Genomic DNA, 216,775 nt, shown 5'->3' with positions numbered 1-216,775 from the left:
ACTCCAGCTACCACGGTCTGTCCCCGGAGTTCCTGCGTTGACCTCAGATGATGTAAAGCTTGTGTAAGATGCTGCGGGAATTCCAGATCGTTTCAGTGACTATGGCCCCAGAACACAGACAGAGGTCCCCTCCCCACCATGGCAGGATCTGAGTGCAACAGGAGGCTCCCACCCACTCCCAGGGCCCCACAGGCACAGCCACAGCCACTTCTGACCCTTTATTGGGGCACTGTCGGCCCCAAATAAATATAATACATTAAACCCAGAGCTGAGGGAATCGTGCACCCCAGGAGGCGCCCCCCACAACCTCAGCCGGGCAAAATAAGTTAGTGGGGGGCCTGCCAGAGGCCGGGCCAGCTCCCTGGTCTAAAGTGCATCTCGGTTCCGTGGTCCCCACGTCTGCACAGCCCCTGGTTGGGCCGTCGGGAGGGGCGGGTGGGAGATGCCTGGCGCTCACACCGTGCCAGCAGTGGCCGCCGAGGCTCTGTGTGTCCATCTGTCCATGTGGGGGAACAGCTGCGTGGCCGGGGTCCTCAGGAAAAGCTGTCATCGGGCCGGGGCTGGGTGTCAAAGGGAGGGTCTGAGACTGTGATGCCTTGGTGCAGCTTCTCCAGCGAGAACTTCATCTGCGGGGAGGAGGTGAGCAGGGTCGGGGGTGAACGCTGGAGGCTGGGGGGTGATGTCGCCCACCCCCACCTTGCCATTGAGAAACTGAGGACGGTCTAGAGGCCATACTGCCCCACCCCAGGGTCCCTTGGTGAAAAGAGCACAGCCATGCTGCACCCAGTTTAACTTCTCAGAGGCAGCAGAGGAAGGGGCTTAGTGTGTGCCTGTGACCCCGATGGCCTAGGTTCAAATCCTGGCTCTGCTGCTTGTTACCTCAGTTAACCTCAGGCAAGTCCCGTAACCACCCTGAGCCAAAATCCCCTCATTTGAAATACGGGTCTATAACACATCTGCTCCACAGGATTATTTCAGGGTTCTGAAGAGCACTGAGAACCTGGTGTACACTAAGTGCTCAGCACATGTTAGCTGTCACCATTACCCACTCTGTGACCTCGGGCAAGCTCCTGAGCTCCTCGAACCTCTGGATGCCTCATATCGCCTACCTATGTATAAAACCGGGATAACGGCCGGGCACAGTGCCTCATGCGTGTAATCTCAGCACTTTGGGAGGCTGAGACCGGTGGATCACTTAAGGTCAGGAGTTCAAGACCAGCCTGGCCAACATGGTGAAAGCCCGTCTCTACTAAAAATACAAAAATTAGCCAGGCGTGGTGGCGGGTGCCTGTAATCCCAGCTACCTGGGAAGCTGAGGCACGAGAATCGCTTTAACCTGGAAGGCAGAGGTCGCACCACTGCACGCCAGCCTGGGTGACAGATCGAGACTGTCTCAAAAAAACTGGGATAACAAGAGCATCTTCTCAAAGGCTGGCTGTGGGGATAAAGCAGTCATGCTTAAAACCTAGAACAGCCCAGCTGCAGGTAAGTGCTCAGTCTACATCTACTGTGAGCACCAATCTGTGACGTCAACTCTGCACCCTTAGCAGTTTGACAGAGAGGAAAATGATAAAAATTTAACTCAGGGCCAGGCGTGGTGGATCACACCTGCAATCCCAGGACTTTGGGAGGCCGAGGCGGGAGGATTGCCTGAGGCCAGGAGTTTGAGACCAGCCTGGGCAACATGGTGAGACTCTGGTCTCTACAAAAAATTTTAAAATTGGCCAGGTGTGGTGGTGCCTGCCTATAGTCCCAGCTACTCAGGATGCTGAGGCAGGAGGATCACTTGAGTCAGGAGTTCGAGGCAGCGATGAGCCATGATCGTGCCACTGCACTCCAGCCTGGGCAACAGAATGAGATCCTGTCTCAAAAGAATAAAATAAAATAACGCAGGATGGGGGGCCCTGCCTACCCTCTCTATGAGTGATGGGGCCTCAGCCTTCATCTCCTCCCCACCCCATCCTGCCCCGCCCTTTCCAGTGTGAGCCTCTCCCAAGCTTGATTTCGGGGGGCAATGAGACCCCTAAAGATGAGCCTTCTGATATGGAAGGGTCCAATGAGACAAGATTTTCACCGTCACCCACAACTTCAGCTCTGATGGCCTTGGAAATGCAGGCAATGCCAGACTCTGTTTCCCATCCGCTTTCCCCCTCGACACCTTCCCCGAGTGCCTAACACTTGCTCTGACCCACCACAACTGCTGGCCTGACACTTGCTCTGACCCACCGCAACTGCTGGCCTGACACTTGCTCTGACCCACCGCAACTGCTGGCCTGAGTCTACTGGGGCCTGAGGGAATTGTCGTGTGATGACATCACATTTATTGGGCATCTGCTTTGTCCCTGGCACTAGGCTCAAACTCAGGACAGCCAGCCCACATCCAGTGTTTCCTGCAGGCCTGGCACCACTCCCAATGTCAACTTGTCTCATCCTCACAACAGTCTTTGAGGTAGCATCAGTCATTATCCTGTGCACAGAGGAGTCCACGGCCACCATGGCAAAATCACTTGCACGAGGTCACACACCGGAATTGGAACCTGGTTGTCTGAGTAGACATTGTCCCTGAACTACACTGGGTGTCTGGGTCCACTCCGTTTTGGAGATGAGACCTCAGGTCCTTTGGAGAGTCTCTCCCCTTCAGACCATGTGACCCCTTAGTTACCCCAGAGTGGGGTAGCGGGTAGAGGGACCACACGTGGCCTGCCCTGGCTGTTGTGATGTGTCAGGGGTAGGCCTGGGACCCCAGCAGCCAATGAGAGTAAGCTCCGTGGTCCCCTGTGGGGGGAAAAGGGTGGCCTCCAATGAAGCCAACCCTGGAGATGGGCACAGGGCAGAGTGGGCACGAGAGACTGACTCTTACTGCCATTGAGTGACCAAACCCGGCCGTGCCTAATGTGAGACGCCTCTGGACTTTTCTCCAGGACGTGAGCCAATCAGTTCTGTCTTCCATCCATGCTTCCATGCTTTCCCCTGCAATGCTGTGGGGTGGGGACTCTGAGCGGCTTCCTCATTTTACAGAGGAGGACACTGAGATCCGGAGAGGGGAAGTGCCTGCCGCACGGTGGGGTTTCAACACAGGACCCTGCAGCCCCGCAGCCCCGAGCCCTGCCCGAGCGGCGCCTCCTACCTCATCCAGGAGCTCCACGGAGGCCCGCAGGATCTGCCTCCACTTGTGCACCTCCACGCTGTGGAATTGCTTCTGCAGCGCCAGGATCTCGGCCCACTCTGTGGCCGTCTGGGGGAACTTGCTGTGGGGATGCCAGGCCTGAGCAGGGCCTTGGCCTCCCCCGATGTGCCCAAGCCCCCCCATTTCCCCAGGCTACCCACTCACCCCTTGGCCAGGGCCAGGCTGTGCCAGGACTCAAAGGTGTGGGCTGTCCTTTCCAGGGACCAGAGGCGGTAGAAGAGCAGGACGTTGAGGGCGATGAGGATGATAAGGCTGGGGACAGGGGTCAGAGGTCAGGATTCCTGGGGTCTAGATGCTCTGAACACCCCCAAACAACTACATCTTGTAGGGACACCTCTATCCCCCATTGCAGAGGAGGAGAATTAGGCTCAGAGAGGATGAGAGACATGCCTAGGGTTGCACAGTCCATAGCAGGGAAGTCAGTGTTCAAACCCAGGTCTGTCTGATGCCCATACCCTTGACTGCCATGCCAGGCCACCTCCCTGGGGGAGCTGGGGGGCATGGGGTGGGGAGAAGAGGCTGCAGCAGGGGTGGGGTGCAGGGAGGGGAGGGCAGGGGGAGGACTCGGGACCCTACCTCACACAGATCCTGCAGCAGCAGCAGTGAGGGGAGACAGAGAGATGAGCGCCGCCTGGCCTGCCCCCGACACCCCCAGCCCTCCTCACCCGGGGCAGCTCTTGGCTGAGAGCACCACGCCCCCTCACTGGATGAGAGCTGAGAGCTGAGGCTCAGAGGCTGAGCATGTAGCTGGCCTGACCCTCACCTCGCAGGGTCTGCTCAACCCCGGGATCCTGCTTCTGTTTCCTCCCAGCGTCCTGCCCGCCAACTCCTGCAGGCTTCTGGGCAGGAGTGTGGGTTCTCCCTGCCCAAGCCCTTAGCCTACGCGGTCTCCACTCTCTCAGGACGCCCATCCTGACTGCCCCCTCTGGCCTGGGAGGAAGCCGCCGCTGGCCTCCCAGGGCTTCCCCACTCCCAGCCCCAACCCCTCTGCCCATACCTCCCCCATCCCAGCCCGGATCACTCTGGTCTGGTGTGAGGTCTATCTTTTCCTCAAGGTCACTGCGGTGTCCTCAGCATCGCCCAGCTTAGGAGTGGGCACAGAGAACATAATGTCCATAAATGACCTCACTTGTTAGGCACACCTCTCCCTGTGCACCTAATTCCAGAATCTTTGTGTGCCTGCTCCTCCAGAAAGCCCCCCTTGATCCTTGGGTGAGGTCAGGCCCCTCTGATCTCCCATAGCCCCCCCCGGCTCTGCTGTTCTAGCAGGGAAGGCTTCTCCATGACAAACCGGCACATCCCAAACATTGCCTTGTCTAATCCTTGCTGTGAGCAAACCCACGCTCCCACTTAAGCAGAGAGCTCAAAGAGGCCACACACTTGCCCAAGGTCACACAGCCAGGAGGCAGGTTCAGGCCTGTGTGGCCACTGCTCCTGTCTCTTACTCACACAATGCTGATGAGAACCAGGGCACTGGGGATGCCTGCCCCGGGGCCCTGGTCCACAGATGGTTCGGAGAAGCGGGAGCTGAGGGAGCCTGCAGGAGAGCAGCTTGGAGTCAGATGGCCCAGTCCAGGACCCCCGATCCTCCGCCTACCCCAACCCGGCCCCAACGGAACGTACCCGAGGTGTGAATGCCGGCCCGGGCACAGGGGTCAGGATCTGGGTGCTGGGGCCCGTCCCCGTGAGCCCGCCAGCTCAGGGGCCGCTTCCGCCGCCGCAGGCCGGATAGCAAGCCCCGGGCATCCTTCCCGCCTTCCTCCAGAGACAGCTTCTCAGCCTTGGCGAGCTCTCGCTCTGCGTAAAAGAGAGGGGGCTCTGGATGTCCATACCTGGCCAGGCCATCCCCCAACCCACGCCCCAGCCGGCCTTCTGTCCCTACCCAGATGGTGGAAATAGTCTTCAATGCCGCTCCACGAGTTCTTCTCAATGAGCGACTTCACCAGGCTCCACGGCTGCTTTCGGTAGCGGATCTCAGAAGACACTCTGGGGTTGGGAGATCAGGGGAAGGAGGTAAGGGTCTGACTCCAGCCCTGGCTGCCCCGTCCCACAAGCTGAGTTTTTTCCTTCCCCTAATTCAGAGAGGGCCCCTTGTCACTCACAGACAAAACAGATGGGTTCCCTACCCCCCATGGCTTCCCTGGATACCCCATACACCACCCGCCCAGCCCAAATGCCAGCCAACTCAGCCCTCGGTCCTTCTCCACCCATGCCCACTACCTGGGCAACGCTCCCGGCGGCCTGAGCCCTGTCTACTCACAGACTGACGTCTTAACCAGACCATGCCCCTGAACCTCTTCCATTCGGCTGCTGCACCCCAGCTCCACATGGGCTCAGCTCAACATAGACAGCTGAGTCCCAAACTGACCTCCTGGTCTTTCCCCAAACCCATTCCTCCCTGCCGCCCCCATCTGGGTCAAGGGCAGCTCCGAAGTTGTAGTGATTTGGGCCAAATGCCTCGGGATATTCCTTGAGCTCTCTTTCCCTCACCGCCACATCCAATCTCTCAGCAAATCCTGTCAGCTAAACCTGCAAAATCTCTCCAGAATCTAAACTCTTCCCCCTCCATTTCCTCACCCTGATTCAGCCTCCGTCCCCTCCAGCCTGGATGTCCCAGCAGCCTCCTCCCTGGCCTCCCTGCTCCTGTACCTGTCTTTGCAGTCTGTTCCCACCAGAACAGAGGGAGCCAGAAGGAGCCTGGGACCACCTGAGTCAGGTCAGCGCCCTCCTGGCTCAGAGCCCTGGCCTGGTTGCACCTCACTCCAGGTAAAGTCAAGTCTTCACCATGAGCCACATCTGGTTCACCTTTTTTTTTTTTTTTTTTTTTTTGAGACAGGGTCTTGCTCTGTCGCCCAGGCTGAAGTGCAACGGTGTGATCATGGCTCACTGAAATCTCCACCATGTCTGGCTAATTTTTTAACTTGTTTTTTGTTTGTTTGTTTGTTTGTTTGAGACAGAGTTTCACTCTGTCACCCAGGCTGAAGTGCAGTGGCCCGATCTCGGCTCACTGCAACCTCCACCTCCTAGGTTCAAGTGATTCTTGTGCCTTAGCCTCCCAAGTAGTAGGGATTACAGACGTGCATCACTACCCCCGACTAATTTTTGTATTTTTAGTAGAGATGGGTTTCACCATGTTGGCCAGGCTGGTCTCGAACCCCTGACCTCAAGTGATCCGCCCACCTCAGCCTCCCAAATTGCTGGGATTACAGGCGTAAGCCACTGCACCTGGACCCTGGCTAATTTAAAAAAAATTGTTTTTGTAGAGACAGGGCTTCCGTACGTTACCCAGGCTACTCTTGAACTCCTGGGCTCAAGTGATACTCCTGCCTCAGCCTCCCAAAGTGCTGGGATTACAGGTGTGAGCCACTGTGCCGGGCCCCGGTTCACCACTTTAATCTCAGCTCCTACTCACTCAATCTTACTCCACTCCAGCCATTGCCCACACCCCTGCCTCAGGGCCTTTGCACCTGCTGTCCCAAATGAGTTGCTCTCAGCTCCTTCAGGTTCTTGGTGAAACATTTCTTTCCCAGTAGGCCCTTCCCTGACCAGCGTGTCGGGTGTAAAAGCCTCCACACCCTGCTTCTTTAGCCTGCCGTGTTTTCCTCATTTTTCTCCATAGGCCTAACTGCCAGTGAATGTTCTGCAGATTTTCCTGATCATTTCTCTATTGTCCAATTCCCCACTAGAATATGAGCTCCCTGAGAGAGGTGATATTGCCTGGCTTTGCTGTATCCTCAGAGTCTTGAGGCTCAAACACCCTCTGTAGATGGGAGGAGCCATCCCAGGGCCACTCTTCCTCTACCCTCCACTATTCGGAGGACAAGGGCCTCAGGAACCCCACGCTTCTGTTCCTCCACCAGGGTGGGAACCAAGGCTCTGCTGCTGACTTGAGGAGTGGACAGGAGGCCCTGGGGCCACCAGGGCATCGGGTGGAGGGGCCCAGCCACCACTCACCGGAGCCGCGCCTTGTTCCGGGCCAGACCCAGGATGCAGTAGCGGTGGGCAGTGTAGAAGTAGTCCTGGTAGGGGATGCCCTGCGTCAGCACCTCGGAGTCCACCACACACCCGCCGGCCTGGGGGCCGCGCCGGAACAGCGTCTGCAGGGACAGAGCCGGAGAAGTCAGGGCCACCCCACTCACCCAGCTGCCCCACCCACTCGGCTGCCCCACCTGGCCCACCTGTGTCTCCACCACGGAGGCGCTCTTGGGGCCCAGTGGGTTGCTGATGGGGATGGTGTACGTCAGCACCCGGCGCTGGTGGCACTTGCTGTCCCCACTCCAGGGGCTCAGCGTCACGTCTAGAGGAGGGAGGAGCAGCATGAGGAGGCCACACCCCAGTCCTTTGCCCACAGGCCACAGGAGACTCAGCCTTCTGGGAGGTCTCTCTGGGGACCTGTCCCAATCCCCACCACTCCTCTGTGTCCCCACCTTCCTTCCAGGAGCCTAAAACCTTAGCTGTTGGGGCAGGGCCATCTCCTCCACTGCTGCAGCCTCAGTTTCCCCCTCTGCACCCGTCTTGGCTTCTGCCCTGAGCATTGGACCTGTAATCTTTTGAACACCTTCCCCTGGAAGGTCCCTGGACCCCTCGAACCCACCGAGCTCCACACAGCCTCAGCATCTCCCCAAACCTGCTGCATCTCCCAGGCCCCCACTCAGGGGTGGCCCAGGGTCCTCCAGGCTCCCACTGGAGCGGTAGGCCTTGCCCTGGACACCCCCTACTCAAACCCCTAGATGGTTACCTACACTGTGTGTTCACCAAACCTCCTGAGCGTCACTCCTGGTTCAGCCCATCTTTGCCTGCCCAGTGCCCCTGCCAGCCTTCCCTTGAGTGTCTGGCCTCAGTCTCCCCATCTGGTCCAGGGGCATCTTGTTAAAGCCAAGCCTGACTCTATCCCTTCTCTGCCTAGAACACTCCATGGCTCCCCAGTACCCCTAGAACAGAGTCTGAGTTTGGTATAGTTTGGATATTTGTCCCCACCCAAATCTCATGTTGAATTGTAATCCCCAATGCCGGAGGTAGGGCCTGGTGAGAGGTGTTTGGATCATGGGGGCGGATCCCTCATGGTTTGCTGCTGTCTTCATGATAGTGAGTTCTTCCGAGATCTGGTCATTTAAGTGTGTGGCACCTCCCCTCCACTCTCTCTCACTTGCTCCCCCTTTGCCTTTCAGCATGATCAAAAGCTCCCTGAGGCAGCCGGGCACAGTGGCTCACGCCTGTAATCCCAGCACTTCGGGAAATTTGGGAGGCCGAGGCAGGAGGATCACCTGAGGTCAAGAGTTTGAAACCAGCCTGGCCAACACGGTGAAACCCCGTCTCTACTAAAAATACAAAAATTAGCTGGGCGTGACGGTGGGCGCCTATAATCCCGGCTACTCAGGAGGCTGAGGCAGGAGAATGGCTTAAACCCAGAAGGCAGAGGCTACAGTGACTCAAGACTGTGCCACTGCATTCCAGCTGGGGCGACAGCAAGAACCTGACTCAAAAATAAATAAATAAATAAATAAATATGTGTTAATGATCACAAATTTAATGTCCACTCTGTCAGGCCTATGCAGGGCTTGGAGGCCAGTGGGAGACCAGGATAGATGAACTCCTGTCCTTAGCACCCAGAATCTCTTGAGAACAACAGGAAATATCTATAAATAAAAACCACACACTACTGGCATGGTGTGAGTTAAGGGCAGAAGCTGTGAGTATCTGGGGGTATCTGGGATCTGAGGAAGGTAAGGGAAGGCTGCCAGGAGGATGTGAAATCAAAACCAAGGCCTGAAGGAGGAACTGAGGAAGGAAGGGGTCGGGGCAGAGGAGCCCAGGAGGCCGCGTGATACCAGTAAAGGCCCTGAGGCTGGAGGCCAATATTGAGAGAAGTCCCCTGAGGCTGGGATGGGGCAGCCAGGTATGGAGAGGGGCAGCCACAGCTCTGGGTGAGGCTGAAGGGTTGACATGGGACCAGCCAAGGAACTTGGGAGGCTACAAAAGAGATTCAAGCAGGGGAGGAGCGTGTCAGATGGGAGTTTCTCTTTGTTTCTTTTTCTGTATTGATGAGACATGCAGTATCCCCTGCAGTCAGGAAGATGGTGCCTTGTGTTGGGGGGCTACAAGGCCCCCAAAACTATGCTTATGTCCTAAAAGGGCTGGCGTGTCAGGCTGAGGAGCTCTGTATTAGGCCATTCTTACATTACTATAAATACCTGAGGCTCAGTAACTTATAAAGAAAAGAGGTTTAATGGGTTCACAGTTCCACAGGCTGTATAGGAAGCATGATGCCGACATCTGCTCGGCTTCTGGGGAGGCCTCAGGAGCATTTTTTTTTTTAATGGAGTCTCTCTCTGTCACCCAGGCTGAGGTGCAGTGGCATGATCTTGGCTCACTGCAACCTCCACCTCCTGGGTTCAAGCAATTCTCTCACCTGAGCCTCCAGAGTAGCTGGGATTACGGGTGGGCAGCATCATGCTCAGCTAATTTTTTTTTTTATTTTTGTAAAGACTGAGTCTCATTATGTTGCCCAGGCTGGTCTCCAACTTCTGGGCTGACATGAACTTCCCACCTTGGCCCTCCTCCCACCTTTTTTTTTTTTTTTTTTGAGACAGAGTCTCGCTCTGTCGCCCAGGCTGGAGCGCAACGGCACGATCTTGGCTCACTGCAACCTCTGCTTCCCGAGTTCAAGTGATTCTCCTGCCTTAGCCTCCTGAGTAGCTGGGATTACAGGTGCTCGCCACCATGCCTGGCTAAAATATTTTTGTATTTTTAGTGGAGATGGGGTTTCACCATGTTGGCCAGGCTGGTCTCAAACTCCTGACCTCAGGTGATCCACCTGCCTCGGCCTCCCAAAGCGCTGGGATTATAAGCGTGAGCCACTGTGCCCAGCACCCCACCCCCCGCCCCTGTTTTTTTGAGACAGAGTTTGGCTGTGTCACCCAGGCTGGAGTGCAGTGTGATCTCAGCTCACTGCAACCTCCGCCTCCGAGGTTCAAGCAATTCTCCCACTTCAGCCTCCCAAGTAGCTGGGACTATAGGTGTGTGCCACCACACCTAGCTGATTTTTGTATTTTTAGTAGAGATGAGGTTTCACCATGTTGCCCTGGCTGGTCTCACACTCCTGACCTCTAGTGATCTGCCCACCTCGGCCTCCCAAAGTGCTGGGATTACAGGTGTGAACCACCGCACCAGCCCCGCCTCAGCCTCTTAACTTGTATTTATTAAACGCTTACTATATGGTATTGCTCTAGGAACTTTTCTAGTATGAACTCACTTAGTTCTCATGATAACCAATAAGCCAGGTACTATTATCATACCCCCATTATACAGAAGGAGAAACTGAGGCACAGAGCATCTCAGAACTCTGCCCAAGCCTACCCAGCTAGTAAGTGGCAGAGCTGCTTCTGGTCTGACAGACATTGCTTTTCACCACCTCGCCTTGCCCCACTGGCTAGCAGTGCCTTCCCCTGTCCTGGGCTACCCTTCCTCACCCCTCCCCTGCACCTGGGTAACCTCAGCCTCTCCTTCATGCGCCCGCTGACCTGTGAACTTGCACTGCTGTAGGAAGCCCTGGAGGAAGGGCGAGTCCGAGAAGAGCATCTGCTGGAGCCGCTCAGCGCCCACATGGAAGACAGAGTTGATGAGGAGGCGGCCGGAGAGGTCGGGAAGCAGGGCAGCCAAGTCCGCTGGAGACAGAGGAGAGCCGAGGATGATGACTGCCTCCACTCCTCCCTCCCTCTGCGGGCCACGCCTCCCCACTCCCAGGCCTTGTAGTGTGCATGGGCGGACCCCACCTCCTGGAGCACAGCTGGACACTGACACAGAGCCCTCCTGTGACTCAGGGATGGGTTGAGGGTGGGCACGTGCTCCAGGCCCAGACAGACAGCCACTGTGCTTGGTTCTGGGTGGAGAACACACCTAGGCCCTGAGATTTAAATCACAGGGATTCATTACCAGATAGCACGCCTCCTGGGAGCATCAACCTAGGGGCACAGCAATTGGTTCAGGGGTGAGTGGGTGGCCCAGGTCTATCCGATCAACCACAGTGATTGGTTCAGGGGCAGGCACACTCTCAAGTTGGCCCAATCAGAGCCAACCCTAGGGTGTCCGCTGTAGACACTAGGAAAAATAGGCTGCTCTCTCTCATTGGGCTGGTCTGGGGCAGGGCTGAGGCCATCTCTGCCCCATAAGAGACAAGAATAGAGGCTAGCTGAAAATTAGTGGAGAGAGAAAATGAATACAATAATGATAATAGAAATACTAATAGTCAATGCTTACTAACTGGCCCAAGTGCTTTAAATGTATGAAATCACTTAATTCTCTCCCTTTGTTCGTTTTAGAGACAGGGTCTCGCTCTGTTGCTCAGGCCGAAGTGCAGTGGTGCAATCATAGCTCACTGCAGCCTCCAACTCCTGGGCTCAAGCGATCCTCCTGCCTCAGCCTCCCCAGTAGCTGAGACTACATAGGGTGCATGACCCCATGCCTGGCTAATTTTTAAATTTTTTGTAAAGACAGGGGTCTCACTATGTTGCCCAGGCTTGTCTCAAACTCTTGGCCTCATGTGATCCTCTTGCCTTGGTCTGCCAAGTAGCTGGTACTATAGGTGTGCACCACCACACCTAGTTTTTTCTTTTTTTTCTTTTTTGTACAAAACGGGGTCTTGCTTTGCTGCCCAGGCTGTTCTCCAACTCTTGGCCTCTAGCAATCCTTCCTACCTTGGCCTCCCAAAGTGCTGGGATTACAGGTGTGAGCCATCACACCCAGCCTCATTTATAGTCTCTTAACAACAATCCTATGAAGTGGGTATTATCATTGTTAACCCCATTTTCAGAGGAGGAAAGCAAGCTCAGAGAAGTTACATAATTTGCCCACGTGACATGGTCAGGAAGTGGTGTGACCAGGATGTGAACCGCGGCAAGCTGCCTTCAGTCTGTGCTTGTGTTCACCCTGCCATGCTGCCTTCAAAACAGAGTAAAGACAGAGATTTCTAGCAACAGCGCCTGAACGCCATCCCGCCTGCCCCTGGATTCTCAGTGCTGCGGGCGAATCCATCCCCTCTTGCTTAAGACTGAGCGAGGCTTGCAAGTACCGGAGGCGAATGAATTGGGCCCGCCTGCCTCACCTTCCTCCCCAGTGGATGAAGAGGAGTTACTTGTGTCTGTCAATAGCTCCTCACTGGGCAGCAGATCCAAGGGGCCCAGGGTGGTGGGCCCGTCAGGCTGGGTGGGCTCTGTGCTCGGGGGTTCAGCCACCGGGGTCACTGTCTGGCTGGAGGAGGCGTCTGGCTGGCTGTCTACCTGCTCCTCCTTGTCCTCCTCTGCCTGTGGAGAAAGGCCCGATGCAGCCTTGGCCACCTCCATCCCAGCCCCAGGGCTCCCAAGTCCACACTGGCCACAAGGATTCCAGAGCCTGTGCAGACCCGGGGTGGTGTGTGCACCGAGGGCTCACGGCTGAGCTGCGAGCAGCCTGGGGCCACCCAGATGAGGGCCCCTCTCAGCCCCTGCCAGGCTTGTCTCAGATGCCTGAGCCATAAGCTTTCTTACCTGTCCTGTCCGTCTGTCTGTCTGCTGCTTCATCTATCCACCCATCTCCCATCCCTTCTGTCTCTCATCCTTTCTGTCTGTCCCCTCTCTTCCCTGTCTCTCTTTCCCTGTCACATGTCCGTCTTCCCCTCCCTGTCCTGTTCCTCCATCCAGGCCTCCCCTGTCCCCCTATCCATTCCCCTCCAAATCTGTCAGGCTGTTCTTCTCCCACTGCACCCCCAGCCCTCCTCTCTCTTCCTATCAGTATCCCACCCCTCTTCCAACCCACCGCTCACCCCATGGTCTGCGTCGCTGCTGGCTCGGGAAAGGTTGGGCGTGACATGGCCACGGCGCGAACCCACTGGGCTTGGCTCCTGGCTGCGGTCAGCTGCCCCCGAGGAGGTGATGTCGCTCAGGGCGATCACATCTCCCACTTCCTTGGGGGTCCTGTGGGAAAGGGGAGGAAGCGGGACTGCTGTGTCCTTGAGACCCCATACACCCTCCTGAATCCTCCAGACGTCATACAACCATCTCAGGCCCCCCAGCACTCCAGGAACTCTGCACGCCGACCGTCCTGTTCTCCCCCGAACCCTTCAACCTCCTTTGACCTCCAACTCACCCCAGACCGTTCAGCTGCAAGGGGGAGACATAGTCCTCATCCTCACTGGTGAGGCCCAGCTCTGAGCCGTAGCACTGATGCACCAGGTGCCAGAGCTCGCGGGGACTCAGCGTCTGGGGAGGCGGGACCTGGGGTTGGCCTCCATCTCACCCCAGCCAGAGCCCGGCCCGCCAGATTCCCCACCAGCCCTCGGCCTCCGCAGTTCCCCTGGCTTCCACAAGGAGGCAGCCACGATCTCCCGCACCAGACCTGGCCTCAGCAAGCGGGGAATCCCCTGCTACAGCCCCTCCAGGGCCTGCGCCCAGGACTCAAACTTCCTGCTTCCCAAGTCCCCACAATACTCTGGCCAGAGAATGTTCCCATTTTTTTTATATCTTTTTTTGTTTGTTTTTTGGAGATGGAGTCTGGCTCTGTCGCTCAGGCTGGAGTGCAGTGGTGTGATCTCAGCTCACTGCAACCTCTCCCTCCTGGGTTCAAGCGATTCTCCTACCTCAGCTTCCCAAGGAGCTGGGATTACAGGTGCGTGCTACCACGCCCAGCTAATTTTTGCAATTTTAGTAGAGACGGGGTTTCACCATGTTGGCCAGGCTGGTCTCGAACTCCTGACCTCGTGGGCACCACGATCCGCCCGTCTTCGTCTACCAAAGTGCTGGGATTACAGGCATGAGCCACCGTGCCCAGCCATGAATGTTCCCATCTTTACAGAGCATACGGAGTCCCAGGAAGGGGAAGTCATGTAGGGAAAGTCATGTGTTCAAGGTCACCAAGTGACTTGGTCAAGCCCTGCCAGACTCCAGGGCTGAGTCTCCCATGCCTATGCCATCGTGGCCCCCCGAATCTTTTCCCAGGTGTCCTCGGGAGCCTTGAGCTTTCAGCCACCCATGGCCAGAGTGGCTGAATGACAGTGATGACAGTTAACAGTAAGTGATGATAGCAGCAGACATTTGCCACCTGGTCAACTAGGTGCATTCTTCTAACCACTTTACAGATGTACTAACTCACTGTATCTTCAAAACCATCTGGAAAGTAGGTGCTAACCTCATCATCCTTTTAAGACAATGGTGCTGAGAAGTGCAAGGTGACATGCTGGGGTCCAGCCAGGAAGTAGCAGTGCTGAGATGTGACCCCAGGGGAGCTGGTCTACAGCCGGGGGGCAGAGGGGGTGGCGAGGGAGCTAACCGCTGGGCTACTCTGCTCATAAGAGCTGACATGACTGAGTACTTATTCTGGGCAAAATTCTGGGTGCTGTGAAGTGGGGATGGCCCCCATTTGACAGATGGGGTTCAATCACTTGCCCCAGGGGATGGGGCTGGAATCCCGGGGCTCTGCCCTGTCCTCCTTAGGGCCTGACTGTGCGCTGTCCCTCTCTCAGGATGCTGAATGGGACCCTCAGCACTCCTGCCTGCTCCAGGGACATCGGAGCCTCTGAGAAGGCAGCGCGTGAGTGCCGCTCAGCCGGAGGATGGGGCTGGGGCTCTCTGAGGTGCTGTGGACCAGCCATAGCCGGCATCCTGTGATGACCTCCCAGCCTCTATCCACACTCCCCCGCTGCCAGTGGAACCTGGATGTCCTTCAGGGTGAAAATCATTCCCAGCCCCAGGGAAGAATTACGACGGTTTACACCAATTCATGTCCCTTTGCCAGAGACTCAGCTTCGGGGTCAGGTGGGGCCCAGGGAGGAGCTGCAGGGGCACTGGGCCTGGTGCCCATGGAGAAGAGCCAGGGCTGCCTCCAGCTCCGCAAGTTCTGGGGTCCCTGGCTCCATGGTCCCCCTGGAAACCCCCCATCCCCACCCGGGCCTCACCCAGGCCCACCTTTTCAAGCAGTGCATTCTGCCAGAGGCGGAAGATGAGGAGGAAGCAGCGGTCACGGGCCCCAAAGGAAGTGAAGAAATGCTGTCAGGGAGAGAGAGAGAGAGAGGTGTGAGCAGGTTGGGGAGCGACCAGGACAGAGGTGGGGAAGCGCCACCCTCATCTGCGCTGACGCCACATCTTTGGCCCCATGAATCCACTAATTCACCCCTGCATTAGTTCCACAAAACGTCTGTCCTGCGCCCGGCCCTGCCCTGGACAATTCCAGAATCACTGGGATGGGGAGACGACCCCTGGCCCTGTCCTTGGAGCTCCCAGTCCAAGGAGGGGACAGATGCATCTCTAGACAGGGTCAGCCCAGAGGGGCTGGGATGTGATGGGGGGAGCCCAGGGAACTTGCCCAGCCTCCTTTGCCACTAAGAATGGTCAGTTGATCCTTTTTTTTTTTTTTTTTTTGAGACAGGGTCTGGCTTTGTCACCCAGGCTGGAGTGCAGTGGCATGATCACGGCTCACTGCAGCCTCAACCTCCTGGGCTCAAGCCATCCTCCTGTCTCAGCCTCCTGAGTGAGTAGCTGGGACTACAGGTGCGTGCCACCACACCTGGTTAATTTTTTGCTTTTTAAGAGACAGGGTCTCACTATGTTGCCCAGGCTAGCCTCAACCTCCTGGGCTCAAGCAATCTTCCTGCCTCAGCCTCCCCAAAATGCTAGGGTTACAGGCATGAGCCACTACACCTGGCCAGATCCACTTTTAACCAACAAAACACAAAGAGAAGTCTGCTGGGAAGTGTCCCCCACACCTGTCCCCCTTCTTGTTGGACCGCTGGTGAGAAAGCCATCTTGCAACCAACGGACATGAGGCCACAATGACAGGGACAGGACACAACATCGGGGAGACTTACGAAGGGAGGGGCGGCTGAGGTGCCACATACATGGAAGAGTTTTACTATTTCTGCTGTTCCTGAGCAGCTGTGTGAGGTAACAGGTTGCAGGGAAAGAGAGGAGAGGCTGGTGCGGGGATCAGGTCAGGGGTGATGGGCGCCTGGGCCGGGAGAACAGAGAGAAGGGGACAGCTCGGAGAGAACTCAGGGTGCAGAACAAATGGGGCTTTGCATGTTTGGGGGAGGCGGCCTGCTGAGCGGGGGACCGCGTGGTCCCGTCACCGGGTCCTCCGTCACCTTCTCGCTCTCCGTGCAGATCTGGATGGCGTTGGGGATCAGCTTGGCCGTCTTTTCCTTCTTCAGACATGTCACTTCCTTCAGCTGGATGGAGATCTGAGGACAGCAGGAGGGTCAATAGGAGCGGGGTGGGGCCTGGCCATGGGGGCCCCCGCCCCTGTACCCTGCCCCGCTGCGGGCTCACCGTGGTCTCCCAGCGGAAGATGTTGCTGTAGAAGCAGATCCAGTTCTCAGAGAGGTAGAGGCGGCCCTGGAGCAGGATCTCACGCTGCAGGGCGCAGGAGTAATCTGAGAGGGGCGGGGAGAGACAGGAGGACACCCAAGTCACGAGGCTCAGCCGGCGCCCGCGGGCTGGCGGAGAGTCACAGGGCTGGGCTAGGAGCTGGGACTGGGGGTCCGGGACTCACCCACAATGAGGCGTTCTGCTTCGGGGAGTTTGCTGAACAGTTTCCGGAAGTCCTCATTACGCTGCTTATAAGTGGGGCTCAGCATCTGAGGAAGTTTGAGAGGTGAGAACCTGGATGGGGGTTCACACTCCCAATGCTGCCCCACAAAGCTCCTGGAACCCCCTCAGTCTCTTAAGTCCCTGACAGATTCCAACGCACACAACACACCAGTAGCCACAATGACAGCTGCCATTTACAGATTTCTTATGTAAGCCGGGCCCCGTACCAAGCACCCACCAGCATCACTGACTCATTCAATGTTCCCTTCAGCCTTGTAAGGTGGGGCTGTTTCTCAAGGACAGAGAGAGGCCCAGAGAGGTTAAGTAACTCACCCAAGGTCACACAGCACATAAATAATAGCATAGAACGTGACCCTAGGTCTGCACCCACTCCATCTCAGCACGCACTCCTTGACTGTTGCAGCCTGGGGCTCCTGGCCCAGCACCCGGTCCTCCCAGCCCTCCAGCAAGCCCCTTGCCCAGACACTTACACTGTACCAGCTCTGCATCTTCTGCAAAGAAAAGGAGAGGAGTCAGGATGAGCCCCTAGATCACCGGCCAGCCCCCACTAGCCCTCTCCCCACCCCACCTGGGCTTGCACCAACCTTGCTGTTGCGGATGAAGTTCCGGCTGCCTAGGCTCTGGGTGCTGGGGGTCCCAGGCACCCCACCCTTCTCTGAGGAGCTATCTGATCCCTTCTCCACCATGGTGCCTGGTTCTGGCTCAGGTGGGGGCCGGCTTGGGGGCAGGAGCTGCAGCCGTTTCCGGAGCGATGGGGAGCTGCTTGGCGTGCTCCGGCCAGAGTGGGGTGTGGTGCTGGGGGCAGGAAGAGGAAGAGAAGTGTTAACTGGAAAAAACAGGCTGGGATTCGGGGACAGGCCTATTTTCAGAGGCCCACCCATTGATCCCCGAATACACACCCATCCACCCAGCCATCCTGTTTCTCTTCCCAGCAGTGACACTCAGAACATGCTCCTTAACGTCTCTGTGCTACGGTTACTTCATCAGTAATCCAGGGATGATAAATACATGTCCTCATCCAGTTGTTTTGGGGCTTAAACAAATCAGGACATGTAAAGCACTTCCTTTATCTTACTTTATTTTATTTATTTATTTTTTGTGACAGAGTCTTGCTCTGTTGCCCAGGCTGGAGTCAGTGGCATGATCTCGGCTCACTGCAAACTCTGCCTCCTGGGTTCAACTGATTCTCCTGCCTTAGCCTCCCAAGTAGCTGGGACTACAGGTTCCTGCCACCACACATGGCTAGCTTTTATATTTTTAGTAGATGGGGTTTAACCATGTTGGCTGGGCTGGTCTCAAACTCTTGACCTCATGATCTGCCCACCTTGGCCTCCCAAGTGCTGGGATTACAGGTGGGAGCCACCGTGCCCAGCCTACTTTAATTTTTTTTGAGACGGGGTCTTCCTAAGTTGCCCAAGCTGGTCTCAAAATCCTGGCCTCAAGTGATCCTCTGGCCTCAGCCTCCCAAAATGCTGGGATTACAGGCATGAACCACCGTGCCCAGCCCATGTAAAGTAATTCTAACAGAGCATGGCACATAGCGAGCTCTCAAAGACACCTGCTGTTTTATTTTATTTTATTTTAAGACGGAATCTCTCACTCTGTCACCTAGGCTGGAGTGCAGTGGTGTGATCTCAGCTCACTGTAACCTTCGCCTCCTGGGTTCAAGAGATTCTCCTGCTTCAACCTCCTGAGTAGCTGGGATTACAGGATCACACTACCATGCCTGGCTAATTTTTGTATTTTTAGTAGAGACGGGGGTTCACTATGTTGGCCAGGCTGGTCTTGAACTCCTGACCTCAAGTGATCTGCCCACCTCAGCCTCCCAAAATGCTGGGATTACAGGTGTGAGCCACCGCGCCTGGCCTATACCTCCTATTTTTAAAATTAACTTACTGATTCATACAACAAATATTTATTGAACAGCGACTTTCCACTCAGTTGTCGGAGCTAAAACCCTAAGCATCTTTCTTAATTTCTTTATTTTCTTCATCTCTCATTTCAAAATCTATTTCCATTATTTATTTTTATTTTCTTTTTAGAGATAGGGTCTCGCTCTGTCACTCAGGCTGGAGTGCAGTGGCACAATCACGGCTCACTGCAGCCTCGAGCTCCCGGGCTTAAGTGATCCTCCTGCCTCAGCCTCCCGGGTAGCTGGGACTGCAGGTACACACCACTGTTATCAGCTTTTTTATTTTTAAAAAATTTTTGTACAGATGGGGTCTAGCTATGTTGCCCAGGCTGTTCTCAAACTCCTGACCTCAAGTGATCCTCCCACCTTGGGCACTACCAAAGTGCTGGTATTACAGGTGTGAGCCACTGCACCCAGCTCTATTTCTATTATTTTTATTTTTTTGAGATGGGGTCTCTCTCTGTCGCCCAGGCTGCAGTGCAATGGCATGATCTCGACTCACTGCAACCTCCACCTCCCAGGTTCAAGCGATTCTTCCGCCCCAGCCTCCCCAGTAGCTGGGATCATAGGCACCCGCCATCATGCCCCGCTAATTTTTGCATTTTTTGTAGAGACAGGGTTTCACCATGTTGGCCAGGCTGGTCTTGAACTCCTTCCTGACCTCAGGTTATCCGCCCACCTCGGCCTCCCAAAATTCTGGGATTACAGGCGTGAGCCACCGCACCCAGCATCCGTTATTTTTATTATACCCATTTCTCCCTGCTCCAGCCTCCATCACCTCCAGCCTGGACACCCCAGCAGCCTCTTCACTGGTGTCCTACAACCAGAGGAGACCTGTGACCATCTGAGTCAGGTCTGAGCCCTGCCCTGGGTGCACCTCACTCCAGGTAAAAGCAAAGACCTCACCTTGGTGTGGTGATTTGGCCCTGGAACCTCACTGACCTCATGTCCTCCCTCTCCCTGTCCTTCCTCTCCCCTGGCCATCCCAGCCTGCTTTTGTCCCTAAGCTCTCCAATCTCATTCCCACGCCAAGGCCTCCACATTTGTAGTCCCTCCGCCTGAATGTCCTTCCATGGCCCCGGCATCACCAGCTCTGTCCCCTTCAGCTCAAATGCTCTCCTTCCGCATCATCCAGCCTAAGGCAGGCACCTCTGTCGCCACACCCCAGGCTATCTGGAGTGTCCTGCTTGTTTACTGTTTGTTTACTGTCTACCCAGACTGTGACCTTCAGGTCTTGGTTACCACCGGGTCCCTAGAGCCCAAAACTCTAGGCACATAGTGAATGCTCAATAACCACCAGAGGCTAAATGAATAATCTGCACGCTGGCTGGAGCTGGCATCAGTAGAGCCCGCAGGACATGGCCCCTGCCCTTGGGGAATGAGCCTTCTGGTGGGGAGGCAGACACTGAACAAACAGGACACTCCCAACTTCACTGTGCAAACACGAACTGTAATAAGGACTGTGGGGATGGCGTTGGGAACTTTAAAAGGACATTCTTTGTTGACTCCTTATCAGGAAATATGTCAAGCTCTCCGTATGATTAACCGTATTATTTCTCAAGCCGGTGCCTTTGATATGATTCACCATCCCTGCTTTACAGAGGAGGAAACTAGCTCAAAGCGGCAAACCACTTGCCATAGGATACGGGCCTGGTTTCTTTCTTTTTTCTTTATTTTTTGGAGACAAAGAGTCGCGCTGTCACCCAGGCTGGAGTGCAGTGGCACTATCTCAGCTCAGTGCAACCTGCGCCTCCCAGGTTCAAGTGATTCTCCTGCCTCAGCCTCCGCAGTAGCTGGGATTACAGGCACCCACCACCATGCCCAGCTAATTTTTTGTATTTTAGTAGAGACAGGGTTCCACCACGTTGCTGGTCTCGAACTCCTGAGCTCAGGCAATCCACCTGCCTCAGCATCCCAAAGTGCTAGGAGATTACAGCTGTGAGCCACTGCACCTGGCCATGGGCTTGGTTTATTTCAAGGCAGGATTCCCATTTAGGGGCCTTGATGTATTCTGGGGTGCAGGTGGGATTCCCTCCACCACCTGGGGCAACTCAAAGTTGTCTCTCTTACCTCCAAGCCTTAACATATGCCATTCTGTCTGTCCAGATCGTAGTTCTTCTTTGCCTAGCAAATCCTTATTTGTCCTTCAGGACTTTGGCTCATGCGTGACCCCACAGTCCCCTGGGCAGCTCCCATCCTGGACTACTCTGGGCCGTCACTGTCTGATGACAGGTCCAAGTCCTTCACGGGTCTGTGGGTCACTGCTCTGTCCCCAGCACAATGCGGGACAGGATGCAGGGTAGGCACTCATGTAACACTTGTAAAATAAATTTGTGGAATAAAATACGTGAATAAAATAATTAAACAGCCAGTGGCCCAGGCCACTGCTTTTCCCCTGGGCCATCCCAGCAGCCTCCTCCCTGGTCTCCCTGTTCCCATCCCTGCCCATACCTGTAGTGGGAGGGAGCCTGGGATCATCTGAGTCCATCAGGGTCCTCCTGGGTGGTCCCTCTCTGCCCTCATCAGCCCTGCACTCCCTCTCCCAGCTCCCGCCTTGGTCGGTGCCTCTGCTCAAAATGCCCTTCCTCCCAGACATCCACATCCACATCCACAGGGCTCCCCCACCTCCCTCAGGTCTCTGCTCAGTGGACACCTTCCCTACCTCCCTATTTAACACCCCCTACCCCGCCTCCCGATCCCCCTCCCTGCTCTCTTTCTGCAAAGCAAGTCTCCCTGCTGCCTCCCGGGACCTTCAGTATTTCCCCCTAGTTCTTATCCTTCTCTCCCCACCCCCAACCCCCACCCACGATGTTGAGTGTCCCCATCACCTAGAGCAGGGCCTGGCGTACAGGAGGTGCTCCGTGAGCACATACTGTTGGGGATGGCCTGGGTGATCGGCCCTCCTTCCCCGCCCCCCATAGAACTTGGGTTCCAGCAGGTGCACGACTCCTTGGACCCTGCAGGTCTCCAGGGCAGCAGCCTGGAGTGTGGGCCCCACAGTCCAAGGACCTTCCAGTCAAGTGCCACCGCGTCCTTTCTGTGTGACCCTGAGCTAGTGTCTGAACCCTCCTGTGCCTCAGTTTCCTCTTGGGTATGATGGGAATTAGTGCCCACCTCCTAGGGTTGCACAGAGATGGAGGTGAGGTGAGATCCACAAAGCCCAGTACCTGGAGGGCACCTGGTTTAACTACGCTGCTTTCCCTCCCACAGGGACTGGCGGACTAAGATGGAGTGTACAGCGCGGCTGCCAGCCCAGTGCACCACTGCCCATGACGCTCTGCTGACCCTGACAGGGACCTCACAAGCACTACGCCTGATGTTAGGCGCCTCCATGACTGACCCTCAACTCCAGCCTTTCACCTCTAAATACCCTGCACCCGCCACAAGGAAGTGAGCAAAGCCCATACAAGCCCCTGCCTGCAAGGACCTGACGCTGAAACAGGGAAACATAGACCGTCAGTAAGAAAACAAGTGAGCAGGGATGGCGACCTCAGACACTGGTGAACGCCATAAAGCAATGCTGCTCAGTATGAGCCCCAGAGAGCAGCAGGCAGGACTTGGAAAGTGTTCAAAAGGCAGAGTCCAGGACCCACTCCCAACCTTCTGAATCAGAACTGGGGTGGGGCCAGAGATTCCGACGCACATTCAAGTTTGAGGACCACAGAGATAAGGGATGGGACAACTAGGGGGGCAGAGATGCTTTTTAAATTTTTTTTAGAGACACGGTCACACTCTGTCACCCAGGCTGCAGTACAGTGGCAAAATCATGGTTAACGGCAGCTCCGAACTCCTGGGCTCAAGGAATTCTCAATCCTCAGCCTCCCAGGTCACTCCAGGCCCGAACTCTTGGGCTCAAGCGATCCTCCAGCCTTAGCTTCCCTGATAGCTGGGACTACAGTCTCACACCACCATGCCTAGCTGATTTTTAAAGTTTTTTTGTAGTGATGGGGTCTTGCTATGTTGCCCAGGCTGGTCTCAAACTCCTGACCTCAAGTGATCCTCCCACCTTGGCCTCCCAAAGTGCTGGGATTACAGGCATGAGCCACTGTGCCCAACCAATTTCTTTAGTAACAGTCAGCAAAAGCCTTCCTGAACAAAGCCCACTTGTTCACCTGAGGACAAAGAACACATGTGGCAAAGGCTGGGAGAAGACTCCAGGTGGAGAACATCAAGCTCAGGGACAGGACTGAGCCTGGCAGGTCTGAGTGTGAGTGAGGTGGCCAGTGGGGCTGAGGGAGTAGCGGAGGTGCACAGGCCTGGTGACCCTAGTCAGGAGTTTGGCTTCACCCAGACAGCACTGGTGAGCAGGGAGAGACTCCTAAGCAGCAGGACCACATCCTCCCCTGCCTGCTTTTCTCAGCCCTCTAGCCTGAAACACAGACCTGCCCTACTTTCCCGCAGCCACAGATCTAGGGGCAGGGCCTGGGGGCCGGAATCCTGAAGAGAGGCTCAAGGCACACAGACAGGGCAGGGACCACGCCCCCAGTTTTTGCTCCAGGGCTGGGCAAAGAGGAAGTACTCAAGGGCGGACCCTGCGGCTGCCCAACCAGGATAGCTGAAGGCAGAGTGAAGGGAGGAGCCTGGGGGACTGTTATAGGGGCGAGGAGACTCGGAAGGGATGTTGTTTTGCTTCCGCAGACACCTGACCTCCAACTTCCTAGGCCCCAGTGGACCCAGAGCAGCCTCTGGTCAGAAAAGGGCGGATGCATCCACAGGTGTGCATAAAAGGGAAACTCAATGATTGTCACACAGTAGGTGTCAGGGGTAAACTGCATTTCCCTACAATTGCAAGGAGTCTCTTTCCTCTCTCTCTCTCTCATATGCACACACACACACACACACACACACACACACACACGCACAGAGCAACAGCATCATAGGTATGCTACAGAGAGCCACAGAGTAATTACACACACACACACACACACACACACACACACCTGCAGCATTGCTAGTCTGCTACAGTCACATGGCAATTTCCCAGAAAAGTTATCCAGACACATGCATGTGTGCACACAGACACAGAGCTGCAGAGGGTCACAGAAACATACAGCAACCCACAGAAAGTCCCGGATAAATTATATTCACACACATAGCCACGAGGAAGTCTCAGCAAAGAGCCAAAGACAGCCATACAGTGAAAGACCAGTCCCAAAAGACCCCAGGTGACACATACATAGTCCCAGGTAAATCAGGTCCCACGGTCAGCCAACACATCCCCACTGAGTTGTTCCCGTGCCCGCACTGGGCTCACCATCTGGCAGGGAAGACAGAGAAAAGGCTACTTCTAAAGTGGCAAGGGGCTGGGCGCAGTGGCTGATGCCTGTAATCCCAGCACTTTGGGAGGCCGAGGCGGGTGGATCACCTGAGGTTAGGAGTTTGAGACCAGCCTGGCCAACATGGTGAAACCCCATCTCTACTAAAAATACAAAAATTAGCCAGGTGTGGTGGCACGCACCTGTAATCCCAGCTACTAGGGAGGCTGAGGCAGAAGAATCGCTTGAACCCAGGAGGCAGAGGTTGCAGTGAGCCGAGATCGTGCCACTGCAGTCCAGCCTGGGCGACAGAGCGAGACTGCGTCTAAAAGAAAGAGAAAAAGGAAAAGAAAAAGTAAAGTGGCAAGGGGTGGAGGTGTCAGTGGCTGTAGCTGGTGGAGAGCCCTGATGCTCACAGTCAAGCAGGACTTGGGAATAATGCAGCCGAGCAGGGCGTGGATCTCGAGGACACAGTGGCCAGGTAGTGGAATAATGCGTGGCACATGCTATACTAACTGTAACAGGTGGACAACGTCAGTTATCATTATTGCCTCCAAAGTGCCCTGGGTACTCCCAGGGTCTTAGAAGGGAGGGTTCCAAGCCTACAGAGAGCCACAAGGGGTCTCACACTGTTCACACACACACAAAACCACAGAGGGTCTCAGCTGTACACAGAGAGGCCTAGGCACCACTCAATACTGTCACAAAGGAATACACAAGGGAATGTTCACACAAAGATGGAATCAAATTAAGTTACAGCCACACTCACAGAGCCCCAGACACACAACAATGTCACAAATGTAACTTACATTGGCACACAGAGCTAAATGAGAGTTTCAAGCCAGGCGCGATGGCTTAAGCCTGTAATCCCAGCACTTTGGGAGGCCGAGGTGGGTGGATCACCTGAGGTCAGGAGTTCGAGATCAGCCTGGCCAACATGGTGAAACCCCATCTCTACTAAAAATACAAAACTTAGCCAGGCGTGGTGGCACACGCCTGTAATCCCAGCTACTCAGGAGGCTGAGGCAGGAGAATTGCTTGAACCCAGCAGGAGGAGGTTGCAGTGGGCCGAGATCGTGCCACTGCACTCTAGCCTGGGCGACAGAGCCAGACTCTATTTCAAAAGAAAAAAAAAAAAAGAAGAGCGTTTCAGAGCTAAATTACAGGCATATGCAGGCACAGAGGGTCATGGTAGAACCCAGAGCCCCAGGCACACTTGTACACACACCACTAAGTCACAATGGGACGCACACTGGTAACTTACAGCAACGCTTGGAGCTACAGATAGAATTAATGGTAAAACACACACAGCCCAAGAAGGATCAGAGCTGCTACACACGGTAACTCCAGACACATGTACAAACACTCCAACGTCACACTCAGACACACAGGGGTAATTTATATTTGCACAGGGAGCTACAGATGGAATGAGACACAACACGCACACAACCAGCTGCTCACAGCCACAGATTTGGAGCCCCAGACACACACAGGTAACTTACAGTGACACACAGAGCCGCGGTCAGAATTAGTGGTTAAGTTACACGCAGGAACTCTATCAGAGGCCCAAAGCTGCTGCAGGCTAGCAGCCCCAGACACACGTACACACACTTGCAAGACAATTCACAGTCGGAAGCACATGCGCCCACCTGGACCGGAAGGGGAGTAAGAAGTCAATTCCGAGCACACAGGACCCCCCGCCCTCCATGACCTCAAGCACGCGGTCCTGGAGAGACGCAGGAAGCCCCCACCCCCGGCAGCCCCGAGACCCGCAACAGCCAAGGACGGTGGGAGGGGGCCCAGGCAGGAGGGGGCTGCCTACTCCCGGCGCGCCCAGGGCTCCGCGGCCTGTGGGCCTGGGCTGGTCCCGATCCTGTCTCCATCCCAGGCCGGAGCCCCAGTTCGGCCTCGCGCTCACCCCTGGCTTACCAGGCAGGGGGTTGCCAGGCCTGAGGGCCCTCCCCGCCAGATGAACCCGCGGGCCCCCAGCCAAACCCCGCAACCCAGTGCGTCGCGGGCCGGCAGTGGCGACCCAGACCCCGGGCCCTGCCCTGCGTCCGCGCCCCACTCCCCAGCTGCACCCCTCGCCCGGGGGCCCCCTGCCCCGCCCCCACCCCGATCGCCCCGGCCAGAGCCATGTGCAGAGGCCCCCGACCTCTGCAGCGGCCGCTCCGCCCCCTCCCCAAGCCCGCGGCGCCCCCTCCCTCCGGTGGCCTCCCCCGCGCGCCCGGTCCCTGAGCTCTAGTCGCCCGGTCCTTACTCGAACATGGATGCGGCGCGGTGGGCGCGCCCCGGGCGCAGGGCAGGGCAGGGCAGGGCAGGGCTGGGCTGCGCGGGGCTGGGCTGCGCTGGGCGTCCCCGCAGGGCACCGGCCTGGCCTTCCGCGGCCGCCGCCCCCACCCGACCCAACCGCCCGCACAAAAGGCCGGAGCCGCCGGAGGCCGCCGCGGCGTCAGCGACACCCCCTTCCTTCCCCCGCCCCGCCGCGTCACGGCGCCGCCCCCAGCCCGGGAGGGAAGGCGGGGAGGGGCCGCAGAGGCCTAGAAGGAGGGAGAAGCCGGGGAGAGAGGGACTGGACAGAGAAGGGAAAGCAGAGGGGCAGAGAGACAGAGAAGGAAACAAAGAGACTTTATTAAAACCAAACATCGTGGAGGCAGCTGCCTGCCCGCAGGTTGGGGAGCCCCCTCCCCTAGTACCTAGAAAAGGGTCCCTAGCAACTACTATGCCCCTGGCCAGAAGCTCCTGGACCTCCCAGGGAGGAACCTGAGAGCCGGGGCGAAGGTGGGGGAGGACTGGAGATGCTGGGAAACCGAGGTGTATGTATGGGGGAGGGGGCCTGAAGCTGGCGGGAAGGGGTGGGGCCGGTTGGCCGCCTCCTCCTTCCCTCTCCCAGTCTCTGAGCCCGGGTTCCTGGTCCCAGGAGGTCCGGTGCCTCCGTTTCTAGGGACTTCCCAGTTTTGGTCAGCCAGGCCAAGTACCAAGTCAGAATCCAGCCTCCCTGGCTCTTATCTGTGCTGAGACCTTGCGCTCATCACCCCAGTGCTGGGAGTCCCACTAACTCGGTGGTAAGGGCTTTTCCCGGGGACAGCGCAGGAACGGGCAAAATCAGTCCTTTTACGGAAGGAGAAGCCCGGCCTCTAAGATGGGAAGTGACTTGTTGGGGTCACCTGGTAGGTAGGCGGCAGAGTTGGATTCGATCCTGCTCTGACGCCATAACCTGCGTCCCCCCTCCCCCGCCCCGTCTGCAAGAGGTCAGAGTCAGGTGGTGTCCTGGACTCCTGGCCCAACCACACAGAAATGCGAGTCCCACCTCACAGCTCCGGGGCTGTGGCTCCCCAGCGCTCTCCAGGGTACGCTGTCCCCGCCTCTTTTGAAAAAACTCCCTTCCCAACCCTCTCCATCAACCCTTCCCCTCCTCCTGCAAAAGAAGCCCACCTGACTTCTCCATTTTGATGAATGGCAGGCCCAGAACTTCAGAGTCTTTTCTGACCCTCTCTTTTCCTTCACACCACATCCAATCCGTCACAAACTGTGGGCTCCACGTATAAAATCAATCGCTCCATTCTAAACTCTTCTTCCTCCGCTGCCCACGCCCTGGCCCAGCCTCCATCCTCTCCTGCCTGATCTCCCTGCTCCCATCCCTGCCCCTACTGTCTGTTCTCACCTGCAGCCAGAGAGAGCCTGGGACCACCTGAGTCAGTTAACTACCCTCCTGGCTCAGAGCCCTGCCCCAGCTGTACCTCACTCCAGGTAAAAGCAAAGTCCTCACCTTGGCACCCAAGGCCCCTGTCAGCTCTCTGACTTCAGCTCCTCATCTCCCCCTGGCTCACACCCCCCATCCAGCCTACCCGCTGTTCTTCTAACTCACCAGGCACCTTCCTGCCTCCTACCCCAAGACCTTTGCACTGGTTATTCCCTCTGCATGGACAGCACCCCCCCTATCGCCGTGCCCTACCTCTCATGCTAACCCCCACCTCTAAAACCCCCATCCACCATCTGACATTTGCTGCCTCCCACCGGCCAATGGAAGAGAGGCCCTCCTCCCACCACCTTCCTCTGTCCAACTGATCTCTTTAGATTTCTCTTTGGTCTGTTTCTTCTAGTGTAATGCTTTTAGTTTTTTAATTAAATAATATTTATTTCAGGTCAGGCGCGTTGGGTCACGCCTGTAATCCCAGCACTTTGGGAGGCCAAGGAGGGTGGATCACCTATCAGGAGTTCGAGACCAGCCTGGCCAACAGAGTGAAACCCCATCTCTATCAAAAATACAAAAAAATTAGCCAGGTGTAGTGGCTTGCACCTGTAATCCCAGCTACCCAGGAAGCTGAGGCAGGAGAATTGCTTGAACCCGGGAGGTGGAAGTTGCAGTGAGCCAGGATCGCACCACTGCGCTCCAGCCTGGACAACAGAGCAAGACTCCATCTCAAAAAAAAAAAAAAAAAAAAAAAGGAAGAAAATATAACAGTCCTCTATGTCCCCTGTACCTATATAGAATAGATGTGGACATTTTGCCATTTTGCTTCAGGTCCTTTTTTTAAAAGAAATAAATGATTACACTTACAACCAAAGGCCTGGCTCCCCATCCCTCCTTTCCCTTCCCGTGCCCCCCAAGGAGCCTTCTGCCTGCCATGCAGTTGGTGTGTTTCCTTCCTGCGCTTTTTTTTTTTTTTTTTTTTGAGACAAGGTCTTGCTCTGTCGCTCAGGCTGGAGTGGTGCAGTGGCTCGATCTTGGCTCACTGCAGCCTCCACCTCCTCGGTTCAAGCGATTCTCTTGCCCCAACTTCCTGAATAGCTGGGATTACAGGCATGCGCCACCATGCCTGGCTAATTTTTGTATTTTTAGTAGAGATGGGGTTTCACTGTGTTGGTCAGGATGGTCTTGAACTCCTGATCTCAGGTTAATCTGCCCGCCTCGGCCTCCCAAAGTGCTGGGATTACAGGCATGAGCCAGCACGCCTGGACCCTGTGTACTTTTCTGTCCTTTTTCTACATCAGGAGGCATCCACCAACACTATCACCTATTATCCAGTATCTTTTTAAAAAGATACACGATTAGGCTCCCTCTGTTTCATTTGCAACTTGCTGTCCCCCATTATCATTGTTTCTGCGATTTCTCCACATCCATGCACAAAGCTCTGCTTCCTAAACTTTAACGCTTATGGAGTGTCCCTTGTTGGAAGAAACCACAGTGGCTGCTTGTTCTATTCAGGGTCGGTAGAGTTCTTTCCTCTTCCCCCTATGGCCCTGAACCTCCCATTTCCTGTCTCCTTGTACCAGAGATAGTGTTTCTTTTCAGAAGTTTTGTTTAAACTTTCTTTTTTTCTTTGTTTTTCTTCTTCTTCTTTTTTTTTTTTTTTTGTTTTTTTGGCCTGTGATCTACAGCAGGAAATACCTTTCACATGGGCTTCCAGCACGCACTTAGAAATACACATAATGCCACAGAAGTTGTAAGAAACCACACTTACCCTCATTAGGCCTCACGCATGGTGTTATTTGCAATTCTATTTTATTTTGATTTGGATAAAGAAGTGCTGATTGCGGCCGGGTGCCTCATCTCACAATCCCAGCACTTTGGGAGGCCGAGGAGGGTGCATCACCTGAGCTCAGGAGTTCAAGACCAGCCTGGGCAACATGGTCAGACCTCGTCTCTACTAAAAATACAAAAAAAATAGACAGGTGTGGTGGTGCACATCTGTGGTCCCAGCTGCTGGGTGGAGGGGGGAGCAATGGAAGTTGCAGTGAGCCAAGATCATGCCACTGCACTTCAGCCTGGGTGACAGAGAGATGCTGTCTCAAAAAGAAAAAGACAAAAAACAAAAAACAAGGGCTGATTGCAATTCACTGTATTAGTTTTATGGCCCTTAAATGGGTCTTGACCTACAGTTTGAAAAACACTGGGTGGGGTCCCTCTCCACCCATCCACTCTTTTTTTTTTTTTTTTTTGAGACAGAGTCTTGCTCTGACGCCCAGGCTGGAGCAGTGGCGCAATCTCGGCTCACTGCAACCTCCGCCTACCAGGTTCAAGCAAACCGCCTGCCCCAGCCTCCTGAATAGCTTGGATTACAGGCATCCATCACCATCGCTGGCTAATTTTGTGTTTTTAGTCAAGATGGGGTTTTACCATGTTGGCCAGGCTGGTCTTGAACTGTCGACCTCAGGTGATCCACCAGCTTCGGCCTCCCAAAGTGCTGGGATTACAGGCGTGAGCCACCACGCCCGGCTTCCCCTCCACTCTTACTAGGCAGAACTCAGCTGAGCTCAGTCATAGCTGGTTGTCCCAACGCACACCCTCAGTTTTTACCTTTTGTTTGTGCATCTGTTTCGTGGCTTTGAGTCAGCCCTCTGTGGGGCTAAGGTTGTGCTCTGACCCGCAGCCACAAGGAACCCACCCTTGACAGAGAGAACCCTCCCTAGACAGAGAGACCCTCTTTCCTGTCCCACTGCCCAGGTCTGACCTGTCCTGGGACAGACTCTGCGGGTCTGGCATCCTCTGCTGCTGCCGGCGTCGGGGGGTTGGGGTGCAGGCGGGGGACTCCCCATCACTGGATGGCGTTATGTGAATGATGGGCACCTCCAGGAGCTTCCAGGACTCAGAGGCCAGGCCCTGGGCCCTGTCACCCTGTGGCTGCTGCTTCCGCTGCCCTGCTGGGAGGTCAGGCGAGCCCTGGGGACTGCCCTGTGCCAACAGGGTCTCCCAAGGCATCAGGGGCAGGACATCATCCATGGAGAGGGTCTGGAACAGCGGTGTGGTCTCTGGGAAAGAGAAAAAAGAGATGAGGGATAGAGCTCCCGCTTAAGCCCCCTTACCACCTTCCCCCGTGGCTCCACTAAGAGAAATGAGCTATGATTAAGAGCACAGTTGGGGACCAGGCGCAGTGGCTCATGCTTGTAATCCCAGCTCTCTGGGAGGCTGAGGCAGAAGGATCACTTGAAGCCAGGAGTTTGAGACCAGTCTGGGCAGCATAGCAAGACCTTATCTCTACAAAAAGTTAAAAATTAGCTAGGCATGGTGGCACGTCCCTATAGCCCTGGCTACTCGGGAGGCTGAGGCGGTAGGATCACATGAGAATCCCGGAATTTGAGGCTGCAGTGAGCTATGATTGTGCCATTGCACTCCAGCCTGGGCAACAGAGCGAGACCCTGTCTCAGAAAAAAAAAAAAAAAAAAAAAAAAAACCCGTGATCTGAGAGTCAGAGAGATCTGGGTGGGATTACCACCCCTGCTAACCTCATTCCCTTATGACCCCAAGCCTGTTTCCTCTTTTGGAGACTCGAGATCTGATAGGACCCTGCAGGGTGGCCAGGCAGTATCTGGAGGGCTCTGGCATGCATGGGGCTAGGCCAGGGCCCCAACACAGTAAGTGCTCAGTTAATCCCATTTGCCTGTAGCTGGAACTGAGGTTTACCGAACCACATAGCTCCTCTCTCATCTGTGGGAGGCCTGGGCTATTTTTTTCGGAAAGCCCTGGGTGTTCTCTGTACCCACTCCTGCCCTGTGTCCCTTCCACACAAAGGGTCAGGAAGGAGCCAGGCCTCAGTGGGCACCAGAGCCCGGGCCTGGGTAACGGCTAGCCGGACAGACAGAGAGGCCGAATCGGGATTCCCCTTCCCTGTTTGCTTAGCAGTTGCCCCTCCCAAGACAAACAAAGGGAGGTGGCCAGCTGGGGCCTTCTGGGCCTGGGAGGAAGCCAGGCCAGTTTCTGCTCTGTGGCTGTGATGTTAGAGGCTGCCTGGGTCTGGGGAGGCCAGACCGCAGTCTCTCTGTCCTCAAGACAGGGGCTTCTTGGCACCCACCTGTTCAGCGAATAGGGAAGGGAGGACCTTCGGGAACCAGAAAGGGTTTCCCCTGTTTTGGAAAAGACCTTGACCCTATAGGCCGGGCTTGGATCTTCCCAGGCACCCGAGTACTCCAATACCCCTACCTTATTGGGTCCTCCTCCTCTGTCCACACAGCATTCAGACTTGCAGGGGAAGGGCGGTAGACCAGGCACTTCCTTTCCCCTAGGAGTCCTAGGTGGGCCAGAGAGTCATGACCTTGCAGGCTGAAATAGTCATGACCATGTCCGGCTGGAGTCGTGTTACTCTCCGGCCAGCTGCTCCTGGGAGAAAGGACAGAGTGGGCATGGAGGTGGAGGTGCTCATGCCAAGGAGGAGGCAGAAAGAACCCCTCTCATCCTTCCGTTCTTGGCTGCACAGGAAGGAAAGGCTAACTACCCCAGGCCTCTCGTGGTCCATTGCTCGTGTTGGTCTGTGGCCAGCCACAGTGTAGCACCTCCAACTACATCGGAGCGCAAGTCTCTAGACAGAGAGTTCCCCTTTCCCGTCCCACCGCCGAGGTCTGACCTGTCTCAGGACAGACTCTGCAGGTCTGGAGTCCTTAGCTGCTGCAAGCATCGTAGGGGCACAAGAATGCTCCTCCAAGTTCAGAAAACACCCCCAGGTGGCCAAATCCAAATTCCAGTCCTCGTCTTCCCCAACTGCTCTTAGAAGCCCTGACCCTGGGAGACGCTTCTTCCTCCTGGAAGGCTCCCTTGGCCGCTGCGATGTCACGGTTTCCTCTTCTCCCACCTCATGCAGCTCCATCTCGTTTCGTGCACAACTCCTGCCCCTCTCCCTGGTCCGTGAAAGCTGGTAGTATTCCCCAAGGCTGAGGTCTGGGAACTTTTCTCTTACTTTTCCAGTTTTTTTTTTGGTTTTTTGTTTTGTTTTGTTTTTTTCTGGGATGGACTCTCGCTCTGTTGCCCGGCTGGAGTGCAATGTCACGATCTCAGTTCACTGCAACCTCTACTGCCCAGGTTCAAGCAATTCTTTGGCTTCAGCCTCCCAAGTAGCTGGGATTACAGGCATGCATCACCATGCCTGGCTAATTTTTTTAGTAGAAACGGGGTTTCACCATGTTGGCCAGGCTGGTCCCAAACTCCTGACCTCAAGTGATCCTCCCACCTCGGCCTCCAAAAGTGGTGGGATTGCAGGCATGAGCCACTGTGCCAGTTTTATTATATGAGAATTGACATATACCCGTAGATGTGGGTTATAATGTATAACAGTAAAATGTTATAAGATATGGGGTGTAGAACAATAAAACGACCCCCTAACTCCATCCACCAACTCAGTTTGAGAATCAGCACATTACCAGGGAGTACCCTGTGACTGCCTTGGGCCCCTCCCCATTCCACTTTTGTCTTCCTTTCAGAAGTCTCCGTTGCCCTTTGTTTGATGGTTATCATTCCCTTACATTTTTATTTTTTTATTTAATTTTATTATTTATTAGAGACAGGGTTGCACTATCCCAGGCTGCCGTCATACTCATTGTAGCCTCCAACTCCTGGACTCAAGCAATCCTCCTGCCTCAGCCTCCTGAGTAGCTGGGACTACAGGCGCCCACCATCACACCCAGCTAATTTTTTGTATTTTTAGTAGAGATGGGGTTTCACCATGTTAGCCAGGATGGTCTCGGTCTCCTGACCTCATGATCTGCATGCTTCAGCCTCCCAAAGTGCTGGGATTACAGGCGTGAGCCACCGCGCACGGCCTCATTTAGGCATTTTTTAAAATAAAGGGTTTTTGTTTTTTTTTGGTGGGGGTGCCGGTCACTGTGGTTCACACCTGTAATCCTAGGACTTTGGGAGGCTGAGGTCGGAGGACTGCTTGAGCCCAGGAGTTCGAGACCAGCCTGGGCAAGATGGTGAGATCCCATCTCTATTTCTTTTTTTAAGTTTTTCTTGTAAAGTTCTTTCATATCTTGTGTGAAGACACATAAGTGTCCATCAGCAATTTTTTCTTTGTTGCTTCATGTTTTTTAAAACCTTTTTATGACAGATGATACACGCAGAAAAGGGACTAAAATATGAATGCACAGCTTAATATGTAATTATAAAGTATACACCTTGCAACCGCTACTGAGATCAAGAAAAAGCATGCGGTCAGCACCCCTAGACACCACAAGTGTCTTCCCACCAAACCCTCTTCCTCCTGAAGACAAGCACTGCCCTCTTCCCTTCCTTTGCTTTTTTTCGGGAGTGGGTGGGCAGAGTCTAGCTCTGTCACCCAGGTTGGAGTGCAGTGGCACAATCTCGGCTCACTGCAACCTCCATCTCCCAGGTTCAAGTGATTCTCCTGCCTCAGCCTCCTGAGTAGCTGAGATTACAGGTGCGTGCCACCACGCCCCGCTAATTTTTGTATTTTTAGTAGAGGCGGGGTTTCACCATGTTGGCCAGGCTGGTCTCGAACTCCTGCCTCAAGGGATCCACCCGCCTTGGCCTCCCAAAGTGCTGAGATTACAGGCATCAGCCACTACGCCCAGCCCCTTTGCTTTTCTTTAGAGTTTTACTACTTGAGTGCGTATTCCCAAAAGCTCTCGTTTTGCCAGTTTCTGAACATCATACAAATAGAACGATACACTTAGAATTCTTTTGTTTAGGGTTCTTCTTCTTCCTTTTTTGTTTTTTGAAACAGGGTTTTGCCCTGTTGCTCAGGCCTGAGTGCAGTGGCACCATCACAGCTCACTGCAGCCTCGAACTCCTGCACTCAAGCAATCCTCCGACCTAAGCCTCTCAAGTACCTGGTGTGCTTCTACATCTGCCTAATTTTTGTATTTTTTAAAAAGACAGGGTCTTGCTATGTTGCCCAGGCTGGTCTCGAACTCCTGGGCTCAAGCAATCCTCCCACCTCAGCCTCCCAAAGATTACTGGTGTGAGCCACTGTGCCCGGCCCAGCTGTTCTGATTTACCATTGTGGTTGTGAATCATCCGCCTTATTGTGTATGGCTAAACTTTGTTCATTTTTACCATTGTGTAGCATTCCACCTATGAAATAAATTGTGAATAAATACCACTATTTACTTAATGATTTAACATTGATGGATATTTGAGGACTTCCCATTTTGGACTAGGTTCATTGTGGCATTATTCACCGTAGCCAAGACATAGAAACACCTTAAGTGTCCATCAGTGATGAATAGATAAAGGTACTTGGTATACAATACAACAGAATACTATACAGCCTTCAAAAAGGAGGAGACCCTGCCATTTGGATGAATCTGGAGGATGTTATGCTAAGTGAACTAAGCCAGACACAGAAGGACAAATACTGCATGATCTCATTTATATGTGGAACCTGAAAAAAACTCAAATACATAGAAACAGAGAATAGAATGGTGGTTACCAGGCTCTGTGCTATGGCCCACGCCTGTCACAGTGGCGCAATCTCAGCTCACTGCAGCCTCTGCCTCGCGGGTTCAAGTGATTTTCCTGTCTCAGCCTCCCAAGTAGCTGGGATTACAGGCGTGCACCACCATACATAGCTAATTTTTGTATTTTTGGCAGAGGTGGGGTTTCACCATGTTGGCCAGGCTACTCTCGAACTCCTGACCTCAAGTGATCCACCTGCCTCAGCCTCCCAAAGTGCCAGGATTACAGGCATGTGCCACTGCGCCTGGCCAGAAATGAAATATCAAGCAGACCAGGGCTACCTAACAACACCCCCATGTTTTCTCATCCAAAGAGCCCTGTGGATTGAAACCATCGCCCTCCTATTCTGTTATCTCTGCCTTTCTCATATTCAGAGGAATAACAGGGTCAGGGGACTGCCTACTGAATTCCAGCTGGGGTGGGTTGGTGAGTTGGATGGTCCAGATCTTGTGCTGTTTCTATAGCACTTTTCCACAAGAAGAGCTGAGGCACAGATAGGTCGTGTGCAGGCCTGAACATCTCCCACTCCCACGCAGGTACTCAACACAGTGTGGGCTTGCGTATTTCTGACACACAATAAGGAATAACGTGATATTTGCACTCCCCAGATACATGAAGATTTGTTGACCGTATCTGTCTGTTTCCAATGAACTATGACTTCTGGTTTTCCCCTAAATATGCCCACTTGGGTCTGGTTAAGTTTTGACGTCTTACCAAATCTCGCCCACATTCTCTGTAAGGTTTTGACCCAATCCCTTCCCATATTTTCCACTCGGGAAAGTCCCTAACCTTTGATGTCCTACCCTCAATCCTTTGATCACAGCCTGGGCGTTCTCCCTTTGGGCTAGATGGAGCCCCGTTTCTGTAAAACTGATGCACTCCTATGCACTAACGAGGTGTCCATGGCGCAAGCTGCACAGGTCCCTCCCCGCCACCCCAAGTGATGCTGGGGCCTCTGTTTCTCATGAACTTCTGCTTTGTCTTTTGGACATCTTGGATCAAAGTGCTGCTGTTCTCTCAGCAAAGGCACCCAGTCCAAGGCCATTTCCTGCCCTTAAACTTGCGGCTATCCGGGGAGAAAGCTTGGTGTATCCTGAATTGTCCAAGGAGCTAGCATCTTGACAATAACAGGACAGGAGGGATGAGAATGGATTTTTTTTTTTTTTTGCATTTTATGAACCAGAGCATTAAAGTTTGGGCCTCCCAAGGGTTCCTTTCCTCTGCCCAGCTTCCCCCCTAGTACCTCTTCCCTGTTTTGACTTCTCATTTTATATACTTTATTCCCACCCTGAACACCCTGAGGGGCCCAGAATGTATTCTAAGAAAGGATGCCCATTCTGCTTCTGAAAACCTAGAGCAACAAATATTCCTGACCATTTGAGTTCATTTTTGCAAGGAGTTGTCAGACCAAATATAACATTTTCTGTGGAAAATACCTATTTTGGAAGGATCTTTAACATCCAATGGAAATTCCATCCCATATTTCTTATTATTATTATTATTATTATTATTATTTTTGAGACAGAGTCTCGCTCTGTTGCCCAGGATGGAATGCAGTGGCGCAATCTCAGCTCACTGCAAGCTCCACCTCCTGGGTTCAAGAGATTCTCCTACGTCAGTCTCCCGAGTAGCTGGGATTACAGGCATGCGCCACCACGCCTGGCTAATTTTTGTATTTTTAGTAGAGATGGGGTTTCACCATGTTGGTCAGGCTGGTCTCGGACTCCTGACCTAAAGTGATCCACCCACCTTGGCCTCCCAAAGTGCTGGGATCACAGGCGTGAGCCACTGTGCCTGGCCGTCCATCCCATATTTCACCAAGACTGGGAACTCTTCAAGGAAACTCCAAGATAGTGGAGGCTCAGTTTCTGCAGTGATGGAGGGGGTGGGGGTGGCTGTGATAAACTGCAATGATTTTCTGGGCTCTCCCCTTTCCCACTGACATACACATAGTCAGCTGCTCTTCTAGAGAATGGGAATTAAGCCTCAGACACTTAGACACGGTGCCTCTAGTCAATGAGCGTACAGCCCTCATCTGGAAAGCGTGGAAAACCCCCACCTCAAGGAAATTCCCCACCTCCAGGGATTTTGAGGGAATCTAACAATATAAGTAAGAGCCTGAGCTGAAGCACACACCCAGTGCCCACTCAACTGTTTTAGCTATTGTTAAATGTTCCCGAGAGAGTCGATTTCAACAACCACATCATATGAGATGCTGGAATGGCTCCTGCCTATCGTCTCTGCACTTTGGGAGGCAGAGGCAGGAGGATTGCTTGAGCCCAGGAGTTTGAGACCAGCCTGGACAACATAACAAGACCTCATCTTCACCAAAAAAAATAGAAAATTTAACCAGGCTGATGGCACATGCCTGTGGACCCATCTACTTGGGAGGCTGAGGCAGGCAGATTGCTTGAGCCCATGAGGGCAAGGCTGCAGTAAGCCCTGATCACACCACTGCACTCCAACCTGTCTCCAGACTAAAAAAAAAAAAAGCTGGATACCAGATTCTGGGGGAATACAGCTATGAGAAATGTAAGAATTCTCAAATGCTTGTCACTTCCCCATGTTGGTTTTGTTTAGCTCTGGGTGTTTTCCCACACCACTTATTAAGAAAGTCGTTAAAGGCTGGGCACAGTGGCTCATGCCTGTAATCCCAGCACTTTGGGAGGCTAAGGCGGGTGGATCACTTGAGGCCAGGAGTTCAAGACCAGCCTGGCCCACATGGTGAAACCCCCTCTCTACTAAAAATACAAAAAATTAGCTGGGTGTGATGGCGTGCACCTGTAGTCCCAGCTACTCAGGAGGCTGAGGCAGGAGAATCCCTTGAACCCAGGAGATGGAGGCTGCAGTGAGCCAAGATCGCACCACTACACTTCCAGCCTGGGTGACAGAGCAAGACTGTCTGAAAAAAAAAAAAGAAAAAAAGAAAGAGAGAGAGAGAAAGAAAGAAAGAAGAAAGAGAAAGAAAGAAAGTTGTTAAAATGAGAAGTTGATGCATGCCTGTTTGCAAAGGGAGAAATTGGAGCAATTCCATTTTGCTCTGCAGTCAGGTTTGTGAGAAGAACCCTCCTATCAGGGCAGGTTTAGTTTAGTAAGGTTAATTTTTTTTCCTGTGTTTTTTTTTGTATTGGCATTATATATTTTTTTCTTAAAAAAATCCTTGAAAATTCAAGTATAGTTAATATTAACAGGAAACAGCCAGTCTTGCACCTGTGAACCTGCAAAAAGGCAGGGCAGGAGGAGGGGAACTGGCCACCCTAGCAGAGGACACTCAGGCTGCATAAGGAACAGATGCTTCTGGTGGGGACACAGGGCTCTCAGAGTGCCCACACTGTGACAGGTAAGATTTACAGACACACATCAACAAGGACATTGGGGTCACTCTCCACACTTCTGTACACTGCGCAAAACATCCATTCCCAGAGAAGGAAGAAAAAGTTAGCCAGGCTTGGGAAAGTCTGTACTCCAAACACTTTTTAAAATTTCCATTGGAGTGTTGTGCACATCACAAACAAATATAAATGAGTATTAATAAAGTGAACTTTTGTATTATTAATTTCCTTTGGCTGCCGTCACAAATGATCCCAAACTTTGTGGCTTGAAACAACAGAATTATTATCTCAGTGTTCTAGAGACCAGAAGGCCAAAGTCAAGGTGTCAGCCGCGCCATGTTCCCTCTGAAGGCTCTAATCCTTCCCTGCCTCTTCCAGCTTCTGTTGGCTCTAAACAGTCCTTAGCTTGGGGCTGCATAACCCTCATCTTTGCCTCTGTCTCCACATGGCCTTCTCCTACTCCCTGTGTCTCTTACAAGGACCCTTGTCATTGGATTTACAGCCCACTCAGATAATACAAGCTGATCTTATCTTGAGATCCTTAATTTAATTACATGTACAAGCTGTGTGCGGTGGCTCACACCCACAATCCCAGCACTTTGGGAAGCCGAGGTGGGCAGATCACCTGAGGTCAGGAATTGGAGACTAGCCTGACCAACATGGTGAAGGCTGGCCAACATGGTGAAATCCCATCTCTACAAAAAAAAAAAAAAAAAAAAATTAGCTGGGTGTGGTGGTGCATGCCTGTAATCCCAGCTACTTGGGAGGCTAAGGCAGGAGAATTGCTTGAACTCAGGAGGCAGAGGTTGCAGTGAGCCGAGATTGCACCACCACACTCCAGCCTGGGCAACAGAGTGAGACTCCATCTCAAAAAAAAAAAAAATTACATGTACAAAGACTCCTTTTCCAAATAAAGTCACTGTCACAGGTTCCGAGGGTTGGGATGTGGACATATCTTTTGGGGGGCTATTATACTACTTACTACAACACTCAAGTAAAAAGACCACAAATGTCCATTAAAGGTCCTGAATAAGAATGATCATACCAGCTTTATCCATAACAGCCAAAACCTTGAAACAACCCTAATGTCCATCAAAAAGAGAATGAATAAATAAATTGTGATATATTCATACAGTGGAATACTATATGGCAACGAAAATGAGCAAACTATTGCCGCAAGTATCAGCGTGAATGCATCTCCATTAATATAAAGTTCAAGAACAGGCGAAACCAATCCATGGTGATGGAGGTCAGAATAGTGCTTACCCTCAGGGGATAATGACTAGGAGGGCGCGAGGGATCTTCTGAAGTGTTGGAAGTATTCTATATTTTTTTTTATTCTTTTAGAGACAGGGTCTTGCTCTGTAGCCCAGGCTGGAATGAAGTGACACAATCATAACTCACTGTAACCCCAACCTCCCAGACTCAACTGATCTTCTCATTTCAGCCTCCCGAGTAGCTGGGACTGCAGGTATGTGCCACCACATATGGCTAATATTTTTACTTTTTATTTTTTGTGGAGATGGGGTCTCGCTATGTTGCCTAGGCTGGTCTCAAATACCTGGCCACACGGGATCCTCCTGCTTTGGTCTCCCAAAATGCTGGGATTACAGGTATGAGCCATTTGCTTCCAGCCAGTATTCTATATTTTCATCTGAGTGGTAGTGGTAGTCATATGAAAAATTAATTATACTATGCATTTAAGATTTATGCACTTTACTGAATGTATGTTATAAAATTTAACTTGTCATTAAAATTTTACGTATTTTAAACTCAATTACATGTACAATTTCATGTATAAAAACTCAATTAGTTTAAAATACATAAAAGTTGCAATATATCATCATTGTTAAAACTATTTTAACAGGCTTATTGAAGTATAATTGATATATGATACACTGCACATATTTAAATTATACAATTTTTATCTTTGATATTGACATTTGTATATATCCATGAAATCACCACCACAATCAAGCTAACCAACATCACCCACAAAAGTCTCTTCCTGCCCTTCTCCATATTCCCCATGCTCCCTACAACATTAAAATTATATTAAAATTTTCTAAAAAATGAAAATAAATAAATATCTGGTTGATCTTGCTAGTTGCAAAAAGAATCATAAGTAAAATTACTGCAGTATGCCTTCTTTCAGGAATTACACCAGACCAGCAAGGAGGATTCAGAAACATAAATGCACTCTGCACTTCTGGCATAACTAGGGGGTATCTGAAAGGTCAGAGGAGGAAGAGCTACCAACACAGGAAAAGTCAAGTGAGTCGAGGAGGAAGCCAAGAAGGAGTGCCCATGGTTCTGATCTTAGACTAAGCCTACAAGGCACAAGAGGCTCGTTGTGATGGGCAAACCAGCAGTCACCTGTTTGGAACACAAAGAGTGAGAGATACAGCCTGGCCGTTGGAACCTTCCTGGCACTTGCTGCCATTGATGTCTGGGGCCAGGAAAGCAGTGCTGGAGGAGGGATCAACACACAGTTGTCTGGACAGGATGCTGCCTGCTTGCCAGGAGGAGGTGGGGCTGAGCTGCTGCACTGTAAGTGGCTTTCCGGATGCTGTTCTTGGCCATCTGGGGCAAAGGAAGTTTAAGCAACTCACACATACACATATTCCTCTAAATTAGCAACGTTCCTGGAAACTGGAAATGCTTCCTGCTAGGCAGAAACAAAAGCTTCCCCCTACTGTGCACAAATGTCTTCAATTACTTGGCACAGGAAGAGTTCCCCCCAAGTCAAAGGTAGCTAAAAGAGAAATGCATAACCGGCAGATTTAGGGGTGGGAACCTGATGTCTGCAACTCACTTTAGACACATAAAAAAGTCATATAGAGCAAGTACAGTGAAATGTTAAGGGCATAGGTGGTATGTATACAGCTATTTGCTGCATAGTTCTTTCGACTTTTCTGTGTTTGGAAAGTTTCATTAAAAAGATAGAGAAGAAAGGGTATTCAAAGAAACTGAACAAAGTTATCAAAAGAAAAAGGATAAAAGCAACATTAAAAAAAATTCAGAGGCCAGGCACAGTGGCTCACACCTATAATCCCAGCACTTTGGGAGGCCAGGGCGGGTGGATCACTTGAGGTCAGGAGTTCGAGACTAGCCTGGCCAACATGTGAAACCGTCTCTACTAAAAATACAAAAATTAGCCAGATGTGGTGGTGCATGCCTGTAATCCCAGCTACTCAGAAGGCTGAAGAACAAGAAGGGCTTGAACCCCGGAGGTGGAGGTTGCAGTCAGCCAAGGTCATGCCACTGTACTCCAGCCAGGGTGACAGAGCAAGACTCTGTCTCAAAAAAAAAAAAAAATCAGATGAAGAAAATGCCATGCAGTGGCATGATCTCGGCTCACTGCAGCCTCCGCCTCCTGGGTTCAGGCGATTCTCCTGTCTCAGCCTCCTGAGTAGCTGGGACTACAGGCATGTGCCACCACACCTGGCTAATTTTTGTATTTTTAATAGAGACAGGGTTTCACCATGTTGGCCAGACTGGTCTCAAACTCCTGACCTCAGGTGATCCACCTACCTTGGTCTCCCAAAGTATTAGGATTACAGGAGTGAGCCACCACGCCCAGCCTCGATTCAGTTTTTAAAGAATAATTTAAAAAGCATACCTAGAAACCACAGAATACCAAAGAAAATGACATAATCTTAAAAGTGGCTGGAAATAAAGGATGGATTACATATATGAAAACAAAATTAGACTTTCTACTGATTTCTCAATAGCAAAAATGGGAACGAGAAGACAATGGAACAATAGCTTTGATGTGCTGGGAGAAAACACATGTCCATCTAGAACTGCAGGCCCAAGAATCATTCAAGGATGAAGATGAACTGAATACACTTTCAGAGAAAAACTGAAATATTTTGTATGAACATATCCCCCTAAAGGAAATTCTTAAAAAATTAGGTCAGAAGAAAGAAAAGCAATATCAGAGGGAAAATATGAGCTGTAAGATGGAATAACAAGCAATGAAAATGATAAATGTGTGGGTAAATCTAAACGGACAGTGATTGTTTTAGTCCATTTTTTGTTGGTATAACAGAATATACCACTATAAATTACAGACTGGGTAATTTATAGTGAACAGAAATTTATTTAGCTCATGGTTCTGGAGGCTGAAAAGTCCAATACCGAGTGGGTGGCATCTGGTTGGCTTCGGGGGAGGGGCTAGTGCTGCATCATAACATGATGGAAAAGCAGAAGAGAAGCAGGTGTGTGTCAAAGGGGCAAAACTTAAGGGGAACCTCACTTTATAACAGCCTGCCCTTGCAATAACCAATCCAGTCCCAAAAGAGTGAGAACTCACTGCCTCCAGAATTAACCCAGTCTCGAGAGAATGGCATCAGTCTCTCTTAATGACCAAATCACCTCTTAAAAGTCCCGTCACCCAACACCACCACACTGGGGACCAAAGTGGGAGGATCTCTTAAGACCAGGAGTTTGAGATCAGCCTGGGCAACATAGTGAAACCCTATCTCTATTAAAAAATTAACAGGGCATGGTGGTACAAGTGGTACAAGCCTGCAGTCCTAGCTACTTGGGAGGCTGAGGCAGGAGGATTGCTTGAGCCCCGGAGTTTGAGGCTGCAGTGGGCTATGATAGTGCCACTGCACTCCAGCCTGAGTGACAGAGCGAGAATTTGTCTCTTTTTTTTTTTTTTTTTTTGAGATGGAGTCTCTCTGTGACGCCCAGGCTGGAGTGCAGTGGCTCAATCTCGGCTCACTGCAAGCTCCGCCTCCCGGGTTCACGCCATTCTCCTGCCTCAGCCTTCCGAGTAGCTGGGACCACAGGTGCCCACCACCACGCCTGGCTAATTTTTTGTATTTTTAGTAGAGAAGGGGTTTCACCGCGTTAGCCAGGATGGTCTCGATCTCCTGACCTTGTGATCCGCCCGCCTCGGCCTCCCAAAGTGCTGGGATTACAGGCATGAGCCACCGTGCCCAGCCGCTGAGAATTTGTCTCTAAAAAACAATGACAAACTAAAAGGAAAACTTCTGGAAAGCAGAATAAAAGACAAAAGTGGATAATAAGAGACAATATAAGAAAATTAGAGGATAAATTCAGAAATTCCAAAAAAGAGAAAACAGAAACTCCAGTAGTGAAGAAAGTATTAAAGAAATGTCCCCATAACTGAAAGAAATTTGAAGAGCCTGCAGAGTGCTCCACAATTGTTAAAATATGGTAATAATATTTCAGAACATCAGTTCTAGAGGTTTCCAGAGAGAGAAAAAAAAAAAGCCAAACAGATCACAGTCAAAGGATCACAGGTGGGAGGACATTGGACACTCTGGGGAAAAACTGCTGTTTAACCTGGACTTCTATCAAATTATCACTCAAGTGGAAACAGGGTTAGACATTTTCAGACAAACAAAGTCTCAAAAAGTTTCCTCCCAAACAGTCTTTCTCAGGAAGCTCCTGGAAGATATTTTCACCCTAAACAAGGGAGTAAACCAGGAAAGAGAAAATGGAGGACCAACATGACTAGATGGTGAAGTGAAGTCCCAGCAGGAGAATCATGCAGCTGGCTTGAAGAAAGTATAGATTGGAGCAGAAGGACAGAGATTGGAGTTTAAATTATTCAAAGCAGAGAAAAGGACAAATCTCAACTACAGTTGTAAAGAAAAGCAAAAAGTTTGCATGAGAAAGAAATGTAAGGACAGCGCACGACATAGCTCATCTCTAACATTTTCCTGATCTCCATAACATAATCAGTGAACTTAATAAAAATCATGACATGACAATTCTGGGAGGATTGAAGGGGGGGGAAGGAAATATGTGTGTGGGAGAGGAGTGAAAAGAGCGAATTCATCATCTTCTAGTAAAAAGTAAGTTGATAATATATAACATTCAAATTCAAGACTGTATATAAACCTGCTATTTATAAACGTGGAGCCGGGCACAGTGGCTCATGCCTGCAATTCCAGCACTTTGGGAGGCTGAGATGGGCGGATCACTTGAGGTCAGGAGTTCGAGACCAGCCTGGCCAACACGGTGAAACCCTGTCTCTACTAAAAATACAAAAATTAGCCTGGTGTGGCGGTGCATGCCTGTAATCCCAGTTACTTGAGAGGCTGAGGCTGGAGAATTGCTTGAACCCGGGCGGCAGAGGTTGCAGTGAGCGGAGATGGCACTGCTGCACTACAGCCTGGGCAACAGAGTGAAATTCCAACTCAAAAAAAAAAAAAAAAGGAGATGAAAATAGAACTATGCACTAAAAGAGAGAGTGGCTAATTCTGGAGAGGGGGATGGGGTGGGACGGCATGGAGTAGAGAAGAGAGCTGCTGGGTTTAGAAATCTTGTTGAATTCTTTGACTTTTGCTATTGTGCATTTATATGACTGATTAGAATTAAAATTTTAAAAGTTTGCAACTGGTAGAGCCAAGAATTTTGAGTTTAAGAATCCCAAACTGATGGAAATACTTATAATACACACAAAAATTTTTGTTTACGGATGGCCTAGGCAGTATAGTTTGCAATGAGGACAAAGAAAAAAAATGCGTTGTGTTTGATATTTACAGGATATTATTAATGGGACATTATAATTAATTGTTTTATTTTCCCCACTGCTGACATGCCTGTGTGAATTTGCTAAGCTAGTGGTTTGATGACTTATTTGTAATGCACTTTTAGAGCATCGTAAACACCTAATAAACACATGTGGAATACAGGTGTTTCAAAACGATAAGTAACAAAAAAGAGACACATTTTATTGTATATAAACTATCCTTCAATAATACTGATTAAAATGCAAAAGAGATATTAGAATATGCAAATTATTCAGCAACATAAAGCAATAATAGAAGAGCCAAAAGACGAAAATGATTGATTATGGGATGTGGATGCAAGGTAGAGGACAGTTATTTATTTATATGTCTTTTATTGTTTGTTTGTTTATTTATTTATTTTTTGTGACAGGGTCTTGCTCTGTCACCCAGGCTGGAGTGCAATGATGCCATCCCAGCTCACTGCAGCCTTGGTCTTCCATGCCCAAGCCATCCTCCCACCCCAGCCTCTTGAGTAGCTGGGACTACAGGCACATGCCACCATGCCTGGCTAATTTTTGTATTGTTTGTAGGCATGGAGTCTCACCATCTTGCCCAGGCTGGTCTCAAAACCCTGGGTTCATTCCGTCTGCCTGCCGGTCTCCCAAAGTGCTGGAATTACAGATGGGAGCCACTGGACCCAGCCATGTCTTTTAATGCTGCATGATATTTAAATGTTAAATATGTATATTTTAGCACTACTTCATATATACTCATTACATAAGGTAAGTACAGTTATAAAGTAAATAAAGGCTGGGCGCAGTGGCTCATGCTGTAATCCTAGCACTTTGGGAGGCTGGTCAGGAGATCAAGACCAGCCTGGCCAACATGGGGAAACCCCATCTCTACTAAAAATACAAAAATTAGCTGGGCAGGGTGGCACATGCCTAGCTACTCGGGTGGCTGAGGCAGGAGAATCACTTGAACCTGGGAGGCGGAGCTTGCAATGAGCCGAGATGGCGCCACTGCACTCCAGCCTGGGCAACAGAGTGAGACTTCATCTCAAAAAAAAAAAAAGTAAATACGGCACATAGATGTGTTATGCATAATATATATATGTATGTATGTATGTATGTATGTACGCTGGGTCTAGAATTTGAAAGGCACCTGAAAATATAATGCTTAATTTTTCAAACACTTATTTTGTGATTAGAACGAAGACAATGCATAGTGGATGACGTTACTGCCTTTCTATTCTATCACTATCTATGCACCATGTCCAAAAGGTCATGAACTGCCACTGGGTGAAGGCAGATCTCGGAGTCTGTTTGTTATATGCAGGGACTCAATGACACTCACTGGCTGCAGTACACCCGTGAGGTAGGAGGTGGGCTCAACTCCAGAGGTGAGGCTCAGACACCTGACCAAACTGAGAACTAGCTAAAACAGGGACGGGAGGGAAGCAGTTTTCCATAAGACACACCCACCAGTGCGCCATGTCAGTTTACCATTGCCATGGCAACACCGGAGAGTCACCACCCCTTTCCATGGCAATGATATAATGACCCCAAAGCTACTACCCCTTCCCTAGAAATGTCTGCATAAACTGCCCCTTAATCTACGTGCAATTAAATGTGAGCATAAATCTGACTGCAGAACTGCTCTGAGCTGCTGCTGTCTGCCTACGGGACCGGGTAGTCCTGCTCTGCAGGAGCAGTCATGGAGCTGTAACACGGCTTCTTCAATGAGCCTCTTTTCTTCTACCCTACCACTGGCCCATACTGCTCACCCTTGAATTCTTTCTTGAGCAAAGCCAAGAACCCTCACATGCTAAGCCCCAGTTTGGGGGTCACCTGTCCTGAATCAAGTTGGGAGAACTTGAAGATTCCTCCAGAAAGAAATATGTAAACTGGATGGTGCTCTCCTCATCATGCTGAGAGCTCTCTCTCCCCTGGTGCTCGGCTCCTGGCCACCTCTGCCTCCAGCCAGACTAGGTGCTCCTAGTCAGACCTGATCCTCAGCAATTTTGACCAAAGATGACTCTTGGTACTGAAAGGCCACCAGGGTCTGCTCTTCCACACACCTAAAGTTGAGGCAGTGATAGGGGAATGCAACTGGGAGTGAGGTCCCATTGTCAGGGTCCTTTCCAACCTCCTCATCTTGGCATCGAAGGGTTCCGTGTTGACCCTACCCTAGCTAAACACCCAGCCAAATATCCCCCTGCTCTTCAGGGTGCTCCCTCAGCTCCACTCACTCTGTCTCTCACACACCACCAGAAGGTACCCCTTAAAACCTGTGCGATCCACCTTCCTGCAATGCTCTTCCTTCCTCTACAAATCCACCCGCTTTCCAAAGTCCAGTTTCAGGCCCTTGTCTTTCTTCCTGGAACAAAGTGCTCATTTGAGGTTTTGAACAGCTGGAGCACTTCTGCTTCATGCAGACCTTTGGTGCACCTAGCGAACATCAACTGTGTTTTAACACCCAGTTTAGCAGCAACTTCCATTGTAAATACTTCAGCAATAATTCTCTCCAAGAATTCTTTCTCTCCTTGGTTCCCAATGAGATAGGTTTTTTCCATTATAGTAATTAACGCTTTGAATCATAATAAAGTGTTTACCACCATTTGGAATCTCCTGGTAGAATAAGAGTTCCCCAGGGAAAAGTACTTGGAATTAATCACATAGCATTGATGCCATAAAAGCTTGCTGAATTAAGACATTCCTTTGTATGGCTTGGCATTGTGGCTCACGCCTGTAATCCCAGCACTTTGGGAGGCTGAGACGGGAGGCTCACTTGAGGCCAGGAGTTCAAGACCAGCCTGGGCAACATAGCAAGACCCCGTCACTAGCAAAAAAGAAAAGAAAAAAAATTAGCCGGACATAGTGGAGGGCACCTGTGGTCTCAGCTAATGGGGAAGCTGAGGCGGGATGATCGCTTGAGCTCAATAGGTCGAGTTTATGGTGAGCTATGAGTGCCACTATATAGTGAGTGCCACTGCACTCCAGTCTGGGAAGCAGAATGAGACCCTGTCTCAAAACAACAACAACAATAACAACAAATGCTCCTGTATTTTTCTCTCACTCTCCTATTCATCCTTCAGCACCCAGTCTAACCACCACCTCCTCTAGAAAGCCTTTCTGATTGCCTAGAGCAAGGTGGGTTCTTCCATCATATCTGATGGCATCTGGCTTCTTTATATGGATTATGAAAGTCACCATTTACCTGGGCAATTATTTGTTAAGCGCCCTTCTCTTTCCCTCCACTGTGCAAACCATCGGGACAAGGGCAGGCTGTGACCTTGTCATAAGATTTCCAGTGTACCAGCCCAATGTTTGGCACAAGGCTGGTGCTCAGTGAATTGCTTGTGACATGGAAGAATTAAAGTGTGACTCTTACATACCCAATGACACTTTGCTTCCCAGAACTAAATGTATTAGCACAGAATAAATTTATTTTTTTATTATGAAAAATTTAAACATTCTCAAAAGTAGAGAGAAAAGCATAATGAGCTGCCACGTGTCCATCATCCAGCTTTGACAATTACCAATATTCTTGCCAATCTTCTGATGCAGTTTTTTTAAATCAACTTATTGAGGTATAATTTACACACACAATGTACTCATTTTGAGTGTATACTTCAATGGCTTCTAGCAAATGTGTGCATTCATAGTCCCCAAAAGTTTCCCTGTGGCACAGAATTGGGTGATTTTTTGTTTTTTTGAGATAAGATCTTGCTCTGTCACCCAGAGTGGAGTGCAGTGGTTTGATCATAACTCACTGCAGCCTCCACCTCCTGGGCTCAAGCGATCCTCCCGCCTTGGCCTCCCAAAATGCTGGCATTACAGGTATGAGCCACTGCATCCAGCCTGGCACGAAGTTTTGTGAATACAAATCCTTTTTTTTTTTTTTTTTTTTTTTTGAGACAGAGTTTTGCTCTTGTTGCCCAGGTCGGAGTGCAATGGCATGATCTCGGCTCACTGCAACATCTGCCCCCCGGGTTCAAGCGATTCTCTGCCTCAGCCTTCCAAGTTGCTGGGATTACAGGTGCCCGCCACGATGCCCGGCTAATTTTTTGGATTTTTAGTACAGACGGGGTTTCGCCATGTTGGCCAGGCTGATCTCGAACTCCTGACCTCAGGTGATCCACCAGCCTCGGCCTCCCCGAAGTGCTGGGATTACAGGCGTGAGCCACTGTGCCAGGCTGTGAATACAAATTCTTAATAAATGTTTGTTACTTTGTTCACGTGTGATCCAAGATGAGTTGAAGGAAGGGGCTTGGGCCTTGAAGAAGTAGGAGAGTTTAAAGACTCTGGGGGCCACGTGAAGGGAAAGATTTGGGCTCTTACAGCCTCTTCATTTCCCTGAGACCCAACCCCAAATTGGCCCCAACTTATTCAGTCAGAATATTCTTTATCAACACCATCATGAAAGTTTCTTCCCTTGTAACCTGAGAATGGAAAAGCCAAGTTTCCATTTCCTTCATGGTGGGATGCAGTCCATGAAGCTCTCCAGCCTGTGACCCCTTTCTAAGCCTTCCCATTGCCAATCAAATGCCCACTAGGGGTAGCCTCTTCCTCTACCATCACCTGCCCCTCATAAGGTCCTAAGTATGGACCCAGAGCCCATACACAAGGCCTACTCCACTGTGGACTGCAGACCCTGGTTCTCAAGTCCAAGGGGCAGAAGGGGCTGAGCTGGAACCATGCCCCTTGGCCACAGAACCAACCTGGATGAGCCCTGCAGACCCTGGGAGCCAGCTCTCAGGGAAGAAAGTGGAGGAGGGTGGGAGTACAGCAATGGGGAGAAGGGCAGGGGGAGCTGGCCAGTGCAGGGTGGGCCTGGGGTATGGAGCCTCAGAGCATTCTGATGAAGCAGTGTTATAGGACCAACAGGCTCACACATCCACTGTGCAGTGACAGACCATTCCACTGAGACAGCAGGGTTGGCAGCAGAGAAAGAGTTTCATGATCACAGGGCGCCAAGTGAGGACATGAGAGGAAACCCTCAAATCCATCTCCCCAAGGAGTTCTGGGCTGGCGATTTTAAGGGGATCATGGAAGGACGAGGAGCTGGAGAATTGGGGTGGTTGATTGCTTGGGGTTAGGGGGATGAAATCAGGGTGTGAAAACTGCATTCTTTAGTGAGTCAGCAGCTCCTGTGGGTTCCTTCAGACCAAATGGCATCAGTGGTTTCATCAGTATACAGAACCTGAAAAAATATCTCAAATGGAAAACTTAACATTTCTTTTGTTTGTTTGTTTGTTTGTTTGAGGCAGTTTTGCTCTTGGCATCTAGGCTGGAGTGCAGTGGCACCATCTTGGCTCACTGCAACCTCTGCCTCCTGGGTTCAAGCGATTCTCCTGCCTCAGCCTCCTGAGTAGCTGGGATTACAGGCACCTGCCACCATGCCTGGCTAATTTTTGTATTTTCAGTAGAGACGGGGTTTCACCATGTTGGCCAGGCTTGTCGCGAACTCCTGACCAGGAGATCCACCCACCTTGGCCTCCCAAAGTGCTGGGATTACAGGCGTGAGCCACTGCACCCGGCCAAAACTTAACATTTCGTAATGTTCAAGTTCTTATCTCTAGAGCAGTTAAGGGGAACTATCATCTTGGAACAGGTCTGTGTGATTCTAGAACAACAGGCACCAAACCACTGTGAGAAAGGGCAGGTCAGAGAGCAGGATGACCTCATGATGACCGCTGAATGTGCTGCAAGCTTGGTTATTTTCATTTCTCCCCGTCCCTTCTTCCCTGATTAATTTAATAAAGTGAATATGGTTTCAGCAGAAACACTGGTGGTGGAAGAAGGGCATGTCACTCACATCCTTCCCACACCTCATTTGTCTCAGGGAGGAGCATTGTTTGGGGACCCCAGAAGGGGAAGGGTTTCTGACCCCAGAAGAGTAAGGACACTTTATAGAAAAAAAGGCACGGAGCCGGGGAGGCCTTTACTGAAAGTCAGTATCCAAAGGCTCGCTGAATTCTTCAAAGAACGTTTCAGCCCTTTTTTTTTTTTTTTTTTTGCGACGGAGTCTCACTCTGTCACCCCGGCTGGAGTGCAGTGGCACAATCTTGGCTCACTGCAACCTCCACCTCCTGGGTTCAAGCAATTCTCCTCCCTCAGCCTCCCGAGTAGCTAAGATTACAGGCCTGCACCACCATGCCTGGCTAATGTTTGTATTTTTAGTAGAGATAGGGTTTCCCCGTGTTGGCCAGGCTGGTCTCAAACTCCTGACCTCAGGTGATCCATCCGCCTCGGCCTCCCCAAGTGCTGGGATTACAGGTGTGAGTCACTGCGCCCAGCCACGTTTCAGCATTTCATTTGAGCAGGGAATACATCCTCAAGAGGAGCAGGAAAAGGGAAGAAGATGCAGGAAAGTTGGCCATTATTTGAGAAGATAAAACCCACTCTCTGTGGTGCTGACAGTATTTCTTTGTGCACCATCGTTCACAGCTCTTGGTCCAGAGGTTACAACCACGCCCACCACACCACCTGCAGACTGGCTCCAGATTAATTTCCTGGGTCTGCTTCCTCCCTCACTCACATTTAACTTTGCAAATCCCCTTCATTCATTATTCATTCATTCCACAAATATTTGTCAAAGGTGCTAGAGATAAAATGGGAAATAAGTTTCTTGCATTCGAGAAGTTTATAATGTGATGAAATCATTGTCTTTGCTAGCATATATTAAGAATTTACACCTGGTGAATCTTCCTTCAAAAATGAGAAATCAAGTACGTCAATGGACATTTGGTGGGAGATTAACAGAGAATTCCAGAATGACTAAACAAACCCACAATTTTGGGGAGGAGAACAAAAAGAAAGAATGAAGACAAAATCCCCCAGAAATGGTCTCAACGGTGAGGAAAGAGAAGTCAGAAGCTGGGTATTGCTACATCCTGGAAACAGCATATAGGAAATTAGGAAATTTAGGAAGGCGATTTCTTGTTCTAATTCTGCCTGACTCATGCAAATTCCCGCATATCTATTTACGCCTCTGTCACTCAGTTTTCCTCATCTGTACAGATAAACTCTAATCTAATGCAGATGGGTGTTACAAAAATGCAACAGTGCACCTAAGAGTGCTTTGGGAACCATGAAGCTCTATATAAATAGGAAAGAATATATTTTTTTAGAGTGCCTCCTAACATCGCTGATCTCTGTCTTCCAGGCACCTTCTTTCCTGGAGCACAACTCACCAATTCCACCACCAGCTGGTTTCTTCCTACGTCACAAAAGCAACTGCGAACAGGGCTCCATTGAGTGGGGACCCGACTCATTACTTCTCTCAGGGGGCCCACAGTGGAGTTAGAAAGGCGAGCCCAGCAAACACTTACAGGAAACTGCCGTGAGCCCCATCACTGAGCATGGGTGGGGTGGGTGAACTAGAATTTGCTATCTGAGCAGTTGGTGTTTGACTTGAGTCTTTGAAGCACCTGGAAAATAATATCACACGTCCTTGGTGTTCCATGTTTGCCCTGACCGCACCTTTATCTGAAGGCCCCTGAGGGCTGAGGTCTTGCATTCCAGGAGACCCTTGAGGGTCAGGGTTTATGTGTTTCTCCTATGCCTACACACACAGGTGGTGTGGAGTTGTTCCATAGCACAGTTCCATTCATACACAAGGTTCTTACAGTGTGCAATGACCCAGGCTTGCAGCCCTTCTCAACCTTAACTGCACAGTAAAATCCCCAGGGAAACTTTTAACAATCCGGGCAGCAGGCTGCACCCCAGACCAATGCAATCAAAATCTCTGGGGGTAGTCCCTTGCATCAGGGATTTTAAAAGTTCCTCTGGGCCAGGCGCGGTAGCTCACACCTGTAATCCCAGCACTTTGGGAGGCCGAGCTGGGCAGATCACTTGGGGTAAGGAGTTCGAGACCAGCCTGGTCAACATGGTGTAACCCCGTCTCTACTAAAATACAAAAATTAGCCGGGCGTAATGGTGGGAGCCTGTAATCCCAGCTACTCTGGAGGCTGAGGAGGGAGAATCGCTTGAACCCGGGAGGCGGAGGTTGCAGTGAACAGAGATCGCGCCATTGCACTACAGCCTGGGCGACAGAGGGAGACTCCATCTCAAACACACACACACACACACACACACACACACACACACACACACACACACTTCCTCTGGTGGTTCTAACACGCAGCCAAGGTAGAGAACCACTGAGTTACAGCCTGGCCCTCAAGGGTGCACACCAATTGCCTGGGTGGGGGAGTTGACAAAATGCAGATTTTGATTCAGCAGGTCTGGTTTTAAGTCCTGAGGTTCTGCTTTTCAAACAAGTTCCCAGACGCTGCTGCCGCTGGTGGCCGGACAGCATTTTGACAGAAAGGGGCGGGAGCACAAGCAAAGTTCCCTGGGACCGGGATTGTGGTTCTAGTGCCCTCTGGTGGTCAGGACCTCCCTAGCAGCGCCCTGCAGAGAAGAACTGATGATAGAAGCCCTGGCTAACAGAATTTCTGGCGGACACCTGGATTTCAGCCTTGTAATGACCGGAGCAGAACCCAGCCAAGCCTGCTTGGACTCCTGACCTACAAAACTGTGAGATAATAAACGGGTGTTGTTTAAAGCTGCTAAATTTATGGTAATTTGGTGTGCAGCAATAGACAAGAACAAGCTTCATCGTAACAGGCCAGCTGAGAAACCCAAACCCACAGGCTCGGCCCAGTGACCTTGCACGTCTCTTCTCTAGTTCAGGGAGATGGATTCATTCCCAACCTCCTGCTCTCATGGGAGACGAGGTGGAAAGGATTGTACTTCTTGCTGCTTTATTTTTTCATGATTGCTGACTTCTTTTCATCCTACGATGCTTGTTGTCACTGACACCCGTGAAAGCTCAGGGGTGGGATGGTGGTGGGGTTGTTTGCTCTCTGTGGCTGATTGTATTTTCCAAAGGTGAATGCACGGATATATCCTATGCCACATGCCCTCCTTACAATGACCTCGATGACTTGATCTCCTTCATGGAGATATGGGATTTATGTTCCCATCCCTTCAATCTAGCAGGCCTGAGACTGTGGCAGGAGTGACCCCAGGTGACTTTGAAGGCTAAGTCATAAAAGGGGATAACTTCTGCCTGGCTCTCTCTTTCTCAGGGTGCTCATCCTCGGAACCCAGTCTCCATGCTGTGAGGAAGCCCAAGCAGATGCACAGAAAAGCCACCTGTAGGTATCCTGGTCACAGCCCCATCTGAGAGCCAGCATCAATTGCCAGACTTGTAAGTGAGAGAGCTTTCAGAAGGTTCCAGTCCCCTGTCTTCAAGTGGCCCAGCTGATGCTGAGTGAAGCAGACATGAGCCCCAGTGAGTCCTATCCAAGTTGTAGATTCGTGAGCAGAATAAACATTGCTTTGATTCTGGAGCAGTGGCTCGTGCCTGCAATCCCAGCACTTTGGGAGGCTGGGATGGGATGAATGCTTGGGACCAGGAGTTTGAGACGAGCCTGGACAACATGGAAAAACCCTGTCTCTACAAAAAATTAAAAAATTAACCAGGTGTGTTGGTATGAGCCTGTGGTCTTAGCTACTAGGGAGGCTGAGGCGGGAGAATCGCTTGAACCCGGGAGGTCAAAGCTTCAGTGAGCAGTGATTGCACCACTGCACTCCAGCCTGGGTGATAGACTGAGACTCTGTCTTAAAAAACACACAAACAAAAAACCCCAAACCAAAAAACCCCCACATCGCTCTAAGCTGTGAAACTTTGGGATGATTGTGGTGCAGCAAAAGACAACTAGAACACTGTCAGGTTTTTCCCGAGGACAAAACACTGAATTTGACCCTGTGTAGGGGTTGGGGTGAGGAAGCTTTGGTTTTGATAAATTACAGGTGAATTACCTGTTTTCCATTAATTACTATTTTTTGTTTTGTTTTGTTGAGATGGAGTCTCACTCTGTTGCCCAGGCTGGAGTGCAGTGGCACGATCGTGGCTTGCTGCAATCTCTGCCTCCTGAGTTCAAGTGATTCTGCTGCCTCAGCCTCCTGAGTAGCTGGGAGTACAAGTGCCCACCACCACGCCCAGCTAATATTTTGGATTTTTAGTAGAGATGGGGTTTCACTATATTGGCCAGGCTGGTCTGCAACTCCTGACCTCAGGTGATACGCCCGCCTTGGCCTCCCAAAGTGCTGGGATTACAGATGCGAGCCACCGCGCCCAGCCCATTAATTACTATTTTTAAAAGGCAGTCTCGTAAGAAACTAAGCACAGTGCTTATAAACCATTAGGAACTCCCCAGAAAGTTTTTGGAGTATTAGCATTTTTATAACTTTTTTTCTTTGCCACTTAATTCCCTTAAAAGATTCTCTCTTTAAATAGTTCTCAAGGAGAGTCCAGACCCGGGGGGAGGGTAGTTTGAGATATTTTTCTCTCGGGACCTCCCCACTGGTGTTAGGCAGACTTCTAAGAGGGCCTCCAACAACCTCCACCTCCTGTTTGGGTGCCCTTGTGTCATTTTCTTCCCTTGAGTGTGGGCCCGACTTTATGACTTTGCTTCTAACCCAAAGAATATGGCAAAGGTGGTGGGAGGTGGCTTCCATGATGAGATTACAAAAGATTGTGACTTCTGTCTTATGGCAAACTCAACTGCCTTCTTGGTTTGCTTGCTTTAATGAAGCAAGCTCTCCGTTCTGCAAGGCCCAAGAGGGAAGGAATTGAAAGCAGCTTCAGGCCAAAAGCCGGGGAAGAACTGAGGCCCTCAGTCCGACAGGTTGTATGAAGTGAATGAACTTGGAAGTGACCCCTTTCCAGTTGAGCCATGAGATGAGATATTTGTCCTGGCTGGCACCTTGATGGCATTCTTGGGAGAGACCATGAAACAGGGAACCCAGCAGAGCCGTGCCTGGGTTCCAGACCCACAGAAACGAAGAGATAATAAAAGGATGTTGTTTTAAGCCTCTGCGTTTTTGGATAATTTGTTGTGCAGCAGTAGGTTACTAGCACACCGACCCTCCTCTGACTCCTGCAAATCATTTCTGTGTCCGAATCCCACGCTGCCACCATGCTCAGGCTAACCTGCACCCACCCTCCCCACACACATCAGGCATCTCAGCTGAGTGCATCTCCATGAAGCATGCGTTTCAGTTACACCCACCCTGGGTGTCTGTACCTGCATTTGCTAAAACTGTGTTGGAACACTCGACCTCATTCCTCACCCCTTTGTGTTGGGAACAGGACCCCCAAAATCTGGCCATAAACTGGCCCCCAAACTGGCCATAAACAAAATCTCTACAGCACTGTGACATGTTCATGATGGCCATGACGCCCATGTTGAAAGGTTGTGGGTTTGCCGGAATGAGAGCAAGGAACACCTGGCCCGCCTGGGGCGGAAAACCGCTTAAAGGCATTCTTAAACCACAAACAATAGCATGAGCGATTTGTGCCTTAAGGACATGCTCCTGCTGCAGATAACTAGCCATACCCATCCCTTTGTTTTGGCCATCCCTTTGTTTCCCATAAGGAATACTTTTAGTTAATCTATAATCTATAGAAACAATGCTTATCACTGGCTTGCTGTTAATAAATACGTGGGTAAACCTCTGTTCGAGGCTCTCAGCTCTGAAGGCAGTGAGAACCCTGATTTCCCACTCCACACCTCTATATTTCTGTGTGTGTGTCTTTAATTCCTCTAGTGCCGCTGGGTTAGGGTCTCCCTGACTGAGCTGGTCTCGGCACTTTGTATCTTCTCTCCCAGAGCCTGTGTCCAATTCCGTCTGAAGCAGGGAAAGCCTCAGCCACACTGTCCACCTGATATAATTTGGATATTTGTCCCCTCCAAATCTCAGGTTGCAAACTGATCCCCAGTGTCGGAGGTGGGGCCTAGTGGGAGGTGTTTTGCTCACGGGAGCGGATCCCTCATGAATGTGTTGGTGCTGACCCCACAGTAATAATAGTTCTCCCTTGCTTCCTGCCATGTGATCTCCACACACCAGGTCCCCTTCACCTGCCATCATGAGTGGAAGCTTCCTGAGGCCTCATCAGAGGCTGATGCTGATGTCATGTTTCCTGTACAGCCTGTAGAACCTTGAGCCAAATGAACCTCTTTTCTTTTCCAGATAAAAATAAATTAGTGGCTGGGTGCAGTGGCTCACTCCTGTAATGCCAGCACTTTGGGAGGCTGAGGCAGGCAGATCACTTGAGGTCAGGAGTTAGAGACCAGCCTGGTCAACATGGTGAAACCTGTCTCTACTAAAAATACAAAAAATAGCCAGGTATAGTGGCGCACATCTGTAGTCCCAGCTACTTGGGAGGCTGAGGCAGTAGAATTGCTTGAATCTGGGAGATGGAGATTGCGGTGAGCCAAGACTGCACCACTGCACTCCAGCTTGGTAACAAAGCCAGACCCTGTCTCAAAAATAAATAAATAAATAAGCTGGGTGTGGTGGCACATTCCTGTGGTCCCACCTACTCAGGGGGCTGAGGCGGGAGGATCACTTGAGCCTGGGAAGTCAAAATGGCAATGAGCTATGATCATGCCACTGCACTCCAGAGTGGGCTTTAGAGCAAGACCCTGTCCCAAAGAAATAAATCAATAAAAATAAAAATAAAATTACCATATGACCCAGGAATCCCACTACTGAGTATACATCACAAGGAATTGAAATTGGTATGTCAAAAAGATATCTGCACTGCCATATTCATTGCAGCAATGTTCACAATAGTCAAGCGACTGAAGTGCTCATCAACAGATAAACGGATTTGTACAATGTGGTAGAGATACACAACTGAATACTATTTGGTCATAAAAGAGAAGAAAATCCTGTCAATTGGGACAACAAGGTTGAACCGGAGGACATTATATTAAGTGAAATAAGTCAGGCACAGAGGACAAATACTACATAATCCCACTCATATATGGAACCTAAAAAAGTTGTCTCATAGAAATAGAGTGAAATGTTGGTTACCAGAGGCTGAGGTTGCCAGGTGGTGGGAGTGGGGCAATGTTGGTCAAAGGATATAAAATTTCAGGTAGCTAGGAGGAATAAGTTCAAGAGATCTATTGTACAACCTGGTGACTGTAGTTACGGTGTATTCTTGACAAATGCTTAAAGAGTAGATTTTAAGTCTTCTCAACACAAAAAAGATAACTAAGGCTGGTGCCATGGCTCACACCAGTAATCGCAGCACTTTGGGAGACCAAGGCAAGGAGGAGTGCTTGAGCCCAGGAGTTTGAGACCAGCCTAGACAACATGGTGAAACTCCATCTCTGCAGAAGATACAAAAAACTAGCTGGGTGTTGTGGTGCACGTCTGTAGTCTCAACTTCTCGGGAGGCTGAAGTGGGAGGATGGCTTGAGCTCAAGAGGTCAAGGCTGCTGTGAGCCACGATAGTGCCACCGTACTCCAGCCTGGGTGAGAGAATGAGACCCTGTCTCAAAACAAAACAATGTGAAGTGATGCATATGTTAATGAGCTTGATTTAGTCATTCTGAAGCAGGATATTTCCCTGACCCCTTCTTGGATGGGAACTAGAGTACATGGGCGCTGTCAGGGACGAACTCCACTCGCTTGTTGTTCCACCCCTCATGGGGAGGGGAGCACAGGTGAGTGGGTGCAGGAGACAGGGTGAGGGCTTTTGGGTGCTGGCAAGAGCAAATTCCATACTAGCCCCACGGCAGTGTCTAGGGGAAGGTGCTGTGACCCCTGAAGCCCCTGACGAAGTGTTACAGTGCCCTTTTAGCTTTGCCATCCATGCATAGCTTAAGTGTTAACAGCTCAGTGGAGGGTCAGTGCGACAGCCTTTTGTACCCACACTCATGGCACCCAAGTTTTTGTCTGGCATCCAGGAGGAATGAGGTCACACAAACAAATTGAAGATGGTAAATGCAGGGGATTTTATTGCCGGTGAAAGTGGCTCTCAGCAGGAAGAGGAGCTGAAAAGGGGATGGAGCAGGAAGGTAATCGTCCCCTGAAGTTTGGCCATCCCTGGCCATCCTCTCCAAAGCTACGCTGTCAAGCTGTCCCTTTGAAGTCAGCCTGCTTCTCTCCAACATCCAACCATAGTCTCCAATGTCCAGCTGCTTTTCTTCTCTCTGCCGGCTGAGCCTGGGGTTTTTATGGGCATAGGATGGGGGGCAGGGTGAGCCACGGGTGGTTTTGGAAAAGGCAACATTTGAGTGGGAAAACAGGGATGTAAGTTCTCACTTTGGGCCGTGGTATCAAGATTTTCAGCTTGATGGACCTGGCCTCTTCTGCCCAGAATTTCCCTACCTCCTGTCCCTATCAATTCCACAATGTATCTATATTTCAAAACATCATGTTGCATACAATAATTATATATTATTTTATAAATTTAGAAAAACAAAAAAATGCAGCTATAAGAAAATAATAAAATAAAATCAAGTAGGCAAATGTTACTATGGTGTGCTTTCATGTAAAAATCATAACTATTCCCTCTGAGGCGGTACTTGCTGAGTTAGAGTCATTGTATATTTTGACAAACATCCAAAAGACTGCACAGAGGTGTCTCTTCCCTGCCGCCCCACAGCAGTGTTTGTAAGATTCTTGTGATGATGGTGTTGGTAATGACAATAGCTTTTATGCACCCAGCAGGAATTCTGTCCTGGGCCCTGTTATCTACCATTGTAACCACCCAATGGGTTCTTTTTGCCTGCTACAAAAAGACCACGGCATTGCAGTAAACAAAGTCTTTAACTGACACAGGGCCAGCCATGCCATGGGAGAAACAGAGTTATTACTCAACTTGATCTCCCTGAAAATTCAGTGATCAGAGGTTTTCAGGGATAATTTGGTGGGTGGGGGGCCAGGTAGTGGGGAGTGCTGATTAGTTGGGTTAGAGATGAAATCACAGGGAGTCAAAGTTGACTAACTGCACTGAGTAAATTCCAGGGTGGGGACCACAGGACCAGATGACCCAGTTTATCAATCTGGGTGGCACTAGCTGATCCATCGAGTGCTGGGTCTGAAAAATATCTCGAGCACCAATCTTAGGTTTTACAATAGTGATGTTATCCCCAGTAGCAATTGGGAAGGTTTAAAATCTTGTGACCCCTGGCCCCTGGCTGCATGACTCCTAAACCATACTCTCTAATCTTGTGGCTTTTGTTAATCCTACAAAGGCAGTCTGGTCCCCAGACAAGAAGAGGGTTTGTTTCAGGAAAGGGCTGGGTTTTTTTGTTTGTTTTTGTTTTTGAGATGGAGTCTCGCTCTGTTGCCCGGGCTGGAGGCGATCTCAGCTCACTGCAAGCTCTACCTCCCGGGGTTCATGCCATTCTCCTGCCTCAGCCTCCTGAGTAGCTGGGACTACAGGTGCCCGCCACCACACCTGGCTAATTTTTTGTATTTTTAGTAGAGACAGGGTTTCACCATGTTAGCCAGAATGGTCTCGATCTCCTGAACTCGTGATCCGCCTGCCTCGGCCTGCCAAAGTGCTGGGATTACAGGGGTGAACCACCATGCCCGGCCTAGAGGGAAAGGGCTGTTATCTTTGCTTCAAAGTTAAACTGTAAACTGAGTTTCTCCCAAAGTTAGTTAGGCCTATGCTCAGGAACGAACAAGGACAGCTTGGAGGTTAGAAGCAAGATGGAGTTGGTTAGGTCAGATCTCTCACTGTCATAATTTTCTCAGTTATAATTTTTACAAAGGTGGTTTCACCATATGACATGTAGTATCGGGGGAACCCACCCCCGATAATTCAATGTGGGTTCTTTTCTATTTTCCCTAAGTGTCGGCTGGTCTGAGAAATAAAGGGAAAGAGTACAAAAGAGATAAATTTTAAAGCTGGGTGTCTGGGGGAGACATCACATGTCAGCAGGTTCCGTGATGCCCCCGAGCCATAAAACCAGCAAGTTTTTATTGGCAATTTTCAAAGGGGAGGGAGTGTACGAATAGGGTGTGGGTCACAGAGATCACATGCTTTAAGGGCAACAAAAGATCACAAGGCAGAAGGTCAGGGCGAGATCACAAGGTCAGGGCAAAACTAGAATCACTCATGAGCTTCCATGTCCTGCTGTGCACGCATTGTCATTTATAAACATCTTAACAGGGTTCAAGAGCAGAGAACTGGTCTGACTAGAGTTCGCCAGGCTGGAATTTCCTAATCCTAGCAAGCCTGGGGGCGCTGCAGGAGACTAGGGTGTGTTTCATCCCTATCTACATGTGCATAAGGCAGACACTCCCAGGGCAGCCATTTTAGAGGCACTGCCCTGGGAATGCATTATTTTCCCAGGGCTGTTAATTATTAATATTCCTTACTGGGGAAAGAATTCAGCGATATTTCTCTTACCCGTTTTTGGTAATAGGAGAAATATGGCTCTGTCCTGCCCGTCCCACAGGCAGCCAGACTTTAAGGTTATCTCCCTTGTTCCCTGAAAATCGCTGTTATCCTGTTCTTAAGGTGCCCAGATTTCATATTGTTCAAACACACATGCCCTACAAACAATCTGTGCAGTTAACGCAATCATCACAGGGTCCTGAGATGACATACATCCTCAGCTTACGAAGATGACAGGATTAAGAGATTAAAGTAAAGTCAGGCATAGGAAATCACAAGAGTATTGATTGGGGAAGCGATACATGTCCATGAAATCTTCACAATTTATGTTCAGAGATTGCAGTAAAGACAGGCATAAGAAATTATAAAAGTATTAATTTGGGGAACTAATAAATGTCCATGAAATCTTCACAATTAATGTTCTTCTGTCACGGCTTCAGCAGGTCCCTCCGTTCGGGGTCCCTGACTTCCTGCAACAATGTAGTGTTATTTTTCCCATTTTATTTACTGGATTTCAATGAGAGTCCCTGCTGTAAAGTTGGAGCCAGCATTGGAGTCCCCAGAGGGCTTGTTAAAACAGAGAAGGAGGCCTGGCACCATGGCTCACTCCTGCAATTCCCAACACTTTGGGAGGCCGAGGTGAGAGGATCACTTGAGCTCAGGAGTTTGAGACCAGCCTAGGCATCACAGGGAGATCCAGTCTCTACAAAAAATTTTAAAATTAGCTGTGTATGATGGTGCACGCCTGTATCCCATCTACCTGGTAGGCTGAGGCAGGAGGATAGCTTGAGCCCGAGATGGAGGCTGCAGTGAGCTATGATCAGGCCACTGCACTCCAGCCTGGACAACAGAACGAGACCCATCCCCCCCGCCCCCCCCGCAAAAAGTAGAGAAGGCTGAATCCCATCCCCAGAATTTCTGAGTCCTTAGATTTAAGTTGTTGCCCCAGAACCTGCATTTTCAGCCAGTCCCCAGGTGATGCTGATGTTGCTGGTTTGAGAAGCCCTGAATCAGAGCGACATTTAATATTACAACGCAAAGACCCCGCCCATTGGGTACTATCCCCATTTTCCAGTGTGAATTTAGGTCCCTTAGGGGTGAAGCGGCTGGCCGATGCCCACACGCGCAGGAAGAGCACTGGGGCTCTCCTCCTGGACCTCGGAGGGTGGGCGGGGTTTAGCGCGGGCGGCTGCAGGCTCGGGAGCGGCCCCTTTAAGGGGAAGGCCCGAGGGCTGCAGGCGGCGGCGGTGGAGACCCGACGAGATCCGCTCTCCTTCCCGCCCTGGACCCTCAGCCTGACGAGAGGCTGGGCAGAAACTCGCGATCCCCAGGCCCTGCCTGTGCACCAGCGGCTGGCGCCAGGCCAATGACAGTACGGGAGAGGGCAACTCTCCCGGCCGCCACGGTGGGGGCCGGAACTTCCTGCACTGCAGCCTCGCAGGTCATTTCCCGGCGGGGAGGCTGAGTCCCCAGGAGCTGGGGACCCCGAGTTGGGGGCGGGGCGGCTGGGGCTACGCCCGTGAAGCTGCCCCGCCGGCTTTCCCGGACCGCGAGGGGGACAGTGAGGCCGGGACCCCCTCCGCGCCTTTGCACCAGCCGTGACCCCTTGCAACGGGGGTACCCAGCGGAGCTGCGCGCTCTCGGCGCCCCCGGAGCCTGCGCCCCGGGCCCCTTGCGCATTTTGCACGGGGGAGACTGAGGCTAGGAGTGCGACCCTCAGCCCGGGGTCACACCTCGTCTGGGGCACGGCCAGGTGGGTGGTAGCCTCAGCCTGCGAGACCCCCTACCCCCGCCCCGTGGTTTCCCGCACCGTGGGGCCCTGCTCTGACCACAGACTCCGATGGCAGCGGCGGCGCTGCGGGACCCCGCGCAGGTGAGTGCTTGGACGTTAGGCCCTTCGCTGTCGGCCCCCCACGCTTCTGTTCTCGGTGTTGAGACGCAAAAGATGGCTTTGTTCTAGGACTTTTCGCCTTTCCCATTTCCTTGCTTTTGAGTCAGGGGACCCTGGAAGGGAGTTGCTCCCAGCTAGGATCCTGAATCAGGGCAGGGTTTATATAAAGTGGCTTCCGTTGCTGAAATGTAATGGGATGGAGGGAGAAAGGGCTTTGTAGGCACAGGAACCAGCGTGCGCAAAAGCTTGGGGGTGGGGTGGGGCACGGTGTGGAGACTGAGTTGGGAGTGTTCAAGGAACCCCACCCAGGTCAGTGTTATTAATATTATGTCTGCTGGAACCAGAGAGCAGGTGGGCTGAAGACAGCTCAGAACGGCAGAGCTGGGCCTCTGTTCTGAGGGTGTTGGGAGCCATGGAAGGTTTAGGGCAGAGGAGGAAGATGCTGTGACTCAGGTCTTAACAGGCTCCCTGTGGATGCACAGTGGAGAACTGAATATGGAGTGAGCCGCAAGCAGGGATGCCAAGGAGTAGCCTAATGGAATAGCCCAGGCCAGTGCTGCGGCTGGCCGGACCAGAGTGAGGACTGGAGGTAGAGGAAGTGATTGGGAACTTGATGTCTTTTAAGTCAAGCTGACCAAATTTTCCGATGTGGAGGGTGAGAAAGAGGAGGGAAGAATCCATGGTTTTTGGTTTGATGAATCCAGCTTTATGAACTGAGAAGTTGGTTTTAGGAGGAATTTTCCATGGAAGCAGTAGAAGTTAGGTTTTGGCCAAGTTGAGCCTGTGATGTCCCAGAGACCCCCAAATGGAGTTGAAGAGTGGGCCGCTGAACACACAGTTCGGGTGTTCTGAGGGAGTTGTTAAGGTAATGAGAGACTGGATATTCATTCGAACAATGGCCAGATCATGTATACAAATAGAACTCTGCCCCAGAACCTGCCCAGGAAACCAACCCCCTTATCTACAATAAACAACCCATACAGCAGGAAGCCAGCCTGCTGTCTGTCAGACCCACAGGAAGCCAGATTGCTATCTGGACTGACAATCCAGGAAGTAAAAACAATAACTTCTGTAATGAGCAGTCCCAAATGGCCAGGGTTTGATTAATAACAGACAGCTTTCCTCATTTTTGCTCCTGCTTCTGATTTAAGAACAACCAGAGAAAGGCAGATACGCACCCTAACCAATCACATAGGATGCCCACTTCTAGTTCACCCACCTACGAACAGGAGCCTCCAACCAGGGCACGCCTGAAGCCTTCCTTTTCTTTTGCTATAAAACTCTCCCACTCCCGGCTTGCATTGAGTCTCTCTTGCTATAGTGAGCTTTGAGTAAGTAGCCTTGGCTTTTCTCATTTCATTGGTCTTTGTTTATTTCAACAGTTAGAAACATCCAAAATGTGACATCTGGTGTGTGGACGGGAGTGTAGCTGTGTGTGAGATTTAGGAGGTGAAACTTCAGGTCATGGTGACAATGATGTTAAAAAAAAGAGGAAGGTGGGGCTGGAAAACTGAGAGCAGGGTTCTTGCTTGGGGACTGTGGCTTGTTTGGCATCATAAAGACAGGTGAGGAACAGTAGTGGTCATGGTGGTGATGGAGGGGCTATGTGGGTGTATCAGAGGGTCTGGCAGGTGGCCAGATCATCCCAAAGAGTGTAGACATGAATGAGATGGATGCTGAGGCTTAGCAGTAGAGGAGGTAATATTGCAGTGAGGCCTGGGCTGGTGCTTACACACTCACCTATGTTCTCACCAGGCTTCTGTGGTGACCCTTGATGGGGTTTGTCCTCAGGCTGGGGAATTAGCTTGGGGCAAGAGGAGTCAGTTGGCAGAGTTGCTGGGCTTAGGTGGGTGGGGGTAGGATGGCCAGAGGGGTTGGCTTTTTTTTTCTTTTTTAAATGAGTGTGAGTGATGACAGGGTCAGAATGTGCAACAAAGAAGGCCAAGTGTATGTGACATCCATGTGTGCCGTGGGTGGCTTAGGTTGAAGCCAGGCCAGGGGAGCTAGGGGGCTCCAAGGCAAGGGTGGAGCGCTCCCTCTCCCCCTTACCTGGGTGTTGCCCTTGGCAGTGGAGGCCATCAAAGGTCTGGGGCAGGCTGGGATGGTGCTTATGTTTGCCAGGCACTCTCTGGATGCCATGTGCAGAGTGACTCGTGGGAGCCCATGGAGATGGCTAGGATAGGGGCCAGGATGGGGAGAAGGTAGCAGTGGCAATGGGAGGCCGTGGTGAAGGTCTGGAGCTGTGAGGGTGGTGCAGTCCAAAGAGTGAAACGCACGTGGGAGGGAGTATGAGCTGTTCACCCCAGGGCTCTGGACTGGGGTTTAAAGGAGAAGCCCACATTTGTATCTGAGAAGCATGACATTGGTGACACTAGGGGAAGAGGCTGGCAGAAGAGCGAGCTGGGCCCTGGACTTCAGGCCCAGAGCTTAGAGGGTGCCTCTCTGCACCCTGCCTGTTGCTGCTGCGGGCTGACACAGTGGTCACATGAGGCGCCCACAGAACCAGGGCCTGCTACCTCCTGGAGCTGTGGAGCTGGGGAGGAGAGTGAGCAGGGGATGGATAGGGAGTCCCAAGGACAGAGACTGATCATGGAACGAACTGTCCCCATCATGGCAGGGCTGCGTGACCTTTGAGGACGTGACCATTTACTTCTCCCAGGAGGAGTGGGTGCTCCTCGATGAGGCTCAGAGACTCCTGTACTGCGATGTGATGCTGGAAAACTTTGCACTTATAGCCTCGCTGGGTAAGGCTGTCACCCCTACCCCGGTGTCCCGAGCTCCTCTCTGCCTGTCCCCTTTGCCCAAGAAACAGCTCTTTCCTTCCCACAGCCAGACCGCTGGCACTGCTTCCATCCCCACTTTCCTGGTATGTGTGTTGTGGCTTCTGGGGCTGAGCTATGTGCATTGTTCCCTCCTCTCCCTGAGCTGCCCCCACACCTGCTGCCTGAAGCCTTGCAGGGAAGCTCCAGGCATGAGGGGTCTTGCGGTTAGCTGTGTGACTACCTCTGACTCGGCCATTCCCTCCTGGGTGATTATCCAGATCTGACAGTTCTGTGGTTTAGATTCTGTGCCTTTCCTCTTGCTAATATTTCCTAAGCCTGACTGTGCCAGGAATTCCAATCACTGATGTGGTTACTGCTTGCCGTGACCACCCAATGTCCCTGTGTCATACGGAGCTTCCTGTCTTGTAGTCTATCATGGGGTAGTTCAACTGGGCAGGTGCTGGCCACTGACCCACTCTGTCTTTCCCTTAGGACTTATATCTTTCAGGTCCCACATCGTTTCCCAGTTGGAGATGGGGAAAGAGCCCTGGGTGCCTGACAGTGTGGATATGACATCAGCCATGGCCAGAGGGGCTTATGGCAGGCCTGGCTCTGGTAAGCAGCGATGGGAGCTAGGGGAGGATGTGACTTCACCACTGTGTTTACATCATACCAGCATCTTCTCTCCTATTCATCATCATTTGATACCAATGCCAGTAGCCAGACCACGTCTCTGCTTTTCCTTCCCCGTGCTTGACACATTATCTACTTGTCATTATTATTCTGAGTTGGGCCCCTTGGCTGTGCCCCACTTTTCTGGCCTCCGTTTCTCTCTTTCAGCTTCCTCTGCGGCACTTTCCAACACTGGCCTACACTTAATGTGTTGTGAGATACGTGCTTTTCCTTGATGTGCTTGAACACCAGCTACTCAGTTGCAGGTTTTGCTGGGTCTAGATGCTCTCACTGCATAGCCCTCACAGGTTACCAGCAGCCCAGGCCCTGCCAAAAGGCCTTTAAAGAGAAGTGAGTGGGAGACCCTGCCTCTCTGCCCAATACTGTCCCCCATCCTTGTGTCCCTGGTCCTGATAAGGCCTCCTGTATTTTGTGACCTGGCCAGGCACAGTATGGCGGAGCAGATTATTCCTTACCCTGACCTGAGCCTTCTTGTGTTGCCAACAATCCCATGGGCTTATTCTTGGGTCAGCCAAGCATAGGTGATGGGGCTCTTTCCTTCTATTAAAGTTTATACGAACTTCACCAGCATTTCTCTGCTTTCAGATTTTTGCCATGGAACAGAGGGCAAGGACTTACCTTCTGAGCATAACGTTTCTGTAGAAGGAGTGGCACAGGACAGGAGTCCCGAGGCAACTCTGTGCCCCCAGAAGACCTGCCCCTGTGACATATGTGGCCTACGTTTGAAAGACATTTTGCATTTGGCTGAACACCAGACAACACATCCCAGGCAGAAACCATTTGTGTGTGAGGCATATGTGAAAGGCTCTGAGTTCAGTGCAAACCTTCCCCGGAAACAGGTGCAGCAGAACGTACACAACCCTATCAGAACGGAGGAGGGCCAGGCTTCCCCTGTAAAGACCTGCAGAGACCACACATCAGATCAGCTTTCCACCTGCAGGGAGGGTGGGAAGGACTTTGTGGCCACAGCAGGGTTTCTGCAGTGTGAGGTCACTCCCAGCGATGGGGAGCCGCACGAGGCCACCGAAGGTGTGGTGGATTTTCACATTGCACTAAGGCATAACAAGTGCTGTGAATCTGGGGATGCCTTCAATAACAAATCCACTCTTGTTCAGCACCAGAGAATCCACAGCAGAGAAAGGCCTTATGAATGCAGCAAATGTGGAATCTTCTTCACTTACGCCGCTGACCTCACTCAACACCAGAAAGTTCACAATAGAGGAAAACCGTATGAGTGCTGTGAATGTGGAAAATTCTTCAGCCAGCACTCCAGCCTTGTTAAACATCGCAGGGTTCACACCGGTGAAAGCCCTCACGTGTGTGGTGACTGTGGGAAATTCTTCAGCCGAAGCTCCAACCTCATTCAGCATAAGAGGGTTCACACTGGTGAAAAGCCATATGAGTGCAGCGACTGTGGGAAGTTCTTCAGCCAGCGTTCCAACCTCATTCATCATAAGAGGGTTCATACGGGCAGAAGTGCCCATGAGTGCAGTGAATGTGGGAAATCTTTCAACTGCAACTCCAGCCTAATTAAACATTGGAGAGTTCACACTGGAGAAAGACCTTACAAGTGTAACGAATGTGGGAAATTCTTCAGCCACATTGCCAGCCTCATTCAACATCAGATAGTTCACACTGGCGAGCGGCCTCACGGGTGTGGTGAGTGTGGGAAAGCCTTCAGCCGAAGCTCTGACCTCATGAAACATCAGCGAGTTCACACTGGTGAGCGGCCTTATGAATGCAATGAATGTGGGAAGTTATTTAGCCAGAGCTCCAGCCTCAATAGCCATCGGAGACTTCACACTGGTGAACGGCCTTACCAGTGCAGTGAATGTGGGAAATTCTTTAACCAAAGCTCCAGCCTCAATAACCACCGGAGACTTCACACCGGCGAGCGGCCTTATGAGTGCAGCGAATGTGGGAAAACCTTCAGGCAGAGGTCCAATCTGAGGCAGCACCTGAAAGTTCACAAACCAGACAGGCCTTACGAATGCAGCGAATGTGGGAAAGCCTTCAACCAAAGGCCTACCCTCATTCGGCATCAGAAGATTCACATCAGAGAAAGGAGCATGGAGAATGTGCTCCTTCCCTGTTCACAGCACACACCAGAGATAAGCTCTGAGAACAGACCTTATCAGGGCGCTGTCAACTACAAGTTGAAACTTGTTCATCCAAGTACCCACCCTGGGGAGGTTCCCTAGGAATGCTAGCTGTGTTGGAAGCTTTCTGGAGACAAGTTACATTCTCTTACTGTAGAGTTTATCAGCGTTTTTTCACTGCTGGGGTTGTGATAGAAGCCATGTCAGCACCACACACTGCAGCTCTCCAAAGAGTGTGTCCACCACTCCACTGTGCTCAGGGAAGGCAGACCTCTCCTCTCTCTTTCCAATCCCTAAAGGGAATTAGGAGTAGTCTGAAGCCTTGGGAAGATGTCATTCCCGCCCTGTATGGCTGGTTTAGCCATGGACATGACCAGCTTTTGGCTGTGAAGACCTGAGCAGGGTTTTGCCAACAGCTTGTTCTAGAGAAGGTTTCCCTTTTTCTGGGACATTGTTGGTCTCATGTTATGCCTGTGAAGGATTTGTCCAGCCTTCATGTTACTCTACACAACAACTTATCTCCTGTGTATTGCCCTGGTTCATGTGATGATAATGGCCTTATGATAAAGCCGCCTTTAGTCTTCCATGTTCTGATCACTGTGTGGGGTGGTTCAAGAGCAGAGTTAAGATCTACCAAACTGAAGGGGTCTCCAGATTATCTTGGAGGGGACAGGAGGATGGCAGAGAAACAACTGTCAATCCAGATTTGACCTCATTTGCATTGCCACCAAGGCCTCCTAGGAAAAATTGTAGGAATTTATGGGTATAATATTGTGGTCTGAATGGCGTGAATTTTTATCCCGAGGAGGGGGCAGTTGTGACAACCTCCAGTGCATGTGGGAACAGCATGAATTGGGTCCCTTATTCCCAGGGGGTGCCCCATATTCCCCAATACTGTAAAGCAGATGCTGTTTAGCACCTGCCAAGGAGCCATATGCCCTGAAGTTCAGCATTAGGCAGGTATCTCTTAACTGTAAGACATACCAGGCCCAGCTGGGACCATAATTTGTACAGAAACACTGGATGTGATTAATAGGGAGTAGGCGAGATTATAGCAAACCAGCAGAAATGGAACTCTGCTAAATGTGCATCCGTGAATGCTCCCTTGAATGTGGCTGTGCAGGATTCAGGGTTTGCAGAAATTCTCAGGACCTCAGACCTCTGTCCTATGACTAATGTTACTGGCAGAGCAAATAATCTAAAGGTTTTGGTTTTGTGGATTACCATCTCCGTGCTGTGCATCTGAAGGCCAGTGCTGTGCTGGCAGGAAAATAGGGACTGAGAAAAAGCAGATCCTATACTATAGGGACTGTAGTATCTATGACGTAGCCAGCCATTCTTTGCTCCCAAGGCAAGAAGAAAGAGATGACAGAGTCAATATAGGGTTGCCAAATCGGATTTTCTAAAATGAGTAGGAAGTTGGATTTTTATGTGCAACAGTTTCTTTTAATGCTTTGTTGATATGTGATTGTCATGCAATAATTATTCATATTTGGTAAGTTTTGTACATATATTATGTACACTCAGGGAACCAATACCATAATCATGATAATGAACGTATCCATCACCTGCAAAGCTACCTCATGCCCCTTTACATTCCCTCCTTGCCTTCCCTAGGAAACCGTTGATTTACATTTTTTACTTTAGATTTGTTTGCCTTTTCTAGAATTAACACAATTGGAATCATAAAGTATTTATACTCTCTTTTGGTCTGGTTTCTTTCATGCAGCATAATTATCTTGAGAATCATCCATGCTGTGTGTATATATAGTTCATTCCTTTTACTACTGAGTAGTGCTATACTGGGTGAGTGCACCATAGTTTTTTATGGTTTATTTAAAAATGTTAAAAAAATCTGATGAAATATACTTAACATGAAATTTACTATCCTAACCATTTTTAGTGTATACTTCAATGGTATTAAGTAGATTCGTATTGTTATGTAACCATCACCACCATTCGTCTCCAGAACTCTTCAATCTTGCAAAACTGAAATTCTGTACCTGTCAAGCAATAACTTCCCATTTTCCCTTCCCCAGCCCCTCAAAACCACCATTCTACTTCCTGTCTGTATGAATTTGACCACTCTAGGTACCTCATATAAGTAGAATAATAAGTATTTGTCTTTTTGTAGCTAGCTTATTTCACACTTAGCATAATATTCTCAAGGTTCATCAATGTTGGAGCATATGTCAGAATTTCCTTTTTAGGGCTGATTAGTATTTCCTTGTATGTGCTGCATTTTGCTTCTCTATCATGTGTCAATGGATACTTGGGGTGCCTCCACCTTTTGCCTATTTCGAATAATGCTGCTCTGAACCTGAGTGCACAACAAATATCTATTCAAGACCCTACTTTCAACTCTTTTGGGTATATGCTCAGAAGTAGAATTACTAGATGATATAGTAAATCTATTTTTAGTTTTTTGAGGACCTGACATACACTGTTTTCCACAGAACTGCACCCTTTCACATTCTTACCAACAATAAACAAAGTTTAAAATTTTTCAGAGCCGGGTGTGGTGGCTCATGCCTGTAATCCCAGCACTTTGGGAGGCTGAGGCAGGTGGATCACGAGGTCAGGAGATCGAGACCATCCTGGCTAACACGGTGAAACCCCATCTCTACTAAAAATACAAAAAATTAGCTGGGCGTGGTGGCAGGCGCCTGTAGTCCCAGCTACTTGGGAGGCTGAGGCAGGAGAATGGTGTGAACCCAGGAGGCGGAGCTTGCAGTGAGCCGAGATCACGCCACTGCACTCCAGCCTGGGCAGCAGAGTGAGACTCCCTCTCAAAAAAAAAAAAAAAAAATTTGTTTTCCTACATCCTCACCAGCACTTGTTTTTGTTTTTTTTGGTGGTAGCCATTCTAATGGGTGTGAAGTAGTATCTTATTTGATATGCTTTCCCTAATGATTTGTGACTTTAAGTATCATTTCATGTGCTTACTGGCCATTTGTATATCTTTGGGGAAATTTCTATTCAAGTATTTTCTCCATTTTTTTTTCACTCACCCCTCCTTATCTCCATTTTTTTTTTTTTTTTCTGAGATGGAGTCTCGCTCTGTCGCCCAGGCTGGAGTGCAGTGGCGCGATCGGCTCACTGCAAGCTCTGCCTCCCGGGTTCACGCCATCCTCCTGCCTCAGCCTCCCGAGTAGCTGGGACTACAGGCACCTGCCACCACGCCCAGCTAATTTTTTGTATTTTTAGTAGAGATGGGGTTTCACCATGTTAGCCAGGATGGTCTCGATCTCCTGACCTCGTGATCTGCCCGCCTCCGCCTCCCAAAATGCTGGGATTACAGGCATGAGCCACTGCGCCCGGCTTCTTATTTCCATTTTTGAATTGGGTTGTTTTGTTGTTGAGTTTTACAACTTTTCTGTATATTCTGGGTACTAATCCTTTATCAGATATTTTCTCCCATTCTGTGGACCGTTTTACTCTGTTCATAGTGTCCGTTGATCAGAAAATTTTAAATTTTCATGAGGTTCAATTTGTCTATGTTTTCTTTTGGTGTCTTTGCCTTTGGTGTCATATATAAGGAACCATTGCCACCTATGTCTCTAAGAGTTTTTATAGTTTTAGCTCTTACATCTAGGTCTTTGATTCATTTTGAGTCACTTTTTGGAGTTCATTTTTGTGTATGGTGTTAGGTAAGGGTCCAGCTTCACTGTTTTGCATGTGGATATCCCATTTTCCTAACACCATTTGTTCAAAAGACTGTCTTTTCCCCATTGGTTGGTCTTGGCACTCCTGTCAAAAATCATTTGAGCATATATGTGAGGGTTTACTTCTGAGCTCCATTTTAATTCTGTTGGTGTGTATGTCTGTCCTTACACCAGTTTCATGCTGTTTTAATTACTGTAGCTTTGTAGTAAGTTTTAAAATTAGGAAGTGTGAGACCTTCAACTTTGTTCTTTTTCAATATTCTTTTGGCTGTTCAGGATCCCTTGAGATTCCATATTAATTTTAGAATGGATCTTTATATTTCTGCACAAGATATTATTGGGATTCCATTAAATCTATTGATCACTTTGGGTGGTATTGACATCTTAATAATATTAAGTTACCCAATCTGTGAATATGGAATTTCATTCCATTATTTATGTCTTTGCTTTCTTTCAGGAGTGTTTTGTAGTTTTCATTGTACAAGTTTTCACCTCCTTGGTTAATTCCTAAGCATTCTATTACTTTTGATGCTAATGTAAATGGAACTGTTTTCATGATTTCCTTTTCAGATTGTTCATTGTTAGTGTATGGAAATGTAAGTCATTTTTCTGTGTTGATTTTTTTTATCCTGCTAGTTTGCTGAATTCATTTATTAATTTTAAGTCTTTGTGTGTGTGTGTGTGTGAAAACTTTAGAATTATCTACATATAATATCACCTGGGATCAGAAATAATTTCACTTCTTCCTTTCCAATTTGGCTGCCTTTTACTTCTTTTCTTCCATAATTACTCTGGCTAGGACTTCCAGTACCATGTTGAACAGAAACAGAGAAAGAGGACATCTTTGCCTTGTTCCTGATCAGAAAGCTTTTGGTTTTTCACCATTGAGAATGATGTTAGCTATGGGTTTTTATATATGGCTTTTATTACATTGACATAGTTTCCTTTTATTTCATTTTTTGAGTTTTTTTTTACATGAAATGGTATTGAATTTTTGTCAAATGCTTTTTCTGCATCAAAAGAGATGATTGGTTTTTTCCTTTATTCTGTTAATATGGAATAGTATATTGATTGTTTTTCATGCATTGAACCATCCTTGCATTCTAGGAATAAATCCCACTTGGACATGGTGTATAATCCTTTTAACATGCTGCTTAATTTGGCTTGCTAATATTTGATTGAGGATTTTGGCATCAGTGTTCATAAGGGATATTGGTTTGTAGTTCTCTTATGTTTGGCTGGCTTTGGCATAAGGGCAATTCTGCTTCATAAAATGAGTTAGGAAGTGTTTTATCCTTCAGTTTTTTGGAAAAGTTTAAGAAGGATTGGTGTTAGTTCTTTAAGTGTATAGTAGTATTCACCAGATAAGCTGTCAGGTCAGGGCTTTTGTGTTGTTCATGTTGAGAGGTTTTTGATTCTCTATGTTTACTGTTGATAGGCCTATTCAAATTTTTCTTTTTTCTTTTCTTTTTCTTCTTCCTCTTCTTCTTCTTCCTCTTCCTCTCCTTCCTCTTTCTCTTCTTCTTCATCATTGAGAGAGAGTGAGAAAGAGAGGGAAAGAGTCTCGCTTTGTCACCCAGGCTGGAGTGCAGTGGCATGATCATGGCTTACTGCAGCCTCAACCTGCTGGGCTCAGCAATCCTCCCATTTCAGCTTCCTGAGTAGCTGGGACTACAGGCACGCACCATCATATCCAGCTGATTTTTATTTTTATAGAGACAGGGTCTCTCTATGTTGCCCAGGCCAGTCTCAAACTCTTAGGCTTACGCATTCTCCTGCCTCAGTCTCCCAAAGTGCTAGGATCACTGGCATAAGCCATGGTACTCAGCCTTTTAGTTTTTCATGATTCAGTCTTGGTAGATTTTGTGTCTCACAGAATATATCCATTCTAGGTCAACCAATTTGTTGGCATACAATTGTTCATAGCTCTCTTGTAATTTTTTTTATTTATATAGACTCTATCATAGTGTCTTCATTTTAATTTCTAATTTTATTAATTTGAATCTTCTTTTTTTTGTCATTTCTAACTAAAATTTCGTCAATTTTGTTAATCCTAACAACCAACTTTTGATTTTGTTGATTTTCTCTATTGCTTTTATATTCTCTAGTTATCTCTGCTCTAATCTTTATTATTTCCTTCCTCCTGCTAAATTTTTGGCTTAGTGTTTTCTTTGTTTTTTGTTTTGTTTTTTTTTTGTTTTGTTTTTTTTTTGAGACAGAGCCTTGCTCTGTTGCCAGGCTGGAGTGCAGTGGCACGATCTTAGCTCACTGCAACCTCTGCCTCCCAGGTTCAAGCAATTCTCCTGCCTCAGCCTCCTGAGTAGCTGGGATTACAGGTGTGCACCACCACACCTGGCTAATTTTTGTATCTTTAGTAGAGACAGGGTTTCACCAAGTTGGTCAGGCTGGTCTCGAACTCCTGACCTCATGATCTGCCTGCTTTGGCCTTCCAAAGTGCTGGGATTACAGGCATGAGCCACCGCGCCTGGCCAGTTGTTCTTAAGTTTCTTAAGTTATAAAGTTTTTCTTAAGTTTTTTTAAGTTGTAAAGTTAGATTTTTGATTTGAGATCTTTCTTCTGTTTTAATATAATCTTTATAGCTATAAATTTCCTACTTAGGCACTGCTTTTGTTGTATCCTACAAGTTTTTGTATATTGTTTTCCTTTTCTTTCATCTCTATTTTATAATTTCCTTTGTGATTTCTTTGATATAATGATTATTTAAGAGTGTCATTTGCTCTCTGCAAATTTGTGAATTTTCAAGTTTTCCTAACCTCTTGTGATCAGGGAAGATATTTTATATGATATATATCTTTTAAAATCTATTGACCCTTAATTTATGGCCTGACATGGTCTATTTTGGAGAATATCCCATGTGCAAGTGTATTCTATTGTTATCGTGTATTCTATATATTTTCTGTTAGATCTAATTGGCTTATTGTATTGTTCAAGTGCTCTATTTCCTTATTGGTCTTCTGATTGTTTTATTTATTATTGAGAATGGGTTATTGAAGTCTCTAACTATTGTTGTAGAACTGTCTATTTCTTCTGTTAATTCTGTGTATTTTTCCTTCATATATTCTGATGGTCTGTTATTAGGTATATAAATGCTTATAATTGTTATATGTCCTTGCTGTCTTGAATCTTTTCTTAATATGTAACGTCTCTCTTTGTCTCATGGAACCACATTTTGATTTAAGGTCTATTTTGTTTGATACCAGTATGTCCATCCCTGCTTTCTTTTGGTTACTATTTGCATGGAATATCTTTTTCCATTCTTTTACTTTCAATCTATTTCTGTCTTTGGATCTAAAGTGAAACTTTGTAGACAGCATATAGTTGGATTATCGGTGTTTTTTTTGTTGTTGTTGTTTGTTTTTTAACTCATTTTGCCAGTTTCTGTGTTTTGCTCTGAGGATTTAATCCAGTTATATTTAAAGTAATTACTGATAAGGAGGGACTTACTTCTGTCATTCTGCTATTTATTTTCTATGTGATTTTAGCTTTTTTGTCCCTTATTTCCTATATTACTCTCTTTTTGTGTGTTTGATTTTTCAAATGTGAAACATTTTAATTTCATTCTTGTTTCATTTTGTGTATATTCCATAACTATTTTCTTTGTGGTTACCATGGAGATTACATTTCACATCCTAGATTTGTAATACTCTGATTTGAACTTTTACCAGCTTACCGTTAATAACACAGAAAAACTCTGATCTTATACAACTCCATCCCCAACACTTGTAGATAGTAATGTCACAAAATTACCTCTTTATACATTGTGTGTCCAAAAACATAGATTAATAATTTTTTAACACATTCGTCTCTTAAATCACATAAAAAACAAAAAGTGGAGTACAAACCAAAGTTACAATAATATGAACTTTAAAATTTTCCCAGGTATTTGCCTTTACTAGAGATCCTTATTTCTTCTCATGGCACTGAGTTACTGTCCAGTGTCCTTTCATTTCAACTGGAAGGACTCCCTTTAGCATTTCTTGCACAGCAGTTCTCTTGGTAACGCATTCCCTCAATTGGGAATGTCTTCATTTCTCCCTCAGTTTTGGTGGATAGTTTTGCCAGATTTAGGAGTCTTGGTTGTCCGTTCTTTTCTTTTAGCACTTTGAACATGTCAGCCCACTGCCTTCTGCCTTCTGTCTTCTGCCCTCTAAGGTTTCTGATGAGAAATCTGATAATCTTAGTGAGTATCCCTTGAATGTAATGAGTCACTTCTTTTTTGCTGCTTTCAGTATTCTCTTTATGTCTCTGTCTTTTGACAGTTTGATTATAATGTGCCTCAGCGTGAGTCTCTTTGAATTCATCCTTCTTGGAGCTCATTGAGCTTCTTGGGTGTTTATATTTATGTCTTTTTACATCTGTATAGTGTGTTAAAATAAAAAAAAAGTCTTTCATCAAATTTGGGTAGTTTTGGCCATTTCTTAAAAATAGTCCCTCTTCCTCCTTGTTTCTCTCTTTCCTCTGGAACTCCCACCTTTTCTTCTATTAGCTGCATGTTGGTTTTTGTCTGTTACAAATTGAGCTACTGTAATCATTAGTGTGTAGGTCTTTGTGTGGGAATATTCTTTCTCTTCTCTTGTGTTATTATCTAAAAGTGCAATGCCTTTGTTGCAGGGTAGGTGAATATTTTACATTTTAAGAAACTGCCAAATTGTGTTCTAAAGTTATTATACCATTTTACATCCCCTGCCTCCCTGATTGTGAGCAAGAGTTCCAGTTTCGTCACATAATCACCAACAATTGCTATGATCTGTGTTTTTAATGTTTATAATGCTACTAGGGATGGAGTAATAGTATCTTATTGTAGTTTTAACTTGCATTTCTCTAAGGCTTCATGATTTTGAGCATATTTTAAATCATGTTTTTATTTGCCACCCATATAACTTCTATGGTAAAATGTCTACTGATATCTCTTGCCTATTTTAAAAGTAAATATTAGTTGATATTGAAATAGTAAAGAAATTTTTTGGAACTGCAGTCATTTATTAATAATGCCAGTGACTTATTTGTTTTGTAGGGTAATTTTGAATATTGGAAGAATATTTCCTCAAAATTTTGTGCTGTTCACAATGGGAAACTAGAGACATGAAACACTTTTAAGTTTAATCTGAATTATTAACATATTCTCTGCTTTCTTAAGTCTACCTGGTCAATAAAACAACAGATCAAGTTCTGGTTTGTAGTGTTTACCAATACCCTAGGTGTAAATACTTCTGTCTTGGCCAATTTCAAGCTACAACATGATGTCTCTGAATATGGAGTTGGGAAGATATGTGCAATAGCACGCCATTGTATTCTGTTTCCACTGAATAGATGCAATAAACGTAAATAACCTCTAAAGCATAGATAATAGTAAAATAATTAGGAAATGAGGATTTTTTTAAGTATTTTTTTTTCTTTTTAGAAAAACAGCTTTATTGAAGTCTAAACTACACATATTTCACAGGTACAAGTTTTGGTACATGTTTATAGCCATGAAATTAAAGGTTTTCTTGGGCTCTTTGTAATCTCTTCCTCCTTATCCACCTACCCGTCTTTAGGAAACCACTGATCTGCTTTCTGTCACTCTACATTTGTTTACATATTTTAGAATATTACATTAATCTGGAAGCAGCTTAGGTAGGTCAAGGTTGAGAATCCCCCATGAAATTGCAGTTAAGCTGTCTCTGGAGCTACAGTCTCAGGAAACTTGCTGGAGGCTGGAAGATTCAATTCTAATCTCTTTTCCATGGCAGTTGACAGGAAGCTTTAGTTCCTTGCCACATGGATCTCTCCATAGGGATGCTCGTCACAGGGATTCTTTCAAACAGAGAAAGTGATCCAAGAGCAGGAGAGTCTACCCAAGAAGGAGACCAGTGTCTTCAATAACCTAAAATTGGAAGTTACATGTTCTCATGTTTTCTGTTTTATACGGGCTTTACAGATCAACCCTTGTAAAATGTGTGAGGGGTACCCAAGGGTAAGAATTCCAGGAAGTAGAGATTTGGGGTTCTTTTTAGAGTTTACCTGCTACAATCACGTTTTACCTTGTTTTAAAGTCTTTTTTTTTTTTTTTTTTTTTTTTTTTTTTTTTTTTTTGAGACAGAGTTTCAGTCTTGTTGCCCAGGCTGGAGTGCAACGGCACGGTCTTGGCTCACCGCAACCTCCGCCTCCCAGGTTCAAGTGATTCTCCTGCCTCAGCCTCCTGAGTAGCTGGGATTACAGGCATCCGCCACCACGCCTGGCTAATTTTGTATTTTTAGTAGAGATGGGGTTTCTCCATGTTAGTCAGGCTGGTCTCAAACTCCCGACCTCAAGTGATCCGCTTGCCTCAGCCTCCCAAAGTGCTGGGATTACAGGCGTGAGCCACTGGGGCACCTGGCCTTAAAGTCTTTTAATGGTAAATTGCATTGATTTTCAAATATCAAGTGAACTTTTATATTTTGAGGGTAAATCTACATTTTCTTGATGTGTTATCCTTTTTTTGTATTGTTGGGTTTGATTTGCCAAAATTTTGTTGAAGTTTCTATACCTATGTTCATGAAGGATATTGATCTGCGGTTTTCTTGTAATGCCTTTGTGTGGTTTTGGTATCACTATAATAGCTTCACCAATTAAGTTGGAAAGCATTCCTTATGCTTCCACTTTTTTGGAAGAGTTTCTGCATTCTTAGGTTTTCTTCCCTAAATGTTTGGTAGAATATACCACTGAAGCCATTTAAGCCACAGTTTGCTTTGTAGGAAGGTTTCTAATTACAAATCTGATTTTAAAAATAAATATAGGGATATACATTTTTATTTTTCTTAAGTGAACTTTAGTGGTTTGTGTCTTCAAAGAGAGTTTGTTCATTTTATTTTATTTCCCAGATTTATTGGCATAAATGGGTTCATGATTTTCCTTTCAATATCTGTAGAATCTGTCATGTCTCTCATTCCCAATCTGGGTAATTTATGTGCTTCTTTGTAACTTGATAATCCTTGGCTAGAGGTTTATCAGTTGTATTGTTCTTAAGGCTTTTGGTTTCACTGATTTTCTTCACAGTTCATTCTGTTTATTTCATTGACTTCCATTTTAATCTTTATTATATACTCTCTTCTGCTCATTTTGCATTTCTCTTCGTTAGTTTTTTAATGTGGAAACTGATACTCTTATTTTTGGATATTTTTTCTTTTGTTTAATGGGTTTACCTAGGGTAAACCTAGCCTTCAGTTCTGACAATTTTCTCCTGTATTTTCTTCTGAACATTTTGTACTTTTATATTTTATATTTTAGTCTGTGATCCATTTTGAGTGAATTTGTGTTTAAAGTATGGGATTAAGTTGATGTTCACATCTTTTGTCTATGGACGTTCAATTGCTCCAGCATTATTTGCTGAAAAGCCTTATCTGCCTTCATTTATTTGCTTTTACTTGTTTTTCAAAAATCAGTTGGTTATATTTCTTTGCACGTTTCTGGGTTATCTATTCTGTTCTTTAGACCTATGTTGTTTATCCCTCCCCAGTACCACAGTGTCTTGTATCCTTAGCTATATAATAACCCATAACATCAGACAGGGTGATTCCCCCCAGCAGTCTTTAAAATGTGTCCACATTGACATCGACAGACACATTTGTTAGCGCCCTAAGAGATCCCTTCACTGTCAAGGCTTTGGCAACCTCTTCTCATGTGTCCTTGAGTCTCTAGACCACCTCTGATGGCCAGAAGTTTCCCAAGGGCTTCTGATACAAGAAACTGCCCTTCTCAAAATCATGCTATGCCTCCATTAAAACAAACTGACTAGCTACATACTAGGCTCTTCTAGAAATAGAGACTTTCACAGACCTAATACTTAGCTGCCCATTTGTTTTGAGTCAAGAAACAGCAACCTACAAACTTGGCATGGCTACCGAGGCCTCCTTAATACAGGATAGAGCCAAATCTGGGCCCTCTGGCGTATTCCATCTACAGGAGAGGTGGTCTCCTTTGTCCTCAGTCTCTTGCCACATGCCATGGTACTGGAAGAAGTCACCCCCTCTCCTAGACTGGTTGGCTACCTGGGGAGACCCTTGGGATTAACTAAGTAAACAGCAATAGCAGTTTGCAGACTGTATGAACGACACTGCCAACCATCATAAATATTGATTTTTTGTGTGTTGTTTTTTAAATTAGTGGAATCTTGCTACTTTGCATCTTAGACAGGATGTCCCCAGCAGTCAACACAATTGGCCAAACTTCAGGCAGTCATCTTAGCACTGGATGACCTGGTCAACAAATGGCCTCATCTTCACATTTATTGCAAACTATTGGGCCATTGCCTAAGAGTTGTGCACTTCAGAGTAAAAACTCTAGCAATCTCCTACCTTACAGATACCTAAAATATAAACGTAAATCACACATGTCTCTAGATATACTATGGCCACAATACAAGGCCAAATAACTCCTTATTTCCTTCAGTGTTAGATATTACTGATAATAACAAAGGCATACATTTCCCTTCCCAGAATACACAATTCTGGGTTCTCGGTAAAGCTATCCAATGGAACTCTCATGTCCCTGATAGGTGCCAGATAGCCAATTTATTCTATTTTACTTGTTATTTTTTTGTGGAGACAGAGTCTCTTTACATTGCCCAGGCTGATCTCGAGCTCCTGGGCTCAAGTGAACCTCCCACCTCAGCCTCCCGACCTCCCATTTGAACTGTGCCCAGCTCAGATGCCCAGTTTAATTGAGGTCTCAATTTTTCTCTTTTTCTTTGAGACAGAGTCTAGCTCTGTCACCAGGCTGAAGTGCAGTGGCATGATCTTGGCTCACTGCAAGCTCCACCTCCCAGGTTTATGCCTTTCTCCTGTCTCAGCCTCCTGAGTAGCTGGGACTACAGGTGCCCGCCACCACACCCAGCTATTTTTTTTTGTATTTTTAGTGGAGATGGGGGTTTCACCGTGTTAGCCAGGATGGTCTTGATCTCCTGACCTCGTGATCCGCCTGCCTCAGCCTCCCAAAGTGCTGGGATTACAGGCTTCAGCCACCAAGCCTGGCTTTTTTTTTTTTTTTTTAATAAGAATGTAGGTTCTATTATCACCATTTTAAAACAATGCTGTAAGGTGATAAGTGTAGTGCCTAATATCTAACTGGCTGCAAGGCAGTGGAATAACAATGATGATAGTTAACGTGAGTGCCATGGCTAAAGGCTTTCATTACATTGTTAACTGGTTTTAAAAAATAATGAATTATTTGAAGTTCAGCAGTGGTTTAGGAGGTCCAAGGTTTTTTATTCACTTGTTCATACAATCACATTAGAATAAATGCATCATATAAAAGTTCATGCTGTCAGTGCTGTAACCATTAAGTAATAACGTTTCCCACTTTTTCTGAATGGTCCACCAGTATAAATATTGGTATTACAAACCTATAAATGACAAAGGAATATTCTTATGTTTTCTGAGTTATATTATGAATTATAAGATGAGAATAGACCTGCCAATATTCTTCACATTTGAAAGTTTCCTACCAGCATAAATTCCCCGATGTTCAACAATGTTTGAGCCACACACGAAGCACTTCCCACACTCCTCAGACTCTTAGGGTATAACACTCATATGTTTTCTCAGATGCACTTTAAGGGCTGAACTGTATCTAAAGGTCTTCCCACATTTTTTGCATTTAAAGGGTTTCTCACCAGTGTGTACCCGCTGATGTTCAGTAAGGAATGAATTAAGTCTAAAGGCCTTCCCGCATTCCTTACATTCAAAAGGTTTCTCACCAGTGTGAACACTCTGATGTCCAATAAGTTGTCCATAAACAGTAAAGGCTTTCCCACATTTGTTACATTCATAGGGTTTCTCCCCAGTATGAATTCTTTGATGCTGAACAAGGTATGAGCCAGAACTGAAGGCCTTGCCACACTCCTTACACTCATAGGGCTTCTTACCAGTATGGATTCTGCTATGTTGTACAAGGTACGAGGCTCGACTAAAAGTCTTTCCACATTCCTTACATTCATAGGGCTTTACATCAGTATGAATTTTCCGATGCTGTGTGAGATGTACGTGCACTCTGAAGGCCTTGCCACATTCCTTACACTCATAGGGTTTCTCTCCAGTATGAACCCTTTGATGTACGGTAAGCTGATGGCGACTAATAAAGGCTTTGCCACATTCCTTACATTCATAGGGTTTCTCCCCAGTATGGATCCTCTGATGCTGAACAAGGTATGAGCCAGTACTAAAGGCCTTGCCACACTCCTTACATTCATAGGGCTTCTCGCCAGTGTGAAGTCTTCCATGTTGAACAAGATATGAGGCACGACTGAAGGTTCTCCCGCATTCCTTGCATCCGTAGGGCTTTATCTCTGCATGAATTCGCTGATGTGCATGAAGGAAGGAACTAAGTCTAAAGGCCTTTCCACATTCCTTACATTCAAAAGGTTTCTCACCAGTATGAATACTCTGATGTCGAGTAAGCTGTCCATACACAGTGAAGGACTTCCCACACTCCTTACATTCATAGGGTTTCTCGCCAGTATGAATTCTCTGATGCTTAGCAAGGGGTGAGCTAGTGCTAAAGGCCTTCCCACATTCTTTGCATTCGTAAGGTTTTTCACTGGTATGAATTCGCTGATGTTGAACCAGGTATGAAAAGGTACTGAAGGCCTTCCCACACTCCTCACACCCAAAGGGTTTTTCACCAGTGTGAGTACTCTGATGCCGGGTAAGCTTTCCATATACTAGAAAAGCTTTCCCACATTCCCCGCACTCATATGGTTTCTTCCCAGTATGAATACTCTTATGTACTGTAAGTTGATAGCTACCACTAATAGTCTTTCCACATTGCTTACATTTGAGTGGCTTCTCACCAGTGTGAATTCTCCCATGCTTAACAAAGGCTGAGCCACTGATAAAGGCCTTCCCACATTTTTCATATTTATAGGGTTTCTCACCAACATGCAATCTCTGATGTATGGTGAGTTGATGTCCATTACTAAAGTTCTTCCCACATTCTTTACATCTGTTGGGTTTTTCACTACTATGTATTCTTTCATGTTGAACAGGCTTTGAGTCTTGACAAAGGGTCTTTCCATATTCCTGACATTCACGTGGTTTCTGTCTACTTATTTTCTGATGTAGAGCAAAAGATGGACAGTTTTCAGAGGTGGGCATTTCTTTACAGCCGATTGTATCATCTTCCAACTGCAAATCTGAAAGAAAATTTTAAAAATATCTTATTTTTCTATTTGAAAAAAAATTCTAGGGAAGAAAAGAGAAAAACTGAAAATAACACCAACTAGAAATAAATAGCTCAGTAATATTAAAACACCATTATGAAATTCAAAAAAAAAAAAAGGAATGCAGAGATTAACAAGTGTTTATGTAAAATAGTAAGGTTGGTGATTAGTGAAACAGTTTTCATTTAGGTGTGGATAATAATCTTTGAAGAGCCTGTTAAAAAATGGATGTTCAAGCAGCATCCCGCCCCTCTGAATCAGACATAGGGGAAGTTCCTGGACATCAATACTGTCAACCTTTCTAACAAATGTTTCTGATGCAGATGAAATTTTTATAATCCATATTTTATTGTTCCTTCTAGGGGTTTCTTGTGGCGCTTACATTAAAATCCATGTATCTTTCCACAGATAATATTGTCCCTGCTCACCTCTCAGACCTCATATCAAGACACAACTCCCTCTGTCCCATACTGACCTAATTTCCCCCTTTTAGCACCTTGACGTTCTTACAAATTTTCTCACCTTTTGGTTCCATGTGCAGGTGGCATCATCGCCTAAAAATCTTCTGGCATGTTTTGTTTGTAGACTGGAGCTTTCTTATCCTATCCATGTTTAAAATAAAATGTCACTTTATCAGGAATATGGTAAACTGCTAACTTTGTCTAAGGACGTCCATGTCTTTACTTTCTAGCACTTCATTCTTTGGTTTCCTACTGGTTTTCTTTTTCTTTTTTTCTTTTCTTTTTTTTTTTGGATAGGATCTCACTCTTGCCCCGGCTGGAGTGCAGTGGCACAACCACAGCTCAATGCAGCCTCAACCTCCCAGGCTCAGGTGATTCCCTCCCACCGCAGCCTCCTGGATAGCTGGGACTACAGGTGTGTGCCACCATGTCCAGCTAATTTTTTTGTAATTTTTATAGAGATGGGGTCTTGCCACATTGCCCAGGCTGGTCTCCAATTCCTAGGCTCAAGTCGTCCTCCCACTTCACCCTCCCAAAGTGCTGGGATTACAGGTGTGAGCCAATGAGTCCGGCCTTCTATACAAAAGAAATAATCGTAATAAAATATCTCCATACAAAGAATGATATTTTATAATTCCAATGAGAATTATCATTTGTTGTTAAAACCATGACAAGATATACTGCTAAACTGAATAAACGTGTACTTCTTGAGAATAAACTAAGATCACACAGATTATTGTTTAGTCACAAGGAGAAACATACTCAATAATGTGGGGTTGGACCATTATCACTGTAATCTAGTAAACAGTCTTTTAATGAGGAGCACGGCCAGACATTAGATATCTGCTGATAAGATACACATTGCCTCCTTTGATATATTGAGACAAAACTGTTTACCACCTTTTAAAATATTGCCATATTATTTGATAAGCCCATAGGACGAGATCACTGGGGTGGCCACTAAAGCACTGGGTTTGTACACAAAAACCAACTGCAAAACTGGATTAGATATGTTAACTCACTGAACTCAATACCTGCCTTTAGGATGGTTCCTGTTATCTCCTAGGATCACTGTGGCCCATTCATCCCCCTTGTCAGAAAAAGAGACCTTTAGATAACTTAATTCAAAGAGGAGAGAAACTGGACCTGAGTTTGTGTCAAAAAACTTCAGTCAGGCTGGGTGCAGTGGCTCACGCCTGTAATCCCAGCACTTTGGGAAACCAGTGGGCAGATCATGAAGTCAGGAGTTCAAGACCAGCCTGGCCAACATGGCAAAACCCTGTCTCTACTAAAAATACAAAAATTAGCTGGGCATGGTGGCGGGCACTTGTAATCCCAGCTACTTGGGAGGCTGAGGCAGGAGAATCACTTGAACCTGGGAGGCAGAGGCTGCAGTAAGCCAAGATCGCGCCATTGCACTCCAGCCTGGGCAACAGAGTGAGACTCCATCTCAAAACAAAACAAAACAAAACTTCAGTCACCACTGAAACAGAACTTTGGACTGTTTCCTTCTACCTCCAAGCCTTTTAATGTCACGCTACACAAGAGGACCCTCAAAATGGGGAGAACCATATTAGCATTGTAATCCCGATAACAGATCTGGACAATGTCACAAAGACACAAATTCATGTCCATGAAACTGGATAGGCAACTGGTTCAAAATACATTGTTTAGAAAAAGTACCGTGCCTTTCAAGCAAGAAATATTATTCTTATGAGAAGAATGTTGTACTCACATCTCTAAAGACCTCTGAAATCTTTAAAAACTCTAAAATGATTTAGGAAAGACATAAGAAATCAGGAAATTAGATAATTGGGATAATTCTTCCATATCTGGTTCTGTGGGCTCTTTGGATTAGGGATGGGATCTGTTCATGTGGTTGCATTTGTGTACAAGTCTTTGATCCTGGCCTAGAACTGAACTATAAATTCTGATCGTAACTATTCTCTTAGGATTTGTCTATACTCTAGAGTTCAAATGCCTAGAGTCATAAATGCTATTGTGCAACCATTTTCTTGTCAAATAATCCATATGATATTCTATTTTTTTTTTTTTTTTTTTTTTTTTGAGACGGAGTCTCACTCTGTTGCCCAGGCAGGAGTGCTGTGGTACGATCACAGCTCACTGCAACCTCTGCCTCTTGGGTTCAAGTGATTCTCCTGCCTCAGCCTCCTGAGTAGCTGGGATTACAGATGTGCACCACCATACCCAGCTAATTTTTGTATTTTTAGTAAAGACAGGGTTTCACCATGTTGGCCAGGCTGGTGTCGAACTCCTCACCTCAGGTGATCTGCCTGTCTCGACCTCCCAAGGTGCTGGGATTACAGGTGTGTGCCACCGTGCCCAGCTCCAAATGATATTTGAAATAAAAGAACAGAAAAAAAACTTTTGGAGGTTGAAATGACATAGTTGTGTACATTTGGATAATCATGGTCCCAAGAAGATAACGGCCTATCTTCAGATAAGGCTGAAGCATGACCAAAAAGGAGACAGGGGACACTGAGAACAGAAATCAACGAAATCCCCTATCTCTGTGTTAAAGAAAACTGAGACCAGCATACCTCCCCGAACCTGTCTTAACCTTCAGTATTCTATCAGGGCCCATGGGGTCAATTTTTAGTTTTTGAGTTTCTTTTTCAAGCAATTCTAACTATTTGTAAGAATTAGTATTTCATGACATTTAGTCTTTCTTAAAGGCCTTCAAAAGAACAAAGAGAAAACTTACTTATTTTCAAAATATACTAAATTTCATTCAATTTTACAATTAGGGCTCTACTACACCTTTTTATAAAACTACAATCTACTACGAGACAGTAATCTTATTTTTTCCAGTAAGAATCATGTGTAAGAATAAATTTCCTGGGAACATTTTTCCGTCTCATCATCCTAAGTTATTTCATCATTATTTGTCAATTATGCCCAAGCATGTGAAAAAAGAAAGACTAAATAGGAAAGTGGATGAATGATGGCACTGCCTAGAAAGATGATGCAGTAGTGAAATAACGCTGTGGCATCCTTCCGTATCCTTACTGTGTTGCTCGAAAACCTGCACACCTTTGAAAGCTTGAAAAAAGTCTGGACACATCACCTGCATGTCTTTTTTTAAAAAAATTAGCTTTTAGGCTGGGCATGGTGGCTTACACCTGTAATCCCAGCCCTTTGGGAAGCCAAGGAGGGTAGATCAATTGAGGTCAGGAATTTGAGACCAGCCTGGCCAACATGGTGAAACCCCATCTCTACTAAAGATACAGAAGTTAGGCCGGGCACGGTGGCTCACGCCTGTAATCCTAGCACTTTGGGAGGCCGAAGCGGGTGGATCACCAAGTCAGGAGTTCAAGACCAGCCTGGCCAACATGGTGAAACCCCATCTCTACTAAAAATACAAAATTATCCAGTGTGGTGGTGCATGCCTGTAAGCCCAGCTACTCCGGAGGCTAAGGCAGGAGAATTGCTTGAACCTGGGAGGCGGAGGTTGCAGCGAGCTGAGATTGCGCCACTGCACTCCAGCCTAGGCGACAGAGCAAGACTCCATCTGAAAGAAAAGAGGATAGGGGAGGGAGGGGAGCGGAGGGAGGGGAGGGAGGGGAGGGGAGGGGAGGGGAGGGGAGGGGAGACAAGACACTGATAGGTAAGTTGCATGTGGACTGAGTGGAACTCTAAGTACCTGATGGCAGCTCCATACTCTGAGCTTCCCTAAATGTAGAATCTCTTTTAAATGGCACGTCTTCTGTGGGGACCCTGGAAACCATGCCCGTGGAATTGCTAAGGGTACTGAGTTCTGTGAAATGCTTGTATCTTCTTTAAGTCACGGCAGCTCGCCAACTCACCTGGTGTGTGTCTCGTCTCTCTGCACCTTACTTTTGGAGGGCTATGCGAGTGTATCCTGCGTGAACTACTGTAAGGATGCAGCCTGACAAAACAGGTGAGGCTGCCCCGCTGGCAAGCTGGGGTTCCTGCTATGGCATTTTCCAAACAGATAGAGCCAAGACAACCACAGGCAGTCTTAGTCTGAATGCGCAGTTGAGCCTAAGATGAACCTCCGGTGGGCACTGCAGGTGAAATGGGTTTTCGTGTGTTTGACTATCAAGAATCATATCCTTAATTCTTAGTACCTTCTGGAGTATTTAGGAATAAAGTCTTGCAATTGCACAACTTAAATGGTACGGCAAAAAATTTTTATATATATAGATATAGAGCAAAGTGGTAAATTATTAAGAACTAGTGAATCTAGGTGAAGATTATTATGGAGTTTTTAACTCAGTTGGCAAAATGCAAAAAAAGTTCCCAAATCCAGACTTTTAAGAATGGTATAATACTTCTAGATATTAAGAGGTATTATAAAAAAATAAAAAAGAAAATCCTCAAAGTAATATAAGGAGACTGATAGGATACAAGGTGTATTGGTTTGAACAGTGTCCCCCAAACTCCTGTCCACCCGATACTTCAGAATGTGACCTTATTTTTATTTTTTTATTATTATTTTTTAAAATCTCTTCAGAACCAAATGCCTCAAGAGGACTGCTGTGCTCATTCTTGGCACTGCCTTGCCTCCCATTCTGTTTTTACCAGACCAGTCAGGCTTTCACCCCTAGGTGCCCCTGAAAATTTCCTCCTTTAGCAAGGCTAAATATTGTGGTCAGACTGGGCGCCATGGCTCACACCTGTAATCCCAGCACTTTGGGAGGCCGAGGTGGGTGGATCACCTGAAGTCAGAAGTTTGAGACCAACCTGGACAACATGATGAAACCCCACCTCTACTAAAAATACAAAAATTAGCCAGGCATGGTGGCAGGCGCCTGTAGTCCCAGCTACTCAAGAGGCTGAGGCAGAATCATTTGTATTTTGGAGGCAGAGGATGCAGTGAGCCGAGATTGCACCACTGCACTCTAGCCTGGGTGACAGAGTGGGACTCCGTCTTGAAAAAATATATATATATTGTGGTCAATTCTCATCACTGCTTAGCTTAGTTCACTTTTCAGGTGATCATTCTTCTATTTTTTTTTTTTATTTTTAAGAGATGGGGTCTTGCTCTGTCACCCAGGCTGGAGCGCAGACTCACTGCAGCCTCGAACTCCTAGGTTCAAGCAGTTTTCCTGCATCAGCCTCATGAGTAGCTAGGACTACAGGGGCATGACTCTATGCCTGGCTAATTTTTAAACTTTTTGTAGAGATGGGGGGTCCTGCTATGTTGCCCAGGCTGGTCTCGAACTCCTGGCTTGAAGTGATTCCCCCTGCCTTGTCTTCCCAAAGTGTTGGGATTATAGGAATAAGCCACTGTGTCTGGCCTACTCTTCTATCTTGAAACACTTTCTTCATTTGTCTTTGGTGGCACCACTTTCTGGTTTTAATTCTACCTTAAAAGAGGCAGTCTCTTTTGCAGCCTCCTCTAGAAGACCTCTAAATGTTAAGAGTAGTCACTACTGGCCGGGTGCAGTAGCTCACGCCTGTAATCCCTGCATTTTGGGAGGCCGAGGCAGGTGGATCACCCAAGGTCAGGAGTTCGAAACCGACCTGGCCAACATGATGAAACCCCATCTCTACTAAAAATATAAAAAATTAGTCAGGCATGGTGGCAGGTGCCTATAATCCCAGCTACTCAGGAGGCTGAGGCAGGAGAATCACTTTAACCAGGGAGGCAGAGGTTGCAGTGAGCTGAGATCGCACCACTGCACTCCAGCCTGGGCAACAAGAGTGAAACTCCGTCTCAAACAAAAACAGAAACAAAAACAAAGACAAAAAAATAGTCACTACCTGCACTGACTCTCAAGGGACCTCAGCCAGTGCCATGGCTTTAAATAGCAGCCAAATGCCAATGAATCCCAATTTTATTTTATTTTTTGAGACAGGGGTTTTCTCTGTTGCCCAGGCTAGAGTGCAGTGGTGCGATCATAGCTCACTGCAGCCTTGACTTCCTGGGCTCAAGCCATCCTCCTGCCTCAGTCTCCCAAGTAGCTGGGACTGCAGGTATGTACCACCATGCATAGCTAATTTGTACATTTTATATAGAGATGGGATATCCCTATGTTGCCCAAGCTGGTCTCAAATTCCTGGGCTCAAGTGATCCTCCCAACTTGGCCTCCCAAAGTGTTGGGATTCCAGGCATGAGCCACCAAGCACAGCTGCATCCCAAGTTCTCATGTGTAAGCCTAAACTCTCCCTGAGCTCCAGACTTGCATATTCCACAGCCCACTTGGCATCTTTGCTTGGATGAGCAGGAGTCATCTCCAACTTAACATATGGAAAGCAGACACCTTTAGATCTGCCCTGCAACTTGCCCTTCCTTCTTTACCATCTCACGTGACCGTACCACCATTCGGCTGCTCAAGTCCAAACCTGTTGATCCTTCTTGATTTCCCTCTTTGCCTCCATATCCATTTACAATCCACCAACATGTTGTGGGTTTTACATTAAAATGTATGATGAACACTCTGCCTTCTCACCGCTGTCCACCATTAACATCCTAATCAAAACCACTCAGACCCCCAGCTTGCACTGCTCTTGCCCCCATTCAGACTACCCACTACAAATACCTGGAGTAATTATCTAAAAACATAAACTAGGATGATGGTTGATAGGGTTTGGCTGTGTCCCCACCCAAATCTCATCTTGAATTGTAGCTCCCATAATTCCCACGTGTTGTGGGAGGGACTTGGTGGGAGATAATTGAATCATGGGGGCGGTTTCCCCCATACTGTTCTCACGGTAGTGAATAAGTCTCATGAGATCTGTTGGCTTTCTAAGGGGAAACCCCTGTCACTTGGCCCTCATTCTCTCTTGTCTGCTGCCATGTAAGACGTGCCTTTTACCTTCCGCCATGATTGTGAGGCCTCCTCAGCCACATGGAACTGTGAGTCCATTAAACCTCTTTTTCTTTATAAATTACCCAGTCTTGGGTATGTTTTATCAGCAGCGTGAAAATGGACTACCACAATGGTGGAAGTGGTAGCATTGTTTTTGAATTTAAACAAATACCCCCATAAAAACAGAGCAAACAGGATAGCAAAACTGTAAAAAAAAAAAAAAAAAAAAAAAAACTATAGACAACATATACAACAAAACTACATGAAGAGGTACCCTCAAAATGGCAAAATTCTAGGAGACAAAGACAAAATACTACAGCTAAGACTTGTGTGGTCTAGGCATCTGTGCAGGAAAAGGCAGAGGGGGACAATGTGGGGTGTCTGACAGACCTGAGAACCTCAAAATAACCAGGTGTCCATAAGCATAGCAGGCTGACTTGAGAAGAGCAGGTAAGACTGGGAGTGAGAATATGGGATCCCTGGCAAAGTTTGAAGTGGCTAGAGGTGATTAATCAGGGAGGGAGAAAGGTAACTGTGATTAGGTACAGGGCATGAAAGCCTTAAGGGAAGGTAGAAGAGTTTTCTCTCTTCATTTGGAGAATCTGGGTTGAAGGGTATATGAAAATTCTTAGTACAACTTTCCAACTTTTTTGTAAGCCTGACGTTATTTTATAAAAATTGTTTTTAAAAATTTTTTTTTTTTTTAGACGGAGTCTCGCTCTGTCGCCCAGGCTGGAGTGCAGTGGCACAATCTTGGCTCACTGCAAGCTCCGCCTCCTGGGTTCACGCCATTCTCCTGCCTCAGCCTCCCGAGTAGCTGGGACCACAGGCGCCCGCCACCACGCCTGGCCAATTTTTTGTATTTTTTTAGTAGAGACGGGGTTTTACCATGTTAGCCAGGATGGTCTCGATCTCCTGACCTCCTGATCCACCCACCTCAGCCTCCCAAAGTACTGGGATTACAGGCGTGAGCCACCGCGCCCGGCCTGTTTTTTAAATTTTTTATTTTACTTTAAGTTCTGGGATATGTGTGTAGAATGTGCAGGTCTGTTACATAGGTATACATGTGCCACGGTTGTTTGCTGCACCCATCAATCCGTCATCTAGGTTTTAAGCCCTGTGTTCATTATGTATTTGTCCTAATGCTCGCCCTCTTGTTGTCCCCCAGCCCCCGTAAAAATGTTTTATCTTTTGACCAGAGTGATGGTTACAAAGGTATCTGCCTCATAATAACTCATCAAGCTGTACATTTTAATATGGTTTTTCTGGTATCTGTTTCCTATTTATTAGAATTTTCTAAAATTCAAAAATTGGAAAAATGTAAATTAGGTCATAGTTTCTAGTTACATTAGAAAATAATCCAAATTCCTGGCCAGGCACGATGGCTCATACCTGTAATCTCAGTACTTTGGGAGGCCAAGGCAGGAGGATCACTTGAGCCCAGGAGTTCAAGACCAGCCTGAGCCACATAGTGAGACACTGTCTCTACTGAAGATTAAAAAAATTAGCCAGGTGTGGTGGTGTGTGCCTGTAGTCCCAGCTACTCAGGAGGCTGAGGCAGGAAAATGGCTTGAGCCCAGGAGTTCGAGGCTGCAGTGAGCTATGATTGCACCACTGTATGCCAGCCTAGGTGACAAAAGAAGACTGTCTCACTCAAAAACAAAACAAAACAAACAAATTCAAATTCCTGCTAGCACTCTAGCTTTTTTCTTCTTACTCCTCCCATTAATTCTGCCTGAGCCTACTTACTGCTCCTGAAGCACACAAAACTCATTCCCACCCAAAGCATCCACATCTGCTATTCCCTCTGCTTGGCATGTCTTACATAATTACAAGGCCTGAACCCTCATTTTTCCTGTCTCTGTTCAACTATTACTGTCTAAGAATATATGAATAAATCCAAATGTAAAAGAGGAGGTGAAAGAAGTGAAATTCAATACACAGATGGAATAATGCACTGGGAAAGTGACTTAAGTCCGTAATAAAATGAGAGGGAAACAAGAGGTGAGTGAGTATTAAAATAAGTAAAGATGAAGTTCCTTTTGTGAGGCTGGTGAGATATTTATTTCTTACCCAAGTCTCAGCCTTTTTCCACCCAGGCCCTAGGGCTTTGAAGGGAAACCTCCAAACATTGCAGAGATGCACTTCCTCCCTGACAGCTGGGCTGTTTCCAGCAACAATGGCCTCCCTACCTGCCATGCTCTTACTCACCTGTGCACCATCTTCTTCCATCTTTCCTCACTGTCACTTCAGGCTCTTTCCATTGTTCCAATAAGGCGATCACATGTGGTTTAGAACGGGAATGTCCTGCTTATGAGATAAGAATGTAGAAAAGAAATAAAATATGAGTTCAAAAATACTTCCAGCTTTGGTTAAATTTGCCATAAATGAAAGGTCAAACGATATTGACCTTTATATCTCAGACACGAGAAGGGCAAGGGGATTCATAATTCCAGACAGGTAGAGAACGGTTTTATTTATGTAGAGACAGAGTCTCACTCTGTCGCCAGGCTGCAGTGCAGTGTGCGATCTCAGCTCACTGCAACCTCCGCTTCCCGGGTTCAAGCAATTCTCCCACCTCAGCCTCCCGAGTAGCTGGGACTATAGGCATGTGCCACCACGCCCAGCTAATTTTTGTATTTTTAGTAGAGACGGATGTCACCATGTTGGCCAGGATGGTCTCGATATCTTGACCTCGTGATCCGCCCACCTTGGCCTCCCAAAGTGCTGGGATTACAGGCATGAACCACCACACCCAGCCGAAAGGTTTTATTTTAAATGAAATCTATCTATCTATCTAACTATTATAAATATAGATAAGTGTATACTCATTTATTCTTTGTGTCTTGATAAAAAACCAGGCCCGGTGGCTCATGCTTGTAATCCCAGCACTTTTGGAGGCCAGGTGGGCAGATTACTTGAGGTCAGGAGTTCGAGACCAGCCTGGTCAACATGGTGAAACCCTGTTTCTATCAAAAATACAAAAATTAGCTGGGTGTGGTGGTGTACGCTTATAATCCCAGCTACTAGGGAGGCTGAGGCAGGAGAATCACTTGAACCTGGGAGGTGGAGGTTGCGCTGAGCTGAGATCATTACACTGCACTCCAGCCTGGGCAACAGAGTGAGACTATGTCTCAAAAAAAAAAAAAAAAAGAAAGTATGACATTGTGATTGAGAACGCGGATTGTGGAACCTAAGTGCCTGGGTTCAAGTTTCTGCTACCGTCACCTATGGGCTGTGTGATCTTGCGTAACTCACTTAAACACACTGTGCTTTATTTAGCATTCTCACCTAAAATGGTTAGCACCTATAGAGTGCTTGTAAGGTTAAAAATCAGTTAATACAAATGTATATTAATATAAAGAGCAGAGAACAGTGAAACAGCACACAGTAAGCACGCTGTGTGTTAATAACATTATTATTGTTATTTTGCTAAGACAAAAACAAAGTCTGCTTAGACATCTATATCTATAGGATATAGATTTAATTTGCATTTACTCTTAAATGCAAAGTTCAGAGATGATGAATTTTAACCACAAAATCAGATTATTTTATATGAAATAAAATGAGGTAACTTCAGTTTTAAATGATTTGTTTATCCAATCCGCCGGCATATAAGTTGTATAGGTCTTCAGATAGAACAAATCAAGACCCTTTGTCTAGCTGTTCTGCCTGCAAGGTGGGTCAGATTTTCACAGAGCATTTAGAGCAATTTAGAGCAAAAACATAATAGAAAACCTGGCCTCTTTTGTCAATGTTTTGCAATAGACAATCCAGAATTCTAATCCTGCCACTGGATCATTTCCAACCTAACAAAGCTCAAATCATTTCTCTGGCAACAAGAAGAAATCGTGTTCAGTTCTTAAGCTAGCCCTAAAATCTGCAAAGGAGAAAGTATAACAGGGAGCAGATTCTCAATTATTTGAGAGAAGTACACTTACCCATTGACACCAAGTTCCTGTAGTTCTCCAACATCACATCTCTGTACAAGCCCCTCTGGGAAGAGTCCAGACTCTCCCACTCCTGCTGGGAGAAGGCTATGGCCACATCCTCAAATGTCACTGATCCGTGATACTGCAAACCCACATATTTCTGGTAAAATCAAAGAAAATGCTTTCAAGGTGAAAGGAGAGGGAATAAAACGTTTCAGTGTAGTAAGGGAGCAATAACATAACAATCACATAGGCTGGAAGCTTATGATGTGGCAAGTGGATGAGCATGGTATCTGCATGTTCTGGAAGAATCCTGCTGCTATGGACAAAATGTCCTATATATTGTAGGATTATCATAATACTCCAGATTTGTGGTGAAATGGATAAAAGAATCCTAGTTTCCCTGTTAAGTAAAAGAGTACATACAAAGATATGGCCTGCTAGGTATCCAATGAAACAAATTCTCAAAAACAATTAGTCTCTATATTACTTTCCCTTTAAGAAGAAAATAGCTATGATTCCTTTCTCCAACTGTAGAATAAAATCTGTCTTAGAAAATAGCCATGACACAAATTTGTTGAATAACTCCTCAAGCTTCAAGTTCATTATGTCAGATCATAAGTGTTTTTCCTTATATTAATAAATACTTTTTTCCAAAGTGACATAAAAGTTATCTTGTGGATCTGTATTAAAGGTTAGTAACTTTGCGAGGCTGAGGTGGGTGGATCACACGAGGTCAGGAGTTCGAGACCAGCCTGGCCTATGCGGTGAAACTCATCTCTACTAAAAATACAAAAATTAGCTGGGCGTTGTGGCATGTGCCTGTAATCCCAGCTACTTGGGAAGCTGAGGCAGCAGAATCACTTGAATCCAGGAGGTGGAGGTTGCAGTGAGTCAAAATTGTGCCACTGTACTCTAGCCTGGGTGACAGAGCGAGACTCAGTCTCAAAAAAAAAAAAAAAAGAAAAAAAGAAAAAAAAAAGTAATGATTTTATACTTATAAACGAAGACTGTAACAAATGCCTCAGTTTTCCCCAGTTCTGGTAATCTGTTCATCTACTACTGATAACAATATGCTGATAGTGTCATACAAGATCCTTCACTTAATACTTTGGCTGCTGTTTTTTTAAATTTTTTTTTGAGACACAGTCTCACTGTGTTGCCCAGTCTGTAGTGCAGTGCTATGACCATAGCTCACTGCAATCTTGAACTCCTGGGCTCCAAGTGTCCTTCTGTCTGAGGGTCCCAAGTAGTTAGGACTACAGGCATGTGCCCCCATGCCTGGCTAATTAAAAAAAATTTTTTTTGGTAGAGACAGGGTCTTGCCATGCTGCCCAGGCTGGTCTTGAACTCCTGGGCTCAAGTGATCCTCCCACCTGGGGCTCCCAAGGTCCTGGGTTTACAGGTGTGAGCCACTGCACCTGGCCATTTGGCTGTTCTTGAGTTAGTGGATTAGGGTGAAAATGACTCAGAACCAAATGCATGTTGTCCAAGTCTGGCAGGTCCCATTCCATAACAAAATTGACCTTAGTATCACTCTCAGGCATCCCAAGAAGAACCATGATATCAATGTTTCACATCATAATCACATCCCCACTCAATCTTAAAAGCCTCATAGAGCATGTTATCTCATCATATTGAGACCAATCAATACAAAATTCCATCTTATCAGCTCTGTGGAAAACTTCAAATCTTCTGATGTGTGGCCAGATGAAGCCAACAGATCAAACTCATCAAACCACAGATGGATGTAGGAAGCTCAAATACTTCTGCCACGGGACTTCAATCCTCCACTGCTCTATCACAGCCTTTCAGCTAAGACTTACTATTTACCTGCTTCGTAACTTGCTCAATGAATTCATGAACACCGATTAGAAATGAGGACCTCGTAAGGAGGAAACGATACTTTGACATCATTCCGCCAAACAGAAGGAATCAAGTAGGCAATTAGATGGTACATTCTGATGAAGAATGCTTCAGGTCAATTAAGGAAAATAGCCACGTAATATAAAAATCCCCATATTTCAAGAAGAAACACCAACTTACATGGGCCATGCTTTGAGAATTGTAAGAACTGATCAGTCTTCACTGGGGTTCCTCTATCTGAGAAGTTCAAAAGCTAGAAAATCCAGAGAGGAGAAAAGGAGGCTTTAGTGTTCTCAATGACATACATTAATAAACCTTCCTGTCCCTTCATTTCAGCTTCCAAACTGTGCTACAAACACCCTCAAACAAAATTTGGAGAACAGTGGAATTCAAGCCCCAGTTAACTAAGCTGTACAGAGTTGATCGCAGAGGTGTGGCACTTCTTAAGGAAGGCAGAATCAGACACAAGCTTTCCCACCAGGCCCCCATTTTGGGAATGTTGATCTAGGTCTCAAATTGGGTTGCACAGTCTTCTCTTGAACAGATTCTCCTCACTCCATTCCCACGTTCTAAGCCTAAGAAAGAGTCCATATCACCCAATCCAGAGCTTCTTTAATGGTGACAGTATAAATCTGAGGTTGGTCAAGACACGGGAGGTAGAGAACATAGGAGAAAATGATCAGGCAGTTACTAATATGGCTCAGTTTTCTCATCACTAAAATAGTAATAGGAGTATCAGCTCCAACATGTGGTTGTCCTGAAGAATAAGAAAACCCACCCCAAAAGTTAATAGAATACTTGCTTAACATGAGTTGGCTCTTTTGTTTTGTTTTGTTTTGTTTTATTTTTTGAGACGGAGTCTCGCCCTGTCACCCAGGCTGGAGTGAGTGCAGTGGCGCCATCTTGGCTCACGGCAACCTACGCCACCCAGATTCAAGTGATTCTCCTGCCTCTGCCTCCCTCCCGAGTAGCTAGGACTACAGGCGCATAGTCACGCCCAGCTAAGTTTTGTATTTTTAGTAGAGACGGAATTTCACCATGTTGGCCAGGATGGTCTCCATCTCCTGACTTCGTGATCCGCCCGCCTCAGCCTCCCAAAGTGCTGGGATTACAGGCGTGAGCCACCGCGCGCAGCCGAGTTAGCTCTTACTATGGTAGCTCCCTCTTATCCACAGGGGGGAGATACACTCTAAGATCCTCAGTAGATGTCTGACGGAACCCCATATATACTATGTTTTTTCTTATACATACACACCTATGATTAAGTTTAATTTATAAATTAGGCACCATAAGAGATTTTTATTTTTCTGTTTGTTTGTTTGTTTGAGACAGGGTCTCACTCTGTTGCCCAGGCTGGAGTGCAGTGGTGTGATCTTGGCTCACTGCAACCTCCACCTCCTGGGAGCCTCCCAAGTAGCTGGGATTACAGGTGCCCACCACCACGCCTGGCTAATTTTTGTATTTTTACTAGAGACAGGGTTTCACCATGTTGGCCAGGCTGGTCTCGAACTCCTGACCTCAATTGATCCACCCATCTCAGTATCCCAAAGTGCTGGGATTACAGGCGTGAGCCACCGCACCCGGCCACCATAATTGAGTAATAGCAATAACTAATAATAAAATAGAACAACTATAATAGCATACTGTAATAAAAGTTATGTGAACATGGCCCCTCTCTCTCAAAATATCTTATTGTACCAAAATCACCTATTTTCAGATCATGGTTGACTGAGGGTAACAAAGTGAAGAAAGTGAAACTGCCGATTAAGGGGGCACTACTGCATTGGAGTTATTACGTAAACATTATACATCCTTTATTTCATTTTAATTAAACACTTGTTTCCACTTAATTTAATTTATGTATCTATCTATCTATCTATCTATATATATATATATATATATATATATATATATATTTTTTTTTTTTTAGAGAAGGGATCTCGCTCTGTCGCCCAGGCTGGATTGCGGTGGTGCCATCTCCACTCACTGCAACCTCCGCCGCCTCCCAGCTTCAAGCACTTCTCCCACCTCCGCCTCTCAAGTAGCTGTGACTACAAGCGCACGCCACCATGCCTGGCTAATTTTTATATTTTTAGTAGAGACGGGGTTTCACCATGTTGCCATGTTGGTGGTCTCGAACTCCTGAGCTCAGGCAATCCACCCGCCTCAGCTTCCCAAAGTGCTGGGATTACAGGCATGAGCCATGGCACCCGACCTGTTTCCACTTTTTACTTAAAACGTAAGTTTCTCTGGCATGCTTTCTTTTAATTCTAACTAAAAAATTAAGAGCAACTCTTCTTTAAAAACAAACAAATAAAAAACCAACAGAAAAGATTCTCTGACATTTCAATTTCCTCTGTCCCCTAGCAGCTAGAGAGAGAGAGCTACTGCTGTGGGATAATGCAAAATTGAAGAACCTTAAGAAAAAGCTGGGTCCTATTTCTGTGCAATATGGAGATTGATGGAAATGTTTACAGCTGTCATCTTGCTCTCCTTTCTTACATAATTTTGTCATTAGTTAAGTAATCTGCACAACAGATCCTTTGAAGTCCTTTTCCCTGCACTGATAATTTTCAGATGACATTGCTCTCATCTTTAAAAGGTGTAAATACTTTATACAGTTTTTTCCAAACAAGAAGAGGCTTCCTGGCAATCCCATTTCTTCCCGCTGCATGCAAAAGGTATCATAACTATCGTTTCCTTTTTAAACTGAGAGTTGAAGAGTCTTTTGCTCCTTTACATAAATCAATTACAGTGATTTTATCCAAAATAGTAACAAATATTAATAGCTCAGGTTCGCATGGAGGCCATGCACCCAGTCTTCGCGGATGCACACCGGCCCCGGCCGACGCACCCTCCCTGCCCTGCCGCTCCCGCACTCGCCGGCCCGGGATCCTCGCCCGGTCCACCCAACGCTCACGCATGTCTCAGTCCGGGTTCCGCGCCGACACAGGTCTGCAGAGCTCCCGGTGCTGTGTTCGTTTGCAGAAATTCAAGTTGCCCGGCGGGGCTGCTCCAACCTCGGAGCTGGGCGCTGACTTCTCCCTCGATGAACTCCAAAGCTCGCTGCCGGGTCAACGACCACAATGAACTGGCGAGGAGGCAGAGATTGAGGTCGTTCCAGTGGCCGCTGAGAAATGTAGTTTCAGGCTACATTGGCCGGATAGCTGCAGCCTCTGGGAAATGCAGTCCTGAGCCGTCACACCGCCGAGCATGCCCGGCGCAGTCCACAAGGCCGCCCACCGGCGCCCGGAGACTTCTGGGCGCTCCCGTCCGGCTGAGAATGCGCAGGCGCAGGCGCTCGAGTTGCTGGGAGCCATAGACCTCGAAGCTGGGGCGTCTGACACCTGAGGCCCGAAGTAGGTGGCCAGCTTCTTAGAGGGCCAACCCAGGGCATTAACACACCAGGTCAGAAAAAGCAAAAACAAAAACAAACAAAAAATGATAATCTATACCAAAATATGTTATTACTTTAACACAAAAATATGAAAACTAGGTGTTTGAAATTATCTTTCCGTACTGTTTGCTTTTCGCTACAGAAATGCTATTATTTAACAGAATATTAATAGGATTAATAGTGGCAATTAGACTAATCACGTGTGAGAAAAATATATTTCTGTCCTCTGATACAGGAATTTTAAGTTTCTATTAAATATTTAAATTTTGTGGGTTCTATCTAAGATGCTAAATGTAAGACCTTTTAAAAGGAGAATGTAAATAAGGCTAATCAAACAGATATTAACTATATGTAATAGGCATTTATCTTTCTGTCCCATCATACGTTTAGGAGATATTTACTCTTTCTGGTTCCTTTTCCAGTAACACCTCTCTGTATTAGCTGCCTGTAGCCTTTATGGCATTCTTCTTTTGGTTTATGTAATGCTAAAACTGAATACAGGCAAACGTGAAATTCACCTTGACTGTCAGCTCCGCTTTTTGTTTGTTTTGTTTTTGTTTTGTTTTGAGACAGGGTCTCCCTCTGTCGCTCAGACTGGAATGCAGTGGCGCTATCTCGGCTTACTGTAACCTCTGCCTCCCAGGTTCAAGTGATTCTCCCACCTCGGCCTCCAGAGTAGCTGAGACTACAGGGGCGCGCCACTACACCTGGCTAATTTTTGTATATTTTTTGTAGAAATGGGGTTTTGCCATCTTGCCCAGGCTAGTCTCGAACTCCTGGGCTCAAGCGATCCACCCGCCTCAGCCTCCCAAAGTGCTGGGATGACAGGGTGAGCCACCGCGGCCAGCCGAGCTCTGTTCTTATTAAGCCCACATTACAGTGATTCCTGGAGTCAGTCCAGGGTGATGACATTGATAAGGAGGTGGGGAAGGGGAGTGCTGGGGAGGGAAGGGCGGGGTCCCTTTAAATGATATGGAAGGGGGAAAGGGAGGTGCTGGGTACAGGAGGGTGTGGTCCCTGGCTAGGGCTCCACCCCTGGCCCTGTGCCAACTGACCTAGGTGAGGGCAGGCATTTTTGTTTTCCTGCCCAAATGTTGCGTTTCCCAAGACCACCCTGGCCTGCCACGCCCCCATCCTGTTCCCGCCCCCATCCTGTCCCTATAAATACTCTGAGACCCTAGCAAGCAGACACACAAGCCGCTGGACATCCAGAGGAACATGTTGGCGGAAGAAGACATGACAGACGCTGGCACGCGGGCAGGCCACCCACCAGAAGGACGCGGAGTTTGGCTGGGGCAGTCCAAGGAGAGCCGGTGCTGCGGAGCAGCCCGATTCCAGGGGAAAACCATTTCCCTTCTGGCTCCCCCAACTGTTGAGAGCTACTTCCACTCAAAACCCTGCAGTCATCCTCCAAGCCCATGTGTGATCTGATTCTTCTGGTACACCAAGACAGGAACCCCGGGATATGAAAGCCCTCTGTCCTTGCGATAACGCAGGGATCTAATTGAATTGACTAACATAAGCCGCCTGCGGACAGCTAAAGAGCATCCTGTAACACGCCCACTGGGGCTTCAGCTATAAACATTCACCCCTAGACACTGCCATGGGGTCAGAGCCCCACAGCCCGCCCGTCTGTATACTCCCCTGGAGGTTTGAGCAGCGGGACACTGAAGAAGCGAGCCACACCCCCATCGCACGCCCTGCCAGGGGGACAAGGGAACTTTTCTCTTATCAACATCAACCTAAGTAGCCTCGCATCAAAAGCATTTGACTGTCAATAGTTAGGATTTTCCCTACCAGCAGTAGCAAGTTTTTAGCCTTATTGGAATTAGTTTCCAGCTCTGCAAAAATGTTCATCTGCTTTGTAACTCCAGGCTTTTTTGGTAGAGCAGCTGTTTGTTGACCAGTCGCTTTGCCTCTGTAAGTTCACCATATAGGCTATTCATGTCTAAAGTGTTCATTTTCAAACCCTCTGAAACTCATTGGGTATCTATTACAATGTCTGAAGACAAATATTTCATTAACAAATAAGAAGGTGATAGACCTGGAGTGAGAATCCACCCAATTCATGTCAATCGGAGACAAATTTGCAATATCCTGTGATTCCTGAACTGGCTGTGGTCACTGATCACTTCTGTCCTGGAGGAACTAGAGACATTCAAGACAAATAAGGACTCATCTAGTCCCCTGATTAAAGGACTTTTCATAGAGGCTGCATTAAGGGCCAAATTATGTACAATGTGCTCTCTGAGATGGGGATGTGTAAATAGCCGTCAAAATGTCATCTGGGCAGAAATTTGTTTGGGAGGATAAATTTATGTTCAGGGGTGAGGGGTGAATACAATAGAAATTTGTATTTTGCAGAGGGAAATGTGGGTTCCATGGTGGGTAGAAATAAAATAGATTAGTAGAATACTTAGAATGTCAAAGAAATTTTTAAATCATAGGGTTTTTTTTTTGAGAAAATTTTTGAAATGATTTTGAAATGATTTATTCAAAAAGTGCCCCTCAAAAGTGATCACTCCATAGATGACAGCTAAGGATCGCAATCTTACTGCTATGCCCTTGTGTTTTGAGTGAAGACTTGTGTGACTATAGTGAGGGTCTAGGTGTTTAATCGTCAGAGGTAAATTGGAGATTTCAGATGAGGCTGTCTCATGGAAGAGGGAGGAAGGATACTCACAAACCCTACAGCTGGAATCTGAGCATCCAGTGGAAAATGACAGTCCCTGATCCCTCAGGAAACTTTCTCTGGCCACTGTCAGTGATGTTCTAATCTAGGAGAGCAGAACTTTCCCCCTTATAATGTTTCTCACTGCATTTCCTGAAATATATTTCGTCTAAGTTCCATACGTTTATCTGAAAAGAATAACCACTTACCAAATTGTGTTTCCAACTAGGATAGTGGCCGCAGTTGTATTATCTTGTGCATTTGTCAAGAGAGGTCATCCGAACGCTGAGATAAAGGCTTGGGATTCCATTGTCTCATCTCTTTCTGGGAGTGATTTTCCTCTCATCTGGAAGTGCAGAGACAGAGTCTTCATAGGGAACTGAGATTACCTCCAAAAAACATTTGTGAAGTGAGCAATTCCTAGAAGGCTGTTAATGTTGATTAATGAAATTATACAAAAAGAATCATAAGATAGCTGGAGAAGAAAATTATCTGTGATGCCTGGAAAAGATACGTCCCAGTGGGAGGTAAGTACAGAATCCTGAGTTCTGAGATGTGAGGAATTCAGTTGAGGTAATGGTTCTACTATAATTGTGGCTACCATTAAATTTTTGTTTCTTCAAATTATGATTTATTTCTCTTCCTGATAACATTGAACAATCATAAATGTGGAGGGAAAGGAATCATTGAGGGTTGATTTAGAGAGAGTAAACAGGTGTAAAGCCATGGTTCCTGTGTGTTTTAACAAATACTAACTGAGCACCCGCCCTGTTGCAGATGCATTTCTAGATGTGTGAACAAAGAAATTTATCTACCTTAATTTGAATTGAGAGAAGCAGACAATAAATAATAAAGGAAATGTTATAAGTTACATAGTGACTTATAAGGTGTTATAAGTTATGTAACCTATGTTACATATATGTAACTTATGCTATAAGTTATGTTATAAGTTATGTTATATACAATATAACATAACAAGTTATGTTATATATGTTATGTTATAACTTATGTTGACAGTCCTCAGAAGGTCTCCCTCTCCCTCTCCCGTCTCCCTCTCCCTCTCTTTCCACGGTCTCCCTCTGATGCCGAGCCGAAGCTGGACTGTACTGCTGCCATCTCGGCTCACTGCAACCTCCCTGCCTGATTCTCCTGCCTCAGCCTGCCGAGTGCCTGCGATTGCAGGTGCGTGCCGCCATGCCTGACTGGTTTTCGTATTTTTTTGGTGGAGACGGGGTTTCGCTGTGTTGGCTGGGCTGGTCTCCAGCTCCTAACCGCGAGTGATCCGCCAGCCTCGGCCTCCCGAGGTGCCGGGATTGCAGACGGAGTCTCGTTCACTCAGTGCTCAATGGTGCCCAGGCTGGAGTGCAGTGGCGTGATCTCGGCTCGCTACAACCTCCACCTCCCAGCCACCTGCCTTGGCCTCCCAAAGTGCCGAGATTGCAGCCTCTGCCCGGCCGCCACCCCGTCTGGGAAGTGAGGAGCGTCTCTGCCTGGCCGCCCATCGTCTGGGATGTGAGGAGCCCCTCTGCCCGGCCGCCCATCATCTGGGATGTGAGGAGCCCCTCTGCCCGGCTGCCCAGTCTGGAAAGTGAGGAGCGTCTCTGCCCGGCCGCCATCCCATCTAGGAAGTGAGGAGCGCCTCTTCCCGGCCGCCATCCCATCTAGGAAGTGAGGAGTGTCTCTGCCCGGCTGCCCATCGTCTGAGATGTGGGGAGCGCCTCTGCCCTGCCGCCCCGTCCGGGATGTGAGGAGCGTCTCTGCCCGGCCGCCCCGTCTGAGAAGTGAGGAGACCCTCTGCCTGGCAACCGCCCCGTCTGAAAAGTGAGGAGCCCCTCCGCCCGGCAGCCGCCCCGTCTGAGAAGTGAGGAGCCCCTCCGCCCGGCAGCCACCCCGTCTGGGAAGTGAGGAGCGTCTCCGCCTGGCAGCCACCCCGTCCGGGAGGGAGGTGGGGGGGGTCAGTCCCCCGCCCGGCCAGCCGCCCCGTCCGGGAGGGAGGTGGGGGGGTCAGCCCCCTGCCCGGCCAGCCGCCCCATCCGGGAGGTGAGGGGCGCCTCTGCCCGGCCGCCCCTACTGGGAAGTAAGGAGCTCCTCTGCCCGGCCACCACCCCGTCTGGGAGGTGTACCCAACAGCTCACTGAGAACGGGCCATGATGACAATGGCGGTTTTGTGGAATAGAGAGAGGGGAAAGGTGGGGAAAAGATTGAGAAATCGGATGGTTGCCGTGTCTGTGTAGAAAGACGTAGATATGGGAGACTTTTCATTTTGTTCTGTACTAAGAGAAATTCTTCTGCCTTGGGATCCTGTTGATCTGTGACCTTACCCCCAACCCTGTGCTCTCTGAAACATGTGCTGTGTCCACTCAGGGTTGAATGGATTAAGGGCAGTGCAAGATGTGCTTTGTTAAACAGATGCTTGAAGGCAGCATGCTTGTTAAGAGTCATCACCACTCCCTAATCTCAAGTACCCAGGGACACAAACACTGCGGAAGGCCGCAGGGTCCTCTGCCTAGGAAAACCAGAGACCTTTGTTCACTTGTTTGTCTGCTGACCTTCCCTCCACTATTGTCCTGTGACCCTGCCAAATCCCCCTCTATGAGAAACAAGCAAGAATGATCAATTAAAAAAAAAAAAAAAAAAAAACTTATGTTATAAGTTACGTAGTGACTTATAAGGTGAAAAGTGCAATAGGAAAGGAAACAGGAGGAGCAGAACCCAGTGATGAGAAGCCTGTGGAGTAGGAGGGACTCCAGTAGGGAATGGAGGGGGTAGGGTTGCTCTCATAGGGAAATGATACTTAAGCAAATATTTAAAGGAGGCGAGGGAATAAGTGATTTGTATCGGGGGAAATTCAGCCCGATATTTCACGTAGGTTCTTTTCTATTTTCCCTAAGTGTTGGCCGGTCTGAGAAATAAAGGGAAAGAGTACAAAAGGAGAAATTTTAAAGCTGGGTGTGGGTGTTTCTCATCGGGTGGGACAAGAGACTGAGAAAAGAAAGAGACACAGAGACAAAGTATAGAGAAAGAAAAGTGGGCCCAGGGGACCGGCGCTCAGCATAGGGAGGACCCGTGCCGGCACCAGTCTCTGAGTTCCCTCAGTATTTATTGATCATTATCTCTACCATCTTGGAGAGGGGAATGTGGCAGGACAATAAGGTAATAGTGGGGAAAGGGTGAGCAGGAAAACATGTGAACAAATGTCTCTGTGTCCTAAACAAGGTTAGAAAAGGTGCTGTGCTTTGATGTGCACATACATAAACATATCTGGTGCATTAAAGAGCAGTATTGCCGCCAGCATGTCTCACCTCCAGCCTTAAGGCGGTTTTCTCCTATCTCAGTAGATGGAACATACAATCGGGTTTTACACTGACACATTCCATTGCCCAGGGACGAGCAGGAGACAGGTGCCTTCCTCTTATCTTAACTGCAAAGAGGCCTTCCTCTTTTACTAATCCTCCTCAGCACAGACCCTTTACGGGTGTTGGGCTGGGGGATGGTCAGGTCTTTCCCTTCCCACGAGGCCATATCTCAGACTATCACATGGGGAGAAACTTTGGACAATACCTGGCTTTCCTAGGCAGAGGTCCCTGTGGCCTTTCGCAGTGTATTGTGTCCCTGGGTACTTGAGATTAGAGAGTGGTGATGACTTTTAACAAGCATACTGCCTTCAGGCACTTGTTTAACAAAGCACATCCTGCATAGCCCTAAATCCATTAAACCTTGAGTCAACATAGCACATGTCTCTGCAAGCACAGGGTTGGGGGTAGGGTTACAGATTAACAGCATCTCAAGGCAGAACGGTTTTTCTTAGTACAGAACAAAATGGAGTCTCTTATGTCTACTTCTTTCTACATAGACACAGTAACAGTCTGATCTCTCTTTCTTTTCCCCACAATTTGGAGACACAGGAAGATGTTCCATGAAGAAGTGGTCAGAACAATGCCCTTTTGGCAGGAGGATGCCCACATTCATTGACTAGTTAATGTGACAGCATAAAAGCTAGGGTTCCCTCCCAACTTGGGACCACATTGAAGGTCTTTTACAGATACAGAGCTTCCTGTGGGATTGGCTGAGGCCTTTGTTGTGAATGCATAACATGTCTACTCCCTCTGCCCAATCCTGTTTACTTCCTCCACCTTCCCCAGGTACTGAGGCCAAGAGCCATTCCAAATAATTGCCCTGTGTGATAACCTCCATCTCAATGTCTGCTTGCCTGCAAACCCAACCTGTGATAGAGTTAAATTAATTTGATGTTATCAAATATTCGGTTGAATTGTTAAAGCAAGCAATCTATATATGCTAGTAAAGAAAGTATCAGTATAGGAAGAGGCTATCAGAAATAGACATAGCAGAACATCTTTTGTACTGCAGATTCAGAGGAAGCTATGTTTTGAAGCATTGATCTAACAGCCTGGGTGACAGAGTGAGACCCTATCTCAAGAAAAAATAATTATAATAAAAGGGTCAGTTTAGACTAGGAGAATTCTGAGATCTCCTGAGCTTTTTCAGATGGTGGACTGAGGGCTGCAATTGGAGTCAGGTGGCCCATCTAACTGCATATTTCCATATGCAACTTCTATTTGGTGGAAATCAGAAGAGTTTAAAAAGCTAGTAGGGGAATACAAGGACACAGGGGGTTTATCCATGAAAACATTTTAGATCTGGAGAGCCACTTTCTAAAACCACTAGCCTGGCATTGGTGCCATTCAGTTTCCAAGTGGAAGTGGACAAGCATTTTAAAGGTATAGGGAAGGAGTTTTCTCCAGTTCATATGGTGACAGCAAATTATGTGTAAGCATGACAACTAGCAATCATATTTTGCCCCAAACCAACATATAACATGTTCTGTCAGTGCAGGTGTCCCCTGAAGAGAAGATACAACAATAGGATAAGACTTACAAGGGAATTGTTGGGGCAAAGCACCTTCAAAGGATAAAGGGAAGCTAGAAGTGTGGAGAGAGAGCTTTGAGAACCCTGGCTGGGTGCGGTAGCTCATGCCTGTAATCCCAGCATTTTGGGAGGCTGAGACTGGCAGATCACCTGAGGGCAGGAGTTCAAGACCAGCCTGGCCAACATGGTGAAACCCCATCCCTACTAAAAATACAAAATTAGCCAGGCATGGTGGCACATGCCTGTAATCCCAGCTACTTGGGAGGCTGAGGCAGGAGAATTGCTTGAACCTGGGAGGCAGAGGTTGCAGTGAGCCGAGATCATACCACTGCACTCCAGCCTGGATGACAAGAGTGAAACTCTGTCTCAAAAAAAAAAAAAAAAGAACTCAGTACCTGTGGGATTCCTGTTGTGTTATTTTATATATATATATATATATATATATATATATATATATATATATATATATATTCACCTGATCGGTTCTTCCTGCCCACTGCACAGAAAAAATCAATCCACTGAGACCATGGCTTTGCAGTAAAGAAAAAGTTTGATGAGAGGCTGGCCATGCCACGAGGGACATGGAGTTATTACTCATCAATCTCCCTGAAATTTGGAGGCTGGGGTTTTTCAAAGATACTTTGGTGGGCAGGGAACTAGGGAATGGGTGCTGCCGACTGGTTGGGGAATGCAATCATAGGGATGACGAAAATGGTCCTCATGCACTGAGTCTGCTTCTGGGTGGGGGCAACAGGACTGTTTGAGTCACAGGTTGGGTGGGGCCATCTGATTGTCAGAAATGCAAAAGCCTGAAAAGATATCTCAAAAGGCCTGTCTTAGATTCCACAATAGTGATGTTAATTACCATTAACATAGTAATTAACATAGGAGGAGCTGGGGAAGTTGGAGATCTTGGGACCTCTGGAATAATGGCTGGTAATTGTTTAACTGCACCTACATTTTAGTAGAATTCAGGCCCCTCTGATTTTCCTAACCTGGTAGCCTTTCATTAGTTTTACAAGGGTGGTTTCATTTTTGGGAAGAGCTATTGTCTCCCAAAGTTAGTCTGACTTATGCCCAGGAATGACCAAGGACAGTTTGGAGGTTAAAGGCAAGATGGAGTTGGTCAGAATTTTCTCTTACAATTTTTGCAAAGGCAGTTTTATATATATTGGTTTTCATCCATGGCTCCTGGCTCTTAACTCTCGTAGCTCTTGTTACAGTCTTTTGTTATAATGTTGGGTGTGTTGGGCCCCAAGGGCAGGCCTCAGGAAACAGAATCTGTCTCCTGCCCTCATTTCACCTGCCCCAGGGCATGACTGTAATCTTCCTGTGAAAAGTAAAGTAGAGGTTTCTCTTCAAAGACTTTCTTCCCTGTCTAATTAGGAATAAATAGTAACTTCTCTTAGAAGCAAAATTTATTCAAAGACCTGTGCTAACATTCTTAAATATCTGCTAACCATAATAAAGAAATCAATGTACTTTATGTTCTTAGCTCCCACAATTTAGCCTAAATATTTGCCCTGGCATGCTTATGCTGGTCCAAGCAAGCATTAGGTCATAGCCTGTTCCTCTTCCTTATTTGAAGGTGTTTTTACCTTTCTCAGCATTCCACAAGTTACATCCTCCTTCCTTTGTTCTCATCTGCCTTTGCCTCTTTTAAAAAGTTCTAAGTTGCTAGCCAGTCAGGACAAATACAGAATATGAGGTCCCATTCCAGCCAATGGAAACTGGACACAGCAGTAGGGTGGATGCATCAGGTTATAAATGACCCTGTCTCCTTTGTTTGGTGTACTCTCATGGCAGAACTAATGGCGAGTGTACCCTTTCTGCAGAAAGCATAAAAATGGCCTTGCTGAGAAAATTAAATTTACGTTCAAGTGCTATTTCTTTATGGCACCAGGAAACAAGCATTTCAAACATTCCCCTGCCTTTCTGATTGTGGGTCTTAAGACCCTCCCTTGAGAAGGTCCTGCCTCATACGCTGGGGGAAGGAATGCTTCAATAAGAACCCAAGAGGATTGGCTTTGGTGAGCTTTCAGATAGCTGAACACATGGGGGTTCCTGGAGGATGGTATGCATGGGGAGGGCATGGTAGCTCTGTGCTCCTTCCCCCATACCATCTCTTCATCTGTGTCCTTTGTAATGCCCTTTATAATAAAGTATAATAGTAAATGTAAATAAGTGCTTCCCTGAGTTCTGTGAGCTGCTCCAGCAAATTAATCAAACCCAAAGAGGGGGCTGTGGGAACTGTAACTTGAAGTCTGTTGGTTAGAAGTTTTGGAGGACTGGACTTGTGATTGGTGTCTAAGGGTATGGAGGGGGCAGTCTTGGGGACTGAGCCCACCAGCTGTGGGATATGGAGCTATCTCCAGGTAGGTAGCGTTGGAATTGAATTGGAAGACACCTAACTGGTGTCCACTTCCTGGTGTGTGGGGAAAGCCCCCACATTTGGTCACAGAAGGCTTATTCTGTGTTGATGATTGTGGTGGTGGTGTGAGTGCAGAGGAAAAACACGGTTGGAGAGAGTTTTTCCTCTACCTGTGAAAGCAGTGAAAGAAGGAAGGACTAGGTAGCAAATGAGTCACATCTCAGCACACTTCTGATAAGTTTTTGACCAGGCCAGTAGGGAGTCCTGGAGCCACACAAACCCTGTAGAGGATTATCACATTGGGCAGGAAAGGCCAGATTCTTGTTGCCTGCGCCCTTGTACCTTTGTTGTACATGGTCATTAGATGGGAGGAGCCTAGGGGAAGGGAGGCCTGGAATAAACACTGTGGTGGATCTAAAGCACAGCTCCTGGAAGCTGTCCATCAGCTGTGCCTGCGCCCCAACAGGTCTCATGAAGGGAGTTCCAAAGGAGCACTTCCATGGCCACCACACTCCACCCCTGGTGCTGCACAGAGCCACTTTCCTGGGCATGTTCATGGAGCAGCTCTTCCAAAGTCCCCAGGGGGAGCAGCCATGACTGCTAGCTAGTTCAAAAGGATCCTGCTGTGTCCCAGTCAACAGTGGCCTCTTTTGGAATTAGGACCACTAACCCAGCATATCCTAAAGGTATGGGTACTCCAAGCAAATGTCTCATTTCTAGCATCTGGGCTTCTATGACATGATACATAGAAGTAGTCTATTTGTAGTTTGCTTATGAAAGTGAAAATATTTCTCAATATTTTAGAGGAAGTTTCTGATCATGGCAGGGTGTCGGCAAATATTCTTCTCCTTACCTCCAAGGACATTCCTTGTGGTGAGTCCTGCTAAAATGGCAGGGCACATGGCCAGTCCTTGAAGTGCTCCTAGAAGTAGTCTTTGGGAACAACCAATGGAGCTCACATAGCACCTTTCAGCTGCAAAGATACAAACTTGGAGTCAGCCTGTTCTGTTCCATGAAGACCCTTGCAGGCACCCATGCTCACTAGGCTTCTTAGAGACTGCTCTGGACAGCTCTTCCCCACACAACTAGTCAGGCTGGAGGTTCTGCTGCTTTCTGTGAAGGTCAGCCACTTGTTCTTTCCCCTCTGGAACATGTTAGCACCACCTTCACAATGCTCTCTTTCCCTGTTCTGAAGAACACACTCAAAGGGTCCCCAGAGAGCATGGTGGGATATGTCTCCATACCTGAGGACAGGATCTGGGTCCTCAGAATCACCCCAAGAGGTGCTGAAGTAGCCCAGAACACAGTGTGGAGTGGCGCTTCCCCTGCATGCCTCTGCAGAGTGGCCAGTTCTCTACAGGGATGCCATTTCCATTTTTTCTCCATCCATTTCCTCTTCTCAAAATAACACATTTCCCCTCCCTCCCTCCCTATCTCTCTCTCTTTTTCTTTCCTTCCCTTCCTTCCTTCTTTCCTTCCTTCCTTTCCCTCCCTTCCTTCCTTCTTTTCTTTTTTCTTTTCTTCTCTTTTCTTTCGTCTTGCTCTGTTGCCCAGGCTGCAGTGCAGTGCTGCGATCTCAGCTCACTGCAACCTCAGCCTCCCAGGTTCAAGTGATTCTCCTGCCTTAGCCTCCTGAGTAGCTGGGACTGCAGGTGCCCGCCACCACATGTGGCTATTTTTTTTGTATTTTCAGTAGATATGGGGTTTCGCCATGTTGGCCAGGCTGGTCTTGAGCTCCTGACCTCAAGTGATCAGCCCACCTAAGCCTTCCAAAATGCTGGGATTACAGGAGTGATCCACCACACCCAGCTTCATCTTTCTGTCTTGGCCTTCTGTCTTTTCATTTTTCTGTCTACATTATCTGTGATTTCAGTTTTATTTTTATTTTTAGAAGTTGGTCAGTAGATATGAATAAGGAGAGGGAGTGTTTGCAAGTTGACATATACTCTCTGAAATGTAGGATAAATGTATTTTCCCAAACTGAGTGTTGATATACATATAGGAAAAATCTCACAAAACAGGATGCAAATGAAATCAAATGATGGATTGAAAAACAGTACCACAGAGGCCATGCAGGATTTCCATGTCCTTAAATGATGCTCAACTTATTAATTGATAAATCTTTTAATTTTATTATTATTGTTATCATTATTATTATTTTTTTTGAGATAGAGTTTCACTTTTGTTGCCCAGGCTGGAGTCCAGTGGTGTGATTACAGTTCACACTCAAACTCCTGGGCTCAAATGATCCTCCCACCTCTGCCTTCCAAGTAGCTGGGACTATAGGCGTGTGCCACCATGCCCAGCTAGACCTTTTAATATTTTTATACTTATAAGATTGTTTATTTATTTAGAGACGGGGTCTCACTGTGTTGCCTAGGCTGGAGTGCAGTAGTGCAATCACAGCTCACTGCAGCCTCTATCTCTTGGGCTCAAGCGATCCTCCTGCCTCAGCCTCCTGAGTAGCTAATACCACAGGTATGTGCCGCCACACCTGGCTAATTTTTAAATTTTTTTTGTAGAGACAGGGTCTTGCTGTATTGCCCAGGCTGGTTTCGAACTCCTGGGGCTCTAGCAGTCTGCCTACCTCAGCCTCCCAAAGTGCTGGGATTACAGGCATGAATGCCTGGCCTTATAAGATTATTTAAACAATCAATCTAAATTTTATATTTTCTTTAATAATAAAACATTGCTTTATTATTAAATAGTAATAATAATAAAAAATTTAAAAATATTAACAATAAAATGCTTAATGTTTTTTCTACTTTAAAAATGTTATGCAACCCCTTGTTCTGTCAAGGCTAATTCATTATTCTTCAAGGTTGTTGTGACCTTCCTGCTCCTACCTGATTATCGTGTGCAACCCAGGGAGCAGATTCATTCTTCCTATTCTTGGTGTCTTTCATCCATATCTGAAACTCTTTAGTGTACTCAAATTCTTAGTATATCTTTTGTTTGTTACTGACACAGAAAGGGAAGAATACACATTTCTATGTAAAAAATGGTCATATAAAAAAACCCAGGATATATATACATATATGTCGTGTGTGTGTGTGTGTGTGTGTGTGTGTGTGTGTGTGTGTGTATGTTTTTCTCCTAGATGAAATGAACAAGTCTTGGAAACACACAAGCTACCAAAACTGACTCAAGAAGAAATAGAAAATCTGAATAAACTTTAAGAGACTGAGTCAGTTTTCAGAAACCCCACACAAAGAAAAGCCCAGACTGGATGGCTTCTCTGTTGAACTCTAAGCACAGCAACATGAACCTAGTGGGAGCAGCAGATGGAAAGGAAATAGAGACAGGCCAGAGGTAATGTTCCATCACTATTGCCAAATCTGAGCCATCACTGTCCCTTGCCCTGACCACAGCCTTCGCCTCTTGGTGTTCTCCTGGCTTCCATGCTCCTGCCCAGCTACAGAACAATGCTGTCAGAATGGCTATTATTAAAAAGTCAACAGATGCTAGAGGGGTTGCAGAGAAACAGGAATATTTTACACGGTTTGTGGGCATGTAAACTAGTTCAACCATTGTGGAAGATGGTGTGGCAATTCTTCAAAGATCTAGAACCAGAAATACCATTTGACCCAGCAATTATATATGCAAAGGAATATAAATCATCCTGTTACAAAGATACACGCATGTGTATGTTCACTGAAGCACTATTCACATTAGCAAAGACATGGAATCAACCCAAATGCCCATCAGTGGTAGACTGGATAAAGAAAATGTGGTACATATATACCATGGAATACTATGCAGCTATAAAAAGGAATGAGAACATGTCCTTTTCAGGGACATGGATGGAGCTGGAAGCCATTATCCCCAGCAAACTAACTCAGGAACACCACATGTTCTCACTTGTAAGTGGGAGCTGAACAATGAGAACACATGGATACATGGAGGGGAACAACACACACTGGGGCTTGTTGGGGAGTGGGGTAGGGGGAGGGAGAGCATTAGGAAAAATAGGTAATGCATGCTGGGCTTAATACCTAGGTGATGGGTTGACAGGTGCAGCAAACCACTATGGCACATGTTTACCTATGTAACAAACCTGCACATGTACATGGAACTTAGAATAAAAATTAAAATTAAAAAAAAAAAACCTAAGTTGGCCAGGCCATCCTCCAATCATTCCCATCTCTAAGTTAAAGGCCCCTTTCTTATGACTTCTAACAAGGCCTTCATAGACTGTGCCCTGTCCTCTGCGCTCTCCTCTTGCTCTCATGCTTGACTCCATGCTATCTCCATTGTCTTTAATATCTACTCCCTGGGACCCCGGGCAGCCTTCCTGTGGACCTTTGCAGTGGCTATTCCCACTCTCTGGGTTGTTCTTCCCTCAGATATCTGCGTGGTTCCCTCAACTGCCTGCTTCTTGATTTTGCTTAAATTTCACCTTCCTAGCAGGGCCCATCCTGCGCATCCTGTGTAAAAACAGAAACCCATGATTCTCCCTACTCCCAAATTTAGTTTCCCACAAACTGCTTTATTCTCTATAGCACTCGTTAACTAGCTAATCTACAAAATAATGCACATATTTTTTATGTGTGTTGTTCATGTTCTCCCCCCGCCCCCCATTAAGATAGAGGCACCAATAAGGCAGGAATTTACCTTTTTTGCAATTGATGCTACTTGAAATTGTCCCAAGTACATCCTTGATACTCAATAAGTATGTTAAATTGATAAATGAACCAATAGCCTTCTGAGTAGTACCTGGACTTCACAACTAAAAACTGAACTCACTATATGTTTGTCCAAATGAGTCATGTCCATTTGTCCAAGCCAGATGGCTAGAATAGCCCTGGCCTTGCTGTCACCTACTCCACTTTCTCTTCTGTTTCCTCCTCGCCATCCCCACTGTCAGGTCCTCACCTTTGCTTTAGTCACAGCTTTAGCCATTGTCTCACTTTGCTTTAGTCATGGCAAGGAGTCCCTTAGGCCCCTCACCCCTGGAGTGACACCCATCTAATCTCCCTCTCAGGTAGCCACAGTATATTTCTCAAGTGTACATAGAATTGTGCCACTTTTTTTTTGTTCCCAATCTTTTGGTGACTCCCTATATGCTCAGGATAATGAACAAATGTCCCATCATTGTATATATATTTGTCAAAATGTGTCCTTGCCAAATGCCGCAGCCACATCTTCCACTTTGGTTTCTGTTTCTATGCATACCTGACTATCTTCCTGGTGTCCCACTGGCTCTCTTTCTCCCCTGCCTCTTCACATGCTATTTTCTTGACCTTGGAAATAGCCCTTCTCCACCTAGTTGGCTGTTCTTCCTTCTTTAAGGCACAATTCATGTTTTATCTCCCCCAGACTTAGTTTTATGTCCTCCTTCCTTTCCTGCTCCCTTATCCCTATCACCATTCTTTCCAGTTGGCAATTTCTGGTTATTCATTTATCTCCCACTCTGCATTGTAGATTCTGCTGGGCTGAAAGATGTCTTCTTCTTCTTCTTCTTCTTCTTTTTTTTTTTTTATTTGAGACGGGGTTTGACTCTGTCACCCAAATTGGAGTGCATTGGTGCAATCACGGCTCACTGCAGCCTTGACTTCCTGGTCTCAAGTGATCCTCCTGCTCTAGCCTCTCGAGTGTCTGGGACTACAGGTGCATGCCACCAAGCCCAGTTAATTTTTTTAATTTTGTAGAGATGGGGTCTTACTATGTTTCCTAGGCTAGTCTCCAGCTCCTGACGTCAAGTGATCCTCCTGCCTCAGCCTCCCAAAGTGCTAGGGTTATAGGTATGAGTCACTGTGCCCGGCTAAGAGATGTCTTTCAACTCAATATGAGTAAGGCCTGAGAAAGACTCTCATGTAGAATCATAACTGTTTTATAAACTAATATGTAAGGAGCTGAGGAAATGCTTGTATGCGTCACTTTCACTAGCTTCTGATGGTTCTCCTGGCATATGCAAATATTTTACTTCAGCACATAAGTCTAGAGAGATGAGAACTGCTCTACCATCAGCCAGATCTGGATGAAATTGTAGCACTTGTGGGGTAATATTTTAGGGGTTTAGAGTACAGCCAGACTAGTTAGTTTTCCAAATAGGTCTCATCTGGGCATTTCCTTGAATTTTTTTTTTTTTTTTTTTTTTTTTGAGATGCAAGTCTTGTTTTGTCGCCAGGCGGAGTGCAGTGACGTGATCTCGGCTCACTGCAACCTCCGCCTCCTGGGTTCAAGGGATTTTCCTGCCTCAGCCTCCCAAGTAGCTAGGACTACAGGCATGTGTCACCATGCCAGGCTAATTTTTGTATTTTTAGTAGAGACGGGGTTTCACCATGTTGGCCAGTATGGTCTCAATCTCCTGACCTCATGATCTGACCACCTCAGCCTCCCAAACTGCTGGGATTGCAGGCGTGAGCCACCAAGCCCGGCCAAATAACTTTATTTTTTTTTTTAAAGCAGCATGCTAACAGCTTCTAAAAACAGGATATTTGTGCATATCTGTCATATATATGTGTATATACATATTCTCCTAGATGAAATGGAAAAATATGCTCACCTAGGCTTAACATTTTCAGTAATTACAGAGTAGGTACGAGCTTTTAGTTCCTTTTTTTCTACAGGCCCAAGAGCCTGGATACCAAATCCACTCTCTCTGGTTGAAGTATGAATGTTTGGGATGATTGACCTAGGTCAAAGTGAAAGAGACACTTCAGATGTTTAAGCATTTTTAGTTTTTTCGAGACAGAGTCTCATTCTGTCACCCAGTCTGGAGTGCAGTGGTGCAATCTTGGCTCACTGCAACCTCCACCTCTTGGGTTCAAGTGATTCTCCTACCTCAGCCTCCTGAATAGCTAGAACTACAGGCATGCACCACCTCTCCTGACTAATTTTTAAATTTTTAGTAGAGATGGGGTTTTACCATGTTGCCCGGGCTGGTCTTGAACTCCTGACCTCAGGTGATCCACCCACCTTGGCCTCCGAAAGGGCTGGGATTACAGGTTTGAGCCACCACCCCTCGGCCAGTTAAGCATTTTGAAAGGATAAAATTGTCAAGTGTCATCTAACACATGTCCAGGATATCTGGCCTACATTGAGGTCAGATGGTTGGGGGAGAAGCACAGAGGGAGGAGGAAAGGATACGTCATCCCATCTTATATATAATCTAGGAAAGAAAGGTGAGGGCCCACCAAGGCAAATGGGTGATGGGAAATGAGACAGCTGCAGGTAGCACTGAGCATCCTTCTAGTTTCAAGACAGGAACATTGGGCCAGGGGTTAGGTCTGGCAGGCTGACAGTCAAAGCCAGGGATGCATGACAATGATACCTAAATAGTTTTCTCTACTCCTCACAGTGGAACTGCTTGATACCACTGTGTTGACTTCTGACTGGTCTCATCTGCCTCACAATGTGTGGGCTTCCACCTTGTTTAGCAGGACAGAGAGCAGGTTTGGTTTGTTTGACATCTCTAGGTGGGACTGAGCCTCCATCCCAAAGTGTAAGGTCTATTCATGACTGATAGTGGCCTCTCTTTGCTTCTAGAGGAAGCTTTTGCTCCTTAGTTGATGAGATCCTCATTCTTTCACCAAATAAAATAAATCAATTGGTCACCCCAAATCTCTGTCTCTAGTGAGCCCTGACCATGCAAAAAAAGTGCCCCAAAAGCAAGACTGTTGCTTGCCATGTCCACACCAGAAAGGAAATTGCTGTAACCAAAGCTAGGAACACAAATGCTTCCAAGCACATGTATTTTCTCGATGGTTCTGAAAGGGGGCTGAGCACAGTGGCTCACGTCTGTAATCCCAGCACTTTGGGAGGCTGAGGTGGGCGGATCACCTGAGGTCAGGAGTTCAAGACCAGCCTGGCCAACATGGTGAAACCTTGTTTGTACTAAAAATACAAAAATTAGCCAGGTATGATGGTGGTCACCTGTAATACCAGCTACTCAGGAAGCTGAGGCAGGGAGAATTGCTTGAACCTGGGAGGTGGAGGTTGCAGTGAGCCAAGATCATGCCACTGCACTCCAGCCTGGGAAACAGAGCAAGACTCCATCTCAAAAAAAAAAAAAAAAAAAAGTCAAAGGTGCTACTCTGAATGGATGGACTCTGGGTATTCTGACTGAAGGCAAGAATAGGAGTGGCTCCCTAATATTATATGCTGTTATACCCTCTGATTACAACAAATATGGTCCGGTCAGAACTATCTCAATCATTGTAGAAAGAGACATATATACAAACACAGGTATGGTGTGGTCTCCACCCATTATAGCCCTGTTCTTTGTCCAGGTGAGCCCTTACTGCTCTGATTGGGAGACAGGAATACAGGGACTTTTAAACACACATTTGCACCTGCAACAGATGTGCTACACCCAGTTGAACCCCAGGCACTCTGACTGAGGTCATAAGCTTTGTATTGAAGTCATCTGTCTCCAACCAGAGGTATGGCACTATCCTCTCTGATAGCAAATCAAGAGCACAGTGCTGGCATCTGGTGAAGACCTTCTTGCTATGTCGTTACATGGTGGAGCACATCACATGGCAAGAGCAAGAGCCTGTCAGCTCAGGTGTCTCTTCCTTTTACCAGTCCCATCATAGGGGTCCACCCTGATGACTTTATCTAATCCTCATTACCTCCCAAAGGCCCCCACCTTCAAACATATTTACATATGAATTTGGGGATTGAGTTTTTAATACACGAAATTTGGTTGACACATTCAAACCATAGCAGATGCCAAAGGTGGACATGGGGGAGTCAAATTCCCAAAAGCTGCCTGAGTGGTGCTGTCATTGGGTTCCAGGGCTGCAGTAGAGGTTAAGTAGGAAGGATTTCTGGGGGCTGCCAGGTTCTTCAAAGGGAAACAGCTGTTAACATTGCAGGGAGAGACAGGAAGATAACAGATGGGGAAATGGGCATGGTATCCATGTTGATTTCATCAGAGTAAAAGGCAGGCTTGGATGCCAAGTCTGAAGAGGGTCTGCTTACTATAGTGGAGGTGACTGCAGAAGCAGTGGTAGGTGGGCCAGAAAAGACAGGGCATTGAAGAGAGTGGTTTCCTGTTGATGCCTGTCTGGAACCCTAGATTTCAGGTGATAGGTGTTTCTTGGGTCAAAAGGCAATGTTGGAAATTCAGGTAGGGCTGTTGACCATAAAAGCAGGTGGGCTGGTGGAGACTGTGTTCTTTACAAGGGATATCTGCTCCATACTGGGATGGAACTGGTCAAATGGGAGGATACTCATCCTGGATCCTATGGGAGACCAGGAGATGAAAACCTGTGAAAAGGGATTGGTATCCATGCAGTTTATACCAAAGTACAAAGTAGGCTTGAGGTTGAGTCTGCAGATTACTGGCTGTGATAGTGAAAATGCTTGAGGCACCAGTGATGGGCCGGTCTATGAAGATGGGCATACAGGTGGAAGAGTCTGTAAGAAAAAGGGAGAAAAATCCACAATGACTCAATTCTGATTAGATGACTAGATAGATTCTGATTAGATTACTAAACTGATAGATGACTCAATTCTGCAGGAGGTAGACTTGAAGCAAAGGCCAAGGGGTTAGGAGATGTGGTGAGGTCAAAAGTAGAGATCTAGGCCAGGCGTGGTGGCTCACACCTGTAATCTCAGCACTTTGGGAGGCCGAGGCAGGCAGATAACGAGGTCAGGAGATAGAGACCATCCTGGCCAACATGGTGAAGCCTCGTCTCTACTAAAAATACAAAAATTAGCTGGGCATGGTGGCACATGCCTGTAGTCCCAGCTGCTCTGGAGGCTGAGGCAGGAGAATCACTTGAACCCGGGAGGTGGAGGTTGCAGTGAGCCAAGTTCGCACCACTGCACTCCAGCCTGGTGACAGTGCGAGACTCCGTCTCAAAAAAAAAAAAAAAAAAAAAAGTAGAGATCTGGGCTGGGTATGGTGGCTTACATCTGTAATCCCAGCACTTTTGAGAGGCTGATGCAGAAGGATCACTCAAAAGCAGGAGTTCCAGACCAGCCTGGGCAACATAGCAAGACTCCATCTCTAGAAGAAAAAAATGCCTGTAGTCCTAGCTGCTCTGGAGGCCGAGGTGGGAGGATTGCTTGAGCCCAGGAGTTTTAGGCGGCAGTGAGCCATGATTGCACCACTACGTTACAACCTGGGTGACAGAGCAGGACCCTGCCCCACCACCCCCCAAAAAAATCTGCAGATGAGGGACTGAAATGGAAATGGCTTTTATTCCCATAAAGGGGAACTCCCAAAATGATATTGAACCTAAGGGGAGAAACAACAAGAATAGGAAAAAAAAAAAAAGGAGAGTTAGGATATGGGCATTTCATTTAATGATCTGTATATGGGGTGAGGACTGGTACAGGGGCAGAAGGGACTGGGGGCCTGGAAGACAGGACAGCCAAGTCAGTGGCTGGTAACATGGTAGTATCAGCAAACTACAAGGTGAAAATGGCCAAGGGTGGGGTGCCTGCCATCTCTGCAACAAGCAGGAAGAAAGAAGGGGCAGGCTGAGGGGCACTGCACTGCTATCTGAAGGGGCCTTGGCTTTATCTTCTAAGAACATGTGGTTAGACTGGGGCTCTGCTTTCTTCTTCAAGCCTACATCTTCTCCAACGACTATACAAAAAAGCTTAGGAGAGTTTGGGCAGCTCACCTTGACCTCAAAAAATAGCAGCGGCAGTGGCAGCAGCGGGCGAGTTGGAACTTTGTTTACAGAGTCTACAACTGGCAGACGTGGGTTGAGAGTTCCTGTTTGAAACCCTTCCTCCCTGCATCTTCTCTGTCTTCAGAGAGAACTGGACCTCCAGAGAGGCAGGAATCCCCTAGCAGCACTGCCTGAGCTGGTGATGGCATGGCCTTTGATGAATGAGCTCATACAATATCTCTTCACTTTCTCATCTAAGGCGTCTTCTGGGGGTTGGAGTGGAGGTTTCCCTTCAATGGCCCGGGTAGGATTTCGTTGTCTTGGGGGTAGATCTGAAGACTCACTCCCACTGCGATGGGTGGGGGTAAGGGAGCTTCTCTGATCGCGCTGGGGTCGCTATTTATACTCATCCTCCACCTTCGCTATCCCTGGCTGCTGTCTCCTAGGGTCCTCATCTCAGTCTTCCTGCGCAGGGATCTAGGCAGTATGGATGGGACCGACCTCACAGAGGAGACTGCCTACCTCAGATAGCAATAGAGGAGAGTCGGTTTGGGCCCTGGATGACAGATCGTAACTGTCCTGAGTGGCTGGACATCTTAGAGTGAACAGCAGACAGCACCGGCTTCATGTGAGAGTCCTGCCTGGACATTGAGGATGGATCCGAGAGAGAAGCGCAGAGCCTGACGGATCAGACACCACCACCCCTTAGCGGCGACGAAACCGAGCGGTAAACGCGCTGGATCGTGAGAAGCACTTGTCTAGCTAGGCCAAGGAGAGAGGCGCAGGGAGAGCGAGGTGATCCAGACCAGACAGGGAACCCTGCGGGGCGTGGCGGGGCCGGGGGTGAAGCTTGCAGAGGTAGTTGCCCGTGAAGAGCAGCTTGTGCGCTGTTGGATCCTTGGAGTGGAGTGGGAACTCCGAGGTGAAGCGCACCGTGTTCAGCCCGATGCCGGTGAGCGGCCGTTGGAACGCGTGGCAGAGAAAGCTTGCGCGAGCCCAGGGCGCGAAGAAGTACAACAAAGGGCCAACGGGGAGGTCCAACGGTCCGACCCCAGCCGGACTCGAGCTCACTCGGTTGCAGGCGTTAGGCTCCCAGCGGCTCTCAGCCGTTAAGTGGAGAATGTTCAGGACTGTCGAGGCGCGCTCCGCACCTGGCCTGAAAGCGGGAGATTTGGCAACCAGTGCGCGTGGGTGCGCCGGCCCTTGCAGCTGGGGACTCTGGAGGCAGACCTTGCCCAAAGCCAGAGGCAGGAACTCCCCAGATCCTCCCAGGGTAGGGAGCTGGCTCACAGGGAAGGTGCCTGGGGAGGGGCCGGGCGGTGCTGTCTCCTGACTCCGCCCAGGCAGCCCCGCCGCTGCAGCCGGCCTGGGCTAAGGTGGGGAGAAGACACCAGCACAGGCAGGGAGCAAGAGCCCCCAGCTGCTTCCTTTCAGGCAGCCGCCACAGAGGACCCAGTTTCCCTTCTCTCTTCTCTATGCAGGTAGCATGGGAGGATGCCGCCTCCTCCAGGAAGCTCTCTAGCGCTTTTCCGAGTCCTGGAGCCAGGCGGGACTTCTCTGTGGTCGCCTAGAAGGGTATGAACTTAGGGCATCCCCATCTGGGCTGTGAAGGTTTCTGACTTGGGGACCAGGTGCTCAGACCTTCCTGGATGCTGCTTTCCACAATATCTCTACCAGGCAGGCAGGTTCTCTTCATTTTGCAAATTTGGTGAAACAGCATTTGTAAAACTTTAGAAGCTTCCTTGGCTCACACAGGTGGTAGTGGCCCTGTCAGGATTTGACCCAGGCTCTCGGATTCCAGAGTTCCTGAATTTAACCACCTGTACTGTGATGCCTCCTTATCATGTGTGCATCGTGCATTACTATTTTTTATAGCCTGTAGGGTACTGAGCACCATGCACACCTACAGTGATCACAGGCACTGCCTACTGGAAGGTCTTCTTTGGCTGGGTTCCAGTTTCCTCAGACGATGTAGGGCAGGGAGTTCCACTTGTTAGCATATCCCACAGGGCCTTTCTCTTCAAATGGACCCCAGCAGCCAACCACACAGCTGCCTCAGCAAGCGTAGGAGATGGCACATCAGGTGGGTGCAAGATTCACCCTGGCTTAAAATCCTTGTGCCCCAAGGGACCAGGATCTCCTGTAATAATTCCACAGAACAGATTTCAGAGTTTGGCCAAAATGGAAAACTTAGCAATATTAACTTTTCTAATCCATCTCACGGGATATATCTCCATATATTTTAATCTTTTACATTTTTTTTCTCAGCAATGTTTTATACCAAGGGTCAGCAAATTTCAGCCCATGGGCCAAATGTGGCCTATAGTCTGTTTTATTTTTATTTTTGAGAGGGAGTCTCGCTCTGTCACCCAGGCTGGAGTGCAGTGGCACGATCTTGGCTCACTGCAACCTCCACCCACCCCCGGGTTCAAGCGATTCTCCTGTTTCAGCTTTCTGAGTAGCTGAGATTACAGGCGCCCACCACCATGCCCGGCTAATTTTTGTATAAAGCAGAGACGGGTTTCACCATGTTGGTCAGGCTGGTCTCGAACTCCTCACCTCAAATGATCCACCTGCTTTGGCCTCCCAAAGTGCTGGGATTATGAGTGTGAGCCACCACGCCCCACTCATAGCCTGTTTTTGTAAGGCCGGTTAGCTAAGAATGATGTTAACGTCTTTAAAAGGTCTTTAAAAACAACAGAAAATTCCAGAGAATATGTGACAGAGATCATACGTGACCTATAAAACCTATATTATTTACTCCCTGACCCTTTACAGAGAAAGTTTGCAGCTACTCTTTTGTAGTTTTCTGTGTATAGGTCTTACTCAGCTTTTGCTAATTTATCCCTAAGTATGTTATGGGATTTGCAAATGTTATTTTCAAATAGTTCATTGGTAGAACACAGAAAATGCATTAAATATATATGTATATATAGTACTTGTATACACACATACATATATACACACACACCTTATATTATTGGGATCTTGCTAAATTCATTGTTTATTTTTGGTAGATTTTTTTTTTTTGCAGATTCCTTTGGGTTTTCTACATGTATTTTCCATGCATCATGTATGAATAAAGTCAGTTTTACTTCTCTTTCCACCTGCATGCCTTTTATTTCTCTTTCTTACCTTCTATGTTTGCAGAGACCAACAATTGTCAGCACAGCAAAACTGGGCATTTCTTTTCTTACTGAGCTTTGCAGCTACCTACACAGTTGTGTGTGGCATCTCCTCCTGGGTGCAAGGACATGAGATGACATCAGGTGGGTGCAGGATCTATCCTGGCTTAAAAGCCTATGCCCCATGGACACCAATATCTCTGGTAATAATTTCATGGACAACTTTCAGGGTCCTGGTTGAAATGGATGACTTACCTTTCTTAAATGTCATCTTAAGTGGATGACTTAACTTTTTCCAGTCCACTATCATGGTATGCATTTTGTGTATATGTGTGTGTGTACATATAGATAGACATTTATATATATATATATGCATGTATATATATGCACATACTCACATATATGTGTATATATACATGCACATATATATCTACGTCTATCTATCTGTCTATTGGTATGTAGTAGGATACAGCAAAAATAATTGCTTTTTTATATGGCACCTCAGTAAATTCCTTTCTTATCTCTTGTAGTTTCTTTGTATATCGGGTAGTGTTTTCTACATATACAATTATGTTTTCTATGCATATTCTTTTTAATCTGTATGATTTTATTTTTCTTACCTTTTACAGTTACTGTGATCTCCAGTAAAATGTTTAATACAAGTGGAGACAATAGATAACCTTTTCCAACTCCTGATCGGGGGGTGGAAAGTGCTCAGTGTGCTATTAACTTAAGGCTTTTATAGATGTGCTTTATCATGTAAAGGCTGTTCCCTCCAATTCTTTCTATACTGAGAAATTTTTTCAAAGAGGTGTTAAATTTTTTCAACCCATGTCACAAATCTGCATATGTACTCCCCTAAACCTAAAATAAAAGTTGGAAAGAAAAATAAAACTATTACTTGAAACCCATGTTGTCATAGAAAAGATGTTTTTATAAATTAAGTAATGATTGCTTGTGAACTATTGTGTCTGGAGTCAAAGGTGTATTAAAATTAATCTCAGAACTCTTGCCATAACTACAAAAACAAATATGCCAGGCCACAAAAAAATACATGTTAAAAAGTTTTGTGCATCAAAAGACACTATCTAACAGAGTGAAAAGACAACCCAGGCAATTGGAAAAAATACTTGTAAATCATATATTTGAGAAGGGATTGATATCCAGAATTAAAATTTTTTTCAATTACTTTGTCCAAAGCTGAGATAATCATATGACTTTTTGTTTGTTCTCTTAATATGGTGAATTACATTTTAAATTTTGAGTGTTAGACCAACCTTACATATCTGAGACAAACCCTACTTGGTCATGCTAGGTCATTCTTTTCTATTTGGTTGAATTTAATTCCCAGAGATGTTGTGAAAGAATTTTATGTCAGCAGGGCGCGGTGGCTCATGCCTGTAATCCCAGCACTTTGGGAGGCTGAGGCGGGTGGATCACCTGAGGTCAGGAGTTTGAGACCAGCCTGACCAACGTGGTGAAACACTGTCTCTACTAAAAATACAAAAATTAACCGGGCGTGGTGGTGCATGCCTGTAGTTCCAGCTACTCGGGAGGCTGAGACAGGAGAATCGCTTGAACCTCCCAGGCAGAGGTTGCAGTGAGCCGAGATTGTGCCACTGCACTTCAGCCTGGGTGACAGAACGAGAAGAAAAAAAAAAAAGAATTTTATGTCTATGTTCATGAGGTTTATTAATCTATTGTGTCCCTTTCTTGCTAGGTTTTTATATTAGGGTAATGTCAGTTACACAGAATGAGTTAGGAAAAATTGCTTTCTTTATTCTCTGAAAGAGTATGTTTAATGCTGGTAAAACATCTTTCTTATATGTTTGATAGAATTAACCATTAAAATCATTCAGACCTGCAGTTTTCTTTTTGGAAAGATATTTTTAGTTCCTTTTTGTACTTTTAATAGTCTTTCAGATCTGCATTCATGCCTCATTTTTATTCATTATATTGGTAATTTTTGTTTTGTTTTTACACTTTATTGAGATATAGTTCACATATTCATATAATTTACTCATTCAAAGTGTATAATTCAGTGTTTTGTAGTATATTTATAGATATGTACAACCATTACCAGAGTCCATTTTAGAACCTTTTATCATCTCAAGAAAACCCTCTATTTTTCAGCTACGAGCCTATATCCTTCAACCCTTGGAAGCCACTGATCTGCTTTCTGTTTCTATGGATCCCCTGTTCTGGACATTTCATATAAATGGAACTGTATGATATATGGTCTTTTGTGTCTGGCTTTTTTCACTTGGCATAATGTTTTCAAGATTCATCCATGTTGTAGCATGGGTGTTTTTATGGCTAAATAATATGTGTTTTTATGACCAAATAACATTCTATTATATGGATGTACCGCTTTTGTTTACCCATTAATCACCTGGGCATTTGGATTGTTTCTACCTTTTAGCCATTATGAATAATGCTGCAAACACTCATATACAAGTTTTTGTGTGGGCATGGGTTGCTTTCATTTATCTTGGGTACATGCTTTGAAGTAGAATTACTAGGTAATACAGTAACTCTTTTTGATAGTTTGAGAAACTGACAGATTGTTTTCCAAAGTGGCTACACCGTTCAACATTCCCACCAACAGTGTTTGAGGTTCCAGGTTCCAATTTCCCCAGGTTTTTGCCAACACTTTTTGTTATCTGACTTTTTGATTCTAGCCATCCTAGTGGGTATGAAATGGCACATCATTGTGGTTTTGACTTGCATTTCTCTAATGACTAATGTTTCTAACCATCTTTTTGTTTGCAAATTGACCATTTTTATGTCTTCTTTGGAGAAATGTCTATTCGTATCCTTTGCTTATTTTTAAATAGGTTTTTATCTTTTATTATTGAGTTGTAAGAGTTATACATTAGGAGTACAAGCCTCTTACCACGTATATGATTTGCAAATATTTTTTCCCATTCTATGGGTTTTACTTTCAATTTCTTGATGCTATCTTTTGAAGCACAAAAGTTATTCATTTTGATGTGGCAAAACATTTATCTAGTTTATCTTTTGCTTGTTATTTGCTGCCACATCTAAGAAACCATTCCCAAAATCAATGTCATGAAGCTTTTTCTATATGTTTTCTTCTAAGAGTTTTATAGTTTTAACTCTTAATTTATGTAGTCAATTCACCTTGAGTTAATTTTTGTATATGGAGCAAGGCAATGGTCCAACTTTATTCTGTTGCATGTTACTATCCAGTTGCCCCAGCACTATTTGTTGAAAGATTACTTTTCCCCCATTGAATGGTCTTAGCACCTTTGTTAAAAAATCAGTTGACGAAAGATATATGGGTTTTGTACTTGTACTAGGTCCAAAATGGTAGAGTAGAAGCAAGCTGGCTTCACTCTCACCACAGAAACAGAAACAAATATCCAGCACAAAGATAATCACCAGCAATATCCCAGAACTCAAATGAGAGGGTCTCCTGGGCAGAAACCCCTAGTCAGCCTTCCCACCCTGCCAGGGTAGCCCCTTTCGGACCTCCCTCATTCAGGATGGGCAAAGCTCAAAATGTTCACTAGAGCAAAGACACACCTGGGCTTAAGGTGCCACCTAGCACCATAAAGGAGAGAGTGACCTAGTGAAGAAGATACTCAACAGATAAACTACAAAGAATCTCTAAGCAAACATATCTAAGAAAAACAAAAACAAACCAGACAGAGAAAGCTGGAATAACTAACACATCCTTCAATGCAAAGACATAGATGTAGATCCATAAGAAACAACAGCAGACAGGGAACCATGACCTCCCCAAACGGACAAAGTAAGGAGCCAGTGACCAATCCTAGCAAGATGACAATAGGCAAACTCTATGATCAGGAATTCAAAACAGCAATTTTAAGGCAACACAGTGATTTCCAAGATAATACCGAAAAGCAATTCAGAAATTTATCAGAGAAATGTAACAAAATGATTGAAATAATTAAAAAATCAAACAAGATTTATGGGTTTATTTCATGCAATTGTAGACAATTCTATTTTATTGATCTATATGTCTATCCTTGTGCCAATACCACACAGTCTTGATTACTATTGCATTGCAATAACTCTTGTTTTCTTTTGTTTTGTTTTTGTTGTTTTTGAGACAGGGTCTTGCTGTGTCATCCAGGCTGGAGTGCAGTGATATGAGCATGGCTCACTGCAGCCTCGACCTCCCAGCTTCAAGCAATGCTCCCACCTTGGCCTCCCAAAGCGCTGGGATTACAGGCATGAGCCACCATGCCTGGCCATTGCCATTGCAGTAAGTTTTGAAATCAGTAAGTGTGAGTTCTCCTACTTTGTTTTTTCTCTTTCTTTCTTTCTTTCTTTCTTTCTTTCTTTCTTTCTTTCTTTCTTTCTTTCTTTTCTCTTTCTTTCTTTCCTTCTCCTTCCTTCCTTCCTTCTTTCCTTCCTTCCTTCCTTCCTTCCTTCCTTCTTTCTTTCTTTCTTGCTTTCTTTCTTCTTCTTTTTTATTTTTTATTTTTATTTGAGATGGAGTCTCACTCTGTCACCAGGCTGGAGTGCAGTGGCATGATCTTGGCTCACTGCAACCTCCGACTCCCTGGTTCAGGCAATTCTCCTGCCTCAGTCTCTCGAGTAGCTGGGATTATAGGCATGTGCCACCACGCCTGCCTAATTTTTATATTTTTAATAGAGACGGGGTTTCACCATGTTAGCCAGGATGGTCTCGATCTCTTGATCTTGTGATCCGCCCGCCTTGGCCTCCCAAAGTGCTGGGATTACAGGCACGAGCCACCATACCTGGCCTAGTTTTTGTATTTTTAGTAGAGACGGGATTTCACCATGTTGGTCAGGCTGGTCTCGAACTCCTTACCTCAGGTGATCTGCCCGCCTTGGCCTCCCAAAGTGCTAGAATTACAGGCGTGAGCCACTGCGCCCGGCTGTTTTTCTTTTTCAAAATGTTTGGCTACTTAGGATTCCTTGCAATTCCATATGAATTTTACAATCACCTTATCACTTTCTACAAAGTGGTCAGCTGGGATTCTGCTAGAGACTGCTTTGAATCTGTAGATCAGTTTGGGGAATATTGTCATCTTAAACAATATCAAGCCTTCTTATTCGTGAATGTGCATTCTTTTTCCTATTCTGTAGATATTTTTGACTCTCTTTAAACAATGTTTTGTAGTTTTCAGAGTATATGTTGAAAATGTTTTTGTTAAATTTATTCGTAAATGTTTTACTCTTTATGATGTTACTGTAAATGAAATTGTTTACTTAATTTTAGTTTTGGATGATTCATTGCAAGTGTATAGAAATACAATTGATTTTTGTATATTAATTTATATCTTATAATACTGCTGAACTAGTTTATTAGTTCTAATAGATTTTTCATTGGATTCTTTTGGACATTCCCCACAAAATAACTCTAATCTGCAAATTTCTCTAGCTAAAGACTCAAGTACAATAATAAATAAAAGTGATGAGAGTAGACATTATAATCTTGTTTTTTTGTTTTGTTTTGTTTGTTTGTTTTTTTGAGACAGAGTCTCACTTTGTCACCCAGGCTGGAATGCAGTGGCACGATTACAGCTTACCACAGCCTTGACCTCCTGGGTTCAGGTGATCCTCCCACCTCAGCCTCCCAAGTAGTTGGGACTACAGGTGCCCACCACCATGCCTGGCTAATTTTTTTGTAATTTTTGTAGAGACAGGGTTTTGCCATGTTACCTAGGCTGGTCTTGAACTCCTGGGCTCAAGCGATCTGGCTGCCTCAACCTCCCAAAGTGGTAGGATTACAGACATGAGCCACTATGCCCAGCCTATAATCTTGTTTGTAAACTTAGAGGGAAAGCATCCAAATTTAATCATTATGATGTTTGCCGTGGGTTTTTTGTACTTGCTCTTATCAGGTTGAGGAAGTTCATTTTTATACTACTTTGTTGAGTTTTTAAAAAATTATTATTATGGCCAGGCATGGTGGCTCACACCTGCAATCCTAGCATTTTGGAAGGCCAAGGCCAGCAGATTGCTTGAGTTCAGCAGTTTGAGAACAGCCTGGGCAACATGGCAAAACCCCATCTCTATATTAAAAAATAAAAATAATTTAAAAAATTATTATTATGAAAAGATGTTGAATTTTGTCATATGTTTCTTCTGCATGTGTTGAAATGACCATATGATTTGTTTTTTGTTCTACTGATATTATGTATTACAATAGTTTATTTTTGGATGTTAAACCAACCTTGCATTGCTAGCATACATTCTTTTTATATATTGCTGGGTTTTGTTTACTAGTATTCTGCTGAGAGTTTTGCATCCATATTCATAAGAATCATATTGGCCTGTACTTTACTCTTCTTATGATGTCTTTGTCTTGTTTTGGTATCAAGGTAATACTGGCTTCATAAAATGAGTTAACTGTCCATAAAATGAACAGTTCACAAAGAATTGGTATTAATTCTTTGTTAAATGTTTAGCAAAATTCAGCAGTAGAGCCATCTGGACCTGGAATTTTTTTTTTTTTTTCAGATGGAGTCTTGCTCTGTTGCCCAGGCCGGAGTGCAGTGCAGTGGAGTGATCTTGGATCACTGCAGCCTCCACATCCTGGGTTCAAGCAATTCTCCTGCCTCAGCCTCCTGAGTAGCTGGGACTACAGGCATGCACCACCACACCTGGCTAATTTTTTTGTTTTTGGATTTTTAGTAGAGATGGGTTTCACCATGCTGGCCAGGTTGGTCTTGAACTCCTGACCTCAAGTGATCTGGGTGGCTTGGCCTCCCACAGTGCTGGGATTACAGGGGTGAACCACTCCTCCTGGCCTGGACCTGGAATTTTTTGTGGGTGGTTTTTTGATTATGAATTAATTACTCCTCACTTGTTGTATGCCTATTAGATTATCCTATTTCTTCTCAAGTTAGCTTTCATAGTTTCTGTGATTCTAGGGATTTGTTCATTTCACCTAAATTATATTATTTCTAGGTATAAAATTGTTCATAGTATTCCTTTATAGTTCTTTTAATTTCTATAATGTTGATAGTAATGTTTCCTCTTTCATTTCTGATTTTGGTAATTTGAATCTTTTCTCCTTTTATCTTGGTCAGTATAGCTAAATGTTTGCCAATTTTTTATCGAATGGACTGATATTTTATTATTGAGTTGTAGCAGTCCTTTGTTAGACACATATTTTGCAAATATTTTTTCTTGTTATAGTTTACCTTTTCATTTTTTGAATTCTGCCTTTTTTGAACAGTATTTTTTTTTTTTTTTTTTTTTGAGATGGAGCCTCACTCTGTCGCCCAGGCTAGGGTGCAGTGGCACGATCTCCACTCACTGCAACCTCCCCCTCCTAGGTTCAAGCGATTCTCCTGCCTCAGCCTCCTGAGTAGCTGGGACTACAGGCATACACCACCATGCCCAGCTAATTTTTTTGTACTTTTAGTAGAGACAGGATTTCACCATGTTGGCCAGGATGGTCTCGATCTTTTGACCTTGTGATCTGCCCGCCTCGGCCTCCCAAAGTGCTGGGATTACAGGGGTGAGCCGTGCCCAGCCTGTTTTGTTTTGAGACAGAGTCTTGCCCTGTCTCCCAGGCTGGAGTGCAATGGCACAATCTCGGCTCACTGCAACCTCTGCCTCCTCCCGGGTTCAAACGATTCTCCTGCCTCAGCCTCCCGAGTAGCTGGGATTACAGGCGCCTGCCACCACACCCAGCTAATTTTTGTATTTTTAGTAGAGACAGTTTCACCATGTTGGCCAGGATGGTCTCAAACTCCTGACCCCATCGTCTGCCCACCTCGGCCTTCCAAAGTGCTGGAATTACAGGCGTGAGCTACCACGCCCAGGCTGAGTTCTCAGGTTTCTTATGGATTCTTTAGAATTCTCTATATGTACGATCATGTCATCTGCAAACATGGACAATTTTACTACATCTTTCTTTCTAATTTGGATGCCTTTTATTTATTTCACTTCCTTAATTGCTCTGGCCAGGACTTCCAGTAGTAAGTTAAGTAGAAGTAGTAAGAGCAGGAATCCTTGCCTTGTTCTTAATTTTAGAGGAAAAGCTTTCAGTTTTTCACTGTTGACTGTATGTTAGCTATGGCCTTTTCCTATTGGCCTTTACTGTGTTGAGATACATTCCATGTAACCTAATTTGTTGAGATATTTTTCCTTATGAAAGGGTGTCAAATTTCATCAAATGCCTTTCCTGCATATTCCAATTTCCAAAAGCTGAGTTGTGCTGCCATTGGGTTTCAGAGCCACATAAAATGATTTTTATCCTTCATTATGTTAATGCAGTAAATCACATTAATTGATTTTCATATATTGATCCCTCCTTGCATCTCAGGGATAAATCCCACTTGATTATGGTGTCTGATTATTTTAATGTGCTGTTAAATTCAATTTGCTAATACTTTGCTAAGGATTTTCGCATCTATGTTCATCAGGGATATTGGCCAATAGTTTCTTCTTGTGCTGTCTTTGGCATTGGTGTCAGGGTAATGCTGGCCTCATAAAATGAGTTTGGAAGTGTACTCTCCTCTTCAGTGTTCAATTTCCACGTATTTGTGAATTTTCCAGTTTTCCTTCTGGTGTTGACTTCTAGTTTCATTCCACTTAGCTCAGAAAAGATACTTGATATGATCTTCTTAAATTTGTTATTTGATCTTTTTCCTTAGCTTCAGCTGGCTCTCCTAAACTGTGAATTATCTTAGAAAAGACTGTATTTTCCAGGAATTAAGTCTACTGGAGACATGGCAGGACTCTATAGCCACCCAGATCTAGATAAAATTATAATTGATCTATACCCGAGAATATTTTATGTGGGCTTGAGAATGATGTGTATTCTGTTGCTATTGGGTGAGATGTTCTGTATATGCCTGTTAGGCCTATTTGGTCTTCAGTGTTGTTTAAGTCTTGATTTTACTAATTGATCTTCTGTCTGCATGTTCTATCCATACAGAAAGTTAGGAATTGAAGTCTCCTATTATTATTATAAAGTGTCTATTTCTCCCTTTATTCCTGCCAATGTTTGCTTTATATATTTAGGTGTTCTTATGTTTGGTTCATATATATTTATAATTGTTATATTTTCCTGATGAATTAACCCATGTATCATTATATAATGTCCTTTGCTGTCTCTTACGGTAGTTTTTGACTTAAAGTCTATTTTGTCTAATATAAGTGTAGCCACCTGACTCACTTCTGGTTACTATTTGCATGGAATATCTTTTTCCATTCATTCACTTTCAAACAATGTATGTCCTTAAATCTAAAGTGAGTTTCCTGTAAACAGAATATAGTTGGGTAATTCTTTTTATCCATCCAGCTACTCTGTGTCTTTTGATTGAGAAATTTAATCTATTTATATTTAAAGTAATTATCGATAGGGAAGGATTTACAATTTTTTTTTGTTCATTGCTGTTAGTCTAGTTCTGTTAGTTTCTGAAGAAATGATATTCTTAGTTTTGTGTTCCTACTGCTCCCATATCCCTACTAGTAACCCCTCCGATTTTACTTTTGATATATTCACCCATCACTCCTACTATATTGTAAATTCCTTTGAGGCAATAGATGCCTTTCAGCTATATGTCACTAGGCTCAAGCACAATGTCTAGTGTAGAATCAACTCTGAATAAGTATTTAGTAAAATAATATGTCTAAGCTAAGGGAAATGCTTACATTTTTCTTTTTCCCCCAGCTTCAGCTGGTTCTCCTGAACCTTGAATTATCTTAGGAAAGATTGTATTTTCAGGAATTAAGTCTATTGGAGACACAGCAGGACTCCACAGCCAGCTAGATTTGGATAAAATGGTAAGGACTGTAATTTGCTATTTTAGGGTTTTATACTAGAGCCAGACCAATTACTTTTCCAAATAGACCTTATCTAGGTATTTTCTTGAAAAAATGATCTTTTCTGAATTTTCATGGAGCATGAAAACACTTCTATATAATATGTGACATCCTAGTCTTAAAATTTCCAATAATCACAAAGGAGCCATGAGCTTTTTCTTCCTTTTTTTCTTCTAGACATAAGGGCCTCTATACCATACCCATCCTCTTTGGTCGAGGTGTGAATATGTGGGGATGATTTTCTTAAGTCTAAATGAAAGAGAAAGACACAAATGAGACATTTAATTATTTTCAACCAAATTTGTTAATTTTGTTTCCCTAACACACATCGGGGGTGGTCTGGCGTACGACCAAATCAGAGTGATGGAAGAGGAGCACAGAGGGAAAAGGCAAGGGAGGGTCACCCATCCCTTCCTCCTTTGAGCTTCCCTTCCTCATGGCTGCTATCCTTTACATCAAAACACAGAGATGTCAGATGTCAGCCTGTGCAGTTGTAAAGTGTGGCTATGCCACCTCCTATTTGCTGAGCCATAGAACTTTGAAAAGTTACATCTGCCTCAACACAGCACCACTTATAGAAAGAAGTCAATTCTTCTTCCACCGTTGACTAAAATAGAAAAGACATGTAAGCAGAGAGGATCAATGAACAAAAGGAAGGCATTCTCTCTCTCTCTCTCTATATATATATATATACACACACGTGATGTATATATGTATATATATACACATACATATACATTATATGTGTGTGTATATATATATACACATATAACATATATGTGTGTGTATATATATATGTGTGTGTGTGTTTATCAGTCTAGGAAAGAAAGAAAAGGGCCCACTGAGGCAAATGGGCTGGACCAAAGGAGGCAGCTACAGGCAGCAAGGGGTCCTGCCAGCGTAAGATGGCAGGAAAACTGGCCCATAGCTTGGTTCTACCAGACTGAGAAGTTGAAACTGGGTATGGTGTGGTGGATATACTTACTGATCTTTTTCTTCTTTCCACAGTAGACTGCCTCAAGGCCAGTGTGTTGACTTCTGACCAGTCTCATCTGAACCCACACCCTTTAACATATATACAAAACACCTGAAGGGTTGGGCTGCCAGCTTTCTTTAGGATGATAGAGGGCAGGTTAAGTTTGTTTGACATAACTAGAAGAGGTGGAGCCTCTTCCTAATGGAGCAAGGTCCATTTATGGCAAACTGTGGTCCCCCACCACTATCAGCTACTTCTGGATAGCTTTTGCTTAAAGTTGATGAGATATTGTTTCTTTCACTAGAAGAAAATGAATGAGTTGGTGATCCCAAACTTTGGCCTCCAAAGGAAGCCTGGGCAGGTGACAAATGTGTCCTAAGCGAGACTGCTGCTTCCATGCTCATGCTGGAGGTACATTTGCCCTGAAAGATGGAGCAAAAGTGCTGAAGCTTAGCACAGAGGATTAATGAATAAGAACAAGGCTATGTTATATCATATTTGTATAGCAATCTGGAAAAGAAAGAACGGGGCTTGTTAAGGCAAATGGGCAAGACAAAACGGGATATCTATAGGCAGCAAGGGGTCCTGCCAGTCTAAGACTAATGGAAAACTGGCCCATAGCCAGGTATTTTCTCAATGGTGTTCACTACACCAAGTCAGAGGGCTACTTTGTCTAGATAGAGCCCAGGTATTGTGAGTGAGTGCAGGAATAGAAGTGTCTTCCTAAAGGTGTATGTATGGTGTTCTCCTGGGAGACTGTAACAGATGTGCCCTGGGCAAGACCACGCCAGCAGCTGTCAATGATGCTGAGCATACAAATACCCTGGAGCCCAGGAATGGGGCTGCCTCCGCCCAGTGTATCACCTGTGCTCCAGACTGTGTACCCCAGGTCCTCTGCCAGTAGCATCTCCAATCACAGGTGAAATGCCAGCCCTTCAAACAGCACAGGTGGGCCCTAGGTGTCTGATGGAAGGAATGAACAGATATATCACGTGGCATGCATTTCTTCTCAGTGGTGCAGGTATCTCCAGCAGGTTTGCTCTGGCCAGGTGGGCCCCAGTACTTAGACCATATGCAGGAAGAGAAGACTCTCTAAAAATAGGTATGATGTTGGCCCCTTCCATTGCAACACACGTGCCCTGGACAGGTGGGATTCAGGTGTTCTGGCTATAGGTAGGAACATAAAGGCATCCGAGCATAGATGCAGTGCTGGTCCCTTAGACTGCAACAGGTGTACTTTAGTTAGGTGTGCCCCAGGTGGCTTGACTGGGGCAGGAAGAGAAGGATCTCAGCACAGGTATGGTGCTGGTCCCTTCCACTGGAACACAAGTGCTCTGGCCAAACAGGTCCCAGGTGATCTGAACAAAAGGGGGAACAGCCATGTCTTCTGAAACACTCCTTCTCAGTGATCACAAATCTTCCAGTAGTAGTAGGCGTGTTTTGGCTGGGCTGGCACCAGGTGCTCTAACTACAGGTGGGAAGGAAAGTGTTTCCCAGGGCAGATTTGATTTGCTCTCAGCAGTGCCGGCTTCTCCAATTGCAGCAGGAGTGCATCAGGGCTGACAGGACCCTGGCGCTCAGGTCTAAGCCTCCCCCATCATGAGCTGTGGTACTGGCTGTCCCCCAGCCATTTTGCTCCAAAGCTAAGCGATCTAGATGTGGTGGTAGACTCTGCGTGGTAGACCCAATGACCCCAAAGCTTTTGCTATCCATAAGGGCTTCAGATCCCACAAATACAAATTGGCTTGGATTGGCATCAGCAAGAAATGAGCAACAGTCCTCAGTGTTGTGCTTTCTGGTAGCATTTCATGGCAAGAGTAAGAGTGTCCACACCAATGGGTAAAACACCCGAGGCACCACCATGGGCTGCCTGAATGCTGACATTGATGCCAAAGTGGACACGGGAGTGTTTAGTTCCCAAAAGCCAACTGAGTTGTGCTGCCATTGGGTTCTAGGGCTGCAGTAGAGGTTAAGTGTGAAGGGTTTTCAGGGGCTGGCAGGTTTCTCAAAGGGAAACAGCTGTTAACATTGCAGGGAGAGACAGGATGATAACAGATGGGGACATGGGCATGGTACCCATGTTGATTTCCTTAGAGGCAAAGTCAGGCGGAGACACCAAGTCTGAAGACGGGTTGTATACTGGAGTGGAGGTGACTGCAGAATCAGTGGTAGGTGGGCCAGAAAAGACAGGGCACTGGGGGGAGTGGTTCTCTGGCAAGGCCCTGAATCAGGACCCCCAGATTTCAGCTGGTAAGTGTTTCCTGAATCAAAAGCAAGCTTAGAAGTTCAAGTAGGGCTGCTGACCATAAAAGCAGGTGGGCTGGTGGGGATGATGGCCTTTGCAGGGGATATCCGCTCCACACTGGGATGGGCCTGGTCCAATGGGAGGAAGCTCACCCCGGATCTTGAGGGAGACCTGAAGAAGAAAGCTTGGAAGGAAGAGTACTATCCACATCAATTATAACACAGTCCAGGCAGGCTGGGAAGTCCAGTCTGCAGACAGGCTGCCTGGCATGCTAGAAGTGACTGCAGAAGCAGTGATGGGTTGGCTGGTAAAGACAGGGGTACTGGTGCAAGCAACTTGAGGAGGGGTCTGTAAGAAAAGGGGAGGAGAATCCACCTGCACAGGTGTATATGACTCCATTCTGCAGAAGGTAAGCTTTAAGGAGAGGGAGAAAGTTCTAGGACGTGTGGGTTAGGCAGAAGTAGAGGATCCCGCAAGTATGACCGAGGGACTGGAATGCAGAGGGCCCCTGTTCTCATTATTAAGTGGAATAGCAAATATAGGTTGGAATCCAAAGTGAGAAATAGCAGGAAGAGCAAAAGGAGAGTCAGGAACTGTGCATCTCATTTCATGATCAGTATCTGATGTGTGTGTAGGTACAGGGTCAGAGAGTATGAGTGGCCTAACAGGCCAGCCAAGTCAGTGACTGCTAATTTGGTAGTTTCTGGAATCTGCAAGGAAAAGGTGACCAATGGCAAAGGATCTGTGGCCTCCACAGCAGGTAGGGAGAACAGGAAGGCTGAGCTGCTACGCTGTCTGAAGGGACCTGAGAATTATTCTCCCACCCTGAGGTTCCCTTCGTGTTCAGGGTTCTCCAAGCTAAGGTCTTCTGCAGTAACTATGCAGGGAAGGTAGGAGATGGGGGCAGCTCTCCTCACTCTCACAACAGTGGCAATGGGGGCAGCAATGGCAGCAGCAGGGGCACTGACAATTTCTGTTTACAGAGACTACAACTGGCAGATGTGAGTGGAGAATTTCTCATTGACAGAGTATCTGAAAGCTTTCCTCTGTGAGTTGCTGTCTTTGACTTCAATGTGGCTGGAGAGCTGAGTTGATAATGGCCTTCATCAAGCTCTTCCTTTCTCTGGCAGCAGGAAGGAGAATGTGGCTGGCCATACAGCGCTGCTGCACCTCCTTCACTGCCATGAAGAGGCAGGAAGCCTCTAGCAGGCAGGACTATCTGGGCTGGTGATGGCATGATCTTTTGTGAACGAACTCATAGAAGACATCTGTAAAATCTAACCTCAGCTGTCTTCTGAGTGATTGGAATAGAGGCTTATCTTCAGGGGTTCAGGACTGCTCCCAAATATGTGATGCTACTGCTGGTTGCTAGGGACCTAGATGCTGATGGTACTCTCCCACTGCTATAGGGGCCCCTTTTCTCTAACTGCGTCTTCTCCCACACTGAGGATCTTCCTCCTTCAGTATCCATTTCCTTCATGCCCCTGGTATCTTCTTCTTGGTCTCCTTTAAGCAAGGATCTGGGGGGAGGTGTGAGTGGCTGTCCCAGGTCTTAGAGGTGACGAGGGAGGAGAGTCCATTTGTGCCTTGGAGGAGGGATCTTTGTCATTCTGGAGTGGCCACTTTGTGGTACAAGCAGACAGCAATGTCATTTTCAGAGAGTCCCCTTAGGATCGCCAGAGAGGAACACTGAGGTTTCCTGATGGGATACTGTCCTTTAGGGGTATATGACACCAGGATCCTGGTAGAACTACCAGGGAAAAAGCCAAAGTGGAGTGATCCCAGCCAGAAGGGGGAGCACGCTGGGTCAGGTTGAACGAGTGCATGATAGCATGGCCAGGCATGCGAGCAGGATGGGGGCAAACCTTGCTAAGCAAGTTGCCTATGAAGGGCAGTTTGTGCGCTGCCGGGTCCTTGGAGGATATGACATTTGGAGAGGTCTCCTCACTACCTGCTACCTCCATGGCAAACCAGGTACTGTTCAGCTTGATGCATGTGACACACGGGACATGCGACAGAGAAAAAGTGCCCCAGCTAAGGGCATATTGCCAGCAAAATGCATGAGGAAAAACATCGAAGGGCAAGAGGTCCAGAGGCTGAACCCCAGCAGGACTCTCTAGTACTTCTTGGCATTCCTATCATGGGTTGCAGGTGTTTGGCACCAGACAGTCTCGGTGGCAAGGTGGGACTCTCCAAGACTGAACTCCAGGAGCCTACATAACTGTCACTTCCATGTCTGCAGGCACCTCAGTGCCACAGGGCAAATTTACCTCAGCCTGTTCCTTTCAGACAACTGCTGCAGATGACACCAGTTCACCCTCACCACCTTTCCCCACTCCTCCAGGCTCGTAGGTCAAGGCTCCAACACCAGCTCCTCCAGGGGCTTCCCTAGCTCTTCTTCAGTTCCAGGAGCTGGGTGCACCTTTTCTGTGGCCACCCGGGACAGGCGACTATCCCAAGCATCTCCAGGGGGCTGCTAGGCTTTCTGAGGTGGCAACAAGGATACCACAACACATTCTTTCCTGGCAGGCAGTTTATCTTCACTTATTTTTACAAATTTAGTAAGACAGCATTTAAGCCATAAAACCTTCCTTGTGTCACATGTGTACTAGTGGCCCACATTCCACACTGGGTGGAATTTGAACCCTGATTGTCTGATTCCAGAGCTCATACATTTAACCACCAGACTATGGTGGCTTCCCATCATGTAGACATCACATATTACCAGTTTTGACAGTCTGTAGGGTACTTAGTACAATTACACCTCCATAATGAACACAGGCACTGCCTATGGCTTTTCTCCTTTATTCTCTTAATATGGTGAATTACATTTATTTTTTAAATCTTAAACCAACCTTGCATTCTGGGAAAAACCCCACCCAAAAGTGGTCATGTTAGATCATACATATTTATAATTGTTATATCTTCTTGATAAGCTGACCCTTTTATCAGTATATAATGTCTCTCCTTTTAATAGTAATTTTTTTTTTCTTGAGACAGAGTCTCACTCTGTCACCAGGCCGGAGTACAACGGCGTGATCTCGGTTCACTGCAACCTCTGACTCCCTGGTTCAAGTGATTCTCCTGCCTCAGCCTCCCGAGTAGCTGGGATTACAGGCACATGCCACCACGCCCAGCTAATTTTTGTATTTTTGGTAGAAACAGGGTTTCACCGTGTTGGCCAAGATGGTCTCGAACTCCTGACCTCATGATCCACTCGCCTCGGCCTCCCAAAGTGCTAGGATTACAGGCATGAGCCACCAGGCCTGGCCCTTTTAATAGTTTTTAACTTTAAGTCCAATATTAGTATAGCCACTTTAGCTCTTGTTTGGTCATTATTTTTATTGGATAATATTTCCCATCCTTTCACTTTCAACCTATATGTGTCTTTGGATCTAAACAAGTCTTGTTTAGACAGCATATCATTGGGTCTTGGTTTTCATCTATTATGCCAATATCCACATGTTTATTGGAGAGTTTAATTCATTTACATTTTAAGTAATTACTGATAAGGTAGAACTTCAACCATTTTATTTGTTTTCTGTATATCTTATGCCTTTTTTATTCTTTTCCTCCACTACTGCCTTTTTTGTGTTTAACTGATATTTCATAATAAATGTTTTTGATTCCCTCTTTATGACCTTATGTATATTTTTAAAGATACTTCCTTGTGGTTTCCATGGGAATTATATTTAACATCCTATAACAATGTAGTTTGAAATTATTGCAAGTTAACTTAAGTGGCATATAAAGTATCTAATCCTATACAGCTCCTCCCCCTTTATCTTGTCACAGATTACCTCCTTATATATTGTGTGTCCAGTAATATACACTTATAATTTTTATGTACTCATCTCTTAAATTATGTAAGAAAAAGTGAATTTACAAGCCAAACGCACAGCAACACTGGCTCCTATATTTGCTTGTGTAGTTATCATTACCAGACATCTTTGTTTCTTTCTATGGCCTCGTGTTACTGTCTAATGAATGCTCTTTCTCTTCAATTTGAAAGGCCCATTTTAGAGTCTCCTGTAGGGAACAAACTCCTTCAGATTTTGTTTACCTGGGAATATCTTAATTTCTGCCTCATTTTTGAAGGACTGTTTTGCCAGATATAGAATTCTTGGTTGACAGTTAATCTTTTTCTTTTAGCAACCTAATACCTCTGGCTTTTATGGTTTCCAATGAGAAACTGGTTGTTGGGTGGGCATGGTGGCCCATGCCTGTAATCCCAGCACTTTGAGAGGCAAAGGCAGGAGGATTGCTTGAGCTCAGGAGTTCAAGACCAGCCTGGGCAGCATACTGAAACTCATCTCTGCAGAAATAATAATAATAATTTAAAAATTAGCCAGGCATGGTGGCATGCACCTGTAGTCCCAACTACTCAGGAGGCTGAGGTTGGAGGATTGCTTGAGCCCAGGAGGTCAAGGATACAGTGAGTCATGATCATGCCACTGCACTCCAGCCTGGGCAAAAGTGAGATCGAGTATCCTTTGTACATGATAAGTTGCTTCCCTCTTGTTGCTTTTAAGAGAATTTGTGCTTGTCTTTCAACAGTTTGATTGTAATGTATTTCAATGTGTATCTCTTTCAGTTTATTCTATGTGGAGTTTGTTGATTGGTGTGTCCCCACCCAAATCTCATCTTGAATTGTAATTCCTGTTATCCCCATGTGTCATGGGAGGAACCCAGTGGGAGGTAATTGAGTTATGGGGGCAGTTACCCTTATGCTGCTGTTCTTAAAATAGTGAGCAAGTTTTCACCAGATCTGATGGTTTTATAAGGGACTTTTTCCCCTTTGCTTGACACTTCTCTCTCCTGCTGCCTTGTGAATAAGTATGTGTTTGCTTCCCCTTCCGCCATGATTGTAAGTTTCCTGAGGTCTTCCCAGCCATGCAGAACTGTGAGACAATTAAACCTCCATCCTTTATAAATTACTCAGTGTTGGGTATTTCTTCATAGCAGCGTTAGAATGGACTAACACATTGATCGTAGATTCATGTATTTCATCAAATTTGGGAAGCTTTCAGGCATTCTTTCTTCAAATGTTATTTCTTCCTCTTTTTCTCTCTTGCTTCTGGGAATCCCTTACTGCATATGTTAACGTGCCTAATGGTGTCCTGCAGGTCTTATGTTTTTTTTCACTTCATTTTTTTTTCCTGCTCCTCAGACTAGATACTTTTCATTGTTTTGTGTTCATGTTCACTGAATCTGTCTTCTGCCTGCTCAAATCTACTGTTGAACCCCAATAGTGAGTTTTTCACTGTAATTATTGTACTTGTCAGCTTCAGAATTTTTTGGTTCCTTTTTGTAATTTCTATCTCTTTATTGATATTCACAACTTACTCAAACATCATTTTTCTGATTTCCTTAATTCTTTGTCCATGTTTTTCTTTCACTCTTTGACCATATTTAAAATGGTTGTTTCAAAGTCTTTGTCTCATAAGTCCAATATCTGAGCTTCCTGAGGAATAGTTTCTGTCAATTTATTTTTTCCCTTTGAATGGGCCATTTGAAAGTGACAGTATGATAATTCTGGAAATCATATTTTCACCTTACCCAGGGTTTGTTGATTTATTTTAATTATTGGAAGCTATAGTAGTTCAATTGTTTACTGACTTTCTGCAACTACTTTTGCATAGACTGTTTTTCTTGTTATGTGTCACAACTGATGTCTCTCTTCCTTAGCTTGTGTTCAGCTACTGTTTTGACCGAGTATTCCTTGAATGCCAGGGGCAAAAAAGAGAGAAAGATAAAGTGTATTAGGATTCTCCAGGGAGACAGAATAAATAGGATATATTGATAGAGACACAGACATATGAGAGGGGATTTATTAGGGGGATTGGCTCATGTAATTATAGAAGCTGAGAAGTCCTGAGACAGGACATCTGCAAGCTGGAGACCCGAGGATGCTTGTAGCATGGCCCAGTCCAAGTCTAAACGTCTCAGAACCAGGGAAGCTGATGGTGTAACTCTCAGTTTGAGGCCAAAGACCTGAGAACCCAGGAATCACTGGTGTAAGTCCTGGAGTCCAAAGGCTGGGGAGCCTAGAGTTGTTGTCCAGGGACAGCAGAGGAAGAGTGTATCCCAGTTCGCACAGATAGATTGACACATTCACCTTTTCTCTGGTTTTGTTCTCTCCAGACCCCAAGCAAATTGGATGGTGCCCACCCACATTGAGGATGAATCTTCCCCACCTAGTCCATTCAGACTCACATGGTAATCTCCTGTGGAAACACCCTCACAGACACACCCAAAATAATGCTTTACCCAATTTCTAGGTATTCCTCAATCCAGCCAGACTGACAGCTGGCTGTCAGAGAGAAAGGCATTGGGGCAGGGCAATAAACAAACAAACAAAGAAACAAAAAACAGATGAGGGAAGAAGAAGCTATCTCTTCCAGTATTTTCAGATGGCTCTGTGCTATGGCCTTCATCAACACTTAGCAAGGCTTTTATTGAGCCTAGGGACCAGCCCAAGGTGAAAGCTAAGGGTCTGTCTTTTCAGGTCTTTCTGAACATGTGTCTTGCCTTGAACATGCATGGAATTTTCTAAATTTAGCCATATTTAAGGGTGCTTTTAATGCCGTAATTTCCCAGAACAACTCTCTTCCTACTCTTCCTCTCTGGCTTAGGTGGTCTATTGTTTCTTTCAACCATAACTTTTGCCCTACACGACTTCAGGTTGTTTGCATTACAATATTTTCAAGCAATGTCTGTCACTTTTCCAGCCTGTGTGACTTGAAGTTAGATTAATTGGAAATGAACACTTTGCATTGGTCCTTCATGTGTCCCCTAAGCAGGCTAGCACAGCAATACACGATAATTTGTGAGTAAGGTCTGCTCTGCTCCCTCTGGAACCAGGGAACAGGATCCTATGGTGGGAATGCGAACTGAAGTCTTCAGAACTGCCACTGAGCTGAAAAGTGTGTGGGGCAAAGGCCAGTAAGAATGCACAAAGCTTTCCTACCACTTTAACTTAACTTTTTCTTGATTCAGCATCTTCTTGGTTGGTGTAAACCTTTGATGGTTTTCCAGAGTTCTAGCAAAGTTGTTCCTAATAATTTCTGCTGGTTTTTGTTTGTCTGTTTGTAGAGATGGGGTCCTGCTATGTTGCCCAGGCTGATCTCAAACGCTTGGCCTAAAGCAATCCTCCCAGCTCAGCCTCCCAAAGTACTGGGATTACAAGCATGAGCCACCATGCCTGGCCCTGCTTTTTATTTATGTTTCCGTGGGAGGATGAAAGTTTGTAGCTGCCTACTCCACTATTTTGCTGATATCACTGTTAATTACATTTCATTTTCCTATTTTAGCTTGTTATTTTTAATAGAACAGATGATGTGCAAAACCACGATTATAACATATTTACTGATTTTGTTAAAATGAAGGCAAGAAAAATAAATTTTGTAGAGTAAATATAGACTAATAAAATAAATTTTTGGTAATGTCAACCCAAATGAGGGACTGAGACAGGGATCACAATCTAATGAGGTTTACTAACCTGGAGCTTGAGAGTGCACATCGGGGAAGCCAGGATTACAGCAGTCTGTAACTGAGTTCCAAAGTCAATTACATAAAGCGCAGTATTAACATATATTTTTTTTAATGGGGGATACTGTGGTACAGAGGGTGGGCAGTGAAGTAACCATTACATTCCTGTGATTTGGATCGGTGTTTAGAGAGGTTATACGTAAAGTAAAGCAAATGTGTGGTTGAGTGGGTAGGAGATGGAGGCAACTTAGGGCCTGGTGGAAGGATAATTGATATTATCTTACCTTGTTTTACATCTGATAAACAAGTTTACAACCAGTACCCATCAATGAAATATTTAACAGACTCTAGGTACACAGGAAGTGGTCAACTTTAGTTTATAGGCCTTGGGATTGAAGCTGACACGTGTCTCTCTATGGGAGGTTGCAACACATATCTTTGACTAGCATAGCTGCTCTTGCACATACACACATTCCTGAGCTAGTGTTAGTTTACAATAGGCCTGTGTTAGTTTCCCTTTTACTTATTTTCACAATAATGAACCCAAACTTCACCAGCCTATCAAGAGAACACATAGGCATGCATAATAACAATAATGAAATTTCCTCATCTTTGATTTTTTTTGGACAACTTCTAGTCCTATAAAATCCATGGATTTTCGAATTTGTTTCTATTTTGTCATTATGAAAAAATATTTATCAAGGTAGGAGGAAAAGACATATTTCATTGAATTGTGTTTTTGTTCAATTTATTACTTTTACAATTTAGACCCAGGAATACAGTTCTCCAGTGTACTTTTACACTCCAGTGTACTTTTACACACAGGAACAGGCATGGCTAGGTCCCTGGCAAATGGAAAACCAGTTATTTTCTGAAAGATTAAGGATCATGGTCTCACAGTTTAAAAAATTACAAAACACATGAGGAAATAAATTATCATGATGGAAATACAACAGAAAACACACATGCCCAGACACACAAAATATACAATCTGACTAGCTGGACTGAACATGCTTGAATTATTGAATATAATAGAAAATGTACTTATCTAATAGGGTTAGTTTGGAAGTAAGGTATTAAGTTTATGAGATCAGAGGGTAGGTCAAGAAGTTCAATATACATCTATCAGACTTCCAGCAGGAGCTAACCTAAAGGTGAGGGAGTAATATATTCATGTATGGGAATCTGACACATGACTGAGGAGGCAACACAGATTAGCTGAGAAAAGATGGCCCAATCAATAAAGCATGCTTGAATAATTGATTGGCTATGATACTGAAAAAAATGAAAACAAATCCCTAACTTCAGCTTATATTAAAAATTCAATTAGAATCACTTGAGGCCAGGAGTTCAAGACCAGCCTGGTCAACATGGTAAAACCCTGTCTCTACTAAAAATACAAAAATCAGCTGGGCGTGGTGACGCACACCTGTAATCCCAGCTACTCAGGAGGCTGAGGAAGGAGAATTGCTTGAACTCGGGAGGCAGAGGTTGCAGTGAGCTAAGATCGCATCACTGCACTCCAGCCTGGGTGACACAGTGAGACTTTGTCTCAAAAAAAGGAAAAGAACAATTCAATTAAAAGAAAATATAGGAAAATAGTTTATGATTTCAAGGTAAAGAAGAATGTTTAAAGACAATGCAATAAGCGTAAGCCCCAAAGGAAAACACAGCTAAATTCAAGGACTTTGTTAATCAAAGATGTCACAAAGAGCATGAAACATACACCCCAACTGGAAGAAGATATCTGCATCATATATAACTGAAAAGGACTCATGTAAAGAACACTAATGATTCAATAAGAAAATTAAACATAGGCCAATAGAAATGTGGGGAAATATATGCTATTAGGCATTTCACAGAAAGGAAAACTCAAGTAGCCATTGTATTACTCCATTTTCATACTGCTATGAAGAAATACTACAGACTAGGTAATTTATAAAGAAAAAGAAGTTTAATGGACTCACAGTTCCAACATGGCTGGGGAGGCCTCACAATCATGGCAGAAGTTGAAGGAGGAGCAAAGGCACATCTTTACATTGCAGCAGGCAACAGAGCATGTGCAGGGGAACTGCCCTTTATAAAACCATGAGATCGCATGAGATTTATTCACTACCACAAGAGAAACATGGGAAAAACCCACCTTCATGATTCAATTACCTCCCACCAGGTCCCTCCCATGATATGTGGGGATTACGGGAGCTACAATTCAAGATGAGATTTGGGTCAGGCACAGCCAAACAACACCAGCCATTAAATATAAAAAAGATATCTAACTTTATTATTTAATGCAAGTCAAGCAAATTAAAACCAGAATGAGCTGTTAGGTGGCAGAAATTTAAAAGCTGGATAATTCAATCATTTAACATTGCCTAATAAAGCTGAATATGCACATATTGTACAATGAGAAAATTTAACTTCTACAATTCTAAACCCTGGATAAACTGGGTGTCTCCACAATGAGATGCCATCTCACACCAGTCAAAATGGCTATTATTAAAAAGTCAAAAACTAACAGATGCTAGTGAGGTTGTAGAGAAAAAGGAACACTTATACACTGTTGGTGAGAGTGTAAATTAGTTCAACCATTTTGGAAGATGGTGTGGAGATTCCATTTGACCCAGCAGTCCCATTACTGGGTATATACCCAAAGGAATGTAAGTTGTCCTACTATAAAGAAAGACACATGCATGTGTATGTTCATTGCATCACTATTCACAATAGCAAAGACATGGAATCAACCCAAATGCCCATCAATGATAGACTGGATAAAGCATATGTGGTACATATATACCATGGAATACTATGCAGCTGTAAAAAGGAACAAGATCAAGTCCTTTGAAGGGACATAGATGGAGCTGGAGGCCATATCTTTAGCAAACTAATGCAGAAACAGAAAACAAAATACTGATGTTCTCACCTGTAAGTGAGAGCTAAATGATGAGAACACATGGACACATAGAGTAGAACAACACACACTGGGGCCTATTGGAGCTTGGAGGGTGGGTGGAGGGAAAGGACCAGGAAAAATAACTATTGGGTATCACTTAATACCTGGGTGATAAAATAATCTTTACAACAAACCCCAAACTTGTACATTCTGTACATGTATCCCTGAACTTAAAAGTTAAAACATTTTTTAAACAAAATATATTAAAAGTTTTTAAAAATTGGGTGTGTCCAGCAAACAGTTCTGTTTATAATGTCAAGAACTTGGGAACAGTATAATGAATAAATAAATTGTAAATACAAAAAAATACTACGCAGACATTAAAATGAATAAACTCCAAGTTGACAAATTGATGCATAATGTAGAGCAAAAGAAAAGGTTCCAGGTGAATATATACAGTATGATTCTGCTTATCTTTTTTTTTTTTTTTGAGATGGAGTCTCGCTCTGTTGCCCAGGCTGGAGTGCAGTGGCCTGATCTCAGCTCACTGTAACCTCCACCTCCCAGGTTCAAGCGGTTCTCGTGCTCCAGACTCCTAAGTAGCTGGGATTACAGGTGGTGTGCCACCATGCCCGGCTAATTTTTGTATTTTTAGTAGAGACGTCATTTCACCATGTTGCCCAGGCTGGTCTTGAACTCCTGGACTCCAGTGATCCACCCGCCTCAGCCTCCCAAAGTGCTGGGAATACAGATGTGAGCCACCATGCCCTGCCTGATTCTGCTTTTCTAATGGTGAAAAGCAAATAAAAGTAAATTATAGGTGGAGCCATGCAATCATTATTAAACTATTTTGAAAAGCAAGGATGACTAATAAAAAGTGCAGAATAGAGGCAGGAGGGTGGACCAGGACTGCATGCAGGTGAGGAGGGATCCAGGGGGCTCTGCACCGTGAGCTCACCTGCATGGTGGATTCACAGGTGTTCATTGTCTATTATTCCTTAAAGTGTTCATATACGTGAACACCTTCTCTTCTTGGCGTATGTGCCTTATTTAGCAATAAAAACGTTTTTAAAATAGAGAGATATACTTCAGATATGAATAGATCTTTGTGGAAACCCAACCATAACACTGTTTTCATGTGAAAGGGGCTTGTGAATTTAAAAAAACCAGCAGCAGCTCCAGTGCAACAGTATATTGAGACACACACACAGCCATACACATTCATATAAAAAAGGTCTATTGATAAGTCTTTAACGTCTGAAGCCCTTTTCTTTATTTTATTTTTGCCTGGTGGTAGGCATAAATAACCCAGTAAGGATATCTACCCAAAGGGATATAAATCATTCTACCATAAAGACACATGCACACATGTATTCATTGCAGCACTCCACAGTAGTAAAGAAATGGAATCAACCTAAATGTCCATCGATGGCAGACTGGATAAATAAAATGTGATACATATGATGGAAAATATGGGATACCACGCAGTCATCAAAAAAGAATAAGATTGTGTCCTTTATGGGAACATGGATGGAGCTGGAGGCCATTATCCTTAGCAAACTAATGCAGGAACAGAAAACCAAATACCGCATGCTCTTACTTATAAGTGGTAGCTAAATGATGAGAACACACGGACACAAAGAGGGGAATAACACACACTGGAGCCTATTGGAAGGTGGAGGGTGGCAGGAGGGAGAGGATTAGAAAAAGTAACAATTGGGTACTAGGCTTGGTACCTGGGTGACAAAATAATCTGTACAACAGACCCACGTGACACGAGTTTACGTATGTAACAAACCTGCATATGTACCCATGAACTTAAAATAAAAGTAAAAAAAAAATTACCTAGGAATTTTCATCTCATTTTTGTTTTGACATATGCTGTGTATTCCCTGAGAACCCTAAAGATGAAAGTATTAACTCGTAAAAAAAGGAAAACTTGCTGATCTGATAAAGAAGTCTCCACAAATACAAATGAATTCTATCTATAATCACTTTCAGGAGGAAACATAATTAGAAAAATGAGGAAAACAAATTGTAAAAATTCTGGCAAGCTGGCATGGAGCCCAGGGGAAAGAGAGACATGCTCTCTCCAGAAGCCGTCAGAGTTGTGTATCTTCTCAAAGCTCTTGATTGTTCAGGACCTGTGAGGTTTAGTGTAAGGCAAAGAGTTTCCTCAGTACGCTGTGTCACAGTTCTGTGGAGACCAGGGGAAGCGCAAAGCACAAAATCCTATTGAATTAATTTGGTTTTTAAATTTTTTTTTTTTTTTTTTTTTTGAGAGGGAGTCTTGCTCTGTCGCCTAGGCTGGAGTGCAGTGGCGCGATCTCGGCTCACTGCAAGCTCCGCCTCCCGGGTTCAAGCCATTCTCCTGCCTCAGCCTCCCGAGTAGCTGGGACTACAGGCAGGTGCTCGCCACCACACCCGGCCATTTTTTTGTATTTTTAGTAGAGACGGGGTTTCACCGTGTCAGCCAGGATGGTTTCGATCTCCTGACCTTGTGATCCGCCCGCCTCGGCCTCCCAAAGTGCTGGGATTACAGGCGTGAGTCGCCGCGCCCGGCCTATTTGGTTTAAATTGTTAACTGTCATTTGTTCGTGTGCACCAAACCCAAGGACTGCCTTTTTCTCTTTCTTGTTCAGTATCTTACATACATTGTTATAATATGTCACTAGCAGAAGATTAAAACAGAAGAAAATATATCAGGACATTCTCACAGATGAACATTTGATTAGAATGGAATTCTAGTTAAATAAACTTGGTAATTAACCTCAAACAGAAAATGCCTGGTGTCTGCATAAAAATAGATTACTGATTTTTTTCCCTCCCACTGTCTTGCCGGTGGTGGTTTTTTCTCCCCGCCCCCTTTTTCTTTTCAAACTGTAAAAGTAACACAAGCTCAATTAAAACTGAGAAAATACAAAAAGGTTGAAAAAAAAGGAAAACAACAATTTTCCAGAATCCCACTACCATAGATGATCTCACAGTTTCATCTGTTTTACCTTTGTCAATACATATGTATTCTAATTTTTAAATTAAAATAAATATTAAGTTTCATACTTTGTCTTTTACATTTTATGTTTATTTTACATTAGCATGTTTCACATCTTTAAATGGTCTTCAAAAGCATTATTTTCAATGACTACAAATACGTCCCACCATTCTTATTATTTCACTTTTAAGTAGGTTTCTTTTAATTTTGCTATGTTTATTTTCTTAGGATTTATTTATGAGATAATTTTTGAAATGATGTATTTATGAAATAACTATTTAATGATAAGGTAAAAACTTTCTTTTCTTTTTTCTTTTTTCTTTCTTTTTTTTTTTTTTTTGAGACGGAGTCTTGCTCTGTCCCCCAGGCGGGAGTGCAGTGGGGCGATCTCGGCTCACTGCAAGCTCCGCCTCCCGGGTTCACGCCATTCTCCTGCTTCAGCCTCCCGAGTAGCTGGGACTACAGGCGCCCGCCACCGTGCCCAGCTTTTTTTTTTTTTTTTTTTTTTTTTTGTATTTTTAGTAGAGATGGGGTTTCGCCATATTAGCCAGGATAGTCTCAATCTCCTGACCTCATGATCCGCCCGTCTTGGCCTCCCAAAGTGCTGGGATTACAGGCGTGAGCCACCATGTCCAGCCAAAACTTTCTTAAAGTTTAATATTCCTTTAAATGACGACATCTATTTTCATCCCCACAAGAGTATGTGAGTGTGGAGATATATGTACTCTTCTTTATGAAATTATGTGCTCAGAATATATTTTTATTTTTCAAATTTGACAGGTAAAAACTGTGTCACTTGTTTCTTTAATATTTATTATACCTTATTAGGGTTGCCAAATAATAGATATTTTCATCTACTCCTGATTTCCTCATCATTCTGGATGCCTCCCTTTCTAATCCACGCAACCTTTGAATTCTTCCTCATGTAAATCCCAGACACTAAGTTTTCTTGACTGATTTCAAGCATTTATTCTTTTGGATAAACTTGATTAATTTCCTTTGAAACAAAGATGAGCTGGGAAGAGTTAACATCCCTACAAGGTGGACTCACGCCATACAAGAGCGCAATTTAGTTCTTCATCTGTTCAAATTTCATGTTGTACTTCTCAGTAAAATGCTGTACCTTTCAGTATAATATGTACATCTAATGTTAAGTCTAGCAGAGTGCCCAGCACTTGGTAGATGTAAAATCAAGCTTTAAAATGAGTAAACAAATGAAGCACAATGCCTGGGTTTGTCCAGCAGGTCAGACGAGGGCCGGAACTCAAGCCTCAGGCCTCTTAGCCCCAAGTCCCAAGTTTAACTCTCTGCATGAGACCTAATTATGCCAGCAAGACTCAGACAATAGAGACACTACTTATTTTCCCACTTTTTTGTGGGCCATACTCACTGGAGCCTGGCACTGCTCTACTCTCTGTAAAAGTGCAGGTGAAACCTGGTTTCTGTCTTTCAGTCACACACAACTCACCTAACCTAGTCTCTACACCTTAGCCCCATGACTGGCCTGCTGGGAGATAAAGTGGCCCTGTTCGATGCATTTGGAAGTAGGCTCAGTGGCATCTTGTAATTTGCCCCAGGTGGCAGATCCTACAAGTACCTGACACCAACACTCCCTCTACGTTAGCTTCTCCCTCCACTCTCTTTCTTCCTTCCTCCTGGGCCAAGACTAGGTGGGAGTCCTGGTCCCAGTAGTAGAATGCAGAAGCAACCGAAGCCTCTATGCTCAGCATCTATGGAGAGCGTCTTTGCAGAAATTTCAGCCTCCTCAGGAAAATAGCAGAAAATCACAGACGCTACGAAGAGATTAAATTAAAAGGGCTTGTGATGAGCTCATGCAGGTCATTTCTAGAGTCACTTTTCAACCAGGCCTTCCAGGGCCTGCAGACTCTGCAGCTCCAATAAAGGCAGAGCCAGAGAAAGGCTTTCTATGGCTGTTGATGTCATTGTAACCTCCCAAGGCTGATGAATCCTGGGGTGACATGTATGTTATTTAGCTGGGTCCTCATTTTACAAATGAGGACAGAGCTTCAGAAAGATAAAACGGCTTACCTATGATCCTACAGCTAGTCAGCGGCAGGGCCTAGACCTATCCTGGCTCTGCCTAATTCCAGTCCACATGTTCTCAATGGCCTCACGTGTCACAACCCCTCACCATGTCCCAAGATCTCCTGCTGGGCCTCCCACGCGCCACACACAGGACACCGTCCCTGGGCTCTGAGAGTTGAGTTGCAGTTGTTTTACTGGAATCAGCCTGGTGAAAACTAAATCAGAAAGTCTGACTAGGAGGACCAAAGGGCTCCTGCAAAAGTCCTGGGCCCACAGCAGGGTTCCCATTCCCCAGGATCACCCACTCCTCATCTGCAAGGATGAAATCTTCTCCTTGGTCATTCCGTGCAGACCTCAGTGAGAACCAGCCCAGTGTGGAGACGGGGCTAATGTCAGACAGATTAGGATGAGGACGGCTCCCTCATGACCCAGTAACAGGAGAATGAGCGCCTGCCCGGGCTGGGGCAGGAAGGAGATGCGAGGTGCTTGAGGGCATGCTGGGGCTGAACCCAGAGAGGGGCAGCATCTGAGTTTGGGTTTCTGTGAAGAAACCTCCTCGTCCTGTGAATTGTCTGTCAGCTCCGTTTTAGAAACATTAAAATCGTTATGTTTTCCCAGCCCCGACTGTCACCTTTGCATCCTGGTCACATCCTTCTCCCACCTGTACTAACTTCCCATGCAAGACTCACCCAAAATGTGGAGCTAAAAGTCAGTGGGGAGGCAAGGACAGGTGTACACCACAACAGGCCGGTCAGAGAAAACTGGCTTTGGCCTTAGTTTGAGTCCTGGAGGAAAGTATGGGGGATGTGGGCCTGACCAGGGCCCCCTGAACATCTTACCAGCTGCATCCTCCGCATCAGGCCTCAAGGCCAGGTGGATGCTATCTTTTGGCCTCTGAGCCCATCACTGCCAGGGAAGTTCCAGGACTTGCAGCCATATTGGTTGACTCCAGGGCTGGTCATGCTCCATTCTACCTACCACAATTCAGTTGTCAAATTCTGCCAGCAACTTTCTGCTCACTCTTAAAGGAACAAATTCTTGGGAGTTCTTGATTCCTAGGGGAGCCAGTCTCATCCCTTCTGGCAGTCTCGCCTTTTTCCATTGGCGAACATGACCCTAAGTGGGCTTGAGCTTTAGAGGCTGTCCAGAAATGCCAGCGAGCGGAGTGTGTGTGACTCACGACCTGCACCAGAGGCTCTGAGGGACCCCCTGTGATCAGCTGCCCTCCCCCGCCTCACTTCCCAGAGGTCACTACGGGACCTGAGGGCCTACAGACCAGAAACTTGGCTCTGTTGAAACTCTCTCAAGGGTGGAACTTTACCTTCTACCCTAGGAGAGGAGTGTGATGGCACAAACAAGATAGAATAATGGCTTCCAGCTTCATCCACGTCCCTGAAAACTCTGACAGGTGCGCTTGTAATCCTAGCACTTTGGGAGGCCGAGGCAGGTGGATTGCTTGAGCCCAGGAGTTTGAGACCAGCCTGGGCAACATGGTGAAACCCCATATCTACAAAAAATACAAAAATTAGCTTGGCGTAGTGATGTGCCCCTGTAGTCCCAGCTACTTGAGAGGCTATGCAAGAGAATCGCTTGAACCCAGGAGGCGGAGGTTGCAGTGAGCCAAGATCACGCCACTGTACTCCAGCCTGGGCAACAAGGTGAGACCCTGTCTCAAACAAAACAAAACAAAACAAAAATCCTCTGACAGAAAGAAATCTTCTTTGAAGAGCTCCTAATGGCCCAAGCTGGAAAGATATGCACACCAAAATAACCCAAAGTTATTGGATTAATACCCAAAGTTTAAAATAAGACACATAAGTCCATAACTATATAAATAAATAAATGAATAAGTAAACAAGAAAGAAAGGACAAATTTTTTTTTTTTTTTGAGACAGTCTCGCTCTGCCGCCCAGGCTGGAGTGCAGTGGCGCGATCTCAGCTCACTGCAAACTCCACCTCCTGGGTTCAAACTATTCTCATGCCTCAGCTTCCTAAGTAGCTGGGATTACAGGTGCAAGCCACCACACCTGGCTAATTTTTGTATTTTTAGTAGAAATGGGATTTCACCATGTTGGCCAGGCTGGTCTTAAACTCCTGGACTCAAGTGATCCGCCTGCCTTGGCCTCCCAAAGTGCTGGATTTACAGGCATGAGCCACCACACTCAGCCAAGAAGAGGCAAATATATCTTTTTAAAAATAATTATTTTATTTATTTTTTAAGTTCCGGGGTACATGTGCAGGATGTGGAGGTTTGTTACATAAATAAACGTGTGCCAGGGTGGTTTGTTGCACCTATCAACCCATCATCCAGGTATTAAGCCCAGCATGCATTAGCTCTTTTCCCTAATGCTCTCCCCTCACACCCTCCCCTGACAGGGCCCAGTGTGTGTTAATCCCCTCCCCCTGTCCATATGTTCTCGTTGTTCAGCTGCTACTTATAAGTGAGAACATACAGTGTTTGGTTTTCTGTTCCTGCCTTAGTTTGCCGAGAATAATGGCTTCCAGCTTCATCCATGTCCCTGCAAAGGACATGATCTAATTCCTTTCTATGGCTGCATAGTATTCCATGGTATATATGTACCACATTTTCTTTATCCAGTCTATTATTGATGAGCATTTAGATTGATTCTATGTCTTTGCTACTGCAAATAGTGCTGCAAAGAACATATGTATGCATACATGTATCTTTACAGTAGAATGATTTATATTCCTTTGGGTATATACGCAGTAATGGCATTGCTGGGTCAAATGGTATTTCTGGTCCTAAATCTTACAGGGATTGCCACACTGTCTTCCACAATGGTTGAACTAATTTACATTCCCACCAACAGAGTAAAAGCATTCCTATTTCTCTGCAACCTCGCCAGCATTTGTTGTTTCTTGACTTTTTAATAATCGCCATTCTGACTGGCATGAGATGGTATCTCATTGTGGTTTTGATTTGCAATTCTTTAATGATAGTAATGTTGAGCTCTTTTTCCCATGTTTGTTGGCCATATGTATGTCTTTTTTTGAGAAGTGTATGTTCATATCCTTTGCCCACTTTTTAATGGGGTAGACAAACCTATCTTACAGACAAATTGCAAATAATACATATGGATGCTCCTTCTTCCGGGAGGTGGAGACTAAATATTCTCCCTCTTTAAGGGTGGGCTGACTTGGTGACTCCTTTCCAAAGACTACAGTAGAGGGAGGAACACATAGCAACTTTACAGTGGATAAAAAAACCATGAAAGACTACATTATTCAAATGATCAAGTTTTACATCACCAGAGAAAAGAGATATTGATACCATGTACCCCCCTAATGCAATGTGACAAGAAAGATACTTAACTTCTGAGGTGTCTTTCCAAAACCTCAAAACTCCAAGACCCCAGTCTCATGGTAAGGAAGCACCAGACAAACTCAGACTGGGGGGCATTCCACCTGGCCAGGCCTCTTGAAGACTACCAAGGCCGTGAAAAACAAGGAAAGCATTAGTCCAAACCGCATTATTTTGTAAGCCCCCCACCATTTCACAGACCTTGGTCAAAGTGAAACATTCCACAGGGGTTCGGGCTGTGAGAAACATTCTGCCCAACCACCTGACTTTCTTTTTTTTTTTTTTTTTTTGAGACAGAGTCTCGCTCTGTCACCCTGCTGCAGGATAATTAAGGAATTAGGCCGAGGGGTTGAGGAGGAATTATTTAATTATTTAAGTGCACTGACCTAGTCGGATTAACATCCAAAGGACTGAGCCCTGAACAAAGAGTTAAGCTACCTTTTAAGCATTTCGTGGGGTGGGGGCAGATCTGTGCAGGGGGAAGCATATTACAGAAGCCAGAAACAAAGAGAGTTATTTAATTGAGACATGCATTACATTATTTCTTACTTTTCAAGGAACGACATGTATTAAGACTTAAGATTATCTGTCTAGTGACCTTGCAGCTGCACAGCTAAACAGGGTCTTCACAATGTCTGGGAAAGGGAGAGTTAAGGCTCACTAGCCACAGAAGGAAAAACAGGCAGCTAATTTTGAAGGACTCCAGCTCTTTCTCCTCCTCAGGGGGAATTGGGTTTTTTTATATATAGCTGAGTTTTTGCTTACACATTCTTTAATTTCTTTTAATTCGTGTTCCAGCAATGGCTGGAGGGCAGTGGCGCCATCTCGGCTCACTGCAAGCTCTGCCTCCCGGGTTCACACCATTCTCTTGCCTCAGCCTCCTGAGTAGCTGAGACTACAGGCGCCCGCCACCACGCCTGGCTAATTTTTGTATTTTTAGTAGAGACGGGGTTTCACCAGGTTAGCCAGGATGGCCTCGATCTCCTGACCTCGTGATCCGCCCGCCTCGGCCTCTCAAAGTGCTGGGATTACAGGCGTGAGCCACTGCACCCCGCCCTAACCACCTGAATTTCTTATCACATCTTGCTGGGAAAAAAGTCCAAGGGACCTCATTATCACATCCTGCCAGAAAAAGGGCCAAACCACCTCATTATGGGAACATCTTATCAATATCCTCCTGGGTAGTAAGCCATACCCCCCCAGACCCCTACCCAGGCATCTAATTGCACTAGCTGTAAGCAGCAGTGCGCCCTCGCATTAAGCTGGTCCCCCACCTCCAAATAAAACCTACATTGCAGTAGAGCCACCATCTCTCTCTCTCTCTGTGTCTTTCTCCTCCTTCCTTCCTTCCTTCCTTGCTTCCCTCCCTCCTTCCTGCCCGCCATTCTTTCTTTCTTTCGTTCTTTCTTTTCTTTCTTTCGTTCTTTCTTTCTCTTTCTTTTTCTTTCTTCCTTTCTTTCTTTTTCTTTCTCTTTCTTTCTTTCTTCTTCCTTCCTTCCTTCCCTCCCTCCCTCCCTCCCTCCCTCCCTCCCTCTTTCTTTCTTTCTTTCTTCCTTTCTTTCTTCCTTTCTTTCTTTCTTCCTTTCTTTCTTCCTTGAGATGGAGTCTCGCTCTGTTGCCAGGCTGGAGTGCAGTGGCACAATCTTGGCTCGCTGCAACCTCCATCTCCCAGGTTCAAGCGATTCTCCTGCCTCAGCCTCCTGAGTAGCTGGAACTACAGGCGCGTGCCACCATGTCCTGATAATTTTTGTATTTTTAGTAGAGACAGGGTTTCACCATATTGGTCAGGCTGGTCTTGAACTCCTGACCTCGTGATCTGCTCACCTCAGCCTCCCAAAGTGCTGGGATTACAGGCATGAGCCAGCGCACCCAGCCTCTCCGTCTTTCTTTAACTCTTTCCTTCCCTTCAAAACCTAACAGAAAGATGGACAAACTGTTTGTCCTGATATGTCCAAAAGAAAGCAAGACAAGAAAATGCTGGATTTCAGATACCTGCCATGTAGGATTTCAGGCCTTTGCTGAAGGACAATGAACAAATTTTTTAAGAGGCAAGTTTTTGTAATAATTTGAATTGATTCTTATTTGCATCTAGAAATATATTTTTTTTCAGTTTTTAAAGAGCTGGCAAGTCCTTAATAAGTTACTAAATTGATCAATGGAGGTGGCATGGAGTCCATCAGTGGGTGGGGGGAGAGTGAGAGAGACCCGCTTTGCCCCTGGTGGACAGCTGGCAATATTTTGGGATAAACAAGAACTTCAGTGCCAGGAAAGAGGGTTTTATTTGGCATCACGTTCTTCTGCACACTAAACGGCCTTTCAGCTTTTACAAGGACTCTAACAAGAGGAAGTAATTTGATTTAGAGCTGAAGACCTTTGTGCATCAGTTTGGCCAAGGGCAGAGACAGGCCCTTGTGTGACTGTCACAGGAGGCAGGAGACTGTGTCCAGGAGGCTCTTCCTTGTTCTGGAATAGATCTCATCTCTGATTCCTTATATCCCAGGTTGGGCTGAGACCACACACTGCATCCACCCTGAAGGAAGCTGGGAATGCACATTAAAAAGCTCAAGGTGGTGGCAACTCAGGAACTTGAGCCTGAGTCCAGAAGTCAGGTCTGCCTAAATGTGTTTCTTCACTTTGGGAGGCTGAGGCGGGCAGATCACAAAGTCAAGAAATCGAGACCATCCTGGCCAACATGGCGAAACCCCATCTCTACTAAAAGTACAAAAATTAGCTGGGCATGGTAGCACGCACCTGTAGTTCCAGCTACTCGGGAGGGAGGCTGAGGCAGGAGAATCACTTGAACCCAGGAGGCAGAGGTTGCAGTGAGCCAAGATCGCGCCACTGCACTCCAGCTTGGCGACAGAGCGAGACTCCATCTCAAAAAAAAAAAAAAGTGTGTTTCTTATTTGTGTGAAAGTGTGTGTTTGGTGTTGGTGGGAGACTAGAGGATGGCATCGTATTAGGCCTGCCTAAATTTGGGGGTGGTGTGAGGCCTCAGAATTTTTTTTCTCAATCAGATAGGAAAAGGAGGCAGAGTTACATGCTTTCTGTGAAAACTGCTTTTATGATACGGTTTGGATGTGTGTTCCCTCCAAATCCATGTTGCAATGTGGCCCCCAGTGTTGGAACTGGGCCTAGTGGGAGGGTTTGGGTCATGGGGGTGAATCTTTTATGAATGGCTTGGTGCCCTCCCCATGACAAAAATGAGTTCTCACTCGTAGTTCACATGAGAGAGAGCTGGTTGTTTATAAGAGCCTGGGTCCTCCCCCTTCACTCTCTCACTCCTTCTCTTGCCATGTGACACACCTGCTCCCCTTCTGCCTTCCACCATGATTGGAAGCTTCTTGAAACCTCACCAGAAGCAGAGCAGATTCTGGTGCCATGCTTGCACAGCCTGCAGAATCATGAGCCAAGTAAACCTTTTCTTTGTAAAGTACCCAGCCTCAGGCATTTCTTTATAGCAATGCAAATGGACTAACCCAATTTAGGACACCACACTAGGGGGAGGGGTCAGGCTGCTGGGACATCGCTCCTCTCTGAGCCATTTCTGGATGCCTCACTGATTGGATTTGCATTACACAGTCATTCTGTGCCAAGATCACAAATCTACTCTTCTTTATGTTTTTATTTTTTAGACCAGAGTGTCACTCTGGTGCTCAGGCTGGAGTGCAGTGGCGCAGTCTCGGCTCACTGCAATGTCCGCCTCCCAGGCTCAAGCAATTCTTCAGCCTCAGCCTCCTAAGTAGCTGGGATTACAGGTGCCCGCCATCAAACCCAGCCAATTTTTGTATTTTTATAAAGACAGCGTTTTGCCGTGTTGGCCACGCTGGTCTCAAACTCCTGACCTCAGGTGATCCACCCACCTTGACCTCCCAAAGTGCTGGAATTACAAGCGTGAGTCACTGCACCCAGCCTACTCTTCTTTATTAAGGGGCCTGATTCCTTGCTCTGGAAAAGATCTCATCACAGATCCCTTATCTGTCAGGACGGGCAGACACCACTCACCTCCTCCACCCCGAAGAGTGTTTTAGGAGAACACAGTGAGAAGCTCAAGGGGGTGAAACTGAAAAACGTGTGCATGAGCTGTGGAATAAGGCCTGCCTAAATGTGTGTATAGGGTGGTGGTTGTGGTAGCGGGGTTGTGCTGGGGCCTCCTAAATTTGAGGAGATGATGAGAGGCATTAGCAATTTTTTATAACCAGACGAAAATAGGTGGAGTCATACTCTTTATTGTAAAGCTGATTTTAAATCAGGGTAGCATTTCAGGAGGAAGATACGGGCTGACTGGCAATCACCCCCTCTCTGGTCTCTTTCTGGAAGCTTCCCTCATCAGTTCACATTTCCTCATTGTTATTTACCAAGACCACAGATCTCTTGCAGTTTATCATGGTGCACAAACCCACCAGGTATTCATCCAACGTATACTCCATCGACTTTTTAATCCCACATGTACTCAAGGGAGAGTGGGTTTGTGGTTAAGCAGGTACTTGTTTAAGAGGCTTTCGTCATGCCACAGGGCCTCGATGTGGTTGGCTTGGTCAATCATCATCACCTGGTGACAGGCCATGATCAGCCTGTAAACCTCCAGCACTGACCCACCAAATAAGGCCCCTATATAATAAAAGTCCCCTTCACCCTCAGGAAAATGGGCTTGGGACTGAGGCTGGCATTCATAGGCAAAGGTGTCCCGATGGAACCCATAGAAGCCAGGATGGATGGTGGCAAACAGGGAAGAGAGGATCTCCACACCCACATGGTTGTTGAACTTCATGTCCACATCTGCACACACAAGGTAATCCACCTCCCCGAGGAAGTGCTGCTGGGAAAAGTTGCTGATCACCTCCATGCGGTGCCTGGTGATGTCCTGCCAGTGGGCATAGCTCTGGACCTGGAGGATGACCATCTGCCATCCCTCTCAGAGCTTGATGTGTGGAATGTGTCCTGGCTGGTTGGTGAAGTGTAGTAGTTCACCCTATGTCCCCCCATGAAGTGTGTTGTTGTGGGAAGTCAGGGACCCCGAATGGAGGGACTGGCTGGAACTGCAGCAGAGGAACATAAATTGTGAAGATTTCATGGACATTTATCAGTTCCCAAAATTAATACTTTTATAATTTCTTACACCTGTCTTTTTTTTTGTTATTATACTTTACGTTTTAGGGTACATGTGCACAATGTGCAGGTTTGTTACATATGTATACATGTGACATGTTGGTGTACTGCACCCATTAACTCGTCATTTAGCATTAGGTATATCTCCTAATGCTATCCCTCCCCCCTCCCCCTACCCCACAACAGTCCCCGGAGTGTGATGTTCCCCTTCCTGTGTCCATGTGTTCTCATTGTTCAATTCCCACCTATGAGTGAGAACATGCGGTGTTTGGTGTTTTGTCCTTGCGATAGTTTGCTGAGAATGATGGTTTCCAGTTTCATCCATGTCCCTACAAAGGACATGAACTCATCATTTTTTATGGCTGCATAGTATTCCATGGTGTATATGTGCCACATTTTCTTAATCCAGTCTATCATTGTTGGACATTTGGGTTGGTTCCAAGTCTTTGCTATTGTGAATAGTGCCGCAATAAACATACATGTGCATGTGTCTTTATAATAGTATGATTTATAGTCCTTTGGGTATATATCCAGTAATGGGATGGCTGGGTCAAATGGTATTTCTAGTTCTAGATCCCTGAGGAATGGCCACACTGACTTCCACAATGGTTGAACTAGTTTACAGTCCCACCAACAGTGTAAAAGTGTTCCTATTTCTCCACATCCTCTCCAGCACCTGTTGTTTCCTGACTTTTTAATGATTGCCATTCTAACTGGTGTGAGATGGTATCTCATTGTGGTTTTGATTTGCATTTCTCTGATGGCTAGTGATGATGAGCATATTTTCCTGGGTTTTTTGGCTGCATAAATGTCTTCTTTTGAGAAGTGTCTGTTCATGTCCTTCGCCCACTTTTTGATGGGGTTGTTTGTTTTTTTTCTTGTAAATTTGTTTGAGTTCATTGTAGATTCTGGATATTAGCCCTTTGTCAGATGAGTAGGTTGCGAAAATTTTCTCCCATTTTGTAGGTTGCCTGTTCACTGTGATGGTAGTTTCTTTTGCTGTGCAGAAGATCTTTAGTTTAATTAGATCCCATTTGTCAATTTTGGCTTTTGTTGCCATTGCTTTTGGTGTTTTAGACATGAAGTCCTTGCCCATGCCTATGTCCTGAATGGTAATGCCTAGGTTTTCTTCTAGGGTTTTTATGGTTTTAGGTCTAACGTTTAAGTCTTTAATCCATCTTGAATTGATTTTTGTATAAGGTGTAAGGAAGGGATCCAGTTTCAGCTTTCTACATATGGCTAGCCAGTTTTTCCAGCACCATTTATTAAATAGGGAATCCTTTCCCCATTGCTTGTTTTTCTCAGGTTTGTCAAAGATCAGGTAGTTGTAGATATGCGGCGTTATTTCTGAGGGCTCTGTTCTGTTCCATTGATCTATATCTCTGTTTTGGTACCAGTACCATGCTGTTTTGGTTACTGTAGCCTTGTAGTATAGTTTGAAGTCAGGTAGTGTGATGCCTCCAGCTTTGTTCTTTTGGCTTAGGATTGACTTGGCGATGCGGGCTCTTTTTTGGTTCCATATGAACTTTAAAGTAGTTTTTTCCAATTCTGTGAAGAAAGTCATTGGTAGCTTGATGGGGATGGCATTGAATCTGTAAATTACCTTGGGCAATATGGCCATTTTCACGATATTGATTCTTCCTACCCATGAGCATGGAATGTTCTTCCGTTTGTTTGTATCCTCTTTTATTTCCTTGAGCAGTGGTTTGTAGTTCTCCTTGAAGAGGTCCTTCACATCCCTTGTAAGTTGGATTCCTAGGTATTTTATTCTCTTTGAAGCAATTGTGAATGGGAGTTCACTCATGATTTGGCTCTCTGTTTGTCTGTTGTTGGTGTATAAGAATGCTTGTGATTTTTGTACATTGATTTTGTATCCTGAGACTTTACTGAAGTTGCTTATCAGCTTAAGGAGATTTTGGGCTGAGACAATGGGGTTTTCTAGATATACAATCATGTCGTCTGCAAACAGGGACAATTTGACTTCCTCTTTTCCTAATTGAATACCCTTTATTTCCTTCTCCTGCCTAATTGCCCTGGCCAGAACTTCCAACACTATGTTGAATAGGAGTGGTGAGAGAGAGCATCCCTGTCTTGTGCCAGTTTTCAAAGGGAATGCTTCCAGTTTTTGCCCATTCAGTATGATATTGGCTGTGGGTTTGTCATAGATAGCTCTTATTATTTTGGAATACGTCCCATCAATACCTAATTTATTGAGAGTTTTTAGCATGAAGGGTTGTTGAATTTTGTCAAAGGCTTTTTCTGCATCTATTGAGATAATCATGTGGTTTTTGTCTTTGGCTCTGTTTATATGCTGGATTATATTTATTGATTTGCGTATATTGAACCAGCCTTGCATCCCAGGGATGAAGCCCACTTGATCATGGTGGATAAGCTTTTTGATGTGCTGCTGGATTCGTTTTGCCAGTATTTTATTGAGGATTTTTGCATCAGTGTTCATCAAGGATATTGGTCTAAAATTCTCTTTTTTGATTGTGTCTCTGCCAGGCTTTGGTATCAGAATGATGCTGGCCTCATAAAATGAGTTAGGGAGGATTTCCTCTTTTTCTATTGATTGGAATAGTTTCAGAAGGAATGGTACCAGTTCCTCCTTGTACCTCTGGTAGAATTCGGCTGTGAATCCATCTGGTCCCGGACTCTTTTTGGTTGGTAAGCTATTGATTATTGCCACAATTTCAGCTCCTGTTATTGGTCTATTCAGAGATTCAACTTCTTCCTGGTTTAGTCTTGGGAGAGTGTATGTGTCGAGGAATTTATCCATTTCTTCTAGATTTTCTAGTTTATTTGCGTAGAGGTGTTTGTAGTATTCTCTGATGGTAGTTTGTATTTCTGTGGGATCGGTGGTGATATCCCCTTTATCATTTTTTATTGCGTCTATTTGATTCATCTCTCTTTTTTTCTTTATTAGTCTTGCTAGTGGTCTATCACTTTTGTTCATCCTTTCAAAAAACCAGCTCCTGGATTCATTAATTTTTTGAAGGGTTTTTTGTGTCTCTATTTCCTTCAGTTCTGCTCTGATTTTAGTTATTTCTTGCCTTCTGCTAGCTTTTGAATGTGTTTGCTCTTGCTTTTCTAGTTCTTTTAACTGTGATGTTAGGGTGTCAATTTTGGATCTTTCCTGCTTTCTCTTGTGGGCATTTAGTGCTATAAATTTCCCTCTACACACTGCTTTGAATGCATCCCAGAGATTCTGGTATGTTGTGTCTTTGTTCTCGTTGGTTTCAAAGAACATCTTTATTTCTGCCTTCATTTCATTATGTACCCAGTAGTCATTCAGGAGCAGGTTGTTCAGTTTCCATGTAGTTGAGCGGTTTTGAGTGAGATTCTTAATCCTGAGTTCTAGTTTGATTGCACTGTGGTCTGAGAGATAGTTTGTTATAATTTCTGTTCTTTTACATTTGCTGAGGAGAGCTTTACTTCCAACTATGTGGTCAATTTTGGAATAGGTGTGGTGTGGTGCTGAAAAAAATGTATATTCTGTTGATTTGGGGTGGAGAGTTCTGTAGATGTCTATTAGGTCTGCTTGGTGCAGAGCTGAGTTCAATTCCTGGGTATCCTTCTTGACTTTCTGTCTCATTGATCTGTCTAATGTTGACAGTGGGGTGTTAAAGTCTCCCATTATTAATGTGTGGGAGTCTAAGTCTCTTTGTAGGTCACTCAGGACTTGCTTTATGAATCTTGGTGCTCCTATACTGGGTGCATATATATTTAGGATAGTTAGCTCTTCTTGTTGAATTGATCCCTTTACCATTATGTAATGGCCTTCTTTGTCTCTTTTGAATTTTGTTGGTTTAAAGTCTGTTTTATCAGAGACTAGGATTGCAATCCCTGCCTTTTTTTGTTTTCCATTGGCTTGGTAGATCTTCCTCCATCCTTTTATTTTGAGCCGATGTGTGACTCTGCACATGAGATGGGTTTCCTGAATACAGCACACTGATGGGTCTTGACTCTTTATCCAATTTGCCAGTCTGTGTCTTTTAATTGGAGCATTTAGTACATTGACATTTAAAGTTAATATTATTATGTGTGAATTTGATCCTGTCATTATGATGTTAGCTGGTTATTTTGCTCGTTAGTTGATGCAGTTTCTTCCTAGTCTCGATGGTCTTTACATTTTGGCATGATTTTGCAGCGGCTGGGACTGGTTGTTCCTTTCCATGTTTAGTGCTTCCTTCAGGAGCTCTTGTAAGGCAGGCCTGGTGGTGACAAAATCTCTCAGCATTTGCGTGTCTGTAAAGTATTTTATTTCTCCTTCACTTATGAAGCCTAGTTTGGCTGGATATGAAATTCTGCGTTGAAAATTCTTTTAAGAATGTTGAATATTGGCCCCCACTCTCTTCTGGCTTGTAGGGTTTCTGCTGAGAGATCCGCTGTTAGTCTGATGGGCTTCCCTTTGAGGGTAACCCGACCTTTCTCTCTGGCTGCCCTTAACATTTTTTCCTTCATTTCAACTTTGGTGAATCTGACAATTATGTGTCTTGGAGTTGCTCTTCTTGAGGAGTATCTTTGTGGCGTTCTCTGTATTTCCTGAATCTGAACGTTGGCCTGCCTTGCTAGATTGGGGAAGTTCTCCTGGATAATATCCTGCAGAGTGTTTTCCAACTTGGTTCCATTCTCCCCATCACTTTCAGGTACACCAATCAGACGTAGATTTGGTCTTTTCACATAGTCCCATATTTCTTGGAGGCTTTGCTCATTTCTTTTTATTCTTTTTTCTCTAAACTTCCCTTCTCGCTTCATTTCATTCATTTCATCTTCCATTGCTGATACCCTTTCTTCCAGTTGATCGCATCGGCTCCTGAGGCTTCTGCATTCTTCACGTAGTTCTTGAGCCTTGGTTTTCAGCTCCATCAGCTCCTTTAAGCACTTCTCTGTATTAGTTATTCTAGTTATACATTCTTCTAAATTTTTTTCAAAGTTTTCAACTTCTTTGCCTTTGGTTTGAATGTCTTCCCCTAGCTCAGGGTAATTTGATCGTCTGACACCTTCTTCTCTCAGCTCGTCAAAGTCATTCTCCATCCAGCTTTGTTCCGTTGCTGGTGAGGAATTGCGTTCCTTTGGAGGAGGAGAGGCGCTCTGCTTTTTAGAGTTTCCAGTTTTTCTGTTCTGTTTTTTCCCCATCTTTGTGGTTTTATCTACTTTTGGTCTTTGATGATGGTGATGTACAGATGGGTTTTTGGTGTGGATGTCCTTTCTGTTTGTTAGTTTTCCTTCTAACAGAGAGGACCCTCAGCTGCAGGTCTGTTGGAATACCCTGCCGTGTGAGATGTCAGTGTGCCCCTGCTAGGGGGTGCCTCCGAGTTAGGCTGCTCGGGGGTCAGGGGTCAGGGACCCACTTGAGGAGGCAGTCTGCCCGTTCTCAGATCTCCAGCTGCATGCTGGGAGAACCACTGCTCTCTTCAAAGCTGTCAGACAGGGACATTTAAGTCTGCAGAGGTTACTGCTGTCTTTTTGTTTGTCTGTGCCCTGCCCCCAGAGGTGGAGCCTACTGAGGCAGGCAGGCCTCCTTGAGCTGTGGTGGGCTCCACCCAGTTCGAGCTTCCTGGCTGCTTTGTTTACCTAATCAAGCCTGGGCAATGGCGGGCGCCCCTCCCCCAGCCTCGCTGCCGCCTTGCAGTTTGATCTCAGACTGCTGTGCTAGCAATCAGCGAGACTCCGTGGGCGTAGGACCCTCCGAGCCAGGTGCGGGATATATTCTCGTGGTGCGCCGTTTTTTAAGCCCGTCGGAAAGGCGCAGTATTTGGGTAGGAGTGACCCGATTTTCCAGGTGCCGTCCGTCACCCCTTTCTTTGACTCAGAAAGGGAACTCCCTGACCCCTTGCGCTTCCCAAGTGAGGCAATGCCTCGCCCTGCTTCGGCTCGCGCATGGTGCTCGCTCCCACTGACCTGCGCCCACTGTCTGGCACTCCCTAGTGAGATGAACCCGGTACCTCAGCTGGAAATGCAGAAATCACCCGTCTTCTGCGTCGCTCACGCTGGGAGCTGTAGACTGGAGCTGTAGACAGGAGCTGTTCCTATTCGGGCATCTTGGCTCCTCCTTGAGTGAGTATCTTAATCCTGAGTTCTAGTTTGATTGCACTGTGTTCTGAGAGACAGTTTGTTATAATTTCTGTTCTTTTACATTTGCTGAGGAGTGCTTCACTTCCAACTGTGTGGTCAGTTTTGGAATAGGTGTGGTGTGGTGCTGAGAAGAATGTATATCATTGATTTGGGGTGGAGAGTTCTGTAGATGTCTATTAGGTCCGCATGGTGCAGAGCTGAATTCAATTCCTGGACATCCTTTTAACTTTCCGTCTCATTGATCTGTCTAATGTTGACAGTGGGGTGTTAAAGTCTCCCATTATTATTGTGTGGGAGTCTAAGTCTCTTTGTAGGTCTCTAAGGACTTGCTTTGTGAATCTGGGTGCTCCTGTATTGGGTGCATATATATATTTAGGATAGTTAGCTCTTCTTGTTGAATTGATCCCTTTACCATTATGTAATGGCCTTCTTTGTCTCTTTTGATCTTTGTTGGTTTAAAGTCTGTTTTATCAGAGACTAGAATTGCAGCCCCTGCTTTTTTTTTGTTTTCCATTTGCTTGGTAGATCTTCCTCCATCCCTTTGTTTTGAGCCTATGTGTGTCTCTGCACCTGAGATGGGTCTCCTGAATACAGCACACTGATGGGTCTTGACTCTTTATCCAATTTGCCAATCTGTGTCTGTAGCCATTTACATTTAAGGTTAATATTGTTATGTGTGAATTTTATCCTGTCATTATGATGTTAGCTGGTTATTTTGCTCGTTAGTTGATGCAGTTTCTTCCTAGCATCAATGGTCTTACAATTTGACATGTTTTCACGGTGGCTGATATCAGTTGTTCCTTTCCATGTTTAGTGCTTCCTTCAGGAGCTCTTGTAGGGCAGGCCTGGTGGTGACAAAATCTCTCAGCATTTGCTTGTCTGTAAAGGATTTTATTTCTCCTTCACTTATGAAGCTTAGTTTGGCTGGATATGAAATTCTGGGTTGAAAATTCTTTTCTTTAAGAATGTCAAATATTGGTCCCCACTCTCTTCTGGCTTGTAGAGTTTCTGCCAAGAGATCTGCTGTTAGTCTGATGGGCTTCCCTTTGTGAGTAACCCGACCTTTCTCTCTGGCTGACCTTAACATTTTTTCCTTCATTTCATCTTTGGTGAATCTGATGATTATGTGTCTTGGAGTTGCTCTTCTTGAGGAGTATCTTTGTGGCATTCTCTGTATTTCCTGAATTTGAATGTTGGCCTGCCTTGCTAGGTTGGGGAAGTTCTCCTTGATAATATCCTGAAGAGTGTTTTCCACTTGATTCCATTCTCCCCATCACTTTCAGGTACACCAATCAGACGTAGATTTGGTCTTTTCACATAGTCCTATATTTCTTGGAGGCTTTGTTCATTTCTTTTTACTCTATTTTCTCTAAACTTCTCTTCTCGCTTCATTTCATTCATTTGATCTTCAATCACTGACACCCTTTCTTCCAGTTGATCAAATCGGCTAGTGAAGCTTGTGCATGCATCACGTAGTTCTCATGCCATAGTTTTCAGCTCCATCAGGTCATTTAAGGTCTTCTCTACGCTGTTTATCCTAGTTAGCCATTCATCTAATCTTTTTTGAAGGTTTTTAGCTTCTTTGCCATGGGTTCAAACTTCCTCCTTTAGCTCGGAGGAGTTTGTTATTACTGCTTGTCTGAAGCCTTCCTCTCTCAACTAGTCAAAGTCATTCTCCGTCCAGCTTCATTCCATCGCTGGCGAGGAGCTGCATTCCTTTGAAGGAGAGGAAGCGCTCTGATTTTTAGAATTTTCAGCTTTTCTGCTCTGGTTTCTCCCCATCTTTGTGGTTTTATCTATCTTTGGTCTTTGATGATGGTGACGTTCAGATGGGGTTTTGGTGTGGATGTCCTTTCTGTTTGTTAGTTTTCCTTCTAACAGTCAGGACCTCAGCTGCAGGTCTGTTGGAGTTTGCTGCAGGTCCACCAGTGGAGGCTGCAGAACAGCAAATATTGCAGAACGGCAAATGTTGCTGTCTGATCGTTCCTCCTGGAAGCTTCATCTCAGAGGGGCACTGGGCCATATGAGGTATCAGTCAGCCCCTACTGGGAGGTGCCTCCCAGTTAGGCTACTCGGGGGTCAAGGACCCATTTGAGGAGGCAGTCTGTCCATTCTGACATCTCAAACTCCGTACTGGGAGAACCACTACTCTCTTCAAAGCTCAGTTGGAAATGCAGAAATCACCCGTCTTCTGCATCGCTCACCCTGGGAGCTGTAGACTGGAGCTGTTCCTATTCGGCCATCTTGGAACCCCTCCCAGGTATCCCTTTTATACAGTGATTTCCATTTCTTTAGACAAATATCTAGTGGTGGGATACCTGGATCATATAGTAATTCTATTTTTATTTTTTTTTTAGAAACCTCCATACTGTATTAGTAAATGGCTGTACTAATTTACATTCCACCAACAGTGTATAAGAGTTTCCTTTTCTCTGGCTGGGCATGGTGGCTCACTCCTGTAATCCCAGCACTTTGGGAGGCCGACTAGGGCAGGTCACTTGAGGTCAGGAGTTCAAGACCAGCCTGGCCAACATGGTGAAACCCCATCTCTACTAAAATACACACACACAAAAATAGCTGGGTGTGGTGGCAGACACCTGTAATCCCAGCTACTCAGGAGGCTGAGGCAGGATAATCACTTGAACCCAGGAGGCAGGGGTTGCTGTGAGCTGAGTTCACATCATTGTACTCCACCCTGGGCAATAGAGTGAGACTCCGTCTCAAAAAACAAAAAAAAAGATTTCTCTTTTCTCTGCAGCATCACCAGCATTTATTTTTTCTTTCTTTCAGCCATTCTAACCAGGGTGAGATGACATTTCATTGTGCTTTTGATTTTCATTTCCCTGATGATTAGCGATATTGAGCATTTTTCATATACCTGTTGGTCATTTGTATATCTTCTTTTCAGAAATATCTATTCAATTTATAGACCACCTTTTAGTTGGATGATTTGAGTTTTTGCTGTTGAGTTGTTTGTGTTCCTTGTATACTCTGGATATGTCTCTTGTCAGATGAATAGTTTGCAAAGATTTTCTCCTATTCTACAGGCTGTCTCCTCACTCTGCTGATTGTTTACTTTTCTGGGCAGGAACTTTTCGGTTTAATATATTGCCACTTGTCTATATGTTTGTTGCCTGTGCTTTTGAAGTCTTAGCCATGAAATCTTTGCCTAAACTAATGTCCTAAAGCATTTCTCCTATGTTTTCTTTTAGTGGTTTTCTAGTTTGGGTCTTACAGCCTTTAATCCATTTTTAGTTGATTTTTTGTGTGGTGAGAAATAGGCATCTGGTTTCATTCTTCTGCATACGGATATTCAGTTTTCCCAGCACCATTTATTGAGGACATTGTCCTTTCCCCAATGTATGTTCTTGGCACTTTGTCAAAAATCAGTTGGTTGTAAATATACGGATTTATGTCTGGGTTCTCTATTGTGTTCCATTAGTCTATGTTTCCCCTTTCATACCAATGCCACTCTGTTTTGGTTTCTATAGCTTTGTTGTATATTTTGAAGTTAGGAAATGTGATGCCTCTACATTTGTCATTTTTGCTCAGCATTGCTTTGGCTATTTGGGATATTTTGGTTCTATATGAATTTTAGAATTCTTTTTCTGTTTCTGTGAAAAATGTCATTGATATTTTGATAGGGATTGCATTGATTCTATAGATTGCTTTGGGTAGTATGCTAATTTTAACATTATTAATTATTCCAATACATGAGCATGGGATGTCTTGACACTTGTTTGTTTCCTTTTCAATTTCTTTCATTGCCTTTTTTTTTTTTTAAGAGATAGGGTCTTTCTATGTTGCCCAGGCTGGATTCAAACTCCTGGGCTCAAGTGATCCTTTCATCTCTGTATCTGGGACTACAGGTGCACCACCACACCAGGCTCATTGCAAGAGATATGGAGAAATATTTCCCTAGGACCTGAGTATTGTTAGATAAGACTGCAGGTTTTTTAGATTACAAATTGCTCCATGTCAACACTGAGAACCAGATGACAAGTGACAGAGGTACCCATGTGTCCTTAAAAAATTCTTTTGTGGGTATAGATGTAATATATGGGGCCACTACCAACTCAGTACTACTTTACACAAAATGATTGATATGGAATTGTTTGGATAATATGATGTCTAACTCCAGAAGGTAGAGACTTTGGTTAAGAATTTCAAGGGAGAGATTTCTTTCCTTTTAATTTTTTCCACCAAGATCCAAAGCCTCCACAGATATGCCTCTTCATCATTCTTGCCAGGCAGGTTTTAGTTTTCCTAATTTACTCAATGAATGTGGTGTCTTTCGGAAATCTCTACTTTGTGTAAGAATTGTCAAGCTAATTAAGCCTGTGTGCTTGGTTAGCACCCCTATCTTTATTGAAGCACTTATCACAATAGCTAAGATATGGAATCAATCTAAATGTCCACCAACAGATAATGGATAAAGAAAATGCATTATGTATACACAATGGAATACTATTCAGTCGTTAAAAAAATAAAACCATGTCATTTGTGGCAAATGGATGAGCCTGGAGAACATTGTGTTAAGCGAAATAAGTCAGGCACAGAAAGATAAATACTACATGTTCTCCCTCAGATGTGGGAACTAAAAGAAATTAACAAAATGGGCAAAGAAATTAACACAATCTTACATCTTTTAGCAAACTAGGAATTAGAGGATATGTCTTTTGAGTGATTAAGTGCATATGCCACAAACTTTGACTCAATTCCGTGTTGAATACTTTTCCCCTAAGATCAGGGACTGGCAAACTATGTCTACATCTCTACTTTTTCTCAACATTTTACTGGAGGTTGTAGCAAATATAAGGGTAAGAAATAAAAATAAAAGGCATACAGGATAAAAAGGAAGAAGCAAAACTCTCTTTGTTCATAGAAAACATGACTGTGAACATAGAATATCCTAAGGAATTCACAAAGAAACTATTAAAAGTAAAGAGTGAATTTAGCAAAGTTCTAGCATACAAGGTGAATATATAAAAATCAACTGTATTTTCCAGTGGTGAATACTGAAAACTAAAATGTAAAAGATACCATTTACGATAGCATACAAAAAACTTATAAAACACATAAGGATAAATTAGTAAATACTGTACAAGACTTATACACTGAAAATCACAAAAGAGGCAAATTTTTCTGTAAAGGACCAGATAGTAGATATTATAGGCTCTGAAGATTGCATATGGTCTCTGTTGCATATTTTCCTCTGTTTTTCTTCCTTTTTTCCTTTCCTCTTTTCTACAAACTTTGAAAACTCTTATCACCATTCTAAGGTTATTGGCATTACAGAAACAGACTGGAAAGAATTCAGCTCATGAACTGTAATTTGTCATTCCCAACCACAAAATAGTCTCTGAGAGAAAATTAAAGCATTCTAAAGGCCGGGCGCGGTGGCTCACGCTTTTGGGAAGCTGAGGTAGGTGGATCACCTGAGGTCAGGAGTTCGAGACCAGCCTGACCAACGTGGTGAAACCCAGTGTCTACTAAAAATACAAAATTAGCTGGGCATAGTGGTGCATGCCTGTAGTCCCAGCTACTCGAGAGGCTGAGGCAGGATAATCACTTGAACCCGGGAGGTGGAGGCTATAGGGAGCTGAGATTGCACTATTGCACTCCAGCCTGGGCAACAAGAGTGAAACTCTGTCCAAAAAAAAAAAAGAGTTCTAAATATAAGGAACTATTTACCATCCTGATAGAGTACACTATTTGATATCAGTAAATTGCCAATTTCAGCCAGGATCCTAAAAAGTAGGTCTATGGAATTGTCACAAGAGATGTTGGTGTCCTTGGAGCATAAGGCTCTTAAGACAGAGTGTATCTTGCACCTAAGTGGTCTCCTGTCCTGTACCTGGGAGAAGATAGTTCACAGACAGCTGTGTGGTTTGTGCAAGACTCATTTAGCAGAGAAATGCCCAATATGGTTGTGCTGACAATTGGTGCTCTCCACCCTGCATCTTCTGATGCAGGCAGTGAACACTCTCATGACAGGTGTACATGGTGCTAAGTACCCTAAGGACTATTTAAAAATGTAAATACGTGACACACATGATGAGGCATCACCACTGTCAGGTGGTCAATGGATAAACTCTGGAATCAGACAGTCTGAGTTCAAATCCTGACTCTCCCTTACGCCCACATGGGTGACCTGAGGAAGGCGCAAAGTCCTAAATGCTGTTTGCAATTCGAAAAATTTGTTAAAAGAGGGAAGATCTGCTTGCCTGGAAGGGATGGTATGGGGTGCAGGACCTGGGAAAATTGGGGTGCCAAGTACCCATCTCAGAAACCTTCACAGCCCAGCTGGACTCACATCTCATGCCCATGGACCCACACCTTCCTGGGTGGCCACAGAGAAGATATGCCTGCTCCAAGACTTGAGAGGCCCTAGAGGGATCCCTGGAGGAAACAGTGTGTGGTAACCCTGAGCTACCACATGGGAAGGGGACATTGTGGGGGTAAACTAGTGTCCTCTGCAGAGGTTGCCTGAAAGGAAGAGGTCAGGGCAAATCACGCCCCACACTGCTTGGTCTCTCCTCCCCATCAGAGCACGTGTCTTGCAGCTGCAGCCCTGCTGGGCCACCTGGGTGCACCAGTAATGGCATGAGACAGAGTTGATCCCTGCTGGCCACACCCCCACCTCTCCTACCCTGACCTCCTGTGAGCCAGGGCCCCTTCCTGGCAGGATCTAGGGCGCTCTGACCTCTGACCTCCAATAACCCCAGAGAAAAGGGCTAGGAGACTCACAGGCACTAGTTGCTGCCCCTAGGTTAGATGCTGAGGAGCCTGCAGACCTGGTGATCTGGGGGTGACAGTTATGTGGGGTCCTATAATACACAGTCCTGGATGCTTTTCCATGTCATCGGGCACACCTGGTGCCAAGCACCTGCAAAGAGCATGAGCTGTCTCAAGCTCTCAAAAGTCCTGCTGGGATTCCCCTTTGTCCTTTGGTGCCTTGTCTTCCCTCTCTGCTCTAGCACACACTTTCTCTGGTGTGTGTTCCAATGACATGTCACAAACATCCAGCATGGTTTGCCTTGGAGGAACATGCAGCTAGGAGACCTCTCCAAATTTCTTACTAGACTCTCAGTGTCAGACAGCACACAAACTGCTCTTCACGGACAACTTCCTCAGTAAGCCTCACCCCGCCTGGCCCCCAGGCCACCATCCTCCTTTTTCTCCCTGCCCTCTCTGTTCCTGCTTCTGGCAGGAATCCTCCTGCTGCACCTGTGCATCTTCTGAAAACAGTTCCTGGGAGCAACACGGTCACCTTTACCCCCTCGGTTTATATCACCCCTGAGAGGCCTTATGCAACCCAGCAAGCTCAGTGTTTACATCAGAAGGGGGCCTCCCCTTGGTGTCATGCCAGGGCTCTCAGAAAGACAGCACTGTATGCTTGCACCTCAAAGAAGTGCAGCCACTTAGGAAAAGTACTGATCCTACCTGCAGGGGGAAACTGACTTCTCTTCCTGTCGCTATCTGAGCGACATCTGCGCTCCTTCAATAGCAGGAGCGCTATATGGGCCATCTGATTACTCCCCTGATCCTTGCTTAAAAGAGACTGAGGGCCGGGCATGGTGTCTCACGCCTGTAATCCCAGCACTTTGGGAGGCCGAGGCGCGCAGATCACCTGAGGTCAGGAGTTCGAGACCAGCCTGGCCAACATGGTGAAACCCCATCTCTACTAAAAATACAAAAATTAGCTGGGCGTGGTTGCGCACACCTGTAGTCCCAGCTACTTGGGAGGCTGAGGCAGGAGAATCACTTGGATCCAGGAGACGGAGGTTTGCTTGAACCCAGGAGGCAGAGGCGGAGGCGGGAGAATCGCTTGAACCTGAGAGGTGGAGGCCTGAGGCAGGAGAATGGCATGAACCCTGGAGGCGGAGCTTGCAGTGAGCCAAGATCGCGCCACTGCACTCCAGCCTGGGCGACAGAGCGAAACTCCGTCTCAAAAAAAAAGGGGATCAAGATAAAGGGCCACTGCAGCAGTGCCATGCACCATCAATATCTAAGCCCCTTTGGGTGGTGGCAGGTTTGCAGTCATTGTGTCTGTCCCAAACCCTGGCTCCTTGTCAGGGGTCATTGAAATCTGCAGAAGGGCTGACAACACTCAGAACCACAACTTATTCTAGGAAGGGCTTAGACCTGAGCACCAGGTCCTGCCTGCCTATAGCATCCCTGTTGCAATGAGGGAAGATCAGCTCTACGGAGCAGAAATCTGTTTTGGGAGCCCTTTCCTTCCTGGCTACAGAGTGACTGAGGCCCACCCAGCCAAAGCATACCTGTTACTATTGAAGGAGATAACATCGCTAAGAAGGAGCATATATCAGAATAAACTTCTGTTCCTCCTTGTGTTCGGATCACCCGGGTCCCATCCCGCTAGAGCACATCAGTTGGACGGGTATCTCTATAACGGTGCTGGAGATAATTCTGTTGCTGTCTATAGTCAGACCACCTGGGACACACCTGGCCAGAATGCATCGGTAGCCTTGAGGGTTCCAACACCACACTTGTGCTTAGAGGCCCTCTTGTGTCCGCCTACATGCAAAGCACCTGGGCTCCACCTGTTCAGAGCACATGTGTTGCAATGGGAGGGCACAGCACAACTGTGACAAAGAGTCCTCTTTCTGCACCTCGTCAGAGCATTTGGGGCCCACCTGGCTAATAAACACATGTTCCCACTTTCTATCAGGCACCCACGGGAGCACATGTGCTACTGTTGGAGGGCCTGACACCACACTTGTGGTTGGAGATGCTACTGTTTATGAATCCAGTTCAGAGCACCACGGACCTTCCAGCCCTGGGCATAGATTGGTACAGTGGGAGGGGACACCGCCATACCTGTGTTTGGGAACATTTCCATACCCACCATCATTCAGAGAACCTGGGATGCTTATGGCCAGAGCACTGTTGTAGCCAGAGGAGGGCAACATCATAAACTTAGAGGAAGACACTTTTAGTGTCCCTTTCAGTCCAAACTCCTGGAGCGTAAGCCAGGGAGCCTACCCCTTTTGACTTTGTAGGAGCCAACATCACTGAGAAAATACTTGTGCTTCAGGTGGAGTAAATGTCCCTCTGTGGTGGGCACAGCAAATGGCAGCCTTGTCTTTGGTCCCTGCCCCCGCCCCCAAGCCCCCGTTGCCTGCCCAGGTCTTCACAGAAGATGGAAGTACTGGATTGCCAACCTACTCATTTTTCTCTAGTGAAAGAACCAGGAACTCAGTGCCTAAGAAGCAAAATCTTCTTGTAGAAATGGCAGTGGGTGGCCACTGTCCACCATGAAAGAACCTTACTCTGCTGGAAAGGCTCAACCCATTCTAGTTATGTCAAACTCAACCTGCTCTTCCTCCTCCTCTAGCAAGCTTGAAGGTGAGCACCTCGAAGGGCTTCTTTTTATGTTGAAAGGCACGGGTTTGCATGGCGGTTCATCAGAGGTCAATACCCCAGTTTGAGAAAGTCCACTGTGGGGAGGAAAGAGAGACTTGTAAGTACCAACTGTGCTCCACTCTGGTTTTGTCTGTAAGCCTGGAAGACTCAAGCTCTGGGACACTTTCCTTCTAGTCTTGGGACTGGTAGCACCTCCAGCAACTCCCACCCCGCTGCGGGCAAGCTGTTCCTTTTCTTTTAACCTATTTGTCTCCATGGTCCTTTTACTTGCTTTTCCGGATTAAATATCTAAAGCCTCCTTCATGTTCATGAGTCTCTGCTCTGGGGTCTTCACTTTTAGGCCAGTCTAGAAGGAAGGATGCCTTCTATGAATGGTGACAGGTTGAGCCAGACTTGACATTTCAAAATTTTCTGTGGCTCAGCTAATGTGACATGGAAGTAGCACACTCTAGGACTGTTTGTGCTGACTTCTGATGTCTCTGATGAGAGTGTGAGGATATCAGCCCAGGAAGAGGAGAGGTCCAGAGAAAGAGAGACCAGGACATGCCCTTGCCACCTCCCTCTGTGCTTCCCCTACACCATCTGACCTCCCCAAAGGTCAGATCCTCCCTGCTGTGTGACAGGAAAGCACACTTTACTGTTTTCGTCTTTTAAAAATGTTTGAATATCTTTTCTATGTGTTTTTTTTTTAAATTAGATTGGGGCCAGGCATTCCACTGTGAAATACAAATAAAACCCAGAGGCCGGTTGAGGTGGCTCACGCTTGTAATCCCAGCACTTTGGGAGGCCGAGGTGGGGTGGATCACCTGAGGTCAGGAGTTCAAGACCAGTCTGGCCAACATGGTGAAACCCCATCTCTACAAAAATACAAAAATTAGCCGGGCATGGTGCCATGTGCCTATAATCCCAGCTGCTCGTGAGGCTGAGGCAGAATTGCTTGAACCCTGGAGGTGGAGGTTGCAGTGAGCCAAGACCGTGCCACTGCACTCCAGCCTGGGTGACAGAGCGAGACTCCGTCTCAGAAAAATAAACAAACAAATAAATAATAAAACCCTGAGCCCTCTGACTGACTGAACAGACCCCTCTTGGCCAAGGTGACCCCCAAAAAACTAAAAACTAAGTTTCCCGGCCGTAAGGAGATGGGAAATTGCGCCTCCGTATACCCCTTCCTCACTGTTACCAGGGTTTTTTTTTGTTTGTTTCCCAAATTAAACAGAAACAAGCCCTGGAAAAACAAAGAATGGAACACCCCTCCGCTGACTTCAACCAACTGCCTGCTGATGCGGCCTGACTCCCAGCCCTTTTTGCAGTTTTGAAGTGACAAACTGACTAGGCTACAAAGTATTCAACCATGGGCTGGTTCTGGCTGGTTCACCGAGGCTGTGTACAAAGTGTCTTCATGTCCTGTGTTTCACCTTTTAACATACAGAACCTAATTTTACTGCATTTTAATGTTAATTCTCCACTCGAAGGTGAACATGGGATGTATGTAACACATATGTTTGCTTATCAAGCACACATATGACCCCCTTTCATGAATATTCATAGTTCCCCCTGTGACCTGTTGAATATGTCTGTTTAGCCAACCTGTTTGGCATAAAACTCCTATCCCACCCTATCTCCCTCAAAGTACCTGTTTGTGGTCTCAGCTGGAGGTGCCACTTCCCAGCCTGCAGTTTGCAACCCTTCTCAAGAAATAAAGTCTTCCTTTCCAAGTTTACGGGTCTCATATTTTTAGTTGACACCCCCAAGTTGGTGCTTCACATGGAGAGGATAGGTTTGGCATCCAGCCTCTTGGGCCTGCAAGAACAATGAAAGAAAGAGCTCATGCCACTGGGTAATTACTGAAACATTTTAAGTCTAGGATAAAATATATGACTCAAAAGTTGTTATCATACTCCTTTAAAAAGTCCTGCAAAAAATTATTTTGAGGCCGGGCGCAGTAGCTCATGCCTGTGATCCCAGCACTTTGGGAGGCCAAGGAGGGTGTATCACCTGAGGTCAGGAGTTTGAGACCAGCCTGGCCAACATGGTGAAACCCCATCTCTACTAAAAATACAAAAAATTAGCTGGGTGTGGTGGTGGGTGACTGTAATTCCACCTACTCAGGAGTCTGAGGCAGGAGAATTGCTTGAACCCGGGAGGCAGAGGTTGCAGAGAGCCGAGATCGCGCCACCGCACTACAGTCTGGGCAACAAGAGCGAAACTCCCTCTCAAAAAGGAAAAAAATGAAAGAAAAATAAATTATTTTCAAGTAAGTACCTGGATTGGGCCTATGTGGGAAAAGATACAGTTTGTCCCTATTTAAACCACTAAAATCTCAAGTTGCAAAAGTTGACACTCCACCCAACCCATGGCTGATCATAGAGTCAGGCTGAATCTAAACTAGACTTCATTGTTGAAAACTCTATAATTTCTAAGGCATTTTATAACCCAGGAAAACCACCTTCAGATGGAGGAAAGAGGGAAAACCCAAGAATTTCTGCCAGCTTCTTATGTATTATTTTATTAAACATTTACTTAGTGATGAACCTGCACTAGACACTGTGCTAGTCACTGGTGAGATAGGGTTCAAAGACATTTCTTGACCTACAAGAACTTACATTCTAGTAGGAGAGACAGATGCATATCAAAAATTTAAATAGGACTTTGTGCTAGGGATCGGAGAGCAGGTAAGAAGGACATAGTATTAAATACGGGAGAGAAGGAACTTTAATTGCACCTCAAGAAGCAGGAGGAAGCCTCTAGGTAGAGTGGGGCTATTTTCACATCAAGGAAATATTATGTGAAAAGTCAAGGAAGCCAGAGAGGCTGTGAGCCTGTGGGACACAAGGAAGGTAGTCAGGTACAGCTGGAGAATGAAGTCAAGCCTGGGGTGTACGGCTGTAATGATCAGCAGGGGCCAGATAACGGACAAATTAATGTACGTGATGGGCACTTGTCGGTCATCCTGAAAGTATGCAAAGTCACGAAAGGAGTGAAAGCAAAGAAGTGAAATGATGATATGTAGCTTTTAGAAACATTCTTGTACTTCCTTGGAAGGAAGAATCCAATGGGTGCTAGAACAGAGGTAAAGGGGCTCCGGGGGTTCTTTGGCCAAAGCAAAGACGAGACAATGAGCTCCCGTTCTAGAGGAGCTGAGAGTGGCTGGAGAGGAAGTAGCAGAAGAGGGAAGTGAGACGATTAACTGCCACACATGACCAGGGTGACTGTAGCCACTTGCCTTAGACAAATGGACATGCATTGTTTTCGTAGGGTGAGTTCAGCTTTCAATAGTGTTCGGTTTTTAATAGTGTGAAACCCTGTGGATGAATCAGTAATATTCAGAAGGCAGTTGACTCATTTATTTGTCAATTTGCCATATTTATTGAGCATCTGGGATGAGCTGGGACCTATTATAAGTAGCAGCAAAAATGTCAGCAGAGCTTACATTCGAGTTGGCGGGGGGAGAAAATAAACAACAATCGTAATCACACATAAATGATGTGGCAGTTTAGCTGGTAACACATGTTATGAAGAATAAAATTGCCTGTGGAGGTTTGACACTTGGAGTAAGGAGAAGCAGAAGTCTCCATGTGCACGTGGAAGAGAGGACAACCTCACTAGGAAGGTGAGTTTTGAGCAAGGTCTAGAAGGGGGTCATCAAGTGACCCACACAGACACGTGAGGGAAGAACACTGGAAACAGCAGAAGTAGCCACTGCAAAGGATCGAAGGGAGGATGCCTGGCATCCTCGTGGGGCAGTCAGTAAGCTGATGGGGCTGCGGTCAGCACGAGAGAGAGTGGGGGCGAGGAGAGCAGAAAGGGATGGGGACACACAAAATAGGGAGGGCCTTGTAGGTTGTCATTATAAAGTGATGACATCCTCAGAGATGGGAATGACTGGAGGGCTTAAAGCATAGGACAGCATGATCTGCCGTAGATTTTAAGCGGATGATTTTGGTTGCTCGGATGAGCACGGAGGCTGAGAGACCAGTCAGGAGGCTGAGCCCCTAAGGTGGAGGGTAATGATGGCTTGGACACACAACAGCAGTGGGGGGCATGAGAAGTGGATTGTGCACATTCACTTTGGATTGTGTACATGTATCAAAGTATTGTTGTGGAATTGAATGATGGGAGTGTGTGTGAGAGAAAGGGTCCAGGAATTTGCTGTTCTGGGAGGGGGAAATTTTTTCTCATTAATGAATACTTGATCACAGGGACTATGGAAACAAATCACACAGATGGCATCCAAAAATAAGAAGGGAAGTTTGGGCGCGGTGGCTCATGCCTGTAATCCCAGCATTTTGGGAGGCCAAGGGGGGTGGATTGCTTGAGCCCAGGAGTTTAAGACCATTCTGGGAAACATGGCAAAACTCCATCTCTACAAAAAAATACAAAAATTAGCCGGGCGTGGTGGCATGCACCTATAGTTCCAGCTACTCAGGAGGCTGAGGCAGGAGGATCAATTGAGCCCAGGAGGTGGAAGTTGTAGTGAGCCATGATTGTGCCACTGCACTCCAGCTTGGGTGATAGCAAGACCCTGTCTCAAAAAAAATAAGAAGGGAGAAAACAGAGGAATGATGGATGGACTCCTCCTCCTCTTTCTCCTCCTCAAACATGCGGTTGAGTTCGAAGACCATTGGCTGTGTGTATGGGAGAAATGCTGACGTCTTCACCTCAGACAGTTATGAAAACAAATTCCAGATGGATTCAAAAAACAAGGTTTTCAAAAAATTATAAACGTCTTAGAACAAAATGTAAGAGACCCTGATTAATCCCTTGGGCTACAAAGGAGTTTTTAAGAATAGAAAGATTATAAAATAAGATACTGAGAAATGAGATTGCATCAAAAGAAAATTTATTATCTGGAAACCATAAACGAGATTAACTTTTGCCCCAAAAGTATTTAATTCAGAAAATAAATAGGCAAGCCATAAGCTATAAACTGGGGAAATTATTGGCAAAACATATATCTAGCAAAGGACAAGTGTGCAAGATCTATAAAGAACTCCTACAGGTCAACTATAAAATGCCCAGCCACATAATAAATGGGCAAAATATTTGAACAATTCTCCTATAAAGAAGTATCATAAAACAAGCACACGTAAAAGTATTCAACATCATTTGTCATTAGAGAAATGAAAATTTAAAACAACAATACACCACTACACAGCCACCGAAATGGATAAAGTTTAAAAGGTATCCAACCCAGGTATCCAAATGTTGGCAGGCATATGGAGTACCTGGAACTCTTCTTCATTTCTGGAGAGAATATAAAATTGTAAAACCACTTTGGAAAAAAGTTCATATGGTTTCTCAGAAAACTACACATATATCTAGTCTGACTGAGCAATTTCATTCCTAAGTATTAACCCAAGAGAAATAAAAACACATGGACACAGAATCACTTGCACCAGAAAAGTTCACAGCAGCCTTATTCATAATATGTAAAACCTGGAAGTACCTCAGATGTCTATTTATATAGAAAGCAAAAACAAACCATGGTGCATTCATACTCAGATATCAAAGTGAATGAATTCCTGATAACAGGCAACATGGATGGATCACAGAAACATGATGCTGAATGAAAGACTCCTTAAGGCTTAAGAACAGTGCATAATGTATGCTCCCATTTATATGAAATTATAGAGCAGCCCAAACCTGTAATGAAAACAATTCCTGCAGCATTGAAGAGAGGGATGCCTTCATTCATTTTTGTGTTGCTATAAAAAGAATACCTGAGGCTGGGTAATTTATAAAGAAAAGAGGTTTCTTTGGCTCACAGTCCTGCAGGCTGTATAAGAAGGATGATGCCAGGATCTGCTTCTGGTGAGGGCCTTAGGCTGGCAAAGAGGAGCTGGCATGTGCAAAGATCACTAGGCAAGAGAAGAAGCGAGAGAGGAGGGGAGGAAGGTGCCAGGCTGTTTTTAACAATCAGCTCTTGCAGGGCTTAATAGAGTGAGAACTCACTCATCACTGTGAGGAAAGCTCCAAGACATCATGGGGGCTCCAACCCCATGACCCAAACACTTACCATCAGGCTCCACCTCTAACGCTGGGGATCACATTGCAACATGAGATTTGGAGGGGTCAAACAAACCAAACTATAGCATGGGGGAGTCAGATGTGGGGGGTCGGGGCAGCCCCTCCCATAAGTGATCTCACAGGGCGAAGATCTGAGCTGTTGTCTCCCTGTGCTGACCAATCTGCTCTGGAGAAAGGGGATCTGACTGATCTGACGGGGTCAGGGTCCCAGTGTTCCACACATAGGTCCCAGGAGTTGGAGTTTCATTGCACATGAACTTCTCATCAGGGTATGTTGCAACAGATGCTCGGACAAGGTCCGCATGTCAGCAAGCCTTCTCTGCATCTAAGCTTACTTGCTGCTTTGTCTTTCTTCCTGCCTTACCCCCTGCCCAGCACCCCCACTGCTTGCCTTCCTATTATCCACCATACCCCTTCCTTAGCATTAATCTTTTCTAAATGAATTGTCTAAAATATATTACAAACTACCATAGCAGTTATGAACAAAAGTTTTGGAGATGGAGAGTGGCAATAATTGTACATCAATATAAATGTACTTATTGCCAGTGAATTGTGCATTTAAAAATTGTTAAAATGGTAAATTTTATGTTGTTTATACACAATATAAAACCATTACGCTACGTAAGTGAGCCCAGCCACAAAGAACCACATAGTCTATCTCTGCCCTAATTATCGTCAATTTCATATCGTCAACTGCAATAGCAGTTGCCTATAAAACAATCAACGACGTTAGCATGACGTTGTGACTGCCTTTGCATCAAATGTTTTTTTTCGGATAAACCTTTTGGAGGTAAAATTTACATGAAAAATGCACCTGTTTTATGTTCGCTAAGTTTTAACAAATGTGTACACTCAAGGCCCCACCACAATTCAGGTACAGATCATTTCCATCATCCTAAAAAATCCCCTTATGCTCCTTTGTTGTTAGTTCCTCCGCATATCTAACCACAAACAACCATTTATCCGCTTTCTGACATTTCATATTAATCTTGCTATTTCTAAAATTTGTTATACACAGAATCAGAGTATGCAGTTTTGGGTGTGGGTATTTGATAAGCATAATGGTTTTGAGATGTGTCTGTGTTGTTGAATAAATGTCAGGTTCATTCTACTCTATTTCCCAGTAGTACCCCATGTTCATAGTGGAATCATCCACAATAGCCAAAAGCTGGAAGCAACCCAGGTATCCAGCAATGTAGGAATGGGGAAACAAAACATACAATGGCATATTATTCAGCCTCAAAAGGAAGGAAATTCTAATACATGCTACAATATGGATAAAACCTGAAAAAAAACTATGCCAGGTAAAACAACCTGGACATAGAAGGACAAAGGTGTCATTCTACTTATATGATATACCTGGAATAGGCAAATTCATAGAGACAGAATAGTGGTTACCAGAGCTGTGGGGAATGTGTGCTGGGGAGTTATTGTTTAATAGGTACAGAGTTTCAATTTAGGATGATGAAAAAGTTCTGGAGATGAATAGTGGCGATGGTTATACAACAATATAAATGTACTAAATGCCAGTGAATTGTACATTTAGAAATTGTTAAAATGGTAAATTTTGTGTTATGTATATGCCATATAAAACTATTATAATACATGAATGAATCCAGCCAGAAAGAACCACATAGTCTATGGTTTCATACAGGAAATGTCCAGAGTAGGTAAACTCAAAGAGAGAAAGTCGATTAATGCTTGCCTAGAACTGGGAGGTGTGGGGGTATTAGAAGGTGATGGCTAAGGTGTACAAAGATTCTTTTTGGGGTGATGAATACTTTACAAAATTGTGTTGATGGTTGCACATTTCTGTGAATAGACTAATAGCCATTGAATTCTATACTTCAAATACATGGATTGTATTTTACATGAATTGTCTCTCAAAAAAGCTATTAGAAAAGAATCAGCCGATACAATTCATCTCAATAGTTGTGAACAAACTAATCGAAAAAAGCTAATATTCCTTTCAAAAAAAATCTTTCAGTAAAGTAGGAAGTGGACGGAATTTCCTTATTTCTTTTATGTGATAATGCATGCATTGAACGAAAAAAAACTTCAGTTAACAGCATACTGAATATTTTCCCCCCAAGATCAGGAAGTAGAAAATGAAGTCCATTGACTTCTCTTGGATTCAATGTTGTATTGGAGGTTGCAGCAAATGTGGAGGATAAGAAAAATTAAAATCATACAGATTTAAAAGGAAAGGGTAAACTACTCAATGCACAGAAATCCTGATTGTGTATGCAGAAAATCCTATAATCCATCTATAAAAAATTATAAAAAGTAAGGTATGAATTTTGCAAGGTGCTAGTATACAAGATCAATATATATAAAACAATTATTTTTCTGTAAACTGCCGTATACTAATACACGTACAAATGTGTGTGTGTGTGTGTGTGTGTGTGTGTGTGTGTGTGTGTGTATCAGCTGGTGGAGTGAAGAATTAATATTGGTAAGTTGTCCGTTTCAGCCAGAATCCAGAAAGCTGGTCTAGGGCAGCAGTCCCCAACCTTTTTGGCACCAGAAACTGGTTTCGTGGAAAAAAATTTTTCCATGGGTAGCGGGGGGATGGTTTTGGAATGAAACTATTCTCAGACATTAGATTCTCATAAGGAATGTGAAACCTAGATCCCTTGCATGCGCAGTTCACAATAGGGTTCGCACTCCTAAGAGCATCTAATGCCGCTGCTGATCTGACAGGAGGCGGAGCTTAGGCGGTAATATCCGCTCACCTGCCACTCACCTCCTGCTGTGTGACCCAGTTCCTAACAGGCCACAGCCAGTACTGGTCTGTGGCCTGGGTGTTGGGGACCCCTGGTGTATGGAATTGCTCCAAGACATATTGGCCTTATAAGACTTTTTAAGACAGCATGGATCTTGCACCTACCTGATCCGCATCTCATGTCCTTGAGCTTGGGGAGAGATCCCGCACAGATAGCCGTGTGGTTGGCTGCAAGGTTAAATTAGAAGAGAAAGGCCTGATGGTGTCAATGCTGACAGTTGTTGGTTTCTGCAAATGTAAAGGTAAGAAAGAGAAAGAAAAAGGCATGCAGATTAAAACAGAAGTTAAAGTAGCTTTATTCACATAAACATGATTCATAGAAAACGAAGAAGCTACCAGAAGTCAAAAGTGAATTTACCAAGGTCTCAGTATACAAGTCAATGTGTATTTTTAAAAATTTCTGTATACCATTGATGAATGATTGAAAACTAAAATTGGAATGATACCATTTACAGTAGTGTTTACAACTCACATAAAATACATAGGAATAAATTAGCAAAAGCTCTGCAAGTTAGACTCACAGAAAACTACAAAACAGTGGTTACAAATTTTCTCTTAAAAACCCAGATAGTAAATATGGCGTTATGGGTTGCTTATGGTCTTTTCCACTTAGTCTCGTTCTTATATTTTTAGACCCTTAATTTTTTCTTTTTCCTTGAGACAGAGTTTCGCTCTTGTTGCCCGGGCTGGAGTGCAGTGGCATGATCTCAGCTCACTATAACCTCTGCCTCCCAGTTCAAGCAATTCTCCTGCCTCAGCCTCTCGAGTAGCTGGAATTACAGGCGCCTGCCACCACACCCAGCTAATTTTTTGTATTTTTAGTAGAGATGGGCTTTCATCATGTTGGCCAGGCTGGTCTTGAACACCTGACCTCAGTTGATCCACCCTCCTCGGCCTCCCAAAGTGCTGGGATTACAGGCATGAGGCACTGCACCCGGCCAAAAATGTTAACACTGTACTTAGTCACTGGCCTTACAAAAATAGTTCAGGGGCCAATTAGCTTGTTGACCTTGCTACAAAATATTGTTGAGAGAAAATCTTAAATCTTAAAAGACCTAAATATATGGAGACATATATCATGCTCCTGTACTGGAAAAGTCAATATTGATAAATTGTCAATATTGACCAGGATCCTGAAAAGTCTTTCTAAAAAATGAGACAGGCCCAGGTGCAGTGGCTCACACCTGTAATCCCAGCATTTTGGGAGGCCGAGGTGGGTGGATCACCTGAGGTCAGGAGTTCAAGACCAGCCTGGACAACATGGTGAAACCCCGTCTCTACTAAAAATACAAAAATTAGCCGGGCGTGCTGGTGGGCGCCTGTAATCCCAGCTACTTGGGAGGCTGAGGCAGGACGATTGCTTGAACCCAGGAGGCAGAGGTTGCAATGATCGTACCACTGCACTCCAGCCTGTGCGACAGGGTAAGACTCCATCTCAAAAATAAAACAAAACAAACAAGACAGGGTCTCGCTCTGTTGTCCAGGCTGTAGTGCAGTTGTGTGATCATAGATCACTATAACCTCATACTCCTGGGCTCAAGTGATCCTCCCACCTCAGCCTCCTGAGTAGCTGGGACTATAGGCGTATGCCACCATGCCCAGCTAATTTTATTTTAAAATTTTTTTGTAGAGACAGGGTCTCACTGTGTTGCTCAGGCTGGTTGCATACTCCTGGTCTCCAGCATTTCTCCTGCTTCAGCCTCCCAGTGTTGAGATTATAGGCAGGAGCCACTGTGCCCTGCCATAAAGCTTTTAAATCAGCATGAATCCTGTGCCCACCTGATGTACCATCTCCCATCCTTGGCTTTGGGAGAAGATAGGCCACAGGGACCTTCATGGTTTGCTGCAAGCTCAATGAGAATAGAAATGCCCAATGGGGATTTGCTTGTGAACAGCAGTCCCAGGTCATCTTCAGAGGAGACCAAGGCCCCATTGTGGCCAATGGCCAAGATCTGAGTTTGAAGCAAAAAGGAAAGACTTCCTAGTGGGCCACGTAAGTGCTCATTATATGTGTGCCATGGACTAAGGACAATAAAAAATGGTAATACGTGATTTGTGCATAAATAGAGTCAGACAGCCTGGGTCAAATCCTGGCAGGGTCACTACCAGGGACTAGGACTGAAATGCTGTTTTACCAAATTTGTAAAAACAAGCGAAGAGAGCCTGCCTCCCAGGAAGAGATGAGGTTGGGTGCAGCATTCAGGCAGGTCAGGCCACAGGTTTCCCTTCTCAGAAAGCTTCACAGCCCAGCACGTCACGTCCCAGGCTCAAGTCTCTCCAGGGCGGCCACAGAGAAGGCTCCTGACACCGGGACTTGGAGAGGTGATCACAGAGGAGCATGAAGGAGGTGGTGGCCTGAGGAGGGGAGAGGGGAAACAGATGTCTTCAGCAGCAGCTGCCTAAAAGGATGAGGGTCCAGCCTTTTGTGCTCCATATTTGCACCCCATGATGGCGTCTCCTCCTCATCTTAGCACCTGCTGCAGCTACCTGGCCTCTTGGGTACATCATTCAGCTCGGGAACCAGCATAGCCCTCTTCCCTCCCCAGCTCCCTCTCCCACACCTGGCACTTCCAGTGAACCTGGTGCTGGGAAGACCTGGGCTGCTTCTGTACTCGCTCTGAGCAGGCTCTGCCCTCCAGTGACCCCAGGATACACCTGGACTGCTTGCAGAAGCTACGGTCCGGGCCAGGCTTCGCGGAGCCTGCAGACCTGGCTGCTGGTGCCCAACAGCTGCAGTCCTGAGCGGTGCTCATATCGCGCAGGGGCCGGTCTGGGTCTAAACAGCCGCTACCGGGTAGGCGGAATCCCGAAGCTCGAGAGTCCCCTGCTGGGGCTGGGCCGTTGGACCTCGCCCTTTGCCCTCTGCTGCGTTTCTTCGAGCCCTGGCCTCGCGCACCCTTTCTCTCCACGCGTTCCAACGGCGGCTCAATTGCGTAACAGGGTGTGCAGCGCACAGGCTGCTCTTCACCGGCAACCTCTTCTACAAGCTTCATACGCGCCCCTCGTCCCCCATCTGGTCTGGATCGCCTCGCGGTCCCGGCACAGAGCTCTCCTCGACCTTGCTCGCCCAGGTTTACTGCAGTCCCGCGCCTTTTCGGTTGGACATCACCGCTAGGAGGCGGTGTCTGATTCCGCAGGCTCTGGGCTCCTCTCTGGGGTTCTTACCTTGAATGTGTGCGGGACTCTGGTGTGGAGGTCTCAGGAGCCACTGCTGCCGGCTAGCACTACTAGGGTGTTCAGCTGAATATCTTGGAATGGTAGAGTCCTCCTCCAGGCTGCAAATGACTCCTTTCTGTTTGGGGTTTGAGCAGGTAGTGATCTCTACGAAGCTGGGCCACCCTGTCCTCCCCTCCATACTTGCCTCAGAAAGACTGAGTTGAAGTCCCCAGGAGAGTGCAGGAAAGGAAAAGCTAAGGCAGAGGGAAAAAGTAGCAAAAGAAGGATAATTAGAGAAGGGCTCCCCCCTCACCCTCATAACAGCGGGAGTGTCTGGAAGATCAACGGTGTCATCTTGTGGTCACTTCCTTCCAGTACAGTCCTGGACTCCTGAAAGGAAGCCTCTGTTCCAAACACCCAGAAGACACCTTGAGTAAGAAAGCATCTTCTCTGAGCCCATTTGCCAAAGTCAGTGACATCGCCAGCTTATACAGACCTCTTTGGAGGTCTGCCGTGGGTTCAGCAGGGCTGTCCCGTCCAGTCTTATCTGCACTCTGCTACTGGAGAGGTGGGCGAAGGAAGATGTTGATGGAGGCCATTCACCCAGATCTCCAGCCTCACTAAAGTCAGACAAGACACAGGGAGAAAAAGCTTCCAGACACTCTCAAGAAGGAACTTTCCAAACACATCTAACAGCTGTGAGCTCTGTAACTCCAAATTCCAGTACTCCTGCTGCTGCCACTGCCGCTATTGTTGGGTGGAGGAGAGCTACCTCTGCCCCCTAGGTTTCCTGTATAGTCACTGCTGAAGACCTAGGCTTGGAGAAGAGAGGTGAGCACCAGTGGAGCCCCAAGGCGTTGGAGGATAAAACTGAGGCCCCTTCAGACAGCAGGGCCACTCAGCCTGCCTGTTCTTTCTCCCTTTCTGCTGAGAAAATTTCAGACTTCCTGACTGTGGCCACTTTCATCATGTGGATCCTGGCTCCTGCCTCATTAGTAGACACTGATTCAGCTGACCTGTTTGCCAGACCCTCCAATCCTGACTGCCCCTGTACTTACCCCCCCCCATCAGATATTGATCATGAAACGAGAAGCCCTACTTATAATTCTCCTTTCACCATTCTTGCTGAATCTCCTTCTCCCTTTAGGATTAATAATAATTGTTAGTCCAAGCTGCACCATTTTGCAAGTCCCTGCCATTTCACAGACCCTGGTCAGAATGAAAGATTCCATGGGGCCCTGGGCTGTGAGAAACATCCTGCCCAGCCACCTGACTTCCTTATCACATCCTGCTGGGCAAAGGCCCAAGGAACATCTTTATCAACATCCTCCTGGGCAGCAAGCCATACGGGCCCAGACCCCTCCTGCCCAGACCTGTAATTACCCCAGCCTGTAAGCAGCAGTGAGCTCTGGCACCAAGCTGGTCCCCTCTCTGCAAGTTGTACTGGCAATAAACCTGTGTTGCTGTAGAGCCACCAACTCTCTCTCTCTCCCCTTCCCTTCAAAACCTAACAATAATAATGATAGAATAACAATAAGGCAAACCACCCAATTAAAAAAACTGGACAAAACATTTGAGCAATAATCCCTTTCCAAAAGTTGATTCAGAAATGTTCAACAGGCCCACCAAAAATGCTCAATATTATTAATCATCAGGGAAGTTTAAATGAAAACCACACTGAGATGCCATTGCACATCCACCAGAATGCCTGTAGGGATGTAAAGCGCTTGGAACACTTCTCACTTGCAGTAATAATATAAAATGGTACAATCACATTGAGAAAATGTCATAAAACTTATTATAAAAGTAAACATACACATTCTTACTCAGCACTTCCATTCTGAATTATTTCCTTGAGAGAAATGAAAACATGGAAGATTTCTCATTGCAATGATAATATGAAATGGTACAATCACATTGAAAGAATGTCATAAAACTTACTATAAAACTAAATATATACTTATTCTTACTCAGTGCTTCCATTCTGAATTATTTCCTTGAGAGAAATGAAAACATATGTACACAAAAAGGCTTGCATGACACAAAAAGCCTTGCATAGTAGGCAAAATTCATAAAAGCCTTATTCATAATAAGCATAATATGGAAATATCCCTGATACCAATCCACATGAGAATAGAAAAAGAAATTATGAAGTATTCATATTACTCAGCTATCAAAGAAAATAACCCCTGATGACAGACAACAAAAGTACAAAAGCACAGCATTCTGCTAAGTGAAAAGAATCCTTGCACAGGAATGCATACTGCATGTCCCTATTTATATGAAAAGCTAGGACAGCCAAAACTAACCTATCTTGGGACAATCCTTGAAGAATTGGAGAGGATTGACTGAACCTGGAGGTACAACTGGATCACAGCAGTGAGCAAATCAGGGCGTTGGGTCGAAATCAAAATACAGAGATAAATCTCTATAAATATAAACTGTTTTATTTGGGAAGTGAAAATTGCAATTCAGGGCACACAACTGGGCAGCCTTTTAGAAGAACAAATAGAAAGAGGTTTCGTTAAAAGAGCAAAGACAATTTATTTTGCAAAGACAACTCATTGGCACTAGTAAAGTTTTGGGGAGCTGGCAAGTTCTGATTGGTAAGTGATAGCAGTGGGTAAAAGTAATCATAGAGTCCGGCAGGTTGTTTCAGAAGCTACTACATAAAACCGTTTTTGGGTTACAGCAGGCAATTTCAGCAGCTAGGCTTGCAAAGAATTACATTCTTGGCGTGCCCTGAGTGTGTTTTCTCCTCCTGGCCTTCCAATTCTGTTTTAGTTGGGTATAACAAGAATGGCTCAATTTATATAATCAACTTTCACACTTGCCAGCCATAGGAAGCCAGGGCATCCTACCCATAAGTGACTCTCTCTCCAAGGGCTGAGCTGTTCTCTTCCTGTGCCGACAAACTGCTCCAGGGAGAGGGGATCTGGCTGATCCAACATGGGTCAAAGTCCCACAGTCCAGATATATGTGTCTCAGAAGGTGGGGGGTTCTCATGGTCCATGGACTTTCCTTCAGATAATGTTGGAATTGCTCCGAGAAGGGCTAGTGATTTTTACCCCTATGTTCACCATGCCTTTTCTGCACACAAGAGTGCTTGTGTCTTTGCTCTCTTCTTGCACTGCTCCTCCCGGCTGACCATCTTCCCATTCTCTGCCGTGCCCCTACCTTAACATTGTTTTCTAAATGAACCTTTTTCATGTTTAAAAACTGTTATAACAGTTAGAAAGAAAATCTGGCCTTCTCTGCCATTATTATGGCCAATTGCATCTACGTAGCAAAATCTGTTTATAAAACAATGATTTTAGAATGATATTCTTTCTACCTTTGCTTCGTTTTTTTCAAATCAAGTTTTGGAGGTAAAATTCAGCAATTTCAGCGGCTGCTGAGAAAAAAATTCAGAGTCAGGACCTGCCAATGAAGAGGGTCCCCAAAAAATACTCAGGTTTTCATGTAAAACGTCTGAAAGCCAGTATCCCAGAAATAAGGATAACAGGAGAGAGCCAGCCTTCAAAAAGAGTGAAGCATGGCTCTGACTTACATTAATCTCAGAATAAAGTGTGCTTTCCCATCCTAGCTGCCTTCTACATCCAAAGGTAAATCCCTTCAGAGGATTTATAGTAGCATCAATAAACATGAAATAAATCTACAAAAGACATGCAAATCGACAGGAGAATTCCAGAGCTAAATGTGAAAAGTTAAGCAATAAACCTCATAGTAGGCATCACTGAAAATTTCCATGATATTGGAAGTGATGCTGGGCAGGCAAGCCCAAATTGGGGCTTAGCTTGGGAGGGTTCTTTGCTTCACCCAGCAAAGGATTCAAGGGTGAGCTGGTGGTGGAAGAAGACAGCTCTATTGAAGAGGCAGTGTTACAGCTCTGTGACTGCTCCTGCAGAGCACGGTTACTCTATCGGCAGGGCGCAGAGAGCAGCAGCTCAGGGCAGTTCTGCAGTCATATTTACATCTACTTTTAATTGCATGCAGATTAAGGGGTGGTTTATGCTGAAATTTCTAGGAAAAGGGTAGTAACTTCTGGGTCATTGGGTCATTGCCATGGAAAGGAGCAGTAATTCCTGCATGTTGCCATGACAAATGTAAACTGACATAGCACACTGGTGGGTGTGTCTGATGGAAAGCTGCTTCCACCCTGACCCTGTTTTAGCTAGTCCTCAATTTGCTCCAGTGTCCAAGCCCCGGCTCTGGAGTCGAGTCCTGCGTCCTACCTCAGAAGTAGTCGAAAACATACACATGAATGTTCACAGCAGCATTATTTCTTTCTTTTTTTTTTTTAAAGAGAGATGGGGGTCTCACTATGTTGGCCAGGTTGGTCTTGAACTCTTGGTCTCAAGCAATCCTCCCTCCTCAGTCTCCCAAACTGCTAGGATTACAGGCATGAGCCACTACACCTAGCCACAGTAGCATTATTATTTCTAATAGCCAAACATCCATCAATAATAGAATGGGTAAATTATATTTGTTCAATGGAACATCACACAGCAATATAAAAGAATAAAGTGCTGCTAAAAGCAACAACATGGATGAATTTTATGAAGTGTTGAATGAAAAGACACAGCCACAAACAGGACACATGGTAGGGTTCCATTTATATAAAGTTTTTAAATAGGCAAAACTAATCTATAATGTTAAAAATTTGGGAGGGGCATAGTGACTAGGAATGAGCATGAGGTTGATTCTGAGGTGCCTGTGTTTTGCTTCTTGATCTAGATTACATAGGTTTGTTCATTCTGCAAAAATGTATTGAGGAATAGACAGATGATTTGTACACTTCTGTGTATGAATGTTATATTGTAAAGTTTCTTGAAGAATACCTGTTTACAAGAGTTAGAGAACATGGAAGCTCTTTCTCTGAGATAAAACATCTAAAAAGACAAAAATTAGCCGGGCGTGGTGGTGGGTGCCTGTAATCCCAGCTACTCGGGAGGCTGAGGCAGGAGAATGTCTTGAACCCGGGAGACAGAGGTTCTAGTGAACCAAGATCACACCACTGCACTCCAGCCTGGATGACAGAGGAAGACTCTGAGACTCCGTCACAAAAAAGAAAAAACAAACAAACAAACAAACAAAAAAGCCCTAAGTCATATCATGCCAGTCTCAGCAGTTTGAAACCCTCCATGGTTCCCATCTCTCAGTAAAAGGCAACGTTCTTATGACATCCTTCAAGGCCCCATGTAGTCTTTTGGTCCCTCTCCATCTCTGTCCTCCTGTCATCCACGTCTCCCACGTGCTGATTGGGTCTGGTAGGGTGACTGGGTGGCAAAGACCTCACAGAGGTGCCTTTCTGCTCAGGTGGCAAACAGGAGAGTCTATCTGGGCCCTGCAGGATGGATCCTTCCTGAGTCACTGAATATATTGGAGGTGCAGACAGCGCCAGAGAAAGGCATTGAGCCTGCCAGATCAGACACCGCCTCTTAGGGTCGACGGAACACCCAGGAGCAAAGACCAGAAATTGTGGGAGAAAGGCCTGGAAGGGGGCCGGGGAGAGGCACAGAGACAGCGAGGTGATGCAGGCTTGGTGGGAGCGGGTATGGTAGGCAATGGGGGACAGAGGGGCAGGGCACAGACAAAGCTTGCTGAAGATATGAAGAGCAATTGTGAGCCGGCGAATCCTTGGAGTAGAGGAGAAAATTGAGGTCTCCTGTTCAGCCCGATGCAGGTGAGATGCTGTTGGAACACGTGACAGAGAAAGGGTGTGTGAGCCCAGGGCTTGTGCACTAAGCGCACAGGAGCGAAGGGGGCGAGAAGAAAAAACGACGCCCAGCAAAGAGCGTCAAGGCCCAACCGCCTGCCCCCAACCGGTCTCTAGCGCCTCGTGACCTTCTGCACTCCGTTGCAGGCGTTTGGCACCAGATGGTCCCACGCGCTCTGTTCGACGGTTGGGGGCCGCGGACGCTGGTTGTCAGCAGCACTGGGTCAGCCGGTGAACGGGTGTGCAGCGTCCTCAGCGCCGCAGCAGTCAGCACCTGTGGGTGCTCTAGCTCTTTCCCTCGGGGTCACCGGAGGCAGAGCCTCCCCTACGCGGAGTAGAGGAGCAGCTCACATGGTGCGGGGGTGGGGATCGGGCTTCCTGGAAGGCTGGAAATGGGAGTTGGGATAAGGGGTTGGCGAGGGCGGGGCGGCACCGTCTACCGGGGTGACCGGTGTGCCCTGGCAGCCAGGGAGTCTGCTGCAGGGCAGGTATTAAGATTCGGAGAGACATAGGACAAAGAACCCTCGGCCTCTTCTTTTCAGGCAGCCGCCACAGAGGACACCAGATCATGCCAACACCCCCACAACTCCTGCCCGCCTGCAGGCAGCTCTGGGCTCAGGACACCGCCTGCAAGAACCTTTATAGCGCAGCTCTCCAAACCTTGGAGGCGAGGACATTCTATGTGCCCGCCCTGGAAAGGCCTGAACCTATAACATCTGGGCTGTGATGGTTTCTGAGGTGGACACCAGGTATTCTAAACTGCCCACATGCTTCACCCCAAAACTTCCCTTTCTAACAGGCAGTGTATTTTCACTTCTTTTAAAATATTTGGTAAAACAGCATTTAAGCCTTAGAAAGTTCCCCATCTCACCCCAGCCAGGGTTTGAACCCATGCTGTCTGATTCCACAGATCATGCATTTAACCACCAGACTTTGGTGTAGCCTCACCGTGTGTGCATAATGGATTACACTTGTTTATAATACTTGGGGTGCTTAGCACCATGTCAGAGCTGTAATGAGTACTTGCACTGTTAGGAGGTCTAACATGGTTCAATTTATAAGTGGACCATTGGCCACACCGGGTCTGGCTCAGTCTCCTGGGAGGATGTAGGCAGGGACCACCAATTATCAGCATATCTCCATGATGAATTTCTCCAGACAGCGTATCACTCTGTCACACAGGCTGGAGTCACAGCTCACTGCAACCTCGAACTCCTGGGCTCAAGAGATCCTCCCACCTCAGCTTCCCAAGTAGCTGAGACTGCAGGCATGCGCCACCACGCCTGATAATTTCTCTTCTAATTGAGCTTTGCAGAAAGCCACACAGCTGTCTGAGAGCTATTTTCTCCCAGGTATAGGGACAGGAAATGGCACCTCAGACTTCTGCAGATTCCACCCTGGCTTAAAAGCCCATGCCCCCAAGGACACCAATCTTTCTTACAATAACATAGACTATCTTTCAGGGTCCTGGCCAAGATGGACAACTTGCCAATATTAACTTTTCCAGGCCACAGGGATGATATATATCTCCATAGATTTAGGTCTTGAGTATTTTCTCCTAGAAATATTTCGCAGCAAGGGTCAGCACTGCAGCCTATGGGCCAACAAATTTAGCCTGTAGCCTACATGTAAGGCCAGTGAGTGAAGGATCCTATTAACAATTTTAAAGAGTTGCAGCAGAATACACAGAAACACAAAGAGTCTGTGTCACAGACAACGTGACCCACAAAGGCTATGCTACTTATTAGGCTGGTGCAAAAGTAATTGTGGTTTTTGCCATTACTTTCAAACCGCAATTACTTTTGTACCAACCTCATACTATCTGGCTTTTTAAGAGAAAATTTGCAACTGTTTTGCAGTTGTCTGTGCATAGATCTTCCACAGCTTTTGCTAATTTATTTCTAAGTATTCTATGGGGTTTGTAAATGCTATTGTAAATGGAATCTTTTAAATTTTAATTTTTGATAGTTCATTGGTAGAATATAGGTAATACATATAATACAGTCCAGTGTCGCTTTAACAATGGGAATACCTTCTGAGAAATGCATCATTAGGTGATTTTCGTCATTGTGCAAACATCATAGACTGTACCTACACAAACCTAGATGGTATAATTGACTATACTCCTAGGCCATATGGTATAGCCTGTAGCTACAAACCTGTACGGCATATACTGAATTTGAGGCAATTGTAACACAACGTTAAGTCTTTGTGTATCTAAATATATCTAAACACAGAAAAGAAACAGTAACAATGTCATATTATCTTATGGGAACACTGTCGTATATGCAGTTCATTGTTGACCAAAACCTTGTTATGAGGTGCATGACTGTGTATGTACATAAATGTATATATGCATACATATTGAGTTTGTATATTGAACCTCACTGAAATCGCTTTTGATTTCAGGTAGTTTCTTTGCAGATTCCATAGGATTTTCTACATACACAATAATGTTTCTAGGAATCATGTTTCTGTGAATAAAGCTAGTTTTCCTTCTGTTGTAATCTACATGCTTTTTATTTCTCTTTATTTCCTTCTGTATTTGCCAGGACCAACACTTGTCAGCATGGCACAATCAGGCATTTCTCTTCTAAGTAGGATGTGCAGCCAAAAACTCAGCTGTCTGTGAGCTGTCTTCTCCCAGGAACGAGGACATAAGATGTACATCAGGTAGATACAAGATCCATGCTAGCTTAAAAGCTTTATGCCCCAAGGGCACCAATATCACTTGCAATAATTCCATAGGCCAGCTGTCAGGGCCCTGGGTGAGATTGATAATTGACCAATATCAACTTCCCTAGCCCCTGAAAATGATGATGATGATGGGGTGTGTGTGTGTGTGTGTGTGTGTGTGTGTGTGTGTGTGTGTGTGTACTCACGTACTATATACATATATTGGCATATAGTAGTATATGGACAAAACAACTGCTTTTGATATATTTACTTTTGTATTGAAACCTTGCTCATTTTCTATTTACATTTTGTAGTTTCTTTGTAGATTCTTTAGTGTTTTTTTTTTTTTAGTCTTGCTGTATCCCCCCTAGGCTGGAGTACAGTGGTGCAATCTCAGCTCCCTGCATCCTCTGCCTCCTGGGTTCAAGCGATTCTCTTGCCTCAGCCTCCTGAGTAGCTGGGATTATAGGCATGTGCCACCATGCCCAGCTAATTTTTGTTTTTTTAGTAGAGACCAGGTTTCACCATATTGGCCAGGCTGGTCTTGAACTCCTGACCTCAGGTGATCTGCCCACCTCGGCCTGCCAAAGTGCTGTGATTACAAGTGTGAACCACTGTGCCCAGCCCTCTTTCAGATGTTCTACATAGACAAACGTTTTCTGTGCTTAAAGGCACTTTTCTTTCTTCTCTTTTAATCTCTATGCCTTTTATTAATTTTTCTTATCTTCTACATTTGCTGCAACATCCAGGAAACTATCAAATACAAGAAGAGACAATGGATATTCTTTCCCAGTTCCTAATCATAGGTTAAGAGTATTCAGTATGGTATTAACTGAAGATTTTTTGTAGATATGCTTTATCACAGAAATGAATTCTCTCGAATTCCTGCTTTACTTAGAATGTTTTTGGTAAGTGGTGTGAGACCCACAGCTATTGAGATCACCATAGGACATTTCTCTTTTATTCTCTTAATATGATGAATTACATTGATTGATTTTTAGGTGTTAAATGAATCTTTGCCTTCCTGGGGAAAAACTTACTTAGTCACAAAAGATCATCTTTTTATATTTGGTTTTCCTAAAGTGTTGCCAAAGACTTTTGTGTCTATGTTATGAGCGATATTAATCTGTAATTTTCTCTTCTTGTTAGGTTTTGATATTAGAGTAATACTGGCCTTATAGAATGAGTTACGAAAAGTTGCCCCTTTCTCCACTTTCTGAAAGAGTTTGTGTAACACAGGTAAAATATTGTTCTTACACATTTGATAGAATTCACCTGAAAAACCGTCTGGAACTGCATATTTTTTCTTAGAGGATGTTTATAATTCCCCATTACCCTTTTAATGTCTTTCAGATCTGACTCATGCCCTTCCCTTTTTATTCCTAATATTGGTAATTTGAGTTTTCTCTTTGTTATTTCTTCTTCAATCTTGATAGAGGTTTCTCCATTTTATTACACTTTATAATTTCTATATTATATATAGAAATGTCTATAAATAGAAATTAATAGAATTAATGTGTCTCTATCATTTCTATTTCCGTGTCTATTTTTATTATTTCTTCTTTTCCATTCATTTTATATTTAATTTATTCCTTGATTCTTCTACTCAGGGTAGAAACCTAAATCATTGTTTCTTAAAATGTTTCTGTTTTAAACATAAACGCTTAAAGCTGCCACACTTTAGCTGTCTATCACAAATTTTGATTTGCTGTGTTTTGCTTATTCAGTCCAAAATATTTTATATTTTTCCTTGTTATTTTTTAATATATTGATTATATAAAAGTGTGTCTTGCTTTCATTCTAAATATGAATATGAGTATTTTAAATATTTAACTATTTAAATTTAATATTTATTATAGTATTTATTTATTTAATATTTAATCTGTAAATTTTAGGATTTTGTAGATATCATATTGTAGATATCTACAATTTTGTAGATAGATCTACAAAAATTCTATTGTGATCAGAGAAAACATATTAATCTCAAAATTATTAAGATTTATTTTTTGGCCCAATCTTAATGAACATTCCATGTGCTCTTGAAAAGAAACATGTGTTCAGCTGGTGTTGGGTTATATGTTTTACAAATACCAATAAAGTCAAGTTACAACTTCTGTAATCTTACTTTTTATTAAATTAACAAACTTTATTTTAGAACAGTATTAGTTTCACAGAAAAATTGAGGAGAAAGTGCAGTGTGTTCTCGTGTATCTTCTCCACCCGTACGTACACAGTTTATCCTGTTACTAACAACTTGGATTCATGTGGTACATTTGTTACAATTAATGATCCAATATTAATATATTAACTAAAGTCTATAGTACACATTATGGTTAACTCTACCTGTCATACAGTTCTGTGGTTTTTGACAATTGCATAATGTCATGTACCCATACTGTAGCATCATACAGAATAGTTTCACTACCCCAAAAATCTCCTGTGCTCCATGTAATCCCTTCCTCCCCCAAACTCCTAGCAACCACTGATCTTTTTACTGTCTCTAGTTTTGCCTTTCCAAATGTCGTATAGTTGGAATCATACAGTATTTAACCTATTCAGACAGGCTTCTTTCACTTTGCAGCATGAATTTAATGTTCTTCCATCTCTTTTCATGGTTCAACAGCTCATTTCTTCATATTGCTGAATAATATTCCATTGCATAGATATACCACAGTTGGTTTATCTATTCACTTTTTGAAGGACATTTTGGTTGCTTCTAATTTGGGGCAATTATGATTAAAACCGCTACAAACATTCATGTGCAAGGTGTTTGTTGTTGTTGTTATTTTTGTTTGTTTCATTTTGGAGTATTTACTATCTCTGAAAATTAATATAATGGGGGTGCTAATGCTAATTTTTTAAAATCAAGGTTAGCTCAAGTAGTTCTCCTTATATGTAAACTAGTACCATTCACTCATTAGGATAGCTACATAACTGCAAAATAATTCAAATTACACAGCAACACCCCTTAAAGATTCATCATATACTTAGATGATATGATTCGCACCACTTCCTGGTGGAGGCATTCAAATTATTCACAAGAAAGAGAATGCAATCTTACAAAGTTGATGGCATAGAACCTAAGAAACTTTTTCCATAATTAAGCAGTAATTCACAATACACATATCTCTGAGGCATTTGTTGTTACAATAGATGGGCTTGTTCCTCTCTTTAATTACAAAGAGAATGAGGCCCAAATAAAAAGTATCCTACATTTTTAATGACTGAAAATACAACTCAATACATATTCATATTCACTGGAGCTATAAAGCATAATCACTCTCAGAAAATTCTATAATAAAATTCACATTCATTTCTCCTCCTACTGATCTTACATGTATTAGCATACTAACTAAGCAGAGTGTGGTCACTCCACATTTCCGGAGCTCCTCTAAGCCAATTTCTGGAGCTACTCTAAGATATGGTTGGATTTTCTGAGAATGAAATGTTTTACACTCTATGAGGAACCCAACCAAAGAAGTTGACTAAGATCCTCTTCCCTTTTTCCAAGGGCTTTGATTTCTGATGTTTGCCTCCATATTGGTTAACTGTAGCACCATGGAAAACACAATACATGTATTCTTGTAATAACATTACAGAATTTTATCAAGAATCTCTGGAAAAGAGATAATTATGCTGTGTTTATACTGTCAAAATAACTTTAATAATGTACAAGTCAGTAATTTTATTTTTAAACAGGAAATCTGACTGAATTAAATACAGGTAAAACTTATAGGTGCTCATATCTCATAGATAAGCCAAATAAGATATCCCAAAAATGTTGTCTTAAAACTTATTAACTATAAAGGTTAGGTTCAACAATTGTTTATAAAGGACTGCAGTGGACCCTTTAAATTGAACTTCAGTGATTTGTTCGTATGTACAAGAACATCAAAATCCAGGGTATCATTTCATGAGAGCATGTCTAGAAACTCATCTTACTAAGAATGCAGGAGACTCTGAAAAGGTTGTCTTGTGATGCTTGAAACATATTCATGCTGATTTATGCTGGAGAAGGGGACACTGAGGCATTGTGATCAGCAGTTAAGGGCTTGCTCTTCCAGTTAAGCTGTGGTACATTTCTCCATCACACACTGCACTTGCCAACACTTGTGGTACATCAGTCTTGTTTGACAATTTTGTTCATCTCCCTTTTTCCTTTATGTTAAGGTGATCATCCACCTTACAGAAGCACCCATAGAATGATATTGCTCATTATGAAAACATTCCTTATGTTTAGGTGACTGCTTGTAGACATGCAGTCATTTTAATGTTTCCATTGAGTTATTTCCAAATTACATTGCAAAGGAGATTATTTTTTTCCAACACAGGAAATTAACTTGATATCATCAATAGTATGGAGGGTCTTGTGAGCTTTCATAAGAGATTAAGGCCCTTTATTTATCTGCCTCCTGACAGTGACCTGGGACACTTCAGCCTAGTCTTGAAGTACATATTCTTTTGGGACTCTGCAATCCTATGTTCATATTTTGAATCATCTTGTTCATACATTCCTCTATATGTGGAACTCTGGGAGGCATTTATACCGAGGATGTTCGAAACATCGCAATGCAGTTCTATGCCTGAAGAAGTCTTTTGCCTTGAAGCGGATTTCACATTTATAGTTTTGATGTCTTCATCATGTGGTCTTAAGGACTGCAGCTCCCATGATTCTCGCTGGAGCTGCTTCTTCACGGGCGTGCGCTGGCTAGTTGGCAATTGCTCAGTGATTTCTGAAGGTGCTAGCTTCTCTGCAACCGTGTCCCTCCTTCGTCCAAAAAAGAAGATCTGCTTTGGTCCATCAAGCGCTCTCTGCACATCCTCCAGCATAGTCAGAGCTTCCTCTCCATTTTCTGGATGATGCCTCTGCACCCAGGGCTGCAGCTTTTCTGGGAGGATGGCCAGGAACTGCTCCAGCACCAGCAGCTCCAGGATCTGCGCCTTTGTGTGCACCTCCGGCCTCAGTCAGAGAAGGTGGAGCTCTCCTTATGGACACTCTTCGTGGTGGGGAAGGGCGAACCCAGCGCTGTCAGGGAGAAACTGGGGAAGGCTGGCTTCGCAGCTGCTTCTGGTCCTGGTGGCCGGTGGGGGCCGTAGAGAAACCGTGTTGCCATTTTTTTCTTAAGACCAGGTCTTGCTCTGTCACCCAGGCTGGAGTGCAGTAGCACAATCACAGCTCCCTGCACCCTTGAACTCCTGGGCTCAAGCGATCCTTCTGCCTCAGCCTGCCAAGTAGCTGGGACTACAGGCACATGCCACCATGCCCAGCCAATTTTTTAATTTTTGTAGAGGTAAAGGTCTGGCTATGTTGCGGTAGGCCGTTCTCGAGCGTCTAGGCTCAAGCCATCACAGGCATGAGCCACTGCACCCAGCCATTTTGTACAAGTTTTTATGTGGACATAGATATCAACTCATTTGGGTAAATACTTAGGAGCACAATAGCTGAATCATATGGTAAGAGTATGATTAGTTTTGTAAGAAACCACCAAAGTGTCTTCCAAGTGGATATACCATTTCTCTACATCCTTACCAGCATTTGGTGTTGTCAGTGTTTTGGATTTTAGCCATTCTAATACGTAAGTAGTGGTGTCTCATTATTTTAATTTGCTCTTACCTAAGCACAGGATGTTAAGCATATTTTCATATCTTATTTGTCATCTGTATATTTTTGTTGTTGAGGTGTCTGTTCAGATTTTGGCCACTTTTTAATTGATTGTTCGTTTTCTTACTATTGAATTTTAAGAGGTCTTTTTATATTTCAATTACCAGTCCTTTATCAGAGATGTGTTTTACAAATAATTTTCTCCTAGTCAGTGGCTCATTTTTTCATTCTCTTAATAGTCTTTACCGAGCAGTAGTTTTTAATATTAATGAGGTCCAATTTATCTTTTTTTTTCTTTCATGGATCAAGCTTTTTGTGTTGTATCTAAAAAGTTATTGCCAAACCCTAGATCGCTTAGATTTTTCTCCTGTTATCTTCTAAAAGTTTTATAATTTTTACATCTGGGTTTATGGTAGATTTTGAGTTAATTTTTGTGAAAGTTGTAAGGTCAGTGTCCAAGTTAAACTTTTTACATGTGTAAGTCCAGTTGTTCCAGCACCATTTGTTGAAAAAGCTATCATTTCTCCATTGAATTGCCTGTGCTCCTTGGTCAAATATCAGTTAACTATATTTGTATGGTCTATTTCTGGGCTCTTTATTCTGTTCCATTAATGAATTTATCTGCTTTTTCTTCAATACCACACTGTCTTGACTACTGTAGCCTTATAGTAAGTCTTGAAGTTGGGTAGTGTCAATATGCTTTGTTCTTTAATACTGCGCTGGATATTCTGGTCCTTTGGACTCTCCATATGAACTTTAGAATCAGTTTGTTAATATCCACAAAGTAACTTGCTGGTATTTCTATTGGGATTTTGTTGAAATACAGTAAATTTGAGAATAAATCACATCTCAACAATATTGAGTCTTTCTAAAAATGAACATGGAATATCTTTCCGTTTGATTAGATTTTTTATCTCTTTCATCAGAGTTTTACAATTCTCCTCATATAAATCTTGTGCATATTTTGTTAGATTTATACCTACATATTTCATATTTGGAGGAGCTAATGTAAATGGTATTATAGGTATTATGTGTTTTTAACTTGAAATTCCAATTATTCATTTCTACTACATAAGAAAACACTTGTCTTTTGTGTATTAATCTTGTATCCTGCAACCTTACTATAATCACTTATTAGTTGTTAGAGGTCATTTGTTGTTGTTATTGATTCTTAGGGGTTTTCTATATAGACAATTATGTATCTGCCAAAAATGACAGTTTTATTTCTCCTTCCCAGTCTGTATATATTTTCCGTCCTTTGCTTATCTTGCTTCATTACCATGTTGAGTAGAAGTCCTTGCCTTGTTCCCAGTATTAGAAGAAAAGCACCTAGTTTATCACCGTTAAATATAATGTAGGTTTTTTTGGTAGATGTTTTATCAAGTTGAGAATATTCTACTCTTAATTCTTAGTTTGCTGAAAGCTTTTTATCACAAATAGGTGTTGGATTTTTCTCCAATGCTTTTTCTGCATCTATTGATATGATTATATACTTTTTTTCTTTAGCCTGTTGATATGATAGATTGCATTAATTGATTTTCAAATGTTGAATCAGACTTGCATACCTGGAATAAATTCCACTTGGTCATAATGTATAATTCTTTTTATACATTTTTTGTTTTGATTTGTTAATATTTTATTGAGGCTTTTTCCATTTATATTCATGAAAGATATTGATCTGTAGTTTTCCTTTCTGCAATGGATTTGTCTGATTTTGGTACTAGGATAATGCTGTTCTCATAGAATGAGTTAGGAAGTTTTTCCTCTGCCTCGGTTTTCTAGAGCTGCTTGTAAAGAACTTAATTTCTTTCTCAAATATTTAGAATTCACCAGTAAAAGCACCAGGGCCTAGTGCTTTCTGTTTTGGAAGGTTATTGATTGTTGATTCAATTACTTTGATAGATACAGGCTTATTTCTATTCTCTATCCTTTTGGCAGACTGTGTCTTTCAAGGAATTGGCCATTTAATCTACGTTATCAAATTTGTGGCATTCTAATATTTTTGTTATGCTTTTAATATCTGTGACTCAATAGTGATACTCCTTTTTGTGTCTTCTCTACCTTTTCTTGGTTATTTTATTTAGACATTTATCAGTTTTATTGATATTTTCAGAGTCAATTTTGGTTTTATTGATTTTTTTCTATCGTTTTCCTGTTTTCGATTTCACTGATTTCTGCTCTAATTATTTTTCATTTCACTTACTTTGGACCTAAATTGCTCTTCTTTTTGTAGTTTCCTAAGGTAAGGGTTGAGATTGATTTTAGATTTCTTCTGTTCTAATATATGCATCCATTTCTATAAATTTCCTTCTAAGAACTATATGCTCTGTGTGCCACAAATTTTGCTAAGTTGAGTTTTCACTTTAATTTCATTCAAAATATTTTTTAAATTTTTCTTGAGATTTCTTTGACTCATATGCTACTTCTCTTTTGAGTTTTATCAGCCTTGTTTCATATAATGTGAAGCTCTAGTACTGGGTGCAAAAACATTTAGCATTGTTATGACCTATTGTTGAATTAATCCTTTTATCATTATCAAATAACTCTTTTTATTCCTTATCACATTCTTTGTCTGAAATCTACTCCATTTGATATAACTATTCCAGATTTCTTTACATTGGTGTTATTCCATCCTTATCCTTTCAGTTATATTCGTTTTTGTGTTTCAAGTCTTTTTTGTTTGTTTGTTTTGTTTTGTTTTGTTTTGTTTTTGCTTTTGTTTTGAGACGGAGTCTTGCTCTGTCGCCCAGGTTGGAGAGCAGTGGTGCGATCTCGGCTCATGCAAGCTCCGCCTCCCAGGTTCACGCCATTCTGCTGCCTCAGCCTCCCAAGTAGCTGGGACTACAGTCACCCACCACCATGCCCAGCTAACTTTTTGTATTTTTAGTAGAGACGGGGTTTCACCGTGTTAGCCAGGATGGTCTCTATCTCCTGGCCTCATGATCCGCCCGCCTCGGCCTCCCAAAGTGCTGGGATTACAGGCATGAGCCACTGCTCCCAGCCTCAAGTGTTTTTTTTATACATAGCATATAGTTTTGTATTTTTAATCCAATCTAACAATCTCTGCCTTTAAAATCATACATTTAGACAATTAAATTTAATATGGTTAGATGTCGTTGTGTTTACACTGACAATTTTGCTGTTGCTTCCTGTTTGTTCCATCTGGTCTTTGTTTCTTTTTCCTCTTTGTATACCTTCTTTTGGATTATTTTCATGATTCCATTTTATCTCTTTTGTTTACCTACTAAATATAATTCTTAAGTGTTTTTAAAGTGATTCTTTATATTATATAGGATATACTACATACTATAGTATAAACTATATAGAGTAACATATATAGTCTACCTCCAAGTAATATTATATTGTTTCACATATAGTATAAGAACTATACAATAAGAACAGTACACTTCCATTTCTCTCTTATCATTTGTGCCATTGTGCCATACATTTTACTTTTACAGAAAGTGTTTGACATGCACACACAAACACCCCCATACAAACACATATGTATGTATATGCATATATTTTTATATTTACTTTTTCCATTGCTACTCATTCGCTTGTGTAGATCCAGATTTCTAACTTGCACTATTTTTATCTTGCCCGGACTTCCTTTAGTTTTTTTTTTTTAATGAAAGGTATGCTAGCGATAAGCATTTACGTGTATAAAAAGGTTGAGTTGTGTGTGTGTGTGTGTGTACCTTCACTTTTAAAAGAGTTTCACTGGGTGTAGTTTTAGCACCTGTGTCTCCACATTCTGGCAGGTTCACAGGGTATAGGTTCACAGTATTTTTTTCTTTCGAGTTTTAAAAAATGCTAACTCATTGAGTTCTAGCTTGTGTATTTCCAATGAGAGGTGTGCCATATTCTGTTTCGGGGGAACTTTTGAAAATAATATATTCAAGTTTTGTTCATTCGTCTGTAGCTACATCTTACTTTTTCTTTGTTTCTCATTAGAACAATGCATGTGTTCTACTGGAACACATAATGTGTGCTTTTTCTTGGGATGTCTTTTGATTTTCTCCTAGAGACTAAGCAGTTTGATTATGATGTACCTGGATTTAGTTTTTTTCATGTTTTTTGTTATCTGATATCTTAAATTCATCATTTGTGTGATGGTTTGAGGTAGGGGTAATTTCCATATGCACAACCAATGAACTCAACCACATGTATTTAGGAGTCTGTTATCCTCCCATGTCCTCCCTCCCTATTTTCCCCTTCTAGGAATTCTCCCTCGGCCATCTTTTTTCACACGCCCAGTGACCGAGTATACCTTGATGAGGCCAAAACCTTTTCTAAACTCAAATAGCAAGTCTATGGATTCCTTCTTCCTTTTCCACACATACTCCTGCCATTCAGGCCAACAGAAAATGCTTCAAAATATCTACAAATTTTACTTCTCATCACCTGCACCACCACCACTGTGTCCAAGCTTTCATGATTATGACCATAGCCACCTAAATGGTCTCTCATCCCCAGAAACCAGAATGATCCTATTAAGCCTCAGTCAGATCACGTCATCCTTTGCTCCAAACCCTCCATGATTTCCATCTGTGAGTAAAAGGCAATGTTCTTATCACATCCTCCAAGGCCCCACTTAGTCTCTTCATCCCTCTCCATCTCTATTCCCCCTTCTTCCCACTCTGCAAAGTGCCAACTTCATCCTGGTCCCCTATTGAGTTGCTCACTGCTCCCTGCGGGCAAGAGACATCCTTCCTCTGAGCCTTTACAGTGGCTAGTCCAACTAATTGGAATGCCTTTCCCTCAGATAACTGTGTGGTTTGCTTAATTGTTGCCTTCTAGACTTTGCTCAGATTCCACCTTCCCAATGAGGTTTACCATTTCCAGTCTATTTAAATAGAAACTCACACTTCTCTCTAGCCCTAAACTCAATCCTACGTTGGCTGCCCTTCGTCTCCCTGCAGTTGTTACTGGAACCTATCAAATAATTTACTAATTTATTACATTTGTTGTTTATTTTATTTTCTCCAACTAGAATTAGGTTTCATAAGATTTTTATCCTTGTTTTTAAAAAATTGATGCTATTACCTAAAGTATTCCTTAGACTACTCATTTTGTCTCAAATAATAATATATATGCCCAACTGATGACTAAATGGGTAAATGAATGGCTTTATGAATATCACCTACGTCTTCCATAGCCATGTCAGACTATTAGAAAGTTAACTTAATGTATGTTTTCCAAAACAACTCATGTCCGTTTATCTAAACCAGATGGCTAAAATAGCCCTGGTCTTGTTGGCATCGCCTACTTCCCCTTGCCTCTTCCCTTACCTCTTCAACCATCCCACTGTCAGTTCCTCTAGACTGGGAGCTCAGTGGCTCATTTTTGCATTGGATCACTGCAAAAAAATTTCCTAAGCCTATCTGCTTCTATTCTGGCATCTATTTAATTCTTCCTTTCAGGGAGGCATAGAGTGTTTCTAAAATCTACATATATCATGTAACTTCTTTGCTTATCCTTTCACGATTCCTCATACTTTGTGGATAATGGACAAATGCCCCCTGATGGTATGTCTGTTTGTCCATGATCTGCACTTGCTGAACACAGCAGCCACATCTCCCAGCTTGGGTTTCACTCTCCAACCACATTTGATTACTTGCCTGGTGTCCCACAGGGTCATGATCTCTTTCTTCCTTGACTTTTAATTTAATTTAATTGAATTTAAAGTTCCAGGATACATGTGCAGGTTTGTTACACAGATTAGTCTTCCCTGACTTTTAGCATGCTATTTCTTTGACCCCCAAATAGCCTTTCTCTGCCTGGACACTTCTTCCTTCTTCTTTTTTTTATTATTTTTTATTTTTTCCATCTCTCTCACACCTAGTTTTATGTCCTTCTTACCTACTCCCGTATCGCCACCACTATCTTTCCAGGTGTAATATTTGGTTTATCTATCTGTCTCTCTCTGCTATACTGTAAATTGCTGGGCTGCAAGAGATAAATCTTTGAATTCTATATCACCAAGACCTAGCACTGTTTAATATAATACATTGACTCTTGAACAACACAGGTCTGAACTGCACAGATCCACTTACATGTGGATTTTCTTCCACTGCGGCCTCTCCTGAGACAGCAAGACCAACCCCTCCTTTTCATCCTCCTCCTCCTCCTCAGCCTACTCAACATGAAAATGACAAGGATGAAACCTTTATGATGATCCACTCATCCATTTTCTTTTCTCTAGCTTATTGTAAGTATGCTGTATATAATACATATAACATACAGAATGTGTTAACTGTTCATGTTATCAGTGAGGCCTCCAGTCAACAGTAGGCTACTAGTGGTTAAGTTTTGGGGAAGTCACAAGTCATGCAGACATTTTGGACTGCGTGGGGGAAGCAGCACCCCTTACCCCCACGCATTGTTCAAGGGACAACTGTAATCTGTAAGCAGCTGAAGGAAATGCTTGTACTTTATTTTTCTTTCCACCATCTTAAGATACCTTCATGGGTTGTAAAATACTTTAAAAAGATTGTATTTTCAGCACAGTACAACTCCAAGGTCAGCCAAGTCTGTGTGAAATTATAAATCTTGTGACGATATTTTTGTGGTTAGGACTCGAGATAGACCAGTTATTTTTCCAAATAGAACCTATCCTGCTATTTACCTTAAAAGATAATCATTTGTAATGTGTCAAAGCAACATGATACCAATATCTATGTAATCTATTACATCCTAACAGACTTAAATTTTTTTTAAATTACGGAGCAGTCATGCGTGAGTTCTTTCTTCCTTTTTTCCTCCAGGCCCAAAAGCCTGATTGCCAAGCCAATCATCCATAGGTGAAAGTGTGAATGTTGCTGGACGTGGTGGCTCACACCTGTTATCCCAACTCTTTGGGAGGCCAAGGCGGGAGGACCACTTGAGCCAAGTTTGAGACCAGGCTGGGCAACATGATGAGATCCCCATCTCTCCCCCACAACCCCCTGCAGCCAAAAAAAAAATTGTGAATGTGTGTGAATTACTGGCATACAACTAAATTAAACAAGCAAAAAAGACATTTAAACTCCATGTTCTAGATCCTGGGCCCTGGGCCACAGAAACTTTGCACAGTTAAGCCTGGCTCAACAATCATGGCTTATACAAGTCAGTATTTTCTCCATCATTGAGTTAGAGCAAAAACACATGAGCAGAGGAAACATGGCAGACATAGATAGCAGTGGGTGTCCTGACAGTTCCAAGACAGGAGGAAACCCCCCCAAAGCTTAGGTCTTCCAGGATAACACTGAAACTAGAGTGTAGTGTTGCACGGCTGATACTCACCCATCTCTCTCTTCTCTCCACAGGTGAACATCTTAGGCTAGTGTGTCGACTTCTGACTTGGCTCATCTGAACCCAAGTCCTTGGACACATTCACAAACACCCCAGGGTCTTGGGCTTCCAGTTTGTGCTAGAAGGACAAAGGGCAGGTGAAGCTTGTTTGCCGTAACTAGAAGGAGCAGAAACTGCTCCCAGCAGAACAAGATCAAATCATGGGGAACAGTGGTCACCTGCCATTTCTAGAGGAAGCTTTTGCTTTTGGTCACTGAGGACCCTAAGTCTTACATGAGAAGAAAACAAATAGGGTGATGCTGCATGCTTCTGTCCCCAAAGAATCCCTGTGCAGGTGCCGAGGGTGCCCCAAAGACGAGGCTGTGCTTGCCGTGCCCACCACAGAAGCACATTTGACCTGATCAAAAGCAGGTGGAAAAGGTCCTGAAGCACAGATATTTTCTCAGTGATGTTGTTTTCTCCAAAATGAAAGAGGGAAGGTACCCTGGCTTAGGCCCCTGGTGTTCTGATTGAAGGTGAGAATGGAAGTATCTTCTTCAACATGTTCTCCCATCTGACTGCAACAAGTGTGCTCCAGCCACCAGTGTCCCAGTTGCTCTGAATGATGGTGAGAAGGGTACCCAAACACTTGAATGGTACTGTACCCTCTACTTGCCATCTGAATCCTCACTTGTGGAACCCAGGCACTCTGGCTGTATTCGCGAGTAAGCATAGGTGTGGGACTGTGTCCTGCCATTGCACCATCTTTAATCTGGACTTGTGGACCTCAGGCTCTCTGACTATTCATGGACAGAAGTTTCTGCAGGCACAGGTGGGGTGCTGTTTCCTCCCATTGTACACCTGAATTCAGGACTTGTGGACCCCAGGTGTTCTGGCTGTGTTCATGAACAGAAGTGTCCCCCCCAAACAAACCCATATATGGTGCCATCTCCTCCCATTACAGGTATGGTGCCATCTCCTCCCATTGCAGGCATTGCACTGCCTATACTCTGGACTTATGGCCCTCACATGCTCTGATTGTATTCATAAACAGTAGTTTCTTCAGTCACAGATATGGCACCAGCCCCTCCAACAGAAACAGATGTGCTCAAGCTGAGTGGTCCAAAGGCGTTTGACAGAAGTCATGAACAGAAGTATCTTGGGGCACATGTTTCTTCTCTGTTGTGCAGGCTTCTCCAGCAGTAACAGGTTTGCCCAGGCCATATGGGCCCCAAGCGCTCTGACCAGACACAAGAAGAGAAGACTTGCAGTCACAGGTAGTGTGTTGTCCCCTGCTACTGCAACATAGGTGCTTGGAAAGGTGCAACAGGGTGCTCTGCTTGTGGTGGAAACATAAAGGCCTCCAAGCATAGATGTGCTGCTTTCTCCTTCCCTTTGAGGGATGCAGATGTGCTCTGGCCAGCTGCATTCCAGGTGGTCTGTCTGCAAGACAGAAGTGTCCCAAGCACTGGTATGTGCGGGCTCCTCCAACCACAACAGACGTGCTTTGGCCAGATGGTTTCCAGGTGTTATGAACACAAGAAGGAACAGAGGTGCCTTCTGGAACATGTTTCTTCTCAGTGATGTTCTAAGAGGTGTGCTTTGGCAGGACAGGCCCCAGCTGCTCTGACTGTAGGCAGGGAGGAAAGTGTTTCCCAGGAGTTTTTGCTTTCAGTAGTACTGCCCTCTCCAACTGTACCAGAGGTGCTGTAGGCTTGCAGGAACCCCGGTGCTCATGTGTAAGCCTCCCCAACATAAACTAAGGTGCTGCATGCCCCTCTAGGCCCTGTTCTAAAGCTGAGTGCTTCAGATGTGGAGCTGGGTCTGGGGCAGACACACTGGTCCTAGAGCTGTCATTATCCAAAGAAGCCCCAGAGTCCATGAATGGAAATGGGTCGAGAGAGGGGTTAGCAAAAGGTGAACTGTGCCTGATGCTGAGCATCCAGTGATGGCTCCAGAGCTAGAAGTAGTGGCTGTGCAAATGGGAAAAGGACCCGAGGTGCCACCCAAGGCTGAGTGGGTGCTAGCAGAGATATCAAAGATGGATATGGAGGTAACACGTACGCAAAATCTGATGGCATTATGCTCCCATTGGGTGTCTGGGCTGCAGTAAAGGCTCAGTTTAGAGCTTGTATTGAGATTTTACGTTTCTCAAAGGGTAAATGCTATCAAATACATTGGGGGATCCTGCCAGGGGGAGGCTAGAAAGAGGACATGGTAACCATATTGATTTCATCAGAGTTAAAGGCAGACTTGGCTGCCCAGTTGGTCAAGGTCCTAGCTACTAGAAAACAGACAATTGCTGAAGTAGTGATAAGTATGATGGTGCAGACAGGTATCCTAGAAGACTGACTCTTTGCTGCTGCCCTTTAGGAGCTCCAAATGTGACTGAGAGGTGGCTTCTGGGCTAAAGGAAAGGTTCAAAGTGGGGTAGGGCTGTTTACCATAAACATAGGTGGGTTAGTGGGGACTGCCTTTTGCAGGGGGCTGTCCACTCCACACTGCAATGAGCCAGTCAAATGGGAGTTCCAAGACCAGAGGAAACCTAGCCCAGAGCTTGAGTCTTCCAGGCTAACCCTGGGTCCTGGGGGGACCAGGAGATGAGACCCAGGGAATAGTAGTGTCCATGTCGGTCATCTCAAAGGTTCAAAGCAGGCTGGGAGGTCAAGTCTGCAGATGGGCTGACTGGGCAGTGGAAGTGATAAGGTTGGCCAGTTAATGATGGGTTGATATATTCATCTGTTTTCACACTGCTATGAAGAACTATGTGGGGCTGGGTAATTTATAAACAAAAGAGGTTTAATTAACTCACAGTTCCACATGGCTGGGAGGCCACAGGAAACTTACAATCATGGCAGAAGGCAAAGGGGAAGCAAGGCATGTCGTACTTGGTGGCAGGAGAGAGTGCAGAGGAAACTGCCACTTATAAACCGTCAGATCTCATGAGAATTCCCTCACTATCATGAGAACAGCATGGGGGAGACCACCCCTACAATCCAGTCACCTCCCACCAAGTCCCTCCCTCCACACATGGGAATTACAATTCAGATTACAATTCAAAATGAGATTTGGGTGGGGACATAGAGCCAAACCATATCAGTTAGTCAGTGAAGACTGAGGTATCTGTAGAAGTGAGGGAGGAGCACAGTGGTCTGGATGAACCAGTGGGGTGATAGTCAGGGGACTGGCATTCAGTGAGGCTGGGGGAGAAGCTTCCTAAAAGCATTGCCCTTGAAAAGCAGGGCATACCTATCTGATACTGAGGATGTAGAATGCAGTTTGGAGATGCTTCCTAGCTACCTAATCTTCCAAGGCAAACCATGCACTCTTCATCCTGATATTTGTGATGCCTCCCTGGGCTACATGACAGAGGGTGCACTGCAAAGGATGTGAAGGAAAGTCACCACAGGGCAAAGGTGGAAACCCAGGGGCCTTTCCCCAGTGAGACTTTCTGGCTGTTCCTTTGGAACTTCCACCTGCTAGTTGCAGATGTTTGCCACTGGATGGGGCCCCATGCTACGTGGGAACTGTTCAGGACTGTGGGTACTTAGTTCCAGCAGAGCTGGCTCCACCAGGGCACCAGGACTGCAGGCTTCTCAACTCCTGGCCTGGAGAGGCAGCTTCAGCAACCAGTGCCTGGGAATCCACTAGCCCTTTCTCTGTGAGTCACGTGAGGGCAGAATCTGCTCAAAGTCAGAGGGCTGGAGCAACCTGGATTGTGCCAGAGTGAGGGCCCAGCTCACTGGAGGTCAGAGTAAGAGAGTCAAGGATGGGAAGAAACAGGGTTTTGCTCAGTCTTGCAGATACTGAGGCACTCAGGAGGCTCAGGATGGCAGCAACAGGGCATGTGCTAAACTTACCCTAGCCTCTTCCTTTTAGGCAGCCACCACAGAGGACATCTGTTTGCCTCTGTACCCTACCCCATCTCCATGCTGGTAGATATAGTCTGGGGATACCTTTAAAACAAACAAACAAACAAACAAAACAGGATCTGTCTATCACCTGTCCAAATCCTGAAGCAAAATGAGCCTTCTTTATGGCCACCTTGGAAAGGCCTGAGTCCCCAGCATCACCTGGGATACAAAGTGTTCTGAGGTGGGGGCAGAGTGCCCTCCTGCCCAGATGCCACACTCCACAATATCTCTTCCTGGCAGACAGGTTTCTCTTAACTTCCTTTGGCAAATTTGGTTTCACTTCCTTTTGCAACTTTAGAACCTTTCTCAGGTCAGTCATAAGGTAGTGGAGAAGCCAGGATTTGAACCCATTCTGTCTGATTCCAGAGCTCATGCATTAACCACCTGACTGTGGTGCCTCCCCATCATATGTGCATCAAGTATGATCATTTTTGTAGTTCTCAGAGTACTTAGCACCATGCACATCTGTAATAAGTACAGCCACTGCCTACTGGGAGGTCTAAAGGTTCAACTCATAAGGGACCCACAGGCCACACTGGGCTCCAGTCTCCTTAAAAGATGTGGGACGGAGATCAACAATTGTCAGCAGAACCCCATCAGGCATTTGTCTTCTCACTGAGCCTTGCAGCAAACCACACAGCTGTCTATAACCTATCTGTTCCCAGATTCAAGAACACAAGCTGCTCATCAGTTGGGTGCAGGATCCACTCTAGTACAAAAGCTGTGTGTCTCAAGGCATAATTCCTTATGATTACTTCATAGCTCTGCTTTTGTCTTGAGACAAAAGAAATTTCCTTCAATTCCTACTTTTGCTGAGATATTGTTTTTTGAAAAGCAATTAAATCTTGTCAATCACTTTTCCCACCTCTTTGAGATACTTACATGGCTTTTCTTCTTTATTCTCTTAGTGTGGTAAATTACATTGATTTATTTTAAATATGAAACCAGCCTTGAATTCCAGGAACAAACTCCATTTGGACATGCTAGAACAACCTTTTATATTTGTTTAGATTTGATTTCCTGAAGTGGTGTTAAAAGGTTTTCATATCTATGTCTGTGAGGGATATTAATCTGTACATTTTTTTATTACTATTTTCTGGTGTTATGGTAATGCTAGTCTCATAGAATGAATTAGGAAAAGTTGCCTCCTTCTGTATTTTCTGAGAGTTTGTGTGGCACTGGTAAAATATTTTCTGTATATGTTTGACATAATTCACCAGGAAAATTATTTGTACCTACAAGTTCCCTCCTGGAAAGATGTTGATAATCACTTATTATCCTTTCATTGTCTGCCAGATCTGTGGCATTGCTTTTTTCTCTGGTATTAGTAATTTAAATTTTCCCTTATTTCTTGATCAATTTTGGCAGAGATTTATCAATTTTATTAATCTCTTTTAAAAATCTGTATTGAGCTTTGTTAATTTTCTCTATTACATACTTTTTATTTCTACTCTTACGATTGCTATTTCTTTATTTCTCCTTTGGATTTAGCCCATTTTTCTATTTGTCTAATTTTAGGATTTAAAATTCAATCATTATTTTTAGATATTTTTATTTTTAAATATAAACATGAAAGTTGCAATATTACCTTGGGCACTGTTTTGACTGCATTCCACAAGTTTTTATTTGTCATGTTTTAATCACCATTCAGTTCAAAATACTTTCTAATGCTCCTTGTTATTTCTTCTTTGACCCATTGGTTATATAAAAGTACGTTTTGCTTTATTTCTAAATATGTGAAGACTTTCTAGATATCTCAGTTATTTATTACTAATTTAATTTTATTGTAGCCAGAGAAAATACACTGTATGTGTTCAATCTTTGGAAATTTCTTGAGACTTATTTTTTGACCCAGTATGTTTGCCCTCATGAACATTCCATATTCACTAGAAAAAGAATGTGTGTTCAAATAATGTTGGATATAGTGTTATGCAAATGCCACTAAATCAAGATAAATCTTTTGCACTCTTGTTTTTTGCCTGCTTGTTCTAACAATAAGTGAGAAAGAAGTGTTAATATCTCCAATTGTGATTGTAATTTGACTGTTATCCTTTGGTTTGGTCAGTTTTTGCCTGTTGAAATTCTGCTATTAAAACATAAACATTTAAGATATTTATATCTTCCCAAGAGAGATGCTAAAGAAAAGTGTAAAAAACCAAAGCCATTCTTATGTACATCAGAATATATGGACAAAAACTTTCACAGCAACATCATTATCGCAAGTAACTGAAAGCAATACAAAGGCACATCAACAAAAGATTGGACAGATAAATTGTTCCTTCAATGGCAATGAAAATGGATGTTACAGAGATACATGGATACATGGAACACCCTGAGTGAATCTTACATTTATTTTGCAGAAGATATCAAACCAAACAGAGCACATATTATTCCATTCATGTAAAGGTCAGTAACAGCCACATATAAGCTATATTTTGGAGATTCATACACAATAGAAAAAACTATTTAAAAAGTCAGATAATACTGATTTTAAAAATCGGGATGTTGAATTCATCTGGGTGTTGAGGGAGGAGCACATTGTGACCCAGACAGAGCACTCAGGACTCTGAGCACACTAATACTCTGTATTGCCTTCAGTGGTAGTTACATCAGTATCAACTTAAGAAAAATTTATTAAAATCTACATAAATAATAAATAATTTTCTATATGTATGTTATATTTCCCAATGCTATGAAATGAATTGTGTCTCCCCAAAATGTATGTGTTGAAGTCCTAGCCCCCAGCACCTCAGAATGTGACCGCATTTGGAGATGGAACCCTTTTTTTTTATTTTTGAGACACAGTTGCCCAGACTAGAGTGTAGTGGCGTGATCTCGGCTCACTGACCTCTGCCTCCTGGCTCAAACAATTCTCATGCCTCAGCCTCCTGAGGAGCTGGGATTACAGGTGTGTGCCACCGCATATGGCTAATTTTTGTATTTTTAGTAGAAATAGTAGACGCCATGCATAAATACCAATTCTCTCCAAATTGATCTATTTCTCAATCTACACATATTCTACTGGTGATCTCATCCAAGGTTGTGGCTGCAAGTACACCACTACAAGCCAAAAAATTATGTGTATATCTCCATCTCAGGCTTGTCTTCCAAACTCCATGGTCATATATCTAATATTGTATTTCTTCTTGTCTTCTCTTTGTATTTGTGTAGAACAAAAGAAAAAAAATTTTAAAGTAAAAGAATATTGTATTTGTGACCTATTTTTAGATGTCTAGTAGACATCACAGACCCAACATCTTTACCTCTGTTATGATTTTTGTTATGGTTTATTTCTATTTGGTCTTGAGATCCCTCTGTTGGAGTGGCTATTGGCCAAGACAGCCACTCTCTAGGAGAGCTCTGACCAGGTGGAAGTTACATTCAGGTGTGTGTCAGGTGAGACACAATAAGGAAGTGAAACCAAGACGCATGAAACAGAATACATTTATTATGCACAAGTCCCAGAAACATTAGGCTTGCCAATGGCAGGGGAGGGGGAGGCAACAGGATGTCTGGAGGCAAAAGGAGCTCAACTACCAGGTGCAGCGGGTCGGGGGTGGTGGAGGGGAGAAGGACTTGTGGGATTAGACCTTTGCCAAGGTCCATGGGCCTTAAGGTCCTGTATTAGTCCATTCTCACATTGCTTTAAAGAACTACCTGAGATTGGGTAATTTATAAAGAAAAGAGGTTTCATTGAATCACAGTTCTGTAG

The 216,775-nt window shown here is 45.3% G+C and overlaps 3 protein-coding genes, 8 long non-coding RNA genes and 2 pseudogenes across 38 annotated transcripts, besides 11 other annotated features; 6 read left to right on the top strand and 7 right to left on the bottom strand.

Moving 5' to 3' along the window:
- On the bottom strand, positions 206 to 31,948 carry GRAMD1A (GRAM domain containing 1A). 13 transcript variants are annotated; one of them, XM_011527153.2, is made up of 21 exons: positions 31,850 to 31,948; positions 30,384 to 30,681; positions 17,346 to 17,556; positions 17,232 to 17,252; positions 16,703 to 16,787; positions 16,480 to 16,583; positions 16,296 to 16,391; positions 15,121 to 15,201; positions 13,307 to 13,419; positions 12,984 to 13,134; positions 12,288 to 12,486; positions 10,708 to 10,851; positions 7,366 to 7,484; positions 7,142 to 7,284; positions 5,070 to 5,173; positions 4,811 to 4,984; positions 4,637 to 4,724; positions 3,764 to 3,775; positions 3,332 to 3,439; positions 3,128 to 3,248; positions 206 to 626 (listed from the first exon to the last, which is right to left on the bottom strand). In XM_011527153.2, the coding sequence occupies exons 2-21, from the start codon at positions 30,650 to 30,652 to the stop codon at positions 534 to 536; spliced, it is 2,436 nt and encodes an 811-aa protein (XP_011525455.1). In that variant the 5' UTR covers positions 30,653 to 30,681; positions 31,850 to 31,948; the 3' UTR covers positions 206 to 533. The 13 variants fall into 13 exon arrangements, with proteins under 13 accessions (XP_011525455.1, XP_047295089.1, XP_016882523.1 ...); XM_047439133.1 differs by lacking the exons at positions 30,384 to 30,681; positions 31,850 to 31,948 and adding exons at positions 20,744 to 20,990; positions 26,189 to 26,352; XM_017027034.3 differs by lacking the exons at positions 30,384 to 30,681; positions 31,850 to 31,948 and adding exons at positions 2,890 to 2,978; positions 26,189 to 26,352.
- Positions 13,720 to 13,799: an enhancer, noted in NCBI's record as "active region_14453". NCBI's record gives its function as "activates an Ori minimal core promoter by ATAC-STARR-seq in GM12878 lymphoblastoid cells {active_cell/tissue: GM12878}" and the evidence as "EXISTENCE:reporter gene assay evidence [ECO:0000049][PMID:35858748]".
- Positions 21,354 to 21,898: an enhancer, noted in NCBI's record as "H3K4me1 hESC enhancer chr19:35495681-35496225 (GRCh37/hg19 assembly coordinates)". NCBI's record gives its function as "activates a minimal SCP1, AML or CMV promoter by ChIP-STARR-seq in primed H9 embryonic stem cells {active_cell/tissue: H9 hESC(primed)}" and the evidence as "EXISTENCE:reporter gene assay evidence [ECO:0000049][PMID:30033119]".
- Positions 21,899 to 22,444: an enhancer, noted in NCBI's record as "H3K4me1 hESC enhancer chr19:35495135-35495680 (GRCh37/hg19 assembly coordinates)". NCBI's record gives its function as "activates a minimal SCP1, AML or CMV promoter by ChIP-STARR-seq in naive H9 embryonic stem cells {active_cell/tissue: H9 hESC(naive)}" and the evidence as "EXISTENCE:reporter gene assay evidence [ECO:0000049][PMID:30033119]".
- Positions 25,738 to 25,867: a silencer, noted in NCBI's record as "silent region_10513". NCBI's record gives its function as "represses an Ori minimal core promoter by ATAC-STARR-seq in GM12878 lymphoblastoid cells {active_cell/tissue: GM12878}" and the evidence as "EXISTENCE:reporter gene assay evidence [ECO:0000049][PMID:35858748]".
- Positions 26,138 to 26,517: a silencer, noted in NCBI's record as "silent region_10512". NCBI's record gives its function as "represses an Ori minimal core promoter by ATAC-STARR-seq in GM12878 lymphoblastoid cells {active_cell/tissue: GM12878}" and the evidence as "EXISTENCE:reporter gene assay evidence [ECO:0000049][PMID:35858748]".
- Positions 28,292 to 28,967: an enhancer, noted in NCBI's record as "H3K27ac hESC enhancer chr19:35488612-35489287 (GRCh37/hg19 assembly coordinates)". NCBI's record gives its function as "activates a minimal SCP1, AML or CMV promoter by ChIP-STARR-seq in naive H9 embryonic stem cells {active_cell/tissue: H9 hESC(naive)}" and the evidence as "EXISTENCE:reporter gene assay evidence [ECO:0000049][PMID:30033119]".
- Positions 31,949 to 53,047: 21,099 nt separating the features above from the next.
- LOC124904700 (uncharacterized) lies at positions 53,048 to 54,309 on the top strand. The gene is made up of 2 exons (XR_007067237.1): positions 53,048 to 53,491; positions 54,046 to 54,309. It is a non-coding gene; the product is annotated as an uncharacterized LOC124904700 (long non-coding RNA).
- A 4,445-nt stretch (positions 54,310 to 58,754) lies between these two features.
- LOC124904699 (uncharacterized) lies at positions 58,755 to 63,249 on the bottom strand. Its single transcript, XR_007067236.1, has 2 exons — positions 63,002 to 63,249; positions 58,755 to 58,984 (listed from the first exon to the last, which is right to left on the bottom strand). It is a non-coding gene; the product is annotated as an uncharacterized LOC124904699 (long non-coding RNA).
- Positions 62,446 to 70,321, top strand: ZNF792 (zinc finger protein 792). Its single transcript, NM_175872.5, has 4 exons — positions 62,446 to 63,045; positions 65,681 to 65,807; positions 66,318 to 66,440; positions 67,104 to 70,321. Exons 1-4 carry the CDS (start codon positions 63,013 to 63,015, stop codon positions 68,717 to 68,719), a joined length of 1,899 nt encoding a protein of 632 aa, NP_787068.3. The 5' UTR covers positions 62,446 to 63,012; the 3' UTR covers positions 68,720 to 70,321.
- Positions 62,685 to 62,944: a silencer, noted in NCBI's record as "silent region_10511". NCBI's record gives its function as "represses an Ori minimal core promoter by ATAC-STARR-seq in GM12878 lymphoblastoid cells {active_cell/tissue: GM12878}" and the evidence as "EXISTENCE:reporter gene assay evidence [ECO:0000049][PMID:35858748]".
- Positions 63,055 to 63,104: a silencer, noted in NCBI's record as "silent region_10510". NCBI's record gives its function as "represses an Ori minimal core promoter by ATAC-STARR-seq in GM12878 lymphoblastoid cells {active_cell/tissue: GM12878}" and the evidence as "EXISTENCE:reporter gene assay evidence [ECO:0000049][PMID:35858748]".
- An 11,185-nt stretch (positions 70,322 to 81,506) lies between the features above and the next one.
- ZNF30 (zinc finger protein 30) lies at positions 81,507 to 102,834 on the bottom strand. 10 transcript variants are annotated; one of them, NR_024018.2, is made up of 6 exons: positions 99,459 to 99,772; positions 96,719 to 96,791; positions 94,682 to 94,832; positions 92,952 to 93,047; positions 84,002 to 84,081; positions 81,507 to 83,452 (listed from the first exon to the last, which is right to left on the bottom strand). NR_024018.2 is itself a non-coding variant. In XM_017027424.2 (5 exons), exons 2-5 carry the CDS (start codon positions 96,725 to 96,727, stop codon positions 81,837 to 81,839), a joined length of 1,875 nt encoding a protein of 624 aa, XP_016882913.1. In that variant the 5' UTR covers positions 96,728 to 96,791; positions 102,816 to 102,834; the 3' UTR covers positions 81,507 to 81,836. The 10 variants fall into 10 exon arrangements, 9 of the variants coding, with proteins under 9 accessions (XP_016882913.1, XP_011525745.1, XP_016882915.1 ...); XM_017027424.2 differs by lacking the exons at positions 84,002 to 84,081; positions 99,459 to 99,772 and adding an exon at positions 102,816 to 102,834 and having other exon boundaries at positions 92,952 to 93,050; XM_011527443.3 differs by lacking the exon at positions 84,002 to 84,081 and having other exon boundaries at positions 92,952 to 93,050; positions 98,956 to 99,772.
- On the top strand, positions 99,849 to 103,660 carry ZNF30-AS1 (ZNF30 antisense RNA 1). Its single transcript, NR_110749.1, has 3 exons — positions 99,849 to 99,946; positions 102,841 to 103,133; positions 103,624 to 103,660. It is a non-coding gene; the product is annotated as a ZNF30 antisense RNA 1 (long non-coding RNA).
- Positions 116,862 to 117,460: an enhancer, noted in NCBI's record as "OCT4-NANOG hESC enhancer chr19:35400119-35400717 (GRCh37/hg19 assembly coordinates)". NCBI's record gives its function as "activates a minimal SCP1, AML or CMV promoter by ChIP-STARR-seq in primed H9 embryonic stem cells {active_cell/tissue: H9 hESC(primed)}" and the evidence as "EXISTENCE:reporter gene assay evidence [ECO:0000049][PMID:30033119]".
- Positions 118,484 to 121,360, bottom strand: LINC01838 (long intergenic non-protein coding RNA 1838). Its single transcript, NR_146451.1, has 2 exons — positions 120,451 to 121,360; positions 118,484 to 119,233 (listed from the first exon to the last, which is right to left on the bottom strand). It is a non-coding gene; the product is annotated as a long intergenic non-protein coding RNA 1838 (long non-coding RNA).
- Positions 120,808 to 121,517: an enhancer, noted in NCBI's record as "H3K27ac-H3K4me1 hESC enhancer chr19:35396062-35396771 (GRCh37/hg19 assembly coordinates)". NCBI's record gives its function as "activates a minimal SCP1, AML or CMV promoter by ChIP-STARR-seq in primed H9 embryonic stem cells {active_cell/tissue: H9 hESC(primed)}" and the evidence as "EXISTENCE:reporter gene assay evidence [ECO:0000049][PMID:30033119]".
- On the top strand, positions 121,536 to 134,843 carry LINC00904 (long intergenic non-protein coding RNA 904). 2 transcript variants are annotated; one of them, NR_046222.2, is made up of 6 exons: positions 121,536 to 121,714; positions 121,923 to 122,524; positions 123,592 to 123,710; positions 127,670 to 127,821; positions 133,219 to 133,331; positions 134,379 to 134,843. It is a non-coding gene; the product is annotated as a long intergenic non-protein coding RNA 904 (long non-coding RNA). The 2 variants fall into 2 exon arrangements; NR_187844.1 differs by having other exon boundaries at positions 127,670 to 127,837.
- On the bottom strand, positions 159,764 to 160,324 carry LOC401913 (ABO blood group (transferase A, alpha 1-3-N-acetylgalactosaminyltransferase; transferase B, alpha 1-3-galactosyltransferase) pseudogene; annotated as a pseudogene).
- Positions 165,655 to 166,220: an enhancer, noted in NCBI's record as "OCT4-NANOG-H3K27ac-H3K4me1 hESC enhancer chr19:35351359-35351924 (GRCh37/hg19 assembly coordinates)". NCBI's record gives its function as "activates a minimal SCP1, AML or CMV promoter by ChIP-STARR-seq in primed H9 embryonic stem cells {active_cell/tissue: H9 hESC(primed)}" and the evidence as "EXISTENCE:reporter gene assay evidence [ECO:0000049][PMID:30033119]".
- On the top strand, positions 166,021 to 177,624 carry LINC03049 (long intergenic non-protein coding RNA 3049). 6 transcript variants are annotated; one of them, NR_182284.1, is made up of 4 exons: positions 166,021 to 166,141; positions 166,373 to 166,501; positions 175,881 to 176,006; positions 177,126 to 177,624. It is a non-coding gene; the product is annotated as a long intergenic non-protein coding RNA 3049 (long non-coding RNA). The 6 variants fall into 6 exon arrangements; NR_182286.1 differs by having other exon boundaries at positions 166,021 to 166,226; NR_182282.1 differs by lacking the exon at positions 175,881 to 176,006.
- Positions 175,750 to 187,964, bottom strand: LINC02965 (long intergenic non-protein coding RNA 2965). The gene is made up of 5 exons (NR_186333.1): positions 187,887 to 187,964; positions 186,857 to 187,076; positions 184,827 to 184,949; positions 177,543 to 177,709; positions 175,750 to 175,983 (listed from the first exon to the last, which is right to left on the bottom strand). It is a non-coding gene; the product is annotated as a long intergenic non-protein coding RNA 2965 (long non-coding RNA).
- A 5,841-nt stretch (positions 187,965 to 193,805) lies between these two features.
- LINC01801 (long intergenic non-protein coding RNA 1801) lies at positions 193,806 to 210,521 on the top strand. Its single transcript, NR_033982.1, has 6 exons — positions 193,806 to 193,950; positions 194,139 to 194,345; positions 196,149 to 196,269; positions 197,422 to 197,511; positions 207,909 to 208,088; positions 209,185 to 210,521. It is a non-coding gene; the product is annotated as a long intergenic non-protein coding RNA 1801 (long non-coding RNA).
- LOC100419842 (zinc finger protein 396 pseudogene) lies at positions 200,909 to 201,244 on the bottom strand (annotated as a pseudogene).
- Positions 210,522 to 216,775: the final 6,254 nt, after the last annotated feature.

This window comes from Homo sapiens, chromosome 19 (assembly GCF_000001405.40).
Source record: "Homo sapiens chromosome 19, GRCh38.p14 Primary Assembly".
In the NCBI taxonomy this organism is placed as follows: Eukaryota; Metazoa; Chordata; class Mammalia; order Primates; family Hominidae; genus Homo; species Homo sapiens.
Note: the sequence above shows the minus strand (reverse complement) of the source record. Positions and strands in the feature narration are given on the sequence as shown.

Coding starts and splice junctions, on each gene's coding strand:
- ZNF792 (NM_175872.5), top strand. CDS start 63,013: ATGGCAGCGGCGGCGCTGCGGGACCCCGCGCAG. Junction 63,046..65,680: donor CGCTGCGGGACCCCGCGCAG/GTGAGTGCTTGG, acceptor CCATCATGGCAG/GGCTGCGTGACCTTTGAGGA. Junction 66,441..67,103: donor TTATGGCAGGCCTGGCTCTG/GTAAGCAGCGAT, acceptor CTCTGCTTTCAG/ATTTTTGCCATGGAACAGAG.
- GRAMD1A (XM_011527153.2), bottom strand. CDS start 30,652: ATGGATGATGTCCTGCCCCTGATGCCTTGGGAGACCCTGTTGGCACAG. Junction 7,485..10,707: donor ACAGCAGTGCAAGTTCACAG/GTCAGCGGGCGC, acceptor TCCCTCCTCTAG/ACGTGACGCTGAGCCCCTGG. Junction 4,985..5,069: donor AGACTATTTCCACCATCTGG/GTAGGGACAGAA, acceptor TCTTTTACGCAG/AGCGAGAGCTCGCCAAGGCT.
- ZNF30 (XM_017027424.2), bottom strand. Junction 93,051..94,681: donor CAGGAACTTGGTGTCAATGG/GTAAGTGTACTT, acceptor TTATCTCATAAG/CAGGACATTCCCGTTCTAAA. Junction 83,453..92,951: donor TGGAAGAAGATGGTGCACAG/GTGAGTAAGAGC, acceptor ATTTTCTTTCAG/ATTTGCAGTTGGAAGATGAT.